The sequence below is a fragment of the Phyllostomus discolor genome, chromosome 1, assembly GCF_004126475.2.
Source record: "Phyllostomus discolor isolate MPI-MPIP mPhyDis1 chromosome 1, mPhyDis1.pri.v3, whole genome shotgun sequence".
In the NCBI taxonomy this organism is placed as follows: Eukaryota; Metazoa; Chordata; class Mammalia; order Chiroptera; family Phyllostomidae; genus Phyllostomus; species Phyllostomus discolor.
Genome location: NC_040903.2, coordinates 40,688,886 through 40,977,243, shown reverse-complemented (window position 1 = coordinate 40,977,243; position 288,358 = coordinate 40,688,886). Strand labels below are relative to the sequence as shown.

The window sequence follows — 288,358 nt, the reverse complement described above, 5'->3', positions numbered from 1 at the left end:
GATAGCCAACCTATCAGATGCAGAGTTCAAAACACTGGTAATTAGGATGCTCACAGAGGTGGTTGAGTACAGACACAAAATAAAGGAAGAAGGGAAGGCTATACCAAGTGAAATAAAAATATACAGAAAACCAAGAGTGATGGGAAGGAAACCAGGGACTCAAATCAATGATTTGGAAGAAAAGGAAGAAATAAACCTTTAACCTGAACAGAAGGAAGAAACCAGAATTCAAAAAAATGAGGAGAGGCTTAGGAACCTCTGGGACAACTTTAAACAATCCAACATCCGAATTATAGTGGTGCCAGAAGGATAAGTGGAAGATCAAGAAATTGAAAACTTCTTTGAAAAAGTAATGAAGGAAAATTTCCCCAGGCTGGCGAAGGAAAGACACATACATGTCCAGGAAGCTCAGAGAGCCCCAAAGAAGTTGGATCCAAGGAAGAACACACCAAGATACATCATAATTAAATTACCCAAGATTAAAGATAAGGAGAGAATCTTAAAAGCAGCAAGAGAAAAAAAGACAACTACCTACAAAGGAGTTCCCATAAAACTGTCTGCTGATTTTTCAAAGGAAACCTTACAGGCAAGAAGGGTCTAGAAAGAAGTCAAGTCATGAAAAACAATACTTATATCCAAGATTACTGTCTAGCAAAGCTATCATTTAGAATGGAAAGGCAGATAAAGTGCTTCCCAGATAAAGTCAAGTTAAAGGAGTTCATCATCACCAAGCCCTTATTATATGAAATGTTAAAAGGACTTATCTAAGAAAAAGAAGATGATCAAAACTATTAACAGTAAAATGACAACATACTCACAACTATCAACAACTGAACCTAAAAAACAAAAACAAAACAGAAACAAACTAGGTAAACAATTAGAACAGTTGTAGAATCAGGTAAATTGAGATTACATGGAGAGTTATCAGTGGGGAGGGGGAGCAGGGAGATTGATAATTGGTAGGTACAAGATAGACAGGGGGAGGTTAAGAATAGTGTAGGAAATGGAGAAACGAAAGAACTTATATGTACAACCCATGGACATGAACTAAGACAGGGGATGCTGAAGGGAGGGGGTTTCTGGGGGGAGGGGGATAAAGGGGAGAAAAAATTGGACACCTATAATAGTGTAATCAATAAAATATACTTTAAGAAAGAAATAAAAAGAGGAACTTCAAATAATAGCTCCCCCTTTCATTTTTGAGTTCATAAGTGGAGAAAAATAAAGCACAAAATAAAGATGGAGGCTAACAAATGATTTTTTTTTAATTGATGGAGGCCAGGTTGCAGCATGTGGCTTTAAGTCTATTATCCAAGTAGATTTGGTAGGACTGCACCTTAGAATTAGGGAGAATTAATCATCTAGTTGCAGAACCAGCCAGGGAAACCCTTCACATGCCTGCATGGAGAAATAGCAGCTGCGCCACCTGCAGGCAGTTTGATGGCAATAGAGAGAAGGGTTGAGCTGAGTTGTTGAGGGAGCAAGTTATCCACAGAGAGGGGCAATGGGGAAAGGGCAAATGTGTGCTCAGGGAAAATCCCCCTTCACTGAAACCGGGGTTAATGTTTAGCGCCAGAAATGGGCATTAAGATTTATAGCAATTTTGCCATGCTTACCTAGGAATGTATAGAAGAGCTAGGAATTGAACCCATGTCTTTCAGAGTCAGGGCTTTTGCAATATTTATCACAGTTACTGTGCTTTACTGAAATGCAGTTGTAGTTATAAGAAGTAAGGCATAATTTGAATAGCTCTATTTAAATTAAATATACTTGAATAACAATGAAAAAAGAAGCATAATTGGTAGGCACAAAATAGACAGGAGGGAATTAAGAATGGTATAGGAAATGGAGAAGCCAAAGAATTTTTATGTACAACACATGGACATGAACTAAGGTGAGAGGGAATGCTGAAAGGTAGGGAAGTGCATGGCAGAGGAGGGTAAAGGGGAGAAAAAAATTGGGACAACTGTAATAGCATAATCAATAAAATACATGAATAACATATATTCAGTACATGAATTTATTTGTAGTTTTAATATAGTATAAAATTATACTATAATTTTAGAAAACTTTAACTTTTTCTATCAATGTTTATCTTATCCTATAGGAAAAAATATTGGTTAAAAGAGTGTAATCATAAGTCTTTCACCTAAATACATTTACATTATAATACTGATTATAAAAGCTTCCCTAAAAGAAATAGATAATTCTAATTTTTTAAATTTTAATGTATAATCTTACATGATATACAGGTTGAAATATGGAACTTATTAAATAACCTCAGAAACACAGTTTGTTCTCAGGAACTTAAATTAATAAATGGTGTTTAGTGGTAATATAAGCATGGACTAGGTTGGGCCTTCATATTTCACTTGGGTTTCTCTGCAGTTGATTAGAAACCACCATCAGACATGCTGGTATGTCCTGAAGTCACTGAGAAAAAAATCTTAAATTGGTTTGTTTTATTTTGATTGCTAATTTAATTTTTTATCTGTCAGATTTCACAAATTTCCAAAAGTCATATTAATTTTTAAAAACAGAATTAGGAAGCTACAAATTACAGTTATAGACTGTTTTCCAGTTGTTATTTTTCTAATACATTATTTCTTCTCATGTGCAGTGAAAACAGTTGAACATGCAAAGAATGACTTAAAGATATCATCTTATTGGAAAATACAAAATGAATATTTCTAGGTGATAGAAACTTGCAAAATTGATTTGCACAAATCAATTGATAACACAAATGTGCATAACCCTTTGTGATATCTTAATGACTATTATTTTCTGATATTTCTGAGATGGTTACCAAATTTTCTTCATCTTTTTCCTTCAATCCTATAACACATTATGGTATGAGAATACATTATTAGGTGGTGGTAATAACTCAAAAATATTTTTCTTAATAAAACTGTCATATTTCACAGAAAGAGCAAATAAATCTGAACTTTCGCATGAGTGCCTCCTGGACATGGATCAAAGCCTTCTGATAGATTTTTTTTCTAAGATATGTTGTTCAGAAGCCAGCATTTTCCATGTAGTTCTTGGAGCAGGAAGAAGATGTCAACTGATATTATGTAATTCACCCTGGGACCAGAGGCAAAGGCCAGCTTCAAATCCTTGCTTTTACATCCTCCATTCTCAAGCAAAATATCACGTAGCTAACATCACTCTGTTGTGTCCTGCACTCAAAACACCTCATTTCGTTTCATGTGACCTGTGGCTGTTCAATAAACACTATATGATCTTAATAACATGTGTGGGCTGTGAACACTGCAAAAAAATGTAGAAGGAACTTTAGAATGATTCCAGGATTCCAGGAAAACCTGTATTATGTGTTTTGTTGTTACTGGCTTACATGTTGCCAATGTTTTAATTTAAAATTCTTCCTTATCATAACACCAAATTTATCATATTGCAGGACGTGTTTTGGTACAACATATGGCTAAAATATTACATTTATTTCTGCTGCTTTTAGTTTGGTTACTCCTATTATGATGAGGAGCCTTTTGCAGTGATTCAAATGTCTCTTGGTTCAAACATCTTTTTACTGGAGTGACCCTATGCTACCAATACCTTGCAATGGTTGTGCTATTAACAGCCTGAAGAAATGCAGGCTCAGTATTAAGGGAAACATGCTAATTAACATTTTCTTTTATGTACCATATGGAACTACATGCTTACTTCCTATCTGAATAGTTTTTTTGTACAGTTATTTTTGACAGCCCAAATTCTCATATAATGTTTCTTTCGAGTATTATTTTACCTGACCTGAGATGAACAGTTTTCTCTTGGCAAAATTTGTTATCACTATAGATGAAACATACCAACAGACCCTTATGAGATATGATGATTGGAGGATATTTTAAGAGATGTATCCCAAATAGAATTTACAGCTTGTTGTTCCTAGATATACATCCTTTCCTTTATGTCAGTGGGCCCTGAGCAAGTTCAGGAAACCATTTAGAATTCAGTAATAGATTATACTCAGTGAAATAAATAAAACAAGTGTTTTCATTCTATTATTCATTCAGTTGTGCATCCAGCATTTATTTACTGAATATCTGCTATATGCCAGACTTTGTGTTAGGTGCTGGGGAAACACCCAGGAATAATATAGAGGTAATGTAGTCCGTTTTGCTTGGCAACACATTTCTGCTTCTCTTTTTCTGTTATTTCCCAATGAGCATCTACTGACAGAGCCTCCTGTTTTATCCCATAGTTATTTTTATCTTTATTACATTATAAACATTATGGTTACTTAAATGATAAAGAAAGTAGGGTCAGAGAATCTAAAAATTCAGTATATCAACAGCAAGGTTTTTAAAAAAATTTTAAGATTATTTATCATTATCCTATTACAGTTGTCTCAATTCCCCCCCTTGCCCTCCTCCAAAGAGCCTGTCCCCCACTCCCAGACAGTTCCCACTGTTGCCCATGTCTGCAGGTCATTCACATGTGGTCTTTAACTAGTTCTTTCTGCTGATTTCCACCAGCACCCCCTCTCCCTTCCCCTCTGGTCACTGTCAGTCTTGTTCCATGTTCTTCTCTACCTGTTTTTCTCCAAATTTTCTTTTTTAAAAAACCCATCTATACCTTCTCTCATATACATAAACACCTCTGATTTCCTCCATTTTTCTATTTTGGATGCAATATGCTATTTTAGATACATGTCATTTCTCCTAGGTACTCATATTTAAGAAAACATCCTGTACTTGAACAACAATTAATTTAAAAAAAAATTTGTAAGAGTTTATTTGAACCAAATTGACAATATGTTCCAGGGGACAAGACTCAATTGCTCTCAGAAACTTTGCTATTGAATCTTTCCATTTATAAGTGTGTTTTGTTTACATCATCTTAAATAAAGATTTATAATCACTTCAAAAAAAAAGAGAGAAAGCATCATTCTTTCCTTTGACTACCTACTTGCTCCCTCCATCCCTCCCTCCCTCTCTTCCTTCCTTTGATCCTTCTCTCCTTGCTTCCTTCATTTTCTTCCTTTTATAAATATATTGAGTACCTCTTAGGAATTAAGCATTACATAAAATTCATCAAGGGGATAGTATTAAAGACCTTTTTATTTAATTCAACTTATTTATCTCCTACCTCTTTGCAATATGTATTATAATGAACTTTAATTTACAAAGAAAGAACCCAAGATTCAGATAAATGAAATGACTTGCTAAAAAATACTGAATAGCAAAAAATAAAATTGAATACAGAATTTGTTAGAAATGTTATTAAAACATGTATCACTTAAAATGTTTTACATGTCTGGAGTCATGTAGACTTTTGAAGTATTGAAGTTCCTCAAAAAACTGATTATATTATAATACATATTTTTTGTTTTGGAAATTCATTAAAATTTAGTTTTATTAAAATAATGTAATTATTTTAATAATTATTTAGTAATTAGTAATTATTAATAGTAATTAAATAATTACTATTTAATCCATTTTAGAAATAATTAATGACAGTATAATTTTATTTGATCTGCCAACAATTTATTGATCACTTCAAAGATACTTACTTGGTTTCAACCTGTAAAGCCTTCTATTTCTTCTATTACTAGATTTTAATACAAATAATATCCAATTGCAATTAAATTTAGAATAATAATATTCTTCTTGAAATAAGAAATAACAAAACAATGTAGAATGAGAATATAAGATTTTTCTCAAAGGAAATCGAGTATTCCTCAAGACTATAGACATTAATTTACTATTTATTTTACAATGTCATAACTATATTCTTTATGAAACATTTTTATACATTCTCCAAAAAAATGATTTTTAGAGTGTAGAAATATAGCCACTTATTTTACACAGAATCAAAGAGATTCACACAATTTATAATCTTAGTTCCCTTTTCTTGCTAAGTTAAACACATATTTGCATATTTGTTATTTTTTCTCTGTTATGAGCAAGACATACATTTCTTTCTGCTTATAATCTGAAATGTCTGTTCAACTCCTGAGCATGCATTTGACTGACTTTATTCTTTTTAGGTCCCTGCAAAATTAATTATGATTATGTTAATTGTAGGTATAGAGCCGAGATTTCCCTGTAAGTTATTATCCCTCCAGTCTTAAATGGTTTTAAATACTGGTAATTAGAGGTCTGAATAAAATTTTTAGTATATTATGAGTAATTGAAATTCCATTTCAAAGGTCTAAACTTATATGAATATATGATAAAGCATGTGTCTTCAGTAGTTGGTAACAAGTAAAAAGGATTTTATAGAAATGAGATTCCCCAAAACACTATTGCAAAGATACAATCACCAAATATCTCAAGTTCATGACAGCAACTGGACAATTCTCCAAAACAGTATTGCAGCAGCCAATGACAGGTTGAAAGGATAAAGACAGATATCTGTATCAACTAACAGGAGCAAATAGTATGTAGATCAAGGGGACTCTTGCCCTTTTAGGGGCATTTTTCTTAAGGTGGTGTTTCTAAAGATTCAAGGATTTGGAACAGTGATGGTGTGTCAGACCCATGGGCACAGTTCTTTATAGTAATACAGCTTTCATAATTGATCAGCCTTTTTTCATAACTCATTGAACAGAAGTTATTTATGGCCAAAGAGATATGGAATAAAGAACTTCAAGTAGAGCCACAAATACATATTAACAGAACAACTAAGAGAGATTGCTATAACTTACATCATTGTTATTCTCTTGCATAAATTTTTATTTAATTTTTTAAATTTTATATGTTGTATAAAATTTAAAAACCACTATGTACAGCATAGTGGTTAGACAATGATAGATTTTATAAAGTGTTCCACCACCTGGCACCATGCATAGTTATTACAATATTTATGACTATATTCCCTATGCTGTACTTTACATCCTTATGCTATTCCCTTTTAATATAGAAAATGTCAATATCTACTTTATACTTGGAGTGTCATTGAGTGTCTTGCTAAATTGATCAGAAGAGGAACAAAAGACTAGTGATGGAAAGAAGATTTTAAATGAAAATTATCTCTGAAGTCCCATTTACTTTTGAAATTTCTTTGGTCCAATACATTTTACTTATAAAATTACTTTCAATCTTTGGGGCCTTGGGCCACTATTGCAATGTTATTCTGAAAACTCAATGGCAGCAACTGAGGACACTTAGGTTGTTTGCATGTTTTGACCACCATGAAGAATGTTGCAATCATTATAGGGGTACATACATCTTCACAAAGAAATGTTTTCAAAATTTGGGATGGATACTTATAAGAGGGGTTGCTGGATCATATGGCAGCTCCCTTCTTAATTTCTTTTTGAGAAACCTCCATATTGCTTTCCACAGTGGCTGTAAAAATTAACATTCCTATCAGCAATATATGAGGATTACTTTTTATCCACAACCTCTTCAACACTTGTTATTTCTTGTCTTGTTTATAATAACCACTCTAACATGTTTGAGGTGGTGGTATCCCATTGTGAGTTATTTTACATTTTTTAAAAATTATATTTATTTATTTTTAGAGAGGGAAGGGAGGGAGAAAGAGAGAGAGAGAAACATCAATGCGTGGTTGCTGGGGGCCATGGCCTGCAACCCAAGCATGTGCCCTGACTGGGAATGAAACCTGCGATGCTTTGGTTCGCAGCCTGCGCTCAATCCACTGAGCTATGCCAGCCAGGCCCATTGTGGTTTTGATTGGAGTTTCCCATATAATTAATAAACATCTTTTCATTTATCTGTTGGCTATTTGAATGTGTTCATGGGAAAAGTGTCTGTTCAGGTCCTTTGCTAATTTTTTAATAAGATTTTTTTGTTGTTGTTGAGTTGTATGAGTTCTTTATATATTTTGAATATTAGTCCCTTATCAGAGGTATTGTTTGCAAATATCTTCTCCTCTGCTGTTGGTTGCCATTTTGATTATTCTTTATTGACCTGATGAAAAGCAATACAATCTTTGGTTGAGTATCATAAAAGTAACACAGTGCACAGAATATAAGAAACATTGAAGGAATTGTTGCTATTGTAGTTAAAATCCCCTGGAGGATTCTAAGACACATTTGCTAACAATATATAAATCAAAAGTTTGTCACATAAAAATAAGGAGGGTTAGATGACTGAGTGGAATTAAGAAGGACATTAATATTGTGCAATGAGGATAGAAAATTACTAAGTTGCCAGATCAAGTGGAATGAGAGAGAGAAGTTAAGGAGTGAGAGGGTAAATGCTTATACAAGTATTTTTTTTTGTCTCTTTGTTTCAGAGGGGGTGTTTTCTTGATTCTTAAACTGTAATAGGTACTTCTAGTCTACCACTTCTTGAAGGTAAGAAGTGAAAGTACTACAAGCTGATACTCAGGAAAGGAATCCAAAGCCTATTAAAAGGGTCATGAATGTTCAACAGAGATAACCCTGAGATGTAATATTGAAATATTCCCTGTATTAGTTTAATAGTGTCACTGGCTGCAAATTACTATGAACTGGGTACTTTAAAACAACACAAATTTATTCTCTTGTAATTCTGGAGGCTAAGGTCAAAAATCAAAGTGTCAAAATAGTTGCTCTCCTCTGGAGGCTCTAAGGAAGAATCTGCTCCATGCCTTTCTCCTAGCTTTTCCCGATGGCTGGAAATCCTTGGCATTCTTTGCCTTTCAACGGCATTACTCCAGTCTCTACCATTCTTGTCACGTGGCCTTGTTCCCTCTGTGTCTTCAGATGGCCTTGTCTGTGTGTGTCTGTGTTTCCTCTCTTCTTTTTAAGGACATCAATCCTTTTATTTAAGGTTCACTTTAATCTGTGATCTCATCTTAAATTAACTCATTATATCTGTCAAGACCCTTTCTTAAATAAGAAGGCATTAAGAGGTTCCAGGTGGACATACAACTGGGATGGGGGAATGATTCAGTTCAATGAATTACTTATTGTCAGGAAATGAGTAAAATTATTCAAAAGAACACCAAATCAGTTGCATTTCTTCTAATTTCATATGGACCTTTCAGAAAAGAAAGAAATTTCAGTGGTTATGGAAATAGGTTTTCCACACTAAGATGTCCCAGAAATTCAGTTTCTTTTACCAGTCTGATTCCTTAATGTTGGCTTCATGTGCTAAATGATATATTACTAATAATTAAATATTTTCATATATCTGTATGCTTTTTCTATATTAGAGATCCCTTGGAATGTTGAAAAGAAGGAAGAGTCTAATGCTTTAATATCTGGAGAGAAAATTCATGAAAGATTTCACAGATAAAACCTTTATACCTCCAAATATGTTACAGAATATTTTTATATCTTGTATTATGTCAGGATACTTTCTGTTGCAATAAGGAACAAAAGCACACTTTGTTTCTTTTGGTTCAATATACAATATTTAGCAACAGAATAAAAACTTCTTACAATTGCTTTTCTAGTGAGCAATTGTGGTCTCTTTTTTTATAATACAGAGCTATAGCTGAGAAGACAATATTCAATCAGAGATAACAAAGATTTCCTAGTATTTTTTGTATCTTGTGGGGCCACATGGCTAGTTCTCACTAATGGAGTGATTTAAAGGCATGCATCATTTTCCATATGTTCTTTTCCTCTCTGTTGATTTCATGCAGAAACTAATGGTGACCACTCAAGCCAGGTGTTGAATATGGCAGATGTATCATATGGAATGTCCCCAGGCTCCAGAATTACCATTTTGAAGACAGCTGCCCATCAAATAGGAAGATATGTCTTGGGCTTTGCTTAATTAAGAAATAAACTCTTACTGTAATTGAGACATTACATGTACCTTCAAATTATACTGAACAACATAACATGGACATATATTCACAAAGAGTAAAATCTTTGCTTTGTAATTTAATTAGATTTTGCTGTAAATAGAGAAAAAACTAATCTTTTTGGAGTACATATGATTTTTAGATTTGCATGAACCAATATAGAAAATCTCTGGAAATTCTTGTTTGGGAGCAGATTTACAAAAATATTTTAAGTCACTTCATCTGAAAAAGTTCAGGTCATTCTGGAGCCATATGACAATATTCTACAAAATACTAACTTCAGGGTTTGTTGTTTTGGTATGAGAAATGATTATTCCTGTTGAACTATGATCTTCTGTTTCTCTCACCTTCTACATGACAAATGTAATTAACTGCTTTGTTCTTCAATACCAGTGTAGAATTGGATACTTGTTTAGTAGTGCTTTCTGTTCTTTCAAGGCAGAGAAACAACAGTTTGAGTTAATGGACTCAGGACAGCAAACACAATCTTGTACTGTGACAATGTTGATACTCAATCTCTGTGAGAAGTTAATGTAAAGTGAACGCAATTCAGTGGTATGGCCTTACCGATCAGGTGACTAGTACTGTATGCTTCAGTTGGTATTGTTAAAGTTGATAAGATGCTCAAATATAAAACTATGTTCTTAGTGTGAAATCTAGAATGACTTTCAGTATTATTTTCCTGAGTTTTAGTACCTTGTGGAAAGTGATGGTAGAGTATAGGCTAGAGGTTATAAATTGGTCTGGAATAAGAAGATAGAGATTCTGACAATTAGTTCACTTAATAAGGTCAGTTTATTTTTTCAGTTTTCTATATTGCTGTTTGAAAAAGATATAATATGTAAACATACCCATATAAAGACTAAATAGATGGACTCTGTGCACATCCTCACATCATCACATTCTCTGTCGGACCTTTTAATGTAACAATACAAAATCATCACTTGGGGAAGCAGATTGAATTTCAGCCCACTATTTTTCATCAATTTCAAAATGTCTGCTTTAGAATTAGGAAATTGGTCTCATTAGTGATACATGGCTAATTAAGGAGATTGTTGAAATTTGCTCTCCAGGCTTTTCACAAGCACATTTAACCATTGTCCACATGTATGCTCTACCTGCCACTTAACTGGCCAGGTTTGAACTAGATATGCATCCTTCTTTTCCTGAGGGAAACATAGAGGAAAGCTTATCCAGCAACACCATCAGAGTTGTAGTAGTTTGCTCTAGCTTGCTCTGGTAAGCTAAATAACTTCCTATGTTCTATACCTGATTTCTCCCTAAGGTTGACAGAAAGAAGACAAAAGAAGAGATAGGGGAATGAGCAAGAACTATTACTGCTTGTATAAACACTAGAGATATATGTCCCTTTGAGTGAGATTTAGGCTATTTTTATGTGAAGGGCAACATGATATTATGTTTGAAACTGCCTTTGTTTTTACTGTTCTTAACATTTTAATTGTGTGATAGGTGAGTAGGAAAAGTTCAGTAAAGAAACAGAACCCCAATTTACACATAACTGGTGCTTTTTAGTGCTGCTTTTCAATTTTGTGCTTTTCATAGAATTTTAGAACTTGAAAGGTCCTTAGAGTCCTACTTCCTCATTTAATGGAGTAAATACAGTACTTAAAGTGGCTTGTCCAAAATCACACAACTGGTCAGTGGGAAGGTTTGTACCAGAGCCTAATATTTTGTCTCTATTTTTGTTTTTACCTATTTTAATGGTCCTTTTCACTATATATTTATTTAAATGATCATTTTAGTAGAATTTGGGTTTTTTGAGGACTTCTAGTCAATGTAGCAGCATAGGTAAATGTGGTACTCACCTCCCCACACAACCACATAAAAATTAAAACTGAACTACAGAAAAACCATCATTCAGAACCACCTGAGATCTGGCTGAATGGAAGTCCTATAACTAGGGAATTAAAGAAGAAGCCACACTCAGACTGGTAGGAGGGGTGGGGATACAGAATGGGCTGGTCCCACACACACATGTGGCAGATAAAAATACGAAGGGATATCTCAGCTGCAGAGTCACCCCCTGAGAAGCAAGGAGTCCTAGCCCCACACCAGGTTCCCCAACCCAGGGTTCCAGTGTCAGGAAGAGAAGTCCCCATAACTTCTGGCTGTAAAAACCAGCGGGGATTGAGTTTGAGGGAGATGGAGGACTTTTTGAGTCCCAGGTAGTTCTTGCACATGGACTTAATTGTATTCATTCCCTCTGAGCTCCAGCCCATCAGCAGCAGCTTGAAAGGGAACAGGGACATATGGAGAGGAACTAAATTGCTCATCATCTAGGCAAGGACTGGGGTAGTGGAAGATTTCTCCTAGACAGAAGTGCTGGCAGAGGCCATAGTTCTTTTACTGAGCCCTCTCCCCACAGAGGTAGCAGGTGGGTGCCATTTCTGAGACTCTATCAACCTGGCTCATACAGTTTGCCTTGCCCTGGTGATTCCCTGAGGCCTGACCCAACCTATAAGTCTACCCAACTTGTTTGCAGTGATTTTTTTATGTGAAAGTCCTATTTTGGCTCATACTTCAGATTTTCCTAAAATCTCTCAAACAGCATTTGGCCCCACTAAACCCTGTACCTCTTGCTAAATGATCCCAGGCCTAGCATTAGCAGAAGCTGGCCTTGGTTTATAGCTAGGCCTCACCTGGGCACTCTGAGCCCAGCACAAGTAGCAGCCATTTGCAGATTGCTTTGTAGCTTATGCTGGGTGTATCCAGAGAGACCACAGGTGGTAGCTGACCTTGGCCTATACCTCCCAGGAGGTCCCAGAACTAGCACACCCAGTGGACAGCTTCAGACTATGTTGAGGTTCCACCACTCAATCTCCTCCACAGACAATACATTCAAGGGGTAAACTCAGTGGGCACCAGATCCCTGCTGAAGTAAGCCTTGCATTGTGGAGTGGGCCCTGGTACATCTGATCCTTCACTATGGTTGGAGGTTGAGGTCAGTGGTTGCTAATGGTTGCAGCCAGTCCTTGCAGCTCATCAGCCTGGGAGTGTGTTGCCAAATCACTCCCATGGATGTGGCAACAGCAATCAAGGCTCAAATATAAGAGCGGGTGTTCTTGTGTATAACCCACACAGGAGGCACAATGCAAGTGCCCAACTTGGGCAATTGAGGAGGCTGTGCCTCTGGACCCTACAGAACACCTACTACATTAGGCCACTCTACCAAGCCTGGGAAATGTAGCAGCTCTATTTAATACATAGAAACAAATACAGGGATGCTGCCAAAATAAAAAGACCAATAAACATGTCCCAAATTAAAGGGCAGAACAAAACAAAACTCAAGAAGAAGAACTAAACAAAGTGGAGACAAGAGATCTACTAGATGCAGAGTTCAAAACACTGGTTACAAGAATGCTTAATGAACTTGGTGAGAACCCCAAAAGCATAAAAATGACCAGTCAGAAATAAAGGATATACTAACTGAAACGAAGAATAATTTACAGGGAATCAAGAGAGAACAGATGAAGCTGAGAATCAAACCAGCAATTTAGAATATCAGGAAGCATAAAACACCCAATCAGAATAGCAAAAAGAAAAAATAATCCAAAAAATGAGGAAAGTATACCTCTGGGAGAACTTCAAGTGTACCAACATTTGCATCATGGGAGTGCAGGAAGGAGAAGAGAAAGAGCAAGAAATTGAAAGAATATTTTTAAAATAAGGACAGAATACTTCCCTAACCTGGTGAAGGAAATAGACATACAAGTTTTGGAAACACAGAGTCCCAAATAGATGAACCCAAAGAGGTGCACACCAAGACACATTATAGTTAAAATGCCAAAGGGTAAAGAGAGAGTGAATCATTTTTGTGAAGATTTTATTTATTTATTTTTAGGGAGCGGGGAAAGGAGGGGGAGAAACATCAATGTGATAGAGAAACATCAATCAGATGCCCCTCATACATGTTCCAACAAAGGACTGAACCAGCAACCTGGTCATGTGCCCTGACCAGGAATAGAACTGGTGACCTTTTACTTTGCAAACAACAAATAACCAGCTGAGCCACATAGGTCAGGGCACAAAGAGATAATCTTAAAAGCAGCAAGAGTAAAGTAGTTAGTTACCTATAAGGGAGATCCAGAAGACTGTTAGCTAATTTTTTAACAGAAGCTTTTCAAGTCAGAAGGTTGTGGGAAGAAATACTCAAAGTGATAGAAAGCAAGGACCTGCAACCAAGATTACTCTACCCAGCAAAGCTAGTATTTAGAATAGGACAGATAAAGAGCTTCCCAGATAAGAAAAAGCTAAAGGAGTTCATCATCACCAAACCATTATTATATGAAATATTAAAGGGTCTTCTTTGAGAAGAAGAAAAAAAGGTAAAAAATTTGAACAATAAAATCACAATAAATGCATATTCATCAACAATTAAATCTAAAAAAATAAAATAAAATAACAAGCACAAAAGAAATAGACTCATAGATACAGAGAATGTTTTAATGGTTGTCAGGAAAGGTGTTAGGGGGGATGGTGAAAAGGTGAAGGGATTGATTATGAAGTACAAGTTGTTTGTTACAGCATAGTCATGGAGATATAAAGTACAGCAGAGGGAATGTAGTCAATAATATTCTAATATCTAAAAAAATATTTTGGATTTTTAAACCAAACATTAGCATAGAAGTATTCATAGAAGTGTTCATGTTTTTTCTGGTTGGCCACCCTTACTATCCCTTATCAAAATCAAAATAATGCAGCATGCTCACTTTCTATTGTGATTTGAATTTCCAAGTTTCATAACTAGTATTTAAGACACCTAATGACATTTGAACTTCTTCAAAATAAAAACATCTCTTTTGAAGGTATTAAGGAGAATCTCCCATTAGAAAATGCCTGAGGCTACTATCATGGGATTCAGTGAAGCCGTATGTTATATCTTGTCAACATTTGGCTTACTCTAGGTCTCCTTTATCAATATGTCACAAAAAGCCAATGAAACAAACTTCTAATACAATATACTTTTCAGTTCAAAAATCTCTGTATAACTCAAAATGCTTTATCCTTTTCTCATCCTCAGTACATATCTCAATTAAAGAAAGAATGGCAGCTTTAACATTGAATCCCTTGGTTTTTGTCAGGCTGTCACAATATTGCTATTTAAATGTATTGTTTTTGCCTATGAGTTTGTATCAAACATGGGTTCTATTCATTACTAGCACATGACTAGCAGCCAGTTTCTAAATAATATTGCTGCTGAGTTAAATAATTAAAAATAAGACTGTGCCAAATGTCTATTGATTATTCTAGGGTAATCAATACTTTTTAAAAGAAGGAATTTTTAATTGACTCACAGCAAATGATCTTTAGTTCAGGGTTGTGTTACTAGATGATCTTTTAAAAATATATCAGTATGAACACGTTCTGTCTTCAGAATAACTCCAAGAGTTTGAAATAAAAGTTATCTTGTTTTTATATGCAAAAGCCATTAGGCTGATTATCTGAAATTGTATATAATCAGGAATGCTATAAATTACTTTCCTTGTCATGAAGGTCTGATCTATCATTGGCTATGTCACCTGTCAAGAATAAATAAATCTAATCAACCATTGATCATTACATTTAATTACATTTTTGTTATTTCAGTGGATAACTTTTCATGAGTGGGAGGAAAAGTGCAGTCCTTAGAAATGCTAAAAAGTAACATTCTTCTGTAACCTGAGACACGGCTGGAAAGTGCTACTGAATTATAAAGCTAAAAAAATTCTAACTCTCTGAATCTCTCTATATTTATGTTTAACATTTTGTTGAAAAGCTCTGGCCTTGAATTTATTATTTAAATTTCTAATTCTGATGTGAATGAAGGTTGATAAGTAAATATGTCACAGATCCCACAGATCTCACACATAATATGCCACATATTTTCTGTTTGTTTATTTATCTATCCTTTTCTATCCTTTATCATTTTTGTACACCTATCTCTTCATCTCTTTATCTGCTTTCCATGCTATATATGTGAGATATCAGAAATTTTCTGCTTAGGTTCTCTGAAATTATCTTTTAGAGGGACCTAAAGGAATGTTAAATCCAGTAGTAATTTCTCCCTTAAAAATGTTGTGCTGTTTCTTGGTACTATAGGAAGGTATCCTGATACAGTGACTTTATTAGAGTCTGAAAACAAAACGAGTTCATGAGGTACATTTTGCTTCTCGGTGCCAAGCTATTGGGAAAACAAGACACCAATTAATTCTTTATAAACGTGTCTATTTAAAGTCAGATAAGAGAGGCATGCATAAACATAGGGAAATGCCACAGATACGCCTACTTGTTACTCAGTGGTTCGTATTCTTTAAGACTTGTTACAAGATTGTCAGTATTTTATTATCTGAAGTTGAATCCAAGTGGGGAAACTTATGAGCACTGTAGAGTATAGCACTGGTTATAGTAGTCATAAACTTAACTGCAATTATTGTGCAACTTTCAAATGTTTACAAGATCCTGTATGTCTGTACTCCATTTCTCACTGCTTTTTAGTTTCTTGGCACATAGAACATTTTTAACCTACTGTGGATAAAAAGAAAAACTTGAAGTGAAATCATGGGAGTGAAAAGTTCCTTTATATGGGAGAATAAATATCAAAAATTGAAATAATAATACATATTTACCACTCTTCTATTTTCCCTCTTATCTTCTACCAACCACAGACTAAAAAGTAATCTGACAAAAAATATAAATATAAGGTAATAAAATATTTACAAACATATTAATGCATTTTTTCTGTTCTTCCACAGTCTATTTTCCCGTATCCTTTTCTTGGTAAATATTTAAAGGTCTAAAGAGCTCCCCTAATATATAGCTTTTCTAATTTCAAAATACATTACTAGGAATAAACATGTACACATCAGAAAGTGAAAAGGAAGCAGGGCATATGCTACTGTAAATCTGAAAGTCTTCTGTCCACGTGAAAGTCACAGAGCCAGGCCCATTCAAATGCAGGGCCCAGGTAAAACACCAGTGGGGCCTGCTAATAACCACTCTAAGTTACATGCATATATTGTATAAAGCGTACAATGCAGAATGTATAGTACCTAGTATACAGCATATACTGAATATAGTGTATAGCATATGCTCAGTTTCTGGTTGGATTTTGTAAAAGAAATTCCCCAAATTTCAATTTCTGTTAAAACTTCAAGTTGAAAATTTTGACATGCTTCTCTGTGACTTTGTTGCAATAATTTCCATCTTCCTCCATGCTGCTGCTTCTAGGAGTGACCAGTCTCTGTGTTCTTATTGGTCCAGACTGCACTGACTATGGCTGTTCAAGGGTTTTGGGGTTGTCGATTTCTATCTATATCCGATTTCTATCTATATCCGATTTCTAGGGCTGCAAAACAAAATATCACAGACTGGGTAGCTTTAAACAACAGAAAGCTACTCTCTCACAGTTCTGAGCTCTGGAATTGTGAAATCACTGTGTCAGCAGGGGGTTTCCTCTGGAGGCTCTTAGGCTTTGTTTCCTAGTTTCTGGTGGTTGCTGGCATCCTTGGCATTCTTTGGCTTGTAGCTGCATATCTCCAATCTCTACCTCTGTTCTCATATGGTTTTCTTCATCCTGTGTTTCTGTGTCCAAATTTTCTTCTCCAAGTAAAGACAAAAGTCATTGGATTAAGGGCCCACCCGAATTCAGTATAACCTCATGGTAACCTGATTTTATCTATAAAAGACTGTTTCCAAATTTCTCATTCATTGGTACTGGGTCTTTGATATTCAACATATTTTTTGGAGGGACACGGTTCTATCAATAGTAGTTTGCAGGTGCACACATGCAGCTGTATTTTCTGAGGGACTCTTGTGACACTGAAGTGGCTGTTCCAGTATCATTTTCAGGATTCACTGCATGCTGTATGGAGAATAACCTCTACTTCTCATGTCTGACACATTAAAGTGGATTCTGTTTCATAGCAAAAGAGTGTAGACCTGTTTTCTTCCTTAGAATAAGCATTGAATATTCCCCATAATAAAGCCCCTATCTGAGTCCCTGTTGTCTTTTCCTATAATCCAGAGCTTTCTAACCTTTTTCACATCTTGGTACATTTATAAGAGAGCAATATTTATACTGCACCCTGAGCTATAAGGATTCAGTGGGGCCCTTTATCCCTGCAAAGTCTATGCATCCAGCAGCTTTGCCTCCAATCCAGTCCCATATCTCCATGCACCTTTGTGTGGCACACAGCTATGTATGTGTATGTGTATACACATACACATACATATACACATACATATACACATACATATACATCTATATCTATATCTATAAATATTTTTTTCAATATGAGGCATCAGTGCCTTGTTCCTCTTCTTATCTAGGAAGTTTCCTCATCTTTCTATAGCTTTGCAAAAAGCAAACTGATGTAGAGAATTTGTAGTATCAGCAACGCTCAACATCAGCAGAAATGAGGCTCTGAAGGAAATGGCTAAGTGGACAGGGCGCAGGGTCCTGGACTGCGTGCAGCTGGTTTCCAGTCACCAGTGGGACAATTGTCACTAGTGTAACTAAAACTCAGTATTCACATCTCCATGCAAAGATGAGGAAAGTGAACCTCAGAGCATTTAAGTGATAAACCCATGCTAAAGTAAGTGGTAGATCTCAGGGTAGAAAACAGGTCTTCTAGCTTTGCTTAAGGAAATGGAGGTTCTTTAGACTTTTAGAACAAGGTTCTCTAGTGGTAGGGCCCAGAATCTCTATTTTTGTCAAGAGGCTCATGTGATTTGGAAATAGATGGTCTTTTTCTTACACTACCTCCTTGAATCTACTTTGTAATTTGAATAGTTTCTTCAGGAAAAAAATTAAAATTTTTGACATTACCAAGAGCATTTTTTACTGTTCATTGGTTTTAATGGTGACATTCAAAGACTGTTTTTTAAATTAAGTAATATTCAACTACTTCTTCTTACTATTAAAACTATAGTTGTTAAGTATAGGTCACTTAGGAAAAAATGCACAATTTCACAAATAAAATCTAATGAATCATAGTTCCACCAACCAGTAATTGCCACTATTAAGATTTTGATGTTTTTCTTTTTATCTTTATTTCTACTTTAATAAATGTACATGTGTGCCTTAAAATATCACATAATTTAACCTTGTCTTCTATTTCATGAAAATTTCCTGATATTATCATATAGTTCTGGATTTTTTGAGAGTTTTTATCCCTTGCATATTCTCTATCTTATTGATATACTCTAGTGTAACTAAGCTTGTTTATTACCATAAATTTAATTTGTATTTAATTTTTTGCCATCTTTGGGCACATATTTGAATGAATCTCATTTTACTGTATAAGGAATTTCTAGTGCTGAAAAACATAAGGTGCAAAACATTGTCCAGAAGTATAGAAATCAAAAAATAGAATGTCGAAAGAAAAATAATTAGATTTTTTATATATAGGAGTGGGAAAAAGTAGGTTTACATTAGTAATAAAAATAATATAATAATTAACAAATAATAACACAAAATAAACTGTTTTTCATATAATTATAAACCTCTTTTGTTAATCTTTTATGTTATGATTTTGCCTTTTAGAAAAGGTATATAAATTCAATTCCTTCACTGAAATATTCCTTTCAGTGAAGGAATTGACTTTTTAAATTTCATTATTAGGGAATGGGAAATAAAATTCATGCAAGGAAGTGTTGCATTGTGGGGCTTCTTAAAAGAATTTTATACAAATATTATGAGATAATTCTAAAACTGTGTTTCATGAAACACTAAGGGTTTATTATCTAAAAAGTTTTGGAAAGCAATAAATATTAGGTGTTCCTTTTGGGGATTCAAAATATGCATTAACTTAGTAAAGACTGAAATAACCTACAATAAGTAAAGACATTGGAACAAGTTAAACTCAGTACTTCCAAGACTCTTTGGAACACAGAATCCTTTTCTTCTGAACATATCATAATTTGAATATTCTACAGAATAAATGATAGAATATGAAATCCTTGCCTGGTCTGCCTTAGAAATGGCTGTATAATACAGTTAAGGATCTTACAATTATTTATTTTATTAGTGCATGCTGATTAAAAAAAAAGATCCTCTGGAATGGGAACCTAAAAAACTTGACCTATAATCTGAATAAGTGTATTACATGCCTGCCCATTATATGGTATTTGACTATATATATATATATATATATTGAAAATAATGCCATTTACTCATTCATGGAAAGTGTTTAGCAGGACTTTTTCTTCTGAATTGGTTATTTTTGCCTTTCTAGGGAGTAAAAGGTGGTGTTTTAGTTTTTTTTTTAATTTCCTCAAGACTGGCTCAATATCTCATAAAAGTATATTTTACTTAAAATATTAGAATATAAAATGTTGGTAAGGATGGGCACATCTGGTGGTAGTACTTTTACGTATTAATGTTAAGAATTTATATTTATTTAACCACTCTGGAAAACATTATGGCATTAATAGGAAAAGGTGAAGATATGCACACTTCACAACCCACAATTCTGCTCCTTACAATAAGCCATTTGAAGGGATTTGCATATATAACCTTGAGAAACTATTAAACATGGCTACTAGGAAAGAGGAACACTGGGGGGAGTATTTCTAACAGAAGTGTTTTTAATTAAAAGAAAATAAATAGCCCAAATGCTATGAAGAGAAGACAAGATATATAAATTGTATGATATTCATACAATAGAATATCACAGAGTGGTGAAAATTAAGGATCATAATGAATCTAACAATGCAATGGAGGAATATTTTTGAAAGTTCCTGAAGAATATACACTTCACAATTCCAATCATGTAAAGGTCAAAAGCAGACAAATGAATGAAACAATATTTTAATGAGAGATACAAGTATATGCAATACAACTGTAAAAACAATAGCAAGTTTGGATATGGTGTCCTCTGGAACACAGAAGGGAAACAAGATGGAATGTGGGAGGGGCACGTGTGGAACTTTAATGATCTATATCTTAAGCGACAGGACAGGATATGGTTATTTTTATTTTTAAACTTTATACATTTTTGTAATTTACTCATATTATAAATATTATTTTGTCCTTAATGTCCAGTATGTTTTAAATATATTATGACTTGTTAACATATTACCTGAATTTTTTTTATTACTTGGTTTCATGATCTCTGGCAAATCTGACTCCATATGGACTGGTAAGAATTTTTCAGAAACACTCATACATACTGGTAATATGTAACTAATGACTAGAGTCATTGGGTAGTTTCAGGAATACTACACAAAATAAAACACATCCCCATTTCTCTTATTAAAACAAAAACAAAACTGATAGTACTCACATGTACATTTACTTCTATAACCAGGGAAAAATGTATGCAGGTAGGTAACTGTTATATATGCAACACATATTTACTGACTATCTTCAATGCCATGTGCTCTTCTAGATGTTTAAGATACATCACTGAAATAAACAAAGATTACTTCCCATTTTAACTTATTCCATTCTAGTGGGGAGTCACTAAAGTATAAACATAATATATAAATATATTTATTATAGGTTAGAAAAACATTTTGAAAGAAAGCAAGTAGAACATGGTAAAAAAGGTTGGGTGTGATGAGAAGGAATATTGTGATTTTTACAGAAGTCAGGGTAGCATTGTATTTAATTCAAAGAATTAACCCCAACTCTTGACCCCAAGAATTTCAGTTGAAAATAGGAATCCACCTCTGGAGGTAAATTAATATAAATTGTCGCTATAGCTGGGATTAGTTAGCTATCAGTTTAAACCAAGGAAGCCCTGCTGAGAGCAGAACAGAGAAAAGGAGCTGAGGATGAGAACAAGAGGGGGGAATCAACAGAAAGGAAAAGCTTCAGATATATTTATTGTTTTTAGTGGCAGGTTAGTCATGACAAATATTGCCAGATATGGTCAAGAACCATTCTTTAAAATACATCGAGTCTAATTACACGCTTCTGAATGCTGTGACAGGTGAAAAGGCCAATCCAAAACCTTTTTCAGTGTCCTGTTCACAGCTGATAAAATAAACTACTTATTTTAAAAGGCAATATTTTTCCCTCAAAAAGTACAATCTCAGGCTTTAAAAGAAGCTTCTTTTGCTTTGTTCTAAAACCCATCAACACCACCAGAAGATAGGCTAGAGGTCTGTACAGACAGGAAAAGGAAATCCATCTTCATAAAGGAGGAGAATCAGCCCTGGCCTTCCCCTTCCTCCCAACCCCTTTGAATCTAACATGTCTTGATAGAGGGTGTGGAGAGGCAATCCCCCTATAGAAGAAGAGAGTGGCAAGTCTGGGTAAGGGGAGCACTGGACTGGGAAGTGAGGAATGTTTTCTAGACTCAGCTTTGTAATTATATAGAAAGCTCTAAAGCTTTTGGAGCATTTTCATTACCTTTAAAATGAAGAAGCTAGATGAACCTGAATTTTTTTTGAGTATAGAATACTGTAATTTTAATAGAAATTATCTTGATAAATACATGTATTATTTCAAGTATAAAATAGATTTTCCAAATAGATTGTAAACACCCCAGTTATGGATCCTAAATATTCTAGGGATGAAAAGCATAAGTTAAACTTTCTTGACTATGTACTGAGGGATGGAGGGTGCATTCTAGATAATTACATTATTTAATCTGTCCTCTAATAATTGTGAAAAATTAAAATGTCTACTGAATTCTTAGCTAGTAAACAATTGTTTATAGGTACCCACTGTGAGCCAGATACTATTAAACTGCATGAGTTACATGGAGATCTTGTTTTATCTTTGCCTAATTTTCTTGCTTTGGCATAAGTAAAATAGTTCTTTTCCAAGCAGGCTGAGCTTATGCATTTGACATTTCATAACATGATAAATTCATTTACATGTAATATATAGAGGGAGGCAGAAGGAAAGAATTGTGAAAGTTGTCTATTTGAATTATTATGCTATATCACTTCCAGGAATGTTTTATGGGTCATCATATTTCAATATTTGCCTTAGGATACCTATGGAAAAGCAAAGCCTGTCATCTGCTGGTATTTATGATAAACTTTAAGAAAAGAGAATAAGAGGAATCATGCCAATTTAAAGAACACCACATTTCCTAGCCCATGGAGCAATAATGATTTATATCTGTTATTATCTAAAGTCAAATGTTTACTAGAATCTTATGCTGATTGAGTGTCACCACTGAAGACGACTAAGAAACAAATGCCCGGAGCACAGTGGGAAGTGCTGTCGGAGACACTAAAGGTCCTTGACAGATCACCCTGCAGGAGCTAAACGCACATATATTTAACTCCACTTAAAGTACCACGTCTCCCAGCAACAGATCCATTTGAAAGATGCTATATTAAAAGTAGATATGAGCATTTAAACATGTGTTCTACACATTTGAACAATTCTATTGAAATGACTGAAAATTTCTTATGCAGTCCATAGAGTAAAGAAATGAAGTAGAATGGTGATCTTGAAATGCATGAGGATAATTCAGGAGAGTTGGCGCTTTTAGAACTGACATAAATCAATGAGCATACTTCCTCAGAATTATGTATGGGCAGGAAGCCATGAGTTTGGAGAAAGCACAGCACCTTTCTTAGTTTAGAGTCTAACACTAATTACTCTGTAAAAAGAAAAGCATTGCAGCCTCATTCTTTAGTCTAGGTAGGGGAAAGAGAGAAAACAGCATTCCCCAGGATGACTACCAAATGCTAATTACATTCCAAGGCCCCAGGTGTATGAAGTACGGAGAGGTTTTGAGAAAAATATTGTCAAATCTTTCTCTCTTTCCTTAAAGTCTTTCCTTGTTGGTTGAATTTTAACTGAGAATTGATTTTAACTGACCTAGCTGTGGGGTCCACCACTGAAGGTGGGTCCCTGGGTCTAAAGATTCCTGCAGAGGTGAGGAGGATTTTGAAAAATGACCCTCTGAGATAAAGCACTGTGGATATCAGAGCGAGTCCTATTTGACAGATCAGTGCTGACTACTAGAGATGTTCTCCCCTTACAGTTTCATTTTATTTTTATTCTTTTTTGGGTAATCTTGTTTGGTATATGTGTGTGTGTGTCTGTTTTGTATGTGTGCATGTCATGTTACTTTATGGAAATAATCTTCTTTAACATGTTATCAGTCACATTATCCATGTAGGGCTCAATGTTTACAAGCATCTTCAGCACCATTTGATATGTCACTTTAAAAATAGTCAAAAGTAGCATTGTGGCTTTTGCTGTCCCTGGCTGTTCCAATTACCTATTACTGCTCAGCAAGTTACCCCAAAATGTAGCAGCTCAAAACAACTATTTTATTTTAATTGCAATTGGGGGGTCAGGATCTGGGGAAGGACTCAGTCAGGCAGTCTGTACCTTATCTTCATGGCATCAGCTGGGGTGGCTTGGGCTGGGAATTCATTTTCAAGAATGCTTCTTCACTCACATATCTGGAACCTTGCTCCTTTGTGGCCTCAACCTCTCTGCCCATGGCATCTCTCCAAGTGACTAGGAGTTCTTGAAGTGTGCTGATCTCAGATTGTGCCGAGAGTCAGATTTCTTACATGGTGGCTGGCTTCCCCACCCAGTGCCCATTCCAAGAGACTTGGGGGTAGGTGGTGTTACTTCTGTTACACACCATTGTTACAGGCCCAGTGCAGACTCCAGGGGAGAGAAAAGTGGACTCTGTGTTTTTATGGGAAATGTAGCTAAGAATTTGAGACACTCTTCATCTGCAACACTGATACTCATACTCTTGTTCTTCCAATAAAGTCTTCTAATCAGCTTTCCTGAAGTCGGTGCTTCTCTGAACATAACTTTTATTGTAGTAGAAATAGTATGACCTTTAAAGTGGAGGTTGAGTCCCACCTTCTTATTAACCTCCGTGTAACTTTCATTATTTTGTATGTCCAAACCTCAGCTTTCTCATACAAAAATGTGGATGAAATATTTTTGAGAAAGGGAAGACAATTAGAAAATGTTCTTAATGTGTGTAATGTCATGTCTGGCTTTAAAAAAATCAGTCAATTTCAGTTCTCAAGGCCATTCCTTGTGTTTTTTTTCCCCAGATGAGTGGTTTTTCCTGATAGAAAGGACACCTATAATTTGAAAGCTCTTGCTCCAATCTGTTCTGAATGCAACTTGGCATTGAAAATATTTTCCTGAAATATTTCTTTAAAATTTTACTCATTTTCCAAAAATATTTATGGCACCGTATTGAAATATAAGAAAGTGTGATCTGTTTGCACAGTCAAGGCCCCTACAGTCTGTATGTAAGTTGTTTTTTGCAAGCTTTCATCCACTGCTCCCGGGGTGAGACAGAGATGCACACTGCATGTTCAGTCCTCGGCTAATAACCCTTTCTCAAGCACCTGCTAAGTAACTGGCACTGTCAGAGGTTCCAGAGATAGAAACACAAGTAAAACATATTTCCCCTCGACTACATTTTTATATCTTATATTCTTTTCTGAAATTTTGGTTACCCGTACATTATATTCACCCATGGATCCAGAACTGAATACCTTGCTTGCTCTTCCTGTCTCTCAATTATCCTGACCCGATTGTTTTCTTAGGCTTTCACATTTTGTTGTACCGTCTTTCCTTGTTGTAGCTTTTAACACTATCAGCTATGTTTCTGCTTGTATTTTCTAGAGACATAACTGAAAACTAATTTTGACTCTATCCTCACGGTTGAAGCTAGCCTTTCCCTCCATTTGTATTCAGGTATTGTTGTGAGGGTAATTCTTTTGCCTGGTTCACTGATACTTTACCCCGTTTATCTCCTTAGTACCTAACAAAGGCCACAATCTGTTTCTTTTTCCTACGTGATCAAAAACAAAAGCAATATTCCCTTTCTTTAAGAACTGCCCAGACGTTGGATTATTACCTTGTATTTTAGTCATTCGTGTGTCTCTCTCCTGTCACTTCTATTTAAATCTAGCCTTTTTGTATATTTAAATCTCTTGTAGCAAAAGAGATATTAATATGTCCAATTAATATTAAGAAAGTATATGAATAAACCATTTTCGCTAGTATGAAATAAGTGAGGTAATTTAATTATTTAACAAATTATATATATTTTTATCACTTTCAGTTTTTAGTTGTTTTCATTTAGCATAATTTGTGGTCAATTTAAAATAATCCTCATTGATTTTTATTACATAGCAATAGCCAGTAATAAATTCAAAGCACTCAAAAATTAGGAGAGACATTCACTTTTCTTTCCATTAACTTTTGACTATAAAAGGATTACAGTAATGTTTTCTGTAATATTACTGAAAAAATATTTCATAAAATGTTAAAACAATTACCATTAATCTTAAATCTTGTTAAGCTTTTTCACTGTAAAAAATAAGTTTTGTGTTTGGTAAGTTAGTTCTTATCAACTTTCTACATCACCCATCTCTGCCCTCAACATTTCTTATTATCTTGGATCTGTATTGCACCCAAGGATGCTTTTATGTTTAAGGTTATCTCTGTGGAAGTGAAATTATCTAAGGCCATCTCACACTCAGGAAGTTTTCTATCTTGATTAAGTAAAGGATTAAATATCCTTTCTTCTGTGATTTGTGCTGTGTGTGCTGTGTGTGTGTGTGTGTGTGTGTGTGTGTGTGGACAGTCTCTGGGAAAATCCTATGTACTTGATATATAAAGATAGGGGTATGTAAAGGAAACAGATAATTTTAGCAATGATGGACAATATATTTCAAGTAAAATTCGAGTTGTGAAAAATTTTCTGGGATGAAGGGCTCTGTGCCTCTCCAGTTGTACCGTATAGGAGACTTTGTGTTCTGCTTCACAGATTCTACGTTTATAGGTTTGTATAACCTGAAGAAAATTGAGTGACTTGGAGGAAATAGGGAAGATTATGATAGAACCATAACTACAATATAAATCTGTTCTCATCTGTCCATTTCAAAACAGACTATAAGGCCTGGTAGACATGCAGTTATCATTTAGTTTTTTCTCTACACAATAATTTATTCATTCATTGATTAGATACTTCCTGAAAACCTATTTTGTATAAGGCACTATGTTATGTCTTGTGAGTATACAAAAATTTATCCAACTTTAAAAAAGCTTACAATCTTGTAGTAAAAAATTCTGTGCCAAATACTCTATACTTGTTTTGAATTAGAAAATATTTTAATTAGCATATTTCTATAATCATTCATTGACACATATTAACAATAATCCCTGTTTATGCTTAAAATTCTAACATGAATATTTATAGTGCATTATTTTATTTAGTACACTTCAAAAGTATGGTAGTTTGGAGTATATATTATACAGTGGTTCTCAAAGTGTAGACTAGGAATCCCTGGAGGAATACATGAGATGCTTTCATGGGGTTAGCAAGATTAAATTATTTTCATGATATACTCTAAAATTCTTTTACAGCATTAATCTCATTTTTTATAAGTGGAATTTTCCAGAGCTACATGATGTGTGATATTGTAGCAGATTAAATGCAGAAGCAGATCTGAGAATTCAGATCTGTCCTTTGTTAAGCTAAATATTAAAGAAATTTCACAAATGCAAAATAAATCCACTCTCTTACTAGTTGTTTTGTTTGGTAAAATATACTTCTTTTAAAAATTAAAGCATGCTATTTATGGTAACATGTATGGGGTTTATTTTACTTATATTATTTTCATGAATATGTAAGTATATATATTTTTTATTCTTATTTTTAATGTCTAACATGGCAAATGTCTGTAAATATAACCCATATAAACATGTCTTTTGGGGCCATCAATAGTATCAATATTTAAGAGTATAAAAGGGTCCCAAGGTTGAAAAGTCTGAAAATTCTGTTACTGTATTTTTCTTTACTGTTTAATTGCCAGTTTAGATTTACTTCAGTTTCTGTCTTTCAAGTTATATAACTTTATTTTTTTCAGATACAAACAGGCATCCTCTCATTAATTCATGCATTCAAGAAATGCTGTGGCTCTGTGACTGTGCTGAAAACTGAGAATAATAAAGTAAATTAAATGAATTTTATTATATAGGAAATAATTTAGACAAATGAGCATTAAAAATGTAAAATTCATCTGTAGCAAGCTACAGAGAAAAGCTATGTGGTTTATGCCTTCCTATAATATTCTAATTTGACCTTGGAGGGAAGGACAGGAAACCTTCCCCTGGGAAGTTGCATTTGAGCTAAAATATAAAGGGTCCCTTGCATTTATAGAATGCTGAGTGGAAAGGGCATTACAGAGAGAGAAATGGCATATGCAAAGGCCCTATGGAAGGAGGAGGCATGAAAGAACACAATGGGCATGAAAGACTCAGATCACTGGGGTACCAACACAATTATAGTGGGGTGGATGGAATCAGAACAAGAGATTCAGGTGAAGAAGGCGGTAGGAACCAAATTGTAAAGGGCTGTATGTGAGCAATAAGGAATTTTTCTTGTTTAATTCTAAGAGCAATGTGAAGCCACCAAAAAGTTTAAACGGGGAAATTGGTCACCAATGGGTCTTTTTTTGGTTCCATGGTTTGATTTGGGGTATGCAAGTGAGCACAACTGTGAGATAATGAAGTTGGAACCAGGGTTTTCAAGAAATGAAAAAAATGTTAGGAGCAAGACCAATGTACCGTATCAACGGGAAAGATGGGGAAGGATGATTGGACTATGAATAGATAACCTTTCATTAATTCATACATTTAAGAATTTAAGAAATTGATTGCACTTAGAGATTTCTGACTACCCAACTGTCTGGATGGAGACACATTTCATTTGAGAAGAAGGGGAAAGCACTGGCCAACACAGGCCTCAAAGTTCTAAGAAAATGATAGTTCGGTGGGGCTGTCACATACGGGTTACAGCTCTACAGTGAAGAATGAAGATGATGAACAGTAAACTTCAGGCTAAAAAAGATCACAACCCAATAACATCAATCTCAATAAAAGAGTTGTTTTATCCTTCTGAAATAGAAACATAAATCAAGCTCAAATGGGTTTGACATCTATTGTTTTTACAGTTGTGGGCTCACTTTCTTTTTTTCCTGTTCACTGTGGCCAAGCATACTAGGTATTAGAAGTTGTGCCTTTCAAATCTTTCTCTTTCAAATCTTTCACCCAGTTAACAAGAATGAGCATTTTGTATTATGGTACTTGAGGGTCCTTTACTGTATTTTTAAAAGTATACTGTTTATGTAGATTTCTAACAGCATTAGTAAATCTCCATCAAGTTTTCTTGAAGAATCGCGTGGCAATGGAGAAAACCAGGTTCCAGGCCAGGCCAAATGATTCATATTTCTGGGAAGAGGCTGAAATCTAGAAAGACATTTGAATTAACCTCGAGGTAATTCCTGTGTATAAATTTGGAAAAAAACTGAGAAATAACCTGTATAGAAATGTTGGAATCTGAGTTTCATGGATGATGGGGTCCTCCGTGAGGTGGCTCCTCACACTTAGACTGGGATGAAGTTGCCTTTGGAAGTTTTCAAAATTCTATTTTCCTTATGACAATAACATTTCATGGCAGATTTGCAATGCACAGGATGTGAAAGCAGAAGCTACTCTACCGCTGATGGAATTTCATGATTGGGAAGGTGATTATGATTGACTCTGAAGATTTTTAGATTCTTAGAACTTGCCCTGTTCTTGGTTTTGAGAGAAATTTTGCTTGTTAGTCCATCTATTAAACATTATAATTACAGATTCCTTTTTCCCTTCTATTACCTATGTAATAACCTGGCATTCCACTTTTCTATCTGAAGAGACAGTTTACTCTGCTACCAACTAGAATGATGGTTCTTTGAGGAAAGTTCATCTGTGGCTAGTAATATCTGAGCTACTTTTTCATTTGTATTAAGGAATTTTAATTGATTTTATGTTGACAGGTTTCAGAATATATATCAATCTTCCTGGAGCATGTACTGTTTTACATTTACCTTTTCCCCAGTCTTCTCAACTAAAATTTTAATATTTGAGTCAAATTTTGGTGACTATTTCCCACATTTTGAATTTTAATGTAATTCAATGAAGACGTTAAATTAAACTACAGGGGACTGGTACATACAGTGATTCATACACAGTAGTCTTCCCTTTATCTGTGGTTTTGCTTTCCATAGTTTTAGTTGCTTGTGGCCAACTGCAGTACAAAAATATTAAGTTAAAAACACCAGAAATAACCAATTCATGACTTTTAAATTGTGTGCTGTTCTGAGTAGTATGATATAATCATATGCTATTTTATTCCATCCTGCCCTGGGATGAATTATCCCTTTATAGCATGTACGTGCTGTGTAGGCTACCTGCCTATTAATCACTTAGTACAGGGGTTCCCAACCTTTTCAGCACCAGGGACCAGTTTTTCCATGAACAGGGTCAGGGGTTGGGGGGCAGGAGGTGGAGCTCAGATGAGCTTCCCTTATGGCCTGGTTCCTAACAAGCTACAGACCTGCACTGGTCAGTGGCCTGGGGCTTGTGGACCCCTGACTGAGTAGATACCTCAGTTGGCAGACTGACTGAGGAAGTGCTTGTGTTCAAGGTACCATTATTTTACTTAATAATAGCCCCAAAGTGCAAGAGCAGGGATGCTGGCAATTTGGAAATGCCAAAGAGAAGCTGTAAAATGCTTCCTTTAAATGAAAAGGTATGTATGTATAGGAAAAAAAAACATAGTATACATATATACACACAAGGTTCAGTACTATCTATAGTTTCAGGCGTCTACTGGAAGCCTTGGAACATATCTCCCAGGGATAAGTGGGGAATAATGTACTTACTGATTTGAGAATATGAAATGATGGATCTTTTAAGTTGAAATACATTTAAAGTGAAATGAGGCTGCTGCAAATTAGATTTCTTAAAATTAACTTACCTGTTTTGTCTTTGTTCTTGATGTGACCAGTATTTGACAGATTGTCTTACAAATATTTCATAATTAGGACTCTTTCATCATTCCTTCTGGAATTTCTCAGTATCCCCTCTCATTCTGTATGTTAGTTTAGATGATTTTTCCACTCATATGGTATCAGTTTAACATCACGCACAAAAAAAGGAAAGTAAGTTAGTGGTCTTATTGAATCCACATTTTCTTCATTTAATTGGAGGTATTTTCCACCTTCAGTTCCACAGATGTTATAACAGAAACATAAAATAACCAATAACAAAACACATAATTTAATCATATTTATTTTTAAACATCAATTGTGAAGCTATGTAGAGCTTTATGAGTATCTTCAGTCTTCTAGCTGTTCATACAGATGTGTTGGCTTATAAGAAACAATTACCATATTGAAGATTATGTATACTAATTCTTTTTCTAGCCATACATTTATGGTAATAAGTGCTTTCAGAAAAGAAATGTTAGTTGTTTTTTGATTTACAGCAAATGATGTAAAACATTATTTTAAAGGGAAGATGGAAATAATTGCTAAGACCATTTAAACTTGAACTCCTTGGCACAAAGGCGTTCACCCTAAACCTATCAATCACATATGACTATCAGCCAATCTTTGCAGACTGTACTTTCTCAAGCAAGATATAAGGCAGTGCAGCCATTCCCAGCTTTGATGAAACTTTTATGAAGGAAAATTTATACTCGTTGTACCTGATGCTCAGTTGGAAGCTGATTAAATGATTTATATTTTGCTTGATCAGAAAGCCAGGCAGATTAAAAATTGTGGCAGTTCCCTCCCAGAGCACTCATCATTGTCTTCACGTCATTGCTGAGAGAAATTTTCAGTGTGGTTCAAGGACAGCCTGGCACTTTGCACTTTCTCAAGCCAAGTCATTACTTACGTGGTTGGATGCATATTTCTATGAGCGATGATTCTGAAAGCTGATTTTCCCTGTAATTGCAGCTCTCCCAAATAAGACGTTATTTGAAGAGTTGTTTGAATAAGAGTCGTTTAAATAAGAGTTGTTTGAAGTTTCAATAGGCAGAGCATCAATGGAATTTACTTAAATACTCCCCAGAAGTCTTATCTTTCAACTTCAACACACACACATAACTCCAAGTTATGATTCTAAGGGTGTCAGTAACTTGCTTAGGAGCTGGAGAGGAGCTGACACACACCAGCAGAGCATATCCAGCCAACTGCAGGCAGGACAGGAAGAGTCTAGTTAGGCAGGAGGAAGCGGCTACGTCTTATGGTCCATGAACGTAGTGACTGAGTCGGTAAAGGCAGAGAGAGGCCTGAACAATTCTTTTACATATTATTTATTTTTTATTCTGATACATATCTTTATTTATCAACAGTGTGTAAAGAGTCATTTAAATAAATAACCATAACAGTGAATATTTATTTTTCCTTTAACACATCCAAAATAAAGTAAGTTTGGAGATTTAAGGAAATAAGTTATGACAGGCCAAATATTTGCTCTTTAGCCATGTCAGACATGTGTTTTCTCAACAGAGATAAATTTGAGACACTAGCTTGGAAAGGATCAGAACAAAAAAAGTCGTACACACATATTTCATTCTGCTCTTCTAATTTGTACTCTTAGCTCTCTGCATGATGAGAATGATGATATAGTGCATGTCTCTACTTCACTAGACCGATTGGTTTTATTTACTTCTGTTCTCAGTGTCTACAACACTGCCTAGAATGAAGTAGATCCTCTATAAATATTTGTTGGGTGCTTGGAAGTCCAAATAAAGAAAACAAGTAAATCGTAAGAGATTCTGGTAATCAGAAGACATAGATTTTCTGGGAATTGGAATCCAAGCAAAAAACACAGACTTCTTTTTTTAAAATAGAGCAAGGTAAAAATCCATACAAGCAGGCATATTAGTCATTCAGGGTTCTATAATAGGATACCGTAAACTGAATGGCTTATATACCACAGAAATTAATTTCTCATAGTTTTAGAAGGTAGGAACTAATGGGTGCTTGCAGATTTAGAGTCTGGTGAGAATCTGCTTTCTGGTTCACAGGCAGCTGTCTTCTCACTGTTTTTAAATGTCAGAAGGGGCAAGGGAGTGTTCTAGAGTCTCTTATAAAAGCAAAAATCCCACTCATGAGGGTGTCACTCTCATCAACTTCCAAAGGCCCCATCTCCAAATAAAAGTGAAGACTGTGGGGATTGGTTTCAACATATGAGATCTTTTAATTTATTTTATTTTATTTTTCAGTTATAGTTGACATGCCACATTTTATTAGTTTCATGCACATAGAACCCAGTAATTAGACAGTTATATAACTTATGAAGTGATCACCCTGATAAATCTAGTACCCATCTGACACCACATACGTAAGTATTACAATGTTATTGACTACATTCTCTATGCTGCACTTTACATCCCTGTGATATTTTGTAGCTACCAATTTGTGCTTCTTAATCCTTTCCCCTTTTTCGCCTAGCCCTGCCCCCCAAACCTCCTTCCCTCTGGCAAATACCAGTCTCTTCCTTGTATCTATAAGTCTGTTTCTATTTTATTTATTCATTTATTTTGTTCTTAGATTTCACATGTAAATGAAATCATATGGCATCTGTCATTCTCTCTCTGACTTGTTTCACTTAGCACAACACCCTGTGGGTACATTTATATTATTGCAAATGGTAACATTTTACTCTTTTTACAACTGAGTAATATTCCATTGCGTATATGTGCCACTTTTTCCTTATCCATTCATCTATTGATGGACACTTAGGTTGTTTCCATATCTTGGCTGTTGTAAACAATGCTGCAAAGAATATATGGGTGCATATATATTTTTGAATTTGCATTTTGGGTTTCTTTAGGTAAATAGACAGAAGTGGAATATCCTCTTGTTATAGTATTTGTTCTAAAGTCTATTTTTCCTGGTATAAATACTGCTATACTAGTTTTGTTTATTTGTTTGTTTTTTCCATTTTTATGAACTATATTTTCTATCCCTTTGTTTCAGTCTGTGTGTCTTTCCATCTGAAATGAGTCTCTTGTAGATAGCATATGTAAGCATCTTATTTTCTCATTTATTCAGCCTCTCTGTGTCTTTTGATTTGAGCATTTAATCTATTTGCAGTTAAAGTAATTATAGATATATATGCATTTATTACCATTTTATTACTCATATTTTTGATTTTTGTTTCTTCTTCTTAAAGAAGACTTTAACTTTAAGTTAACTTTAACTAAAAGTTATCTTTAACTTTTCTTATTATACTGGTTTGGTGGTGATAACTCTTATAGTTTTTTCTTGTATGGAAGCTCTTTATTTGTTCTTCTATTCTAAATGATAACTTTGCTGGGTAGGGTTATCTTGATTGTAGGTCTTTGCTTTTCATATCTTTAAATATCTATTGACAATCTTCTGGCCTGCAAAGTTGCTGTTGAGAAATCAGCTAAAATTCTTATGGGAGCTTCCTTGTAGGGAGCTAATTACTTTTCTCTTATTGCTTTCAATATTCTCTTTTTGTCTTTAGCCTTTGGCATTTTAAGGTTGATATGTCTTGATGTGGGCCTGGTGCCTTCCAGCTGCCGCCCCAGTGCTAGAGCTCAGAGTAAGCAAGTCTGAGTAAGTTTGTGGGGGCCTTTTAATGGCAATGTTTGGGGCTTCAGTAGCCCTCCATCTCACTCAGTCACAACCCACACCATTTTCCAAAGCCAGAAGTTGTGGGGACTTCTCTTCCCAGCACTGGAACCCTGGGCTGGGAAGCCTGTTGTGGAGCTGGAACTCCTCACCTCTCAGGAGACTCCACAGCTAGGGCTAGCCCTCTGGATTTTTAACCACCACAGGTAGGCGCAGAACCAGCCCTTTTCACATGTTAGCCCCTCTTACCAGTCTCAGTGTGGCCTCTTCTTTATATCCTTAGTTATAAAACTTCTGTTTAGCTAGGATTTGGGTGGTTCTCAATGAAGGTTGTTCTGTAGTTTAGTTGCAATTTTCATATGGTCACGAGAGGATGTGAGCAGTGTTTACCTGCTTTGCCACCTTGACTGGAAACTAGAATCCATGACATATGAGTTTTAAAGGACACAAACATTCAGCCTATGGCAGCTGGTGAGATACTTCATATTACAAGCCACTGACCAAGATTACATACAGTTATGCTTTGCAAACTAGGAGTTTTGAGCTCTTAAGGATATATAACAGTACAGACAGGTTTATTTGAAGTATTAGGAATATTTGCTAATGTTTATCAAACCATTAATTTTACTCAATGTCCAGTGATTAAAATATATTCAAATTTGAGCACACTTGCTAATAGAACAAAATGAAAAAAAAATGAATTTTAAAGATAAAATGAAAATTCAAATAAATTTCTCACTTGAAATTGCCTCTTTTGGTTATATTATTACATTTCTTATGGGCATAAGCTGGTTATTCTCTGGATTAGATATATTTCATATATGTAATATTCATTTATGTGGCAACTACAGTTGAGCCTTGAAAAACATGGGTTTGAAATATGTAGGTCCACTTACACATGGATTTTTTTCAACAAATACCGTAAACATGTTTTTCTTTCTTCTGGTTTTCTTAGTAACATTTTCTTTTCTCTAGCTTAATTTATGGCAAAAATGCACTGTGTAATACATACAACATACAAAATATGTGTTAGTTGACTGTTTATATTATCTGTAAGGCTTCCCAATCAATAGCAGCAATAGTCTATTAGTAGTTTAATCAGTTTTTAAATTTTGACTGTGTAGGGAGGGGTTCAGCACCCGTAGCCCCTGTGTTGTTGAAGGTCAACTGTACTGTGCTGTGTTGGCAAGTATTGCTTGCTGTACTAATATTCTGTTACAGACTTAAGGTGTTGGTAACTTTTTTTTTCCCATAGATTAGGGTGTTGGTTCAGTTAAAGCTGACAGGTTGGGGAGCCATGAAAAGGGTGTTTGAAAGTTGAAGGCAGAGTCTAACAAACCTCTATGGTTTCTCTCATGCATTTCAGGAACTTTGAGAGCTTAATTTAATATTTGATTTTCTTTGTTCATTTGCTTGTTTTTCTCAATCATCCTGGACTTCCTTAAGTAGTTTTAGGTTATATTTGTCAATGTATAAATACCTCATCTCTTCCTACTCTGTTCTGTGCTTTAGTAGATGTTAAATTAATAGTAGTAGCCTTACAATCATGTTAGATAATACCTGGGAGATTTACATCTGGTAGCCATGTGCATTGTATCTGCTATATCTCAATTACCCCTGAGAAAAGAAAGTAAAGAATAAAATTTACTGTAGTTTTAGGGGTAACTATTCATCAAAATTGTACAATCTGAATCTAGAAGGAACCAATTCAGTTTTTTAGTAGAAAACTTTCTTTTTGGCATTGGATAACTGAGAAGAAACTTATAGCTTTGCTCACTAGCCTGAAGAGAGGAATACACATATGCTCATATATGTAGCATTAGCAGAAATCTATTTGTTTCAAAGAGGAGAATATAAATGGGCTATCATGGCATGAATTTCTTCTGGCTCAGTATGGCATCAACTTTAAGAGTACTGTAAGAGCTAAAAAAAGATTTGAAGTGTCTGGAAATGGGATGATAGGAGAGCTGTCTGGATCCCTGACATGTGGTGCCAGTCACACTGTTATAAAGGTATCCTTTTATGGCCACCATCAACATATTTAGACATAAATTTAAAATGATGTAAATGTTACGCAAGAGACCTGGAAGATGCCATGTTGAACCAACAGATGGATACGATTTTTTTAAAAGATGCTCAAAGTAGTGACTTCTAAAAAATTAAATCTGAGAACTTTTTAGAACTTTTACATTTTTTACACCAATGCTTTATTTTGTAAATTTGCATTTCATTTAAAAATGAGTCATGAGCAATATACTACAAATATTATTTTTATTTGCACCATAAATAGCATATAGTAAAGGTATAGTAAAGGTATATGGAAAAAGTTGAGAAAAGAAGGCAGATGGAATATATATTATAATTTTTTAAAAAAATACCACTTTTTTGCACCAAAAATATATTTACCAAAAGCAGTATGGTATCTTATTCCACACTGGGAATGAGTTGACCTTGAATTTCAACATTTTGTTATTAATAAAAGCTATTCATAGTCAATTAAATAATTCCTCCCCCACCCTAGTCCCTTTCGAAAGCCTATGACTAATTCAAAGTAATGTAAATGTACGTGCCTTTTGTGATTTACATGATAAACATGGTCACAGAGGCATGTTTGGTTGTGCAGTACAGAATGCTTTGAATTATATTCATGCATCAATTTTCAAAGAGCTGTTGCAGGTGACATTTAAACACTCCCCACACTACTTTATAAACTTAAGAACAGGTTTATTTTTTCTGTAGTTTAGAAGTTATTGAACCAATTACTATGACTTTTAACAGGTTATAACAAATAACTCTAGAGACAATTTTTACATATCAAAAATTTTTCATTCAATGTTGTAAAAATCAAAGACTATGTTAGTCGGGAGAATGTGGTTAAATATATCAGATTTGATTATGAATTTATATAGTCTGAGATTAAGAACCTCCCTGCTCTTTAATATTAGAAGTGTTTATGGCCAAACTGCCAGTTGGCTCTGTTGAGTCTATTATTTGGCATCATGTCTGTGTTTATCTCTTTTGATTCTTTAGTTTGATTTTAAGTTCAGTTTGTTATGCATATATACCACTGTAATGAAAACTGACATAATGGGTTTATTCAAAATTAAATGATTCAAGAACTTAATATAATCATGTAGGAAAATAAACACCCAAATGATGCAGTAGAGAAAAGAGAATTGTTTGTGACTTAATTTATTTTAAAAAATAAAAAAAGAAATGGTACAGCACCTTGGGAAGAAGTAATTATTTCTTCTATATTTGCAGACATTTTTCTCAAAAATACTATAGCTATAACATTTTTATTAATCTTGTTCTTCCCACTCTTCATCCTACTTATTCCTCCTGACTCTCTTTAATTGCTTTTCCTATGGCAAATAGGAAGGCTATGTAACATGAAATGATAAATCACACATGAGGCAAATTTGCACACCAGTATGACCACCTATGCAACATTTAAGTTCACAAATTTGTCATGAATCCATAAAAATGACAATGGCAGTGACTCCTACTCAACAAGCTTTTATTTAGCCATTTTATGGCACAAATGGTAGAGTGACTAGAGTGGTAAGAGGAGGGTGTGTAAGAGCATGTACTGGGTTGTATAAAACACTGTGGTTGTTCCATCCAAAACTAGCTTCCTCGTGTATACCTGAGCCAGTTTGTTGATTTGCTGGAGGAAGGTAATCTCTAGCTATGGTGTCATCCATCTCTCTCCATTTCAAGGAGAATAGTCACTGCTACTGTCTTCTCTATTTTCACTTAGGAGAAGAGAAGGAAGGAAGGAAGGAAGGAAGGAAGGAAGGAAGGAAGGAAGGAAGGGAGGGAGGGAGGGAGGGAGGGAGGGAGGGAGGAAGGAAGGAAGGAAGGAAGGAAGGAAGGAGAGAGAAAAGAAAGATACATGTCTGTCTGTCTATAAAATTTACATGAAAGATTTATATTAGATTCATAACTCAACCCACTAAACTTTATTGAGTATTTACTACATATTAAGGGCTGTTTTGGGAATTTTAGTATGTACCATTATGTAAAGGGTGACATATTCAGTTAACTTTTATTGTTAGGGACAAGATGGTAAATTTTTGGCTTTGTGGGATAGATGGTCCCTGTTTCAGCTACTCACCTGTGCCTTTGTAGTTAATAAGCAGCCATAAACTATAGAAACCAATGAGTGTGGCTGTGTTCAAATAATACTTTATTTATAAAGCAGATGTGGGCAGAATTTACTTTCAGGCAGTAGTTTGCCAACCTCTGTTTATTCTAATTCAGGGGTCCTCAACCCCCAGTGTGCCGTCCATTAGGAACTAGGCCTCAAGCAAAGCTCACCTGAGCTCTGCTTCCTGTTCTTCTCCCCATGCACCCTTTGTCAAATAGGTTGAGCTCCAATGTTCTAATTGACAATACTTTGAAACATTTCATGCCCTGGATGAAAGACACTGCATTACCTACATTCAAATTATTACCTGTTATGGGTTTTGGGTTTTGTTTTTTTAGGAGATGGACATTAGACTCTGGTTATATGATATGAAATGAATTATGTGACAAGGGACTCCAAAATGACTAAATCCTGCCTTGGTCTAGTCATTCATTTGTTTGTGAATCTGTGGGTTTGTTATATACAAGGAATGATACCAGGAAGTAGGTGGTAGTGCACCTAATTGGTGCAGTGCAGAGCTCTGTGAGGCTGGACTTGACGCACATATTACATCCCAAAGGGAGATGAGTGACTCCGCATCCCCTAAAGTCCAAACCTAATTAAGATTGTTTATCTTCTCCTGCGCATATGGTAAATAAAAGTGAAAGAGCAGAATAAATGTTCAGGCACACATAAGCAAACCCAGTTCTGTGAACTTGCCCACTAATAAAGGTGAACCAATGTTCTTAAATCTTACTAATCAGAAAAGTATTCTCCCTTTTGGGAAAATGAACAAGAGCTTGGAAGAGAGACTTGTTGTGGAAGTAGCAGGAGCTGTCCTCTTTAAAGGCCTATAATTTAACTTCTCTCTCTCTCTCTCTCTGCCACACACACACACACACACACACACACACACATATCTATTTAAACAACAGAAATTGATTGTTGTCTCTGAATTCTGGAGCCTGAGTGCCAAGACCAATGATGTACCATGTGCCAGCAGGGGTGGTTTCCCCTGAGGCCTCTTTCCTGGGCTTGCAGATGCTGTCTTCTTCCTGCCTTTTCACATGGGCGTGCCCCTGTGCACACAGCCATGACCCTGTGGTTAACCAGAGATATTAGAATAGGGCCCAAGCTCAAGGGCCTAGTTTTAACCTAAAGACTTCATAAAGACTATATCTCCAAATACAGTTACATTCTGAAGTATTAAGTGTTGGGACTTCAACACATGCATTGGAAGGAAAACTGCCCTTTCATGGCATAGGTCTGAAGTCCTAGCTAGCCACATGGTCTTTTTTTAAATTTGCTTTTATGTGTGTGTATTTTTTCTTGGGGTTTGGAGGTATTATTGAGGTATAATTGACAAAAAGTTGTATATATTTAAGATGTACAATGATTTCCTATTAAAAAGAGAAAATTTAAATTCTGAAAATTGGCTACCAAATATATATATACTAGGATTTAATGGATCCTGTTCATGTTAATGTGAAGGTAAAATGTGGAGGCCTATGATGTTGAAAACAAAGAGCCTAGAAGTAACAATGTAGTGCCTGGCAGTATTGTAAATTCGAGTGCCATTTCTTACAGGAGCAAAACTAAAATAAATGCTTCCACATAGAAAAGTCTGACTTCAAAGGGTGGTAGAATGAAGTTGCCTTTGCAAAAGAGCAGTAATGTTGCTCAGATTTGATTGTAAGAAATAAGATCGTGAAGTCTGTGGCACTGACTACTCTTATTAACAATAACCAAAAGAAAAAGATCTGTATTGATTGCTGAACTAGCTGGATATTGCTGGAAACTTGGCACCGCCAAGCCTGGCTCTTCTCAGAGAGACAGACCAAGCCCCAGCATAACAGGTTTACTATTCCCTTCGGGTTTTTATGAACGGAATCAATGCGTACTAATGACTGCGGCAATAAATTTGGTCATACTTCATAGGGTAACATTCTGCACTTACCCAGTTGTTGGTTTGACATAGAGTAATAGAGTATACCCTTTTTAAGTTGTAAATTACTATGAAAATGCTGAGCCTAACAGTAAAATGCATTTGGGATGTTTTTAAGCTTAGGAAATATTGGTAATACTTCCACTAAGCATACTATTAAAATAAATAAATAGTATTTATTGCTTGGTTCCCAGCTGCAGCTGGATGAAAAGCAGTGGGAAAGAGAAAATAAGGCATACATATTTATCAAATACACAGGGCTCATGTTTACTTAATTCACTTTCAAAGAGTTATTTACATCAGAGGAAAAAAAGAGAGCTTTCTTTTTATTTCTGAGGATCATTTCAGGAAAGCTGATATGGATGATGGTAATGATAGTTAAAATTGTTGTGGTAATTAAAAAAACTAATTATTATAAAAGATTAGCTGTAGCTTTTGCCCATCGTTAATTTGCAACTACTTTGTTATGACTTTGGTTTAAATTTTATCTAGACTCTAGATAGAGTTTTAGTCTATAAGGTTAAGTGAAGAATTAGTCTCTCAGAAAACAAAAATGATACCCACACAAATACATATATACATATATGTACATGTTATGTTTGTCTACACATAAATTAGTATTATACGTTTATGTGTATATAATAATGGTATCACATTTGTATATGAGTATATTCAGAGATATCATAAAATAAAGTAATTGTCAACCTATATTTCATTATAATTAAAATTTATATATCTCACATTATTTTCAGGAAACATAATTATATTTAATAAATAGAAACATTGATTTATATGGATTTAATATACTTCAGCAATGATCACCTAATCATACATATACAATTGCAGAATGATGTGTATGTATGTGTCTGTGTGTTTATACAAACTAATCTGTTACCATATATATAAATATATGGTGTATATATATGGTATATATATATTTATATTAGAGAGAGAAGGGATATATATATTTTAGAGAGAGAGGAAGGGAGAAAGAGAGAAAGAGAGAGAAACATCGATTGGGTGCCTCACATATGTGCCCCGACCAGGGATGGAACCTACATCTAGGTATGTGCCCTGACTGAGAATCAAATCCCTAACCTCTTGGTGCACAGGACGACACTCTAACCAACTGAGCCACACCATTCAGGGCCAATCTATGGCCTTTTTATAGCTTAGAGAAACACTATAAATCTTTGCTTTCTTGAATGTATGCATAATGTAGCAAAGCGAAGAAAGTTTGCAGAGGAAATAGAAATAGTAAAGACAAATCAATTTAGGAATAAAATTGGATTTCAGTGTTTTTTAAATCTCATCTTCCATCTGAGTAATTTTCATTGCATTTGTTCTTTCTCTAACAAATTTGACTACATTTTTCCTTATGTAATATGATGAGCATATGTCTTATAACAAAATAGTGAATTTAAGGGCCTAGTAGAAGCTGTATTTAAAATATTTTTTCTTAAATATTTGACATAGTACTAGGTATATCAAATAATTTGATTAATACTTATTGAATTAAGAATTATGGGACATGTAAGCAAATTTCTTGGGTCTGACTTTAAGCATAGTAAAAGAGTTAAAGAGATTACAGAGGTCAGTTAAAATGAAAGAAAATAGGATATGTATTTTTGGCTTATTTGTAACAATCTGTGTCCTGCAATTTCCTTTCAGATATTTGAGAGAATATCAAAGTTTTGTATGAGCTACATGTAGGAATACTAGGAGGAAAGAGAGAAAACTGAAGCTTTTCTGTCCTCTGACAAACCTATTTTAAGACTTGTTCTAGTTGCCTCTTTTTAAAATGAAGTTATTCCCATGAAATTCTAACCAGGCTATATGTTTTTATTAGACACTAGAAAGTCTATTGATATGCTAAGCATCTGGTTACCTTGAGATTTTGGCTTAACTGGACAGAACAAGTTTTTTTTTCTATTCAATCCACTGACTATCTACAAAAGAATTATTTCAGCATTCTGGTCATTGTACATCCTAAATGAGGTTTTGCATTCAAGTGTTGATGCTTCATCATTAATGTGGAGTCATTTGAGACTGGAATTGCAGGTGAAGTCGTGTCTGCATGTGGTGTTAAATGTTGACAGATAGCCTTCCGATAATGGGAGAGTGGATGGAAGACAGTGTGCTGCCAGTTGAATTGGAAATGCAGATACTGAATCATTGATGGTTTAAAATGCAAAGCATCTGATTGGTCTAATTTTAGGAAATGCACACTTTCATCAGAATTTCTCACTCTCTGAAAACATTTCAGTAAACTCTATCTCATCTCACATAAAAACTAAGGTTTTTATTTGTTTGTTTTTGTCTTAAAATTAAAAGTATTCTATACTAGTAACTAAAATACCTGAGCATATTAATTAAATGTGTTTCCACTTGTGTCAGACTGTATATGTGTAAAAGAGATCTAAAATGCTTTCACATAGATTGTATAGCCTACTTGTGTACATTTGGTAACAGAGGATTGAACACAAAAATTCCTACTAATATTCAGAATTAAAGCCTGATTTCTAATTATTTCAAGCTATTGAGGGAAGTCTGCCCATGGGCTATTTTAAGGCAGCACTTTGCCTGTTTACTATGACTTGATGAATAACCAAGACACTAGATGTGTTTCAAGAAAGTAGCAATACTTAATGCCTACAGTCATTTTTTCCTATTATAGTTGTTTGTATGTGTACTTTACTCACAACTTAGGACATAATATACTCCATAATATACTTCATTTATTCTCATTCCATTTCAGAATACCTAACACAGTGCTATGCAAAGAAGAGTGGCCTCGGAGTCAGGATATCTGTATTTGAATTCTAGGTTTATTGTTTCCGGTTGTATAAACTTGAGAGACACATTTAACCTCTCCCATGCAATTTTATTATACTCAAATCTAAGATAATAATATTTCATGAACTTGTAAAAAATTGAAGGAGAAAGTCTAGGAAAAGGTATCAGCATCGGAACTGCAATATACAGCACAAATTAGAGATACCGGTACTATTATTGACACATAGAAGACAGTAACTACCTGATAAATTATGAGTGGCTCTCAGAGGTCAGCATAGTTCTGTAGATTGTAAGTCTCTGCTGACTTAACCACTTTCCATATCGAGGCTAAAATATATAATGTCACTGCAACTTGATTATAGTGTTATATGGTTCCTACTTATTTGACACTCCAGTAAATGGCATTTCTACTTAAACTGGAGGAGACCATCAGAGAACAAAGCCAGTTCTGTGCCTACAGCAACCCTGATGATGCATTAAGTATATATCTATAGTACCAGCACACAGTCTACTTAAATCGGATAGATGGCTGCTTTTCCTGCAACCCATCTGCAGCAGTCTATAAAGGAACGTAATTCAGCTGAATAACATAAATCTCCCTCTGTTGAGAGTCTTTGTTCAAGTCAGTTGGTTTTTCTGCTTGAGGCTGGCTGTTAGACAACTCAATCTATCACTCATGTTTATTCATATCTTAATGCTATCTATATGCTTATATGTTTGCCTAGGTCAGTTTTACCATAATATGCAATGTAGAGAGGCTTCCAGTAAAAGCTTTGCAAGGATTATGGAGTTGTCACAGAGGTTTTTGATTTGTTCATATACTTTTAAACAAACATGCAATTTCTTACCAACACTTCCAACTTTTACGATATAAAGAAAACCAATGCTATACTTTATCCAAGCAGAATTTCTTTCTTGTAACTCTCTTACTATGCGTAATGGGAAATTTCTCAGTAGCTTAGTTTCCTTATTGGTTTATCACTTTCCATATTTTGAGTGTCCATTTATAAAATAGGATACCTTTGAAAGTTTGCATAAAGTTATCATGATATGGCAGAATATTTCCATGTCTAACCTTGTATAAGCTGCTCATTAGGTATAGGCCTAATTCAAGTTATTCAATATTTCTGTTTCTCACTTTATTGATAAGGTAATGCATGGTAAAGCTTAAATGAACTAAAGTATGTTAATTACCTAGGATGTAGTAGGTCAATTAAGCTAATATTAATGTTCACAAATTTAGCCTGTGGACATGACTATGTAGAATACGTTTGAAATAATTTGGAATGTTACAGAGAAGGCAATTATTTTAGGGGGGATAATATTCAAGGTGGTTAATAAAAATGAAGGATGTTATTCTCTAAAGTAGAATTTGATGTAAGTATTAATTTTATATAAGAGAAGAATCTTGTAATTGAAGTTTAATATGTAAGCTTGTACCTTAATTTGATAATCTAAAAACTGAATGGATTTAACATCAGATCTGTTTAAATGTGCTATGTCCCTAACTTAAGTTTACTAGATAATAACCAGATTTTTCTTAATATGGTACCACATAGCCTTTAACCATTGTAGGCTTATTCAGGTGGGGGCCTCCTTTGGATAGTCATGAATAAACTGGCTGTGTCATAAGTCAAAAACATTTTCTTCACTTATGTATTCACTTTCCAACTTTTATGCATGTCTTAAATAATATACTTCTCTTATCTTTTGGTTTTCTGAAAATAGAGCACATTGGCTCAAATGAAAAGACAATACAAAAATAATGAATCTGCTCCATTTACTCAACAAGGAATAAAAAGAAGACATGATTGCCAACTACCAAAATAGAAAGTTGGAGACATTCTGAAAATTGTTCAGAGCTGTAGTGGGATTTCTTAAAGGTACTTACAAAGCACTTGGTGATTTTAATCAGCTTAAATCTCTTGCTGAGTAGGAGGCCATATGCACAATCTACCAGCATGGCTTTTATTAAACAAAAATAAAAAAAATCACAATCGAAAGCTTTTCTGAAAGAAAGGGTTTGGTAAGTCACATGCTAGCCAGAAAAAGGTCCAGGTCCCGGAGCATACCAATCTGAACCACCAGGGCTAAATGGGGAAGACAGCTTGTCTGTTGCCCTGGAGCTGATGGGGCTCTTTTATACACTAAGTTTAGGGAAGAAATATATAACTTTCTTTGAAAGAACATACATTGGCTGTAGATAAAGGGGGTGGGAGAAAGTGAAGCAGGGCTAGTTCTGAGGTAGGTACATAGTCCCTAAGGGAGAAGTGTGCACTCTTTTGGATTGGGTGTGGGCAGTAAACCAGAAACTTCATGGGTAAGCAAGGCCTGGTGGAGCCTGGTGGTCCTCTATTCACCTATTCTCTATACATAATTATGGAAATAGCTACCTGAAAGTTAATTCAAAGTTTCAACATACATTCAGGTAATGTAAGCAGTATTTTGTTTGTTTTGTCCTACAGCTGTTAACTGATTAACATCTCTTGCTTCCACCCTCTGCTATAATCTAATTTAGGACATCTCAGAATTTTCTCCTTTTCACTTCTCTGCTAATTATTCTCAATTTCCCATCCCTCAATTCCAATCATTATTACACAACAGAGAGTAGAATTAATTCCTGTTAGTTCTGCCCTTAGAAGTATTGCCCAGAGACCATTTTACTCACCATCTTTTTAACGTCTCAAGTTTTCTGGATTGTATATATTTATCTGGCTTAGTGGCAAGAAGTAAATTGAAACTGTTGGGGAAGATCTATCAGAAACACTCCAGAGAAAAAGACTAGTTGACTTGCATCTTAATGCAAGAAGCAAAGAATAACAGAAGTGCCCTTTAATTGCTCAGGACAACATGATGAATTATGAAGACAGCATCTACGTAGTCTTCTCTAACTTGTGTTTGGGAAAGTGCTATTTTAGATGAGCTTGCAGTACCAACCACGCATCATAATAATGCCTTTGCATTTCCAATGATTTTGTTGGCCAGACATCAGTTTCAAAACTGATTTTGTATTTATCACTCACCTCAGTGGACATAATAGAATACATCACTTTAATTTTAGTAGCTGAAAGACTGAGGAGTAACAGGAATGGACTTGCATTTCTTTTTAAATGTTGAAAGATGTGAGGAAAGAAAGTTGGAATAGTCAAAGGAGATTTACTTTTTGTTTAGTGACCTGTTAATGGTTTATATGCTATGAAATTAAAGCTTTTAATGATTCAAAGAGTTGAATTGCAGGTGATAATTCCATTAATGAAAGATAATTTACTTCATAATATCTTCCACTTGAAATCATATAACACAGGGAAACAGGTGGTGTGAACAGAAAAGGGTTATAACAAGTAAAAACTAGTGAAACTGAAAATCGACGATTTTTCTTGTACTCCTAAAGAACTAAGAAAAATGGATGTGACAAACTCTAAGGAGACAGGCACATGCAGAGAGATACAGTAACTAATATCAGTTAGATGGAGCGGAAGCTCCTGGAAGCCTTAGAGGGAGGAAAACTTTACTAGTAATTTGAATGAATTGCTGGTGGAGGCTGAGCAGGAATAACAGTGAAAGTGAGAAAATCCTGAGGGCTGACATCACAGGGATCTCCTCATTTTTTAATGGACTTTTTCTCTAGGAACCTCAATAGATCCTCACAGTGAAGATCCATGAAAAATGCTCTCAAGGCCATGGCAGAGGGAAGAGGAAGAGTAGCCAACACATAATCCTCCCAGATTCTTCTTCATCACCAAAAGCCTCCTCTCTAGAGACAAAAGCTCCCCCGGAGCAATGCTGAAACTTTTCAGTTCCTCCACTTTTCCTGTCACACTTCAGGGATAGAGAGTAGGGAGGAAACACAGAAACAGTCACCAGGAGGCAGCGTTTCAATGGAATAGATTGAGAACACTCCAGGAAGGAAGTAAATGGTACAAAAAGGGGAAAAAACTATACTCCTGGAGGAAAGACAGACACACCTGTGAAGTGTGAGATACCCCCAAGGCCAGCCCTACTAAAAGACTGAACCTCAATGAGAAGACTATGGAAGGCCTTTCCTCCTCCACACCCCACCACCACATTGCTATACCTTCAGTATTGTAACAGTGGATTTCAATTAAGAGTTGTTAAGAAATGGTCTCTCTCTGAGCAACAGCACAAAAGGAAGTCCCAAAACCAAGACTGAAGATAAAAACAAAGACATTAGAGAAATTTGAAACCTCTAGTACCTACAATTATAATAAACATTAAACACAGCTCAGCTGCTAGACACATTAAAACAAATCCTTCCATTACAGGTCTGTTTATCTTGTCATATTTTACTCTATGTAACATGTGCTACTTTCAACAGAAATACAGAACTAATGCCAAAGGCAGAAAAAAACCATATTCTGAAGAGACAGAGTATGTATCTGATCCAGACCCAGATAAGACTTTGATTGGAATTATCAAATAAAGAGTATAAAATAACCATGATTAATATGGTAAGCATTCTACTAAAAGACAAAACCAAACAAAACAGAAAATGTGTAAGACCAACAGGCAAAGTTTTCAGATAGATGGAGACTATAAAAACAGAATAAAAAGGAAATGCAAGAAATGAAAACCACATTAGCAAAAAAAAAAGAATGCCTTCAATGGACTAAGTACAGTCAAAGAAAGAATCAATGAACTTGAAGATAGGTCAGTGGAAACTTCCCAAACAGAAATGTAAAGAGAAAATAATTTTTTAAAAACAAACATCTGTAAACTATGGAGAAATATCCAAATTTATAACACATTTATAATTGGAATACCAGAAGGAGAAGGAGAGAACAGGGTAGAAGAAATATTTGAAAACATACTGTCTGAGAACTTTCCAAAAGTAAAGACAGACAACAAACCACTGATTTGGGATGCTCACAGAACACCAGAAAAGATAAAAGATAAACAAAACAAACAGATAACAAAAAAGTCTAACTAACAAACAGAAAGACACCTAGCCATATTGTATGGAAGTTATATAAAACCAAAGAAAAGGTTTGGAACAAAACCAGAGGGGGGAAAAAACACTTTACCTACAGAGAAACAATGATATGAATTGTGACTTTCATAAGAAATCTTGCAAGTAGGAAGAGTGAAGTAAGTGGGATAGTAAAGTAGCCAAAGACAATAAAATTAAACCAAAGAACTACTTGGTAAAGAAAAGTCACATGTTGCATTAATGTGTTCTTTTAACTTTATAAGATTTGTATAATACTGTAAGACAATGCTCCTATAAAACTAAACCTTTAAACATTTATGACCTGAAAGTGACAAGAAAATATTATAACTGCAGAACCAGCTCAAAATTGGCCAATCCTGTTTCTGACAAGATGGCATAGAGTTGGTTTTGCTTTTCAGAGACAACAGACCAAAACCACTACTCATGCACCCATGGCATGCACAGAGGAGAGAGCTTTGACCTCCAGCTACTTTGGGAACTAAAGTCTCATACCCCTTGTGGAGCCAAGGGACTGAGACATAACCAGAAATTGAACACTGAAACTCTTCAGAAGCCAAGGGTCCATTGTCCAGTAAGATCTGGCTCTGAGGCTACTTACCATAAATGGCCAAGTTCTAGATCCCTTCATTAAAACTTTCCCCACAGAGCTTCCACATCCCTGCTCCCCCTGAATCCTTAAAAACCCACCCTGAAGCCTGGACCAGGGACACAGGTTAGAGCAGTATAGCTTGTCTCCTGTGAGCTGACTCAGCATTTTTTAAAAAATCACCTTTTATTTTCTCATAAAACCAGTGTCACAATTTTGACTTCTATTGCATCAGGCTCTGGACGCTTGTTTGGTAACACTATTGCTTCTCATAAGAAATTTTATATTAAAATATTTATGTTACAAAAAGTTACATCAGATAAAATATTTGTCTAGTATGTTATTCATAAAATGTTTTTTTCTCATGTTTAGTTTTATTAATATGGTGACCATGCATAAGGAAATATAAGAATAATTACTTCTTTCAGCCTTTATCTCTTTGATGGCCTACACCAAAACCTAAATGCAAGGGTGTTATGGCTGGAAAAGACATGAAAGAATGAGCATATGTTCTTGCAATATTACACTATTTGTAATGTTCTCATATGCATCATCTCCTTGACTTTTCCCAACAACTTCACAAAGCAGCCATTGTTATAATTCTTATTTTCTAAGTTAAGAAACAGAGAACTTACTGTAATTTAGTCAAAATAACAAACATAATGGAGGTGGAATTCAAATTCAACATATTCAGGCCCAAAGTGTTGCTCAACAAAGGAATTATAAGCTCAAGGCCATAAAAGAATAATTATGTAAACTAAATATAAATCGACACAATTTCATTAGGCTTTTCTACATAAACCAAGATGAAAACCATGTATCTGAAACCACAGTCTCCACAGCTAAGAGTCTATCTATGACATAGAGAATTGCTCAGTACTTAGTGTAGAAGATTTTGTGTCTGCACAGCTGGCTAAGATCTTGTCATTTGCTCTCCATAGAGAGCACTTTTCAGGACATGAAAATGAGACATTGTCTGGGAAATGCTGCTTCGTAATATGTATATGAATTCAGTAATACCTAGTAGGGTAGGACTTTTGAACAACAATATAATAATGCTTTAATCACCAATGGCTAAAATTAGTTAAAAGGAGATTAGAAATTCAGGAGAAAAACCTGACAGAGATGTTTATATTTTCTTCTTAAATAAACAGTAAATGCATTAAGAAGCATAAAAAAACACACTACCAAGAAAAAGAAAGGAATATGAAATTTGTTCTGTTGCACTGCTCTTATAAAATGTATTTTAAGGAAAGGGAACAGAAAGAATACACCGTCATGTGATGGAAACCACAGCCTAACTGTGGATAAAGAAATTATACCCCATATAATAGCAATGCTGTAATGGAAGAAACAAACGTACATTGAAGTTAACACTTTTCTGAGAAAACAACTTCTTTTGAAAATATCTAAGGCTTGCAGTTCATCAAAGACCAAGACAGACAATCACATCAAACCATTTATAGCTCCTCAAAGAACTATAAACCCAACAGTTGCCAATTGTTTCAGCTGCCAAGAAATCCTTCTTAGGAGGAAGAGATAGAACTGGAGTTTTGGCCAGGAAACAGGTATCTGTCAAAAATCTCCAACACTCTTTTGTATGAAGATCTAATATTTCCAAAGTAGGCGTTAGTTATCTCAGCGGACTCAGAAAAAAAAACAGTTGGATATATATATGTATACACACACACACACACACACACACACACACACATACACACATCAGTGTCTTTCATGTTCAAATGTTTTTCTTCTGAATATAAAAATCAACATATTAAAATACAAAAGCCTTTTGTTTTATGATTTAGTAAACTAAGATATCAATAAAGCTGAAAAGTATAGTGTAACTGTAGATACTTAGATTATTTGGAACTGAAAGTCTTAGCTAGATTTTATGCATAGGGAATAAAGTACTCTTGGAATATGCTATTCTCAAAGTTAATGGAAAAATTGAATAATAATATTGAAAATGTTTCAAATAAATTTATTGAAAGAATAGAAATACCCAGCTGCATTATATAATTTTAGTCCATGTGTAACTGAAAGGATAGTGAGAATACCTCAAAAATCCACCATCAGAAAGAACAGGGTTTTTTTTAGATGAAAAAGCTATTCTCATAGTCTTTATGAACACACATAAATAATATTTTCATGGTGCTAATGAATTTACAAAGTACTTTTCTGTACTCTTTCTGATGTAATTCTCACAGTGACCCCAAGAGGTGAAAATGAAGGGTCTTCATGGCTCAGAGATATGAGGTGACTTCCTCAGGTGACACAGCAAGTAAACAAACCGAGATTTGAACTGATTTTTTTTTGTTTGCGTGCTACCAAATCTTCTTTCTCTCTAGTACTGCTAAGGTGAAACAATTTCTGTTGTTTGCAGATGAGTCCAATGTAGCCCATGATACTCATGATACTTGGCCACCTTCAAATCTTATTCATCTACTTTTCCACCTGATCTTTTTTTTTAAACGTACATAGTCTGCTTCTGTGACTTTTTGTGTTTTACTATCTGATGATCATTTCCTGCCTCCATTTCAAAAACTAATTAATTAATTAATTAATTGCAAACTTAAAGTAGCTGGTAATAGGTTTATGGGATAGCCAAACTCAGTTTTGTTTTGTTTTTCAGATCCCTCTCTAGTATAACTTGAAGAGAAAGAGCACATCTGTATTTTCTTACTCTCTTTTCTATGTTACATTCCCAGATACCCTGAACATTTTCTATGAAAACCAGCAATATACTTTAACATTGGGGTAGTCTAATTCTGTTTTGAAAAAAAAACCAGTAAAGTTATTGCTGCCTATGTCTCCATAAAATATCCTGTTCATAGTTTCAAGGTAAAATTTTAAAAATGTAAAAGTAAAACTTATAAAGTTTTATAACTTTTATGATGTAAAACTCATAATATTAATGTGCTGAAGATTTCATTCAGTTTCTTGATTAGGAAAATAGTAAGAGGTCAAAAAGTGTTCAAATTAGACTTTAGTATAGATATTTATATTCTCTAACAGATTAAATTTATTGTGTTGCTAAAAACAAGAATCATTTGCATTGCCACGGACAGAATAATAGTTTAGTCAGTAGAAATTCAGTCAAAGATGTGCATCATTTAAGGATCAGCAAATACCCAGAGGAGGTCACTAGAAAGTGCCTAACATTCCACTGCACTTCTAACCATTCCCAAACCTTGAACAGTAGAACAAACACCACTCCTCAGCTTTTCATGTTGCAATGACTACATTCAGATATTCCCCCAGAATAGATAGCTGTGTAGTCTGTATTAACATAACTGTAAGATATTCCATATGTTGTTTTATGGAACAAAAAGGAGTCTATTGGAAGGTAATTTCAACACTCAAGCATCATCCTAGGAAGCAGACGTTGGTTACAGTTTTAAATAACAGTGTTTTTTTTTTTACCAGCTTTAGAAATCTTATCTGCTATTCTTAGCTAAAACTATGAATTTTAATAGGTATAGTCTAAAAGAAACTGGGGGGATTTTCTTTACCAAAATCAATAGTCCATAGGTGGTGTATACTGAAAATGGCAGTAGAGCATAAAACATAAATGGATTTATATCATGTCCCTGGAACCTAGTTCCATTATCCATCATGTCTTTTATCAGTGCTGTCAATTATAAAGAGCAAATTAAGAAACTAACTGCATCTATATATACAAAATAAAAATATCATCTCTCTGGTTATATGGAAATAAAAATTGAAAAGCATAATTTTTGTTAAATTAGAAACTAAATTCATTGGAGCTTAATCTTATCCTTTTGTTTCATAAAGGTAATTGCTTGGCAACCTGTTTAAAGCCATCATTAGTAAATTGTGGTAGAAATATATTTTTCTAGTAATCTTTTCACATCTTAGAAGGTACTTAATTTTGTTTGTTTTATATTTTTATTTTAGTAGAATGTTATTAATCATAAGTCTGTGATTTATTTTGTCTGTGCCTGATTTTTATTCTCCCAAACACTAAATAATATAATCATTTAATCATTTCTAGCTCTGCTCACATACGAGCATGTCTTCATGACTGTTGCACATGAAAATACAATTTAAGAATATGTCAGATTGTGTCAGGGTCAAATTCTATAAATTTATATGTGTGTGTGTATATATATATACACACAATCAGTAAAGTCTCATTATTTGTGGTAGTTATGTTCCATATAATAAAACTTTGCAATGAACAAGAAATTTGCAAATACTAAACTATTGCTCCTACAGAAAAATGTGTGTGTGAGAATATATATGTGCACTGTCTCATCTAGATTATGATCTTAAATCCTAAAATAACATACTGGTAGGCTGTATTTGTTTTTTAATTTTACAAAAGAGACCATGTGGTTCAAAAGTATTAAGTGACTACCTGGGACCACCTCACAAAAAGGTACCCAAGTTGGGATTCATCCCATCCAACTGGGCCCGGAGCCAGAGCCTCACTCCGTTGGCACCATGCCACTGTTACTGCCCTCCATCCTCTGGTCAGCTTTGTGCGAGAGCTGAAACAGAGCAGAGGGTCCCCTTGGCAGACCTCAACTGGGAACATGTGCACCAGCAGGCTCAAAATTTTTGGTTACAAGCATATTTGGGAATAATTTGAAAGTGCTGTGAACATCGATTTGGGGTTTTTGAATAAATTTTAGCAAGTTGGAAAATTCACAAAATCCAGATAATGAGGATTGACTATGTACATGCACATTTGATTTATTTAAATTATCAGTACTATGAAATAGACATATTCATGCAGACACAGTCTCAGTTGGTTCAATTTTATGTGACTTTTATTTTAACATAGTGTTCACAATTGTTTTATGGAGCATGAAAAGTCTATCTGATTGCATCACTTCTATTTTCATAGATTTGATTTCAGCTCTTTTCCTAATCACACTTTTAAAAAGACATTCATTTGTTAAATCTAGCATCCCCTATAATATAAAAAACACATTTGGTGAATCAGAATTTTGGTTATTTCTTTGCCCTCTCATTAATTTATAATATAGTATTTGATAATTTCTGTTAAATTATCCTATTATTTATAGAAATTACCAGAATAAATGTAATTGCAAAGCACTTAGAAACATATTAAGTATAAGTGCTTGCTTTATATGATAATTTTATTTTGTAGCATAAAATATAGATCTGTATATAGATCTGTTGTAAATGTTATTAAAATCAGGAGAAATATATTTTAACTTTTGCTTTGGATTTCCTATCACCTTTTCTCAGGAATTTCAAAGTAGGTAGGTGGATTCTCACATTTTGGCTATAAAATGTATGCAAATGTGAAAATGTGTGCAAAAATACAGATATTCTTAAATATTTTATTATTTTTAGACTGAGGGGAAGGGAAGGAGAGAGGGAAACATCAATGTGTGGTTGCCTCTTGCATGCCCCCTGCTGGGAACCTGGCCTACAATCTAGGCATGTGCCCTGACTGGGAATTGAACCAGCAATGCTTTGGTTCACAGGACTGCACTCAATCCACTAAGCCACACCAGCCAGAGCTATGTACATATATTTTAATATATTAATAATCCTTTATTATTTCTAGATATGGATTTATAATATGGAATGACCATTTCATTTTTATTAAATTTTGCTATGGCTTTGCTATATTTCATGTAGAAATTAAAACAAAAAATCTGATACATTTAATGTATATTTCAACCGTGTCTATAGTAGTTAATTTGAAAGATTTCATTCTCACCAAGGTGATTGATTGTTCTTTTGGATCTTGAGCTTGGAAATGAGAATAGATTAATCTTCTTCAGCTATTCGTTCTCTTTTTTCCCTTAAGTATCATTTATTTCCAGGTCTTTTATCTTTCAATATTGTCAGTACTGTAGACTGAAGGGCTAAATTGAGAAGAAAATGAAGTGATATAAAGAATGCTAGTTTGTCAACTATGCTAGATTAGTATAGCAAAATTATCATGATATCCTAAATAGTGTGTATATTTTAGCATTATAGAACCTATATAAACAATAAATTTCATTGAAATAATGACATAGATGCTAGTATTCTGAATTTAGTAGTGTGCGGGAAAGATTCTCTTATTTATCCTAATAGCAATGTTTAAAACAATGTATAAAATACAAAACACATTGATAAGTTGATGGGAAAGTAAAGCCTGTTAAGAAGCCAAATCTAAATAAAAACAGAAACTCTTTAGGGACCACTCATCTGATTTTCTGTGAAATGGCCAATGGTCTAAGGCTGTTAGAAGTATGTTAAACAAAAGGTAAAAAAGTTAACACAGCCTGGGATAGGACCATTATTGCTTATATTTTCTGTCCCTTATGGGTGTGAACTTCTGATCCAGCTTCTTCAGAGTAATGGGAGACAGTGCATTCACCGGATCAATGGTTTCATTTCAAACCTAAGGTTTGATCTGCTATGGCAGAGATGCCTAATTGGGTACAGCAGTTGCATTGGGGGTCACTCTTTGGTAGAACTTTTGGTTCTTCTCCAGGATCCATCTGCTTATTATGAGGGCCAGACTAGAGGATTAAACAGGTAAAATGGTATGAACAAATTAATCATCCTTGAGGTCTTTAATGACAGCCCTGGTTTACTACCAATACCTAGGATGCGATATTATTTTAGAATTATTATCTTGAATTAAAATAGCAGGTTTGATGCTTCAGTTTGAGCTGTTTCCTATATAATAATTTTTATACCACAGGCCAAATAAACTATGTGGAGTTTCTGTCAACTGCTAGCACTATTTATTCCAATTACACATTCAGGGACCAGGGAATAGATCAATAGGTGTGTCTATGGACCCAGTGGACTTACAGTTAGCTAAATGTAGTCCAGGATTCTATTTAGTACCTGCATTCCTATGCTCACCTTGTAATGGTGTCATGATGTTTAGGTCCCCAGTGCTAGTGAAAATTTGGACTGTCCTCAGATATTTGATTATTTGACTTTTCTCTGGGCAGGGTTATATAAGTAGAAGGCTGTAGGTACTTTGGGGAAGGTCTGCTGAAATTATTATCATATGCAATTGGCATAGTGTTGTTAGTTCCTTCCACTGAGTCTCTTCCAATCTCTCAGTCAATGAGATTTGAGGCTAAGAAGTGGATCAAGTGTAAAAACTGGGCAGGAGATTTTAACTCTTTTTTGGAGCAATTGCCTCCGGCCCATGATCATGCATCTTGATTTCTTTTGGTTATGTAAATTAAGGCCTTGTTGGCCACCTAACTTTTTTTGCCACTGAGACATCCATCCATATTCTACCAACCATCTACATAGCTCTCTGTGAATTAAGTCTCCCTGGCTGTCAGTCCATCCTTAACACTCATCAAAATAATCATACCAATTTTGCTTCTGATTAATTGCACCACGTTGACTTTATTTAAGGATTGTCTCTTCCATCTTACTATTTGGGAACCTACTTGTGTAATATATCTCGCCATCATTAATCATGGACAGTAGAGGGCAGTCAGCACTGAGAGATTTGATGATGCTGGTGCTCCTACTACCACTGTATCCCTCATATAACTTTAACACGAGTGTCCTTCCATGGAATATAGTCCTATCACATGTCTTTTTTTCATAAATTGTTTTTCTTTTCTTGGCCTGTTAATTTCTACATTAAATTTATCCTGTTTTTAAAATTTCATTAAAAAAACCATTGTTATTTAGAGTGGTATTCTATACTGATATAGGCAGAAGTTTTAGCATCCTGATTCCCAAATGGTTGCCCTAGGTAACCAATTCCTGGTATACAAGCCCAGTATAATTTATTCCTCAAGGCTGAGGGTAGGGCCTGTTAATATTATGCTATATTTCTTCTTAATGTGGCTATGTTTTATGAGCCATATAATAGAATAGCCACACCTGTGATTACATTGCATTATATAAGACTCCTTTCTAAATAATGCTGCAAAGAACATAGGGGTGCATATATTCTTTTGAATAAGTGTTTCAGGTTTCTTTGGATATATTCCCAGAAGAGGAATCACTGGGTCATAAGGCCATTCCATTTTTAATTTTTTGTGGTAACTCCATGTTTTCCATAGTGGCTGCACCAATCTGCATTCCCACCAACAATGCATGAGGGTTCCCTTTTCTTAACATACTTGCCAGCACTTATCGATTTATTGATGATAACCATTCTGACAGGTGTGACATGATAGCTCATTGTTGTTTTAATTTGCATGTCTCTGATGGCTAGTGATGTTGAGCATTTTTTCTTATGCCATCTGTATGTCCTCCTTTGAGACATGTCTATTCAGGTCCTTTGCCCATTTTTCAATTTGATTATTATTATTTTTTTGGTGTTGAGTTGTATGAGTTCTTTTTAAGTTTTTGTTATTAACCCCTTATCATATATATCATTAGTGAATATGTTATCCTGTTCCATGGGTTGTGCATTTATTTTGTTGATGGTTATTTTTGCTGTACAAAAACTCAGCCCAAGTACCCATCAGTAGACAAGTGGATAAAAAAACTGTGATACATTTACATAGTGGAATAGTACTTGGGTGTAAAAAGTGAAGGAAATCTTACCTTTTGTGACAGTGTGGATGGATCTGGAGAGCATTATGCTAAGTGAAATAAGCTAGTCAGAGAAAGAAAAATACTATATGATTTTACTTATATGTGGAATCTAAAGAACAAAAAAAAACCTAACAAAAAGTAGAAACAGACTCACAGATATAAAAAATAGACTGACAGCTGTTAGAAGAGGGGAAGGCTGGGGTTGGGTGAAAAAGGTGAAGGGATTAAGCAAAAAATAATAAAGCAATTTCATAGACACAGAAAATAGTATGGTGATTACCAGAGGGAAAGAGTGTGGGGAGGTAAAAGGGTAAATGGGGATAAATAGTAACACAAGTAGATTTGACTTTGGGTGATAAGCACACAATACAATATACAGATGATGTATTATAGAATTATATACTTTATCCTATATAATTTTATTAACCAATGTCACCCCAGTAAATTCAACAAATTTTTTAAAAGGCTCCATTGTGCAGAATAAATTGATAGATTTGAACAAATAAGTTATTATCTTTCAATAAGACCACATTATGGAACCTGAGGATTGTCTAGAGAAACCAAGAGCAGCTCTGGCCAATGGCCCTCAGGAAAACAGGGACCTCAGGCCTACAACTACCAGAACCTGAAATCTGCCAACATTAAGCTCATGTGAGCTTCAGATGAAACTTCACATCTGGCTGACAATGTAATCTAAGCCCTGATATATCTTAGTCAGAGGTCATAGTTGAGCTCTGTCCAAACTTTTGACTTAATAAAAGAGTGTGAGATAATAAGTGGGTGAGTTTTAAGTGTATGGTTGTGTTACTCAGAAATAGAAAACCAATAAACATACTATAAAGAATTGATGTCAATATAATATTGAGCCTGCTGATCCTTGAACATATTACTCTACCCAAGACATTTGCTTGAGTCTACTGAACTCTTATGCATCCTGGCCCAAGTGGAGCATTCTGTATTCATTGGGTATTGCAAACACTATGTGTGAATGAGGTAGGAAGGAATGGCATGTAGACATATTGCATGAGCTTCCTCTGCTCAAGCTCATGCTTCATTGTCCCATCAGATTTTACTTGCAAAATGTAAGTTCAAAGACCACAAATGGGCATAAGGAAACTTCTAAGGAGTAAGAAAATAAGGTGGTAGTTACATAGATATGCATGTGTCAGAATTTACTTCCTCAAAAAAGTGACTTAACTCTTAAAAAAAACTACTTTTGCTTTCCTGGTCTAGGATATTACATGTTGACTTGCTCTAGTTTTTAAATCTTACTTGAGATTGATGCTTAACTCATTGATTTTTTTAAACTTATTTTATTGATGTTCAGTTACAGTTGTCTGCATTTACTACCCACCACTCCCTCCACCATCCCAGCCAAACCCTCCTCCCTCCCTTGCTTCCACCTCCTCCTTGGTTTTGTCCATGTGTCCTTTATAGGTGTTCCTGAAAACCTTTTCCTCCACCCCCATTATCCCCTCCCACCTCCCCTCTGGTTACTGTCAGATTGTTCTTAATTTCAATGTCTCTGGCAATATTTTACTTGCCTTTTTCTTTTGTTGATTAGGTTCCAGTTAAATCTTTAACCTTTCTCTTAGTGTATGCACCAAGGCTGTAATTAATCCTCTCACTATGGCTTTAGTTGAATCTCTTAAGATTGATATGCCCCAATTTCATTGTCATTAAGTTATAAATAATTTTTAATCAACATTGTGATTTCTCCTCTAACAGGTTATTTAAGAATACAGGAAGAATTATAGTAAAAGGATGAAAAGAATGCACTATGCAAACACTAACAAAGACAGTTTGTGTGGCTACCTTAATAACAGGTAAGGTAGATGTTAAGATGAACGGTATTATTAGAAATTATTATTATTATTAGGAAGTATTATTTAAAATAAATAGGTACATTTCATAGTGATATAAGTTAATTTATCAGAAATGCATAACTATTTTAAATTGTCATATAATTAATAATGTAATTGCCTCAAAGTCTTACAGCAAACAAATGACAGAACTAAGAGAATAACCAAATCTGTAATCACAGTAGGCAATTAAAAAAATCTATTCCAGTAACCAATAAAACATCACATTTTATATTTGTCCATTATAAGGAGCATGTAAGTTTTCTTTTAAACCCAGTCTTGTTATTTTTGTTTTTCAATTTGTGTATTTAGAACAATGTGGGTTTAAACCTTGCAAAATGCAGTTTGCTTTTTATTTGTCTTGATCTTTCTATATTCTTATTTTTCCTTTTTTCTACTCTTTATTATTTATTATAATGTTTATTAGTCTATTTTCTATCCTCTGTGAGTAGATATGCATTCTTTAACAAGTTTTTCAGTGCTGCGTAATAAAGAAATTGGCTAGCTTTTGTCCCCTGTTCCTCATAGGTGAACTCTAGATTCTTGGAATTTCCCAAGTAATGAGAGTGTCTTTATTATTCAGAAATAATAAAGTGGCTCAGACCACAGCTGATAGTTTGTGCTGATGAGGTAACTCATTGTGAGCCCCTGGAGAGTTTATGCTAATGAGATGACTCAGAATGAGGGCTGGCCAGGCCAGAAAGACCACTGGGTTGGGTCATGTGATATCAGCCTAAACTGCAGGCAGTGTAGAAAGCTAGAGATTGAGTTACATGTGGCAGCGATTTAGTGAGCATTCCCTGGTAATAAAACCTCAGTGAAAACCTGGGACACCAGCTTGGATGAACTTCTCTGGTTGGCAATATTCTTTGAGCGTTGTCATATTTCAGTATGGAATGAGTAACCTGTTCCCAAGGATTTGGAGATCATTGAAGCTTCCCTCATGTATCTCTACTTTGACTACTCTAATTTGTGAGCTGATTTTTTGTAGCAAATTATTAAATCTGAGAGAGATGTGGGAAACTCCAAATTTGTAGCCAGCCGGTCATGTTCCCCAGTATGACACTGGGGAACATGGAATTGTGGCTGGTGTTTGAAGTAAGAGCAGTGTTTTAGAGAGCTGTGCCTTTAATCTTGAGTTTGGTTGTAACTCCAGGTAAATCATTACCAGAGATGGCTTGACTTTTAGTTATACTGTTATGTGTTATATTTAAATAATATATGATTTACAATATGGGTGTTGTAAATAGAACATCATGTAAATCCATACAATCTCTCCTTCCCAATTTGTATGCTATTATTCACTTGCAGTTTATTTTTATTATATATTTTAAAACTTAACATAAAGTATTATTACTGTTTATTTATATATACTAATGTTTATTTTTGTGTTTCCCCTTATTTTCTGCACTTAGGAGCAGGGGTGTCAAACTCATTTTCACTGGGAACCATATCAGCCTCAAGATTGCCTTTAAAGGGCCGAATGTAATTTCAACTCCTTAACAGTTAAGGAGTAGTTACATTTATGCAGTCCTAAAATTATTACAGCCCCTTGAAGGCAACCACGAGGCTGATGTTGTCCCTATTGAAAATGAGTTTGACACTCCTTAGAGCTTTAGATTTTTGTTCACATTGACACATCTGAGTTAATCAGTAAACATTAAAAACAGATTATATAACATCAAATAAAGTAGATAGATAGATATACATGGAAGAAGGAGAATATTCCAGATGAAAGAAAAGGGAAACATATACAAGTGGGCAAAAATAAGTTTCAGTTGTTAAAAAGCCACACATGTTACATGATTATTACAATAGCTTTATTAACTCCTTGCCATGTGTTCACAACTGTACACCTGCTTTCACCCGCCACTCTATAGAAAGGATTGAAAAGATTAAAGTAATAAAATAAGGTGGTAAAAATATTCCCAGAATATTGTTATTGCTATAATATTGTAAAATAATGTTGCTGTAATAAGAGAAAAATGAGTAAATTCTTTATTAAAAAGATACCTATTATATTAAAAGTACTGTTTATACCTAAGCTAACAAGACTACAGAAAGACTGAAAGTAAAAGTACTTGATGTACAAAGTAAATACTGAAAAAAGGAAAACTGGTGTGAATATATAATAATCAAAATGGACTTTAAAGCAAAATATATTAAAAAGTATGAAGAGATCTTCAGATAATGACAAAATGTTCAATTGATCAGAAAAAAACCCTAATAGTGATCAATTTAAAAAATAATTATAGTAAATATTGGAGAACTATAAAAATAAATTTGCAAAACTAACATCATTTTATGATTTTAATATATTTTATAGGTGAGGCAGATAACTTCTAAGGGCATAGAAGATTTACTCAATACACGTTAATCATTTGATTAATAGATGTTTATCTATCAAAACGAAAAAGTCAGAATACATATTCTTTTCAAGAGCGTATAGCATATTTATGAAGGCTGGCCACATACTGAAAAATAAAACAAATCTCAAAAAGTTTTCAAAGGTTTTATTATAAAGAGCAGTTTTCTGCCATAATGCATAAATTAGAGATCTATAAAAAAGAAATATTTGGAAAATGTTATATATCAGGAAATAGATAGCTAATGGGTCAAAGAAAAAATCCTAAAAAAGTAAATCAAGCAAAATATTTTAAACTGTAAAAATATATATATCCCATAATATCAAAACTCATGCAATTTATCTGAACAGCACTTTAGAGGAAATGTAAATTATAGCATTAAGTGCATCTACTAGGAACAAATGTAGGGTGAAAATAAAGTAGGCATTAATTTACAAATAAAAAATGAATAAAGGTATAAACCCAAAAGTTGTGCAGGAAAGGAAAAATGAAGTAGAAATATAGAAAAATTTAGAACATAAATACAGTAGGAGATATCACTACAAGTGCTAGTTTTTAAAAGATACTATACTCTGGGAAGTTTGATCACAGGAAATACAAAGAAAGTACTAAAACTATCAGAATGAAAATGAGTAAGTAACTATAGATACAATAGTTTATCAAAGAATATGAGCTATTAAAGGATTAATTAAAATAATTTAAAAACATAGTGTTTAAGAAACATAAACCATATTAATAATATAATAATAAACTGTAATCCTATAACAATTTAATACTCCTATAACAATAAAATATTGTACCCAAGTTGTATAATATTCCTGTAACAACATATTAACCATTAATTAAACATTTTTAAATTAAAATCTCTCTTGGTCCACTTAGTTTTATTAGAATCATCTACCAAATGTTTAAGAAGAAATAAAGATAATCCTAAGTGCTATTTTTCAGAGAAAACAAAAAAAGGGACTACTACCTAGGTTATTTTTCTGATATTAACATTAGAGTCAATAAAATACAGGCTAATTTTAGACATAAACCTCGAATCAAAAATGCAAAATGATGTTAGCAAATAAAATCCAGCAATGCATAAAGTATTCTGTAGAAAAAATATATCCTCTAGAAAACATCCTTCAGAAATAATTTAGCATCATATAGTAATTTTGAGTCTAATTATCTCATAGCCGAACAATTCTACTCCTAAATACACTTGCTAAAATCTTTTGTACATAGGTGCCATGAAACATGAAAAAGAGGAAGATAATAGAGTAGCATTGCGCTAGCAAAAAAAAAAAGTAAATCACACAAATCCACAAGTCAAATCTATCAGTTATGACAAAAGATACGTTATATATATATGTGCTATAGTCTTTTAAAGGAATATAATGTAGCTGATAAAAATAATAATGTCATTAATTTTATCAAAATATAAACCAAGGGGATTCTCTGGAACAAAAAGTTGAGTTCAAACACAGTTACAGGAGAATAGATGTAGTATAATTTCATTATATAAAGTTTGAAAATATGCAGAACTAAACAGTATAATTTTATAGATACATCTAGTAAATTTAATAAAAATAAGAATATGGTAAATACAAATTTAGGAGAGTAGTTGTAGTTAAGTAGCAAAGATTACATAGAGACTTAAACATAAGGAAAATATTCTGTCTTAAACAGAGATAATGTGGTTGATTTTAATTTTTTATAACTTAGACATACTCTATAAATACTTGTATATTTTCAAAATTTAATAAGAATGAAACAAACAAAAAAAGGTGTTAAAAGCACTTAGACTAATTGCTCATGCATTATGAACAGAGTTATAACAATATTATTTATGCAGGACATATTCAAAGATTTATCTTCTCAATAACGTTTTAAATTAGAACTGTGACATATGAGACATAGAGGAATGCAGTGCCTTATCTCCTCTCCTTTAGGACTGGGACTATACCAGAAGATAAATTAGATCTGCGGTCTTTTTTTAGACCTGTGCTGGGTAAAATGAGTTCTTTTACCAACACACTGTCAGTGACCATCCCAGGTTTAGATTCATGATTATGCCATTTCCTCTGGCTTCTGTAATAATAGCAAGAGAAAGACAACTGAAATGTTAATGCTTAGCCTTAACTGTATGTAATGGAAGAAAATTTACTGCTTTAATCTCTTAGTAACTGGGATTGACTGACAATTAGCCATTTCCTTCATATCAGTGTAAATACAGAGATTGAAAGGAAACCAAATGTTCTAAACTATTGTTTTCCTAACTTTTCTCTATATCTTAAAAAAGTCATTAAAATAAAACATGCTTCTCACAGAACTTTAGAAAACACATAATAGTAGAAACCAGAACAAAAATCCTAAAATATCAATAGCAACCATTCTGGTGTACTTCCTTTAGTTGTCTCCACGTAAAAATATTAAAAATACTGCCTTATTGGAAATACACATTTTCTACTTTTTTTTCACTAGGACTTTTTATGTCATTCTTTAAATACATTACTTTTAATCACTCCATACTATTTTCTATATGAGTGATTAACTTAATCTTTAACCTATTAATGGACATAGAAATTGAATCCATTGTTTTGCTATTATTTAAATGCTGCATGTGAATCTTTCTTCTGAACTACAATCTTTAACAATTTTTTTCTTGTTTGACAAACAAAATCTTAATTTAGGAGAGATCCTAGTCTTTCATTAACCTTGAGGGTGAAAGGAAATTCTAGCTTGATTCCCTGTATTTACTTGTTTCTCTTGACCTGCATGTGTTCCTGTAAATTCCTAATTTGACAGATCCATTCTTTTCATATTTTGTTGGTTCAGAATTGAGGAGCCATGAAGGAAATTTAGAGGAGCATGATGCTCTTGGACTAGCCTGCTGGGAGAAGTTTTCTCATGGAGTGTTGAAAGAAGGATGCTTCACAGAGTAAGAGGGTAAATAGAGAAAAAAGGGGGGTGATTTTAAGAACTATTAATCTGGGCTAAGATAAGAAACTCAATAAGAGCATTACAAAAATAAAAGAAATTGTTGTGAAGTTATCTCTTAGTTGCAGACTTGGTACTTTTTTGGCGGTGACATTATTCTAAAATTAGACCTTAGCACCATAGTTTCATAAGGTTTGTACTTTTTTTATTTAAGGAAAGATCATTACCTTCTCATTTGCTGTCAAAATTGCTTTCTCAAAAGGGTATGTCAGTGTGTTCTCTTTACCAGCCTGATATAAGAATGCCTGTAGGTCTGATGTGATAAAGCAATGGAATATTACCATATAACAAAAATGTTTGTAAACTTGATAAGTAGAAAAATATTGTTGGTTCATTTCACCTTTCATTAGTGAGGTTGGATATTTGCAGTTTTCTTCATATCTTAAATGTCCTTTAGGAGTGGTTCATTCATGACCATTTTGATTCACTGGGTAAATTAGCATATCTCTTTCTTAAGCATAGTCATTCATTAATTTGCATATTTATTGCAGTTACCTCTCTTGGTCACTAGATTTTAATTTTATTAGTTTTAAATGTAGATGTATTAAAATTGTACTTAGTCAAATAAACTGGCTTTTTTCATTATAACTCAATCTATTGTTATATTCTCAGAAAGTCCTTGCTTATTCTTAGTGTTCGGTAGTTACTTACCTACAGGTTTTAATATTTGTATGTATTATATTTGTTTTGTCCACTTGGAATTTGGGATAAGGTATGAAGAAAAAATATTTCTCCTAAGAGTTTGACTCATTGTTCCAATACATTATGTTGAAAAATTATTTTAACTCTTATTAGTGATGCTACATTTATTATTAATTTTTAATATATCAGGCTAACTATCTTATGTTATTAATAAAATACATAGCATAACTTTTATAACTTCAAATTAACTTGTGTTTTAATATGCAAGAAAATATCTATTCAGTGTTTTTTCAGAAGTATCTTTACTATTTTACTGTTTTCTATTCATATAACTTTTAGAATCACTCTGCCAAAGTATTTTTAAGTTTTCAGTGGAAATTTGATTAGAATTAGCTTAAATCTCTAAATTAGTTTGGGAGATATTTTTCCATTTATCAAGTATTTTAAATACTTCAGTAAAAGTTTGATATTGACTGTGCATCTGCTTATTTATTTAGTGTATCTTTGCGAGCTGGCACTATAATGGACGCCTTAGGTTTAACGAGGCACGGGTAAACCTCTATTCCAATTCCCTTGTGATGGATGCCTTGTATCAATGAGGTCATAGAAACAGGGCAGAACAAGTACTGGCTAACAGTAGCAGAAAAATGAGTCATTCCATACACTGAAGATATAAACTAGGTGGCAATGGAACTCAAATAGGTATGTTTAAAGCATTAAGTGCACAAATTTATAGAAATACTTTTGTAATAACTCATAGCTAATTGTTGAATATTGACAGTGCATATTATAAGTTTGGATTGTCACAAGATGCCTTGATATCTGAGACAAGCAAACCTTTTATTATTGTTGAGGTGTCTTGCACATGGTGGTATTCTATGCATTTGGGGGAGGTTGACCTGATTGTCAGTGAAGAAGAAAATAATACATAGGCTTCCCTCCTTGTCATGCATAGAAAATCAGTTCTCCACTAGTATGTTATCTATTCTATTTCATACAACTGCTTCATTCTATACAAACTAATTTTGTTCTGCAAAGAAACTAAATCAATAAAAAAAGGAAAGAAAGAAAGATAATCACTCACAGAGTAGATTCCACCATATCTTTTGGATAGAATGATATTATCACCATGTCTAGAGATAATTTTAGCCTTTCTTCATAGAATGTAATTTGTTGAAAATGCAGCCTCCAATTGAAATATTTCTGATTACAATGTACAGGTTTCTATATAATTTTGGAGTCTGCCATTATTTCTGTGAGTATACTTGAAAAACAATTTCTTTAAAGTTTCATTTCTTTTGAGTTGCTCAGTTGATTGTTATAGATTCTCTGGTATCAGAAAGATACAAAACCCAAACAATTGCTTGGCTTTTCTGGTTTTGTTGAAATTACTTTTATTGACAATGCCATTCTGTCTGTTGTGGTTCTGTGTTCATTGTTTGTTACCAAAATAAAGTTCTCATCAATGGAACCTTATGCTACCCTGTTACTGTTATTGAAAAAAATCATTTAAAATATATTGTTGTCTTCAAATCAAAGAAATTTATTTTCTATAAATTAATGACCAAAAATTGAAGAACAGAGTTTCTTGTCAAAGTATTAGGGTGGAGTTTCATCTCAGAATTCTCTACTACTTTTCTCATTAATAATCTAAGATTAATAGAAAACTCTTTCTATTAACACCTGCATTTATTTCTAATTTTCTTTCATATCCTTTCCCCTACAAAAATCATCACTGAATTTTGGGGCGATTTTTTTCCAGATAATAATAATAAGTCCTAATGATCATATAATGAATTGGAGTTCATAAAATGATTTTACAAACAAGAAGTCAGTTGGTTCTGTGAGATTGGTGGGTCAGGGTGTTACATTTTTGCATGGATGAGGAAAAGACTAGGAAGTTAAGTTACTTCAATAAAATATCATTTTCCTTTTATGCTCAGAGAAATTAAAGAAGGAGCTTAGTTAGTATGAGTTAGAGATATGACTATACCAGGAAGAAAACTCTTTGATATAACAGTGAGGATTATAAAAATAATTTGAAATAAATAGTACTTTTTAAATTATTTTATAAAGGAAATAATACTCTGGAACATAATGGATTTGCTTCTCGTTTATTATTTTAGTTTCAATATTTTTTACTAAATGCAGCATCCAAAAGGGCATATTGCTGTAATAAATGCATTCTTCAAGTCAATTTGCATTTATGGAAGATTTTATAAATGATTAGTGAATGAGAAAATCATGGTTCTCTGCTATTCAATTTATAGTGAGGGACTGTAATTGATTCATACCAGATAAATAAAAATGCAGAAAAATATAAAACGTAATGTGAAAATACAGGTGTTCCTACTACTATGAATTTAAAACTATTGTTTTTCATAATTATGTCATCCCTTGTTAACAAATGAATGAAAGTATTTCAGAAGAGATTGAAATAACCAATGACACCATCCCCAGTCATTTTTTTCTCTTCTTTCTCCAAAGCTACTACTATAAAAATTTTTGATATATGTGAAAAAGTATAATACATAGCATTATTTCTTTATATGTCTTAACAGTGTTCCATTTACATAGGTAGTATCAGCATTGTGCATTATAGTCTCTTTTTTCTCAGTTAAATGAATATTTGTTGAATACATATTATGTTACCAATATTGAAGGTAAATGAATAAGTACAGATTCCTGCTTTCAATGCACTTATATTCTAGAGGGGTGGAAGAAGAGAAAGATAAACAAAAATATATAATATGTTAAAAGATGATAAAAGTTATGACAAAAATAAAGCAGAGTGAGGGAAAGAAGCATACCAAATGAAAGTATGATGAAGCTACTGCTATTATAAATAAAGTGGTCATCAATGGATTGAGCGCAGGCTGGGAACAAAGTGTCCCAGGTTCGATTCCCAGCCAGGGTACATTCCTGGGTTGCAGGCCATAACCCCCAGCAACCGCACATTGATGTTTCTCTCTCTCTCTCCCCTCCCTTCCCTCCCTAAAAATAAATAAATAAAATCTTTTAAAAAATAAAAAATAAAAAATAAAGTGGCCATTTACTGGTAAATTTATATTTTAATATCATAATTTTATAATAAGCCCTGATAACTGGTAATAATATCCCCTACCTTATTTTTCTATTTCTTAGAATTTTGTTGGCAATTTTTTTTGTTATTACTCAGCTATATATTTTTAGAATGAGTCTTCAAAATTCTGTAAAAAATTCTAGAATTTATATTTTACATTTTTCATCAATACATAATTTTCAACATTTGTACATATTTGATTTCTTATATATCTTTCAGGTTTATTATCATGGGCAGTGTTTTTTTATTATATTTTCTCTCTGTTATTGTTTATGACTAGGGATAGTATTGGTTTTGCCTATTTTAGGATGTTTAGAATCGTGCTGAAGTGCTGAATCAAACAGTGGTGGAGGTTACTGAAACACTAAAGCCTAGCCTGCTCTAGTGATTAAGGACACAAACATTGGAGCAGATCACCTGCGTTGAGATTTTAAGCCTGCCACTTACTAGCTCCTGGGCCTTGAGCAAGTTATTAGTTACTTGACCCTATGCTATGCCTCAGTATTATCACCTATTTGCAAGTGGGATTTATAATTTATTTTGAGGAATAAGCATATTAGTATATGCAAAGCCCATAAAAATATTGCATACACATAAATGTCATTTAATGAATAGCTATTATAATAGTCATAATTTTCATAGGTTGTCAAAGATTATAAATGCAACTTTTTGCTTTTTTTAAAGAAATGTAAACTTTTTCAGTGTAATGATGGGGATGTTAGAGAAGTTAGAACATGTTTATATGTTTTACTTGGTCATAGATGATGGGATATAAGCATTTAAAAATCACTTGAAAATATTGAGTAACTCTCTCAAAGACCATTTAAAATATCTAGGGGATTAATCTCCATGGAAATTATGATGCCTATTATTTAATATCCTGTATTAGGTAATTTATAATCATATATTGCCTTTGATTATTTTTTCCTCTACATGATAATTAATTACTGTTGTGTTGATTCTTTCTTAAAATGTCTCCTTAACCTATTTGTCTTTTCACTATTTTAACTATCACTAGACTCTTATTATCTCTTGCATAGATGATTATAAGTCACAGTTATATATCTCCCTCTAGTCTCTTCTTTGCCAAGTTTATATCTATGATCAGACATTTAACTCATGCAATCAAGCCTATACATTATGCTATTATTGTTATGTACCTGAACTTTAGATTTGATCATGTCTCTGCCCATATGAGAAAACTTTAATGCACTTCTGTTCATCCAAGACAAAATATTAACTTCCTGGTGCCATACTACGTGTGCGGTCTCATATCATGACCTCTAGCACACCTCACTTCTCAACAATATTTGACGCTTTTTTAAGAGTCATTGAAATTTCATGAATCCATGTCTTTGACCATTACATTGTATCTTGGATGACTCTTCTCTTACTTTTTGGACACCATGTAAGTGCATTTTACCATATATACTAGTCAACTAAGATGATTTTACTTATCTTTTATAATCTAGTTTATATGTAATTTTCTGTCGTTTTTTCTTCCCTTATAATTAAATTATCCTGTTTCTCATCTTTATTCCATAACATTCCTTACCATATGCATATATAAACATATATATGTATATGTGTGTGTATATATATGAGTGCATATATATAATTTTTTTCATAGAAACCCAGAATCATCAAACACTGTGTAGGCTATTTATTTTGAATCAGTATTTTATAATTATGAAACAAAACTTTATTAATATTTTAATAATTTATACACAACATACATACCCAATATAAAAATAATTATTATGGTATCTCCTTTAAAGTATTTGATTATTTAACAGCTATATATTGCTGAATCTAGACCCAAAGCCAGATTTTTATCTCATGACATATTTAAAAAGAACAATTAACTTATCAAAATACAAAAACTTACCTGATATTTTTGTCTTGGGCTGCTACAACTATTGTCCCATTATTACTATTATTGGTCTAACTATTCATGTTTATGCCAAAACTTTCCTTGAAAGGTCAATGTGTTGTGAACATTTTGAAAATATTAAATAATATTTTGTCGCTAAAGTGGAGGGTCTTGTCTATTAGATACCTGTTGAATTTTCTGTCACATGAACAAATCTGCAACTGGCCCACATGTTCCTTTAGTAGGGAGACCTGCCTTGTTAAAGTTGAACAGATTTCTTTAAATGAACAGACCAAACATTTTGATTTCAAATCTGATTTACTGTGATAAGTCTAGATCCAACTTGAATCTAATCTTGATAATAGGGTTAGTGGTAGCCTCTGAGAACTCATCATTAAGAACAGAACAGTAGCAAATCAGGTTTCCCAGTCAGAATTGCTTTGTCATCTGCTCTCATCACTTGCACATCCATTGAATGCTAAATATACCCCTTATACTAAGGCACTCTAATTACAAGAAAGGGGAATTTGTTTTTTAATAGAAAAATCTAGAAGTTATTGTAAGCAAGCACAATTACTGGTGTCATGTTGCAGATCATTTCAGCTTGAATTATTGTCTCTCCATAAATAGATCTTATCTTTAAATATTTTTATTATTTCTTCTAGAATTTTAAGTACCTTGTTTAAAAATTACCTTGAATAGGTTTTGAAGAGCTCACAGTTTCTTCTTTCTTGGGCCATATCTATTTTAGTGTTTAAATTAGTTTTAAGGTAACACATTTATTGGAGTCCGAGAAAGTCAAAAAAACCTTTTATTCTTTATATAAATTATGTTTAAGTATATTTTATTGATTATACTGTTACGGTCCTAATTTTTCTCCCTTTGCCCTCATCTTCCTAATGCCTTCCTTACCTCCAGTGATCACCCCCTTAGTTCATGCCCACCTAACTTATTTGACTTATCCATTGCCTATACTGTTCTACGCATTTATGCTCCTAAATCCCTGTACCTTTCCCCCATGCTTTCCTTTCCCCCTCCCAGCTGATACCCTCCAAATGATCTCCATTTCTATGATTCTATTCCTGTTCCAGTTGTTTGCTTAGTTTGTTTTCATTTTTTAGATTCAGTTGTTGATAATTGTGAGTTTGTTGTCATTTTAACGTTCATAGTTTTGATCTTTTTCTTGAGTAAGTCCCTTTAACATTTCATGTAATAAGGGCTTGGTGATGATGAATTCCTTTAGTTTTACCTTGTCTGGGAAGCACTTTATCTGCCCTTCCTTTCTAAATGATATCTTTGCTGGATACAGTAATCTTGGTTGTTGGTCCTTGCTTTTCATCACTCTGTATATTTCTTGCCAGTCCCTTCTTGCCTGCAAAGTTTCTTTTGAGAAATCAGCTGACAGTCTTATGGGTACTCCTTTGTAGGTAACTCTCTACTCTTCTCTTGGTGCTTTTAAGATTCTCTCTTTATCTTTAACCTTTGGTATTTTAATTAAGACGTGTCTTGGTGTGGACCTACTTGGGTCCAACTTGTTTGGGACTTGCTGAGCTTCCTGGACTTATATGTCTACTTCCTCTGCCAAATTAAGGAAGTTCTATTTCATTATTTTTTAAAATACATTTTCAATTTCTTTTGCTTCCTCTTCTCCTTCTGGCATCCATATGATTCAGATGTTGGCCCTTTTCAAGATGTCCCAGAGTCTCCTTAAACTCTCCTCATTTTTTTGAATTCTTATTTCTTCATTTTGTTCTAGTCAAATGTTGATTTTTCCTGTATGTTGCAAATCGTTGGTTTGAATTTTGGTTTCCTTCCTGTCACTGTTGGTATCCTGTGGATTTTTCTTTATTTCCCTTAGTATAGCCTTAATTTCTTCTCTTATGCTTTTTCTGTAGTCCATGGGATCTTTAAGCATTCTGACCACCAGTGTTTTGAACTTTGTGTCTGATAGTTTGGTTATCTCCACATTACTTAGTCCTTTTCCTGGAGTTCTGATCCTTCATTTGTGCATATTTCTTTGTCTCTTCATTTTGGTAGCTACCTTGTATCTGTGTACTAAGTGGAGCCATTATGATGTCTTGTATTAGTATACCTGTTAGGTTGTATGGGGCAGAGCCTTGGATAATTGCCAGGGTGGGACAATTTGCTTTGCTGCTTTGTGGCTCTGTGTGTGTGGGGGGGTGTCAAATAATGGAGCATATCACTAATGGCTGACATCTGGAAGTCTTGTCTGGCACTCACCCCTTTTCCAGTCACTTCACCCACTTCCTGTATGTGACTGTCACCACTCTAGCTGCTGTCCTGGTTGTGTTCCCAGAGTGGTTGTGTTTGCAGGTAATCCAGGCTCTCCTGAAAAAAATAAAAAAAAAAAACAGCGGCTTCTTCTGCCACCACAATCCCCACTGGGTTTATAGGCAGAGGTTATAAGGCTTTATTTTTCCTAGAACTGTAACCCTGAGCTGCACACTCTAGATGAGGGCTGGGTTTGTTCACTCACAAAGTGTCCCCCTGATTTTTATCCCCCACATGTGAATGTGGGACTGCCCTGGCTGCTGCCACCTTGCCGCCTCCCTGGCTCACCAACCCCCGCTTAATACCACCACACCTCATCCTCTCCACCCTTCCTACCTGTCTGGATGAATATAACTTCTTTAAAATCTTGGTTGTCAGTCCTCTGTACAGTTCTGAGTGTTTTTTTCTGGGTGACTTTTTGGCAGTTATAAATTTTTTTTATTTTTAAGTTAGTCAGTTGTGTTCCTTCTTATGGTTCCTTCTTATGTAATGAGGTAAAGTGTGTCTACCTATGCTTCCATCTTGACCCAAACCTTCTTTATATAAATTCTTAAAGATTGATAGATGAAGAAAAGAGACTGATTCGTTGGGTGGGGGACTCAGCTTTGTTGCTTTAGACGAGTTGAAGAATATAGCTTATGCATGTGACAAAAATGTGCTTCTTAACACTGTACCACATCAATAGGCAGACTCCTCCAAGGCAGTGGTGGACAACTCCCAGGTCTCCCAGGCAGAAGAAACTCCTTTCAGCTGAACATTTCCTTTAGCTTGGGAAATGCTAGCACCAGAGAGATGCTCTCCAGTGGCAGGCAGTTACTCAAGAGGTCAAAGGAGACAGGTTAACCTTGGCCTTCCCGAAATCCATTCCCAAATTTACCCAAGTGAAACATAGTTCTTCCCTTGGAAGGACTGAACGATGGGGTGAAGAAAACACAAGGGATGTTACTCCAAGCTGAAACAGGAGAGAGAAAGTTCCTCTAACAGGATATATGTCACTCAATTTGCAATGAGAGTGGGAAGCAGTTAAACGTGGTGAATTAGTTCAAATTTTACTACCAGGGCTGATTTATGTGGCCCTCAGCTTCTGATCTGTGCCTTTGCAATGTGGCATCTTCAGGACTGGTCATCAAAGCAAAGAGAGTTACTCATCTAACTATTCCTTATAACTAGCAAATTCCTTCAGCAATTCCATCTCAAATTCTACCTTAGTCATAATGTGGTTAAACATAATTTTGTTGGTAACATTAAAGAATGATATCACTAGCCTCACGTATTTAAATGGCTCACCAAAGTATAACTTGAGAACATTGTTCTGCTGAACTCTTGTTCCCAAGAATTTCAGTGTTTAAGGAGTTAGAGTTTTATGACACATGAAAATCAGGAAGAAGATAATTCAATATCTGTATTCATTGCTTTTATTAAATTAATTTCACTCAGATCACATTCTTTCCACAGTAGCTATGCTCTCTGGTCTTCCTTTTATGCTGATAAATAGATAAGATGATAAGTAGATAGATAGATAGATAGATACATAGATATTCTAGGCATGTGGAGACATTATAGTTTACATTCTTTTAGGATTTTTTTTAAAGGACTCAGAAGAGTAACAATTCTACTAGATAGTCTGCAAACTGCATTTTTTCTTTTTCAATAAAAAATAAAAACATAAAATTAAAAAGCTGCCCTCCTAGGTCAGTTGACTTTTCAGACAACTGTCAGTTAACTGGGAGAAAAATCTATAGCATGAATACAGTATCTGCATAAAATCTACTCAAACTGTCTGTTTTTTCAATGGCATGTTGTGCTGTGGTATGTTACGCTTTCTAAGCACAACTTTCTCTGTGGATTTTTTGTTAACAACCCACTGGGGAGATACCATTGTGAAAATAATCACTGACACAACATAAAACCCTGGATTATTGTTTAGGTGAGAGAGATTTTAAGAACAGTAGGGTGGGACAATAAAGGAAGTATAAAGGCATAGATTGGTCGATCTTTTCAAAGCAAGACAGGTAATGTGATTGGCTCTGCTGTTTGCTGGGCTCACCTTTGGAAAATATGCCGAAAATTCTACCCCTCCAGATTTTGATAAATGAGATCTGTTTGTTTTTCATAGTATAGATTTTAAACTTCATTTCACATTTGCTGCTTTTCTTTTATGCTTGCCTACCATTGTTTCAACATGGTACACCTAACTTTAAAGTAGTATTAAGTTTCTGTGGAGGCTGAAATTCAGCTTGGTCTTAAGACCAATGGAGTTTTTCTAAATCATATCCTTTTCTTAGAAAGTCATTGTCCCTTAGTACACAGATTATTACTCTAAATCCAATTTATGAGAATTATTTTATGTGATTTATAGTATTCTGCAACACATTAAATAATATTTCTTAATATCTCTGATAAATTGCTTAAATATCTTCGTACATCATATAGTTTCACTGTGGAACCACCCACTTAAAAATGAGTTCAGTTTATATGTGCTTGCCTAGAAAGTAAATATGCAGAATATCAATTTATAGTTTTAACTAGAGTCTGATTTTCCCTGTTCTAAGAGTCCTTTATTCAAACTCATTGCCTAGTTGTATTTTTTCTCCTTTGCTGTCTCCCCCGCTCCACTTGAAGAGATCATTTATAGTGGCATCGAAACACTTACCACTTGCTTTTAATCTTATGGAATGTATGGCTTTCAGTTTCTGGTGAAACTTAAAAGTTCTATATAAAATGAAATGAAGTGAATTCTTTTTTTAAAAATTCATGCAGCTCACTTTCCATAATGACCCATTTCAGAGGGCTGTAGTAATTGAAAACAGATTAAGTATGTTTATTACCCCATCCTAAATCTTTTTTACCACTTCCTAATACATTTTTTATATGCACAAAAGTATGGATGGAAGAAAAATTGATTGCCATCACAGAAGTCAACTCTAATTTTAAAGAATAAACAGGAAAATTGGAAATAGGGAAAAGTTTTTGATTCACTTAAGGCAGAACCAATGGACTATTGGTATCTTAAAAAGAAAACTTCTTTTAGAAAATGTTTATATCTAATTCCATTAAAAATTGTTAAGACTTACTAACCATATTTTTAATACCTTCTTAGTTAAGAAATCTTAGTTATATAAGGTGTAGGAAATATTAGGTATAACTTTTAAAATTATGGTAACATGTTTACTTTATTTCTCCTTTCTTATTAGTTGATAGTGTTATTAAGATTTCTGTGTAATGTGTGTATAAGGAGAGATTATATCCATTCTATGGATATACTTACTGGAGGAGAGATTATATCCATACTTACTAGGAGGAGACAATAGAAAATACCAGAAAACAGTTTAGACCACGGAACATGATTTTTTTTTTTGTGATTCTTTAATGACACCCCTTATGAGCTAGCTGCTTATATTTTGTGCAACTGAAAAGCAAAATTATTTGGTTTAAGGTAGAATTCTCCTGTTTTGTTTTGTTTTTTTAATTCTATGAAATAAGAATCCAGATATCACAAATTAATGAACCCTTTCTTAGTCAAATATCTGTGAAGGTCAAGTTGTAAGCTATTTGAAGTTAAATCCTCAGTTTCATTGTGTCTCTGAGGCACAGGGAAAATTTGGGAATTTAATAATAGTGTCTCTTCACATATATTTCAAATAGGTAGTTACAGAATAACCAGGGGGATATAAGGTACAGCATGGAAAATGGAGTACCCAAAGAACTTACACTCATGACCCATGGACATGAAAATGTTGGGGGGATTGCCTGAGGGAGTGGGGGTGTTGTGTGGAGGGGGCAAAGGAAGAAATCTTGGGACAACTATAATAGCATAATCAATAAAATATCATTAAAAATTCATGATGCAATGAATTCAGTTGAAATTTCTAAGCTGGTACTAGTTGAACATTTCTGAAATGGTCCTTCCTGCAGAAAGTGACTGATGTTTATATTATGCTTGACTGAAAAAGAATTTTGATAAGTATACATTGACTCAGTATAAATAAAGAGAAAATAGAATAACAATTTAATAGCTCTGGGTAGATTCAGTTAAAGAACTTGTGAAGTGACTTAGAAAGCTACTTAAATTATTAAAAAATCTAGAGTAAAGATGATAGATATCAACTAAACTCTGAGAGACTAAGGGAAGAGGTAACTCAAAAGGCAGTTCTACTAGGGGAAAGCTAACCATTTGTCCCTCATTTTGTTATATAAAGCACATTTCTAGGTTTGATGACACATTGTTCAGAAACACCTCTGTGGAGATCAGAATCCTTATTTATGCCAAGTAAATCAGAATAGCTATTTAATAAGGGAATTGTTATATGCTATATCAATTTGGCCTTTTGGGACTATTCAATGGAAAAGTAAGTTTTAAGCATTATTTTAAATTCAATTTAAGATACTTTGCCCCTGAATCATTCCTAAAACTAAGGACACCTTGGTCTTAATTTCCTAGTTTATATCATGTTTGTTTTTATATCAAATATATTCTCCCAGATAAACACTGATAAATGATCTAATATCCTTTGACTTTTTCTCTTGGGACTTCAGTTTCCATTATAGTAGCTCTTTGAGAGGCCAATGCTGACTGGCATTTATTGTTAATATTTTTTCTTGTAATAGCTAGGTAATAGAACATGGTTATTGAATAGGAAAGATTCAGGAAATTGAAGGTCATCAATAACAGAGCTCCAACAACAAATAGCAAAACCAGTAAAAACAATTCTACATTTTATAAGAAAGCAATATATAAATTTACCCATTTTTCTGAATTGTAAATTCATGATCTACATGTATTTCACTCTATACTGTTTTCTTTTGGTTATAATTCTAAATCTTTATATCATTTTTCATTAGATAGCAAAATAATTTGTGTGTATATTTAACTGGTTATTTAGGTACATGCATATTTTATTTTTTCAAGAATAGTGTAAAGTCTCTGATCACAACAACCATATCTTTTTCCTTTTTAATATTCCTGGTATAATGCTGAGCACTTAAAAATACTCAATAAATGATAGATTAACAACTACTTACTAAACCACTATTAAAACAATGATTAGTGGCTAAACTGGCTGTGAGTAGACATTATTCAGTAGGCTTATTCAGATTCCTGTGTGTATAATTATCTGACTGCTGTGGACATTTTGTAAAAATATCATCTATAAGCCCTGGCTGGCGTAGCTCAGTGGATTGAGCACAGGTGGCAAACCAAAGTGTCGCAGGTTCGATTCCCAGTCAGGGTACATGCCTAGGTTGCAGGCCATGACCCCCAGCAACTGCACATTGATATTTCTCCCTCTCTCTCTCTGTCTCCCTCCCTTCCCTCTCTAAAAATAAATAAATAAAATCTTTAAAAAATGTTAAAAAATATTATCTATATAGACTTGCTACCATGGCCATCACTTTTTACTGTGGTTATATTCAAAGCGACAGAATATTTTATTCCCTTAAGCTCATCCTCATCAGCTCTTAGAGGTGGTGATAATGTACACATCATATTTTTCAGTTTACTTTGGTACAGTGTCTTGACAATTTCCCATTTGTCCTTCCAAATCAACTCTCTATATTTCTCCATTTTGTACCAATTATCTGGACACTGACCCATGGAGTAGATCAAATGATTCCTTTGACCTCCAGCTTCTGATGGGATCAATAGGAACTACTGGCAGGAGATCTTAAAGATAAAATTATTCTGAGCTCAGGGTTTATATTGACCTAGTCCTTTTTTGCTGGATGACTTTGGTTTGGCTACATTTCTTTATTGCAGTCTCCAGCTTCTCTCAAGGACAATGCTTTCTCTGTGTTCTAGAAGGAACCCTTCTTCAACATTCAGGCCTAGGGTAGCAACAGCTTCCATGCTATTACTAATTTTGGAATACTAAGCTATTCCTTTTTCCTAAATAATGTTCATACCTTGCTAAATTCCTTGCTTTTGTTCATTATTTCCTAAATAATGTTCATACCTTGCTTTTTATTGAGTTCTCTGAAAATTATCCAATTTGAGTTACCATCTGTTTCCTGCTTGTAGCCTTACTTGTGTGAAGGGTGGCAGCAGTATGAACCCTACCAATTAACTGTTTTGCATTTCATTTCCCAGGTGACTTAGATGCTTCTGATTAGTAGAGTCATGTCTAGAACTAGACTTCTGGAAGTAAGTTTTTCCAGCTGTGCCTCCCCTCTTCTGGTTAAGATAGAGTAAAAGGGGCAGTATTTACCTTTTTGGAATAAATTACTAAAAAAGAAGGAGCGAGGGAGAGATTGATTTGCATACTTTGACAATGAACAGCAAAGAACAATGACCTATGAGGGAAGGAATCAGACAAAGCGAGCCCTAAAATTGCTTTCCTTTAGTTTTTGAAGAGAGTTTCCAGGTGGCAGCAGAGGAACATGAACCCAGAAAGTCCACTGATCTCCCTGAGTTCAGGATACAGAGCTAAGAATTCAGGAAGGTCCCAATGATTAGAATTTTAAAAGCAGAATAGTGGGAGGAAAGATCTACACAGAGAGTGAGTTCTGGAGATATGCAGAGGTTCCTCTCAAGTCTAAAATGAGTACTGTTTGGTGAATGCATGTGAAAAACTATCTGAGGGAGGGGAATGAACCACTCAAAGAAGGAATAAACAGAATAATTGCCAGTTCTCACACAAGATCAAAACTACTTTATGCACTCAAAAGCCAAAGTGAAAAAATTCTCATAATACATGGGCTGGGCTAGAGTAGTCCTAAGGAAGGCCATTGTATCAATAGTGGGGCAAAATTAGCTAAACAATAAAGGCTTAAATAATTTCTAAGAAATAAGGTTCAAGAATGAAAGGAATGAAGAAATCTCTATCAAGGAAAAATTTACAGTGTGTGATATCTAATATAAAATTATCAGTCATACAAGAAGCAGAAAAGTAGAATCCATAATGAGGAAGAAAATTAGAAAAAAAAATCTAGAAATGACACCAATGTTATAATTAGTAGCCAATTATACTAAGATACTTATTATAACCATTTCATGTGTTCACAGAGATGGAAGAAAGCATGAGTGTGTTAAGGAAAGACATATAAAAACAAACAGGCCAAACATCCAGGGATTAAAAAATTTCTATGTAAGATGACAATTACACTGGTAATATTAATAACAGATTAGACACTTCAGAAAGAGATTAGTGAGGTTAAATATGTAGCAACAGAATCTAATCAAAATAAAATACACACAGAAAAGTGACTTAAAACCTTAGTGAGCTATGGAACAATTTCAAACAGCCTACACACTTGGAGTCCCAAAGTAGAGGAGGCAGTAAAAGTATTTGGAGAAATAATGGCTGAACATTTTCCAAATTTAAAGAAAAATGTAAACCCCCAGATCAAAGAAACTCAATAGGCCTGAATCAAAAATACACCAAGGCCTATTATGATCAAATTGGTTAAAACCAATGATAAAAAAATAAAGCTCTTAAAACAGCCAGAGAAAAAAAGACACATGTAGAGAAACAGAGATGAGCATGACAGGATCCCTTTCATTAGACACAATGCAAACCTTGTGGCAATGGAGAAACCTTTTCATTCAAGGGGGGAAAAAACCTTGTCAACCTCAAATTCCATATCTAGAAAAAATATCTTTAACAATGAAATTGAAATACAAGACATCTACGCATTTTTCTCTGCCAGACTTGGCTAGTTCCTACATTTTTCAAAGCATTTTGGCATATAGCATTTAACACTGGAGTTTCAGAGGATCTGATAGGTTGGTCTGAATGAATAAAGAGCCCTTAGGAAAGAACTCCTGCTTCAGATGAGCTATGTGCTCAAGTCTCTGAAGAAGAGAAGACATTTTGAATCCAGCACTGCATCAGTCATGCAAATTTGGCTTCCAGCTCAGTAGACATGGATTCTGGTTGAGGTCCATATTCAGAGTGCTACACTGACATAAGTCTGAGGGAGACACTTAGGGACAGAAAATGCTTTGCTTTGGAGCCGATGCAAACAACAGAAACCACGGGAATTCTCTTCACTTAGCCAAAGCATATGACTTGACTTTAGTTTTTTGGCAGCTAATCATATTACTAGGACCTTCTATTTCTAGAGTAGCATATATTGGCTGCTGGTGTGATGCCCAGTGGTGAATTTAGTGGCATCCAGAGTCCAGGGTGTTGGGTCCATAGCAGAGTCACTACTCCTGCTGGTCTCTTATGGATGAAAATAAATTCCGATAAAGCAGCCTTATTTAGTGTCAACTGTAACGGTGAACAATATCACCAATGGTTATATCAAGGTGCCTTTTTTTAGGCTTCTCAGGTAGCAGAGGCCTCAGCCACAGACAACCCCGAAGAAGATAAGAGCAAGGGAGGGAAAATGTAAATACCTCATGACAGGTGTGGTAAAGTTTTGGAAAAAAAGTATGATTGTTGTGGGGATTTAGTTACATCAATGACAGACAAAAGGCAGAGAAAATTAGTTAGAATTAAAAAGCTAATATTAAATACAGACATATTCCTCAAACATCTTGGGTCCAAATTTTATTATCTTTGAAACCTTGGGCAAATTTCATAACTTTTTTTATAGTTGAGAATTTTCTTACTTGTAAAATGGGAATAATAATATTCCCTACCTCATAGGATTATTGTAAGGAATAAATGAGTATATAAATAAAGCTCTAAACATGTGCTTTGCATGAGCTTTTAAAAGTCCACAAATTTCAGTCCATTACATTTGTGGTTCAAGAAACTCAGTTTATCAAGGAAGAAACCTCAACATGGCATTTGTGCAAAGTTATGAATGAATGACCTTTTGAAATAATTTCTTTTGGGATATTTTTGCCCATTATCTTGTCTGAGTGGTCTCATATTGCCCCTAAACATAACATTTTTTTCTCCATTTTTGTTTCTTACTGAATGGGCAAAATTGATTAGAAAAATCAATTTTTTTTGATCAATCAAGATTTTTATTGCCGTCTGTGTCATTTCTTCATTATTCAGAGGAACCCAAATCTGGATTGATTTGAAAATTAAGCCTTTAATAATATAAAAAGAGACAATTCACATTTGTCTTTCAGAAAGTCTTTTTTTTTCTAATAGTCTTTAAGAAATAGTTTTTAATATTTAGTGGCATTAAATCCTTTAATTGGTGATCTACCACCTGATACTTGAATAAAATTGATATAAATATTAAACAGAATGAAGAGATGAAATGGATCTTAAACTCATGGCTCTATCATTTTGATGGTTGTTATAAGCACTTAAAATAATATTGAGATATTGAGTTACTGAATAATGAAGTAGTGAGTGAACTATTGAATATTGAATTATTTATTGAACAGCTACTATATAAATAATTATATGAGTTACAATTAAGTAGTACTTTCAAAGTCTCCCTACTCATTGTTTCTTTCTACATTCTTACCCTAATGGCTATTCAGTCTTATCCAAACTTGACCAGTCTTTCAGGTCCTGTTCATACCCATCTACTTAACCAGGTCATCAGTAATTATGAGGTTTTCCTATAAATTTCTAACACTAACTGTCTCAACCTGTCATTTCAAAATAATTATATACAGTTATCTGATGCCTTTTCTAGTATTTAAATTTTGATATGCATATTCTGTCACTGTGCATAATTAATTTCTGTAAGAGCAAGTTCTTTTTATTAGCATAGTGCTCAATGTTCAAAGTATTGAATTAATAATTAACATCTCTTCTAATAATGGTCTCTTAGACAAATTCCATTCTCATTTCATTTCTAAAACTGAATTGAAAAACATACTTGCCATTGTTATAGCATTTCTTGACATCATAAGAAAATAACAAATTCTGTTCTGAGAACATTTTAGTAAATATTGTAAAAGATGCACATTTTCTCTTCTTTGTTCTTCTGGTTGGCTAAAATTATAATCCACATTACTTCTCTATGACAAGTTTTAAACCTGCATGTTAAAATATGGCAATCTTTTCCAATTTTGAATGCTATTTGCAATCTGGATAATTACATGCCCTTTAGAAAGTACTTGATCAGATGTCTAACTAAATATCTTATAAAAGTTAAAATTTTCCACAAAAAGAGAAAATATGCCTTAAACTCTTGGAGGACTTATGTTTGGTATCTTTGCAAGTCCATTACTCAGAAGGGATCTCCATGGGATAGACTTCTGCCTTTACCAGTGGCTCCCAACACTTTGCAGCCATCAAATCTATGAGATACTATAGTGTACGAGGTAGATGAGATGGACTTTTTGTTGTAAGCATTTCAGAGTACAAATTTTCACACTATCTTTTTCTTTCACTTAACAAACACATCAATCCAGGGAGTAGATAGATGCATTAAAAAGGATAACCTAGGTTTTATTTAAATTTATTAAGCCCTGGCTGGTATGGCTCAGTGGACTGAGTGCCAGCCTGTGGACCAAAAGGTTGCCAGTTTGATTTCCAGTCAGGCACATGCCTGGGTTGCAGACCAGGTGCCCAGTTGGGGGTGTGTGAGAGGCAACCACATACTGATGTTTCTCTCCTTCTTGTTCCCCCCTTTTGCTCTCTCTCTAAAAATAAATAAATACAATATTTAAATTTATTAAAAAGGTTAATAATTTTCAGTGTTGGTATCTGAACTCTAATTGGTAATTAAATTAGTGCAGCACATCTCCCAACGGACTGTGACATATGGTGCAAGCAGAGTCATTGAGAATCCTTGCCCAAGGCTATCTCTAGGTAAATATTAGAGAGACTGTGCTCCAAAGAGTCTCGGTGATAAAGTGTTAGAAGCTGATGACTGCACTGTAGTCATGAATCCAGTCTATATTTAGGGATAAGAACAGTGACAGGTGCTGTGGGTTTCCAAACTATATTCCTTTTGGCACTCACTGCCTTGTTAATGCAGGTATCATCAGGTTTGAACTTAAAAACTTTTTCTGACTGCAGAAGTTTGAGGCAGAGCAGGCTGAAAGTGCTAGGAAGTTAACTACCAATGACCTATACCCACCAGCAGCCCACAACTAACAAGTGGAAATTGGTGCATAAATGTCCCAACTCACTCTTTCCTTCTATTGTAAATCTCTAGGGTATATTTCTCATCCTCTACTAGGTTGAATCCTAGTTGTCCACAGTGTTTTCACCTGCTTATGAAACACCTTATATTGGCTTATTTCCCTTCCTTACTTCATTTCTCCACTCTCCTAAGATTATCACCCCCAATATTCTACTTGCACATAAAGCCTAAGTTGAGTTTAGGAAGGACCCAATATTAGCCACATACAAAAAATAAATACCTTTTCTTAGCATTAACCATTCCTAAAGCTGGCACACTTGAGGTCTTGCATGGAAAAGGCACACAAAAAAAAAAAACCCCAGCAAGAATTGTTAGCCCCTTACTGAATAGGTAATTTCTAGATCAAGACTGGTGGTCTGTTTCTCAGGAGCCTGCCTTCATTATGTTTTACTATTAAAAAACATGTTTTAGAAAGGTAGTAGAAAAATGAGTATGTCAAATCATTGCATTTCATGCTCTAAATGTATTGTTTAGTTGTCATCAATATTTTTTGGGAACATAATAATAGACAATGTCACCCATAACACTTATGTCTGGCAACTTGATTTTCATAGGTTTATTGCTTAGACAAATTTATATATTTTCCACTGAGCCTGCCAATATAAACAAACTTATTTTAGATTTAATATTTCATTTGATTCCTCTGAAGACAGTTATATTGATATTTTAATCTACGGTGCTTTTTTCATTTTGGAATACTGAATTTATATTTTTCAGGGTTTGTGAAGGAAATTTAGGTTGATTTATTATTCTTTCTGAAGTCTAAGTGATGCCATTTGGTTCTCTAAATAGACAAATAATATGAATAAAAACATCACATGGACTCAACTCTGGGTTTTTCACTGATTTATAAATCTAAGTGTAATCTAATTAAGTTTTGCCTGTCTCTGTTTCTCTACATGTCAAATGGAGACATATTATTTACCTTCTATTTTTAAAATTTTATTTACATATTTTTAGAGAGAGGGGAAGGGAGTGAGAGAGTGAGATAAACATCAGTGTGTGGTTGTCTCTTGTGTGCCCCCTACTGGGGACCTAGCCAGCAACCCAGGCATGTGTCCTCACTGGGAATTGCACCAGCAACCCTTTGGTTCAAAGGCCAGCGCTCAATCCACTGAACCACACCAGCCAGGGCTTGCCTTCCATTTTTAAATGTAAGTTGGTGAGTAAAAGTTGCATGAGATGACTTATCAGAAAATAATTTCCAACATGGTTTACCTACTTAATCGACCACCAATTTGAAGTAGTTAAAATTTAATTTGCTTATACATTTCCATCTCTAAAATTCTGATAAAAGAGACAGTAATGAACTATACGATAGACATCATATTACTAGGGTGTAATGGGGTAGGGAATTTTACAAAGTTTCATACAACTCTCCTTGCTGTTAGCTACCAGGTAGCTAGCTATGTGTTCAGCCCTGGTGGCTGCTGCTGCACTGGCCACCTCTCCCCCAGTTCCTGTTTTTCAGGGCTGCTGTTTTTATCATTGCTCACATTTTAGCCACTGACAATAAAGTGGCAGCTGATTCTGTATTGCCATAATAAACAGAGAGATTGCTCAACAACAAGAGGTCCCTCTCTCACTGAATACATTATATTCTACACAGCCGGGAACCCTTGCAATTAAGGAACACTGCAGCACAGAGCTCGAGTCTCTTCTAAGTGCTAGGGCTAAGTGGTTTACCCACCTCTTCTTCCATAGAACTCTTGGAGTCATGGCTGTTCATGATTAATAATTCTACATTCCAGCAAGAATTATTTTCCACATGCCAAGCATGTGCTTACCACTTTCCTTGCACTATCTTACAGAATCTTTAAAACAATTCCAAGAAGTGTTGTTTTATTCCCATTTGATAAATGAATACATTGAGGCACATTCATGAAGCTTAATATATAGCTGCCTAACGCTTGAGTTCCTTAGATTTAGGAAGAGATCCTCATAATTTAAATCCTGTTTCTGCCCCTACTAGTTAAGGACCCCAAGTTAAGTTCACAATTGCTTTAAACCTTATCTGCCATTTCTGAAGCATGTGTCCAGCAGTAGCTGCCCTGCCCTGCATGGCTTAGAAAAGTTTGGTGAAACCCAATGAAGAAATCCTAACTGGATGATGTATTATAAATAAATAAATACTCAAATAAGTAAATGAATAAATAAAGCACTACCTACAATAATTTGTAATTTTATATTGATTTTTCATACCTGTTCAGCTCACACTTGTTTAATTAAAGAACATGTATTTTTTTTGCTACTCAGGATCTCTAAAGACAGAAAAGAAATCTCAGTGTATTTTACCCAATGGCAACTTCAGTTTCAAGGATTGAAATAATCAAAACATTTACCTGCCTCTTCTCTTCTTTTTTTCTATCTCTGTCACACACTATACCAATCATACTGACTTTTGAAATAACCAGGACTAAAATGTTAAATCTCCAGCTAACAAGGCCTTTGAAAGGCTCCAAGTTTATAAAAAAGCAAAATCATTTGCTTTCATTTAAGTTAATTTCCTATAGCTGAAAAGTTTGTCAGGAAGGTTATTTTAAATATCAAAAAATGTGTATTTTTTGATATTTAAAAGTTTTAAAGTTTTTTAAGTCTAAAAATATTTAAAGGCTGTCTCTGGGAAACAGTGTTCATAAAGTTAATTTCCTGAACAGATCTTCACAGAGGACAGGCATTTTCATATAAATGGATATGGATAGTCCTTGAGGGAAATTTCTGAGATGTATCCATTTTAAGTTAAAGGAAGAGGTCAATTGTTTATAATAATTAATTTTATTTTTTAACTTGGTTAGGTCACAGTACTCAGCTATTTTGTCAAACACCAGTCTCGATGTGTTACTGTAATGGTAGTTTTTAGATATGATCAAGATTTAAATTAGTAGACTGAGAAAAGCATATTACTCTCCATAACATGGGCGAGGTCTATATAATCTTACTCATATGATCCTATAGATCATAGAATAACTCCTCCAGTCAGTGGAAGGCCTTAAGAGAGGAAAGGCTGCGACCCTCCTTAAAAGAAGGAATTATGCTTCCTTACTGCTGTCAGGCTTGAGCTACAACCTCAACTGTTCTCCAGGTCTCCAGCCTGTTGGTCTAATCTGTGTATTTTGGGCTTTCAAGCCTTTAAAATCACATGATTTAATTCCTTAAAATAAATCTCTATTTATTTACACATATTATTGGCTGTGTTTCTCTGAAGAAACCTAATTCACTGTATATTTCACCCTGTATAGCTGTCAACATCACACAGTGGGTGCTCAGAAAGTAGAAATGTGGATAGCAAGCGCTTTGGAGATGACATGTGGAAGCAGAATCTCTTCCACAGAAAACATACAGGAAGCACATCTCTTCAGGAACTCTTAGCCAGGCTCAGGAGAAACCTCCGATCTCCCCTAACATTTCTGTGGATACATTCTGATGCTTTTTTATCAAGATAACTTTTTTCCAACACTGAGTTTGATTTTAGGACTTTCTCATGAAGTTAAGCATAGCCTTTTCCAACCCTTGCCCTCCTCTATTTCTTTTCTCTTTTTCACCCACCAACCTCAAAAGGCATCTGATCTGTTCTTGGCTGCACCTTCAAAAATCTATGACCCATGAAATTACATAATTAATAGACAGTTTAATAAGTAAGAAGTAGAATGCCAGAAAGTCCACGCTATGTTCTCTTTTGTTCCCTCACTCCCAACTTTCCCCTTGGACAACACAGTTATGGCAGCAGGTACAAAGGCAATTAGCTTTGAAATTTCTGGCATTCACTAAGTCCCCATACAATAGCTTGGAATAAGGAATAGTGTGTACTAAAGAGCTTTATAAGTATTTACCACCATCTGCCCCTATCAGGACTATCAGTTCTGCACCAGCCCCTCTCTCTCCTCCCCTTCTCCTACACACTGTTGGGATGTCCTGTGGTATCCTTGGAATAGCCATCATCTGGCAGCTATTTTAACATATGTGCAGCCAGCACTGCTGCTTTAAGCAGCTCATCAACTTAGAAGCCCTCTAAAGAAAGAGAAAATACTTCATTTTAACATGTGGATGTGTGCAATAAAACCAGTCTTTCTGTGTTTTCTTAAAACAACAATCTCATTGTGTCCAGTCTGGGAGTTATGCCTTATTTCACCTGTGTGCTTGGGGCATTGGTGTCTAGAGCATGAAAAAATCACTTAGCGGGTTTACTCTTGAAAAGCCATTCTCATCTCAAACTAACATTTTTGTTTTTAAAGATAAAAGACATAGACATTTGCCTCTGAGATCACCTGGAGCTTAAAACATTTAGAGTAATAGCTATATCATCAAAACAGGGAGAGGTAATGTATACAGCAGTTGCCCGAAGGATGGCAATAGATAAGAGAGTGTGAGAAGTATTGGTCCCTGACATATTTTCATGAAACTTTCATAGCTGAAGATGGAGTAAGAGCTAATTCTGTGGTCATCCTTGGGATGAAGGATAAAGACCTGAACATGCATACCACTTTGTCTTTCAGTGTAGTAAATAACTGGAATGCCTGAGATTAGAACTACTGCATGTAGCAAAAATGAAGAGGCTGATTGATTTGGATGATATTGAATGATATGAGGAAAAGTTTGTGTGAGGGTGCTTCTACATCATCCCTTCAAGAACAAAAGGCTGATAGATGTGTTCTCTATCCATATTTTGCTAAAGCCCAGTAGGAGAGATTTGGTAGTTTTGTAAGGTATCAGAGTAAACTGTTATCACACATTGTGGAAGCTTCCTAATGTATGTTACCATTGATCAGAAATAGTCTAAAGAAAAAAAGGCCTTTTCACAGATTGCTTATTAAGTTTAAATTTCTATTTTTGATTTTCTACTATTTCTAGTATTTCTTTTAATGAGGTATACTATTTTTTAATGTGCCGATGAAGATCATTTTTGGAATGGATATAGTCCAATTTTATTTCAAACAACATTTATTTAGTTAATTTGCTTTGTTAAAAGAAAAGATACAAATAGAAAAATAAACAGAATGTTTCATTTTATTGGTTCCATGTCAGCCATTTTTTATATGAGCTGATGTCCATCTAAATAATTTTATTTTGAGAAATTAATATAAAGACTTACAGAATTCTATGCATTAAATATAATTATATATTAAGCTTCCATTTAGCTTCAACTTCTCTGATCAAATGTGTAAGGAAGCAATTTCACGAAAGGAGACCTCCTAATATATATATTTTTTAAATATTTATTTTATGTTTTTAGAGAGGGAAGGGAGGGAGAAAGAGAAATACAGAGAAACATCAATGTATGGTTGCGGGGGGCTGTGGCCTGCAACCCAGGCATGTACCCTGACTGGGAATTGTGACACTTTGGTTTGCAGCCCACGCTCAATCCACTGAGCTATGCCAGCCAGGGCTTTTTTTTAAAAACTTTTAAGTTATTCCTCTTCAGTTGTTCCTCTTACAAATTAGGTACTAAGAAATTGGAAAACTAGCACTTAGAGGTTCACGTTGACCCCTCGTCCTTAGGTTTCTTTGGTACTGGCACACAAACAGACTATAAATCAGTGGAACAGGAGCCCAGAAATAAACCTGGATTTCTTTTAGCCTCTTAGTCCAGGCCCTCATAGCTTCAATTCCCTCTTGGAGCAGCTGAACACTGTTTTCGGTGTTTGCTAGCAACTTGAATTATTCAGAGACTTGTCGAAGTTATGGTAAGTCCCACCATGTTCTTAATTGCTGCTGAATACAATCTAAATTCAAGTAATCCAGATGTGTAGCTTAAATTAAAAACAAACAAACAAACTTCTTTAAAGCAACAACATGTACAAAAAGTACATAAACATGGGCATGTGCATGAGTCTTCTGAGAGAAACAGGTGAAGAGCACAAAATGAATTTGTGCTCTTTGGAGGTGGCAGGAGAATAACTGTATAATCTTTTGAGGACAGGAGAGAGCAAAGATCAATGCAAAGGAAGAGTTGAAGGTATAAGAATGAGAAAATGGAAGGAAGTGGGTACCAGAGAAGCGTGAGGTACTGGACTTAAGGGACAAGTAGAGGTATTAGCTTTGCAAGTGAGAGCAATGGAAGGTTTGTGGACACAGAGCAGTTTTTAAAGGAAGAATGTGGAGGAGGCCAAAGGAATTCATGTGAAATAGATGCAAAGGAAGAGGGCTGCTGGGGAGAACCAAGGAAAGTGAATGTAGGGAGTTTAAAGAATGAATGAAGCAGGACTAGCTTCTGTCAGACCCAGAAAAATAAAAGTGAGAAAAATGCAGTCATTTCTAAGAATTCTGAGGATCTAGATGAGAGGATACAAACATAGATTGTAATGATTCAATCCAGACCAGTTTTGTAAGTTTCCTAGTTACATTTTTTCAGGTGTAGAATAGGAGTAATAAGTAGATAAGGGAGGTAAGAACAAAACAAACCAGTGATTATTGATGTCTCACTAAGTTCTAGGCACGGGTAGATCACCTCACTGCTCCAATCAAGGAGGCACTAGGATTTAATCATGGTTGAGGATTGGTGATAGGAATTGATTTGTACATTCTCCAATACAGAAAGTTCCAGTAGTACAGACAAATGCATAAATATGAACTGAAATTAGAAATAAAAACATAGGCAAAAATCTACCAGTTTCTGATATCTTGTGAATTTTCCCTGTAAATTTTTTTTTTCTGGGACCAATAAAATAGTTCCATAAGGGCTTTCATCTTTTAGATTTCATCCCTGCTTTTCTCACTTTGTTCTCATATTCATTTGTTAATTTATATTATGTAGATCTGAGACCATCTTACTTTACCCAAATAGTGCACTGAAATATGGATTAGTGGGACTTGTCATATAATTATATTTTTTCTGGGTTATTAATATTTTTTATTATTTTTTCTTTGGAAATTCATGAGAAAAATGAATCCATAAAGATCAGTACTAATTCTTCAGTACCTTAACTTTGGGCTTTTATTTGATATTTTTTAAGATTATATATGCCTAAGTATGTTAATATCAATTAGATGAAAATAAGCTTTGAGATTTCCTACTGTTTCCTTTTTTAATTTATTTTGAGAAGGATCTAGTGGAGATGGAAATAATATATTTAGCTCTTTTGTCATCTCGAAAATACTTCCTTTCAGAAGCCCCTATTGAGTCCCTTTTTGCTTAGCTTCCTCTGCATTTATTCAGTCCAGCACGATTACTTTAATCACACTGCTGTAGCTTCATCCTGGGGGATCCTCTTCTTCTATCAGCAGACCTATAAATAAAATGACAGGGAAAAAAATACCGGTAAGAAAGTTGTTTGAAGCCATGGCAGGTGAAGGGAGACTTTGTTGAGGCCCAGATGGTAAGTGGTTTGTGGTGAAGTGTAACTCCATCAGCAGAAGCTTAGAACCATGAAGCAATCACGCCCCAGGCAGCAGTCATGGCCCCCTGATACAAGAAGGAGCAAGTTGAGATGATGTTGCCAGAACTTAGTCCAGAATTAGAAAACAAAATGAGAGGTAAAAAAAAGAAGAAGAAGAAAGAAAACTTGAAGGTAAACTCATAATGAATAAGGGGTTTTCTTAGGCCCTACTATATTTCAGGCCCTAGTTATCCTTAATTTCCACTTGGTTCCTTTATTTCTTTTTCTCTTTAAGTGTGTTTCCCTGAAGTACTAAAATATTTTGGTGCAGCTGGCATAAGTGAAGGGGAGTTTTAAAGACCAACTAAACAATAGAAGATTATTAGCATAATTTGTCAGGTTAAAATGTAGATTCAGTAAGTCTGGGGATGGGCCTCACGTTCCCTTTCTAACAACTAACTATCCAGGTGAGGTGGAAACTGCTCACCGCTAATACATAGTCCCGCTCTTTCTCTTCTGCTTTTATTTATCTACTAGTGCCTCCTGAGCTATGAGATACACTGAATAACCTAGAAATGTTCCTGGATCATCTGTATTTAGATCTGCATGCCTAGAGAGTTTTCTCAAATAGTGCCTGGTACCTAAATGTGTAGGTGTTCTTCAGCTCAGCAGTTGTGTGGCTTTTGTGATTATCACATCACACTCTAGGGTTTAGTATGATAGGCCACATAATGATAGCAGAATCAATATTGAGAGGGTGTCAGGATGCTTGTATTATATTTTATACTGTGCATCTAACTGGTTATGCTAGACTAATAGTCTCTTAACTACACTTTCGACTCGATGATTCAAAACCAGTGAGCACAGGATAGGCCTATTTAGCCTAAGATGTCATTCCCCAATATTTATTGGTTTTGAATAACAAAAGCTGCTCTTCCTGCATGTGCCTCAGCTGAAATGTCCCCCCCCCCCCCCCCCCCAGTGGAAAGATGACTCTTGGAGATTGCTTTAAAGTGTAAAGATTTTTAATTCCTTTTAAAACTACTTTTTTTTCCCTGTCTTTCAATTTACCTCGTTTTAAATAGGAGAGACCACACCCACAGGCCCCTGATGATCAATTATTTCCTCTGCCTAGAGTTTTGTTATGCAACCCAGCTAGGCTGCTCTGCTACAGAAAGGCTCACGAGATAAATTGCCTCCCTTTGGCTGTGTTGTTTTCTTCAATTACACAAACAGCAGCCGGAGAATCTGGAGAAGATGAGAACTACAAGAATTCTGGGAGATGCTAACGATTAGCACTTGTGTTATTAGTCTCTGGAGGTTCTTAAAGCTCAGAGCCCCTCATGGCATTGACAGAAGAGCAAAGGGAAACAGAAGCAGGCAGCAGTCAGGCATCATTCAGCTGCCCCGGATAATGCTCTCCTGGGCACCAGGCTGTTTGTATCCAGAGTCCCATGATCCGCCCAAGAATTAACAGATACTGCATGGCCCTGATGTGTTTAACTCTATCTAATCAGTTTGCAGGGCTGAGAGCTGTGAAAAACCTTGTTACCCTGGGAGGTAAACCTATCTTTTTCTAATAAAACAGAATGCATAGTTACTTTACCACTCGTTTCTTAAAGCACTCTCCTTAATTATTATTAATAATTATTATATTAACTTATTATAATTAATAAACTTATTATTAATTTTTTGATAGTGCAATTTTGGGAAAGTTTTTGGAGACACCAAACTTATCAACACCACTTTATTTATCTTATGAGTGAATAAGTTTCCTTATGAAAATAAGCCTTTTGGAATGCTATTTTTTGGTTGTTCTCTGGTGGGAGCTTTCTTTCTCTCTGCCTCATCTGTGCTATTTAAGGGTGAAGCTCATGATATGATTGCCAAAAGCAAAGAAAGACACCCTAAAATAATGTGACTGAAGCATCTAGGAGGGGTAAAAGTTTGCTGGTAAAACTCTTAATACTATCTTGCAGGCACTTTTGAAGCTTGCACTGCTGTGTGCACTGAAGTTACTTTTTGGAGGCATAGGATTCATGGCTAGAGAAGAGTGGATATTTGTTGGCGATATGTAGATAAAAAGAACAGTCCTCATATCAGGGAAATTGTGCCTTTGAAGACAGGAAAGAGAGAGGCAGACCTTGGTATAGCATACATGATGAAAAGAAGAGTATATAAGAAAGGTGTGGGCTTTGGAGTTGGATACATGTTTTTTTAAAGCACAGCTTGGACAATGGGGAGATTGACTATGGGAGTAGGGTGGTGAGGTAGGGGTGAGCAATGGGGAAAAAGGTGGGACAATTGTAACTGAACAATAATAAAAAAATAAAGCACAGCTCTGCTTGACTTTGGATACATTCCTTTCTCTTTTCCATCTGTAAAATGGGGATGATAGTACCTTCTGCACAGGGTTGTTGAAAAGATCAAATCATATAGGTGTAAGTTAATTTCCTACCATGTGAAACATGACCAATAAATGTCAGCTTTACTTTCTTCATAGGCAATGTTCACTGTCCCTTTCTTCATGTCTACCTCTTATGGCTCTTATGACATTTTAATAAAATTATTTGTTTTCAAGTCTGTTTAGGTCATGATTTTTTTTCTTGGACAGGGCTATGTCTTATGATACTAAGATCACTACATTTGGGCTCAACCAATATGAGACTTTTCATAGTAAAGATGGGATGGTAATACTTCTCAAAGAAGCTATCAGGATTACACAGAAAACTGTAAAAGACATTTTGTTAAAATTATTTGGCACAGTGCTTGACATAGAGTGGTCGGTAAGAAGATGTGGGTTCTACCCTTTCTTTTCCTCTTTCTCATGGTCCACACCTAGCAGTTTCTGACTCATATTTCATATACGTAATAGCATTGTTTAATGACTGAGGGAGGCTATGGATAAGTGTGTGAATGTGTGGGTAAAAATAGAGCCCTGGACAAATCCAGAAATTTTGGTTCTAATCTGCCTCTGATCTTAACCATGTAGCGGTGTGGCCTTGGGAATGTACTTCTGCCCTCTGGGTCCCAGTTCTGTCATTGGAAAGGAGGAATTGAGTTGGATCGGCTACATAATATATAAGGTGTCTTCTAGATGTAATCTTTATGACATAAAAATCTGAGATTTTGTCATGATATAAGGCTTTTTAAACATTTTTATTGTTTATGCTATTATAGTTGTCCCAATTTTCCCCTTTCGTCCCCCTCTCTCCAGCACCCCCCCAATGCATAGTCAGTCCCCACACCATTGTGGATGTCCATGGGTATATGTCCTTTGTCTAGTCCTTTACTTTCTTTGAACCAGTCCCAATCTCCCTCCTCCTGTCTTACAGCTGTCAGTCTGCTCCTTGTTTCTGTGCCTCTGATTCTATTTTGCTCATTAGTTCAGTCTATTCCTTAGATTTCAGTTATAAGAGAAATCATATGGTATTTTTCATTGCCTGCTTTATTTAATTTAGCATAATAGTCTCTAGTTCTATTCATGCTTTCTCAAAAGGTAAGAATTCCTTCTTTTTTATTGCTGTGTGGTATTCCATTGTGTAAATGTACCAGTTTTTTATCCACTCATCTACTAATGGATGCTTAACCTGTTTCCAGATCTTCCCTATTGTGAATAGCACCGCTATGAACATAGGGGTTTACAAGCTCTTTTGAATTGGTGATTCAGAATTCTTAGGCTTCTTAGCACTGGAATCGCTAGTTCCAAAAGTCAATTCCATTTTTAATTTTGTGAGGAAACTCCATACTGTTTTCCACAGTGGCTGCACCACTCTGCATTCCCACAAGTAGTGCACTAGGGTTCCCTTTCCTCTACATCCTTGCCAACAAACAATCAGCACTCGTTGTTTGTTGATTTATTAATGATAGTCATTCTGGCAGGTGTGAGGTGATATCGCATTGTGGTTTTAATTTGCCTCTCTCTGATGATTAGTGATATTGAGCATATTTAAAACTTTTGAGTTATATGAAAATTTACCTTTCAGCACCATAGAAGTGCTATATGGTTAATGATAGAACACATGTTTTTTCTCTAGCATTATATGATAAGAGTGACTGCAAAAGAGTATGAGGTCCTTGAACCATAGTCATTACAATGGCTTTATTCACCTATTTAATGACAAGTGATTTGTTTTAGGTAATGAAAAACAAGGCAGTAAAATATCAATCCAACATTTCATGCTTACTAGATGTCATTATCTTTCTCTGAGGACTCTCTTCAGAGTGAGAGGCTTCTGAGGCCTTAGGATGCAAAAACATGCCTTGGCTACTTCTGCAAAATAGCACACAGTTGCTGCACCCTATGGTGATTTTACAACAGTGGTTCTCAAAGTGTGTCCCTGGACGAGCATCATTAGCAACAACTGGAGGCTTCTCAGAAATGAAAATTCTCAGGCCCCAGCTCAGACCTTTGAATCAGCAACTGTGAGGGTGGAGCTGAGGGATCCATGATTCTGATGATTTCTATTTAGATTAAAGTTTGAAAATCACTGCTTTAAAGAAAACAATGTTTTAAAGGCTGACCAGTCTTCTGAGACTTGGCTTATCTGCTATTCAGAATTAGTCTCAGTGAAGATCCTTCTCATAAAACAGAAGCTATGTCAATATTTTAATACATATTATGTGTACAAGCTCACATGCTCGAAGAACATCTTCCATTCTTCCACTTTCTAAACATAGCAATGGTTCTTTACCTGTATTAGAGAACAATGGTGAAGTTACCTGATTTGAAGAGCAGTGAGGTGATTTAATTTTAATGTTAGCTTAGATACTTGTATTCTCTCTTTCAAAAGATATGCTCTCAAATATTCAGGGTTAACAGCTTTTGAAAAGTTTGAAATAAAATTGGCTTTCTTCACGTACCGAGGCCCTGGCAGCCATGTCACCTTTGAGCTCAGAGTGCCCACAAAGCCTTGCTGTCACAGCTCCTTGGTCTTTGCTGAGGCAGAAGGAGAGATCTGCAGCAGTGGGCAAGGCTGCCTCTGTTTTGCAGGTTCTCTGCATCTCTATTCCACTTCTTCACTCCTTTTTAGTTTCAGAAATAATGAGATGAAATTTCTCCCCCTTGTACTTTTTATCATAGTTAGAGGAAAGAGAAAAAAACCTCATTAAAATAATGAAGTGATTTCAGCATGATGAATTATGTCCCAAAGTCATTGATGTCCACGTAATGAAAACACTCAACTCCTCTAAGCTCTGGTTGTAAGATAAAGTTATTTGCTCCATTCCAGCGACCGTGGATGTGTAGGAGGGAGCAGACTTTGGCACGGCCACACTTAGATGAATAATCTGTTTCATCTCATGCTGCAGCTGGATCAATTTGGTCACCAGGTGTAGACAGATTTCATCTGAGCCTTTTGACAGAAATTCATTTGGCACAGAGAAATCATTGAGGAGTTCACAATGTCGGTTGTCAAAGAAATGAATTTAAACATAGAAAAAGGAGAAATCCTTCACTTAGGTAAACATAATGGTGAGGAAAGAAAATGGAGGCTCACCAAACATTGCAAGCTATTCTGTCAAAGAAATGCATTTCAGAGCTAATCGAACTCTTCACTTGCTTAACAAACGTGGGCCAGTCATTTGTTTCTAAAGAGTTGAATTTAAAGTCATGAATACATTATTGTGTAATTGTTTTAAATTATAAAAGCACTACAGACTCAAATCATTTGTACATGGTGTCTGTTTACCCTGATTTGTGAAACTGGTCTTGATTAGCATTCTTCACGAAGGGAAACAGTTACTTATGTTATTTCTGCTCTTTTGAACTGAAAGTAGGTCTAAGTCACATGAAGCAGCATGACAAATTTTTATGATGCGCTAACTAAAACCAAAGGTAAAACAGCAGATGTTTAGGTTTTAGTTAATAGGGACAGGATGCTTTTTTTGGTACCACAAACAGCAGCTCCATAATCACTGGCAACAGATGAAGACAGTTTGAAGCACATAACTTCTTCCAAAGTGAAACACATAAATAAATAAGTTACTAGAGAAGACCTAGAAATATGGATTGACTGTAAATGGAGTTTACAGCTTGATATATGTGAATTGAGTTGCAATACCAATAACACAAATGCTCAGCCATAATAGGATTCCTAAGAGAGTGGGTGGTTATAGGCCTCAAAAGCCATAATAGCATTCCCTTCTCTCTTTAATGGCTAATTTTTCTCCAATCATGTTCTGTAGGTAATGCTGTGGATGGGATTTAGTCATTTAATTAGGAGGCTAGGGAAAAAGGGCCATAAACCAAAGCTCATATTACTCAACTGGAAATAAAAACTGACTGTCTTAAATCCATCTCATTGTGGTAAAGGCAGGGGTTTGCTGGGAGATACTGAAGTATTTTCATTCTAAGATAAAAGTTTGTAAGTGTTCATTCTCCACATTTTGAAATTAGACCTTTTCCTGTTTTCTTAGGATTTCACTGAGAGTTCTCAAGACGTATTATGTAAACTACAAATGTCATTATCCTTTAGGGTACTATTTACACACTCCCAGTATTTCAGGGAAGATCTGTTTATTCAGCACTGTGGCAGTACTGTGCTCCCACAATACCAGTTTTACTATCACTTATATTAAACCCTGGGTATAAAGTCAATGAAATCAGATGACATTTGAATTTGTTCTGTGAGGAGCCAGCTCTTAAATCCACAATACAGGCATTTTGGTTTTACACATTTTGGTTTTACACTATCTCCCACACAGTATGGGCTTTTCAAGTTTTAGGACAACGAATCTCAACCCTTATCTTAGAATCACCTGGGAGTTTTAGAGACTTCAAACATTGCTTCCTCCTGCAGACTAAGTCAGACTTGCTTGCAGTGAGTGCCAAGCATTCATATTATTAAAGCTTTCCAGGTGATTTAAATATGACTCCTCCCCACAGTTGAGAGCCACTGTTTTCTTACTTTGATGAGAGAAGTAGATGTTTATCTCAGTGTTCTGTTTCATCTCTTCATATTTTTTCTCTTCCAGGCTTAAAATAATTAAGTGATGGTCAACTCTTTGCAACTTGCATCTATAGATGTAAATGTTTCATTTATTATGCTTCTTACCTGTGGCCAAATATGTTTTCATTGATTGAAATACAAGTGAAATTATTACAGAGTCTGCAAAAATACCTAAGATCCAAGCTTTTGTTTCTAAGTTGAATTCTATAATTAATTAAGCATTCCATCTCAGGTCATTGATCTGGAAAAAATAAATGCCACAAAATAAAAGATGTTAATAACACAAAAATAGAGTATGATTTTACTTCATTGCTTTTTCTTTTCATATGTTTTCTTTTTATTTTATGTGTTCTAGTTATTATTATATTTTTTAACTTTATTTTTTAGTCATCCTTCCTGATTCTTTATTGTCAGGCCTGGCTTTTAGTTTTATCTGTTAACTAGAGATTTTCTTCTGGTGAGTAGTCCATATTTTGCCTATTAATATTTTAACATACTATAAAATATGTAAGACTTTGGAAATAGCATAAAGACTAATGTAACATATACCCATTTACCCATCACCAAGCTTAAGCAATAAAATGTCACCAGTACAGTTGAAGCCTGTGTGCACTTCTTCCTTCAGTGGGTTGCCAGATTGAGCCAATAAGGGTACAGACTACCAGCAAGATAGAGGTTCAGGTAAACAACCAAAAACTTTTTAGTTGTCCCAGATATTGCATGGAGTATACTTAGACTAAAAAATATATTTATTTTTCTGAAACTTAGATATCACCGAGCTCCCTCTACTTTAATTGGCAATGCTACTCTCAACTCTATGTGTGCTTCTTTATACTTCCACTATGCATGCAATGATTTAAAAGCTTACATAAATATGTGTTAGTACATATCTTATTTTATGGAGTGGAACAAAAATAGATTTACAGTTGTGAGAATGAGAGCAGTGTTTATTATTTATTGTTTATTGATTATTGTATTATTTTCCATACAAACAACTGCAAACCTACTTTTGTCTCACCCTGGAAGTGTGAGCTTTGTAATCTTTTTTATTTACCTAATAATAATTATTGCATTGTCCTTTTTGTATGCAGCTCTGCTTGATTCATTTTTAATGTCATATAGTATTCTATTGAATGACTATTGGACAAGTTAGCTACACATTGTCTGGTGGACAAAGAAGCTGATTCTACATCTTTGCAATTACAAACAATGCTGCTAAGAACCTTCTCCTATGTTTCTTCCTGCAGATAACTGAGTTTCTCCAGAAATACATCTAGGAGTGAAATTGCTATGTTGCAGGTGGCATATAACATGTCTATTAATCATTAATTGGCCAATATTTGGAATGGAGGGGGAAAGTTCAGGCTTTTAGATATGGTGCCAGTCTTAGTGATGATACATTTATTGGCAGCTTTACTTTCTGAGGTTACAGTCCTGAATGATTTAATGTAACATCCTATTTGTGACCCCAAAATGCTATGAGGTATGTACTATAAAAATAATGATGATGATGCTGATGAATAGAGACAATTATTTTCTGCTTGATACACATCACAATCTTGGGAGGAAGCATCACTACTTACTTTTTACAGATCAGGAAACTGAGGTTTAGAGAGGTTATACACTCATCTCAAGCCTCTCCGTACATTGATAAATGACAGATTCAGGACTGAGACCTGGATTTTCTAAATTCTAATGTCTGGCTCTTTTCTCTTTATTGTAACTCCTACACTGATAGAAATGTAAATCAAATAATTTGGGTAACCATATTCAAAATCATCTTAAATATTTTATACATTGTTTACATTGCATACATTAATAGTCTAAAGACTTTGAGAAATGTAAAACATATACTAAATTTTTACTTTGGAGCATATTTTGTCTTAAGTAACAATTTGCCTTTGGTTGCATACATTAATAGTGTAAATGCTTTGAGAAATGTAAAACATATATACTATATTTTTACCTTGGAGGATATTTTGTCTTAAAGCAACAATGGGCTTTTAACTAATGGGACCAGATGTAGGCATGCTATCTCTTCACTGTGTGGTTCCAAGTCTGATGTACACTGTGTTCTCTCCTTGCTGCCAGTGGTCGACAGGGAACGACTGAGGCAATAATCATGTAAACATTGCTTGCTATTCCTGACATTTGCAAATGTGCATCCAACAAACCAGGAGGCTATGAACAAAGTTCTTGAGATTATTCAATATTTATAGACATCAATTTTTTATATGATAAACACCTATTTTATGCTTTTTATTAGCAAAATAAAAATTCCAAGGAATTAAGTAATTTATTTCACATTTTATTAAATCAATGAAATGGGAACAAAGTTTGAATTTTAGTAAGAAAGCAAAACTATCAATGTTGTCAGATAATTTCATGAGAATCTTATGGTTTGTGGTAGGCAGAATAATGGCCCTGAAATATTCATCCTGATCCTTAGAAGCTGTGAGTATGTTGCTGTACATGGCAGAAAGCATTTAGTATATGGATTAAATTAAGGACCTTGAGAGGGAAGAGTATCTTGGATTAGCCAGCTAGGTGGGCCGCATCAATCATATGTGTATTTAGAAGAGAAGGACATTTTGTATCTGGAGTCAGAAGGAAATGCTAAGATGGAAGGACAGTCAGAGAGATACAAGATTGCTGGCTTTGAAGCTGGGAAACGGGGCTGGGAGACCAGGGATGTGGGCAACCTCTAGAAGCTGATAAAGGTAAGGTAACAAACTCTCTCCCAAGGTCATTCAGGAAGGACTATTACCCTGAAACCCCCTTGATTTTTTAGCCCAGTAAGACCTGTATTGGATTTCTAGCCTACAGAACTCTGAGGGAAAATTTTGTGTTATCAACTTTGTGGTGACTTTCTACAGTGCCAATAGAAAAATGATGCATGTTTTGTTTTGGCTATACAGCTATCATATTTGTGTAGATAATTGGTAAACTCAATAATTCTTGATAACAATTCTGACAGTAGTTTTAGTTAGGAGAAATAATACCAGATTTGGAGATAGGCATGCTGGTACCTTGTACTTTTGTGTGCATAAGAATCAACTTTTCTTTTTTTAAATGTTGATTCCTGGTTTCTACCTCAAGAATTCTGATTCAGAACTTCTAGAGTAGGCTTCTAATGGAGATAAAAAATGGAATAGTCACTTCAGGGGATGGTTTAGCATTTGGAAGCTCAAATGTCCATCATCGGCTACATGCATCAATTTTAATAAACTCATACAACAAAATACCTCTCAGACATAAAAAGTTACAAATACTGATAATTGCAGTGACATGTATGAATGTCAAAATCATTAATGCTAAATAAATTAAAAGGCAACATATGGCATATTTCCACTTATATGATATTTTGAAAAAGGAAAAACTTTTAAAAAGGAACAGAAATCAATCAGATCAAAATTGCCAGAGGCTGGGAGCTGAGGGAGGGGATTGCGCTGAGGGAGGGAATTGATTGCAGAGTGGTGAAGGAACTCTGTAGAATGATTAAAGTGCTCTGTATCTTTCTTGTAGTGGCAGTTCTAAGACAATATATATTTTTCAAAACTCATTGAACTTTATAGTTAAAGAAGATAAATTTTACTATGTGTAAATTATACCTTAGTAAACCTGTTTCAAGAGAATATACAATCTATTTTAACTGTGTCTTCTTCAGTCTTTCACAAATGAGTTAAAAATAGAATGTACTTTTAGGTCAGACAACTACAACTATCTCACACAGTTTATAAAATACTGAGGTAATGAATCTGAGGGGAAGGGATAGAAAGCAAATTCTTTCACTTGACTTCTAACCAAGTACTAATTAAGCCATAAAAGCCCCATGAAAATAATATAATAGAAATTCTTGTGAGGCTCTGAAGGGACTCAACACTGATCCAATTTTTAAACTACATCATAAGGAAGCCATGAACTTCAGGTCATTATTTGCATAGAGATAAATAGTATCATGCTCCGACTAATCTTTCCAAAAGTGAGAAGAAAAAAAGTCCCAGAATGTTGTAAATGAACCTCAGAATTCATCTCGGCATTCTGTGATTCCAGCTGGTTTTAAAGTGTAATTTCATTTCCTCTCCCAAGCTATCTCAATTAAAAGCTCTGGTGTGGCTCAGTGGATTGAGCGTCGCTCTGTGAACCAAATGGTTGCTAGTTGAATTCCCAGTCAGGGCACATGCCTGGGTTGCTGGTTGAGTTCTGGGATGGGGGCATGCAAGAAGCAACCAGTGAATGTATTTCTCTCACACTGATGTTTCTCTCCCTTCCCATCTCTCTAAAATAAATTAACAAATAAAATCTTAAAAAAAGTTCTTGTTAAGAATGGGAGAAGACGCTTATCTCTAGTAAAACAATGAACTGATTTTTAAGTAAAATTATTTTAAAATTATTGAAATTCACTTTATATCACATTAAGGGTTAGGAATTCTGTTTAGTGGGTTTTTTAAAACTAAGGTTTACACAAAGTATATTGGTATATTTTTTAAAATACTAATTTCACCCCTTCTCCAGTATTTTTTACTTTATATCAATTTTTTTTTCTGGTGCACACTAGTCCAATAGGTGTTGCTCTAAAGTCTATTAGGTCCTCCTGATCCAGAAACTGAGAATCTGGGTAAGATTTCAGAGTAAGTCATGTTGATATTTATTGTCAGCCTGTGGTTTGAAGTGACTCTTTGTATGACATTTCCTGATTCCCTGAGTACAGTGGAACAAGTGAAGTTACCAAAGACCTTCAGAGAGATAGTGAATATTTTTAAACTCTGAGTTATAAAAATATCAGACTTGATAGAAGAGTATTGATTACACTATTGAAAGTAACTTTAACAGTCATGTAAAGGATGTGATATATAAAAAATGTGTTAACACAGTACAGGGGATATTGGAGTAATCCCGATAGGAGTTAGGTAGAGTGGTTAGGATGTATTGCAGTAGGTCAGGTGAGCAATGTTACAACGTGAGGGAGAATAGCATTAAGACCTTGAGGACTTGGTGATCAATTGAATAGTAAGAGAGAGAGAGAGAGAAAGAGAGAGAGAGAGAGAGAGAGAGAGAGAGAGAGAGAGAATTTAAAGATGATTCTAAATGTTACTAGTTAATCTCAAGTCAATTATCTTAAAATGCCAGGTCCTAGAGTAGTGATTTTTAACACTGTCTTTAGGGCATCTTAATGCACTTCAAATCTTGCAAAGGTGCACCACCAAACTTTGATCAACACATAAATTTTATTTTTATTCCACTTTAATGTTCCGGGAACTTCATTTTAGAAGACACTATTTGTCCAGGTTCTTTCTTTTCATGAAATATAGTGTCCCTTCCTACTATTTCATACAATTCCATTTTCTGGAGTAATTTGGTATATCCCTAGGAGTGACAAATTCTTATAGGATAAAGGCTATTAATCTTAATATCACTTTTTTATATGACTGGAAACTCCTATCATTGAATGATAGTCAATTCTTGCACTCTAAACCTCCACCTGTTAAAATAGCTCTCTGAAGACATTTTAACTAAAATATGTCAGTGAGATAAGCAAATAAAAAAATATGAAAAATAAAGCTCCATTGTTTGATTTTGCCCTTCTACCAAAGTCAAGGTCTGCAGAAAGTGTTGACAAGTTGATCTGTAATTAAAAGAAAAGGTACTTACAAGAACCAATTTATATAGTTTATGGTATCCCCTGGGATCATTTACTGACTAATTTGGACAGAATAGACAACAAATTGAGAACCAGGTCTCTTCTCCTTTTATAACTCTGTAAACATAATCCCAAATTGATTGGTCTCTAATACATGAGAACCAGATGAAAAATTAATTAGATTGGCTGCACCTCTTGAAGTGAGTACTTTACAGCTTTGTTGCTTTGTCTATTTGATCCTTTTTCTTTTGATTTATCAATAAAGTAGCCCATGTGGAAAAAATAATAGAAGAAAGGTAAGGGCAAGCATCAAATGAATCCAAACAAACTGTAAGACTGAAAAGTCTTTGCAAACTGTAAGACTTAGAGTTGGTCTCTAGGTATTAACTGCACTAATAACAATAACATGAAATCAATTTCTTTTTCTCAATTTTAAACTTATGAGCTTTTTGTGTATATATTTTTTCTCTTTGTACTGGAAACAACAGTTTCTGTTAATGTGCTTATTTCTTAATTTTAACAGTATGAAGTGACTTGAAAGCAACCGTTGTCATAGAAAATGAGAAGTGTTCTTGCAGTGTAACCTCCTTTTCATGGGTATAGTCACTAAATGTCTTGGAGGCTAGTGGCAATACTGAGCGGCAAGACATTTTCCTGACTCCCATTTTTGTGCTCAAAAACCTGATTCAGAATTTCAGTAAGCACTGTTAGGTCATATCCTGACAATAGGAGGGTAAGTTTTTGTTGCAGTAAAATGTACTCCCAACAGATTGAGACAGGTTATTTTAAAGCATCTTAGTTAATATGAAACTTGATTATATGTAAAATAATTCTATGCTTAATTCTAGACTCAAGAACTAGGTCTATAGATAGTCATGTAAAATATAAATGGATACTAAAAACTATAATTTATATTATAACAAGGTACATTGTAAGCATTTATTTAACCAATGAAAATTATAATTTTCATAAAATATTTGACTTTAGTTGGTATTCAGTAATTGATGAAACCTACATTTCAGGTAATGTGTAATATTTGTCTTTTGGCTGGATAATGTTAAAATGTATAAGTAAAAATATAAGAACCTGTTATGGAAGTGAATCATTTAAGTTAGTTACTGAAATCACAAATTCAAAAATTTATATTTTATTAAGATTGAACTAACTCCTCAGATTAATGTTCAAAATCAGCCTACGGTAAAACAGTATGTAGAATACAAAGTTGTGGTAGGCAGAATAATGTCCTCAAAGATGTTCACACCCTTATGCTTAGAATCTGTGACTATATTAATTTATATGGCAAAATAAGACTTTGCAGATAAAATTAAGATTAAAGATTTTATAATAGGGAGGCTATTCTGGATTAACCATGAAGGTTTAGTGCAATTAATTACATGGGCCTTTAAAAGTAAAAGAGGAATGCAGAAGAGTCACTCAGAAAGATGTGAAGATGGAAAAATAAACAAGAAATGAGAGCTTCTATATGTTGTTGCTGACTTTGAAGATAGGGGGAGGGGGAAGATGAGCACAGGAATGCAAGTGACCTCTAGAATCTAGGAATAGCTCTCAGCTGAAGCTAGCAAGGTAAAAGGGTTCTTCCTACTACCTTTGCAAGTCAGTGAATTTTACCAACGACCTGAATAAGTAAGCAAATGAATTCTCCCTTAGAGCTCCCAGAAAGGAATGTAGCCATGTAGACAACTTGACTTTTAGCCCAATAAGACCAATGTCAGAATTCTGATCTATAGTATGTTAAGATAATAAACTTGTGTTGTTTGATCTACTAAATATGTGCTAATTTTTTGTGGCACCACTAGAAAACTACTACACAGCCCTAAAGATAATGTAAAAAGAATTAGGGGTATTAGTAACTTGTGAACTAACAAGTATTAATTCCTATAATATTACAAGTCTAATTCCAAGATATACTATTGGAATGGTAGATATTATTTGCTTCTCTTCCAATAAGTAATCTAAACTGTTAATTTGATCTTATTTGTTCACTTTTTTGTCTTCTTACATGGGGAATGACTTTTATCAAGTCAGTTGACTCCAGAGTTATCAGCAGAGAAACTTTCTTCTCTTTAGTTTAGGAATTTTGAGGGTAAAAAGCTTAAGTGAGTTCTGGCCTACCCTGAGACAGAATTAGTAAGGAAAAATTTTTCTCTTTTATCTTCTCACCATACCAGTAGGTGCCGAACCAAGAAATAAACAGCCTGGACTGGTGTGGTTCAGTGGGTTGGGTGTCACCCCTTAAACTAAAAGGTCACCAGTTTGATTCCTGGTCAGGGCACATGCCTGGGTTTCCCGCCAGGTCCTTGGTTGGGGGTATGTGAGAGGTGACCAATTGATGTGTCTCTGTCACATCAATGTTTCTCTCCCTGTATTTCTTCCTCCCTTCTCTCTAAAAATAAATAAATAAAATATTTAAAAAAGAAATTATCAATACAAATATTGTAATTAATTCTAAATAAGAGCTTTCAATACACATAATTCATTTACTCACTCTCTTAGACAATGAGTATACAGTAGCAATTGAACAAATGTATATCTTCATGAGCCCTAAAAATCTAGAATATAGACAAGTAAACCTATGTGTAAAGACACAGTTATGAACAAATGTGGTGCATTTGGAGAACTGTCAGCAGTTTGGATTGCTTTAGCACAGGGTGGGGATAGACTGTGATGATACAGTTTTCAAATGATAAAATAATTTATATGCTATATCCGTTGTAGCCTGTGAATCAAAGCAGTTGGAATATTTTAAGTGAGGTTCATAGGGCAAGTGGGATTGATAATAACAATTAACTATATGTTTCAGTTACTATGAGAAGAATTGCACATATATTGCCTTAATCATTTTTATAAAGAAGGTATCATATTGTTTCGTTTTGTTTTCAGATAGCTAGCTAGATAGATAGATAGGAGAGAGGGAGAAGCTGAAAAATTTTAGAGTTCTAAAAGTCAGACCATCTGAATCAACAGATGGCTCACTTCAACGTGATTCTGTCCTGGTACAAGTGGGTCTACCATTTTTGAAGGATCATTCTGTAGCCATATGATTGATGAACTAATGCAGGAAAAGTAAAAGAATGAAGTAACATGGATACAAGTTAGAGGATATTGCAATGCCAGTGCAAAATCTAGTCATGTTCTTGCCTAAAGGCAACTGCAGTTGATATGGAAAAGATTGGGCAGGTTTTAAATGCTCTGAGGAAGCAAAATTAATAGCACTTACCAACTGATTGGAAGTGAGATGAAGAGAAAATTAAATGTTGACAACCACCTCTGAATTTGGAAACTGAGTGAAGGATAATGGTTATTCCTAAGGCAAGGAACTTAGTAAATAAGGGAGAGATGGTTTGTTGGTGTAAGAAAGATGATGGAGTTACATTTGGACATTTACTATAGAGATACTTGGGGGACTTCCCAGTGTGAGTTCCCTAGGACAGTGGATATAAGCAGCTAGAGTTGAAGACTTTTGAGAAGATAAAGGTTGGGGTAACTACTATCAGGTGTTGTGAACCTGAACCTCATCATCTTGTGGCTCCTGAATTTAAAAGAGCAAAAGGCTGAGTAGTATTCCATTGTGTAAATGTCCTATAGTTATTTTTTTATTACAAAAGTATCTCCTTTTATTTTTTTACTTAATTCTTATTGTATTTTTTCATTGACATTTACTCCCCTTATACTCCCTCCCCCCCCCGAAATCACCACACTGTTGTCCATGTCTATGAATCCTTGTTCCTTTTTGCTCAATCCTCAACCTCCATACTATCCACTCATCTACTGATGGACATTTGTGCTGCTTTCAAAGCTTGGCAATTATAAATAATGCTGTTGTGAATATAGGGGCATTTATATCTTTTGATTAGTGTTCAGTTTTCTTCAAATTCCCAGAAGTGGAATGAATATCTGGGTCACAAAGCAGTTCATTTTTAATTTTTTGAAGTAATTCCATACTGCCTTCCACAGTGCTGCACCAATCTGATTCTCACCAACAGTGCAAAAGGGTTTCCCTTTCTCCACATCTTCACCAGTACTTGAACCTGGGCATTAGCTCAGTGAAATAAGCCAGTCAGAGAAAGATAAATACCATATAATTTCACTTATATGTGGAATCTAATGAAAAAAACTGGACCAACAAGCAAAATAGAGACAGACTCGTAGATGGAAGACTGACAGCTCTCAAGGTGGGGTTGGTGGGGTACAGGGATCAAATAAAAAAGAAAAAGGACTTAGGGGTATGGACAATAGGGTTGTGATTGCTGGGGTGTGGGGTTAGGGTAGGAGCGTGGTGGAAGAAGGTATAATGGAGATAAGCGGTAATGGAAAAAGTACCATAAAAATTTTTTTAAAAAGTGATGCTGATTTTCTTTGGATAATACTCATGTCCCTTAATACGTCTTACAGCCCTGCATCGATCTTATACTGCCTATGGTTTCTCATTCAAATCTCATCAATACCCATTCCAAGCAGTCATCTCCAACCCCAGCCCCACTCTTGATCCATAATCATATGAGGCTCTTGAGACTTTCTGAAATATTTTTTGATTGTTACTCCAATAGAGTATCTTCTTTCTCTCCTTTGAATATTCACACATAGTCTTTTATCTCTTCTGAGTATTGTCCTTTTTCTTCTTTAATTGATTAACACCCACTCATCCTTCAGTCCTCCATCTAAATATTATTTTAACTGGCATGCATTGCTTGACAATCCTCAGCCTCCACCCCCACATGCATTTGAGTTATTGAAACCTCCTATGTGCTCCCACAGCACACAATACTTTTCTAACTATATTGAAATTTAATGATGCATGTTATCTTGTCTGTATTCCCCAAAGCCTCTAAGCTGTATGACTACTGAGTTGTTTTTCTTATTAACTGTCTCATTCTAAATATCTAGCACATTTTGTTGTTGGTACAGAAAAGAATGAAATTTTTGGAATGAAGAAATGAATAAGGAAGAGGAAAAAGAAAAAAGTAAGAAAAGCTTGGGGGGAAAATGTTAAGGTGTACAGAGAAGATGATCTTAAAATTGGCCCATGAAGAAAATGCCAGATTAAACCAGAGAGGACTTTCAAAGGATTCAAAAAATAGAAAAGAACTTTCAAAGTAGATAGAGGTCAGCAGGTTAAACATTGTAGATGTCAAATTAAGAAGCAACAGAAACAATCTACTAGATTTTGCCATTGGAACGTTCACTTTGGAATCTGTATTGATGGATGTACCCATGATTTCAGCATCAGGTTAGAATGCCTTTTCTTTTGAAAGAATAAAAATAGGTCATCTCATTAAAACACATTTTATGAATTAGGGATATATATATATATATACACACACACGCACACAATACCATTATTAAATCACAGTTTTATGCATGTAAAATTTAAGCAATAAATTTCTCCCCAAAATTGTAGAGGAATTTAAACTGGCCCTAAGATAAATTTTTAAGATAAATTTATTAAGATAAATTTTTCATCTTAATATTGACATATAGTCCATATGTACTTAACCAAACAAATATTCTCCTGTGTTAAATTAATTTTTTAAAAAAAATTTTACTTAAGATATTCAATTTTCAAGGGTAAAAGAACATTATTATTTACACTCTTTTTAAATATGTCTATTTTAGTCTTCTGAGGCAAGTATTTTTATTGAATTTTATTTTTGGTTAGATAAAACACTCAGACTATTTTTGGTTAGATAAAACACTCAGTCTATTTTCTAGACTATGTATTTTTTTAATACATAGTTAAAATAAAAATCGAGGAATAAACATCCCCCGGAAGCTTGTACTTAAAATAAAAGGAAAAAGGTCTAATCTTTATACATACATTTATAAGCTTTTCTTTCCACTAGGGTGTTTTTAATTAGTGCTAGTCATTGCTAAACAAAGCTGTTATAAAATAAGCCTATAAAGCATAAATTCCTCCACCATACATGTTAGCTAACTTGGGGGCAGGAGTAGCATAATTAATATGAATATTATCAAACTTCACAAAAAGAAAATATAGCATCAAGATTAAAATGTCTTTAGTTAAAATGTTTTGATTTCTAGGAGATGTCACAGAAGTGTAATATAGGTTTTGGAAAATATATTTATTGTTAATATATTCACAGTATTTAATAATACTAGCTAATGAAAACCTGCATTTTATGTGACACTCTTATTGGCATTTTCAAAGAAAATTCACAATAAGTTATATTACATATCTACTTCTCTCAGTATTGTAATGTTTATGACATTTGGTTTGTGTTTTTCTTCAGCTGTGTTATATTAACTACATGACGGTGAGCTTGAGAATAAAATGCTTGGTTTCCTCCTGTCTGCAGACATAAACTTTTGGAAAATAAATATGTATATAAATAAAGTATACATATTGAGGAAAAAACAATTTGTATGTGAGATTCTCCCCCTTTTATAATGAAAATCTAATGAGTAAGAATGGAAATGTGAAAACAAAGGTGTAGGATTTAGTCCAAGATTTCTATTTGCATAAACATTCCACATTTTGTGTCCTTCTTTGTGAAAAGTGGAGAATTTGTTAGACTGTATTTGAAGGTCCCTTCTAGCTCTATGAATTTTCCATTTGCCATTGTTACCTAGCAAGGCAGTATGCTATTGAATCCTTGTCTAGGGGCACTCAGGTGAACACTTCTCTAAATATCTCTGACTTTTCTATGGTATGATATTTCTCGGCAGTAACATCTCAGAAAATTGCAGCAAACTCCACAAGGAAAAGAGTGGGTAGTGTAAGACAGCCATCATAATAATTACAGGACATGAAACCAATGGCGCTGTATGCACCTGATACATGAGGTTACAAAGCCAGCCACTCTGCACCCATATATTGTCTGTTGCTTTTTTAAAATTTACAATACTTTATGATTCCCATTTTACCGTAAGGAAACTGTGATGGCGACAGTTAGATAATTGCTCACAGCACCACAGCAGGGTCCCACCTCCAGCCTCTCTAGCTCCCAGCACAAGCTTATTACATTGTGCCCATAGTATAGCTCAGTGGGGATCCTGAGTCAGTGAGGTGTTTTTGTGTGTGTGCATGTCTGTGGCTATTTTTGTTTTCTTGTTTGGTTTTGGGGTAGGGGCTAGGAATGAGAGAACATTTATACCTCCAATATAGAGTTTTGTTTTCTGAGAAGTTATTAAAAATTGTAGTTTTTCTGAGCATTTGGCAAGAAAAAGAAAGTTGAATTTACCTTCTTCTGAAACATTAGTTGGTCTACTGTTGGATTTTAATGTCAATGACTTTTAAGAAAGTTTCAATATTCAAATGAACAGAAGAGTAAAGATGACATGTAAGATACCACAGGTTAGAATATCCCAATTATAACCTTAATTATATACACTTCTTAATAATATTTACCCATTATATTATTGGTATACACCAAACAAAAAAGGAGGGAAAAAAGATGACAGAAAGAAAGGAAAGAAGAGCAAACATCTATTACATCACACGATGTGCCAGGCAGGCTTCTAAACCCTTTCCATGCAAGGAAGAGTGTAGTCTTCACAATTCTGTGAGTGTATGTGTATGTATGAATATAGACATTTGTCAAACTGTGGCTACCTTTGCATCTTTTAACATTGCCTTTTTTTATAAATGAGGAATTTTCCACAATATATCACTAACCTATCTCATATAGAATTGAGAAGTCAAATACACAGTATGTTTGTTGGTGAAGAAGCACATGTAACCATGTAAATCTCAGCTTAGATGAGGCTTCCTCTTTGGGCTGGCAGTGAGTACATGGGCATTTGCAGATGTGGCCCCTTTGCTGGCAGTGTAGTTGTAACAAGTCTGGCTTTCCGTGCTGGGCCTGCAGCTGCCGTGGTGACAGTTACTTCACCACACAGATTCTGGGACGTGGCTCTATCCCTGGAAGGCTTGCCTCAAGATACGTCTCCAGGCTTCAGTGATTCTGTGAGTCAACTTTCAATTTACTTTTCTGTTTTAATTAGCCAGAGTGATTCTGTTTGCAATCATGGCCACTAACCAACATTCTCTACAAATACATATACCTATATAGACACACAGACATTCATAAACATTTATGTGTATTTATAAGTATGTGTATTATATTCATTAGTAAAAACAACAGACTTCTTCAGTACAGTGAAAGGTAACCTTTATTGTTTACCTAAGTGATGCTATGTTTGTGCCTGGGTGGGCTGTAACAGTACATTCCCCAACACATATGGGGTAAGACAGTTGGCTGTTTTTTGTTTCCACCTTCTTCTAGAATTATGTGTGACTGAATTTTAGAAACTCTTCAAACACTCTTGAGAATCCTAAGGAAGGAACGGTGCTTCATATACCTCTGAATGAAGAAAATGACATTTATGATCATCCCAGCCTGCAACTTTGATAGAATTATCACTTTTATTCAAAAATGAAATTTCCTGGAAACACACCACTCATTCTTATTTATTTTGTAATTTGATCTGCAAAGTACAGCCTGCTCATTTCTTGGCTTTCTGAGAGATCTTTAATAGAGGCCTCACAGCACTGTCGGCTTTGCTGCTGCCTCTGTGCTTCATCCTCATGGTCTTCACCTCCTGTGGTCTCTTTAGAGTCCCTTCTTTATGTAAGCTCATTCATACTCTTAGTCCTTCACATTTCTTTGATTATTGCATAAGGAAGATGCAAGGACCCAAAGGTAACACAATTCTTCCGTCGTTAGTATTTATTTACATTGGGACACTACCCTGAGTGAAGGTTTACCTAATTAACAAGTTGCAGTCGAGTAGTGGTCTTTATAAGCTCTGCTTCCCAAGTCATTTTGGGGTCCTACTTCAATGACACTATTCTCATGGCGTGTGACTGTGGGTGAATTCCTAATGCAAATGGAGTACTTTACTTTGAGAGGCACATAGAAGTGCTTCCTTAAAGCAGCTGTTGCCATTATTCTGAGGAACAGAGTGAGAGAAGCTAAGATCTATTCTAGGCACCTCAGTTGTACTATGTCCCAGATTTTTCTTCCGTGTTTGTGACACCACCCTCTGCTTAGTTACTCACCCAGAAATCTGAGTGCTGTCCTGGACTTTGATTTTCACTTCACTCACTATATCCAACTAGCAACAAGTCCTACTAATTCTGTCTTGTAAACAGCACTTGAGTGCATCAAAATCTCTGAGTTCACATTGCCCCTTTCCTCATAAGATTCGGCTTCTTACCTATTCCTTCTTCCTTAGATCAGGCTGTTTTCCATGGAGCAGCCATGATGATATATTAATCATGTCTGTTGAAGATGCAAATATGATATAAAACCCTTTATTCATTTTACACTGCCTTTGAAACCCAATTCCCTGTCTGTGGCATACAAGCCTAGTATAATTTATTTTTATCTACCTCTCTAGCTACATGCCTCTACCCTAATTATTTTTATATTTCTAGTATACTAATCTTATTTTCCCCCTAATGTGTAACAGATTTGGTTATACAGGTTCTGCAGATGCTTTTTTCACCCTCTCCTATCTTTCTACCAAACCCATTTTTCACTACTTCACTAAATTTAGGAAGTATTGGTTTAACATTCCCAAACCGTGTAAAGCCTCATAGAATGTTCTCCCTTTATATTCTACATCACACTTTTATTTCCTTGTTCCAAGCTTGCTTTTTATGCTCTGACCTCAGTGTGGGCCAAGATATGTCTACCTTGGTAACTGCTGTGTCATTAGCACTTTACATAATACATTGTATATAGCAGGGACTCAGAAAACATTTTTGAATGAATTACAGTTGAAGCCAGGCTAAGAGAAAGACTAATCCCCAGCTGAATCCCCTGAGGGTTGATCACTATACATGCCTCCTGCTGGAGGCCAAAGATACTCTAACTCTTGATGATCTTAAGACTTGAGGTGTTGATCAACCGGCCAAATGGAAAGCTGTTGGACCAGAGACCTAATCTGCTATTCTACAAGATTTAAGAGGAATATAAAAGGGAGTGAGGTCTGTTTAGTTGGTGTTCAGAGTTGACTTTAGTCATGGGGAAAACTTTCATTTTAAGAAATTTTCATGTGCTACCAAGACAAATGGAGGCCATTATAGTGCAGTGGGGATCCCAGAATGGAAATAAAGTATGTTCACTTTTGAGGTTCAAGACAAATGTGGTAAATTTATGGGTGGACCTGTCAGAAACTTACTTGCAAGAGGGTTTGAGGATAGTGCTAGGAACATTCTGGAATATACTCAGGAATATACTTGGAATATACTTCCAAGTATTCAGCATTTCTAAATTTATAGTTTGAGCATTTTTTGATTTGTCACATGATAACACATTAGTTTTGTAAGTGTTTAAAATAATCAAGGCTCCCACAAAAGTGTTGTCACCCTATGTTCTCAACCAAAGCTTGATACTGTCAGACATTTAAAATGTGTTGGTTTGATGCAAGTGGTGCATTTTCTCATTTCATGTGCATTTGCTTGACACCTAAAATTTCTAAGCAGTTTTCATATGTTTATTGGCCATTTGGGTTTCCTTTTTTGTGAAGTTTCTGTTTTCCTCCTGTGTCACCTCCACCATTTTACTACAGTTTTGGTCTTTTGTTGAATTGAATTATAAAGGTTCTTTTTTGGTTATATATGTTTAAACTGAGTGTATGGCATTTGTATGGTGTCTTTTGAAGATCATGAATTCTTCCTTTAATATAGTTGAATTTGTGCAATATTTTACAGGTTTCTCAGGGTTTGTTTTTTTTTGTATCTTGTTGAAATAAAACCATCCCCACCTCATGGTTATAGGAAATTCTCTATACTTTTTTATATAATGTTAGCCTTTTATATTTGGTTATACTATTCCATCTGGAATATAATTTTTTTATGTAGTGTGAGGTATGGACCTAATTTTCTTTGTCTGCCCTAGGAATATTTGATTGTAATGGCATTACTTACTAAATAGTCATCCTTTCCCAGCTTCTGAAATGCCATCACTATACATGGTTTCCACACATGCACAAGTCTGCTTCAATTTTTTATATTCTGTTTGTGTGAATTTTTTTCATTGTTGTTGTTAGTTGTTCTGGTTTGTAGTAGTAGTAGTAGTAGTAGTCATAGTAGTAGTTGTTGTTGTTGTTAAAAATATGGCTGTTTGAAATCCAGACTAGGGAGGATGGCTTAGAAAGTGCAATCTGCTACTTGTAACCTTGGTCAGGTTGCTTAACTTCCTCGTGTCTCAAATTCCTCATTTATAATGCAAGTATGATCATATCACTGCCATGATGTTATTATATATCTTATGTAAAGTAAGAACCATGTGTAAATGATATCATCTTAATCATTAATAATTGTTTACATAAAAATACCACATGGTCTTAATTAAAATAGCTTTATAAATCCAGACATTTTGTCAAGTCACTTTACCTCATTTTTGGTCTTACTAGTTTGACTACACACACATAGCCTTTTGATCTTCCACACTTATTTAAGAATAATATTGATTGAAAACATTTTTATTTTAGTCTGAATTGCAAAGCATCTGTTTGTTATCTCAGAAGAGTTTACCTGTTACCAAACCTTCCATTCATGAAGTTGGTATCTCCATTTATTTAGTTCTGTCCTTTAAGAGGTTTTATTTTCTATGGAAAGCTAGTAAGTGTCATTTGTTAGCTTTATTCTTACACAGCTCATATTTTTGTTGCTACTAGAAAAATATATTTTAAGTGACCTTTGCTTAACTATTTGTTTCTGCATTTAGCCTTACATGACTTAATGTTTTGAGCTATATCTTCTCTCCTTTCTGTGGCATCCATCATAAGTGGTTTTCATTCCTGTAGAGAGTTTCTTTTTCCTGATTTTCTCACATTCAATCTTTTCACTCCATTTTCTCACTATACCTTCTCTGATCCTTTATATTTCCCTTTGCGTTATTATTTTATAGAGTGGGCTGTTTCATTAAGTTTATTGGAGTCATCTCAATGTCTTAAACATGCTTTTTTCCTTAAGTCCTCTTGCTTCTTGTTTTTTCTGTTCCTCTTCTTTTTTTTTTTGCATTGTTTCTGTATAGCTTTCTTGCCTTTCCTTTTAAATTATTGCTCATCTTTCATTTTCTCTCAGGTCTGTTGTGTGTAAGAGGTGTTTGTGTGTGGATGTGTATGGGGAGGGTGGGCGTCAGTGGCTAGGGAAAAACCAGACCTCTACCACCAGGTTGCAGAAATTATTCCCATGGCACAAGGTTGGATATAAACGGACATTATTTGAGCATTTTCCTACTCCCAGCTCCCTGAATTTAGCATTTGCACAGCTGCTGATATTACAGTCTCTCACTCCTGCCTCCTGAATCAACAGACTGCTTTCTGTAAATATAGCTTATTTGTGGAATTCCTCACTTCTTCATACAAACTGGTTTCGGGAGGGGGCAGTGAAATTCTCACCCTCAGTCCATGCATATTGTTTCTGTTGTTCTAAAAATAGAATTGCTAGATTTTATTCCTCAGAAGTTTTACCTTCCTACTGAGAGCTGAAAGCTTTCTCTAGATCTGCAGCCTTATCTTTTATTTCTATCTTGTGAGTATTCCCTCATTCATACAGCAAATATCTCTGAGTGCAATATGCCATGTACATTGTTAGTTTCTGGGCAACATTTGACAGCATGAACATTTAAGGGATATTACCTCAAAATACTTTTATTCTTATGAAGAGAGAGGCTCACAAAAATGACAATATAATACTAATTGTGATGTGGAATAATGCACAAATTACTTGACAAAAAGAATGCCCACATTTGCCTAACTCGACGAAAGGCTTTAGTTGATTCATAAAACAGGAGACAGATCTGCTGCATGGAAGGTCCTCAGCTGTGTGGAGAGCAGTGGTGACCAGGGTAGGCATGATCCTTGTTCTGATGAAGTTTATAACCCAGCCAGCTGAGAACAGTGACTTTTTAAATGATAGATTAAGGGTGAATAGGGTTTTCCACAAAAGTGAAAGATAATGTTCTAAGCAGTGGGAAGAATGTGCAAAAGAAAAGAAACAAGAAATTATGACAAGTTTATGAAACTGTGGGAAGGGTAATAGTGAATTATAAAAACCAAGCGATCCTTGCAATAGAAGTAGCTAGTTAGGTGAAATATAACCATAGAAGAAGGCATCTTGTGTCTTAGCACAGCAGTTTATTTTATCAACCTTTATGGATATGGCATAATTGAAGAATGTGTAACACTATCAGATTAGTATGTTAGTGACAGCACTCAAAAATAAATATGAAGGATTGATTGGAGAAGGTCAAGACTAGAGTCTGAACCACGGATGATGATTCTGTATTGACAGGCAAGGAGCAGGGAAGTTCTCAGCTTTGTTACCTCCTATAGGGCTGGAGAAAGAGAGACAGAACAGTGACAACAAAATGGAAGAATTATTTGTCTCTGGGGAATAAGGATGGCCTCAATGTCTTGCAGATTACTGATGGAAAACAAACGGATAAGTTGTGGTGTTTAAAAAAGCAGGAGATGTTTTATTTGGTGGTAAATATAATATTTATTACTAGGTTTCAGAGTAGTATTAAAAAACCAAGTTTCAAAAAGTAATAATCTGAATACAAGGAAACTAGGAGGTAATTATGCATGTATTCTGTCCATGTCTATCCCTGTCTTTGACTAAATGAGTTCTCATTTATGTTTCCTTCTACAAATTTATGTTATTGTCCTCTGCAACATGGCTTCTTCTGCATAGTCTGTAGTATTTGTTTTCCATTTTAGGATGTCAGACTCTGCTTGACTTGGGTTTAGGATGAAATAAATTTAGCCCAAATTTTACAGTCGAGAGCCAAAAGAGTAACAGTATCTGTCCTATGTCTTATTCCAAATCCCCGATTGGCAGAATCAAATGACCATCCCCTGAATGATTTAATGGTAGTCTCTGAAATACATAGGCTTACTTCTTTCAGATTGTGGATGAAATAGTTCATTTGAGAAGAGGTGTATAAATAAGGAGGGCACCAATGAGGTGTATAATACAGAATATTTCTAAAGAAAACATAAACAAATAAGCATGGTTTGTTGGAAAAGATAATTGAGCTTACTTTATATTTAGTATCTTGACTTCAAAAAGCCGTTTCATCCAAGTAGAGAGGACCTAATATAGCTGGAAACTGTTTAAAGTCAGATTACCTTCAAAATGGTCTCTGATATGAAGGTTTGCATAGACAGGAGTTATTGAGGAGTGCCATCAGTATTAAAATCCACTGGAATTTGGTTGAGGTTGAAGGAAGTAAAATTATTCAGCTGGGGGAGTTGAACTGAGATCCACTTCTAAAATAGACCCCTCTCAGGAAAACTCTAGATTTCGGGTGGCTCTGTATTGGCATAAGGGGGACAGAACTTTGTATTCTTGTGTTTAACAGTTACTGGAGGAGGGCATCCTTGAGGAGGGGGCATGCCTTTGGGCAAGGCAGCTGTTTTTTTTTTTTTTTTCAGTTGTATTGAGCTACATTTGACATGTAACACTGTATGCAAGTTTAAAGTGTACAGCATAGTGATTTAATTTACATATACTATGAAATCATTACCACCATAAGTTTAGTTAATATAGATACAGAAAAAAATAGAGAAATGTTGTTTTTCTTGTGATGTGAACTTTTAGGCTTTACAGTCTTAACAACTTTCAAACATACTATATACAGTGGTGTTAACTTGGGTCATCAAATTATACATTGCAGTCTCAGTACTTTTTATTGTAAGTGGAAAATTGTGCCTTTTGTGACAACACAGATGCACCTTGAGGGCATTATGCTAAGTGAAATAAGTCAGACAGAGAAAAACAAATAGGGTATGATCTCATTTATATGTTGAATCTTTTTTTTTCCTTTTAAATAAAAAGCTCTCCTTTGATGATTGCAGCTCCTGCAAGGGAACTTGACTGAGCGATACAACACTCCAAGCACCTGGGGGAAAGCATGCCTCAGTTCTTAAAGGGGAGTCTGAGTGGCTCACCAGAATATCCACTCTGGGTAGGTTGTGGCGGGTTAAAGATTTGGATTTGGTAGACACAATCATATAGGTAGTAGGTAAAACCATAGATTGAAATCATGGATGAGAATATATAGCTGTTACAGGGTGAAGCCAAGAGGGGGGCCCTAAATAGGGATTTGGAATGGGGTCCAGAACTCAAGATGTCCAGGAAATATTAGAAAGATGTATAGGATGTCCTCACCGCTTCCCCCTCAGGTGTGAGTTGGGGGAAGGGACACATGGAGCAGGAACATGCAGAGCTGTTTTGTACAGCAACAACTTTGCAGCTAATCTCTGACATGGTCATTTAACATATCTATAACTTTTAACTGGTTGCATAGATATGTTAAATAGCTGTGGCCATGCCTTGAGCCAGGGGGATGGAAGGGACTTCCATTCAAGATGTAACTGGGGGGCAGATCCCCCGAGTTACAGAGCCTGCGTGAGAGCTTGGACAAGATTGGCTCCATGACATGGGGCCATACCTGCCCATATTCATGAGGGCAGCCCAGTAAACTTAGAATAATACAGGAATGCTGGCAGGTGTAACTGATTGTAGAAGGAGTCAGAAATGGGGGTACAGAGGAAGATTAGCATGGATATTTAAACCTAGACTCAGCGGCCATTGCGGGGAGGACCACACAGCTGTGGAAGTTCAGGGAGAACTACACAGCTTTGCTAGAATGGGGACCCCCACAGCTTTGGTGGAGAGAAGAACCCCACAGTTTTGGCCAGAGTGGAGAGCCCCACAGCTTTGGTAGAAGAGCACCATGTGGCTTTGGGGGTACTCCCTTTGGCCACGTGACCTAGGAAGCAGGAGAGGCTTGCCTGGAAGAAGGGTAAAAGAATTCTTGCCAGTAGGCCATGAGAAGGTGCCCCATGGCTTTGAATTAGCTGGAGATCCTGAACGGCCACATAGCTGATGGTGCTGGCAGCCTGAATCATGGACGTATACTTCTTTTCTTGAGATACAGTACCTCAGTTTAGGGCAGAGGGAGAAGGAAGCACTGTGTATGTCTGTGGGTATCCTAAAGTACTTTGATATTTTAATGAAGAAATCAGGTTACTATTTTAAGTCTGTGTAACTTTAAATAAACATTTCCTTTCCTTTTCACAAATCTCTGGCATTAAGAGATGTCTTTCCTCTGGCAGCGGACAAGTGAACCTAGTGGGGGGTCCTTTTGGTAATAGTATATCATGCTCCCCTTTGCCCTGTTCTGTAACATAGCTGGAACACATAAGGAGCAAAGAGCTCTGTGGAGCAAAGGAAGAGTAACAAATGAAGACTGAGAAGGGACTAGAGAAGTTGGCAAAGTAGGAGGCTACAAGTCCCAGGTACGTAGTAAAGAGGAAACACCAAGGAAGAGGAACTGAAACGTGTTTTCTGGACCTGCCCACACATTCCTGACTCTAACTTTATTGGTATTTGTTGAGCTCATCCTAAGAATCTTTTCTATCTCCAGTTGTTGGTATCCACCTCTTCTTCATAGTCCCTTTCAAATTGCCCTATTTTGAGGTGAAACTGCCAATGCTATTTAGTCACAAAGTTTCTTGAATGGATTATAAGTCTCTGTGAACATGAGATGATATTTTAAATGTGAATTTTAGATTTACCCTTAAAATAATTTATTTTACTATTTGAACACACACACATATATATACAGACACATATGATTTGAAACACTATGAGAGAGAGAGAGACGTCAATGTGTAAAACATCGATTGATTGCCTCCTGTATACTCTTTGGCCAGGGATCAAACCCCTGGACCTGCAACCTGGGAATAGAACCCACAATCTTTTGGCACAGGATGACACATCCACCAACTGAGCCACATGGCCAGGGCTAAATTAAAAGATATTTTTAAAGCACCAGAGAAAAAGGTGTCAAAATCCAATGGGAAATATGATTCAATCATTTTATAGTTCAAAAACTTGTAAATACAGTATTCAGTTCTGGCTTTGGTTAGTCAAGCTGTTAGCTATTTAAGATATTTTATTCCTAATTTAAATGGCAAGCAAATTTTTGTTGGTCTCTAATGAATATTTTAGGTGGTCAGTCACTTTATCAATAATATTTTCAAAACAACTTAACAATAAAAACAGATACTACTGAAGCAAATATGTTTTTTTAAATACATCCTACCCTGAAATGTTGTGCATTTCTTATTTCTCCATGCCAAAACAAATAGCCACAATTTAAATTTTTCTTTTCAAATATCATCTTAGTTTGCATAGTAGAAAGAACATTTGAATTCTAGTTCTCTCTTGTGTTCAGTTACTAAGTCAAATCATCTAAACTTTATTGTCCTGAGTGTTCTGTTCTAAATAAGAAGGGTAGTAGTAATATCTAAATGCACTGTTGTGGCTGTTTAATGAAAGAACCAATGGGAAAACACACATAATGTAAATGATAATGTACTAGATGCTTTAAGCATTAGTAAATTGAAACATGCTTCCAAATTAACACTTGTAAAAATTAAAATACAATTGTGATATGTTATAAGTTATGAAGTTTCCTGACTATTATTTTAGAGATTAAATTACTCAAAGGAGAATTTTCTTAATGTTTGGCCTAAATTGTTATATAAAACCAAATTCAGATAAAATTGTAAGAGGCCATGTAGCCTATGAAAAATCATGAAAGGAAATAACATGTCAGAAGGAAGTAGTTGTGCTCGGAGGTCATTTGTGAAAAACTGGTAGCAAAGGTTGATCCAGAAAAGGAGACTTGAATTACATGGGAAGGAATAGGACCGGCTCATATCAGGGCAGTATTTTTAAATGGTCAGGAATAACTAGGAGGCCAAATAAAGGTACACCTGCCTTGGCACCGATCTTAGATATTCTGAGTCAGATTTGAGGACAACGAATCTGTATTTTAAACATGTATCTTAGGAAATTATTCCTGAGATAGTACATATGTACCATCAATATACATTACTTCAAACCTTTTCAGGGGTATTGAAGTCTACTTGTCATTTCTTATATGCAGGAAATAATAAAAAAGAAAAGGTGATTAACTTTTAATTATGCAGTTAGGTTAATGACTTCTCTAGTTAAAAGCACTCCAAAAAATGAGTTAGAGGTAACTAAAAAATAAATACTTCTTGTTCTAGTTTAGACATATTTTATCATGTTTTTGTTTTTGTTTTTTAAGAGGAATAAAGAACAGAGTTTAGTTTGTACTTGTGTAATAGTGAGATAAAATAGAAAAAAACCCGAAGCTATTACGGAACTTAAATAATGAAAAGCAGTGTATAGATAATAACATAAGAAGTTTCTACAGCTCTGAATAGCTGAGAAAGTCTATGCCACTTTTCCAGTGTTCATATGAATCACTAGAGGGCAACATAAACTATTCCTTTAAGAGCACATATCATAGTCAGAATCGTTTGTACTTATACAGGGAGTGAAACAGAGCCAAAACTGGCAGACATCAGAAAGATTGAAAAAATAAGCTGAGGCTATAATTACTGCTCACACCTTTAGTTAATTTGGATAACTATGTATGAAACCATCAGTAACCAGTTGTTCAGCAGAAAATCTTATTAAATGAATTAAGGTTTTTCTCTTAATTTTTGAAAAAAAAATCGAGTAGACATAGTCATTGTCCTCTAAAGCTGTGCACAAAATCATGAAGAATATAAAACAAAATCATGAAAAATACAGTACTTTTCTATTTCTCAAACTCCCATCTATTGCAGGACAGGAAAACCTGTTTCTCTGTGTAGTGTGGCCAGGTTGGGCTGGTTCTTCATATTGTAGTTCATGGGCTCCTCTCATCATTGTTTAGGCTTTAAAACCATGAAAGAATCTTCCACTGGTGAAAGAGCCAGTAATTAACCATCTTTCTTTCTTTTTTTAATATATTTTATTGATTATGCTATTACAGTTGTCCCATTTCCCCCTTTCACTCCCCTCCACCCTGTACCCCCTCTCCCACCCACATTCCCTCCCTTTAGTTCATGTCCATGTGTCATACTTATGAGTTCTTCAGCTTCTACATTTCCTGTACTATTCTTATCCTCCCCCTATCTATTTTCAACCTACATTCTATGCTACTTATTCTCTGTACCTTTTCCCCCTCTCTCCTCCTCCCACCCCCCTGTTGCTAACCCTCCGTGTGACAGCCATTTCTGTGGTTCTGTTCCTGTTCTAGTTGTTTGCTTAGTTTCTTTAGGTTTTGCTTTAGGTGTGGTTGTTAATAATTGTGAGTTTGCTGTCCTTTTACTATACATGTTTTTTCTTTATTTTCTTTTCTTAGATAAGGCCCTTTAGCATTTCATATAATAAGGGCTTGGTGATGATGAACTCCTTTAACTTGACCTTATCTGAGAAGCACTTATCTGTCTTTCCATTCTAAATGAGAGCTTTGCTGGATAAAGCAATCTGGGATGTAGGTCCTTGTCTTTCATGACTTGGAATATTTCTTTCCAGCTCCTTCTTGCCTGTAAGGTCTCTTTTGAGAAATCAGCTGACAGTCTGATGGGAACTCCTTTGTAGGTGACTGTCCCCTTATCTCTTGCTGCTTCTAGGATTCTCTCCTTCGTTTTTACCTTGGCTAATGTAATCATGATGTGCCTTTGTGTGTTTCTTCTTGGGTCCAACTTCTTTGGGGCTCTCTGAGCTTCCTGGATTTCTTGGAAGACTATTTCCTTTGCCAGATTGTGGAAGTTCTCCTTTATTATTTGTTCAAATATGTGCTCAGTCTGTTGCTTTTCCCTTTCCCATTCTGGTACCCCTATAATTCGGATGTTGGAATGTTTGAAGATGTCCTGGAGGTTCCTAAGCTTCTCCTTGTTTTTTTGAATTCTTGTTTCTTCATTCTTTCCTTCTTGGTTTTTTTTTTTCTGCTTTCTGGTCCACTCTATTGTTTTGAGTCCCAGTTTCCTTCCCATCCCTATTGGTTCTCTATGCATCTTCCTTCATCTCTTTTATGGTAACCTGCATTTTTTCATCTAATTTGCACCCAAAATCAACCAATTCTGTGAGCTTTCTGATCACCAGTGTTTTGAACTGTGCATCTGATAGATTGGCTATTTTTTGGTGGCTCAAAAGGATGAGTCCTGGGGGACTGATCTGTTCTTCTGTTGGAAACATATCTCTCCCTGTCTCTCCTTTTTTCTTCTTTTTTTTTCGGTCTGGTCGCTCTTGTGACAGTGAGGGGCGGAGCCTTAGGTGTTCACTGGGGCTGGGCACCCCAGTCACCAGATTGTGATGTTATATGTGGGAGCGGGGGCGGGAGCGGGGACGGGAGGGAACAATGGTGGTAGTTCCGTTCTCCTGGGATATCAGTCCCATCTCTGGGATCCTGGGTTGCGAGCTCTGCCCTGGTCCACAATCGCCGCCTCACTGGGTCTGCCAGCCGCTGCTTGCATACTCTGGGTCCACCGCTGCAATCTTGCGCACCCTGGGATGGCTTACACGCCCGAGTTCGTGCCAAGTTCTCCCTGACCTCCACGTCCCCCAACCCGCACCTGCCCGGCTCGTCCTCTCCGCCTCTCCTACTGGTCTGCATAAATGAGTCTACTTCAACTTCTTGGCTGTCCAACTTCCATTCAGATAAATCCTCTATCAGTTCTGGGTGTTATTCTAGCTCTAAATTTTTGTTGTTCTAATCTTGGTTGTGCGTGGAGGTAAGGTGTATCCACCTATTCTTCCATCTTGCTGGAAGTCCCCAATTAACCATCTTTCAATCAAGGAAAAAAAATTACACATTAGGAATCATAGTTCAGATTTTCACACTTAATTTTTCACATTCTTATATCTAGACACTGATGTGTTTGTATCAATATTTATTTTTATTTTTGTCTATAGTTTATTTTTAATTTTTAAATTTAATCTGTATCGTATTTTTTCCTTTACCATTTAGTCCCTTATACATCCTTCTCCCTAGCAATCACCACACTGTTGTCCTTGTCTACAAGTGTTTTTCCTTTTTGCTTAATCCTTACACCTTTCACCACCCCCCTCCACTAGCTCCATCTATGGAATCATAGACTCCATCTATGAGTCTGTCTGTGTTTTGCTGATTCAGTCTGTTCATTAGATTCCACAGATGAGTAAAATCATATGGTATGTGTCTTTCTCTGACTGACTTATTTCACTTAGCATAATGTTCTCTGGGTCCATCCATATAGTTGCAAAGGGTAAAATTTTCTTCTTCTTTATAGCTGAATAGTATCACATTGTGTATATGTCTTGTAGTTGCTTTATCCACTCATCTAATGATGGACACTTGGGCTGCTTCCATATCTTGGTGATTATAAATAACACTGCAGTGAACATAGGGATGCTTATGTTCTTTTGAATTAGTGTTTCATGTTCCTTTGCATGTATTTCCAAAAGTGGGATCACTGGGTCAATAGGCAGGTCCATTTTTAATTTTTGGAGGTATTTCCATACTGCTTTCACAGTGGCTGCACCAATCTACATTCCCACCAACAGTGCAAAAGGGAATGATGAAAAATTATAAATCCATTTTGGAGGAAACTTGGTCACAATTATGAATGAATAAGAAATGAATTTAATGAACTAATTTTCTGTCTCCAGAAGATCTTTAAAAACAGATATAACTAAGATGGGGAAAAATAAAGATATGGAGGTAGAGAAACTGAACATAGCGAAAACAGAACTTCATATTTTAAACTGAAACATTCTAAAAGAAGCAAATTTTATCTCTTAATGATTATAATGTAATTCTGTTGTTTCAAATACAGCAGGTAGATGATTTCCAGGTAATTTTTTAAAAGATTTTATTTATTTATTTTTTAGAGAAGGAAGGGAGGGAGAAGGAGAGAGAGAAACATCAACGTGCAGTTGCTGGGAGCCGTGGCCTGCAACCCAGGCATGTGCCGTGATTGGGAATCGAACCTGTGATCCTTTGGTTCGCAGCCCACACTCAATCCACTGAGCTATGCCAGCAAGGAATTTTTTTAACCTCATGTTTCTTTCTTTCTTTTTTTTTTTAATTTTTAAATTTATGTTTGAATACACTTGTCTCTATTTTCCCACCACCACTTTCCCCCGCCCTACCCACACTTACCTCCCACCCCTGCTTGGCTCCATCCATGGGTCCCTCACTCATGTTCATTTATGTCCCTTCAGTAGCTCAGTGGATTGAGTGCGGGCTGCGAACCAAAGTGTTGCAGGTTGGATTCCCAGTCAGGGTACATGCCTGGGGTGCAGGCCATGACCCCCAGCAACTGCACATTGATGTTTCTCTCTCTCTCTCCCTCCCTTTCCTCTCTAAAAATAAATAAATAAAATCTTTAAAAAATTATTTTTAGTGTTGCAGTTTCGATTCCCAGTCAGGGCATATGCCTGGGTTGCAGGCCATGACCCCCAGCAACCACACATTTATGTCCCTCCCCCTCCTTTCCCACATTATTTCCCTCTCCATTGTATTCTGCTTATTGTCAGTTTATTGTCGATTTCAATGTCTCTAGCTATATTTTGTTTGCCAGTTTGTTTTGTTAATTAAGTTCCACTTGTAGGTGAAGTCATATGGTATTTGTTTTCCACTGCCTGGCTTATTTTACTTAGAATATTGCTTTCCAGTTCTATCCATGCTGTTGCGAAGGGTAGGAGCTCCATTCTTTCTGCCGTGTAGTATTCCATTGTGTAAATGTACCACAGTTTAATGATCTACTCATTTACCAATGAGCACCTAGGCTTCCTCCAGCACTTGGCTATTGTAAATTGTGCTGCCATGAACATTTTTAAAACACTTAATATATGCTAGGCAAAATGCTTTATTATTTCATTTAATCATTGAGAAGAATGTATGAAATTAGAACTACCCTATGCATGCATAAACTGGTATTTTAGAGATTAAGTTAGTGGTGGAGTCGAGCCACAAATCCAAGCCACCAGCCCAGACCCTGTAGTCTTAACTGCTGTGCTTCTCTGCCTTCCGTGGATAGATGCTGTCTCAGGAGAGGAATGAGGTCCTAGGCATCTCCCCAGAAATGGCACATATAAGCTTCATATTCATTTAAAATTGCTAAGTCTCCTCTTATTTTACTGGTCTACATGGAAAGAAACATTGTTGAAGTCTACATTGCTTGTAAAATCTATAAATTGAAACATTCTGATATGTAAAATTTAATTAGGATAATTTAAAAAACAGTAACCTTGGGTTTGATTTCAATGTAGGAAGCATATTCTCACCATTTGGAGTTGAAAACTATATGATAAAGTAAATCTGTTCCATGATTCTCAGGAAAGAGTGAGAGGGCCTTTGAAGAAACTTATAAAAGGGTAATGATAGATTTAGGCATGTATTAATTCAGTCAAGCCTTAGTAAACACCTCTTTCTGAAAGCATTTGGGAATGCTGCAGGAGGAATAAGGTATTATTCCAACCTTAAAAAAATAAAAAATCTGAATAGTCTCCTCTTTATCTCTTCTTTAGACTTGGTATCCTAAAGTTTTACTTTTCCCATTGAGAGTTAAACTACTGAGCAGTGAAGTTATATTGGAAGGAAAATTGCCAACAAGCAGGTACCAAAAAGCTCTGAGTGGTAGTGGACCCTCTAAGGTCTAATTTTAATGCTTCATTCCTTGATTGTGACTTTCTAGAAATTCATTGTTTATTAAATTTGCCTTTAACCTATCTGCAAAATATAAAAGTCAAAACCACCAGTCAAAATATAAATGAACACTTGGTCATTTAGTTTAAAAAGGTGATCTTGAAAAGAAAATTACCTACAGATTTAAGAGTTTTGAAATTATAAGAAGGTAGTTATACCTTTCAAAGTGATTTGCAGAACACTAGTCTCCTATATCAATCCAGACAGCCCAGGAAGTCATCAAAGTCTAGGTTATGCTTCAGTAACAAGCAAGTCCAAAATTTCAGTAGTTTATAACCCACAGTTTTATTTCTTGCTCATGCTGCCTTTCCATTGTGAGTTAGCAGAGAGTGCTGCTCCCCTCAAACATCCTCCTCACCCTCAGATCAGCTTGCCTGAGCACTGCTGTGCTGAGCACTGGCTCTAAGCACCGCAAGGGGGAAAGAGAGCTGGGAAGGGTGTCTCAGCAGCATTATGCACTTTGCCCAGATTTACTTACTCACACAGCCGTGCTCCACCACATGGGAGCTGCCTGAAATATCAACCCATATATTTCTAGAATACAGAGTAACCAGAAGTTGGGTGAATGACAACAATGACTACTACCTTTCTCTAACAAAAAAAAGTACCTTTGCTTTTTTATTCAAGCAGGATACCTACACATTGTACATTATTTGCAAAAAATAAAGTTAAAACACAACTTTTGACAATATAAAAATATTTTAAGGGTAAAAGTTAAGATATTACATCTTAGGGGCTTCCTGTTTATAAGTTTAACTAGGCACAAAAGAAAAGGGGTAACAAATTCTGCTTTTTCTTTGTATAGATTGACTTTGTAAATGTAAATTCTGATCCCAGTTTCAAAGCTCCAAGTAGCTGTGTTTAATAATAATAATAATAATAATAATAATAATAATAGTGGTAGCAGTAATAGTAGTAGTACAGATGAAGTTCACATGCTCAAAAATTTAACCAGCTCTAATGCTTTTGTGTGATGGTTCAAGATATCTTGGTGGTCTCTCAACTACTCTGTTTAGAATAGTTTCAAATTATATTTATATGTGTGTTTTAAGAGAAATTTATTTTACTATATTAATAGAATAATCTGGCATACTAATTATTACTTTTTTAGATACACTACATACATTCCATTTGCTGGTTCTTCAAAATCTTATTTCTTTCTTGCTTCCAAATTTCATGTAATAGGTAATAGCATGTCTTCTAATAATCTTTTTGGTATATTTTAGTTATTAAAAATGATTTCAGAATTTTATAAACTATAGAAACTGTACTCAAAATGGTAAACACATATTCACTTGCTGCCATGCATTTAGACTGGTACAGGTCTTTTTTTATTATAATCAACTTATTTTTTTATTTTTATTTTTATTTTTTTGCCTGACACTTCTTTTTTAAAAAATTTTATTTTAATTGCTGTTGCAGTACAATTTTCTATCTTTTACTCCCATCCCAGCCCACCTACCCAGCCCTCCCCTCCTCCCTCTGATTTCCACCCGCCCCTAGTTTTTTATCCATGTGTCTTTTATACTTGTTCCTGTAAACCCTTCCCCTTTTCCCCTAAAATTCCCTCTCCTCTCCCCTCTGAACACTGTCAGCCTGTTCTCTATTTCAGTGTCATTGGTTACATTTTGCTTGTTTCTTTGTTTTGGAGCTCCTGCCCTTTGCAACAGCATGGATGCAACTGGAAAATATTATGCTAAGTGAAATAAGCCAGGTGGTGAAAGACAAATACTAGGTTATCTCAACTTTAACAGGAACCTATAATCACTTTATTAAAATGTCTGGATTTTTTTCCTTGCTTGTTTTTGTTTTTTAAAATACAATTTGAAAATAAATTAGGTATATGTACAAATAATTTTAAAATAAAAGCTAACTTTAAACAAGCACAGTCAACCCTCAGTGCCCCAGGTGCCTGTAGCACAGGAAATGAACAACACCAGCCTGCCACCACCCCTGAGAAAATGTATTCTTCCTGGTTTTCCAACACTATCAATGGTTAATATGAGGTTGAGTAAACTTTCTGTATTTAAAATATTTACTTCTCTCCCTCAATTAAAAAATAATTAAGAATACATTTGCATTTTGTTGTAATGGTGGCCATGCGAGAGAAATGGTAAGTGGATGAGATGAAGCAATAAGGTATTAAAGCAATAAGAATGGGTTAAATATAAGACTTAAAAGGTGACTTTTTTACATAATGATGTTAATAATGTAAGTAAATATATAGAAAGGTAAGGAGGACAAAGAGAGATTATGAATTAAGTATAAGAAAATATTTGTCTTTAGAAGAGAAAATGAAAACTAAAAAAAAAAAATGTAAATTCAAGAAATGTATTCCAGAGAAGCTGTACTGATTAGTTTTCTTTAATCACTTAAAACTTTTTAACTATAAGTATTGTCAATTTCTGCTATGCAGAATCCACCAATTTTTCTCTTCCTCAAAATGAAATAGTCCTTGAAATATTTCTCATACCACTAGGGTGCCATTCAGTAAATTGCTTCTCCATAAGCACTAAATTGCACACTAATGTCTTGAGAAAGAAAGCTATCTACTTCCTAAGATTATAAATATTATCTCATTAGTCCTAAAACACACCTATGAGGATAGAAATGGAAATGGAAAATATTTCTTTCATTTTAGAAGTTGAACAATTGAGACACTGAACAGAGATATTGTCAATATTCCAAATTCCAGAACTCCCAGTGTGAAATCTAATGTTTGAACTACTAAATAAGGAATTTACACCTTAGCAGATATCCTCATGTCCACATTTGCAAAGCATGTGCTGGGATTTATGAAAAATCTGACTTTGCAAACCTTTGTTCACTTAGAGCAAAGGTTCCTTCCCATAGCAGTAATGGTGGACACGTGGGAGAAATAGTAGATGAATAAAATTTAAAAAGTGGATGAGTGAATGAAACTTAAAGGTTCATACTTTCCTCAAGATGATATTAATCCTGATATAAAATGTATGTGACAGAGGAAAAGAACCAAAAGAAATTATGGCTTTGGAAAAAGTATTTTACAGAAATGCTTTTCAGTTTGTAGTACTTTAAATTTTCTTCTACAATTTACCACTTTCTGGGTGTCTTTATTTCCTGAAATTTTGGTTGTGAATAATTTCAAGGTTTTAATGCTTTTTCATGACTCAGTTTTTTAAACATATTTTATTGACTATGCTATTATAGTTGTCCCATTCTCCCCTTTCACTCCCCTCCCCCCGCCCACCTGCTCCCACCCACATTCCCCCGCTTTAGTTCATGTCCATGTGCCATAAGTTCTTTCGCTTTTATATTTCCCACACCATTCCTGCCCTCCCCCTATTTTCTACCTATTGTCTATGCTACTTATTCTCTATATCTTTTCCCCCTCTCTCCTCCTCCCACCCCCCTGTTGCTAACCCTCTATGTGATCTCCATTTCTGTGGTTCCTTTCCTGTTCTCTTTATTTGCTTAGTTTGTTTTTGTTTTAGGTGTGCTTGTTACTGTGAGTTTGATGTCTTTTTTTACTGTTCATATTTTTTATCTTCTTTTTCTTAGATAAGCCCCTTTAACATTTCATATAATAAGGGCTTGATGATGATGAACTCCTTTAATTTGGCCTTATCTGAGAAGCACTTTATTTCCCCTTCCATTCTAAATGAAAGCTTTGCTGGATAGAGTATTTTTGGATGTAGGTTCTTGCCTTTCATGACTTGGAATACTCCTTTCCAGCCCCTTCTTGCCTGCAAGGTCTCTTTTGAGAAATCAGCTGACAGTCTGATGGGAACTCCTTTGTAGGTAACTGTCCCCTTATCTCTTGCTGCTTCTAGAATTCTCTCCTTCATTTTATCTTGGGTAATGTAATTATGATGTGCCTTGGTGTGTTCCTCCTTGGGTCCAACCTCTTTGGGGCTCTCTGAGCTTCCTGGACTTCCTGGAAGTCTATTTCCCTTGCCAGATTGGGGAAGTTCTCCTTTATTATTTGTTCAAATAACTTTTCCACTTGTTGTGCTTCCTCTTCCCTTTCTGGTACCCCTATAATTCGGATATTGGAACGTTTAAAGGTGTCCTGGAGGTCCCTAAGTCTCTCCTCATTTTTTTAAATTGTTTCTTCATTCTTTTCTGTTTGGTTGCTCCTTTCCTCCTTCTGGTCCCTTCCATTGATTTGAAACCCAGTTTTCTTTCCATCACTATTGGTTCTGTGTGCATTTTCTTCATTTCACTTATTGTAATCGGCATTTTTTCATCTAATTTATGACCAAAGTCCACCAATTCTGTGAGCATCCTGATCACCAGTGCTTTGAACTGTGCATCTGATATGTTGGCTATTTCTTGGTCGCTTAAAAAAATTGGCTCTGGGGCTTTTAACTCTGTTTGAGCCATCTTTTTTATTTTATTTTATTTTTTTCCTTTGGTCTGGTCGTGCCTGTTACATATGAGGGGCGAAGCCTTAGGTGTTCACCAGGGCGGGGCACCTCAGTCGCTGGGTTGTGACGTTGTATGTGGGGGCGGGGTCTGAGAGGGAACAGTGGCACCCACTCCGCTCTCACCAGGACTCCAGTCCCCCTTGCTGCTTCCCACAGGCAAATTGGTCCCCTCTGACGCTGGCTCCCAGGCGGGTGGGCTTGTGCACTCTCTCAGACTCTGTGGCTTTCTCCAAGGAGCCTCCTGTGAGGATGAGAGAATCTCCCAGCCTCAACCTCCACAGGTGTTTTCAGTAGGTGCCTTCAGGCTTTGTTTCCTGGCACTGGGTCCCTGGGATGTGTGGTCTGTGTCACGCTGCCCGTTTTCACTAAGTTCTGCGCCAGAATGTGCGGCTGCAGACAGCTAACTGCCTTGCGCATCTTACTGGATCTGCTGATCATCTCCCGCACCCAGGGTTTGCCACCGGTCTGTCAGCAGCGGTCTGTGGTCTGCATCCTGTGCGCGAGAGTCTGCCAGTCACCGATTTTTCCTGCTGGTACCCCTCGACCCCTCCTTATCTGACTGGATGTATGGTATTCAGACTTCTGTTCAGTTCATTTCTCTCTGTTCTGGTTGGTTTTTGTTTGTAAATTCTTGTGGTCCTTAGTTTTGGTTGCATGAGGAGGTATAGTGTGACCACCTATGCCTCCATCTTGGATCCTCTATGACTCAGTTGGTTTTATTGTTTGTTTGCTGCTCTCTTCTAGGCAATATGAAGTACAGGCATGCTGAGTCCTTGAGGGTGTGCATCTCCCCACTGTCCCAGTTCCAGCATCTCTGGAACAGCTTCATCCTGACTTCTGGGGAAGGTGGGAAGATCCTGAGAGCCATGCTGAAGCTGTTGGCCAGTAGGGTCCTTACTGGGCCACCTTATCCTGTTGGGCTTAATGCCCTGGTTCCTGGTGACACTGCTTCACTCCACATCAAGGTCAGTAGTTAAAGCAAAGTTGTCTAACACCATTTTCCTTCTGTGTGCTGGCTCCTTACATTCACACATAAACATATATTCAGTGTTCCCCAGACCTCTACCTTCATTTTCAGTATCTGATTCTTCTTCCCAGATATCAAGACCCTGACATTTGACATTTCTGGAATTTCAAAGACCAGGATCCTAGACCCAGTCTTCTTCCCACTAGGTGATTACTAAGCACATACATAGACACTTAGATGCAGAGAGATGTGTGTAGGGAGGTAATGCTTATCTCCACTCACTAAACACTCATTACATCCAAACTACTATTAGGTGTTTCCCTAGAACTGTGTGTGGGTACCTGGCAGCTAACTAAAGAGGGCACATAGGGCTGGCAGCTTAAAAGTATATTTCAGTCATCTGGCTTTGTTTCCTTTTCAAATATGTTGCAGTTCAGTATCTCTAGGGCTCCTCCCTATAATGACCATATATCAGTGTCTCCAAGTCCAGTTGCAGCTTTCCTGTTTCCAGTGGATTTACTTCACTCATTTTCAATTGTATACATGTATATATGCATATACACACACATATATATATACATATATGTAAATTACATGTACATTACAATTTGTTTTACTCTAGGGGAAAATCCCTATTTGGAGAAATGTATGTGTTCCATATTTCTGATGGAATGCAGATTTCCCACTTATAGTTCTTATCTTAAAATTTTTACTAATGGAGTGTTTCAAAGAGGAATTTCAACTGGTTAAACTAGGAGAATTAAAAAAAAAACATGTTCAGGAAAAAAATTAGTGTAAAATAAGTTTGAACTCTGGCTTCCTAGTACTTCTTCCTGTGAGACTTGAAAATGAGTGGTGAGTGTCAGATTAGCTGCATCACTGTTTCCCTTACCTAAATGATCTATTTCAGTTGTACCATTGCCAGTTAAAGATGACCTTGTGCTACCAAAATAGTTTCAGTGATGGATGATACTGGAGAGGTTGACTTTTTCTGCACTGTTTATTTCTCTCTGTGATTTAGCTTGGTCTCTCCAGTTCTTTGTCAACCCTGGCTTGTCAATCCTGGTAACACCAGATCCTCAGCAGTTCACATCAGGAAAGGGGCTCTGAGGTGATCTTCACCCCATAGTTATACAAATATCTGGCTTAGAAACTCTTCCTGACATCACAATTTTATTGACATTGACCAGATTAAGACAATGTGAAGTTTTTCCTCTCTTTAGTAGCTGTTGCTTACTTCAGAAATGATAATGTAATCTAATTGTTTTATTTGTGGAAAAATAATAATGGAACTCATCATAACACCACCTTTGAGGAAGGCATGATTGCATAATTGCATGTGATCATGAACTTTATGTCCTGATATGACTTTGGGCCATGGGATGCCCATGGTTAACTGGTTAAACACTATTTCTGGGCATGTCTGTGAGGGTGAACCTGGGAGATATTAGCATTTGAATAGGTAGACTGAATGAATCAGTTGGTCCTCCCCAATGTGGGTGAACATCATCTAATTCCTTGAAAGTCTAGATAAAAGAAAAAGGTAGAGGAAGGTTAGTATAACTCTGTCTGTCTACCTGAGCTGGGACATTGATCTTCTGTCCTCCAAATTTCAGCTTCTCAGGCTTTCAGACCCACATTGGAATCTATACCATCAGTTCTTCAGCTCTTGGGCCTTTGAACTATGCCCACTTTCCTGGGTCTCAAGCTTGCAGACAGTAGGTAGGTCACAAGTGTTCTCAAACTTCATAATTATATAAGTCAATATTTTATAATAAATCAGTTTCAGTTTCAATCACTCTCTTTCAATCTCTCCCCCTTCCTTTTCTCTCTTTCTCCCTCTTTTCAGTTTTGTTTCTTTCTTCTCTGGGGAACCATGAATAATACATGGTAGAATTGGCCCTATGGATTTGGATGAATTTTAACTCAGTTTCCAGTACTGACATTTATGTGATACACAGGTGAAATGACTAAACGATGACCTTTCTATCCTTAATGTATTTTGTTTGTCCTCATTCAGATGTGTTTTCTACCATTCTTCATCTGCTCTGGGTTTCAGGTGGCTGATGTGCATGGGTTGCATCAAATGGGCTCCCTAGCCTCCTAGCTTCTGGGTGGGGTTGGCTAATGGGAGAACTGTTAGGAGACTGAAGGGCACACAGGGAGTTATGGCTAGTTACTCCCCATTTGTCTCCCTGCAGACTCTGTATTCTCCTACCTAAGAACAAAGTTCCCATTCCATGGTGGTCTTTCCCTTTGTTCCCTCAGTTTCAACCCTTGGGTGTTCCCTCAAACACCTTAAGGTGTTTGGTTACCTTCTCTTTCCTCCAGTATTGCCTGGAGCTGGGTGGGTGTGGTGAGGCTTCCATAGTCATTAGCTCCAAGTTGTCTTTACATCGTATTTTTGCTTTTTTCTTTAATATGCCCACCCATTTGTAAATTTTCTGTTTATTAAACTCTCTTCAATTGGTTTTTTCAAGCATGTGGTCTGTTTTCTGCCAGAAGGAAAGCCTCCCCTTCATATGTTTTCACATCTTAAAATTATTATGAGAATAGAATAAGATAATACATATAATGTGCTTAAGGTCTTATCTGCCTCATAGTTACTGCAAAATAAACAGTATCCATATTATTAATATAATCATTCTTTTGTGATAGAAGAGGTCACATTTTTATTGTTTCTGATGATGGTCTAAACCAATTTAACATTTAAGACAATGGTTATTATCTGTGCCAGTCTGGGTACTCCAAGGAGTAGAGCCAAGGACAAGAGTAGATATGCAAAAGATTGGTTGGAGGAAGTTCTGGTAAAAGATAATTGTGCAAGAAGAGCCTTCAGATTACATTTCAAGCCTGACAAATTGAAGCAATGGTGGTGTATACAGAAGAACTGAATGTGAAGTCAGACTGTGGCATGGTCCCAAACTCAGTGTTGGTAAGGCTGTTGGTTAAGTCCTTGGACCAAGGCTGCCCAACAGAGAAAGGATTCCCTAATACTGCAGGAAAGAGCCATCACTAGTTCTCTCAGTTGTGTGCAATTGTCAACTGGGAAAAAAACTAAAGGAAGTGAGGTATAAGCAGACTCATGGTAGTGAGTGCAGTGAGATAGTCAGTCAGTGCTTCTTGTTGCCACAAGAGAGTTGAGTCGAAAACTACTTTACGGTGTGAGATAAGGATCTAATTTCATTCTGTGTTGGAGATGCCTAGTTTTCTCATCACCACATATTGAAAAGATTATCCTTTCCTCATAATATGTTCTTGGCACCCTTGTCAAAGATCAGTTGACTATAAACGTGTAAATTTATTTCTGGCCCCTACGTTCTTTTCCATTGGTCTCTATGTCTGTTTTGATGCCAGTACTGCATTGTTTTAATTACTATAGCTTTCTGATCGAGTTTGAAATCAAGAAGTGTGATATCTCCAAAGGGAATCTGAGAGCTGTTTCTTTCTTTTTTGTTGTTGTTTTTTTTTTCCCGGTTTGCTCTGCACTGAGCCAGGGAGAAGAGCCACAGGATGTGTTTTTGTGTTCATTTAAAACTGCCTCTTTATTCTCGGAGGTACAAAGGACTAGCAAAAGCAGGGCCACATCAGCTGCCAGAGATGGTTGTATTAGAAGTCAGTTCCTTGGCAACAGTGATAAAAGTTGGAGTGCTAGATATTTGGTCCAAATCCTTTACTCCTTAAAATAAGGGAGAAGCTGGAAGTTGAAGGTTTCTTCCTAATTATATGGTGCTGTGCTGGGAATGAGGTTTATGATACAAACAAGTCTTAGCTTTCTAGTTGTTTCAATGTGAGTTCTCTCAGTTGCTTGGTGCAGAAGTCTCTTAACATGGTTCCAGTTTTGTTTCAGAGGGGGTTTGTCCATGTATAGCTGCTTATTTGGTGTGTCTATGGGCAAAGAGGGAGTCCAGAGCCACCTCCTATCTTTCTATCTTACTAATTCTACTCACAGAATATCATTTCTATTCAGGACTTTTCTGTGATAGACTCATCTATTTGGAATAGCTCTGAAGCTGTCCTAGTTCTAAAGATGACTCAGAAATGGATCTGACCTAAAAATTAATTATATTCTGTAGTCTTTCTTGGATTGAAAATTATCTCTCTAACCAAAGGGCTGAGGGTACCTATTGCCTCTATTTTAACAAGGAGTATATATTTAAGGGTAATCATAGGGATGGTTTAATATGTGAGTTTTTTCTTTAATATTAGTTTCAAGTTCTTTTTCATGTAATTATTAGAACAAGTACTATTTGTTTACTTCAGCATATTTCAAGGTATACTTCAAAGGTCTGCCTCTGTGTCCTGATAACAGGTGTTATATAGCAGAGAGTTTATTGTATTAAACAGATTTCTTTACTATAGTTTTCAGTTTACTTCATTTAGACTTTAGGGTTTTTTTTTTTTTTTTTTTTAGATTTTATTTATTTATTTTTAGAGAGATGGGGAGAGAAAGAAAGGGAGAGAAAACATCAATGTGTGGTTGCCTCTCACATGCTTCCAACTGGGGATCTGGCCCACAACCCAGGCATGTACCCTGGCTAGGAATCTAACTGGTAACCCTTTAGTTTGCAGGCTGGCACTCAACCCACTGAGCCACATCAGCCAGGGACTATACTTTAATATATATTTTTTAAAGATTTTATTTATTTATTTTTAGAGAGGGAAGAGAGGGAGGGGGAGAGAGAGAGAGAGAGAGAGAGAGATTGATTGATTCAGTGTGCGGTTGCTGGGGGTTCTGGCCTGCAACCCAGGAATGTACCCTGGCTGGGAATCGAACCTGGGACACTTTGGTTCCCAGCCCGCGCTCAATCCACTAAGCTACGCCAGCCAGGGCAGGGACTATACTTTAATATTTTAATACCCATTCTAAAATTCTAAGAAGTAAGCTTGACTTTATTTGATCAAGGAATATTTTCACCTCAGAGTACCACACTTATTCCTATAACATAACAAACATTCCAGTACAGGTGTACCTTGAAGATATTGTGGAGTTTGTTCAAAACCACCACAATAAAGCAATTATTGCAACAAAGTGAGTCATAATGTTTTTGCTCGTTGGCGAGTCTGCCTTCAATTTGTCAAATCATCCAACATCTGCGAAGTGCAATAAAGTGAAGCTTAATATAATAAGGCATGCCTGTATCTAGATTCTAGTTCATTAGTTATCTGCCCCCTTTGAAGGCTGCAGTGGGAAAGTGGCTATGTAAAAATAATTACCTATCTACCAAATATAGTAGGTATGAATACCTACTTAGGATGCCCAATAAAACTCAGGCAAAAATGAATATAAGTAATTATTGCAATTAAAATAATTCACTTAATTACTCCTTTCCTCATAATATGGTTTTACTAAGGTATACCCAGGTATACCTGGGTTGTCCACAGAGAAGACTGAAGGGCTAGATCTTCACTCCCACCAAAAGGATAAGGCTGAAACACTTGGACCTACTTCACTGCAAGCACTTAGGAACAACGTGGTTAGCCGAATGAAAAAGAAGTTTATGTGTATAAATACGAAAGGTGTTTTTGACTGAGGAGGAAGTAGATATTTCTGGGAGGTAGGCTCATGGGGGCCTATAAATATAGTAGCAGTAAAATTGTTTAACAGGGAAATTTATAAGAGTGAAAAAAGGCTATTCATAATTATGTCAGGATAATCAGCAAACATGAAACTACCCTTGTGAATCTGAGTATTTCTTGGGAAATAAAGATTCAAAGAGCTTCAGTGGCACTTTTTGTCATTGTTTTTGTTCTATCAAGATTTTAGAGATAACCATTTGGCTTCTTCAAATTTTCTGCTGCAGGTTTTCACTTTGATCAAATATGCACAATGAAAACACACACACACACACACACACACACACACACACACTTCTTTACCAGATGACTTGCCCATGTGAGCGATTGGGAAAGGAAGGGATGTAGAAGCATAGGATTTGGAATGATTTGTTAATTACATTCATCATATTCTCATTCCAAGCTACTACAGTGTGTTAGAGAAATTTTGCTTACTTATGCCATAGAAGCAAGGGATATATTTGTATCCACTTTTATTTCAGTGCAGTGTATTTATCTGTAATTACCCTATTTTGTTTTACAATTCTATTATATGGCCTGTGGGACTCATGATTTAGGACTGTGTTCTGATATTGAGACTCTTCCATGGACTTTGTATGAGTTCCGTAATTTATTCCTCTAATGCAATCTGTGAAAAATACGGTAAAGTGTCTGGGAGGGGTGTGAGGAAGAGAGGCAGATGGCATGAATGATGTCTCATTTTTCTGACAAAGAATCTAACAAGGATGGAAAATGATACCCGTGAATCCACTGCAATGACAAAGATTGTAATAAGAATTGGTATGAACATAACCGACAGCCTTCTCGTTACACTCTGCGATTGCAATCTTCTCATCCTTCTCAGAGGCTGCACCCACCCTCCATGAACCGATGAGTCCTCTACATAGCTCTACCTCAATTTTACATCAATATTTTTTACATAAATGGGCCATTAGGAAAAGCAAGTAATAAACATTTCAAAACTGATAGTAGAGCTCTAATTCTAGTGACTGGTCAAAAAGAGATTGTATTTGCTAGTGTTTACGGACATTAGTTGGGTCTGTAATAAATAGCAGTGTTTCCATCAGAAACTGTCTCTTTACTCAAGGTAAATTCAGCTTGATGGTTATAGTGTTTGCAGAACAAGATATAAGTAGAAGTTTGAATAAAGCAATAAAGAAAATAGTCTATAAAGAGGAGTTTAATTTTTAAACTTCATTATGATACTTATTTTTATCATAGCAATATGTAAAATTATGTAACAAAGCATAAAAGTATGTAAAATTATCTAGTGATAATTTAAAATTTTAAATGAAGTTTTAAGTTTATAATATTGACCTATATAACAGTAATACCATAAACTAGTTGTATAATGGAATAAATTGAAAACATGTTAAAGTTATTTCCTACAAAAGGACATATGATTCAGAGTTTCATTACTGAGTCTAAAGAAGTTTTGAAATATACTCTCGAGTTTTAAACACTCAGCAATGACACCTTCCTTAACTAATAAAGTGTATTAGACTGTGGGAGTAGTGGGGGGTTGGAGTGAGCAAGGTGGAAAACAGCAGGATGACTATAACTGAACAACAGTAAATTTAAAACAAAATATAATATATTAGAAAATATCATCAAATATATTGCACAGTTAAGTACTGTAAGCATCACCAAGCTAGAAGCAAAGCTTTTACATATTATTCAGCATTATCCTGATGGAAAATGCAATATTATCATGTGATAAATCAAGAAAAATAAAAAAAGTAATAATACTGTAAACGTAGTCACAAAAATAGCATTACTTCAAGGCAACAGCAATAAATTATTTATAGCTTGTATGAATCATAATACCTTCCAGATGTATGTATGCTCAGTCTAAATGTAAGACTTGAAATTGTGAGTGAACTAGTGTAAAATATAGCAGCAGATATTCCATAACCTTGAGATAGGGTATTATAGTTGGTAAAAAACATCTGGTCAATTTGCTAACATTTAGCTACTATGGAGTAGAACCTCATTTTTTTTAACCTGGGCCAATCTTTATGTGGTAACACTCTTTCACATGATTCATCTTCATCAGGTTTCTGATCTTTCAATAAAGAAAGCAAACCATACTCCTTCCTGACCTGACAGTAGAAGCATGTGGCCCTGTATTTGACAAATAATATAAAATATTATATATTTTCTCCTCAGTAGGTATTTTTTCCCCTGAAACTAAGGCCTTGGATCTACTTATACATCACATTGAAATGTGAAAGCCACTAAACAATGAGTTAGAGCAAATTGTCTAGGAGATTTGCAGTCAGTTCTTTAATACTCCCCAATGTATTTATTTTTGGATTTACTCTGACCATCAGAAAGCTTCAGAAATGAGTCATAATCTTTTGTACTTGAGACCCTTTACTCACCTCTGCCTTTCCCCCATATACAATTGCTTTTAATGAACCCCACATTGGTATGATATATGAGCCTGCACTAGAAAAAACAGCCCCAGTTTGTCTTTACTATAGATACTAGGAAGACCATTTCTGAAGGCATTTATCATACTGAGTAATATCATGTTTTTTGAGATGTGAGGAAGTAATTTCATAGCATTCAGGGAATAGTGATGCTTTCCTAGAGTAGCTATCATATTTGTAATGTTATGTATGGTCTAAATCAAGAAGCAATACTTAGTTGGTTGGTTGGTTGGTTGGTTAAGATAAATTCAGAGCCAAATAATTCATCCTTGCCAAATATTTTGAAAAATATAGTTTGTCAGTAATCCTCATTTAATATTTTAATGCATTTGCTATAATTATTACACTTTACTATGTGTTCTTGATATTGGTGGTTGAATAATTTGAGTTAAGTTAAAAGCTTTAGAAGTCATATTTTAAAACATAATTTTGAATGTAAGTATACATATCAGCATTTTTAAATATTTTTGTAGGCTCCAGGCCTCTTCTTTGAGTAATAGATATGGAATTTTGTGGGATGTCCAACTCATGGTCCACAGGCTGCATGCGGTCCAAGAGGGCTATTAATGTGGCCCAATACAAAATCTTAAGTTTACTTAAAACTATTTTTTAAAGGATTTATTTATTTATTTATTTTTAGAGCAAGGGGAGGGGAGGGAGAAAGAGAGGGAGAGAAACATCAATGTGCAGTTGCCTTTCATGCGACCCCCTACTGGGAATTTGGCCTTCAGCCCAGGCATGTGCCCTAGACTGGGAATCAAACTGGCAACTTTTTTGTTTGCGGGCCAGTGCTCAATCAACTGAGGCACACCAGCCAGGGCTGTTCATCATTTTTTGTTAATGTTTGTGTATTTATTTATTTATTTATTGTTCAAGTACAGTTGTCTCCATTCCCCAACACACCCCAGCCATCCCCAACTCCAACCCTTTATCCTACAGCTCTTTGGCTTTGTCCATGTATTCTTTATGCATGTTCCTGACAACACTTCCCCCTTTCCCCTCATTATTCCCTCCCAACTCCCCTCTGGTTACTGTCAGTTTGTTCGTAATTTCAATGTCTCTGGTTATATTTTACTTGCTTGTTTGTTTTGTTGACTAGGTTCCACTTATAGGTGAGATCATATGGTATTTCTTTTTCACTGACTGGCTTACTTCACTTAGCATAATGCTCTCCAGCTCCATCCATGCTGTTGCAATAGGTAGGAGCTCTTTGTTTCTTTTTGCTGCATAGTGTTCCATTGTGTAAATGTTCCACAGTTTTTTTATCCACTCATTTACTGATGGGCACCTAGGTTGCTTCTAGCACTTCGCTATTGTAAATTGTGCTGCTATGAACATTGGGGTGCATAGTTCTTTTGTATTGGTATTTCAGGGTTCTTAGGGTATAATTCCAACAGTGGAATTGCAGGGTCAAAAGGCAGTTCAATTTGTAGTTTTCTGAGGAGATTTCATACAGTTTTCCACAGTGGCTGCACCAGTCTGCATTCCCACCAACAGTGCACTAGGGTTCCCTTTCCTCCACAACTGCACCAGCACTTGTTTGTTGCTTTGTTTATGATGGTCATTCTGACTGGTGTGAAGTGGGATCTCATTTTTGTTTTAATTTGCATCTCTCTGATGGCTGGTAATGCTGAGCATTTTTTCATATGTCTCTAGGCCCTCTGTATGTCCTCTTTGGAGAAGTGTCTGTTCAGGTCTTTTGCCAATTTTTTAACTGGGTTATTTGTATTCCTGGTGTGGAGTCACATGAGTTCTTTATATATTTTGGAGATTAAACCCTTGTCCAAGGTATCATTTGCAAGTATATTTTCCCATACAGTTGGTTCACTTTTCATTTTGCTAATGTTTTCTTTAACCATGCAGAAGCTTTTTATCTTGGCGAGGTCCTATTTGTTTATTCTTTCCTTTATGTCCTTTGATTTAGGGGACATATTAGTGAAAATATTGCTGCATGAAATATCTGAGATTTTTCCTGCCTATGTTCTCCTCTAGGACTCTTATGTGTTAGCGTTTGTGTATTTAATGTGTGGCTCAAGACAACTTCCCTCTAATGTGGTCCAAAAACACCAAAAGGTTTGACACACTGTACCAAAGTCCACTTAGCCAAAAAACTGTGGTTTATAGGATACAATCTTTCACTTTGAATAAAATTTCTTCCATTATTTACATTCCTCCAAAAAAGATAATTTTAAAGTTCATAGCCAATTATTTCTTAATTTAAAATGGAATACTGACAAAAATCTTATCATAAATGTATATTCCATTTATATATAATATATATTTCTTATGTCCATCTTGTAATTGTAAAAATCTTATTGGATGGAACATTCTTGGTATCCCAAGTCTACTAAAAGGCCAAGCCAATCGTGTGAGAGTTGGCAATTGACCAAAGAGCAGTATGTTTGTTTGTTTGTTTGTTTATGCCTTATTCTGCTTTGTCAGTCTTGAAAGATCCAAAGTGTTGCCTGAGACAACCAGATTTTCCTTTTGGGAAATTTTTAAGTAGAACATGGATTTGATTACTTGTGGTAATGGAACTGTATATATGATAAAGATTTAGGTGCTAAGAACATTTTGGGGGAAATTATGGGTAAGTTGTAGCTGCATTTAGAAAAGAAAATATAAAACAGAACAGTAGAGAGAAACAGAAACAAAACAAAGCCCTGCACCATGTGGCACACAGATAAGAGTTTTGTAAAACAAAGTTGCCCAGATTACCAGTGATGCTCCCTTCTGGATTGCTATAGTGCCTAAGCTTTCCAGGGAATTTCCATTTCTGCTCATCTATTACAACTGGATTTTTGTTTCTGTAAGGTTACTAAGAAATAAATGAAGTGAAGCAATTCAGGAAATTCTGGTGGAAATTTTTTGGGTCAGGCCTTTTTAGAGCTATTTAAATTTTTGCCCCAATGACAAAGACAAAAACAATAACCTATGTGCAAAGAATTGAGTTAAATAGGTTAACTCTGATCTTTTCTTTTACTTAAAATCAGGACAGTTAAACCCTGGCTGGCTAACTCAGTTGGTTACAGCACCATCCCAATACATCAAGGTTGTGGGTTCAATCTCTGGTCAGGGCACATACAAGAAACAACCAGTGAATGCATAAATAAGTGGAACAAGAAGACAATGTTTCTCTCTCTCTATCTCATCAATAAATACAGAAAAATTAAAAAAAATAGACAGGAACAAGTGATATGGTAATTTGTATAGTATTATGTTTCTGAAATACAAAAGAAAGGAGGAGTGAATTTTTTTCCCTCTTGAATAAGCATTGAGTTGCTATAACAAGGTGATCACTGAAATACCCCAGTATTAACTAACACATATATCACATGGATTTGAGGGGTGGCTCCTCATTATGTTTGATTCTGAAGGAGTATCTGAAGGCTAGACCCTATCTGAAGGAGTAGCCAGACTTTCAAAACATCCAGAAAGACCTGTGTCAATAATTAAATCAATGAGATATCTCAAAATGAGTAGTCTCCTTATCTGCTTTACTTAAGGCTAGTTTCAGTATTATAAAACTTCAGACTTTACTGGCTGTGGTTTTATTTCTTGTTTTCTCCTGAACAAAAGCATTTAACCTGGCACTCCTGTGAGATAAGCAATTGATGGACTAAATGGATGCAGCGACTCCATCCATACCAGTGGCAGACAAGGTAGAGAATTGATTTTATTTATCGGCAAAAACAAAGTCACTCTTGCATTAGTGGTAGACAGGTATTTCCAAGAAATACCCTTTCCTTTTAACCTCCTCACTACTGGCTGGCAGGCTGATGGCTCACTGGTCTAGGACAAAAATAAACCTTGTAGAAGTCATGGGTTTTGTCTTAAAAGATAAATAAATTAATTCAGCTTCATTAAGATTTTTGTTTAAAGAACTGATATAACTAATTTTGGAGCTGTAATTAATTTAAGAGAAATGATAACTGATTTTATTGCATTCAAAAACTGTAAACACATTTCAAAAGGCTGGAGTGTGTTGTCCTCTGTATGGTCACATCACCACCTGAGGTTTGCACAACTAATTAGCATCTTAATTCATTTTATTGTTCATAATAAATCACCCCAGAGGAGACTTTCATAGAAAAGCTGCCAATAAATTTCCCCAAAGTCATTTTTCACCTGCGAAGTAAATATAGATAACATAGGGAAGCATCCTCATGTTGTTGTCCAGGGTGTGCAGCTCCCCTCCATGTAATTACATTGTGAGATTAACTGTGGAGAGAAGACTCAATTTATGAAATGATAACATTTTAAAAGTCCCTTCTAGAAAACAATTTTATTAAGATATTTATGTACATAAATATACATACACTAATTTATAAAGGTAATTTGAAAAAAATAGTGCTTGTATTTTTTAAGCTTTGTTGAAATCAGTCCTGTGGGCACATTTTTGATATTTGTAATGTGTAAAATTGCTAAAAAACAAAGTTTTGCAGTCTTTTGTATTCTGTTTTATAATTTTGGAATTGTTAGTGTGACATGAATATTCAGAGTGTAATGCACAACAGAATAATTATTTTAAAACTCATAATTTGAGGTCATACATCTGTATGACAAAATATAAGACAAGATATTCTACAAGATATGTACATATTTTATTAGAAAATAGACTCTGTTCTTTCGTATAGATGATTAAACATACATATGAACAATAAATGTAAAAATCCTGTTTTGTAAAATAAAATAAATCTACACACGTTGGTGGACATTAGAGACTTTTAAATGATCAAGATGCCTTCTCTAAAACAAATGATTACCATTTGTGAAAAAAGTGCCAACATAATCAAAATTAAGGCATTTGCTTTCATAAAAAACTCAAGATTGGAGGTGTTGATATTAAACCTGGATTTAAGGACTGATTTCAGCACTTGCTGATCCTATGACTTTGGGAAGTTATAAGACCTTTTTGGGGAACCTTACTTTTCTTCTCTACAAGATGTGAGTGATAATAGTATCTTTGTAACATTTGTATTTTGTTCTTTTGATTTTTTAAAAAATATTTATTTATTTATTTTTAGAGAGGGAAGGGAGGGGGAGAGAGAGATATCAATGTGCAGTTGCTGGGGGCCGTGGCCTGCAATTCAGGCATGTGCCCTGACTGGGAATCGAACCTGTGATGCTTTGGTTCACAGTCCGAGCTCAATCCACTGAGCTACGCCAGCCAGGGCATGTTCTTTTGATTTTTAGGCTAAAAATAATAACATGTAAACTTTTCTTATTTGTTTAGAAAGAAAAAACACAGTATGTTAAGGCCGTGAGTAGTAGTTGGTTCACTCATTCATTTATTAATTTAATAAATACTTATTGAGAGCGTACTCTCCATTAATCACTGTACAGTTCTTTAACAGAGGAAAAACATGGACATGTTGTTTGCTTTCAGGGGGATATTTATTCTAGCAAGGGAAATAACACAAATAAAATATTTTAAATATGAAGAAGAGAGTATTTGAGATAAAATATTTTTATTAGAATATGACCTTTATTCTGAAGCAACATTTCTGAGAAATTACCAATTAAACTTATTTATAAAAGATGAGTAGAAATACTATGCTAATAAATAAATGAAGAAACTTTTGAGCAACAAGGACATGTACCTTAATCTGGGGTAGAATGTTTGTTCTAAGACATTTTACAAGTCCCTTGTTCTGGAATACAGTGAGTTGGAGGACTGTGAAATGATAGGAGTTTTGTAAAAAAGGCCAGAGACAAACAGCTCAGGGATTTATTTATATGATGTGCAATGAATTTATATTTATTCTAGATATTAGGGGGAAATTAAAGATTTAAAGCAGGTGTGCATAATATGATTTTCTTTGTCATTGCTCTTACTGATATGATAACTGTCTAGGAGCCGGGCAAGAATAAAAAGATAGCTGTGACTGAGGAGTTACCCTGATGTTTAGGCATGTTGAATGGTTTAGACTGTGCAGGTGAGGGTGTGCTGGAATTAGAAGTGGGGAAAAGAGGAAGATTAGAGACATCATTTGGACATAGAATAGACAAGACTTGGTAGATTGCAGGGTATGAGAGAGGGAAGAATCAAGAATTCCTTCTGGTGGATGAGTACACTTTAACTATAATTTGACCGAATAATGTTAACTTTCAGTATAAGTAAATGTACATCTAGCAGTTTGTGTATGTTGAAAATGAATTAACTACATAAATGCCAATTTATTGCTGATAGTAAAGGAACATCCACTTTGAGTTGTAATTTGTTCTCTCAGAAATCTAAAATGAGTAATATTCTTCCATTTAAAAGATCCCTATGAGATTAGTGACTGCTTTCTGCCTCAAGCCCAGATGTTTTTATAGTGTTTTGTTGGGAAATCTTTAGATCTTACTGGTTTCAAACTCTTTCAGGCTCTTCCACCCATCCCCCCCAAATACGTCACATTCCAATCCTCTGAATTAGTACTGAAGAAGCTCTGCTGGGAGTAATACATACCAGATATGGTTGGTACTTCAAATACAAATGTTTTCAGGAGTAATTAACATATTTAACTTATTTCAATAGGTTTATAAACACTATGTGTTACTAAATATTTGAAAACTAGAAAGATTAAACTGACATCATTTTAGGAAAGTGCATTCTACAGCTCACAGTCCCATTGCCACTTAAATAGCACTTGATGTGCTCAAAATTATAGCTATCATAGAAGGAATTTCAATACAGAAGGAATTTAAATACAGGGAAGTACATGGACTATGTTTATTACCAACATAGTTCTAAGTACTACCCATGCCGGTATGATACCATCAGGATCTGTAACACTTGTGTCTGTTTAGGTATTTCTTCCACATTTTATTTCATGAGCACATGTTAATCTTCTTGACAAATATGGTTGTCGGTTTCTCTCAGCACAATACCTATTCGTCCCTATGACTGTTCGTCCCTATGACTATTCGTCCCTATGACTAGAACTGTTGAATGAGCACAATACGCAGTGTTGTCTGGTGATTCAAGATCCATCTGGTTATGCTACCTGACATTGTCTTGAGTACTCTTTTCCCTCAAGTAGTTTATCTAGCTAGAAATTAGATCCTACTCTTCATTGGATCTTTTGAGTATCACAGAATTGGGCATATTGTCCTTTACCTTGGATAGGGAATGTTCACTTTCTTTATCCAATACTTTCTTAATAGTAGCAAGAGAAACAATGATATCATGGATAAGTACAATCTACACAAATGTTAAAAATTCTCAAACTCTTTCAAGCAATATTTTAATTTTCTTTCCCATTCATGCTTCACCAGGACTATAAAAAAAAAAAGAAGACAGCTTTGTTGATTGACCTTCACTTTTATTTTTGTGGTAAACATTATCAGAAAAATAGCCTGAAGACAGGTAGTTGCAGAGTGAAGAATAAATTGGTTCTCATGATATATAAATTGGAAAATTGGCCCTGCAATCCAAGGGAATTTGCTGAAACTGGGGCAGTTACTGATCAATAACAGTTATACACACACAGTACATTGTTCCAGGAAACCATCAAACTCGAGAATGTGGAAACTTGCCTCTTCTGCTAACCCACAAATACCCTGTTTGTAAATTCTTTTTATCACAGCTTATGTGCCCCATCAAGGACTTCTCTGATAGCAGATTCCATGAGTGCATAAGATCTTCCCTATTTTGGTTAGCAGTGTGTTCTCAGCAAAGAACGCGGTGCCTGGCACAGAGAGAATATTTTCTATCTAATTACTAAATCCCAATCCATAGCCACAGCTTTATTAATTAATTCTCTAATAGATGATACTGTAACTTGTTTAACACTATGTCATACAGTTGAATTACCACTTTTATTACATATATATGTATACTTTATAGGTCTATATACGTCTACATATGTCTATATACTTACATACATATACTTTCTATATGTCTATATATGTATATATACTTTCATATGTCTATATATGTATATGTACTTTCTTACCTTTTTCACTTCACAATGGAGCCTAATCATTGAATTCATATTGGTCTATTATAAAATGCACAGGGTCAATATTCTTTTTAGGCATTAAAATATTTTGTTAGTTCTTAAAAGTTATACATGAATTTTAAACTTTAAGCCTCAGAGTTTATTTTATTTTTTAATAAAGTGATCATAATTTTATTTCTATTATTGATTATATTATGGATTAAGTAAAGCAAAAATTCTATTAAAAAGAAAAACCCTCAAAGAGTCCAGCACATTTTAAGCTCTCAATGGTTTCCAGGTATCATCCACAACAGCATTTTTGAATACAAACAAATCTGGTCCTTAATTTTAAGATTCTTAATATTGAAGATTGTGCTACTTTAAACTGGTCTCAAAAGTTGCTCCTGGGTTTCCTTCTGACTAAAGAACACACTTTTATATGACTATACATTACCTAACAATTATGCCTGACAGTCAGAGAACGTGGCATTTTAGTCACAGAAATGGAGAGTGAAAAAGCACCTGCCTCAATGGAATTCTTGTATCTGCTTTTTCTAATGTGCTTCAAGGGATTAAACACTTCAGGCTGAACACTCTTGCTGGATTCTCATGGCACTTCTCAGGTTCCAAATAGCTCCTCAGTGAAAGTCATCTTGAAAGTTCTTACTGATAATCTACAAATTGTTATGTGTGGGAAATTTGTGTGCAAGGCTTTTGAACCACTTTTTGCTGATGACATGCTCATTGTGGCCACATACTTTATACATCACTGCTGACGTGGCTGAAGTAAAACCAAGCCTTGGCTTCAGTGTCCCCTTAGAAGAGTGCTGAGTGTGAGTTCCACAGGGCTATTTGTGAGGCTAAATTTTAATGATGACTTGGGAAGGAGCAATTGTCAATTTTGGGTAAACCTGTTCCTGCCAGTTCCTCAAGATACAAAATATGCAGTCTATATCATATGAGCAAGAAATGTCATGTTACTGCTGTCTTCACATTATAAAAGATTAAGATTTATGATCATAGAAGGAACAGTTTTAAAGAAATATACATGGCAACCGTTCAGTCAATTAAACTGGGCATAAATACGTCCTAGGGGAACTCCAAGACCATTTCAATGGCACAAAACCAACCTAACAATCATGGCATTCTTCACTGCAGCATGCTCACAGTGGAGATAAAAATCACTTAAGAGGGTCCTTGATAAAGTACTAAAAACTTATTTCATGAAATCCTAACACTTAAATACACTTCTTTCTAATATCCAACATAATGAAATTGGAAGGACACAGCAAAGCACTTATACTGAATAGCAAAGTGCAAGGGTTGTTTGAAGGAAGAGCACTTGGACAGTTGTTTAATTTGCAAGCTGAACCAGCCTCTAGGCTGTTTTTTAAGAAACTCTCACTTGCATATTTTAGTGTACTATCAAGGATGAACATAACTGTCTTAAATACTATTTTATAATTATTTTCCAATTATATATCTGCATGGATTTTCTCATCTATTTTAACAGAAAAAGAAATCACAGCAGATTAATTGCAGAAGCAGTTATGAAAACTCAGCTATCTTTTACGTCTTATAGTAAGGAGACTTACTCTTCTAAATTACTTTGTTTTGGGGAATGTCTTTTTAATAAAAATATACTATTCACATTAATAGACAATGGGTTTATTGTTTAAAATGAATGCATAAATATTTTTTAGAGCTCTCAATTTGAATTTCTAGTAGGGTAACTATTAATAGCTATAACCCACAAAAACAAAAGCTCTTTGGGACCCTGAATAATTTTTAAGGATCTTAAGGTATCTTAATTATATCAAGCAATTTAATTAATAGAAATAGATCTCCTATTTAAATAAAGAAGCTATTATTGACTTTGCCAGTATTTGTTATAGAAATTCAATCTTCAATTGATCAATGAGGTAAAATCATACTCCTAAAAAAGAAAAATCTTTTTGTATGAATTGTCTATTCAGTCACCCCCCAAAATATTTATTGCTTGTCTACTGTAGTGTGTCAGTCTGCTGCCAGCTGCTAACATCCAGTTAAGCTTCTGTGAGCCTTTTTCAGCTCTACCCAGAGACTCCTGTTACATTATTGTCTGCATTTCTGTTTCCTTATTTGTGTCTCCACTGAATACTAATTCACTAGTGTTCTTTACATCATCATCACTGGGAAAAATATTTGGCACAGAATAAGTATGCAATAATTGTTTCCTGAAATAATATTATAATTAATATAGTTTTGTTTCAAAGGTTTCGTAATAACTTTTGTAGACAATTAGATATACTAGGAGATTTTTTAAGACTAAGAAAATCAGGTCACAGGAATATAGAAAGATTTATTATTACCACTTAATGAAGTTTAAAACAAAACATTTGTATCTGTAGGTACAAACTAGTATATCTGAATTTACAGTCATGTAGATAGTTATACGTAGCCACAGAGACAGAGATTAGAGTGATATGGCCATAAAACAAGGAGTGCCGGCAGTCACCAGGTGTTGGATGAAGCAAGAAACAAATTCTCCTCTAGCATCTGTGGAGGAAATACAGCCCTACCGACACCTTGATTTTCACCCCGTGAAACTGATTTCAGACTCTGGACTAGAGAGCTGTAAGAGAATAAATTTGCATTTTAAGTTACCAGGTTGGTTATTTATTATAGCAGCCATAGAACACTATTACAAATAAGGGTAAATAAAATTTTGTATACTTTATAAAGTGCTTAAAGATTGTTTACATACACTTTTGAAAAAATTTTCCTAGTGTAATCAAAGTACCTCTTTGTTTCTAAAGCTACCTCCAATGTAAAATTGACATTTTATTAAAAGGTTCATACTTTTAAGTCTATTGAAAAGCTTGGTTTTACTGAAATAGATCATAGTTTCTCTAAGTTTCTAAAATGAGAAAAATAACATTCAGAGCTTTCTATATGTCTTCAAAGAATTGAATATATTCTTGATCATTTATCAAAAAGACAATGTACTTATGGCTAGTGATTGAAAAGGCTTTCAATTCTAATTTCTTTGTTTTCTCATTCTGCATTATAGTTATGTTGTTTGGTGATACCCACCCTCTAGTTTTCTTTATATTTTTAATCCTATATGAATAGTCTGAAACCACACAAAGATACGACTTCACACCCACTGGGATGACTAAAGAGAGGCATCAAGTGTTGGAGAGAACGTGGAGAATAAAAACATGATTATAAGCTTGGATAAGAATGTTTAGTAGATTTTTAGCTTATAAGAAGCCAAAAATGATTTTAAACCACTGTACTATGGTGGCTGTTACATGTGTTATGTAACAGCCACCATGAATAGCCAGCTAATTCATGTGTTATGTTTATTATACGGCTGAAATTATTTTAAGAACTTCACATTTATTTAATTGTTTAATCCTCATAACACTACAGGTGTAGATTGATTATTGGATCATCATCTTCATTACAGATGAGGAAAGTAAGGCGCAGAGAGGATAAGTAATTTGATTATAAGTATCTGACCTAGAATATGCACACAGTCTTACTCCAGAATCTATGATTTTCAACACTATGCTCTGATACCTCTCTAGAATTAAGCATAATGCCTTCTTCCTGGACATTTAATACATTTTTAAAATTGAACTGAAAAGAGTAATTAAATGACTTCATGCCCATCTCCTATCATTTATTCTATTGTAAAAGCTTAACGTATGTTATAAGAAGTTAAAAGTATGCAGTTTCTGCTCTATTTCTGTATGCCCAGATTTATCCATTCTTCAAGTTCTAACTTTAATTCACAAAATTTCTATGAAGCCTTTTATGATTTCCAAACCAAGTGTATATTCTCCTTCTCTAAAAGTTTCTCAGTGTACTTATGATACCTACATGTTTCAACACTGACATTAATTTATTTTGTTCATGTTTATTTTTCTCTGATAAATTGTAAGCTCTTCAAGGAAAGGATCTATAATATCTGCAACCTAACCTTGTATGACTCAGAATACCTGTACACAGTAAACCCTCCAAACATATTTGAGAAATGAATCAGTGAATAAATGGGTGACTGAACAACACTGATAGTTATGGTGAAAAAAATAAATTGCTTTCTATGTCACCCTTTAAACGATTGTATTTCACTACTTCCTCTGAACAAGAAAAGGAAAATTGCCAGTGTTAGTACTATATTCTGTAGAACCAGCCTTAATCATAGTAGATTTATGCACTGAGTTGACGAGTAAATCCCTTTTAGTATTGATCCTGTTTAGAATACTGAGTGATTTTGAACAATTTCAATCTTGTAGAGTAGAACATTTAGCAATGACATGTCAGAAAGGCCTATGCTCTATTAGAAATAGCAGTAGATTTATGCCAGCATTTGTCGGGTTTACGCAGAATTGCCGATCTCTTTTGTCCCAAATATGACAATCTAATACGTCTCTAAATGTTTAAGTTTATATCTAGATGAAGGAAACTTCCAAAATCAATTTTCAGATTGTTAGAGAAATCGGAGAATTATCCTGATGAATGGTAGGGTACTATAGCCCTGTCTGAATATGCATCCATATTCTTTTTCTACTATCAGCAGATTTTAAAAATAAGAAATGAACCTCTTAGAAACAGACAGGTTCAGGAGTAAACTCAGTGTGGCATGTCATGACCAAGCTACTTAACATAGGTCCAATTCCCTTATAAGTAAATGGGTTCTTCAAAAATCAATAATCTGAATTGATTTTAAGTCAGCTGGAGTAAAAATCATTGTTACTGTTTATGTGGTGATTGTTAGGTTCTGGATAGTACTCCGGATGGTTTATCTAATTTTTTCCCAATATCTTCTAAGAAAGAGAACCTCTGGCAATGAGGAATATGAGGTTCAATGCTATGTACTTACTGCCTAAAGAATGAATATTGAAAAGGTAGAATTCCAGCCCTGGCTGGTGTGGCTCAGTGGATTGAGTGCTGGCCTGTGAACCAAAGGGTCTCTGGTTCCATTCCCAATCATGGCACATGCCTGGGTTGTGGGCCAGGTCTCCAGGGGGGGTATGTGAGAGGCAACCACACATTGATATTTCTCTCTTCTTTCTCCCTCCCTTCCCCTCAGCCTAAAAATAAATAAGTAAAATCTTAAAAAAGGAAGGAAAGAAAAGGTAGAATTCCACCTTCTGTCAAAACTCATTCTGTTTTTAACAGTACCTCTTCATTATCTCACATTCTTAATGATAATAAGATAATGATTTATTTTGACCATAATTTTAAACAATGGTTATTGGTAAGAGTTACAATGTATACTTTTAACTCTGCAGTCCAGTTCCAATTACATGTTATCTATTAATTTGTATTCTGTTAAATATATTGTATTCTTTTTTTTTAAAGATTTTATTTGTTTATTTTTTTTTAGAGAGGAAGGGAGGGAGATAGAGAGAGAAACATCAATATGCAGTTGCTGGGGTTATGGCCTGCAACCAAGGCATGTACCCTGGCTGGGAATCGAACCTGGGACACTTTGGTTCCCAGTCCATGCTCAATCCACTGAGCTACGCCAGCCGGGGCTAAATATATTGTATTCTCAAGATCCTGATATGACAGAACTGTGATTTCCTCTACTTGCCTGCTTTTACTTCTAACACTAAGAGAATTAGCAATGCCATTGTCTATATAGACTTGACCATCAATAAGAGTAAAATCAATCAAATCTATGGATAAAATTAATCTAATAACTATTTATTGAATCCCTATTGAGTGCCTAGCACTCTTTTTAGGGTCCACTATATATGAAGCTCACAAACCACATGGAGAGGGAGTGCATTTTGAATAAACAACAATTATACACAGCATGATAGGAGTTGCAAGATTGTATCTTAACTATATATTATAGTAATTGGTGATTTCAAGTCTGTTCTAGATAAGAAAGAAAAATTAAAAAGACTCTTAATAGAAAAGGCAGCAGTAGAGCATATCATTGTTATTACATAACTAGGGCTACAGTTTCTATCTAGATTTGGGACCTTGGACAATCTATTTCACATTTATAAGCCTCAGCTTCCTCTTCTGTTAAATGATAATAAACTGGACTCATAAGTCTGCTGGAATTAAATGAAATAGTGCTTATTCCTTAAACATAAACTGGCACTAAAAATTGGCAGCCAAATGTTATTGGAGAGTCAAAATGCACATGCAAGTCCAGAAAGCACAGAATTCCAAACAAGATGGGGCAAAGAGGACCATGCTTAGACACATCATAACTAAAATGCCAAGGGTTAAAGATAAAGAGAGAATCTTAAAAGTAACAAGAGAGAAGTAGTTAGTTACCTACAAGGAAGTCCCCATAAGACTGTCAGCTGATTTCTCAAAAGAAACTTTTCAGGCTAGAAAGGACTAGCAAGAAGTATTCAAAGTCATGAAAAGCAGGGACCTACAGCCAAGGTTGTTCTACCCAGCAAAGCTGTCATTTAGAATTGAAAGGGCAGATAAAGAGCCTGCCAGACAAGAAAACCTGAAGGAGTTAACCATTAACTATTATTACAGAAAATCTTAAAGGGGCTTATTTAAGAAAAAGAAGATCAAAACTAAGAACAATACAATGGCAGTAAATACATATCTATTAACAATTGAATCAGAAAAACTAAGCAAACAAGAAGAATAGAGACAGAATATGAATACTAAGAGCGTTTTAATGGATGTTGGATGGGAGAGGGCTGTGGAGGAATGGGCAAAGAGGTGAGGGGATTAATAAGTACAAATTGGTAGTTACAGAATAGCCATGAGACTATAAAGTACAGTATAGGAAATGGAGTAGCCAAAGAACTTATACGCATGACCAGTGTACATTATCAATGGTGTTTGGATTGCCTGAGGGAGTGGGAGTACTAGTGGGCAGGGAAAAAGGGGGAAAGTTGGGACAACTGTAATACCATAATTGATAAAATATCATTAAAAAATAAAATTCCTGCTATGAAAGCTAAAAAAAAAATGCACATTGAACTGAGAAGTTAATTCTGCCATAAGATAGCTCTACTTACACTTGCCTAACCCAGGATCATTTAACTTTGATACAGGTTTTTAATGGGATATTTATTAATAACATGCATAATTGTTACCTAAAGGAAAACATTTTGAAAAATGCTGATCTAAATAATATTTAAATGTCAGAATATAAAATTTAAAAAGGTGAATGAATGTCTATATTGCATAGAGATGTGGTTGTTTATAAGAATTTTAATAAATATCTTGTGATACTTTAATTTTTAATATCTTAATATTTTAGCAGACTTAAGTTAATATAATGGTCAAGAAACAAAGATTTGGTGACATAAAACTCTGGGTTTAAGCCCTGGTGACACTAGTTACTAGTTGTGGGAATAGGAGAAAAATACTAACTTTCTCTGATCCCTGTTTTTCTCAGGTGTATTATAATGGAGAAATAATATCTATTTCTGTGTAGTAGTTCTGAAGACAAATGAGATAATAGAAAAACTATGTAGCACATAATGCCTGACATAAAAATTCTTCAAAAAACTTAACTGTTTCTATTGACACATTTTATTAAAAGTATTGATACTTTCTCAATTTATAGTACTCATATTGCCACTTCCTATTTTATAATATATATTTGTATATTATAGATATAATTTGTATATATACTTTCTTAAATATAAAGTATATCTTACATGTAATCTAAATCACCTAGTGTTAATAATCTGAAATTGTTAACATTACACTATGGAACAGAATATCTTCTGTGTTCTGCACAGTCTGCAGTTCTACAGATTCCTCCTGCTTTGTATTGTTATCGTAGGGAGTGACCTTTCCCAGGATGGTCTTCCATGACACGAAGCTAACATCTGTTGACTCTGGTAATCTGGGAGACTGTTCTTTCCAGTAAAAGAGCAGGCCTCTTGAAATTATTTTTGTTTCTGTAATTACATCAACCACATATCAACATTCTTCACTTAAATTTAAAAGTCTAACCTTCCCTTTCCCAAAAGCAACCCATGGGAGTTTACCTTGTAATATTAATTATGGAAAATCTTAAGTGTTGACACTGCAATTCTTTCTATGCAAGAGTGGTGCTTACAGAATACCATTAGTTGTGCATATGTATTTCAGATTGCTTTTTTCCATTAACGTTGGTGGTTTTATGCAGTTCCAGCTAGAATATAACTTGGTTGTTTTTTTGTTTTGTTTTGTTTTGTTTTTGTCAGCATGGGCTGTGTAATGAACACAGTTTATGAAAGTTAAGGGTAATGTGTGGTCAGGGAACTGGACAAAACAGGGAGAAATCAAAGCCTTGTCCGCTGTACCCTGGCATGCTTCTTAACACTGGAGCTCACCAAGAGCACTTTAATAAAAATAGCCAGCTGCTTCCAAATGGGAAGTCAGCATTACTTACTCTGCTGCCCCATGAATTAGTCTTTCAATTGGATGTTGATTGGATATGTTTATGGAATATATTAAAAGGAAATCAATATGTTGGAAGTGACAAAAATCTTCATGCATGGGAAACAATGAAAAAGGGGTATGCATTTTGCAGCTTTAAAACTACTGAATTTGAGCTGACTCAGGTAGCTTTGAAAATCTGAGCAAGTGTTTTTGACCATTTGGGGGAGTAATAGAATTTTGCATTAAATTCTGAAGTTCTCTACATTTATCCTACTGGAAAACAAAACAAAAATAGTATTGGGAATCCTCATACCCAGAAAGAGTAAGGCCAGGCATGCTGTTAATAAAGCAATTGTATCATGCAGATATTTCTTCCTTTTACTACAAATAACATTTAAGTAAATATTTCTACAGAACATGTGTCTCCAACTGCTATTTTTCTCCCACTGACCTTTAAGTAAAGATATTATAAAAAATATTAGTTTACTTTATTTTCTTAGAGATAACGCAGAAAAATACATGAAATGCAAAAGTCGTTTTAGCATTTTTGTACTCAATTTATTGCCTTCTTAAGTGTTATTCAAGAGCAGAGCTTGTGACTCATTTGGCATTTAGTATGTTTATGTTTGATTATGAAGTAATGTTAAGAGGAACAGATTTCTATTTCTCTTCTAAAGACCTTTTCAATAGTTATTTGATAAAAGTTATGAGATTTACTGGGAATAAATGGCAGAACTGTGGAAATGTGAGGCCAGTAAAATGTTCACTGTTATTTATCCATTAACACATATTTACCAAAACACATTAAAGTAGGCAATATGGGAGTAAAGATGGAAAAGATGCAAATTTTGCCTGTAAACATATAGTGTAATAGGAAAGATAAAAAGTAAATCATGCTAAGTAAGATTTTAAGTTTGATAAAGAACATATAGATAAAATCTCATTAGAAAACATGGAAAAGCAGAATTATTTTTCACCTGTGAAAAAGAAGGTCCGTGCTTTTCAGGAGGTAAATGGATAGGTAAACTGTAGTACATCCAGACAATGGAGTGTTATTTAGTGCTAAAAAGAAATGAGCCATCAAGAAAAGAAAAGACATGGAGGAAACATTAAGTGCACATTTCTATGTGAAAGAAGTCAATTTAAAAAGGCTACATACTGTGTGATTTCAACTAAATGACTTTCTGGAAAAAGCAAAACTATGGAAATGATAAAATGATCAGAGGTTTCCAAGTTTTGGGGGTGGACGAATGAATAGACAGAGCAGGGAGGATTTTTAGGGCAGTGAAACTACTCTGTATGATAGTACCATGATGGATGCACATTATCCTTAATTTGTCCGAACCTGTAGAATGTACAACACCAAGAGTGAGCCCTAAGGTAGACTGTCGACCTTGGGTGACTATCATGCATCCGTGTAGGTTCATCAGTTGTAACAAATGCGTTGTTCCAGTGGGGGATATTGATAATGCGGAGGGTTAGGCAAGTGTAGAAGCAGGAAGCATGAAGGCATATACCTTGTTTTGTTGTGCTTCCCTTTATTGTGCTTCACAGATGTTGCTGGGAACCTGAAACTGCTCTAAAAAATTAGTTTTTTGTTTTAAAGTAGTAAGGCATGCCTTGGGAGGAGATGGTGCTGTAGCCTGGCCTGGAAAGTTAGGTATTATTTTTATTTTTATTTTTTCTTAGAGGTTTAGGACCATCTAAACAGAAATCTCTAAGCAGGAAAAAACTCCACCCAGGAATAATATTGCTATTCTATAAAAAAATCATGATTTTTCACCTCGTCAAAATGGGAAACAAGTATATCATAGCATGATGGAAGAGGCTGTGTTTAGTTGGGACAAATTTAGGAAATATCAAATGTACCTAACAAATGTAGTAATAGTGGAATTTGGAACAGAACCAGAGGTTTCCAGGTAAATGCTTAACAATAGGCTTTCTGGTAAAAGCAAACCTGATTTGTAGTGTTTGTCAGTTTCCTTGGTTTATGTGTTCCTACCATGGCAGAAATCAAGCTACCAATGATATCACTGAACATGGAAGAAAGAAGAGATGCACATAATCAGATCTTCACCCTATACCATTGTCTGTAGAGCTTGACCAAATCCTGGATCAGTCTGGGGACATGTTTAAATTTCACTATTTAGGGGACTGAACTTTGTTGTCTACTTAATAGAAATACATTGAAATTTAAGAGCCACTAAATAATATAAATATTGTAATAGTGTTCAGACTGAATTTGAGTTGTGATTATGGTAGTGGCCTAAAAGAATGTGGAGGTGTAAAATGCATTTGAAAGGATAATACATGAGAAAAGTAGCTGATTAGTTATGTAAGAGAAAAGGGAAGAAATAAAAGATAAATGTCCTTATCCTATTATTTAAGCATCCTTGTGTTAAATTGCCTATATATCCAGCACTCCCTTCTGTCTTTAGTTCAGTCTGCCCCTGAAAACTGCATCATCTCTTTTTGTCATTAACCACTTTGTAAGTCCGCATGAGACTTGAAATTCTGGAGTAAGTGTGTCAGTTACATGACATACTGAATCCACATTCTCAGAAACCAGTGAGAACAACAAATGCTAACAAGTGCAGCAATTAAGATTCATGTAGAAAATGGGGTCAACTGATACTGCCACCATCATGTGATGGTGAGGGTTTTGTAAAGGGCTTCATCTAGAAGTGCTTTGTCTATTACCGTGCAACTTGGAATGATGTAAATAATAATTATTAGGAGGCAAATAATAAAATGTAGAGATGTTTTCTCAGCACTGTTGGAGGAACAGGATGTGTAGAAGTGGGAATTAATTACACAGTTTGATTCATCTTCGTTGCCTGAAGAACCTTCACAGTGTGTAAGGAAACTGGTCATCACCATGGGGAAACTGAGAAACCTGACTCTTAGAGCCCACTGTGTTTCTTCCTTAAATTCACACAAGTCAGTCCTGAAGCTGGGATTAGAACTATACTGGATAAGTTACAATCATAGGTCCTGTTTGCTTTCCATTACAACTGTATTGAATAGCAAATTGAGAGTGGAAGTGGTAAAAGGCCTAAAATGTTTAAAAAGAACAATGAAGCAAAAGTAAATAATAGCATAAAGAGTCAGGTAAGAAGAGCAGCATGGGTGTCATTGTTTTAATCCAGGCTCTTACAGTGTCCCACCCAGGTCACTGCAATAGCAGCACGGCTGCCCGCTCTGCCACCTTCATTCACTCCAGCATCTGCCTGCCATGCTTCCATAACATTCAGCTTATTAACTACTAAATCCAACGCTACAAGCCTGCCTGCATTTTCCAACTTATGATTCCTAAATGTTTTCATTTATTTTACGAAGTCCCCCCTTCACCAAGTCCTCCGTTAGAGGTTGATGTGGTTGCCATATCTTCAAATTTTAATAAATCTGTACTTGTGTCTGCTGACCACATATGGGTGCTCAACAAATAATTTTTATTAAATTGATTCAGGAAAATTCATCTATTTTGCATTAATAAAATACCTCAGATAATAATTAAAATCCAAAACAAGCATGACAATTATGAATTAATATAAATGCTGATATATTCTCATTTTTTGTTTTGTTTTGCTTGGCATTTCATGCTCACTTTAACTGAATTTTGAAAGAAGTAATAATTTATTTTATTAGCACATGGAGCTATGAGACGGTTATATCTCAATTTATTGGCTAATGCTATGTAAGCAATCTTTTAAGTAAAACAATTGATATAATTACTTTTTATTCATTGTTTTATTGATGATCAGTTGACCAGAATTTTGTAGATTCCATGTCAATTTTAGCATGGTGGGAAAACTCTAGATTCAGACAGCTCGATCTGAAAACATTAGGGGACCTTAAGTAAGTTTTCTAAGTTTTTAAACTCGTATAAAATAAGGATAATAGACCTTTTTTTTCCTCAGGATTATCTATTCTTTCTTTATGTCCAAAGAATTGAAGACAAATGTTAGTAATCTACTATATCAGATACTACATATGTAAATATAAAATATTTTTTATATACAAACAAATACTTTAAATTCCTTTTCCCCAACTTTGGCAGATCAAAATTGACATAACATATATATAATATATTACATATATAATGTATATAAATAGCTTATATCTTTTTATATATTCTACAAAGAAAAGATTAATTCCTAAGAAACATGTTCACTCAATTGATTTAAAACAAGCAAAACACTAGTTTTTAAGCTCAAAGGCCTAATGGGCTTTTTAACATGATCTTTCAGGAAAGTTGGATTTTATATATCTCCACTGATATTTCAAACTGCGTTTTCCTTCATGATCATGATAATGCTTCCACATTCTTCAGAGAGACTTGCCAAGAATAAGAAGGGTAAGAAAAACAATGGTAGCCCAAAACGGAGAATACCTAAACAGATGGTAGGGAAATTCAGCCAGCCAGAGGGTGCGGTGTTAACTTGTCGAGTGGCCGTTATTTCAGGAGAACACTGCACTGCAGTGCAGACGTGGCATTTACAAAATAGAAATGTATAGGACACCAAGGACATGACAGCGCTTGTGGACTTGTGCACACATGCAACCTACAGGAGTTTCCACAATTCTCCTTTTTCACCAGCATTCCTTTGTGAGCCATTTGTTTCATCTGCAACTCAATTGTGGACTCTACCCAGCCAGGATGAGCTTGCCCAGCAATGAACCCAACCCACAGCGGACAGATAAAAGCAGCAGAACAATATTGAGGCTGATTTATACAGCACTTCTCATTTATGTTTCCCACTCCAGCTGATTACCAGGGCCACTAATGTCACCATTTGTGAGGCTTTGTGGGAGGCTGCGTAAATAGGAAATGGATTCTGGAAGCCTCTGGGGATATATTTTAATGAGCTAAGGAAGAAAATATTTATTAAAATATTTTATTTTTCACTGACAGAATTAAAAGGCATATGTTTTTTAAGCTGTTGGGATTAATAGCTGTTTCTACTCATATATTAACTATTGTAAGAAACATAATTTTTGCGTTTACCTACAAAAAATGATCATTTTATGCATGGGTGTCGGGAGTAGAATGGGGATAGAACTAAGGGTGTTTGTGTTCACATATACATCTTCCTGATCCATTAAGTATCATCTGAACCATAACATGATGTTAAAATTTTAAGGCAAAATATTTGATTTATATCTATATCTGCCTGCTAATAGTTTTCAGATGTTAATATGTTTGATTAATAGCCATGTAGAGGACAGAAAAAATCTGACCATTCATTTCTAGAAGATTATAAACTCTTTAGAAAAATATTTAGTCTATGTATTTATTCCTTTATAGCCCACCAGAATTAAGAGAAGGGGAAGAGTTGCAAAAAGGAACATTAGATCAGTCTAAATATATGCTACATTAATAAACATATTTTCCACAAAGTCCATGGAGTAGTACTGTTACTCTCCTAGAAGCTATGTGGGTAAATATATTTGATGAAAAAAATTATAATGTTAAAATATGCTTCTGTTTGTGGTCATCATTTTCTTTATTTCAAAATTTCTATTTGTTCTTTATCCCTTAGGGCTTCATTCCAAAAGACCAATTCTGTCTTGGCATTGAAGTCATTCCCTGGCAGAAATGCGATGGTTAGGGGAACACATTAACATTTCCTTCCCTACTAGTGCAGTTCAGTGGTCAAGAGTGCGGGCTGTGGAGCCAGACTGCCTGGATTTGAATTTCAGCTTCATGGCTTAATAACTGGGTGATTTAAGGCAAATAACTTAAACTCTAAACATTTGGGAAAAATGGGAAAATTCTTTCTTTATTGAAGAGGTATGTGGTAAGGATGAAAACACTTGGCATACTACCTGTCTCAGTGAAAAACTAAGTAAACACGAGCCATCATTATTTCCAAAATATAATGACATGTGACAAATCTGTGAGCAGCTGCCGCCTAAGTATTAAGAGCCTTGACGACCTTTAAAGGGTACATGGTCTCGTCAGGCGTGTCACTGCACCTGAGAGCTGTGGCTGTAACCCACATGTCTTCTCTAGAGCTGATTTTGTTTTTGCCCTTTGTTGAGTTCAGCCCCTTCACTCAAAGTCTACAAATTTACTAAGCATATCGTGGGTTTTGTAATTTTATAGAAATTTTGAAATATTCTGTGGAGGAATCATATTTAAACACTCTGCTTCCCTCTTCTCCAAGCCTATCTTTGCACTTTTCCTGCAGGAAAGGTTAATGCAACTCAGAATCACTGGCCACATCGTCCTTCCCCTTCAACTGACCCCAAAGAACCAGAATCTTCTCAACATCTTCATTACACAGAATAAGATGATCAGTTTCTACTTTAAAATTTGTATTACCAATTATTTTACCACAAATAAAAGAACCTTCCAATGGCACAATCATTTAGAATAAAAACAGCTTTCTCTTTAATCTCCCTTTCCCCTTCTCCTTCCCTCTCTCCTGCCCTTCCACTTCTGTCAAATTCTATAGGCAAATATTTCCTGAGAATATTATGTCTCCAACCTTTAATTCACAGACTGCACAATTTTTAAAGGAACAGTTAAACCACAATAAGGGTAGGAATTTGTTTCATGAACAAATTAAGAATGAAAACTTCACCTCAATAAAACAATCTTAAATCTGATACAAATACTATTTCTAAAATATAGGATAAAATATTACTCATCTCCATGTGTATCATTCAATATAAAATTAGATTTCACAGATTTGAGTATGTAGCATCACCCCACATTTGCAAAAGATCTACTAGCAGATCTACTGACATATTCATTGATATAGGCTGTATTAGCATCAAAAAATAGATATTTTATTAGACCAATGATCCACTGGTAAACCACATTATCTTCAGTGGTTTACTTCTTTCTTTTTTTTTTTAAGATTTTATTTGTTTATTTTTAGAGGGGAAGGGAGGGAGATAGACAGAGAGAGAGAGAAAGATCAATGTGCGGTTGCTGGGGGTTATGGCCTGCAACCCAGGCATGTACCCTGGCTGGGAATCGAACCTGGGACACTTTGGTTCCCAGTCCGCGCTCGATCCACTGAGCTACGCCAGCCAGGTTACTTCTTTCTTATTACTTATTACTTTCTTTTACTTATTTCTTTCAAAGAAAATAACTAAAATTAACCAACTGTCTTAAACTACCAGGAATGTTAATACACTTCCACACACAAGAAAAAAAATCAGTGTTTAGCACTTTATGGCTTCAGTAAAGATGGCTTTGTTAAGAATTTTCAGGTATTGTTGATCACAGCAAGGCTTTTTTGTGTTAGGTGTCAGAGTTGCTATTATGGTAATATGTTACATCATAATATTAAAATGACTTTAAATCTTTAAGAGGCAATTTTCTCTGTTTCTAAGTATTAAACAAAGCAATGTGTATTTTGAAATTTATAAACACATTTATAAAGTGAGCCTTTGGAAGATTCAGTGACTATCTTGGCTAATGGATCATTTACCATGGTTTGTGTAGGCAGTTTGAAATACCTATGCTGGTAAGCACTGAAATTCAAAATAACAAAATTTTAATAAGACCTACATGGAAATAATTAAAGATGAATTATAGCAAATTTACATCAGGCAATAACATGTGAAACAGTCACAGATCTGTAAGATGAAATTTTAGAACCTGAGGAAAGAAAGTCAACCTGGATTGAATCATGTGCATCCCAGAAAATGCAAGGACAATTTTAATATGGCCTTTGTTAAAGCTGTATTAACATACATATAAGTGGCACTTCAGTACTTTCATCACACACCTGAGGTAACCAGTGTTCCATTACCAGTCAGGCTAGAACAAAGGTGATGATGCATACTTTTTCCCCCTTACTTTACTACAGTGATTAACTATTTTCATTGTGCCTTTGTTAATTTTCTCTGAATTACTGCACTTGCTCTCTTTTCACCGGGCTCATTTGCCTTCCTAACTAACACCTAGACAATAACACTATTGTCCCATTAGTTTAGATGGCAGGTGGGCTTTAGCACTGAATCCAAATGGTAATAAGTAGTATAATTGAAAAAGATCAGTAGGAACGCAAGGAGAGAAGAAGAAGAAGAAGAGGCACATTTATCCTATCAAAAAGGACGTTTTGTGATAAAGAAAAAAATAAAGATATATGAGACAGTTTTGTAGTACATGCCACTTTTCAAGTATAGAAACACAAATCTACTGAAAAATTGAACATGTTATCCTCTGAGACTTGGAAGAAGTTGGTCTAAAAAACCAAGGGCCTTATCCTCATGGAAAAATGAATGTCTTTTCTGTTCCTGTGGAGTAATCTTGCCAGTAACTAAAGGACATTTGTTAGCATGGTGATACTTGCTGTTAACATTAGGGTTTGATTTTTGCAAAGGATAAATAAGGACTTTTTATTTTATTTTTGCTTAATGAGCAAACTGGCTCCAGAGAGTTGCAAAACTATTTTGGCATTGTGCCTACAACTTATGCCACAGCTCCAAGGAACAAGGTGTCATTCCTGATGGTGCTCACACTGAGACTTCGTAGCTCATTCATTTCTGCCATGGTTCTCCCATGTAACCCAGGGTTACATGGCCACAAGGGACAATGCACCCTTTGGACTGTTTGTGGTTTATGAATTGTAAATCCAACGAGAGGGAGAGACAGCTTGACTGAACCCAAATTACGTTACAATAGATGGTAATGAATGTCCTGCTCTAGCAGGATAATAGAACCCTTGCTTATTGGCAGTCATTCAGACTCTATCTCTCTCATCCATTTTCTCTCTTGGCCTTGACCCTAATCCAGCAATTGCACATCCCCAGCTGCTCTTTAAGCTGCCTCATTAGCAGCGCACCATTGGGCAGCTCCCATGACAGTCATCCAATGGGACAAAAGTGACATGGGGCCAAAGACTGTAACTGATTGGCAAGCATTGCAGTGAAATATGAAACAGAGTTAGATGAAGAAAGCTTTTGAGAGTATTTGAAGAGGCTGAACAGTTAAGGAATTTTAGGCACATGTTAACTTCACTGGTTAGCACTCTGATTTTCTAAACTTTAGGGAAAAAATACCAGAGACCACAAAATTCTCCATATGTACTCATAAAGACTACACTTGACATTAAAGGCAATTTTATAAATTGCTAAAGTAATTTCTTTCAATATACAAAATAAATACTTTAGCCATATAAACAGCTCAAATCCATTCATATTTTCAGAAAATACTTACAGATAAAACATTCTGAGACTGTGATTCAGAAATATGCTATTTTTTAGGACAATCTTAAAATGGACAAAGATATCTATATCATCTGAGAAAATCTAATAAATCTGTTATGTATTATTGTCTTGTTGTGAACCTAATTTACACTTTAATAAATTCTAGCAGAATATAAATTTGTAGACACAGTTAATACAACTCAAAATAGCTTTCAAAACACAGCTCAGAGTAACATTAGGGATATTATCCCTACATTAATACTACCACTGAATTTTTCTAGTTACTTCAGCTATTTATGTAATCCCCCACTTTAACTTGGTACATATTTGACAGTCTTCATGCAATGAATTATTTTAATAATTTTTATTTATTTTAGAATTAATTACTCTTATCATAAAACTCCTTTAGATGAAAGTAATTATTTCCAGCAGAATAATATAAAACTATCATGTCTTGAAACTTGCTTCTCAGCTTTCAAATATTTAAATGCTTAAAAACATTGCCATTTTTATTTACCCAATAACTTTGGAGTCTCTACAATGAATCGGTCACTGTTTTATAAGTTGCAGAGACATAAAAAATACTTCAGTAGTGTACTTGTTCTAGAAAATGCTTACTGTCTGGTGGTGAAAGATATTTACTGCATCATATAATAATGTGATAAATGTGACAGAATGGATGTGACCTAGAGTAAAATAGGAGTTTATAAGAAGGCATGTTAAGCATCTTTGAAGTGGTTAGAAAGACTTTACCAGAAATGTGCATCTGAGCTAAGTCTTAAAACATAAATACATATCAGTTAATCGAAGGTAAGTTTAGGAGAGCAGAAAGTATTTCAGGCAGAGAGAAAACCATATACAAAGGCCCTCAAGGACCTCTTGTGCATTCTTTAGGAAACTCTTGGAACATAATGGACAGATATCATAAAGCAAGCTTAAGTTAAGGTGTTAAAGTATGAATACACAAGGGAGTAGATGAAGTGCAACTTAATGGAAACCCTAGTCTAGGAACCTTCATATGAAAAGACCTCATTGATTGTAAAACAAGAAGCATCATTTGTGGCACAAGTCAATTCCAGAGACCCAGCAGCAGAAATATATGACTGAATGCAATGCTCTGCAATAATTCAACTCAACTACATTTCCTAGTCTTCTCTGTTTAATTCTCTTCTTTATGCATCCTGGCCAATTCTTTTTACAGGTCTTTAAAGAAAAGAAGCATGATTGTTTAAGTGTAAGTAAAGCCCCAGCTGTAGCTTTTATAGCAATCTAAGTCATGAATTTGTATTAGCTGCCCTTGGATCAGATGCCTGCCTTGCTCACATAAATTGTAATTAAGGAAGAAATAGGAGAGATGAAGAAGACTCAGTGGACATTATTGGGAGTCTAGTTGCATAAGGTGAAATTTGCAGCAGGGCTGCAGGAGGAACAGTTTTCTTTAGGAGGGATTGTGGGCATGGCAGGCATGTTGATGGTGCTAGAATTCTGATAATAAAGGCCATGGAAAAACTCTGTAGCATGTAGATCATGTGAGATTTTTTTAAAAATGAGTTTAATTCAAACAGATTTTAAATTGTGAAAAGTTAAATGCTACCAGTTACTTATGTTATGGAAGTATTTTACTTCTCAAGTGGCAAGTTAATTTTCCTTTGAATTATTACATTTTTTTGAATTTTCCTTAGATGATTAAAATATTCTTTTGTGGTTATATACAAGGTATTCCTCATCCTTTTCTATTCTATATAAGTTATTCCTTCAGTTTCTAACTGAACCTTCACTTTAGTATTGAAGTAATCCTTTACATTATATTGAGTCATGCCTGTAAGTTTTCATATATTAAGCACTTAGTTACTTATTTCATTTTATTTTAGTTTGTGCATCAATATATTTTTCCACCACCAGGAAGTCTCAAAAGCAAAGACTTTATTTTACACTTTATCCTATTGCTTCTAAAATGCATTGCAAATTTGTTGCTTATATACTAGGAATGTAATAAATACCACTTTGTTGAAATTATTGAAACCAAGATAAAGAATTTGAGAACTAAAAGATTGTTTCAAAGGTATCTGAGGCAACCCTGGCTGGTGTGGCTCAGTGGACTGAGTACTGGCTTGGAAATCAAAAGGTTGGAGGTTCGATTCCCAGTCAGGTCACATGCCTCGGTTGTGGCCCAGGTTCCCCATTTGGGGGCGTGGGAGAGGCAACCAATCACTGGATTTCTCACACATTGATGTTTCTCTCCCTCTCTTTCTCCATTCCTTCCCCCTCTCTAAAAAGTAAATAAATAAAATCTGAGGCAAAAGATTATACTAATTTTTTGTGGTCCTTCATGTACATAGTGGTATTAACTATAAACAGAAATGGGTTATTTTTCTTCTAGATTTATCTTTTTATTTGATTTCTAAAAAGCCTTTAACAAACATAACATCTGACCTGAACTCTGTTAAATAGAATGTCTGATTTAGCATAATGACTGTTTTCAATAAAATATGCTCACTAATGACCACAGCCTTTCTTTAGCAAACAAGAGCCATTACAAGGAAGAGTCCCCTGCAGCTTATTTCTTCAGCAATGAGTGCATTTGGGAATATCTCTCGGCTGACTCAAGGCCTTCAGAGCACAGTGAACTGCCACTATTGATACTGTGCCTTAGCTATTGTCAACCTACTTTAAGAAAGGGACTGGACTTTTTAGGGTAAAAACAATGAAAATCAGTGGATACACTTTTTTCTTATAAAGTTTAATAACTCGCTCGAGATTGAGGATCATGAATGGTTAACATGTAGTCATTTGTTGAGTTAAAAAGATTAGTGAATGTCAAAAGAGCCTATTTCAAATATACTAATCCAAATTACACTCAAGTTATTTCTGAATGTTCAGCTCATTATTTGAGAATGAAACACAATTTTTAGAAAAATCACATAATATTATATACATTTCCAAGAAATTTAATGATTTAAACATCCAAATTTCCCAGTAAACCTTTGTGATATGCTAGACCATATGATGGCAATTGGAAAAGCAAATAGGTACACATGGTCCAGGAGAAAGTTTTTCATTTGAGAAAAATTAGAAATATATGTACTTCCCGAATCCTGAATGAGTAAGGTTTCTCTAAACAGACAAAACTGTAGGGGAAGAAATCCTCAAAGCACTGGTAAACAAAGGCTCAGATGAGAGCTCTCATGGAGGTAGCAGAATGGCTTGGTACAATACAGCCGGAACAAACAGGCAGTGCTCTCCTCCACGTGAGTAACCTATTTTGGATATTCTCTTCCACTTCTTTTCTAAAAGCTTGGTGTAATAAAATGGGCATAATGTGCCTTTCTTTTCAAAAGCCTGTTAGAAACCAGAGTAGTGCTTGGGTGTAAAGCACAAAAAGGATGACTAAGTCAGCCTCTGCACTTGGTCTTAAAGGAGTCAATGATTTTTATGTGCCCAGTGTGTTTACATGATACTAGAATATATAGAGATACATGACAAAACCCTGACTAGGTTAATGAGATATTAAAATGAAGACTATTTTATTTTTAATGTCTTTGGAGTCTTAAAATTCTTCCACTAGTCCCACAATTCAAAGCGAATGCCACAAATGGGCTTTTTAGTCACTCACTTACATTAAAAACATTCTGTGATAAAATTAAAAAGGTCAGTGGACAATTAGAGAAATGTATTCTTCTGAGAGTTTTTGTTATCCTAGGAGTGACACCTCTGGAATGCCCACCCTTACACCTATGGGTGTGCAAACACATGCCTGGAAAATCTAAAGATCAATAGGCTGGGCTGGAGCACCCTGCGTGGCAACCATGCAGAAAAAGGCTGCATTTGACTATTGATTAATTCCTACAAATGACGTGTCAGAATTTGCTGTGTATCTTACATAGAATACAAGTGTTAGAAACAGCATTCGATTTAAAGCTCCATCCTAGAGAACCCTATCTGAGTTTTAGAACATTTGGCAGAAAATGATCCGGTAGTAGTCCCAAATATTCAGACGCTAAATGAGGAATTAAGCATGGTGATTGCAAGGGTAGTGGTGGAGTGGTTGAAGGTGTAAGAGGGTATGGGGGCACTAAATGGTGATGGAAAGAAAAGGAGTGCCCAGAAGTAATTCATTCTTCCAAATCAGTGGAACTATGAATGGTTTGTCTTGAAAAGAGTCATTATCAAAATAACCGTGGTACTAAGCTCTTTCTACAGCTGCCCCCCACCACCAGGGGATCTCTAAACCAACTATGAAAGTACCTGTCAGGAAAGATACTTCCCAGTAACACTCCTCCTTTTCCCTCTTTTTTGATTCTGGAGGTATAGCCAGGAGTGATGTGAGTGCTAGCCTTGTAAATAGTTAAAAAGCCATCAACCTCAGGATCCTTTCCTGGGTAAACCCATGCTTCCAAACTGAAGGAAGGAAGAAGTTTAACTTTGAGTAAAATTGGAAAGATTTTAAAAATTATTTCATAAGACTGAATATTTTTTAAAGTTTTATTTATTTTTAGAGAGGGGGAAGGGAGGGAAAAAGAGAGGGAAACATCAGTGTGTGGTTGCCTCTCATGCACCCCCTACCTGGGCTCTGTCCCGCAACCCAGGTATGTGCCCTGACTGGGAATCGAAGCAGAAACCCTTTGGTTCACAGGCCAGTGCTCAGTCCACTGAGCCACACCAACTAGGGCAAGACTGAATATTTTGTTACTGACTTTTTTGGATATGAATGTGACCTGAGGCTTTCCAGTACTTGAGAATTACCATGAGTCCCAGTGCCTAACCTTGATACATCCAAGGGAATGGTGAGGAAGCAGGATACAAAAAGCATATGAAAATACAGTCACAAGGAAGTAAAGGTGTTGCTTTTTTCTTGTGAGTCATTTGTGTTCAAAACAGTGCTTATATTTGTCATAACAAGAATTTGCCATGGGTGTGCAGTAAAAAGCTTGTGAATGCTCAATGGCAAGTTAAGGATTTGGAATCATGGTTATCAGGATATCATACTAATGGCCAACATTCAAAGTGTGTTATAGGGTACGGGAATCTCATATTAGATGAGGACTAAAGGAATTATTTTATTGGTAATTCAGAGCAATTTCAGAATAGAAGACAGGAAATTTTGATAAAAATTGGATGGGGGATAAGAAATTAAAGATAGTATATTAACAACTCTTTCCTTATTCTTTTCTCATAAACCAGGAAAGGCCTAGGGTATTAAGGTACAATAGAGGATTTTGCTTAGCATGAATCACATTGCCTGGGACAGATCCTAAATGAAACCAAGGTATTAAAAGTAGTAATAATATTAATAATAATGATAATGCTAGCTTATATTTCTTAGTTATTATATTTCGGGCTCTGGGACATGTAATATAATATTATGTCATGTAATGACCAAAATCGTTTTTTCCAATTTTGATAATTAGGCTATTTAGGTTCAGAGAAGCTGAGGAGCATGACCAAATTGACCCAACTAATAAATAATAGTCCAGGATTTAATTACAGACATTATGTTTTCACACTCACTGCCCTGCTTGTTGGGGGATCCATTTGAAGTAAGACTGCAGAAGTACTTGGCCTCTGATTTGGTCACTGGCTGCCATTATTAGAGAGAAAACACTAGAGTGAGAGTTCTATATAAGAACACTAATATTGTACCATTCAAATATAACCCAGCCCCTAATATGGTGTTTGTTGAGAAGAAACTGATCCCAAAACTAAAAGGATAAATTCACCCTTTAGGAAACTTAATCCAATAGTTTTACTACTTGGGAGATCTGTGCTCATCCCAAAGTCTGCTGCACACAGCATGGGTGGGTGGGTGAAGTAAAGGTCAGTATTGATGCCTCCATCAACACCAACGTGTCCATATTAAAGTGGTAACAGTAATAGAGGCAACTCTTGCTGGTTGCAGAGGTTAAGCCACAGAATAGGTATTTTTCCCTTGAAGCCCCCAAGAGAATGTTTGAGGCAGGCAAAACTCTTAGGGTAGGGAAATACCATAATTCTTGTTACTGTCAGCTCTTGCGGACAAGGAGAGACAACTGTAGAACTGGAACTGTTGAGAATGTTAGCTCATTTATTTCACAATATCCAAGGAGGAACCCAGCTTCTTCTGTGTTAGTCTGAAATAGTCGTAATAGTCTATGTGTCTGATAAGATGAGAGAACGTAGTTATTGTTTCTCACAATTACCAAGTATTCACTACATAGTATGATATTTGGACCATTTAGAAATATTGTCTGTTCAAATTATTAAAAAATTCTATGAAGTAGAAACTATTATCTCTATTTTAATAAGAAGTCTGAGAGTCAGAGAAATAAAATTACCTACAGTTAACAGGAGACAGGGCCTAGATTTGAAACAAGATCTATTTTACTTTGAATTTTAAGCTTTTAATCAATATACTCAAATAACCTGTAGGTAGCAATGATAGTAATTACAGGGCAAATATAGACAAATGATTTTAGGACCAAAGGAAGGTGATTCAATTGCTTAAACTGACCTCCAGCTGAAGCATAAGAGATTGGTAGGTAGGACCAGGCCTGAACCTACCAGACTCAGGGCTGCGAAGGGCTTAACCCTGAGTGTGAGCAGTCAACGCAAGATCTCTGTCATAGAGAAAAGGCAAAGCGTAAATGAACAATGGAATGAGATTCAAGACGGGATTAATGAGAAACATCATTCCTCACAAATTTTGTGAGATCTGATGGATGCTAGACATTGGAGTTAATGCTACATGATTATCTAGAAACCACCCATTGGTGAACATGGCCTTCTAACATACTGCCCACCTGGTCAGGGTTGCCTCCAAGCCTGTATCCAAAGCCTGTGGGTTATAGGCCTGGGTGATTGACAGATGTCTACTCTTGCTTTTAAATTTTCCTCTCAATGTTGGTGTGGGTCAAGGGACTTTGTGTTATTTACACATTTATAACATAATTTATAGCTTGCCTTTCAAATACACATACCTGTAAGCATACTGAACTTCAACTCAATGCATTATTACTTGAAAGCATTCAGTGTTGGTCTGGTTTTGGATATTGTGTAAGACAATATTATTTTGTGAAGTATAAAACAAAAACTTGTAACACAGTTTCACCCAAAATTTAACAAAAAATGTTCCAGTCTGTAGTTGAAAGGAATTATGTAGTAACACATCAACCTATCGAATGAGCAGGATCACATGTTTGCATTTCTCACCATTTCAACCTTTGTTGTTTTATGTCCATTCAGGTTTGTTCTCTGAGGCATTGGAAGGATCAACACGTATTGATAAATCGTATGTGGAACTGAGAGTACCCTCCATCCCAGAGCTAGGAAAAAAGGCAGTTACATGTTCTTTCTGGTACATTGAGTCTCCCATACTCTTGCATATTTTTTCTTTTCTTTACATTTACATATACAATTACTCTGGTTTGATTCAAGTTAGATGTCCAATTTAAGAAGGGTGAATAGATTAAAATGCCAAATGTCCTGAAATTGCAACGTGTTCAGTAATTTTGTGGAGAGTTGAGGAACAGCTTCAGTGCCAATGTTTCTCTATCATTTTCTTTCTCCGAATAGAGTTTCCACTGAATTGAAAAGAAACCCCAGGCACAGGAACAATACAGGGCACAAAAAGGAGACTTGTGCCTAATGATCTATACAGACATATAATCAAGTAGTAATTGTAAACCTCGCTGATATTTGACTGGAGTACAGTGTTAATGAAATTTCACAGCGGTTCTGGTAAGATGGTGATGGTTATTAAAGCTGACCCCCTTCAGCAAAGTAAATTGCCTTAGGTTTTAATTTTATTTTGACAGGATCCTTTATTACTTTTTCTGAAATCAATATTGACACACACAGCACACTGTAGAAAAAGCTAAACAATGCAGTACTCTCAGCAGTGAAAATCTGAGCAACAGGTGGTTTATATTTTTAGTAGCTACATATATTACCCACTGCACAAAAATTGTATGTGACACACTGAAAAAAAATGCTATGCATGCATTAATGCCCTTAAGAGCGTTTAATGCAAGCTACAACTTTATATCCAATAAATATAAAACGCAGTGTGATCTGTCATCACTTTTGAAGGCCTCCTTCAAGTGTATGATTAAGAAAGGTTACTGTGAGTTTAAAAACATGCATTCATACTGACTGTGCTAAGTACAAAGGGAACTTTGAATGTAGGCCTTAATTTTTTGAGATGTTTTAAAGTAAAACTCTGAGAATAGAATGCAATTTAATATATAAAATGGATCTTGAAATCTATTCCGCTTTTATGAGTAGAAATCTAGAGATTCTTTTTTTTTTTTTTTTTTTTTTTTTAGATTTTATTTATTCACTTCTAGAGAGGGAAGGGAGGGAGGGAGGGAGAGAGAGAGAGAGAGAGAGAGAGAGAGAGAGAGAGAGAGAGAGAGAGAGAGAGAGAGAGAGACATCAATGTAGGGTTGCTGGGGGTTATGGCCTGCAACCCAGGAATGTACCCTGGCTGGGAATCGAACCTGGGACACTTTGGTTCCCAGCCCGCGCTCAATCCACTGAGCTACGCCAGCCAGGGCTGAGATTCTTTAGTTACATTAATTAAGGTTACATATTTAGGTGTCAACAGAATGAGTATATTGACAAGTATGCTCTCTCCAAATTATCACCCTTGAAATTTAAAGTTAAACATTCCAACAAGTAAAATGAGCACATTCAGCCATGGTTCAAATGAGATGTAGGGACACACATGAATTCCTCCCAAAAATGGAATTTATTTTTAAAAAATGTATATTTATTCTTACATGTTTAAAGTTCAGTCACCCTCAAAGTGCTCTCTATTTGATGCAATACACCTATCAAAATGTTTTTTCCCACTGCTCAAAACAGGTTTTGAACTTGTCGATTTTGATGCCTTTTAGTACTTCTGCTGTTTTTTTTTGTTTCCCCTCTCCACATTGGCAAAACAGTTCCCCTTGAGGGCATTTTTCATCTGGGGAAACAAACAAACAAACAAAAAATAGTCACTTGGGATAAGTTCGGGTGCAGAGGAAAGGTGGGTCATGGAGGTCATGTCATTTTCAGTCAAACCTGCTGAACACTCAGCATGGTGGGGACAGGTGTGCTGTAAATCACCCATCATGAAATGGGCAAATGCATTGAAAGGAGTCTTCAAAAAAACTCACTGAAGCTGAACCCAACCTTTCACAACAACGCCAGCTGGTACACATGGGTTCCCAGAATATTCACCTAGTGGGGGAAGCCTATATATACTACAAGGCACCAACCCTCCAGAAGATAATTCTGGTTTTGGGGGGTCTTCCTTTGTATATACTGTGTATATTTGTATGTGCATGTGTGTACATATACATACACATATAAAGGATCCATTTTAAGCTCATGTTTTCTATTATTCCTTTCCAATTTTCAAACATGGCTTCTTGTTTCACTGATGGCTCTAGAGGACTTATTTTTTAAATACTTTTCAGAATAAAATACTGATAAATTAAGATATGTTTGTGCAATTATATTCGTTGAAAAGATGTTATTTTTACTACCAAGTGTCAGAGAACAAAAGTTCTCTGATGAGCAGATAAACTTTTCTGCCTCTTTTCCATCTGGGTAAAAATTCTGTGTTCCAATGCCTCTCTACAGTTGTCATCACTGCTCTGACTTCAACTTTCCTTTCAAGCCTCTGCTTGTCGATGACCATGACCTCTAGGATTCTTCCAACAGCTCCAGTTTCTTCTTCTTTGAACTTGGCTGATGTCTATATTCTTGTATACTCAAAGCACCTTTAATAATTTACTCATATTTTATCCTGTGTACTCTGCTCCAATCTAAAACTCTCTAAATTCTGTACATTGTGGCTACCTTCATTCTCTGGAGTCATAACTCATAGAGAAATATACAATGTAATTTTTCTGTATGTTTCTCTCTTTATTCATTTACTGCTACACCTCCATCTTCATACACTATAGGCAAAACCTTTCTTAGATATTTTGTGTTTCTTTTCTGCTTCCACAGTTTTGCATCTTGCTTTTTCATGGATTTTTCTCCCTTTCTCTCACTTTTTTTATAGGCATCACTCTAAAAAAAAATCTCAATTTTTGTCTCATCTTTAATTGTACACTAGTCTTTTTTTCACTAATTCCATTAAAATCATTAGCAATGAAATTACCTACAATGTTTAGAAACAACCACCCAAAATTGAGCTTGTTGTTTTACTGCAGAATGTTGTGAAAGCCAGCAAGTGTCCAGGGATCTCATGTGATTAATCATGTGGATTTCAATTAATATAAAATGAATTCTGGAAAAAATTATGCAAGAATATGGAAAATAGATTATATTGTCAAAAGCTAAATTGATTACCTTGATTTTATGGCAGTAGACAAATATATAAATTAAATGGTGAATCATAATTTCCAAACTATACATAAAATTCTCCTTCATTTTATGTAAAAGTGTGACAAAAAATCTTTAGATGCTGTGAAGCACTGCCATTATGTTTATGCTCACTAAGCAGTGTACCATAATTATTTAACTACAGTTTCAATGTTTTCATGTATGCAGCTTTGCTGAGCCATTAGAAACTCAGTATTATTGTGTTCTTTTTCAATTTCCTGAGCATCCCCTGGGTCTTGAGGATGAATAAGTTTTCAGAGATTGCTGACTCTTTTACCCTATTAGGAATGATTGTGTCTACTCATTCCACTACATGAACCAATTTTTATAGGTGTTTGTTTAGCAACTTTAGAATTTTTATGAAGTCAGTTAATAAGCCTTTTTTTAAAAAAAATGAAAGTAAGAGAAAAAGTTTTATTTTTCTTATTCTTAATTGATCTAACAGATAACAATCTGATCAAAATGATAATTGCAGCAATATATTACATTATGTATGCTTATATATGGATAGATATATACATATATGTAATATATATTTTCTATATTTTTCCTTGAGTCATACATTCTTTAGATGCAATTTTAATTTCTGAACATAGATAATCTTTTAATGGAAGCATTTACTTCATGAACACTTACTGAAATTATTAGCATATTTGTATGTACCTTATTTTCTATTTTTGTGTATATATACATATATAAACATATATACATGTATATACTTGTATATGCTTAAATGTAAATGAAATAAATGATAGCAATGATACAAGGAATGAAAGGGAGAAGTTCAAATTATTTTGTTAATATGGGAAACACTATACATGAAGTACTATGGGCTTATTTGAAAATGGGTTTGGATTACTTGTTAATGTTAATTGCAAACTCCAGGGAAGCCACTAGAAAAAAAATTAACTGAACTTATTGAGGCATTGGTTGATAAAATTATATAGGATTCAGGTGTACAATTCTATAATACATCATCTTTATATTATATTGTTTGTTCATTACCCCAAGTCAGTCTGCTTCTATCACCATTTATCCCCCCTTTATCTTCTTCTGCCTCCCCACTCTTTCCCCTGTGGTCATCACCACACTGCTGTCTGTGTCTGTGTGTCTTCTTTTTCTTTTGATACCTTCATCCTTTTCACCCAGCCTCCCAACCCCCCCCCCACAACCTGCTGACTGCTGTCAGTCTGTTCTCTGTATAATAAGCCTTTGTAAAAAATTGAATACAATTGGCAGATAGCTATTGTATTCCTACTAATATGATATTCAACTCTTTATATACAAAATTAAGGTCATTATAATACAAATATTTCTTGTTTTATCCATATGATGGTTTTGTTTTTTTCTTTCTTTCAGTGAAAGCACCTGTTTACAACCTCCACTGAGAATTCACCAAGAGCAAATAAGCTTAAATGTAGCATGTGGGAGTTAAATTAAAAATATATATGAATTTTTCTCATAGTAGATACTGTTAAAGAATAGCATTTATCTGTGGTTTTGTTATCTCTATGTTCATATATATATATATGTCTATATATATCTCAATCATATATTTTACTCTCAGTTTCTGGTATTTAATTGGCTTCTGTCTGGAGGAAGGAATGTGGAAAAATGACTTCCAAAGCTAACTTCATTTTCATATAAAAATCTTTATGAAAAATGAAAAATGGCTATATCACTCATCTATATAATGTTTGTAATAATAATAGCTAAATGTTGTGTTTTTAGTCCAAATGAATCAAAAATGAGTAGAGAAAGCTAAATGTCTTCTGCTTTCTGATATCGGAATAATGCTTAAATTACATCTATTACTTAGCATGACCATGTCTCAGGCATTTTTAAGCACTTTATACATATTGACATATTTAATCACTTCAACAGCCCTTTTAGTTAGGTCTCATCACACTGGTTTTTGTAGGTGAGAAAAGCAAAACTCAGACAGGTTCTGTAGTTTGCCTTATGTTGCTCAGCTAAGATTAAATATGAAATGTGTTAAAGTCCAGAATTGAATGTACATAGATCTTTCTGATACCATTTTTGATTCTCTTTGAGAGAAAAATAGTATTAGAAAATAAATGTCAGGAGGTGAATATAGTGTCTTCAGTGTAGTGCTTCTGTTGCTGTTAACTTAATACAATAGATAAAATCATCACATATTTTGTTTTCATTGTGTGCCAATTACTGATGATGCAAAGATGATTAACACCATGGTTCTTTTTAAAGGACTTTTTTCACACATTTTGAAATGTGTTAGAAAGTATCAGTTGGCATAGACTGTTAATTGGCCTGTCTAGAATTCATCCTCCCCTTCTTTATACTAATAACCACAACTTTCCTTGCATGTAAAATATGCCCAACTTAAACAGAGCAGGTCTGTGTCTCCCAAGCAGATACATGACAGAACTCAGACCATTGCATTTTAAATGGAAGTCAACTTTTGTATGGAATTTCCTCAAAGTCTCTTTAAAGGAGAATCAGCTCTTTGGCTTGTCTCTATTGTCCTTTCTCTTGTGTGTTTCCTTTTCTCTACGTCTGAGATGAAGATAGGATGGCTAGAACACTGGCTGCCATCTTGCAAATGTGAGAACAAAAACCACTTAAAAGCAGAAATCTAACAAGGGATGTGGGTCCCTGAAAATAATGTTGAGCTTCTGTGTCACCATGTGGTCACCTATATACTACTGCCATTTCATAAAGAGGTTGAATTGCTACAGGAAACAGAAACTGAAATATCAGTAGCTTAAGCAAGATTTGGGTTTATTTTTCTAATAAATGAAGCCCCAAATCATAGTGACTTAATGAAATAAAAATGGAATTCTCCCATAAATTCCAATGCTACTTTACAGTTGCCTTCTGTCTTTTAGAACACCATGTGCATGCAGGGCCACCGAGGGTTCACTGCAAGGGAAGGAAAGGCAGAGGCAGGTCTATTGCTTTCTTTTAGGGAAGATGTTTGACTACTGAGTCAAAACGTATAATGATTGCAAATACTCAGTTGGCCTACTTCTTTGTGAGTAAATATCGTTATTTCCCCCCTACATTTCATCGAAGTCATCAAATTTTGGTCATGAAACTATAAATAGTATTTTTTTAATTTTTGCAATTTTGGTTGCGCCTGCAATGCTATCTCCTTTTTCATGCTGGCATTATGCTTCCTCTCTCTTCTGTGTTATCAGATTTCACTGCAATTTGTCATTTATTCATCTTTTCAAAGAAACAAAGTTTGGCTTTGTTGATCCTCTCAAGTGTAAATTTAATTAAAAAACAAAATCACAAATTTCTGCTCCTATCCTCATTATTTCTTGCATCTTACATTCTTTGAGCTTGTTTTGCTTCACTTCTTCTAATTTGTCGTGAGGTATTGTTTTTCATTGTTTGCTCTCTGTTCTTTTCTAGAAAAGTTATTTGAGACTATAAACTTTCCTGAAGGCAGTATTTTAGTCACCTTCTACACATGGTGGCATATTATATTTTTTATATTTTTGAGTTTGTGATCTGCTTTAATCCTTGTTTTTTTGTAGAAGTTTTCCTTTATTTTTTTTATTGTTGTGCAGTTACAGTTGTCCCCATTTCCCTGCTTACTCTCCCCCACTGCCTACACCCACCTCTCACATCCAATACACCCCCCTCCTTTGGCTTTATCCATGGGTCCTTTATACATTTTCCTTGAAGACCTTTCCCCTTCTTTCCCTCATCACCTCCTTCCCCCTCTCCTCTGGTCACTATCAGTTTGTTATTTCCATGTGTCTGGTTCTATTTTCCTCACTTGTTGGTTTTGTTGATTAGGTAACACTTATAGGTGAGATCATATGGTATTTGTCTTTTAACCACCTGGTTTATTTCACTTAGCATAATGCTCTCCAGATCCATCCATGCTGTCATGAAAGGTAGGAGCTCCTTTTTTCTTTTTGCTGAGTAGTATTCCGTCATGTAAATGTACCAGAGTTTTTTGACCCACTCATTTACTGATGGGCACTTAGATTGCTTCCAGCATTTGGCTATTGTAAATTGTGCTGCTATGAACATTGGGGTGCGTATGTTCTTTCGGATTGGTGTTTCAGAGTTCTTAGGATATAATCCTAGCACGGGAATTGCTGGGTCAAAAGGCAGTTCCATTTTTAGTGTTTTGAGGAAATCCCATACTGTTTTCCACAGTGTTTATACCAGTCTGCATTCCTACCAACAGTGCACTAGGGTTCCCTTTTCTCCACCTCACCAGCACTTATTGTTTGTTGATTTGTTTATGATGGCCATTTTGATTGGTATGGAGTGGCACCTCATTGTTATTTTAATTTGCATCTCTCTGATGGCTAGTGCTGCTGATCATCCTTTCATATGTCTCTGGGCCCTCTGTATGACCTTCTTGGAGCAGTGTCTGTTTAGGTTTTATCTATTTTTTTATTTTTTAAGTATTTTTTATTGGTTATGCTATTACAGTCTTTCCATTTTTCCCTCTTTATTCTCCCTCCACCTGTGCCCCCAACCCTCCAACATCCCCCCCACCTTTGTTCATGTCCATGGGTTGTACATATAAGTTATTTGAGTCATCTGTTTCCTATACCATTTTTATCTCACCCCATTTATTTTATTCCTACTAATTATGTTTCTTCTTCCCTGTACCTTTTCCCTCCTATTCCTTCCTCCCCCCTCCCCACCGAACTCCCTCTGTGTGATGTCCATTTCTCTGGTTCTGTTACTGCTCTGGTTGTTTACTCAGTTTTTGTTTTCATTGTTTTTCTTTTTCTTTTAGGTTCATTTGTTGATAATTGTGTTTGTTGTCATTTTACTGTTCATATTTTTTATCATCTTCTTTTTCTTAGATAAGTCCCTTTATTATATCATATAATCATGGCTTGGTGATGATGAACTCCTTTAACTTGACCTTATCTGAGAAGCAGTTTATCTGCCCTTCCATTCTAAATGATAGCTTTGCTGGGTAGAGCAATCTTGGATGTAGGTCCTTGCCTTTCATGGCTTCAACTACTTCTTTCCAGCCCCTTCTTGCCTGCAAGGTTTCTTTTGAGAAATCAGTTGGTAGTCTAATGGGCACCCCTTTGTAGGTAACTGTTTCCTTTCCTCTTGCTTCTTTTAGGATTCTCTCTTTGTCTTTGATCTTGGGTAACTTGATGATGTGACTTGTATTCCTCTTTGGTTCCAATTTCTTTGGGACTCTCTGGGCTTCCTGGTCTTCCTGGAAGTCTATTTCCTTTGCCAGATTGGGAAAGTTTTCCTTCATTATTTGTTCAAATGAGTTTTCAATTTCTTGCTATTGTTCTTCTCCTTCTGGCACCCCTATAATTCAGATGTTGGAACATTTCAAGTTGTCCCAGAGGTTTCTAAGTCTCTCTTCATTTTTTTGGATTCTTGTTTCTTCCTTTTCTTCTAGATGGATGTTTATTTTTTCTTTTGTTCCAAATCATTTCTCTGAGTCCTGGTTTCCCTGTTGGTTCCCTGAATATTTTGCTTTATTTCACTTTGGGTATCCTTCATTTGTTTTTTTCATTTTCCAACCCAGCTCAGTCAGATCTGTGAGCATTTTGATTACCAGGGCTTTGAATTCTCCATCAGATAGGTTGGCAATCTCTTCCTTGCTTAGTTCTGAGGTTATGCTTTGTTCTTTCATTTGGGCCATATTTCTTTGTCCTGGCACACTGGTCTGGTTTTTCTGGTTGATTTTTTCTTGAATTTCTTGGTTGTCAGAGTTCCACACAATTGAATTTTATGGCCCTTTTGGGTGTTTATTGATTTTAGATTGGTTGTTATCCTCCTTTTGGTTGTGCGAGGAAGTGAAGGTTTTCTACATATGCTTCCATCTTGGCTGGAACTCCATTGCTGCCCTGAAGTGAAGTCAGAGGGCACAACACCAGGCCATGGCTGGTTGCCATGTCCACTCCTCTGGCCCCTTTGCACTGGCCTGTTGTCACTGGTGGCCACAGAGAAGGTGCCCCTGGTGCCAGGAGGCCCACGCAGGCTCCAGCCACCCTGAGGGGAGAATGGGGGCTTCTGCATGGGCTCTGAGTGTGCTCTGGCCTCGGGGCCCTGGGGTGACACAGTCCCTGCATCACAGGCCATCAAGTGCTAAACACCTGCCCCTGCCTCAGTTGTCCCTTGAGGTGGGAAGCCCAGGGCCCTCTAGGTTTTGTCTATTTTTAATTGGATTGTTTATTTTCCTGGTGTGGAGTCATATGAGTTCTTTATATATTTTGGAGATTAAACCCTTGTCCAAGGTATCATTGGCAACATTTATAAATATTTTCTATTTTTTTTCTTGACCCATGTATTATTTGGGAGTGATTTTTAATTTCTGGACATAGATGATCTCTTTAAAGAAGGATTTAGTTCATGACTACTTACTGAAATTATTGGTATATTTAGATCTGTATCAGTTACCTTATTTTCTATTTTTGTACTTGTAGTTTCTGTATAAGTTCCTGGTCCGAATAAGCATTATATAAGTACAAATAAAATATTTGTCCCATATTTTATATTTTTCTTTTTGTTACCATTCCAACTTCTTTTATATTAATTCAATGATTTTCCTCATTCTATATGTTTAGCTTCTCCTAGATTAGAACTTACATATATTTTCACTATTTTTCTGTATTTACATATGTAAATAACATTGGCTTTCCTTTTTGAGGGTGATAGGGCTTTACCTTTTTACCACATTTAATTATTTCACCAACTTCTCACCCCCTGCCTCTGACAACCACCAATCTGTTCTCTGTATCTATTTGTTTTAATTTTTTTTAAGTTTCTATATATAAGTGAAATAAGCCAGGCAGTGAAAGACAAATACCATATGATCTCACCTATAAGTGGAACCTAATCAACAAAACAAACAAGCAAGCAAAATAGAACCAGAGACATGGAAATTAAGAACAAACTGACAGTAACCAGAAGGGAGGTGGGAGGGGGTAAGGGGGAGGGGAAGGGGAAAGGGTTTTGAGGAACATCTATAAAGGACACATGGACAAAACCAAAGGGGGGTAGGATAGAGGGTGGGACATGGTGATGGCTGGGGTGGGGGAAATGGAGACAACTGTACTTTGAACAACAATGAGAAAACAAATAGCATTTGTCTTGCTGACTTATTTCACATAGCATGATATCCTTAAGATCCATCCACGTTATTGCAAATGGCAGAATTTCACTCTCTTATGGCTGAATAATATCCCATTATATATATGTGCCACAATTTTTTATCCATACATCTGTCATTGGACACTTAGGGTGTTTCCATATTTTGCCTATTAGAAATAATTCAGCATTGAATATGGGGATACAAATGATTTTTCAAATGATTTTTTAATTTTTTTATAAGTATCCAGAAGTGGTATTGGTAAATCAAATGGCAGTTATATTTTGAATTTTTTGAGGCAACTCCATACTGTTTTTCATAGTGGCTGTACCAAGTTACATTCCCTACCAAAAGTGCACAAGGGTTTAATTTTCTCCATATCCTAGCCTACTTGTTATTTTTTATCTTTTTGATAATAGCTTTTCTAACAGATGTGAGGTAATATCTTATTGTGGTTTTGATTTGCATTTCCCCGATATTGATGATGTTGAGCTCAATTGCATGTACCTGTTTGCCATTTGTATGTGTCCTTTGAAAAAAAGTTGACCAAAAATGAGATTGTCTACCCATTTTTAATCAGATTTTTTTACTAATAACTTATATGAGTTCCTTATACATTTTAGATATTAACTCTTTATCAGATACACGATTTGCAAATATTTTCTACTGTTCCGTAGGTTTCCCTTTAATTTTATTTATGGTTTTCTTTGCTTACAAAGGCTTCTTAGTTTGAGGTGGTCTTAACTGATTATTTTTACTTTTGTTTCATCCACCCTTATTGTCAAATCCAAAAATCATTGCCAAGACTGATGTCAAGAAGTTTACCTCCTTGGTTTGCTTCTAGGATTTTTATGGATTCAGGTATTATATTCAAGCCTTCCATCAATTTAAGTTAATTTTGTGCATGGTGTTAGAAAAAGACCATGGTACTTTTTCACTGTTTTGCATGTGATTGTTGAGTTTTCCCAAAACCACTTATCAAAGAGACTATCCTTTCCCCACGGTATATATTTGTGTTTTTTGTCATAAATCAATTGACCATATATGAGTGGGTCTCTATTTGTTATTAATTTATGTGTTTGTTTTTATGCCAATACCATACTGTTTTCATTATTATAGCTTTGCAATATAGCTTGAAATCAAGGAGTGTGATGCCTTTATTTGTTCTTTTTTGCCAAGATTGTTTTGACCTCTTGGCATTTTCTGTAGTTCTCTACAAATTTTAGGATTATTTCTTTTATTTCTGTAAAGAGTGTGATTGGAATTTGTATAGGGATTGCACTGATTCTGTACATTGCTTTAGGTAGTATGGACAATTTAATGACATTAAGTCTACCAATCCATGAGTAGAGAATATCTTCCTATTTATTTGCATCTTCTTTAATTTCCTTAATGGCTTATTGTTTTTGCCTACTTGCTTAAATGTATTCCTAAGTGTTTCATTATTTTTGATGTTATTATAAATTGAATTATTTTCTTATTTCTTTTAAAAAGGATTGTATCTATTTGTTTTTAGAGAGAGGGAGATGAAGAGAGAAAGAATGGGAGAGAAATATTGATGTGCTAGAGAAACATTGATCAGTTGCTTCTTGCAGTCCCCCAAATAGGGACCTGACCTGCAACCTAGTCATATGCACTGATCAGGAATTGAACCCATGGCCTTTTGGTTTGCAGGACAATGCCCAACTGACTGAGCCATACCAGACAGGGCTGGGATTATTTTCTTAATTTATCTTTCTGATAGTTCATTATTAGTATAGAAATGCAACAGATTTTGTTGTATATTGACTTTGTAACTTGAAACTTTACTGAATTTGTTTATAAGTCCTAACAGTTTTTTGATGGTGTCATGAGGGATATTAAACTCCTCTTGTATTCTTGGAATACATCCCAAAGATCATGGTGAGTGATTCTTTTAATGCATTGTTTAATTTGTTTAGTTGATATTTTCTTGAAGATTTTTGCATTTCTACTCAGCAGGGCTACTGGCCAGTAATTCTTTTTCTCTCTTTCTGTCTCTCTTGTTCTATGAGTGTGTGTGTATCTGCTTTGGGTACCAGAGTAATGCTGTCCTCATAAATGAGTTTGAAGGAGTTCCCTGCTCTTTAATTTTTCAAAAGAGTTTGAGTATTGGTATTAATTCTTCTATGAATGTTTGGTAGAATTTATGACTGAAGTTATTTGGCCTTGGATTTAAATTTTGGGGGGAAGTTTTGATTACTGATTCAATCTCTACTAGAAATTAGTATGTTTAGACTTTCTGTTTCATCATAATTCAATGTTGGAGGTTATATGTTTCTGAACATTTTTTCATTTCTTCTAGACTGTACAATGTGTTGGAATGTATTGTTTATAGTAGTCTCATGTCAGTTGTAATATCTTCTCTTTCATTTATGATATTATTTATTTGAGCCTTCTCTTTCTTTCTCTCTCTCTGTTTCATAAGTCTAGCTAAAGGCTTATCAATTTTGTCTTTTGAAAGAACAAGCTCTTAGTTTCATTAAGCTTTTCTAGTGTGTCCTCACTTTCTATTACTTTTATTTATGTTCTGCTTTTTATTATTTTTTCCTCCTACAAACTTTAGGCTTTGTTTCTTTAGTTCTTTCAAGTGTAACATTAGGTTATTTATCTTTTATTATTTCTTGAGGTAGGCATTTATTGCTATTTTCCCTCCTAGAACTGCTTTTGGTGCAGCCCATAAGTTTTGGTACATTGTTTTCGATTTCAATGGTCTGAACATATTTTTCTTTTTTTTTAATTTCTTTTTTGATTTCCTCTTTGCCCCATAGATTATTTAGTAACATGTTGTTTGATCTCCACATATTTTTATGTTTTTGTTTTCCTTTTTTTAATGAATTTCTACTTTCATATCATTATGGTTGAAAATAATACTTGACATAATTTCAAATATTCTGAAATTTATTAAGACCTGTTTTGTGGCCTCACATATGATCTATTCTGGAAAGTATTCTATGTGAACTTGAGGGAAAAAGTGGATTATTCTGCTTTTGAATGGAAAGTTCTATAAAGGTCTCTTAAGTCTATCTGCTAAATATGTCCTTGAATTCCAATGTTTACTTATTGATTTTCTGCATGGATGTCCTGTTCATTGATGATGTTGCATTATGAAGTTGCCTACTATTATTGTATTGTCATTTCCCATTGTATGCCTGCTAATGCTTGCTTTATATATCGAAGTGATCCTTTGTTGGGTGTATGCATATTTACAATGCTATATTCTCTTGATTTGTTTATTATTTATAGTGACCCTTTTTTGCCTTGTATTAGCTTTTGTCTTAAAGTCCATTTTGTTTGATATAAGTATTGCTATCCCACATTTTTTTGTTTTGTTTTGTTTTCATTTACATGGAATATTTTTCTATTTTTTCCCTTTCAGTCTGTGTCCTTAGCTAAAGAAAATATCCATTATGCAGCATATAATTCATTCTTGTTTTGTATCCATTCAGCCACTTTATACATTTTGATTAGAGAAGTTAGTCCCTTTATATTTAAAATGATTATTAATAAGTATGTATATCTGGATATTTTGTTAATTACTTTATGGGTTCTTCCTATATTTTTTTCTGTGGAGGATTTTAGAAAAGGCAGATGTCTGAGCCCTTCCAGTAGAGATTTTGCTTTAGTTTAGTGGGGTATGGTTTTGACATTGGTACCCAGAGAAAATACTAATGTATGGTAGGATAAAGAACAATTAAATACAAATGTTGAGTGTGTAGTTAAAATTTGTGGCATTCATCATCACTCTTACCATGTAGACTTGAGAGCATGATTAAAATATGTAGACACATGTGGAGAGGAATAATACTTGTCTCAGATATTCTTTGACCTAATTAGGCCTCATTAATCAATATGATCTTCTTCACCTATATTGAGAAACATAAAATAATTGCCAACAGATAGTAAGCTATAATAATTTATAATTTAAGGCAATAATGTGAGAACATAATATGAGATATTCAGAATCACAGTACAAATAAATTACTTTGCCTCTTTTGATGAAATAGTATTGCATAAGCCAATGACCTGTTTTAGAGATAAACACACAAAATCTCTCATGGAGGCACAAAACAAGATGTATTATAAAAGTCTCCTAGACTTTCAATTTTCTAAATTAATTGGGATTTTCCAGCTCAAATGAAGAAGATATAGTCTCATCTAAGTGAACAATATCCTAGTTTTCCCACATTTTTATTCTACCAACAAAGAATGATTTTGCAAACATCTTTGCACATGTACAGCTGCTCTAACATTATTTTGTCCAAGACATCCACCTGAGAAGACATACAGTGTAAGGGAAGGCATGTAATCCAGTTGCTCTGTGCAGTATCCATTCACCTACACTGCAATAAACCATCATGAAAACATAGGAAACATATTCATCCAGGGGTAAATACATTTTTTATTTGAAGAATCAAGAATTAGGTGCTATACTCTTGTATTTTATAGAACATGCTGTTGTCTGAATGGTTGTGTCTTAGCCTGCACCCTCCTCCCCACCAAATTTCATATGTTGAAATTTTAACACCCAAGATGGTTTTAGTAGAAGAGGCTTTTGGAATGTACTTGATTTATAAGGGTGAAACCTTTATTAATCTAATTAGTGCTTTTTATTTATTTAATTGTTCTTCAAGTACAGTTGTCTCCATTTTACCCCCACCATTCCCCTCTATGCCAGCCATCCTCACTCCCCACCCCTGATCCTATTGGTGTAAAGATGCTCCAGAAAAATCCCTAGTCTTTCCCATCATGTTAAGACACAGCAAAAAAGCTTTCACTATGAACCAGATGAGATCTCTCATCAAAATGTGGCTGTACTAGTGCTCTGATTATAGGCTGCCCAGCCTTTAGAAATGTGAGAAATTTTGTTTTTTATAAGCCACCCAATCTGTGGCATTTTGTTATGGCAGCCCAAACAGAATAAGACAAATACCAATTAAAAAAAGACAAAACAACTTTTAGATTTAAATCTCATGGAAGTTCTACAAAAGATCAAAACTTGATCTCAAACACTAATGGCATGATTAAGCAGTGTTATTTTGTCATCACTGATAAAAAGGTAACATACATGTACCTCAACCCAAACGGTTAAATGTTATTAATCCAATGCTCCATGACACTTGTTGTTCATTTCTACTAGAACCTCTTTTCCCAGGAGGCAGAGAGATAGACAACTCTAGACAGATTATTCTAGGCCTTTATTAAAAAGAGGTATTCTTGAAAGCATCCCCATTCCACCAGTATATTATAAACTTTTTTATTTTTTTAATAAATGGGACTGCTTAATGCTTCTACTAATATATTGACTCTCCCTCAAATGATACTTTGCTTCCTGGGTTGACAATGCCTGTGTAAGAAGTTCATTGTGAAACAGGATATGGGTTAGGCTTTCTAGCAGGGGCCTAAAGACTAAAACAAGAAACAGAATGTTAAAAAGAGATGTTTCCACATCAGTTTCTTCTTGCAGTTCTCCTAATTCCTTCCAGGCTCTCTGCTTTGCTGTTTTCACTCTCTCCTTGGAAAGCTACTAGAATTTGGAATTGAGGGAATTGTTCCATAAATCACTAAACGTAAAAGCTAATTCAAAATTGTTTAGAAACTAAAATGTTTCTGCCTTTTTTCTTAGTAAAGTCTTCTGTACCAAGCACTTCACTTCTGAAAATTGCATGTCCTGTATTGTATTTCTTACATGAAACATATTTTCAAATAAGCTGCAAATCATTTCATAGACAGTTTTTGTTTCTTTTTGTTTCAGTTCACAAACATAAGGCTTTTTTACCTTCTCATTTCCCCTACTCAAGTAAACTGAATATTAGCCTCCCTCAGACTACTGTTGGCACATTTATGTTTGCACTGTAGAGTCAAAGTTACAACAGTTAATCTCAAAGGTCAGTCCATGAAGGATTATCTAAAGGAAAGCTTAGCATAGAGGAGCCAAAGGTCATGCAACTTTCCTGCCGGACCCTCAGTCACACGGTGCTTACTGTCATCGCAAGGCTGGACTCGAAGTGGTGCTTTAAGAGACTGGCATAGAGGCCATGCAATTGCAGTGCAGGTCAGGACCTAACACACCTGCTGTGTATTCACAGTGAACCAACTGGCCTACTCAGTGCCACAATTTAACTGTAACACTGGGGCACATCGTGCATGAAGCTTCTCTCTCTCTCATATGTTTTTTTTATTTAGTAAAAAACAACACAACTTTCCACTAACTAGCTAAGCATGTTCTTTGGATATTATGTCACTTAGGATATTCTTGTGAGGAAGACAAATATCAAAGCTCATAATCCTTACTTTGTGGATGGAGGAGTTATCAAAAGATGAAAGGACTCATATTTTATCAGTGGAAAAATGAAAATATTATTCATGAGAATATTCATTTATGATCAATGCTTTTTCCCTACATTTGTGTTTCAATTTGGAGGGACAAAGATCAGAATCCATACATGATGTTTAATGTTTGACTCCATATACATATATATCCATTTTTCATTTGTGCTCAACATAATCTCTACTACTGATGCTACTAGTGCAAAATAGCACTAATAATAGTTTTTATTGTTTTTTTTACATAAAAGCTGTTAAAGGTAAACTAGTGAATAGATGCCTTGTCAAAAGTTTTAAGGACAATCTTTAAGTAATGGTCATAATATTTTATGGAGATTGGACTAAGCCCTTGCTTTTTAAGCTATACATTATAAAGTGTAAATCAGTGCATTTTGGAGTAGACTATACCGGCTCACAGAGAATATTATTAAAAATTTGCCCTGGCTGGCGTAGCTCAGTGGATTGAGTGCGGGCTGTGAATCAAAGCATCGCAGGTTCGATTCCCAGTCAGGGCACATGCCTGGGTTGCAGGCCACGGCCCCCAGCAACCACACATTGATGTTTCTCTCTCTCTGTTACTCCCTCCCTTCCCTTTCTAAAAATAAATAAAATTATAAAAAAAATTTACAAGCTGGTTGTTAGTACAGAATATGTAAGTATATATTATACCTTTGAACAAATTTTGTAATAAACTTATTTTACTACTGCATCTTTTATAGCTCTATGCTTAAAATAGTATATTGTAGTAGACCATTCTGTATGGTGTGGGCCCAGCCCCCAGTGGCAAACATTTGCTGCAAAATAACCTAAAATCCATGCTAAGCCTCCCAAGGGCCAGTGTAACCGGTTCAGCCACTTTTGTCTTTTCATTTGCAAATATCCCTCTTCTGTGATGTGATTACCAGCATTCTCTCCTTTGTTTTCTGTATAAGGTAAACCACCTCAAGTGAGCCGGTACATAGTTAATGAGGACCTTCTTGTAATGTGCCCAGTAAGACAATAAAAGCTCATTGGAGCAAGGGCTGAGGCTTTGCTCCCTTTGAGAGAGAAGCCGTTTGCTCTTTTCTTCCACAGGATTCGGTAGTCTGTGTGAATTTCTTTTGTTTCAGCTACAATGCTGTGGACCCCACGCACGGGGGTCCACAACAGTATATGATGTTGCATTCAATATCCGCGAGGAATGAGCATCAGAGACTTTCAGGGGTTCAAAGGTGTTATTTTATTGGCCAAGTTTAACATGCGCAGGGGCGAACTTTCAAAGTGTCCAGCGACACAGTGCCCACAAGGAGCTGCAAACGAGAGCCGTGCGAGCGCTTACAACTACGTTCTTATATAGGGGAGGGCAAGCAAGCGTTATATAGAAGCAGACATGGCAGTTAGCAATTCGCTTACAAAGACCGCGAGCGGGAATTTCAAACCAAGCATTCTTGCATAAGGCGGGAAGGCAGGCTGTTTGTTCACTAACCTAGTAATCTCCTGGCTCTAGTTAGCTAGTTTTCTATTTTCTCATTAAAAACTACAAAGCACTGCTTATCTAGCCTACTCAGGGGAGAGCGTCTGCTAGACACGGGATGTTTGCTTAACTGCACTGTGTCTCCCTTATCATTTCCTTTTAGCTACAATGTGGTTCTTGTCTATTAGAGGAAATTTAGTTCTTAATTTCCTAATTCCCAACATATGACATTCTGCTACCAAGCATATTTCCCTAATTCCTCTCTCAGTGAAGTTATTTTGGTAGCGTGAAATCAGCCATGGTGGAAGTATTTACACCACGAAAGTCAGCACATTCTATAAATCTAGCTTGATTTATTGTTTTATTCACTGTGTAAACCAGGGGTTAGTAAACTGTCACCTGTGGATTAGCTTACTGTTTTGATAGGTAGAGTGTCACAGGAACAAGCCAGGGTGCACTGAGTTCATGCACTCTGATGACCGAGTTGAATAGCTACATCAGACACCTTGTGGCCTGCAGACCCAGATTTTGTACTACCTAGTTCTTTAAAAAATTTGCAAAACTTTAGTATGGACTTTGAGAGTCAATGGAAAAAATGTCAATAATGCAGTTGGAATGTGTTTCTGTTGTGATTGTGGCCATTACATTGTGATTAGCCCCTAAGAATGAGAAACTCTTCTTCCATTTGTCACAACCTGTTACCAAGTCAGCAAAAATGTCCCTGACATCATTGATACAAGAGTGACCTTCCAATGCATGTCTTCTTTGTTTCACTTTCATCTTGATCATTGAAGTAAATAAATATACCCATCAACATTTGTCAGAATTTTATTCATTAATCACTTGCAAACAGTGGCTATGGATACAATAGTTCAGCAAAAATCAAAAGCATATTGGGGGAATCAATTGGCTATATGGAATTTGGAATAAAGTGTACTGTATATTTTGTTATTTGTATATCATGTACTGCAAACTTTTTTATCTGTAAAATTTATAATAAGCACATAGCCATGTGTATATATGTCTTTCTGAAGAGCCAGTGTTAGCCACTTCCCATCACACTACTGCCTAAGGCTATGTGCCTTTGTCTGCTTTAAAACTACTTTAGAAGTGTATTATTATATTAATTATTATATGATTATACAATGATAAGCACTGTACAAATACCTAATATAATGAGTAGTAGTTTTTTATTTATTCATTATTTTGTGTTAATCACCAAATAATTTTCAAAATGTGCCTTACCTGAGTTTAATCTCTTTCAAATTGAAGCTATTTGAAGAATCAAAGAATTTGGAATTAAAATATTGGCAAAATTCACACACAGAAAGAATATATTCCACCCATTACAATTATACTGAAATATCGTATTACTGATTTTGCTACACTTTCAATATTTGGATCATTTGTTTATGGAAAAGCAGCCATTTTAAACAATTTTTCCCTAAGAATTATCACATATCCCATTTACTTTTTTATTTAATCGTTAATGGGTAACATGAAAAATATAAGTAACCTGAAGTCATTGTTTAGTATATGGTCTTATGTAAGAAACAAAGAACAAAACAGAAATCTTTCTCTGTAATCAAGTAGCAAGGATTTATTCTTTTCATTTTTCACAAACAAATCACCTCATTAATAGCTTTTCGTTATAAAGACTGAATTACTTTTTTTAACTTGTTAGGACTCCAGGTGGAGTCAATAATTTCACATTCATTGAAAGAAATTGAAGGAAATAGACTATAATCTACAGCTGTATAATTCAGCATTTCAGAGCGTTTTATATTCAGTGTGAATTTACAAGGCTTACATGATGAGTATTTCAGTTGTTGAATAACTCCCTTACAGTTCAGTTGTGAGTATGCTATGCTGCAGTGTATTTCACAAATGAGGTTTTGATGCTTTAATGAAAGTAAATTTCAGTATTTTAAACTATTGCTACAGAATGTAACAAAAGAAAAAGTTGAAAACAACAAAAACTAAAGGCAACATAGTAATGTATTTTTTTTGAGTGATTTGAAATTAAAACTAAAACAGTCTGTTCTGACTAGTTGGTGAAATTTATATCCGTGTGAAAGGAACAGCTATAAGTGCTGGGATTGACAGAGGACATCAGCAAAGAGCAGGAGGAAACAGCTGGAGGCACTGGACATTTCAAGAGAAGCTTACCAAATTAAGTAATTTTTTTCTACAGGGCAGTGGAGGCAATAGAGCTGGGAAGTGAAGGATTTTCTACAGGGATGTGTGGATGCATTTGTCAAGTTTTGCTGAGGAATTAATGGAATTAATTAATTAATCTAATTAAATTAATTAAGTTATCTCCTGAATTTTGGTTGAGGCATTATTCATGGGAGCTGAGTTGACACAGGGGTTCCCCAGCCTTGTCTCAAACTTGATACTGAGTTTTCATGATTCAGAACCAGCCTGTATTTTGTCCTGTTCATGCTGGGTGGGAACCTGCAGAGCCTGAGTACAGGCAGACCTCATTTTATAGCAATTCACTTTAGTGAGCTTCACAGATGTTGTGTTATTTTTTTTAACAAATTAAAGTCAAGACCCTCCACCAGTAAAATAATTACTACTCCCTTTACTATGATGTTCACTTTATTGTGATGCTCACTTTATGGAGGTGGTCTGGAAGCAAACCTGCAATATTTCTGAGGTGTGCCTGGACTTCCTGTTCAGCCATGTGGGAGGCAAGAGTCACATGCAAGAGAGCCCCAGACTCAGTTAAAAGGACAAGATGTTTCCCAAGATTTCAAGGGGAGAACACAAGTCAACCTTAAGAGGTGCCAAAATGAAAATGTGAAGATAAGGCAGAGGATGGAGATGATACCAAAGAGAGATTGAGCAGCAACATTCAGCTGCAATAGCAATAGCAGATTGGAACAACTGGCTTGTATGTGGACCACAAGCATGAAGGGTGTGCTAGAATTTGCTGGGGACAGATGCAGACAGCCATTTCAGCCCGTGGAATCATCTAGGCATTTCAAAACCATGATACTCAGGCCAAAGTTCATTATAACTAAATTGGAATATCTGGATGTACACCCTGACATCCATATTTTTTAAAGTTTCCCAGATCTTTCCAAAGTGCAACAAGGATAAGAATTTCATGCACTGATTGCACCTTAGAATCACCTGGGAGCTTGATGGTGCACCAATGCCTGATTCCCCCACTAACTAATCTACTCAGAATTTTTGTTAATAAGGCCCCAGAATAGGGATTAGTCGAGATCAGGATTTTGTAATTTAGACAGCAAATTTACCATGTCTCATACTTTTCTCACTGAGCTGTTCCACTCTGGGACAATAAGCCAATTAGCTTCAGTAAATGGAACTAGCTATGAGGATTCTAAACAAATGACAGTGATAGTATACTTCATAAAAGCTATTATGCTTTTTTCACATTTGAACTTTACATGTATTAAGTTTAATTTTATTACCCTGCATGTAAGAAAAGAGTATTAAATTAAGATTAACATTTCAGGAGTCATTGTCATTTTACATTGTCATTGTAATTTTCATGCAAAAACTCATTTGATTAGAAATTTCTAGTGCTGAACACATGACTTTTTGTTAGTGCCATGTAGGTAAAAGAACTAAAATAGAAGCTCCCTAAAACCAGTTCCAACAAGAGGATTCAATTCCTCAGCCCTCATTTTGCAATTATTCATTGTCATGAAACTCAAAGCATGTAAGTAATTCTGTACTTGAACACTCAGAAGGAAATTGTTGCGTAAATAATTAATACTCCAAAAGGCTAAGTGTAATTTGAAAGCAGGTGATTTTCTCTTGCCAGGTTATGGACATTGAAGGTGAATAGTCCCCTGAGAGACTCTTTTATTGAAGGGGGGCAAAAAAAATGTTAATGGTAGGTTTTTGTGTCAAGCTGATTCAGCAATATAATTTCTATCTAATTAACTGAGAAGACAAAACCTCTATTTTTTTTTACTTTAAATTTGAGAGAGAGAATTTAGAATATTCTTGGAATGGAATTTTTAAATTGACAAAAACCAAAGGAGTGCACTGGAACTGTTCATGTATCCTGAAACTTTTAATTGCAAATTTATGAACAAAAAGTATAAATACAATAAGTTTTTTTATGAAACAAATGTAATTCTGATCTTCACTTTAAAATATTTTTACAGCTTTATTTTAGTCACAAAGTTCATTTAAAGATAAATGCTTTGCATTGCTAAATTCAAAGAAAAGTACCACACATCATAAAGATAAACTTCTAATTAAAATAATTACTTTAAGGAAAGGGTATAAATGAATGACTAGCTCTATAACAATTTCTGATTTATTGGTCCAATTGATTAGCCACACTAATTATATCAAAGTATATCAAAATTTAATAGTAAAAAGCATTTCATCATATGTTAAAAAATATATTTGTTCATATGTTGATAGTACATTTTATGTTACTATTAGTTGGATAGGGAATTGTCAAAGAAGTTTGATTTGTCAGGTATTAAAGATTAAATTTGTGATGTTAAAGGGTATGGTTTTAGCTTTCTCAGTTAAAAATAATTGTTTCCTTACTTTAGGTAATTTTAAATGTAAACAGTGCCACAGAAAATCTTAGCTAGAGGCTATTTTGAAGTGATTTTCATACTGGGAAGGAAATGTTCTAATGCCTTCATCACATAATTTGTCTTTTCAAATACAAACTTATTTTTAAAACAAATGAGATTGGTTTATATATTAATTTTCATTGACCTTGTTAATTAAATCACTTCTTAATGAAAAGTCATCTGTAAATCACTAATTGATTTCATTGCCAATCAAAAACCTTTCTGATCTTGAGAAGTGACCTGGGGATATTTCTCATGGAAGTCTGGGGATATCAGAGTGTTATCCAGCAAGGAGTCGCTGCCCAACACCCATAGAAGTCAACACTCTGGCACTGACTTTTGAGAAAAGAAATGTCTTTTCTTACAAAGTAGACCAGCAAGGAGACAGTGTTACAAAACTAAAGGGGTCCATTTGCCTGCAGGCATCAAAGCCCAATAGGAGGTGAACGGGGTGGGGGTTGCAGCAAAAAATGTTAAGATTTACTTGAGGAAATGCCACCAAACCAGGAGGAACAGGTGAACCCGTGTTCTTACACCTGGCTCCCTGATGGCTTCTAGGGGATGGGTTTTTACAGGGTTGTGCTTAGGCTTGTGGTCTCTATTATTCAGTTGGCACTAGGGTAGGGGGTAGTTGATCATTGTATCTGGTCCTGATATTGGCCATGGTATTGCTTTGTCTGGCTTGAAAGGGTGTTGTCACAGGCCATTCTGTTTTTCTGGGTCTGGTTTGACTGAAACTCTGTCTCTGTGGTCAACAGGTCCCAGGCTTTGTTCCTGAGATTATTTGATGTGGTCAGAGCTTCACTGTGCTGAGGGCTTAATGATTAAGGGATTAGATTTTGCAAGGGATGGGGAGTCAGAGTGCTGGAAGAGGTCAGTTGAGTCAACAGGAAAGAGAAGAGCAAAGGTCATATTAAAGACATTTAGCTTTTGTGAGATTACCACAGGAGGCAAGGCTTATATCTGTCATCTTGAGCTAAGATTTTGGGGTGAGTTTTAGGAGGTTAGGGGGCACAAGCTACATAGAAGTGCTGGTAGGGCAGGTTTCAATTTGAGGGTTTTGGAAATTTGACCATATGTGGTAAGACATGGTAAGGGGCTTCAGTTCCAGATCTTCCTGGACAATGGACCCTTTGCTTCTAAATGGGTTCAGGTGTTTAAATTCTGGTCATGTCCCAGTTCTTGATTTCCCTGGGGAAATGGGTTAGGTGACCCTTTGGTTCTAGGTGCAACTGGAGGTCAAAATTCTCTCCTTTGCACATGCTTCAGCTGTATTTTTTGAAGTTTTGGTCTTTTAACTTGAAAAGCAACTCAGCATCTTGTTGGAAATAGTATAGGAGTAATTTGAGCTGGTTTTATTGTAACAGAGGAGTCTGGCGGGACTGACGGGGAGTGGAGAGAAACTCTGAGCTGCTGCAAGAGCCTACACTCCCTGGAGGGAACCCTGGGTGGCCTCAGGAAGTATGGATTGAAATTGCAACCAAAACCACATGATAGCCTTTCCACACCCTCAGGCAAGCTAATATGGTGCCCCTCTACATTTACCGGGCAACCAAGCAGTATGGTGTGACACAGCTGGAGGCACCTCACACAGTGTCTGCTAGGGCTGAAAAGGTCACAACACACATTTAACAGCACCACTGCATGGCTAGAAAACCCTCCCACCTGCTTCCAGATCATGGCAGCATGAGGAGGGACAGGGGCATGGTGCAAGCTTATGTCCATAGTGGATGTCAGCCCGAATTGGCTAATATGTTGGAGTGCCTGTGCATAGGATTTTGGGGTGAAATACTTAAAAATGAAATGCACGTGGATGCTCCTGTTCTTTCCTTCCCTCTTGTGCGCCCCATCAGGGGTTGGGAGCCAGAGTGTTCATGGGCCAGCATGCCCTAGAGACTGCATGGTCAGGCAAGCCCAGCACCCCTCTGCAATCATGAGAAGAGGCGGGCAGTGGCTGGAGGAAAGGGCAGCGCTTGGCAAGAAGGATGCCAGCATGCAGAGACTCCAAATTATACCTGGAACTGAACTGTGATGAGCAACAAGCTAATCCATCTGTATTTCACAAAGGAAGATATTTTTTTTAGATGGGAGAAGGGATTCCAGGCACATCCTTGAACTGAGATGGCAAAGGGTAAAGGGGTTATTTGCCTTTGGGTGTTTTAAAGGAAATAAACTTTGAGGCAGGAGCCCATTATTCTTCCAGTATTTTTAGCCTTTAAATAAACAACCTCTTTTCTTTTGCAACAAGCCTTTGCCTCCAGAGTTTATTGGCAGCAGACAGCAGAACCCCACATGGGTGTACGGTAATAATACCATTACACTAGTTTGAACAGAAAGATGTGTATTCTCCATAATCAAATATTCCATTAAAGTATAGAGTGTTTTACATTCCTGAGGGTGAATTAGAAATTATGACCTATACCTTAATATAGAAAAATGAAGGAAACTATGTGACTGTGTAGCAATAATAACTTGTAGTGGTAAGAGAATAATTTTGAGGAATCTCTTTATCAAACTTTCTTTGTCAAAGCTAAATTTAGGATGCATCTCCACGAAAAGAAATCTATGTGTGAACAGGCTACATTGATAGTTGGTATAACACCATTTGTTTCTACAGTTAGAACTATTTGCTGAAATAAATAGTAAATGGGTCTTATCATTATGATTATTATTTTTATTTTCATAATGAACAATATGCCAAAGAAATTTCCTTGTTCTATTTTGCTCATATATGAACCAGTGAAATGAAGGGTGTTTCAATAGCTTCCAATTTCTAAAGCCAAGAAGGTCATTCTGAAATGGATAAGTTAGTAAACATCTATGATAGCTAGCCTAAAGGGACATAACCTAACTATTCACTAGCAACAGCTAGAGAGCTATGAAAATTGAGCAATTACCTGAGGAAATGCTTTGTGAAGCCATGGCCTTTGTCTCTTGTTGTCTCCATGGAGACTAACAGAAAAAAAAAAGAATCAAGTGTACTAGCTAAATAAATGATGATAAATAGTATGGAAAGAAAATTGTGTGTGTGTGTGTGTGTGTGTGTGTGTGTGATTTCTAACCTTTACCTCCAAATCTTTGATTGATAATTATCTACTTCATAGTTCAGAAAATTGAGGACCATATAAGATTCTCTTGATGTGTGCAGAGTTAAATGGGAAACTAAGAAAAAAGTAGATATTTTAAATGTACTGTAGTGATCTGTCCAGTGGATTGTACTACCCTGACTACTAGTGATAATTATATTTGTAAAATACATTTTAGCAAAGTTATTATCCATGAAGTGTATTCTGTACACCTTAATCATCTTCATCACATATGTGTGATTGTCAGCATCCTCTTTTCCTACCATCTCAAAAGTTTATCCACTTCAGCACGTGGAGCCCACAGCTTTGGAAGGGTGCATTTGGAAAAAGAAAGAAGCATACCTATTCACCAAAGTAGGTGAATCAATGACTGGCAGTCAATAAGATGACCAGGTATTTGGGCAAATTTTCCTAACATTTCTATTCTCAAAATTACATTTAAAAAAAAATAACCCTGAGATTCAGCTAGAGTGAATGGAAAGGAAAGGTGGCTTATTAAATTTGTTATTAAATCCACTATTTCATTCTATCCATTAAACTTCAAAAGGGGAAAACATATTGAGCAAGTGTTTAAAGGGTTTGTCATTTTGCAAATTGAGGTGGTTTAGCTGAAGCAAGCATTTATGCATATGAGTCAACTTTAGAGATGTCTGCAGTTTTGTAGCTTTCTGTGCTACTTAGTTTTTTCAGACCCTGTAAAGATAGCATGACTAATAGCCATATAATTACTTAAAAGAGAATAAATTTGTTCCCTTTTCTTAAAAGGGTTATGTAAAGAAGTACCAAACATGGACTCTAATTTTCTTGATTATCCAGCCCTATTCTTCATCCTGCACTGGGCTGAGCAAGGCAGTAACACTTACTTTATCCTTTTCTTGCAGGACTTGTGGATGCATAAGGTACAGAAGTCACTCTTCCTTTACACTGGCAGTCATGGTATTGACATTTTAGAGAATAAATTCAGTACAATAAATGTTAGGAAAGTAACCCTTTATAAAGTTTTTCTTCAAAAAATGTATTCTTAGGGTGGCATGATATAAATAAGTAAGACTTTCAAATACACTTATTGTAATTGTGTTCTCAAAAATTGCAAGTTAAAAATTAAAAAAATAAATTATTGGGTAAATTTTGTCTTTAGTCATGAATCACCCTCTTATTAGAGAATCCTCTTTAAAATAAGTTATTCATTCTGACTTGGCAAAAATTAACTTGGGATTTAAAAAAATTGTTAAGCAATTTGACAAGCTAACATCAATTTAATTATTAATACATTAAAACATTTTAAAATGCATTTTTAGCCCTGGCCAGTGTGGCTCAGTTGATTGGAGCGTTGTCCCGTAACTGAAGTGTTGCGGGTTCAATTCCCTATGAGGGCACATACCTAGGTTGCAAGTTTGATCCCTGGTCCAAACACGTATGGGAGGCAACTGATCAATGTTTCTCCCTTTCTCCATTCCATCTCTCTAAAAGCAATGAAAAAATATCCACAGGTATGAATTAAAATAAATTGCATTTTAGTATAGAAATTATTAACGATAAAATATTTTCATTTGAACCCTCTTCTCAATGATCCTGTACTGAAGTCCTTTGAGTTTTTGGAGGTTATAGTAGAAGGTTCTATAAGGAGTAAAGGCTAAAACTTCCACTTCAATATTTTGCTTGAGACATTTGAATTAATATTTGTCACAAAATAAAAATCACCTTGAACATAGTTTTAAAATTGCTGGTAAAATGTATTTTGTATTTCTGTGGACATATTTTAAATAATGTATATGTGATTCATTGATTTTTGTGCTTTTATGACTCTTGTTTACTGGTAGAGAGTTTTAGAGAAAATGAGAGTTTTAATTTTGTCATTTGAGTCAAACCTGCCATTGGACATTTAAGGTACAGTTTGTGTGACAATACATAGTGATACTGACTTCAGGAAAACTGGGGAAACACACCTTTGGTAACATTTAGTGTGGGCATTAGCTGAATTAAGAGAATGGATGAGAAGATAGTCAGATGGGAAGTAAACAAAGAACTGCATCCTTGGAAACATTCTAATTTAAGGCTTGTCTAAAATGTTTGCTAGTGGAGCTAGCAACTGCTCTTTAGTAGGAGTAAAAAGAGGATTCAGATAAGATCCAGAGAGAAATACTGTCATGGGAGGTGAAAAGGGGATGTTTCCAAGAAAGAGAAACCGTCGCGGTGTCCGCTGCAGTGGAGATGATGGGTTCCTAAGGCATTGGTCATTGATTAATTAACAATGATGATACTGGTGGACCCTCCCAGAGGATTCTGGGAAATGATGAGTTCAAGATTACATATTTTGAACAAGGGACATACAAAGTGGATGTTACCCTTGGTGGGGGTTTCATTCATAACCTTAGTTGAACGGAAAGAAAGTGATATATACAAGCTGGGTGGGGGACTCAGGACCTACACAGATAATGGGTTTGTTTGTTTGTTTTTTTGTTTGTTTGGGTATAGGAAATGGAGTAAGTCCCAAAAGGGATAGGAAGAAATGGAATCAGAGATCAAGTGGTAGGATTATACATGAACAGGCTATCTCAGCCTTTGAAATAAAAGAAAAAAAATATATATGCATAGCCCATGGACACAGACAACAATCTGGTGAAGGTGGGGGAAGGGGGGCTGGAGGGAGGGGGGTAAAGGGGGAACATGGGGGACATCTGTAATAGTGTTGACAATAAAAAAAATTAACAAATTTAGACTTACATTAAAGTTGCAAAATTAGTAAAAAATAAATAAAGCAAGTGAGGATGAGAGGAGATACAGAAACATCCTAAGTTGTGGGAGTGGGCAGTTAGAGATCCCATGACTTATATGTGCAATTCCATGAATTATATGAGCCAGTAATCAGGGACAGGTGCTTCTTGGGTGCTTTAAGGAAGAGCAATGCTGGTCTAGAATATGTCCTCTGAGGAATGGACTTTAGGATTCCAGAGGCAGAGCCATTCTAGGCGATGGGGTCTAGGGCCCTTCTGTGGTGTGGTTAGCTAAAAAAGAATATATATAAATAGTGTTATCAGGAAGTAAAATAATTTTTAAGTAGTGAAGTTAAACTGCCTGAAGGAGTTGTTGAAGTTGCCTATGTTAATAATAAGAATAGTTTATAAAGATCTTTGAATTAGTGTTTCAGGTTTCTTTGAATAAATTCCCAGAAGTGGAATTGCTGGATCATAAGGCTGTTCCATTTTTAATTATTTGAGGAAACACCACACTGCTTTCCACCAATCTGCATTCCCTCCAACAGGGCAAAAGGGTTCCCTTTTCTCCACATCCTCACCAGCACTTGTTGTTTGTTGATTTATGGATGGTAGCCATTCTGACAGGTGTAAGGTGATCTCATTGTGGTTTTAATTTGCATTTCTCTGGTGATTAGTTATTGTGAGCATTTTTCCATATGTCTGTGGGCCCTCTCTATGTCCTCTTTGGAATACTTTGTATTCCTCTATGTATACTTTGGAAAAGTGTCTATGCAGCTCTTTTACCTATTTGTTACTTGGGTTGTTTGTTTTCCTGGTGTTGAGTTATATTAGATTTCTGTGTAATTTGGAGGTTAAACCCTTAACAGATATATTATTGGTGAAAATGTTCTTTCATACAATGGGTTCCATATTTGTCTCATTCATGGTTTCTTCAGCTGTTCAGATGCTGTTTAATTTGATGTAGTCCCATTTGTTAATTTTTTTCCTCTGTTTCCAGTGCCTTAGGGGATATATCAGCAAAAATGTTGCTATGTGGGATATCTGAGATTTTACTATCTGTGCTTTCTTCTAGGATTTTTATGGTTTTATGACTTATACTTCCACTTCTGGGAATTTATCTGAAGAAACACAAAACACTAATTCAAGAGAATATAAACACCTTGATGTCCATTGTAGCATTATTTACAATAGCCAGGATTTGTAAACAACCAAAGTACCCATCAGTAGATAAGTGGATAAAAATGATGTGGTACATTTACACAATAGAATACTATGCAGCAGTAAGAAAGAAAAAATTCTTATGTTTCTCAATAGTATAGCTGGACCTGGAGAATATTATGTTAAGTGAATTAAGCCAGTCAGTGAAAAACAAATACCACATAATCTTATTTATATGTAGAATCTAATGAACACAATAAACAAATGAAAAAAATGGTAACAGAAGCTTCATTCATGAAACAGACTGACAGCTGCCAGAAAGAGGGCAGAGACAGGATGAAGGATGGCAAAGGGATTCAATAAAGAACATTTATGCCCAACCCATGGACACCAACAACAATATGGGGACTGGCCTAAGGACGGAAGAGTGTTGGGGGTGGGGGGTGGGAGAGGGGGGAATGAGCAGGAACAACTGTAAAAAATAAATAAATACAATTTTTTTAAAGATTTGATTTATTTTTAGAGAGGGAAGGGAGGGAGAAAGAGAGACAGAGAAACTTCAATGAGCTGGGGGTTATGGCTTGCAACCCAGGCATGTACCCTGTCTGGGAATTGAACCTGGGACACTTTGGTTCCCAATCTGAGCTCAATCCACTGAGCTATGCCAGCCAGGGCAAATAAATACAATTTTTAAAATACCTTTAAAAGAAAAATTTGTAGTAGAGTTTCTATAACATAAGCACTTATGATTTTTGTTGATACATAATCTAAAAAAAACCCAACATTCAAATAATTTTAGTTTCAACCTGGACCTGTTTCTTAATTTATAAAACATAATGACACGTATTTTATCATTTGCATCTAGCAACATGTTTCCATCCCTGAAGCAAACATAACCTTTTAATGTTTTAGTAGGTACAACTACCACTTAGTTAGTGGTCACTAAGTATCAGATGCTCTATTAAACGTGTTACACATAACACATAAACACCAAACAAACTTCATATAAAGCCTAATATGTTCAAATTATAATCCCCATTGAGAAAACAAAGAATTGGAGTTTGGAGAGATTAAGAAATTCCCCCAGGTAATATAGCTGCTGAATGTTAGAGCCAAGACCCCAGCTCAGGCCCATCACTTCAGAAGGTCAGCTCCGAACCATTTACTCTGCAGGTTAGAACAGTTTTCTGCTAAGAAGAGACCCAACGAGAAGATTTTCAAGAAACTGAGTTTGGGGATAAAGCAATATTCATATTCTTTTCAGTATTGCCAAGGTTAATTACTTTAGAAAATGTTCAGAGATTTTTCTACAGATATTCTGAGCTCTTCAAAGGAATTTGAATGGAGAACATTTTTTTTTTTTAAGAAGAGCTTTAAATGAAAGCACGACATGGGATTTCATGCTGGAAATATTGAAATGATAAAATTTAATAATTGTAATAAAAAGAAAAAGGTATAATGCATTACGTAGTCTCATAGGATATTCACCTGAAAACGTTGCTTGCAGTGATTTATTTTACCACAGATATCATTTCAGCTCACTTACTGCTGAAGTTCAAAAAGGGAAAAAATTCTGAGGCTACCATATTGAGAGTAACAAGTTAAATAAATATAATTTCTGGGCTGCTGAATGTGTAAAAATGTGTTCTAATAATCTTTTTTTCTATTTTACATTTTGATGACATTTTTATTGCTTTAAAAGTTTAATTTTTTATCATTAATTCTGAAACATTATACAGTAGTCTCATTTTATGCACAGTTTCACTTTCTGCGCTTTCAGGTACCTGTGGAGAGTCATGCTCTGAACAGACTAAGTGGGGAAATATCAGATATAAACAATGATGAAATCTCTTGATTTCCTGCTGAATCCCACCCAGGACGTGATTTATCCCCTTCTCCAGCACGTCCCCGCTGTGTGTGCTCCCTGCCCTTAGTTGCTGAGTAGCCGACTTGGTTATCACACACACAGAGCACATTTACATAACTTTCAGTATAGTGCATTGTGATCATTGTTTTACAGCATTATTTATTGTTGTTCATTCCTTACTGTGTCTAATTGATAAGATAGACTTTATCATAGATATGTATGTATAGAAAAAGAAACAGTTTTTTTTCAAACACATATAGGGTTTGGTACTACCTGCTCAGGCTACACCAAAAATCTTGGAATGTGACATCCACAGATACGAGGGGACTACTATAATCTTGAAAGAAAAAGCCAAAAACTTGGTTTAAAATTTCAGGGGTTTATAGCAATGTAGCAGTATACTGTGTTAATCTCTTACAGTAAGTACCCCAGACTTTGGCAGAAAATATTTTAAAACCCATTTTCTTCTACGTGAGACCCTTACAAAGCCAAAGCGTGGAGACTACAGCAGAGACTACATGTACTATGTACAAACCTCCGTTTCATCTATTTTCAGCGTTTTCAGAGACAGACTCTGCCAGTCCCCCCAAAATTAACAGAACCCAGAAATGCTCTTCATTCCCTTTGCAAGGAATACTTACTATTGCACCAAAGTAAATACCCTCTACATATTAGCTAAGCATTTATGTGACCTCTGAGAAATAAAGTGGCTAAAGCAGAAACATTTATCCTATAAAACTGGGTTACAATATCAGCACTCTAACATTCGGCCTCCCCTATAGTCATGCTTGTTGTTACACGGTGGTGCCCTGCTAACTAATTTCCTGGTCAGGTCACAGGGCAACACTTAGGAAAGAACTGTGATAGTTTGCTCCCTTCTACCCTGAACAGATACATCAGTGATTATGCATTACTTTTAAACCTTTTACAAATTCATTTCAGCAGCAATTCCACACTCAAGAACGATTTTACTTTATATTTCTCTATATTGTTAGAATTTTTCATTGACAATAAAACAGAACTCTAAATTACATTTAACACACTCTTGCAAACACAGAACAAAAGCCTGCCACACCTTTGTTTTCCCTTCTCTTACCTTTGTGCTAAAAATAATTTCAAGGAAAATAAAATTTTCTTCTTGCTTAGATGTGCGGGCAGATGGTATCAAGTACATTTAGTTCTTCCAGCAACAGTTTTCTATACCATTAGCAGTAAATCTACCATTTGCAATCTATTGTCTACTTAAATCTATTTAATTTGCATTTAACAAGACACCTCTTATTCATGTGAGTTAATTAAAGAGTTAGTGACTATTAACAGGATGCTAATTGAAATGCAATAAATAAGATAACTGAGTCGCTATGTAATTAACCAAATTTACATAAGTAATAAACACCATATTGCAGTCTTCTAGAACTGAGTCGAAGTAATACTGATAGTCAAATCTCATACACGAACAAATGTCTAGGCACTTAATTAGCATAAAACAAAATAGCTGTGTCAAATCAATTGTATATAATTTTTTAAGTAACTGCCAAAGAATAATGCTTTATGTAATCTTTTAACATTATGTCAATCCCTGTTAAATTTTCAGTATATTTTTTTCAGGAAGAGAACTACTTCAGATGGGAGGGAAAGGATCTTTTTCCCCTTCATAGGACCTGCAATTCTCTCCACAATTAGTTACTTTTTGTGTCCCCAGTTTACCCTACATATGCTGCTCAACATTGTCTCCTGCATGTCCTGATCCTCAATTTGAGACATATTTCTACTGGACTTTCATAAAATAATCCTAACTTACTGAGGAAATCCAGGTTCCTCCTAATTCCCTAATGTATGATGGGCTTACGCAATTATGATATAATTTAATAGAAAATATGAACTTCAGTTCTTCCTAAGGGAGTTTTAAAAGGAATTTCTTTTTTCAGTGTGTGAATCTGTCTGTAGAACATGTTGATACATCATAAAATGAAGCCTAAAAACACCATTCTCTGTGTTATTTTGGTGATGTAGAATTTCTTTTTCAAGTAAATGGTCATCATATATTTTAAAATGAGTATAGATGGAATTTGGATAGGAGCCCAATAGTAAATTGAGGTACTTGAGTGTTTAGTGTGTGGTTATAGAAAAACATTTTCTGTTCTGATATGTAGTATTTTGCTCTATTATGTAATATTCATGGCTTTCTTCTAAATCATCAGTCTTCACTATGCAGGATAAACTGAATATCTCTAAAAGTGTTGCATTTAGATGTTATTTTTTAGTAGTTTGTGACCCATATACAAATTTTCTCCACTTAAATTCTTCATGAATATTTTTATTTGCTTTATTTAAGAGAACAATGAAAAGTTTTCCTTTTGAAGAAATGCTTGTACTATAAAACATACCGATACAAGGCCATGTTGTAATTAATAGATCATTTGGGTCAAATTTGCAAACTATTTCTGTGATTAATTCTAATGTTGTTGCTTTTATGGTCTAGTTATTATCTTTCCTCTCATTCAAAGTTTTAAAAAGAGTCAAAAACAGATACAAAAAAACTCTCTAAGTAAAATAGACTTAGATAAAACAAAATAGTAACAAATACTATTACATTCTTACTGGAAAGTATCTATTAAAATAACACAGCCATGAAGTAGTATATCGATGATTTCAACAACAAAAGTAATTCATTAGAAGAGGCCCAGTCAACATAACTATTTTTAAAGTCTTTATAGTACTTTACAAGAAGTATTTAAGGAATGACAGCATTACATACTGAGAACATTTTTTTAAAGATGATTGATTAAACCTACCACAGGGTCCTGCCACCACCATGGAAACTGTAAGTTCAGTTGCCCATGTGTTCACCTGACATGTATACAGAATGCAAAGGAGTATCACCCTCATCCTAAATATGCTTAATTCCTCAAAAAATGATGAAAGATAAAATATGCATTTGATGACAATGATCATGTCATACTCTAAAATGCATGTTTTTAGAGCTTTCTGCCAAATATGACAATTTGATCATTTATCTGTATTAATTTTTTTGTTTGGTTTCTCATCAGCATTTTCCATGAAGATATTTCATTTTAAAAATATTTATTTATTTTTAGAGAGAGAAAGAGGAGAAACATCAATGTGTGGTTGCCTCTTGTATGCCCCCTACTGGGGACCTGGCACAACCCAGGCATGTGCTCTGACTGGGAATCAAACCACTGACCCTTTGGTTTGCAGACTGGCACTCAATCTTTTGAGCTATACCAGCCAGGGCCATGAGGACATTTCTTGCTATGAATAATTATTTAGCAAATAGCCCTTTTAAATATTATTTATAAAGATTGCACAATTGAGAGTCTGGCCAAGATGGAGACATTGGTAGATACAATTTTGCTTCTTCACACAACCAAAAGAAGGATAACGACCAACTTAAAAACAAAAACAAAAACAAAAAACCCAGAACTAGAAAATTGAACTGTATGGAAGTCTGACATCTGAGGAGGTGATGAAGAAACATTCATTCAGACAGATAGAAGGGGCAGAGATGGGCAGTCAGGATGGAGAGGGTGCATGGCAAGGTAGCAGCTGGAAGACCAGGCAAGGAGGCAGCTGGCAAAGTGGGCAGTCCCATATTCACATACAGAGAAACCAGGAGGAACAACTGGGGGTGAGACAGACCACACAACCCAGGGTTCCAGACTGGGGAAATATAGCCTCAAAACCTTTGGCTGTGAAAATCTGTGGGGGTTGCAACAGCAGGGGAAACTCCTAGTCTCACAGAAAAGTCTGTTGGAGGGGCCCACAAGATCCTAGAATGTACACAAACCCACTTGCCTGGGAATCAGCACCGGATGGGTGCAATTTACTTGTGGGTAGTGGGAGAAGTGACTGAAAGTGGGGTGAGAGCTGAACAAATGGCATTGTTTCCTCTCTGACTGCTCCCTCACATGCAGTTCTACTATGCAGCAATGTGGGTTGCCCTACTCTGATAAACACCTAAGGCTCCACTCCTTAAAACACAAGATATGCTGAGACAAAGAAATATGGCCCAAATGAAAGAACAGATAAAAATTCCAGAAAAAGAACAAAGTGATGAAGAGATAGCCAATCTATCAGATGCAGGGATCAAAACACTGGTAATTTGGATGCCCACAGAAATGATTGAATATGGATGCAAAATAAAGGGAGAAGTAATGGCAATACAAAGTGAAATAAAGAAAAACATACAGGGAACCAACAGTGAAGGGAAGGAAACCAGGACTCAAATCAACAATTTGGAAAAGAAGGAAAAAATAAACATTCAACTGGAACAGAATGAGGACAAATTTTTTTTTTAAAGTGAGGAGAGTTTTAGGAACCTCTGGGAGAACTTTAAACACTCCCAATATCCAAATCATAGGGGTGCCAGAAAGAGAAGTGGAAGAGCAAGATATTGAAAGTTTATTTGAACAAATAATGAAGGAAAACTTCCTCAGTCTGGTGAAGCAACTAGGCATGCAAGTCCAGGAAGCTCAGAGAGTCTCAGAGAAGTTAGATCCAAGGAAGAACACACCAACATACATCATAATTAAATTACCCAAGATTAAAGATAAAGAGAGAATCTTAAAAGCAGCAAGAGAAAAGGAAACAGTTACCTACAAAGGAGTTCCCATAAGATTATCAGCTGATTTTTCAAAAGAAGTCTTACAGGCAAGAAAGGGCTGGAAAGAAGTATTCAAAGTCATGGAAAGCCAGGACCTACATCCAAGATTACTCTATCCAGCAAAGCTATCATTTAGGATGGGAGGGCAGATAAAGTGCTTCCTAGATAAGGTCAAGTTAAAAGAGTTCATCATCACCAAGCCCTTATCATATGAAATGTTAAAGGGACTTATCTGAGAAAATGAAGATCAAACTATGAACAATAAAATGACTACAAACTCGTAACTATCAACAACTGAACTGAAAAACAAACAAAGAAAGGAAAAAAGAAACAAAAACAAGCTAATCAAACAACTAGAACAGAAACAGAAGCACAGAAATGAAGGTCACATGGAGGGTTATCAGCAGGGACAGGCAGGCCAGGAGAATGGGGGAAAGGTACAGAGAATAAGCTTAATTGGTAGACACAAAACAGACAAGGGGAGGTTAGGAATATTATAGGAAATGTAGAAGCCATAGGACTTATATGTATGACGCATGGATATAAATTAAGGTTGGTTTAGTTTAAGGCCAGAGAGAGGGGGATTTAGGGCAGAGGGGAATAAAGAGGAGGAAAAAAAGGGACAACTGTAATAGCATAATCAAGAAAATGTACTTAAAAAAGATTGTACAACTGAACTGCACCAATATACATAAATTCAGATGTCTGAGAAAATTAGTCATCATAGTTAAATACAATCAATTGAGAAATTTGAGAGTGTTAGCATGTATGTCTATATAGACATCATCTACCCTGTCAATAACTGGGATAGAATATGTGAAACTAAAGGCTCCTACCTCATAATTTATAAACCATACATCGGAAGTATTTTACTCTTTTCATTGCTTTTTCTCATTTGAAAGTTTGTGTACTCTAATCTAGAGGCTGTCACACTGTGCTTCTGTTTCATATGTGTTCTATTAAATTTACACAGAGACTTTTTATAAATTCATTGAGAAGTCAATAACATAAAATATAATTTGCTCTGAGAACTTGCAACTATGTAATAAATAGTAGAGTAACAAACACAAGTAGAAAAACCAAAAGCAGGTTCAGAACCATACAGCATTTTGTTAAACCAAGTGTGATTTCTGTTTGCCCTTATTGCAATATAGGCACTTTCTGCTGGTAAAAATGATTTCTGGTTTGAATGATGAAATCTAAGATAGCAATGTTTTCTGCTGTTCAGAAAAGAGCAATCTGCCTTTTTGATGCTCAACCACATGAACACAGACTTTCTGCACTAAGGTATGTTGTTTTTATTGTAAGTAAAGGGTTGATTGGAAAGGTTTTAAGGGGAGAATGGAGATACATCGTAATTATAAAATTACCAAATTACCAGATTCATGTTGTTTATACTTCTAAATGCAGAGAACAGGGAGCTATCCACACACTGTATAAAATAAAATTAAAATTAAAAATCAATTCAATCTTGAAACATAGGGTCATTACCTAATTTCAAGATGTGTGAACCCGAAGACTTTTGAACTATACACATTTGTTCAAACTATACTACAGTGATGGAAAAATACAAAGCTTTTAGTTTGACACTTCTTCAGCCTCTTCCTTTGACACATTTCCTTCCCTCCAAAGTGCTGATTTACATTCTTGCTGTTATAGATTAAAGTGAAGTAATTTTACCTGTTGTCCGTGGGTGCTTGAAACTTAACTGCCTTGCCTAAGGAAAAAAATGGGAGCATTTCTCCTCACACTCATTTCTCCTACGGAAAGGTGTCTGAGGATCAGATATCTGTCCTACATCTCTCCGATTTTCCTGTTCCAACACAGATGACATCTTAGATTGGGTTAGCTGGGAACAGACTCTGAGGCAGAGATCCGTACAACAATGTTTACGGGGATACTCTCAGGAATAACTCACTCTCTGTGAGGAGTCGGAAGGAAGCAGGATTGCAGGAAGGGAGGTGAACAGTAACGCAGGTCCAATAATTGCCTCAGCATATCCCAAAGGAACTCTGAAGTTGAGATGACCCATGAGAAATGTCTCAAATTGAGAAACAAGCCTGGAGCTTTTTACCTTCACTTCTGACAGGTCATTGGGAAAATGCTATCCCAAGGGAAACTTATGACCTTGGGCCAGGCAACTCCCTTTTACCTTCCAAGGCAAGAAATTTACCTTACCCTCGAAGAGATTACATTGAGATGCCAGTATTCTTGGCAATGCAGGCATAAATACATTGGTCCCTAAAGCAGGTACATGGGTTATACATCAAAGCACTCAACTGATTCTATTAACTAAGTTATAAAAGTTTGTTGGTCTTCATTTAACTGATAGCCATGACTTAGCTTTCTGTGTAAAGGCAGTGTCATTTTTTTAACCATTAAAATCTTTTAGGACAAAAAAATAGTTCTAAGTGTTTAATAATTTATTTTCATCCATTTGTATGGAAATACACAGACAAGGATAGCTACAAATGTGGATGTGAATTTAATGCCAGCATTTTGAAAGGAATTTCCAAATTTAGTGTATAGCCAATAACCAAATAATAATAGATTCAATCATGTGCAAAGTAAGTGATTTTTTCTTTTCCTTTAAAAAAATTTATTTATTTATTTATTTATTTATTTATTTATAGAGAGAGAGGAAGGGAGGGAGAAAGAGAGGGAGGGAAACATCAGTGCATGGTTGCCTCTTGCATGCCCCTTACTGGGAGCCTGACCCACAACCCAAGCATGTGCCCTGACTGGTAATCAAACTAGTGACCCCTTGATTCATAGGCTGGCACTCAATCCACTGAGCCACACCAGCCAGGGCATGTTTTTTTCTTAATTACAGGTATTTTGTCCTCAACTATTATTTGGTCAACTAAGTATCTTAAAGATGCAGTTTATTATGCTGCTTTGACCTGATGATGCATATGGAATTTAAAATCCAAGATAAAAATATCTAAAATATTATTCATATCTCAATCTTCATAGTATTATAAATGTTATATTTAAATAATAAGAATCATTGTTTTTTACCTGAAGAATATTTAATTGGAACAAAAATTTGGGGAAACTACTATATTATAGCAGGATATATAAACTGTGGATTTATTCTTGGGAATTTCACAAAATAAATATGAGAATTAAAACTTTATTGTAATTTTCAATCAAACATTTTTATTGCATTCTGGATAGCTAAAATATATAAACAGTTGTGTCTATTTTAAGATCTATTGTTATAAAGTGAGAAAATCTGATATGGCTACACATATTTTAACATAACTTTGATTTATAGCATATTACTTTTCTTGAATTCCTAAAACCAAGTACAAAGGTTGTTACCTCAAAATAAACAAAGTATATTCTATCATTGCTAATGAAATAAACCTGGTTCAGGTTTTAATGAGGTTAGCGTAAACCCTGAATGTACATTTATCATTAATTCTTGCATTTAATAATAAAATATTTATTCTTTACCTTTTATATATATTGCATTTGGTCTCAAGCTATTGAAACTTTAAAAATCTACTGAGCAATTAAGCATCTCAGAAAGGTCAGGGGAACTGAAGACTAATAGATTCATTTTGTAGAAGATCCACATAAGTCATTTATTATCACATAGAAAATGTAGAAATTTACTAAATTGAATTATGTATAACTTATATAAGAATCATTTAGTGCCACATAATTTGTGTTGTTTATTCATTTATTGTATCATTTATTTTGGTTTGTGAAAACACCCTACCTTGAGGATGCTGATAAGCAAAGCATCGTATGAATTTCTACTGGCATCTGATTTATGCTCTTCCCACAACTAAAGGTATTGTGAATACAGATAATTTCAGACAAGTGGTAGTACATTTACAGTTTAAATTTTGCCAAAAGTTCAAGCTTTTGAAGCTGCATACTGTTCATTATAGTGACAAGGTTAACTTGGGAACCTTTCCCTGGGAACATTTCCATAATTTTGCAGTCATTTTAGATAGAAGTCTAACAATTAACTGCTTGAATGCTGAAGTGTGTAGCTTCTGAGACCAGCAGTCCTGCAGAGTCACGTCTCATAACTGGAAAAGCCAGACTCCTTCTAAGTCAGGAAAATCCTTGCATGTCACATATGCAGTACGTTGGTACTGGCACCTGCAGGACTTAGGAAATTTTATATTCTCTTACAATTTGTACAAGTAAGAGATTTATTCATTCTCTTCTGTCTCTTTCCTTTTATATGTAATATCAACATAGGTGAAGCTACATATTTAAGTGTACATTTAATTGCATAACAGTTATTACTCCAGCTTTGCAGAAAGGAAAAGTGGACAATATACATCTAAAAATCTAGACATAAAAAATCTTACATTTTGGAGAAACATTATGAGATTTTCACCTGCCACAAATGTCATCTATAAGTGTTCTGCTTAACACAAGTGTAGTCTGCAGTGGGGAAATTTGCACATTCATGAGTTATGTACAAGACTGCTATGAAATGATGAGACCACCTGTCTCATCTTCCAGAAAATGCTGTAACTAGTTTACTCTCCTTGTCACTACCAGGTCTGGAAGAGCAAGCTGAAATTCTTTTCAAAGGAGTATTACCATAGAACAACTGATAAAAATTTCAATAAATGAAAAAGACCATTGGCCAAAAATATGTGGTGGCTAAGAAAATATTATATATTATTTTGTTCTAAATACTAAGCTTCATAGAAAACATTCATAAACAAGAAAATTAAGAAATGTTAATAAATATTACCTATAGATGTGTTTTGTAAATTTAAAGTTAGTCGAAAGTATCATATCTGAGTTAAGCACCATGTCACTTAGAATAGAAAGTCCTGAATCCAAGCTTACCTTAGGGTTCTATACTCATGAACAACTGCTGAAATAGAGTATTTATTATAACTGGTAATTACACACACACGTACAAAATAATGGTAAAGAATCTAGTGAAATGGAGCTGTCTACAGGAACACAAATTACATTATTACAGCATGCTCTGTTATACTGAATAGACTTGCATTTTAGTTCAGGCTCTTGTAGATATAACATTGGTCAAAGTACTTAATATTTTTTTTAAAAATGTGGGCCCAACTGAAAAAAAATAATTACAAATGTAATGCATAGGTGAAGCCAAATCATATCCCTCTGAGTGTTGCTTAACTTAACCCATTTAAAATTACTCTGAGTTGGACACAACCAAACTTTAACTGTCAAAAGGACAAAACACCCTCACAAGTTGAAAGGCATAAATTACAAAAAGTATACATTGCCCATATTTGACTAACTTTAAATTAATCATAGGCTTGATTTTGAAATACTTTTAGCATATTTAACTTGTAGAAGATTTAGATGCCTTGCAGAAGCATAATAAAAGATGACAGGTTAATTAACCATTGGAACTGTGCCAAAACAGATACCTCCTCATCACAGGGTTCAGCAGGTGCTTCCATCCCAAGTGTTATATCTCAGTTGTAGGTAAGTTCACAGACTAATTAGCATCATGCTGGATGATTGGTTATTACCTTACTTGAATAATTTGATATTCAGTCTTTAGGAAAATTAGCATGAGATAATACTGAAGTAGCATGCAAATATTTATTAATGAAGGTAGCATTAATAAATGCTACCTTAGAAGCACATATAAGAAACAAAGATACAGAAATTTATCTTACAAGAAGCAGCCCAAAGTAAATCTAAAAGACTCTGATCTTCTAATCATGTCATTAAAGAGTTCATATATTGGCAGTTAGCTTAGTCTGAGTATCATTAGCTCCTTGCTGACTCTTCTTTATGATTGGCTGAAGAATCTGAGTTTTAATTATGCTGATAGTAAAGTGGATTTTAATCTGTTTATGTTTTCTTTTTCATCTGCTTCTACACTCCTAACTTTTCACTATACTATATTCTTTTTTAAGGACATAGTTTAGTGAAATTTTATGTTTAGTCTATCACTACAATCAGATTAATTATCAAAGAAATTCATTAAATATTTAAGGAAAATGAATAACATTATATTTATTACAAATTGCATACTTCAACTTATAATTTTTATTTATACTATTATAATTTATAATTAACAAATTATATAAGTTGAGTCTTAAGTATGTTTATTCCTTTTTGTGTCACACTTCCAAATGTATTTTAATTCCTTATACACAATGTATTGTTTATCCTACATTTCTGTTGGTTTCCTATGAATTATGCAAAAAAATATATTAAAAACTGATTACTTTTTCCATAATATGTTTCTTTTTATGTTAAAGTGCAGGCAAGTGTCATATCTGTGGATCCAGCCCATACCATATTAGTGAATCCATGTTAATAGAACACTTTAAAAGAATCATTAAAAAGAGTAAACCATACAAAACTCATTGGTATTTGCTACATAAAATCTCTCCACTCAAAGGCTTGCATATTTTATAACGAAACTGTAACTATACCAGGTATTACAGAGAAAATTATGACTCTGGTTGACTATGTGTTACCAGACAAATGGATCAATTCTAGGTTCCAAAATGGTGAAGTGCCTTCGAATCAATCTGAGAGAAACAATAATTTGGAATAATGTGTCCTGATTTCCATTTGTCCATCTATATGTATACTATTAATTTTGCAGCCAAAGTGCTATTTCAGAAAAGACAGAAGTAATATTCAGCAGGTGCTAGGCAAGATGTGCACGTGATAAGCAGCAGGGAGCCACCTGGGCTTGTCTAATTCAGCGAAATCAATTTCTTATTCAATGATACAGATTCACTATAGAAAGAGAGAGCACAGTATTGCAACTTCTAAGGCAGTGAAAGAGATTATTTGGGGTCTATCAATCTATATATTTATATTATATATGTGAAAATATCTACATATACAAATGTATCTATATTTAAATGCCTATCTATATAAACATAGATATCTTTATGTTTCTATATGTACTCTTCAAAAGTTGAGATGTTCTAAATAGAATTAGCTAGGATGGATACACTGGATGCAGCCTTCTTTCCCTTTCCTTTTCTTTTTGTTATTTCATTAAGAAGAAAAAAAATGTTTATTATTCCCCAAGCATACTACTAAATCAGAATTTATAGCATGCTTGTTAATATTGTTGAACATTGTAAATGGTGGCTAAGTTGAGATGATCGTTATCAGATTATATTGTTAACTCATTTGTTCAACAAATATGCAGAGTTTAAGTTGTGTCCAAGACAGTTGCTATAGTGGGGTATGTGAGTTTCACCTGTGTCTCAGTTTTCTCTCATTTATAAAATATAAGCCATAATGGTCCTACTTTTAAGATTGTTAAGAAGATGAAATGAGGTGGTACAAGGAAAGTTCTTAGAAAAAATGTCTACCATTTAGTAAGCACTGAGTGTGCATTAAATTATATGCGTAGATACCATGCTAAATTTTTTGTGTATGCTTAGAGAGATCTGGTACTCTTATCCCAAATTCTGAGGTTTTGACCAAATTGTCTTAGTTTATTAGATACTTTTTGAGGGGAAAAGACAGGTATTTACCAGGTGCTTCATATTTCCTACATGGAATAATATTACCCTGATACACATGGACCTTTACTTGGTCAGGGCATTATTTGCAATGAGAAAGAAAAAGCATGAGAAATTTGAAAGTAACAGCTTTGCCTTTCAAACATCTCTGTTGTTGTTCTTTCTATTGTCGGTAGTTTTTGTTGTTTTTTTTTTATACCTCAGGTGTTAGAGAGGTAGTGTTATATACATCTTTGATGTCACCTACCAGGCGATAATATTGTTTATAAACTAGAAGATCTGTGAGAAATAGTTGGTTACCAATGTAAAGTTTGCCAAACTTATAGAAGGCTAAAGAAAACATAGTGTAAGGAATACAAATGTTATTTTTAGTTTCCTGAGGGGTATCAAAGCATAGCAGCTAAAAGTTTTCGTACTTAGTAAGAAGTAAGAGATTTAAAATATGACCAAGTTTTATGATTTTGGCAGAATCATTGAATTTCTGGCCCTTTGTGTTATTCTCTTTAAAATGAAGACCCCCTTTAATAAGGCATCATTTAGCACGAAAAGGTCAGTTTCTGTTGGTGTACTTGTGCTAAGTTTGAAAGACCTGCTTTTACTATTTACCCAGCAGGTGTGCAGTGACAGTCATTGCTATCATTTGCCAGTCTTTGTGTAGATAAGATTTTATTAAATTAAAAATAAAAAGCATGAATATTCCAAGTATTTAACAGTTATTTTATATTCTAAACAACTTATGTTGCTGATTCAAAAATTTATGTTACTATTAAACTGTAATAAACTGTAATACAGAATATCAGTGTAAGTCTTCTGGGTTCATTATATACCAATACTTTCTTTTATGAAGAAGGTCAATGATAATTCCAAGTGTAAATGTTATGTTAGTGAAGATGCTGGATAATACACCAATGATTTTCCCAAAGGAATCAATCAATTATCATAGATGTTTTCTGAGCATATGCAGCTCCATTTTTTTTTCTTTCAAGAGGGCCTCTTTTTTTATTGCTGAGAGAGAGACATCAATGTGAGAAACATTTATTGGTTGCCTTCTTGTATTCACCCTGACTGGGGATTGAATCTGCAACCTGGGTATGTGCTTTGACTGGGAATTGAACCCACAACTTTTGAGTCTATGGGACAATATTTCGACCAACTGATGGCCAGGGCTGCAGCTCCATTCTTTTTTTTTTTTTTAAGATTTTATTTATTTATTTTTAGAGAACAGAAAGGGTGGGAGAGAGGGAGAGACACATCAATGTGTGGTTGCCTCTAGCATGTCCCCTACTGGGTACCTGGCCCACAACCCAGGCATGTGCCCTAGACTGAGAATAGAACTAGTGACCCTTTGGTTAATATGCCCACACTCAATCCACTGAGATCCTCCAGCTAGGGCTCCATCCTTTATTGTACAAAATAAATTGAGGAAAATAAATGGGAAGAAATGTTTTTAAAATTAAGAATTTCATTACAGAAAGAGAAGAACAATTTTTATAATCTAAAACAAGTATTTAGAGAATAAACATTAATTTAGTTTTAAACAAATTTTATTGCATAATATGCTAAAGAAGTAAACATGTTTTAAACCATGCTCATCCTTTTTTAGGAGGCAAATAAAAAAAAGGCTCATTTACAATTTAATTCCAATCTATTTAATTTGACAAGTTAAATGTGGCAATGTAAATAGAAAACCTGAAGGGAAGAGAAAAAATATCTTTGGAAACAGGCTATTTTTCCCGTCACTCTGTTAATATGTCAAAAGAAGTGTCTGAGAAACTTCAGGGTTAGAATGATTTATGGCGAGTCATTCATTTTAATTACCCTTCTAAAGTTTTCAATAAACGCTACTCAACTCTTCCGGTTTTCCTCTTTCGGTTAATGTACCTTTTATAAGAACATTGTATTATAATATAGCAATCAAATTCAGGCTGCTACAATGGAAAAAGCTATAAACTGCCTTTAGATTTCAGGAAATACAAAATCATCTCATTTCCTCTTATGCTATGACTTTTATTATTTGACTCATACTTCTTCCACCTTTCTATTCACTTCTAAAACAGACCTTAGGTAAATGCTGGGGAAGCAGAATGTGTGGAAAGCTGAAGACTCTAGAAACAAAATAATATTATTTCCTGACAATGATAATGAGAATCAACTAAGATTCCAGAAGAAAGACATTTGGCCATGAAGAAAGTACAAAAACACACACTCAAAAATTGCTTATTTATTTGAACTCTGTAGAAGTTTTCAAATCCAATTTTATTGCTCAAGATGAGCATCTGAACCACAAATAATGGTCATGTATGTTTAGTAGTTGTTCAGGATAAGATATAATGATGCTTTTTTATACTTCAAAATAACTTATTCCCCTAAGCCACTATGCTAAATAGAAAAGCACACCATCATCTGAAACAGCTCCCTTTTCTACTGAGCTTCCGAAGTATGTACTCATATTCCCCAAAGTAAAACTAAAAACAATTTTATAAAAACATTTCTCTGTCTTACACTATTCTAGTTTTTCTTAGGGTTGACCATTAAATTTCCCCAGTGCCTTTTACATTTTCACATCTTTTTCCAAAAGAGTACACAAACTAATTAAGAAAATACATTTATTTAAAAAATATCTGGACTTTTTTTATCTCACATGAGCACAATACTTTGCAAATATTAGACACTTGCTTAGACCTGTATTGAAAACTCTGTCAATAGTAGCAGAGTTTTAACAATTAAAAGAATATTCTAATATCTGTGGCTATTTAACAATGGAAAATTTCTCAGTTTCCTTCCTAGTGTTAAAAAACAAAATTCAACCAAGTAAATTTAGTACTCTAATTGGTTTTACTAAGTGATTGATGAATCAAGTCCCATCCCATAAGCAACTTGAAGGTGTGCTCCAAGGGGTTGTACAAAATGGAAAGTTCTTATAGGAAAAAGGTTGGGACAAGGGAGCTATTAGCTAAAGAAAGGAAAGGCTATTTTGGGGCTGCATCTTTTCTTTGGGGGAGGAGAGAGAGAAGAGTTTTCATACAGATTGCCTCTTCTTTCTATGGGGAATGGAAAAGGCCCATGTGACAGATTATCTTACTGGTACCTGATCAGAAAATTCAGACTGGTTGATTAAGATTTAGTTTCTGGGAGAAGTTGAAACTACAGTTAGATCAGATTTGATGCCTAGGATTGGTATCATGGGCTTGTAGCATGAATGATGCCATTTTGGGACTGTGGTTTTCTTTGTACACTAATTAAGTATTAGATCAATTAAACAGTAATCTCAATAACAGAAGTAGATGAGTGGCTAAGTTATTTTCATTTTCTCATTGACTTTGTGTTTCTGTGTGAGAGAGAAAGAGAAAGACAGAGATAGTCTGTTTTTAAGAAAAATTAGAAGATAAAAAATTAAAATTGTATCTCAACCATCTATTTTATAAGGAGGGAGCTCCCCGCCCCACCCAAAAAACAACCCAGAACTATCTTCTGGAGGGTGGGCTTATAGTACAGAATTCCCCAGCTAGGTGACTGTTCTGTATCAGTGTACCAGCTGCCATTGTTGTAAGAGGCTGCATTCGGGTTCAGTGAAATATATTTTTAAAATATTTTATTTATTTAATTTTAAAGAGAAGGGAGGGAGAAAGAGAGTGAGAGAGACATCAGTGTGTGAGAGATATCAGTTGCCTCTCACAAGGCCCCGACCAGGATCCTAGCCCGCAACCCAGGCATGTCCCCCAACCGGGAATTGAATTGGCAGCCTTGCAGTTCACAGGCTGGCACTCACTCCACTGAGTCATACAAGCTAGGGCGAGTGAAATATTTTTGAAGACTTTTTTCAACACATGTGCCCATTTTATGGTGGGTAATTTGCTAGCATACCTGCCTACACCAAGCTGAGTGTTCAGCAGTTTTGGACCAAAAATGGCATGACCCCGGTGCCCCAACCTCCCCCTTGACTTGATCTCACACCAAGTGATTTTTTCCAGATGAAAAAAATTCCCAAAGGGAAATGTTTTCTTAAGGTGAAAGAGGTGAAACAAAAAATGGCAGAAGCACTGACAAGCATCAAAATTGATGAGTCCAAACAGTGTTCAGAGCAGTGGAAAAAAAGTCTTGATAGTTGTACTTGATCAGACGGAGAGTACTTTGAGTGTGACTGAAGTTTAAACATGTAAGAATAAATACATAAACTTTCATAAGTGAATTCCTGTTTTGGGGAAGCGCACCTTGTATTTTCCAGTACAGTGTTGTGTGTTGAAACGTGCCCCTGCAAACCTTAGATATGTTTATATGGGAGATGATGTGGCAGAGGGGTCCCAAACTCCTCAGTATGACTGACAATGAGGCCTATGATGAAACAGACTCGATATTGTAAGAGTGTTTTTCAGAGCACTTGTCATCTGACTATTGTGTACATCTTTCTTCCACGTTTCTCTTTGTCCATGTTGGCTCTAACATGCTGCTCCAACCAATGGCTAGTTTCTTGCACCTTCCTACATATAAGTGAGAACATTTGAATATTTCTCATTAAGGAGAATTTGAATTGAAGGGATCTAAGACACTTTGGGGTTAGAGATATCATTTTTAAGTCTCTTCTCATCTGAAGCACACCTTTGTTGCTATGCCAGTCACATAGGTGGGAATCCTATTGTAAACAGATGTGAGCAGAGTAGGACTGTTAGACCAGGTACAGAATGTTATAAGAATGGAAAGCCCTGGAGATTTAGCACCAGGAAAACTGGAAAAACAAGTATTTTAGGGTAGGGATGGTACCCCAGGGTGACCTGTCCTCCCCTAGCATATTCTGGTCCTGTGGTTTGGATACCCCCTGGCCTTTCATATCACTGGTCAAGGAGTTTAAACCCTCTCCTGACCTTTTCTTTCCTGGCCTGTCACTAGTTATGTGGTAGACCCCCTAAGAGGAGGAACAAGGGGGTGGGAGAATAGCCTCATGCCACTGCCATATAAGCCTTTGCTTGACTACTCCCTTAAGCATTAATCCCTCAGGGCAATGAGGTTCTGGCCCGCATCAAATCATCTTATGAACAAAGTCTATTGACTGCAAAGGGTTTTGGTCCAACTAGAGATAACATGTAGGTGTCAGTTGTGTTTCATTTCCAGACTGAGAAAAGCAACAAAACCAGATGAGGCAATGCCATCAGGACCATCAGAGGCAGTGATGATGAATTAACTCCTACTATAGCACCTAACAACGGGTAGAGGTCACAACCCTGAAAAGCCACACCTGGAAAGCTGATGAATATCCTATTGAGACCCTCCCCTGAGACCTCCCCTAATATCGCTACCTTTAAAAACCTTTAAGAGGAAGGACCCAGTACAGCACGCTCTCTCTCCCCCCTTTCTCACCCATCCCCCCTCTCCCCCCCCACACACCTTTCCTTCTCCTTTTCTTCCCACAAGGTGAGTACCTTTGCTTTCTTTCTCCTGAGCTCCAAGGGCCCTTCTGTTGCCTCTATATTTTATTTTCTGAGCCCAAGCTCAGAGGGTTCACTTCTACTTCTATGACTTTCTAAATAAATTTTTTGCACTAGAGAGTTCTTGACTCTGAATTCTTTCTTAGCTGAACTCAAGGACTGAAGTCTAACTTCTAACGTCTAGTGCTGTTCACCTTTAATAAAACCAAGAAAGGCTACTTACATAGTCCATGTGTATTTATGCCTTTAGGAAAATTATTTCTTAAATTGCTACAATAAAGTGACAACTGATAGTGATATAACTTCCAGGTAGTATAACAACATTATGAAGATCTGCTGCTTGATTTGAAGTAAGTTCTGAATTTCAGGTCCTGTGACAACTTTATTCCTCACTTTAATTAATAAAATTGCAATCTTTTTTTCCCTTCACTCTCCACTATTTAGTTAGCATAAGATAGTCCCTGAGGGACTGATTATCCCTGAAAATGAAAGGAATGGCATCCCTGAGCTTTCAAAGCAGAGTCAGATGCAACCCACCTTCCCTTTGATCATTTTATTATAATTTACATCTTCATTCATTCTAATGATTTATAAAATGAGAATATAGATGCATTTGTTTCCAAATATTCCATTTGTAAAATACCAGTTGAATCTCTACATTTCTTATAAAATATTAATGCTTTATTTTAAATAAAATATTAAGTTATATTGAGTGAATACTGATCAGTGGGCAATTTGTTATACTGGTACATAGAAATTTATAAGATTATTAATAGACATAAGTTCAATATAATTAAAGGGTTTTTTTTTGTAATGCATGTGTGGAATTTTGCATCTAATTTTATATTACTAGAGATCTCACATACTAAATTTTCATATTTGAGAGAACATTTCATAGCGAATGTTGTAGGCAAAATAATAAATACCTAAAATGTTTGAACACGACCACTGGAAACTGAGTGTTGTTACCTTACATGGCAGAAGGTTCAAATGGTCATGGGAATGTGATAGGCGTATGAATTTTGAGATAGGAAATTGTCCTGCATTATCTATTTGGGGCAAATCTAACCATAAGAACTGTTCCTACTGAGTTAAGAGATTAATGTGACAATGGAAGAAGGGTCCAAGAAATACAGTGGTGCCAGCTTTGAAGGTAGGAAGGAGAGGTGGAAGATGTGGACGACCTCCAGAATCTGGAAAAGGCAAGAAAACAGATTCTCCCCTAGAGCAGTCAGAAGAGAACACAGTCCTGTCAACACACTGAGATCTGTGTGGGGCTTCTAACCTATAGAAATGTAAGATAATAAAGTTGTGCAATTTAAGCTGCTAAATTTGTGGTAATTTGTTTTGACAACAGTAGAAAACCAATACAGTGAATAATTTATGCAAGATACACATATAACAAAGAGATACTTGTGAAGGCACCTTGTAGTCATGAAGATGAAGGACACGAATAAAATAAGAGAACCCTCAAGAGAAGTGACTGCACAGAGCACGTCACTGTTTCTAGGAATTTATCCATTTCTTCTAGGTTGGTCCCCGCTCTTGGCATATGATTTTTCATATAGTCTCTTATGATTCTTTGTATTTCTGTGGTATCAATTGCAATGTCTCCATTTGTAATGAATACAAATGAAATTTGTATTTATTTGAATACTCTTTTTTTTAAATAAATCAACATAAAGTTTAATGAATTTTGGCCCGACCTGGTGTGGCCCAGTTGATCAGAGTGCTGAAAGGTTGCGGGTGTGATTCCCAGTCTGGGCACAAACCTAGGTTGTGGGTTTGATTCCTGTTCTAGGTGTATATGATCCCCAGTGCAGACACATATGGGAAGAAACCAATTAATGCTTCTCTCTCCCATTGAAGTATCTCTTCCTCCCTTCCTGCCTCTCTAAAACCAATGAAAAATGTCCTCAGGTAAGGATAAAAAAATTTTTAAGTTTTGTAAATTTTGTTTTTCTTGTCAAAAAAACAGCCCTTAGTTTTATTAATCTTTTCTATTGTCTTTATAGTCTCTATTTTATTTATTTCTGCTCTAATGTTTAACTCCTGTGATATTCAGGCTTAATTTGTTCTTATTTGTCTAGTTACTTAAAGTATAAAGTTAAATTGTTTATTCGAGACTTTTTATTTTTTTAGTATAGGCTTTTACACTATTAAGTTCTCTCTGAGCACTGCATTTCTGCATCCCATAAATGTTGGTATGTTTTGTTTCAATTTTTCATATCCATTTAGATTTCTTTCTTTGAGTCATTGGTTGTTCAGGAGTTTGTTAATTTTTGGCTCCCTCCTGTAATTTAATTTTGGTTTTAAACCATTGTGATCAGAAAATATACTTGGTATAATTTCATTTTTCTTAATTTTGCTGACTTGTTTTGCTACCTAACTTATGATTTGTCCTAGAGAATGTTCACATGCGCTTGAGAAACATGTGCATTCTACTGATGTCAGATGAAATATTCTTTATTGCTCTATTAGATCCATTTGATATAAAGTATGAATAAGTCTATTTCTAAAGTATGATTCATGTCCAGTGTTTCCTTGTTGATTTTCTGTATGGGTGATCTGTTTATTATCTAAAGTGGGGTATTGAAGTGCCCTACTGTTAATATATTGGTATCTATCTCTCCCTTTAGATCTGTTAGTATTTACTACATATATTTAGGCGATTCAATATTATGTGTGTATATATATTTACAAGTTATATATTTACAGTTATATCATGTTGATGAATTAAGTTTTTATCATTATAAAATGACCCTCTTGCCTTAACCAGCATGGCTCAGTTAGTTGGGCATTATCTCCCAAAGCAAGAGGTTACTGGTTAGATTTTGGTTAGGTAATGAGGTGGGAGGATTAGTCCCTGGTTGAGGCACATATGGGAGACAACTGATTGATGTGATCTTTCTCTCTCACATAGATGTTTCTTTCCCTCTCTTTCTCCCTCCCTTCTCCTCTCTAAAAATAAATAAATATCTTTGAAAATTAAAAAAATAAAATGACCTTTTTCTATCATTACAGTTTTTGACTTAAAAGTATATTTTAAGTTAATAAAAGAATAACTACCCCTGCTTTCTTTTTGTTTTTGTTTGCATGGAGGAATATCTTTTCCCATCTCTATATTTTGAGCTTATGTCTGTCCTTAAAGCTGAAGTGAGTATCTTATGGGGAGCATATGATTGAACCTTGCTTTTATAATTCATTCAACCACTCTGCCTTTTGACTGGAGAATTTAATTCATTTACATTTAAAATAATTATTATTAGGGGAGGAATTACTAAGCCATTGTTTTCTGGCTCATTTGCAGTATCTTTGCCCCTTTCTTCCTCTCTTGTCTTTATTGTGAATTGATGACTTTCCTTAGTGATAAATGGTTGTCCCTCAGCATCGATTAGGAATTGGTTCTAGGACTCCCTGCAAATATCAAAATCTGTGGATACTCAAGTCCCTTATATAACTTATACATATTATCCCAATATACTTAAATAATCTCTATACTACTTATAATAACTAATATAACATAAATGCTATGTAAATAGTTATTATACTATATGGTTTAGGGAATAATAAGAAAAGAGTTTTATACATGTTCAGTACAGATGCAACCATCATAGCTCTTAGTGTATGTCAACAACAATATAATATTTTTAGTATATTTTCTGAAATATTCTAAAACTTATTGTGGTTTATTGAATTCATAGATTCAGAACCCATGGATATGACTGAGCCAACTATACTTTGATTCTTTCTTTTTATCTTGTGTGTATCTACTGTAGGGTATTTTTTTGTTGTTGTTATGTAGAGGCTTACCTGAAACATCTTATAGATATAACAGTCTGTTTTAAGCTGATAACTTTAATTTCATACAAAAACCTTCCCCTTCCCCCACTCCCACATTTTATTTGACATCAAAATTTTTCTTTTAATATTGTGTTTCCATTAAAATTATTACAGCTATTATTATTTTTAATACTTTTGTTCCTTAACTTTTATAATAGAATTAAGTGGTTAACACATCACTTTTTAGTATTAGAGTATTCTGAATCTGAGTATATATTTACTTTTATTAATGCTGTGTATTTTTATACATCTTTATGCAACTAATTGATAACTTTTTCATTTTGGCTTTAAAGTTTTTTTAAAGTATTTCTTGTATGGTAGGTCTAGTAGTGATGGACACCTCAGGTTCCCCCCCCCTCTTTTTTTTTCTTTTTAATAAAGTCTTTATATTGCCTTCAGTGTTGGAAGACATTTTATGCTGGATAAAATATCTTGGCAGTTTTGTTTCTTTCAGCAGTTTGACTATATCTTTCCACTAAACTGGCCTGTAAAAACTCAGCTGAGAAATCTGCTGATAGCTTTATGGAGGTTCATGCAGGCACACAGCTGAAGTGGCTAGCTGCAGGTGAGCTCTGTGGTGTAGACCAGTAAGTAAATGCAGGTTACAATTTAAGGGCCTTAGCCATATGCATGGACTTCTGTGGCTACAGGATTTTGCCACAGTTAGTGGAGACCAGTGAGAGAAGTCAGGCCAAGTGCAGAACTGGAGCAGCTAGCCCAAAATCCACCCAAGGTGCTGTTTGTCAGCTGTGTGGGTCTAGGCTGGTGTGCATTCACTCAGCCACAAAGGCCTGTGCTGGCTGCCAGTGAAGATTTTGAGCTTTGGTGGTGGAGACGGGGAGAGGGTATGGACAGAGCCTCAGGTGGTGGCATCTGTGAACATGAATACCTATTGGGTCAAAACTGGTGAAATCTTCAGGAGTTCAATGGCAGCTCTGCTGGCTTTTGGTTTCTTTACTGGAGAAAGCTGCTGGATCCTCCATAGAGAAATTCACTGGAAATTGTGGTCTATCTCACTGTGTGGCTGATAGTCTTAGCCTCCAAAGTCCCATTCTTCCCTGTCCCAAGGTGTCTTGATACATCTCAGCTTTATTGGTCTGTGGGTAGGTAAAACCAAAGCGGCTTCTTCTGCAGTGCCTTGAAATGTGGAGAAACTTATACCTCGCCCTACTCTTCCTTTCCTATGAGGAGACCTCTTTCTATCTTGGTAGTTCCCTGTCAAAAATGTGCAGACAAAATGAAATTGTTCTTCCTTCCTTTTGATGCCATTATTTCCAGGTGTCTTATCTTATTGTGTTGCTAAAGTCAGACTCCTGAGCTCTCCAAGAGATGTTTTTTGTTTGTAGATACTTGTTTAATTGTCAACAGCTTCAACATCTCCATGATATCACTTTTCTTAGTTATATTATTTCTTGTATGGAATTTTTGCTCATTCATGTGCCAATGTTTCAAAAACAGTAGCTTTATAAAATGGTGTAACATTTACTAAAATAGGTGCCTTGGACCATTATTCAATGGTTCTGGATTTTTTTGTTATTCTAATGTGTTAGTCTTCAAAATACATTTTAGACTAATTTTGACATCTTAAAATAATGATAATTCCAGTTGGGATTTTAGCTACTCTTCAAAATACAAAATGTACACTATGTGTATGAATTGAGGATTCATCCTAACTGGGATTATCGAGTTCTTCAAGATAGAAATTAAGAGGAAACTCCAGAGAAATTCTTAGATATTTTATTTAGCTTATGCTCAAGCACAAGGGAAGCAGCAGAGAGTAAAGGAAGGTCCCCAGAACTGGTTGGGGGACTGGCTCTGCTTTGCTGTTCATATGAACTGGAGACAATGAAGGCTTGTGTGAAAAAGTAAGGTTTTGTGGGGAAAAAGCATGCTTGTGGAATGTTCCATGTCCCTTCTAATTGTATGAGAAGCAAAAGTAGTTAAAAGAGACATTTTTCATAGGGAGTGGAGGGGTGGTTGCCTTCTTGTGGTGGGTTCATCTGGTGTTTTTTCTGTCTATCTGATGTCCTTGGAATACTGGAGAGGGCAGTGGACTGGCACCAGTTCTTGGTTTTTCTTAACCAGTGTCCTTCTTAACCTTGGTCCAAGTCTCTGTGCTATTTCACTATAACTATAAAAATTAGCTAATAATATATAATTAGTCATTCAACAAGTATTTAGTAACTGCCTACTATGTGTCATAACCTGTTTTAGGCATTTAGGGTGCAAAACTAACTAACTCCTCTACTTTCCTGGAATTTGTGTTCTGGTAGAGGGAAAGAGATAGGAAATAAAATTCATAAATATGTTCTAGGTACATTAGTGATTGCCATAATAATAATGTATAAAAGTTGATATAACAATAAATAATAATGTATAACAAGTTGCTGTAACAGTAGCATTTATTTTTCTTATTCCTGGGTCTGTGGCTGGGTGGGGTGGGGGGTTCTGTTTTAGGTGGTGAGTGAGTTAAAGAACCATGGCAGTGCTTGGTCAGAGGAGGCACATGATCTGACTTACTCTGGCTTCGGTGTTGAGATATGTAAGAGTGTAAGTGTAGAAGTAGGAAGACCAAATAGGGTACTATTGCTGGAGCTTTAACTGAGACATGATGGTGGCTTGAGCTATGGTTAAAGCAGTGGAGGTAAAATTAAATTTTAAATAAATGACTATTTTTACATTGGGAGGGTATGCTCAAAAAGTTTTATTGATTGGGATGTATAAAAAATATTTTAGAAAGTGCAAAAGGGTATTGATGAAACTATGGCCTAAAAGAATCTATGAAATATATTTGGCTTTCTCTCTAATTCATCTTTTATTGGGCTCACACTAATTCTCAACTATCAACCATCTTTATTTTAGTACCAAGCTAATCACAATTCATTGAAAGTCTTTTATACAATATATTTCTTCATACCAGTCCCTGTGGAGGTAATGGATATGTCCCAGTGAATGCAGTGCATGTGGTTTCTACCTTCCTGAAGTTTATTTTATAATTTGTGAAAGAAGTAGTATACATATACACAAACATGTAAGCAAGAATGAGTTTAGATAAATCTTCTGAGAAAAATTAATGCAGGGATGTACAAAGGCATGTTAAGGGATGTAATATTTAACACCTCTTATAAATGTGCTCAAGGATATGTCTGATTTTTCATAAATGACAATGCATAAGTGTATTTTATTACTGGCTTGAACATCTATTTTAAATGCTAACCAATCTGGTACCCATTGACATAGATATGAGGAATCACTAAACAATCCTTTCTGCATGTTAAAATATTTTATAGTAACATTTGTTTCCAGATTTAACAAAGTAGAGTTTTTCTTTTCATGAAATATACCCAGGATATATCTTTAAAGCCAGGCAAAATTAACTATCAAAACTTATAATTATTCCATATGATGTCACAGTAAACACAGGCAGTATTATTTGGTGCTTCAAAGAAGAGGCCTGGTAACTAGCCGGGCTGGGCGGAAATCAAGTTCTGTCATTTGTTAGCTGGGTGACCTGAGCAAGTTATGGAATCTCTGTGTGTCTCAATGTACTTATCAGTACAATGAGGGCTGTTGTGAGCATTAGATTTCTTCACCAAAAGTCTTCTTATAGTAATTGTCATGTAGAAATGAAATCATCAGTGATTTTTAATTGGAGATTATTATTGCATAGTTCCACATCTAATTTTGTTTTTAACAAAGTAAACTTTATAAGCAAGAGAACCAAATATGGAAAAAATATTAGGATAATAACACACTGCATATGACAACATAAAAAGTGTTCTTTTGCGAGCTCCCTAAACAGCACTATAGTGATAGCTGTAGTTTGCTATAGCTATTAAAATTTCTCCTTAAATTTTTTAAAATCCTCACTATTTAACATTTCTTAAATTAATTAATAGAAAAACATTCTTACATATAACCCATTACATACTAAATGACTCTACCAAATACTTCTGGGTCAATTACTAAATATAGGTAGAGATAAAACTACCTATACAAAATAAAATGCAATAGTCATAAAATGTTTGTCTCATCTGGAGTAGAGATAACATGAAGAATGCTATTTTATATCATATTCCACTTTCAAATTGTGACATGTATTTGGAAGATCAAAAAGAGTCTTCAGCAAATGTCAGTGGACAAAACTACACCAATGGAGGTCCATAAAAACACTTTTATTTATCATATTTAAAGGAAGGAAAGATGTGATTATATCCAATAGTAACAGACCAGTCTCCTCCAGATTTTAAAATTGTTTTAATTAGTAACCCTTTAATGGACCTCACCATTTAAATAAATGTATTGCTTATTAACTAGTTTCATTTTTGTACATTCATTAGTTTTGACAAAATGATTAAGGTTATTTAAGAGTGTTATGCCAAATATTCCGGGGGTGGGGCACAAAACAAGTATGTATGAGGCTTTCCTTCAGAGATCTTTGATTCTATTAAGAAAGAAGAGCTCATGTATATTGTTAAATACCAAGAAGGCAGAGTTAGGTTTCATAAGAAATGCTTTAAAGGTCTACAGGTCAGGGATCAACATTTTAATAAAGTAGAAAAAAGGAGGGAGGGGGGTTGAAATGTAAATTTTATGGGAACAGATAGATAAGTTAAATGAATGAAGTAGTAGTCCAGGTGGAAGATATTGGCATACAGTATACATCAAGTGAAAGTACATTTTTTATGACCTCAAAGAAGTACATTCTTCTATATTCTTGAACTATAGGCTGTCTATTTTATATGCATTTTTCAACTTTTGATGTAGGCAAGGATACAGAGATATATAACTGAAAAAATATTAAAAATAGGGTAACTATGACAGTAAATGGCAAAGAATGTTTGTCTTAGTGCTAAAAAGACCACAGGGAGGATGGAGATAATGTGGACTGGAGGAGCTGGCCACAAGGCCCAGTCCTGGCAATGCTCTGACTGATAGCTGCCAACAGATACTGTGGGCCAGACAGTGTCAGAGCTTTAGACTTTCAAGAGAAGCTGGAATTCCAGCTTTGAATTTCAAACATTTTCATTTGTAAAAATTGGATCTAGTTATTAAAAATTGAAAAATAAAAGTGTCTGGACCACACAAAATACATACGCTGGCTGGATTCAGCTAGAGGAAGAAACAATTTGCAACTATTCCCTGAGGTAATGTTTTGTTAGGGTTTGAAAGAATAGTAAGAATTTTTACGTGAATGACTAAGGTTCACAGTTAATACAATATAAGACAAGAACTGTCAAGGTAACACATATTTATATAATCTATTGCTTCCTTAAAACCTTTTCTTGCTGTTGAAATAAGAAAGAACAGAGAATAACATAGATGTTCTTGCAAATATGAGAAATACGTGGTTCAAAATTTGTTCTTTAATACCTTTACCAAAAACATCAGTGCCCTATGTAACAAATTTATGAACCATTTAGTGGATGCCATTGCTTCCCATGACGAATTTCTATGAGTTATTAGATAGAAAATTTCACAGTTGCACAAAAGTTGATAGGACTTTCTAAACTGCAGTGTTATTTTGCTCACGGTAAATTGAAGCACACTGTGACCAGGGGAAAATGAGCTCTTATGCAAGTTGAACAGATTCCTTTATAGACTTCTTTCTCTAAGCCTTTGGTTGAAATCCCACAAATAGCTGAAATCAGACCAACAATAAATCCTGGGGGTCTCCAATAATCAATGGTTTTATATGCTTTTTATTTGTATCCTTATTTTGAAATACTCTGTTTAAAAAAGTAAGTTAATAGTATAAATTAAAAAAAATCAGACCTTCTCAGTCTCAAGAAAGAAGCACGGAAATAAATGAATACATAATTTTGAAGTCATTGCCTATGGTTATATAATTGACAGAAGAAAAATTCTCGTTCACAAAATGTCTTTTCTCTGTGACACTTCATTACGAGATATTATTTAAACAATTTTTTCAAAGAATATTTTTCATGAGCTATATCCATAATTCTTTTTCAGTGCCTGAGCATTATTTTAAAATGCTGACATACAAAATTTAAGAATGGCTTTACTCAATTTGTTGAGTCTTGCTTCTTTCTATTTCTAGTCAATAACTTTCCTTTTTTTTTTTCTTTCTTCACTTTTTCTCTTATATGTTCTCTCTGTTCCCTCTTTCTTTTTACTGAAGTATATTACATTAACTTCAGTAAAACCTTGAACTTAATAGATATTTAAGAAATCTCCTTTTACTTCTAGTTCTCTTGGGACTGTATTTCATGGCAAAATCCTATTAGCTTATTTTGATATTGTTATCCTTCTGTGATTAGGAACCAGTCCAGGTAGCCAAAACAGATAAATTTCTGAGGTCACTGAGTGGATTTTCAGATTTCTTGCGAGGAGAAAGAGCTTCAATAAAACATTAGACTGCTACCAAAGTTGACTAGCTTGAGTGATGTAACATCTTATGTGGTTCCTGTCTTTTACTATAAGTTTACACTCTCATGAACATTAACTCTGCTTGGCTGTAGTGCTTTAAGTGAAGTTTTGCACGCAAATATGGTCGCCATGAAAGTTACCTCAGGCTAAAGTACTTCCATCATCGACAAAATTAAGCGTCATCCTAGGTCTCTGGTGGTTTAGCTGGCCTCACATTCAGTTGTGGCTCATGTTTTATTGATGTGGTGAGATTGTCCTTTATTTGCAGCCTCCCACAGCAGGTTAGCTTGTCATATTCACTAAGAGAATGAGAGAAGATTGCCAACCACTTGCGTGAATTATTTCCACAGTTCTTAATTTCTGTTGAGAGGCACGCAATATAAACAAAGTTTTTCTTAACTGCCGGAACATTTGTCAAGGGTTTGATACACGCAAACCTCCATTGCTATGTTGTGCTATGAAAACACTGCAGCATTGCTCCTCTGGGTAACTCTGTGCATGCCAGGCAGAATCCCAGAATTAAGGTCTTTGAGTACTTCCTCTGGCTTTAGCATAGTGAGGAAAACTCTCACTAGTCAGAAAACTAGATGGGTGGCCTGGAAAGAACTTAAAAATCACAGTCTGCTGAAGTAGAGAGGTTTTGGCTCATATTCAGGTTTGACTTTGCCCCAGCTGATTTTCCTGTGGTGGAATTTGGGGGTTTTTTAAGTAAAGAAAAATGCCAGATCCTTAAAGTTATAACAGGTGTTATGATCCAAACTCATTAAGTTTATAATATCCTAGAAAATCTTCAAATTTTATCTTGTAATTTGTACCTAAAATGCTATTAAATACAAAAAAGTGTGTGAATTAATAGCATTTAAAAATTTAATCAGTCAATAATTAGAATTCTTAGTGTGTTTAATTTTCATAAATATAATTTACCTCTATTTTTTGTAAATTATTTGCTTTAGCTGCAGATTTTTTTCTTTGGGTTTGATAAGACCTGTGCCTTAAAAGAGTGGGGATAAAAATTTTATATAACGGATAATGACACATGGCATTTTGATCACTGGGTTCTGTACATTAAATCTAACCAGGTTTTTAGTCCCCCCAAATGAACAGACTTTTACCATTCTTTTTTCTTCTTTTGACATTATAGCACAAAGATTTGGGTCAAAAAATCTATATACATAGCCTGCTAAGAATTTTAAAAGTTAAACATGTTGAGGTTTATTTTCTCTGAAAATTTTTGGAATCTTAGATTTCAAACTATTCTAAAAGCTATACATCTATAGTCAATAATCCATAGAGAACACTTTCTCCATTATCCAATATATTCATTGAATTTTAGAAAAATTTAGATACTATTAATGTTTAAAATTTTTATGATATTGAATTATATAGTTTGCCCAACTATATAATTATGCAAATTTGTTATGCAAATATGTTAGTACCTTTTATACTTTTAGTATCTATGTTAATTAAACACATATTGCCAAACTCTCTCTTTTTAATTTGTGTTTGGAGATCCTTATCTATGAGATTCCTCATTCTGTGTTTTAATTTATTCATATCTGATTATAATTTCTGGATTAAACAAACAATATGTATGAGCTGAAGTTCATGTTTGACACTATTACAAATATGAAATTGCCTTATATATTACTTGATGCAGCATCATTAAAATGGTTATTATTTCAATTGTCACTAAATTATTAAAATAATATATGCCTTTTAAAAATCGTAACATTGTAATTCTGATATTGGAAAATACTTTTTTCCTACTAATGAATGTTTTCAAATCTATTTACTGTATATCCAGATATCAATTGAATTTTGTTATTTCTCTTTTAAATTGAAAATTATTTTGTAATCTAAACACCAAAAAGAATATTGTATTTTTAAAGGAACAGCAATAGTTTCAAATGCAGTGCATTTCCATGGGGAAGACTAATGTGCTACAGGGGACTTGTTCAGCTACCTTATCAATAATCTGAACTAAATAGTAGTTGCTGAACAAGGTTATTTTAGAACTGTTGTCTTTATGCCTACTCATCAAGGGGTAACATCATCTGACATTGCAACTCATGTCATTACAGGCAGACCTTATTTTATTGCACTTCACTTTGTTGTGCTTCGCAGAGGTTTTCGTTTTTGTTTTTGTTTTAACAAATGTAAGGCAAGACCTTCCATCTGCAAAAAGATTACAATTTGCTTTATGCAATGCTCACTTTGTTGTGGTGGTTTGGAACTGAGCCCACAATATCTCTGAGTATGCCTGTATTTGAGGAGTACGTGCATTGGAATCATTCAGATATAGGTTTAATACCTGTTCCATGTCTTTCTAGAAAAAGAATATTGGGTAAGTTACTCAAACCACATTCAAATTTTCTTCATCTATAATATGAAGATAATTATAGTCCTTACTTTATAAAATTATAATGATTAAACATCTACTCTTTTTATGACAATACATACTTGTAACAGGGTGCAGCCAAGAAGAGAGCCCCAAATAGGGATTTGTAATAGGGTCCAGAAGAGCTTGGAGATAATTGGCTCCACACCACAGGGCCACACCTGCCCAGAATGCAGGCAGCTGTGGCCAATTATGAGAGGAGCCGGAAATGGGGCTGCAGAGGAAGGTTAGTGCTGGGGTTTAAATAGAGGCACAGCAGCCATTGGGGGTCTCTTGTTTTGGGACCACATGTCTGTTTAGGACCATGTGGCTTTGGTGTCTTGGTTGAGATCATGAGGCTTGGGTGAGAGTCAGGACCATGAGGCTTTGGAAGTGCTCCCTTTTGCCATGTGGAGGGTGCTGGGAGGACTGTGTGCATTTGTGGGGAACTTTAGTTTGTGTTATTTCAAATGAATAATAAATTCCTTTCCTTTTCACTGGTCTCTGGTATTAAGAGACAGAGATCTCTTTCCTCAGGCGGCGGGCTAAACGAACCCAGATAGGTAGGGAAGAACCCCCTGTAGACTGTAACATACTGACATACGTCTTAACATTCACTGGTAGACAGAATTCTGAAGATGTTTACCCAAAACTCCTGTCCCTTGTTATATTAACTCAAAGAGTAATCTAGGTGCTGCTGTGAGAGCCTGTAGAGCTGGAATCAAATGTAATAATAAACTAATATTAAAATAGGGAAATGTTCTTTATTATCTGGGTAAGCCCACTGAACAGTTGAGTACTAAAAAATAGAGAAGTTTCTCTAGTTGTGGTCACAGAAATGAGCAGATGTGGGGAAAGAAGTGGCAGAAGAGAGGTGAGGGTGAAGGGAACGTCAGAAAGGCTTGAAGTATGTGGACTAGAACTGCTGCAGCTGGAGGAGGCAGCAGGTACAACATGACAGGGGATGTGGGCAGCCTCTAAGAGCAAAGTCAGCAACCAAACAGGCTGGACCTTTTCCCTCCAGCCAACATGAATGAGTTGGAAGCAGATTCACCCCAAGAACCTCCTGGGAAGAAAATAGCCCTTCCAACATATTGATTCAGTTTTGTGAGACTCTAAGTAGAGAACTCTAAGTTGCATAGGACTTTGCATGAACTTCTGACCCGCAATAAATATGAAATAATAAACCAGTATTGTTTAATCTACTAAGTTTGTAGTGATTTCTTAGAGAAGCAATAGAAAATGAATATGCATGTATTTTCTAAGCAGGAGTAATGGCAAATGTAATATCGCTGGGTACAAGCATGCCTTTACTTCTCTAATATGAATGATATACAAACAGTAAAGAAAGAATGCATCATAGGATAACACACAAAACTGAAGAAACTAATGACAGAATAATAAAATGGAAAAAAAGTAAAACTCAAGTTTCAGAGAAAGTGAGTGAATTCCTTATTTCTTTTAAACCTGCGATGATTAAACAAACAAAAACCAGGGAAGGAAGAAAATGCAGTTGTGCAAGCTGTTTAATGTGTCCCAGTAGTAGTCAGGGAGATCGCATGGAGGGCCTCCTGTGATGAGAGCCAAGGTGAGGGATGAAGCCCACACAGAAAAGGAGGCAGGAATGGTAAAGGGAGATAAAGACCGCAAATTGTATGCTGTATTGAATAAAGCTTTCAAAAAAGGAATTAATGACTCAAGAAATAATTTCACCATCCTTTGCTGCTTATGTAGCTGAGGGTAATTTTGACTTAATATAAAACCACACTTAAAGTGTTGATCATTTTTCTTCCTGGTGATCCATATGGTTCTCTCTCTCACTTCTCCCTAGTTTCTGTTCAAATATCACATTGTCAGTGCAACCTTTTCTGAAACTCTACAAAAGTATAAAATATTCCCCCACATGCTACTTCAGACCTCTCCTTGAAAGCTTTATTTATTTTTCTCTATAAAACTCCTGAAGAAAACATTTACTAGTTTATTTGTTAATTATCTCTTTCTCCCTCTTGAATGTATGCTTCATAAATACAGAAAGCAAGTTAGCTCATGGCTTTATCTCCAGCATCTTAGAAATGATTTATGATGCTCAATAACTACTTGTTAAATGAATGAAAGAGAAACCCAAACATTTGATCCCTGTTTGGAATACTCTCTTCTATGGGGCCAAAATACTTCCCTTATTCCTTCCTCTTCAAGCTGTCCTAAGTGTAATGGCACAAGGGAATCTGAATCATACTCATTGAAATCTAGAGAATAAATAGAGAATGCCTGACAGTCTAATCAGGGAGAATATTTTCATTAATATTTTTCATTTTAGCAACTTTGGCCATCTGTTTAGGGAATGCTTTTCTTTATTTTGTCCACTGTACATTCAATTCCAAGGAATGGACAGATGGTTCTGTCAAAACACACTACTGTCTTCCATGCTTCACTTTATCATTATTTCCAAAGATTTTGTACATTTTTTTACTCAAATTCTAATCCACATGAGGTAGGTGTTAACAGTGGACTAACACTTTCATAGAAGCAAAGAGTTTATTTTGAAGCAATGGAGTTTAAAATGCTGTTCTTTCTCATACAATAGGACTAACTTTTAGTGTACCAGGTTAAGGAAAATAGGGAGGCACTAATGTCTGATGAGTAATGAGAAGGCAGGCAGGCTCGGATCAACTTTCTACTAAAAGAGCTGGTCCCCAGATTCCATTTTTCTCCTGTAGCCTTGTTCATTACTACTGTCTAATTTTTTTTTTTTTTTTTTTTTTTTTTTTTTTTTTTTTTTTTTTTTTTTTTACTGTTATGTGGCTAAACAGTTCCAGCAATTCAAGCCAGAGGGAAGAATTCACATGCTGACATATCTGGGGTTCTTTGAAGTATATTCATGTCACATTTTGAATCTTAACATTTTGTTCTCTTTTTCTACATAGTTTCACATTTTCTTTGAAATACAAGGTTAAATAGCAACAGGGATTATTTTTGTAAAAAAAGCTTCCTTCTGTGCAGTACCATCCCATAAACAATGCATATGGTTCAATAATCAAGTGAAAATCGGAATCACATTTTAAAATGACTGCAGAGTAACAGACGAAAGTCAGTCCCTACTATTTAATTAGATTTATTTTATGAGACTATGCTCAAGATTATTTCTCTTGAGATATTATTTTAGACTTTCTCCTACCGTGTAATAATTATTGACACTATTTTCAGCTAACCACAGCATACTGACTGAGGAGTAATTCTACCATCACATTTCTGTCACAGGCTAAATTTTTCCAGCAGAGTATGTTAGCTGTGTAAAAACAATTCAAAGCCAGTAAATGCAGTTACTTGGAAACATTATAAGGAAATGTCACACCATAACATTTACCTGCTATGTTTTATTCTTTAACCCTCAAGCACTTTTGTTGTTTCCTGAGCTGAGATTATTAACTTAAAAAGCTTTTATTAAACATGTACAATTTAAATGAAGCACTCAACTAACTGTAAATTCTCTCAATTAGACTTCCTGCAAATGACAAATGAGTGTGAATGTGCAATAAACCTTTGAATACCAGTGATTTAGGGCTAAGCAGAACTGGAGGATGTCTAGCAACAGATTGAATGCAATTGCTTGTGTTGTAAAAGTAGGAAAAGTGTGTGATGGTTCCTTGTTTGCCCTTTCATTTCCTTAAATCAAAAGAGGATCCTTTCAATGCAAATTTATGTCAGTGTGCTTTGAGCAACAATTCCCGGCAACAGAAAAGGCAAAACAACTCATAGATTAACAATTGCATTACTTCAAGGCTCCAGACCTCAAGTCCTTTACAGCAATATAAGAATTACTTGTAGATAAGAAAAATTCTTCAAAAGTGTTATTTATTTGCATTTGTTTGTATGAAGGAACACTTTATGATATTTCTTTACAGATCACAATTGACTCGCTTTTGACTTTCTGATTGAAGCTTAGTGTATATAATGAAATTTCTTTGATTCACATTAGCAATTTTAAAGCTTGATAGTATCAGCCAAATGTATCTGCCTAAATGTATATGACATTTATATTTATTTTCTGGATTTTTATATCTCACCTCATGTAGAGAAAACTTGAGGCCATGTAAAATTTTTAGACCAATGATATGATCATGAAAAGAAAACAATGAAGAGCACAATAATGACTTTTAAAGTTATATTGCAGTCATTAGTTGGCAATATGTTTACCTTTAAAATGAAATGCAACACTAGAAACCAATTCTTGAACTTTTAGATGTACACACATCATATCTGTTTCCATGGTGACAACAGCAACCCTAAATCTATGTTACTAAACAAGTTTAATTTTGTTAAAAGATAAACTGAGGCATATTAAAAGTTTTAAAATTTACTTGATCAAATATTGACAGTAGTCCAACAGCACCAAGCTGGAAGTGCTTATGTAACCAGAAAAGACACCAGCATTCAGGCTGCCTGTCACTACCAAATCCAATAAGCAATGACAGTAATTGAATCTTTTATAGGCGCTTTATTCAAATGGCCAGCGATCTGAGAAGATGGCAGATTCACACCTTAACTAACCATCTTCCCTTCTTTCCTGGCCAGATCTTTTATAAGGGGGTGGGGGAGGACAAACAAGGTATGGTGAGGGTTTTGAGATTCAGAAGCTGCAACATTCCTGTCCTGGGCAGTTAGTGGATCCCAAGGGGGAGGGGTGGTCATCTGCTCTCCCTGGAACAAAGGTCCGGATATCCCCAGGCGGTAATCTTCTATCAGTGCCCCAGGAGGTTGGCTGTTTTTCCCAGGAGGCAGGATGGGCCTTATCTGTAGTTTCTGAAATAAAAGCTTTAACATATACATTATTTGCTAAACTCATAACTTTTTACCTTAAGCTAAAATTTTCTAAGACTTGAGTTCCCTATCAGTTAGGAGCTTTTCATTGTCAGGAGCTAAGGTAAAGACTTCTATTGAGAAGACACAGAAGCAAAGCCAGGGCATGATTTGACTGGCCATATCTTAAACATGTGTCTTATTTGGAAAAGCCCATTTGACTATTTGGGCTGATTGACTGTCTTTAGGTTTTGATTTTTTAATCTTGAGGCATTTGTAGGCTTAGGTTTGGGTTTGCTGATGTGGGTTATAAGGCATTAAAGCCACCTCAGTCTGCTGGCCTTCTTGCTAATTAAATACTTCTCACCCATGCTATATGCCCATCAGGAGACAGAAATGAGGGTTCTCAAAAATGGTCACTTAAGGAATCAGGCTGATTGAGCAGCCACCAATAGGGGTTGGTTAACTGTATCATGATGGCCAAATAAGATTTGCAACTTATTTTTCTACATTTAATGACTAATAATGGTTTTTACATTTTGAAATGGTTAAAAAAATAAAAGGAAATGAATATTTTGTGACACATAAAAATAATGTGATACTCAAATTTCAGTCTCCAAGAGTAAAGTCTTGTTAGAATATAGCCATGACTATGTGTTGATGTTATCTATGGCTGCTTTTGTGGTGCAATGACAGAGTTGATAGTGGGTGCAGAGACTGTATAACTGATCCCAAAGCTGAAAATATTTACCATCTTTCCCTTAATGGAAAAGAAGTTCTCGGGCCCCTGAGCTAAATGTTAGCTGATTTAGCTCAAACTTGCTGGATGTCTCTTCTTCACATGTCTCTTATCTTTTTCTTGGAGCTAATTGCAAGTTCCTCTCATGGCAATGACATGTAAAAGGGAGAGAGGTAAATATTTATATTTTGTGTTTTGTGAATATATTCTAGAATACACACAGAGAACATTTTGGCAATTTAAAAATTTGAAATAGTGCCCTGGCTGTTATGGCTCAATGGATTGAGTGCTGGCCTGGGAATCAAAGGGTTGCCAGTTTAATTCCTAGTCAGGGCACGTGCCTGGGTTGCAGACCAGGTCCCGAGTAAGGGATGAGCGAGAGGCAACCACACTTTGATGTATCTCTCTCCCTCTTTCTCCTTCCCTTCCCCTCTGTCTAAAAACTAAGTAATCTTAAAAATAATTTTTTTTGAAATAGCTTATGCCTGATAGAATTAGGATCAAAGATGCCAAAAATATATATATTTTCCTGAAATAGCTACCATTTTTGAATGCTTAATAAGTGACAGACACTGTGCATGTATTTTGTGATTTAATTCTAGACATTGAAATTAATTTTTTATGAGTGAGTGTCCAAACCTGTAGAGAATTTTTATAAGCATTTATTTGAGCCAAATGTTCTCTTTTTCCTGAACTGTATTCTTATCCTGAACCAAATTTTAGTAATGTAATTAGCGTTAATCTGAGGTTTTACCTAGTAAAAAATTGTGCATTCAATCTTTATAGTTAAGTAAATAAAAACAACTGCATAAATATCCCCCCACCCCCCCAAAAATTCTGGAAAGCAAGATCTCAAATGCTTTGGAGAATGACAATTTTGCAGTTTTCTTTTATGCACTTGAAATTAAGGAAGAGAATTTAAAGAAAATTACCTGAAGAAGGGAGAAAGCAAAGTGAGGATGGAATTACAGGATACTTAAGATTATGTGCTCTTTTGAGGATGATTATGTGTAGTTCAAAGGTGTGTTAAACTAGATGCACAAGAGCAAAATAAGGCAAGTATAAATCTTTTACATATATATATGTAAATATATATATGCATGGATATAAATATCCATGCATATATATATATATGCATGCCTGGGGTATGACAACTCAGCATGACCTACCCTATTAGGAATTTAGGATCAGATAATCTGTGAGGTTATTTTTTGTAGACCCTTTTTTGTCCACATGGAAATTTAAGATGCAAGTTGTGTCAAACAATTTCCACAAGTTTTTATAACTAGTAATTAGAGACGAAAACAGTGCAGTAATTACTGGGGCAAGAGGGTGGCAGGTTGAAAAAGGTATAGGGGGAATAAATGGTGATGGACAGATGATGTATTATGGAATTATATACCTGTAACCTGTATAATTTTGTTAACTAGTATTGCCCCAATCAATTCAATAAAAAGGAAAAAAAAATACAAAAAAAAAAGAACTTCATGTATGTCTGTAGTTGGCAGGGTCATATGGTAAGTAGGTAGGCACAGGAGAGTTCTAGTTTTGTGTGTTGTCCAGCCTAATGATTAATAATTCTTTTTTTGTTCTCAAAGTTATCTCTTTTGGATGATAATTTAGATGGTCGCTTTAGTCAGAAGCCACCTCTTTCAACTGCATCTCTTTGAACCAACGTGGAGTAGGACACTAGATATCCAAGCCTTGCCCAACCTGTTACAGAACAAACAAGGGGGGCCTGGGACTATATATTATTATTGAAAGAAGGCCCCGGGTCCGTTATGTCCGCCACCAGAGGAAAGATGTCTCTCAATGCCGGAGATTTCTGAAAAGGAAAGGAAATGTTTATTTAATGCTATACAAACTTAAAGTAGTGACCTAATGTCTTTATCAAAAATCCTAAAGTCCCTTAAAACACCCACAAACACACACACAGTCCTTCCTTCCTTCCCCCTTTGCCCAGTCCAGAGTACCGTATCTCAGGAAAGGAAATAGAAGTCCATGGCTCAGGCAGTCCTCTGGTTCTTCCCAGTTAGTACTCGATCTCGACTGGGAGACCTCCCTGGGTTCCCGGCACCCTCCGCTGAGTCTCCGGGATCTCTGCTAAAACCAGGTGGTGGTTCCCCCTTCTAAAGCTGTGGGGGTGTCCCCACTCTGGCAAAGGCACGTGGTCTTCTCTCCCAGGGCCACGGGAGTCCCCACTCTGTCCAGACCACGTGGTTCTCTCTCCCAGGGCTTCGGGAAGGGAGAGTCCCCCACTCTGTCCAGGCTGCGTGGATCTCCCTCAATGGCTGCCATGTCTGGGTTTAAATCCCCCACACCAATTTTCTTCTGCAGCCCCATTTCTGACTCCTCCTACACTTGGGCACACTTGCCCTCAATCTGCTGTCTTCTCCAGCTTTTCTGGTCACCATCATGGGTCTGGGCAGGTGTCACCCCATGTCACGGAGCCAATCTTCTCCCAGCTCCCATGCAGGCTCTGTAACTCAGGGGACCTGCCCCCCAGGTCCCATCTTGGGGGGGGGAGATCCCTTTCCATTCCCCTGGCCTTGAGCATGGCCATAGCTATTTAGCATATTTAAGCAACCAGCCAAAGGCTATAGGTATGTTAAATGACCATGCCATGGATTAGCTGTAAGGCTGCCTGCACGTTCTTGCTCTATGTGCCCCTTCCCCCAACTCACACCTGTGGGGTAAGGCGTGAAGACATCTTAAAATCTCCTGGACACCTTAAGTTCTGGACCCCATTTCAAATGCCTATTTGGGGTACCCCCTCTTGGCTGCACCCTGTAACAAACCTACTAACCTTCCTTTTGTCTTTGACCAAAATATATTTATAAAAGACTGAGTTCTAGAAATATAAACCCACTTGCTCAGGATATAGATTCTTTATTTCTATTTTTAGAACTAAGAGAATTTTTAGCACACTGATCTGTTAGCCTTGTGAAAATTGTTTATGATTACCTAACATACCGAAACACATTTCTCCCACTCCTTCGCTGGTTTCAGATATAACCAATACTGTAATTGGGAACACAAAATTTTTATATTTGTATTTCTTAGCTGTTAAGAAACAAAACTCAACTTAGTAAATCTTAAAGATCTTATTGTGCTTATTCAACAGTTCATGAATAGGGTAGTATCCAATCTAACAGATAGAAAGGAGCTCCAAGAAGCAGTACAAAATAAAATATTTATAGGCAGGAAGGGGGCAGAAATAAGAAACTTATACTAGACAATAACACATTGGTTATAGCAAAGTTACTTTCCTTTAGGAGATGGCAGGGGTCTATCAGGCAGATGATCAACCTGGCACTTATTAGGCTATACCTGAGTGACTGACTTAAGATGCTATTTTTGAGAATGTCAGAAACTTTAATTAAGTCTCAGTTTGGTGACATGGGGCTTAGCATAAGCAACTCCATTTGGGGCCTGTTGTCTTCTTTTAAGCAATGTTTATGTGTGTGTGTTGACATTTTGAAAGTTTGATGTACATAGTTTATACAATATACACTCAGTAATAGAAATTAATTCTGAAAAGTTTTCATGGCAAAAGTGATTTTGACATATGCATTGGGAGAATTGGTCTCTCATTTCTCTATAGAATTAAAGGGGGATATATATTATACAAATTTATAAACATAACCAAATATTGTTAAATGGAAGGCGGTAGAGGAAAACTGTTTTGTTTTGTTTTGTTTTGTTTTTTTACTTTACTAACAAAAGGGAGAGCTTGAGTAGTTTACTAATGTAAAACACTTGATTAATTAGGCCTTACATTAAACAGTTTACAATTACAATAGGTATAGAGATTTCACTACTTTACCACATTGCTGAATGTATTGTTAGTGTTAGTTTTTCTGGCACCAAACCTAATCATATGCAGTCTGGTACTCAATTAACCTTTATTGACTAACTGACTGATTGATTGATTAAATTAATGTACAAACTTAGTGCACTTGCAAGGCAAATTTAAGCTTTTTTACTTTATTAGAATCCAGTGATAAATTTGTTCATCTATAATATTTTTCAACCTTTTTACTGAATTTATTGAAGTGATATTGGTAACATTTTCTACCTTTTTGAGAAAGAGGTTTTACTACTAAAACTGTGCTGATGGATCATATAGATTAACCTAGGCAAACAGAGAATATAGCCAATACACACTAGCAGAAGTATTTCTTTTCTTTTTAAAGATTATATTTATTTATTTTTAGAGAGAAGAGAGGGAGAGAAATATCAATGTGAGAGAGAAACATAGATCAGTTGCTTCTCATACACCCCAACCAGGACTGAAGCCGCAACCCAGGCCTGTGCCCTCACAGGGAATGGAACTGGTGACCTTCCACTTTGTGGGACAATGCCCAGTGACCTGAGCCACACTAGTCAGGGTCAGAAGTATTTCTTTAAAAAAAAAAAGTCAGGAATAAAAACAAGAAAACATTTCAAGTGAATGCTGTACAGAAAATGGTAGGTTTATTCTTTTATTTTTTTAATAAAATGCTTACACATCATATTTAAGAAAGAATAGATTAAGTTTTGGTTTAGCAATCATAGCTAATAATGAATAAAAATTTGGTTACATAAGCAAATATGACTTTGAAAAAATATTTTTTCTTTAGATTATGTATTCCACTAGCCATTGTACAATTGTGAGATTGTAATGTTAAACTTGCGTGGTTGGAAAATATTCAGTTGAAGAACAGATCTTAAGTTGAAAGTAGGAGTGGAAAGACTAAGGTGAAGCTATGCTGGCGTATTTACTTTTTATAAAACATGCAGTAGAAAAATGTAAGGAAGGAAAGACAATTTGTGTCTATTACTCAGTATTGGTTTTCAAGCTTAAGACTACATATAACAGGTCCCCAAATAAAGTCATTTTGTTCAATGTCATTTTGTTATAACATTGATGAGATGCCTTAGAAGCTTCACTAATATTTATGTCAATTACCTTATGGTAAAATTGGTTTTATTATATGTGGTTTCACTTAAAGTCACAAAACTAACAGCCAATGTTAAGTAAGGACTTAACCGTATTCTCCAATGTTGTATATTCTGCCTTTGAACCATAAAGCAATGATGGGGAAAAACATATTGGGCTTACTTTGATTAAAAAGTGTGAGGTGAAAGTAAATTCTCATTAGATAAAGCATGCCATATGAGATAGTACTTGTGTAACCATGGGTAGCATCCCTCAAACAGCTACATTCTTCTTGCAGTAGTTCAGGGAGTTATTGCTGTTTAAATTCACAACTTCCAACATAACATTGATAACAGTTGGCAAACTTTTATAATGAGTCATTATAAAAGATAAAACTATGCCCATGCATACTAGAATAAGGCAAGAAGGGAAATAATGAGCTTAAGATATAGTTCTTTTTGTTGTCCTCAGATTATTTCGCCTTTTTTTCCCAGCTATTCCCTTAGCTTGCAATTTAGATGGTGATTGTAACAATGGCTACTTATGAGAATTCCAATGCCCATTTCTGGATCAACTTTATCGATTTTTTTTTGTGTGTGTGTAGGGCTTAGAGGTGGTATTTGTTTAAAGCTCCCCAGGTGATGATGATATGACACCATGGTTGAGAATCACACTGAACAAGTACTCTGATGGAAAACATTATTTTCCTAGTATTTATCTATTCTCCCCAAAGAGGATGACAAAAACTAAATTTTAAATGCCAACTCTTGAGAGACAAGTTCAATAAGGAGAAGAGTGATGACATGAATACCTTACCTATCTTCTTCTTCTGATGTACCAGTCTGGTCTCCTTTAGGGTGGATGTGCCTGGGGCCTGGAGAAGGACCACACTAGTGGGGATTTTTGGACCATGGCTTGCTTGCTTTGCAGGTCCTGAGCCTTGGAAAGACCATGTTAGAGCCAGATAGAGAAATGACTGGGAAGGAGCCAGCATGGAGAGCAATATTGAGAAGGAGGGTATACTTTTGTTTTGTTAGATTTCTCAGTTCAAAAATAATTTAACTTGAGGAAAAGAAAAAGTTAAAATTTGAAGATATCTGAGAGTTTTTCTTTTAGCCATACAATGCAAGAGAAATAAGCAATAGCAAATTAATTACATCATTTATTAAGCATATATTTAGCTCCTGCCATGAGTGCGGTGCAACCAGAAGACATGAATCAGACATATTTAGTCTTTCTTAGAGGAGATAAGGAATGAATAGTAATAGCAGTAATACTAAAAAGCAAATATTGTTCTAAAAGTAATACTCATGTTTTTCTTTTTTCTCTAAGTGCTATTAATGTTTTAATACATTCCTAATGATTATTGCTTTAAAAAAGAATAGTATCCTTGTCCCAGCCATGTTCATCAATACCTCTCTCAAGTAAGACAAAAAGGACAGTAATATTCAATTTTTAAAAAAAGAAATAGCAAAGAAAGTTACTTTAAATTTTTTTGATACCTGTGTCAAAGGGACAGAATTTTGTTTTGAGTCATTTGTAGAATAGCAATAAAATGTCTGAAAAGTAGGTAAGTAAACTAATGTTTAATTATTGAATATTTAAACTGAAGTCTAACATTATAATGTTCACTCAACATAATAAATGTAGCTCATATCAACAAATAATAATTTTCTAGAATTACAACTCTTCCCAAAGCTTAGAAATTACCTAGTCAAACTTATTTTTGACTTGTGAAAATTGAAACTCTGAGCCCCGGCTGGTGTGGCTCAGTGGACTGAGTCCTGGTCTGCAAACCGAAGGGTGCCCAGTTTGATCCCTAGTCTAGGGCACATGCCTGGGTTGCAGGCCAGGTCCCTGGTGGGGGTGTGTGTGAGAGGCAACCACACATTGATGTTTCCCTCTCTTTCTTCTTCCCTTCCCTTCTGTCTAAATATACATAAAATCTTTAAAAAAATTGGAACTGAGAAATTGTGCCTTTTGTGATATCATAATTTATTTTTAGCACAATACTAAAATCTTGGTGTCTTACTCAATTTTGTGTTCTAATTATCTCAAGTAAGTTTTTTCAAAAAACTGAAAGAGAAAGATCAACTAGAGTATCTCAATATGTTTTGATAAATGTCGGAAACCTATCTGTCTCAAAACTTCAACATAAAAATGGACATATATCAAAAAACCAGCCCTGGATGGTGTAGCTCAGTGGATTGAGTTCAGGTCTGTGAACCAGAGGGTCACCAGTTTGATTCCCAGTTGGAGCACATGCCTGGTTTGCAGGCTGGGACCCTGGTGGGAGGCATACAAGAGACAACCACATATTGATGTTTCTCTTTACTTAACTCTTCTTCACGCTCTCTAAAAATAAATGAATAAAACCTTTAAAAAAACTAAACATACTTAAGGAAAAATTCTAGAATATTTGATTTGTATTTTTAGAGAAGTTTATCAATTAATAAGAGAAGCTAATATTCATCAATACTTTGTTAAAGACATTAGGAATATGCAAACACAAACTGTTTAAAATATTTAACCATAAATAACAATACTGCTTTAATACACTGAAAATACAGCACTGTGTCTTATACATTTTTATAATAATAAATATGAATAGAGCCACAAAGGCAAATATTTTTCAAATAATATAACATATTTTTAGTTAAGTTAATCATCAGGGAGTTTTAAGCTCTTTTTGTAAAATAAGGAGAAAAGGTAGGTAATATATTAACATACTACAATAATGAAAAGTTATGAAAGCTTGGTTAAGAATAAGCCTATTTTGTGATATAAAATGATTAGTTTTAAACATATATATTAAGTGTCTTAGCAGAGCTTAAAAATTGCCTGATTTCTGGGAGGTAGATTTTGAAAAATTTTGGTAGGAGATTTTTGGAGAGACAACATGAGACAATGCAAAATTATCATTGTGTTCCAAGTCTAGTAGATGGTCCATTGAAAAATTATGTCCAAATTAACCTTTAAAGTTTGTAGTAATTGTAATGTGAAGATCTTGTGTTTAAATGACTAGAAATCTGGAGGGTTGTGAAACTTCCATTGACTCTGATATGCATTGTTTTTTTTGTCAGTTTGGAAAGATATAGGGAAGAAACTATTTCATAAAGTGAAAAGACTTTTATATTTTTAAGTCAAATAAAGTAAATTCATGTTGTGTCAAGTCATTTTAGAGAAAATGAATTGGAAACATAGTAAAAGCAAAAAGATTGCTTCACAGATGCCTGCAGTTCACAGGAAATAGAAAGACTGTGAGAGACATACTGAAAACCATCCTGTATTGTGCTAAATGTATTTGCTACTATATTAAAAAAAAAAACAATTACCTGTCAACAATGATTAAATCAAAATGGAAGTCTAACATTCATAGTCTCCCAGCTCAATATAAATAATCACTCTGTACTTCTGGGGTGTTCTGTTATTATATAAGAAGCTTATTAATAGAAATACATTATTTCCTTTCTTTTTTTAAAAACCACTTTTTAAAGATGTCATTATTTATTTATTTTTTAGAGAGGGGAAAGAAAGGAGAAAGAGAGAGGGAAACATCACTGTGTGGTTGCCCCTCATGCAGCCCCTACTGGGGACCTGGCCTGCAACCCAGGCATGTGCCCTGACTGAGAATCAGGGCACATGCCTGGGTTGACCCTTTGATTCACAGGCTGGCACTCAACCACTGAGCCACACCAACCAGGGTATTTCTTTAACTATTAAATTTTTACACCTGCAATTTTACCATTTTTAATCATAAAGATAAGAATGTTTTAGGAGTAGCACAGGCTTGTGTGACTCATTGGATTGAGTGCCAGCCTGCAGATCAAAAGGTCATTGGTTGATTCCCAGTCAGGGCACATGCCTGAGTTGTGGGCCAGGTCCCCAGTAGGGAGCACGTGAGAGGCAACCACACATTGATGTTTCTGTCCCTCTCCCTCTCCCTTTCTATAAAAATAAATAAAGAAATAAAATCTAAAAAACAAAGAATGTTTTAGTAGTAAAGACCACATATTCTTTATAAGTACTATTTATAAACTATTCTTTATAACTACTTAATACTATTTCATACAATACATTAGTTTAAAGTAGTAGTACTAATATATCCCAACACTTAGAGTACTGGATAGTATTTACTGGTTTATATTTCTGTTCATTGCTAGAGGGTATTCTATGAATTTAAATTTCCTTTGTGAGTATATCAAACATATATATTCTAAACCAAACCTACGTAACTAGGTATGTTAGGAGCATGACTGAACCAGGTGGCTGTATGGTCCCATTTGCCACATAAGGGCAACCCCATGAGCTAGAATTTACTATCCTCATCACTGATTGTGATGGTACATGGATAGACAATCTCCTCTTAGTCTGTGTATGAGTCAGAGTTCTTCAGAGAAAAGGGAGCTAATAGGAGATACATATAAAGAGATTTACAGTGAGGAATTGGCTCAGTCACATGAGTGAATTATGGATGCAGAGAGAAGTCCCGTGATCTGCTATCTGAAAGGTGGAGACCCAGAAAAGGCAGGGGTATAATTCATTCCACATCCATAGACCTGGCAACCAAGAGTACAGAAAAAATTCGTTTTTGAAATTTTAGTTACTAGAACCACAAATTCTCAAACTATAAACATAGGATTCCACATCTAGTTGTTTATCCAGTGATATGCATTTTAAGATTACTTCTTCAGTTCAACCATTACCTACTTCCAGTGACTTAGCTTAGACATGAATTTTCTCTTGCCAAATCATTTGCAATATCCTTTTGTCCCATCTCCCCATAGCTGTCCTTTCTCTTTACCCTTCCATCTGACATAATGAAGCTTGAATTTCTTGTATGAATCATATATTTATTTATTTTTTAATTATTTAATTTTTTTTTAATTTTTCTATTACAGTTGTCCCAATTTAGCCCCGCCCCCTCACTCCCACAGTCAACCCCCACCCTGTTGTCCATGTCCATGGGTCATTTATACTTGTTCTTTAACTAGGCCCTTCCCTTTCTTTCCTCCTTTATCCCCCTTCCCCATCCCTCCCTCTGGTCCCTGTCAGTCTGTTCCTTGCTTCCATGCTCCTGGTTCTATTTTGGTCATTTGTTTGTGTTGTTCACTAAGTTCCACTTATAGGTGAGATCATATGGTATTTGTCTTTCACCACCTGGCTTTTCACATAGTATAATACTGTCCAGATCCATCCATGCTGTCATGGAGGGTAGGAGGTCCTTTTTTCTTTCTGCTGTATAGCATTCCATCACTATTTGCTTTAAAAATATGCTTATTTGACATACAAGATCATAAAATATTTTTTTGGATTTGTCCCTACTTAACTGTTCAATTATATTCTATTTTGTGTTCCAAGCCTAGTACATCTCTAATAATTTCTTTATAAATGGTGTTCTTACATGACTCTTCACCTTTAGCTATATTCTTTCTTCTATTAAAAAAAATGCTATCTTGCTATCTGCCTAAAAGATATATACTTATTTTTTAAAGCATAAATGATCACATTCTACTTTGATAATGTAGGATCCTACAGAGAATTAGTTGCCTCATTTTTTCTAACAAGGATATCCACAAGAATAATCACAGCCTTTTATGTGCCATTTACTTCCCATCATGATTCTATCAAATTCTTAAAGCCACTCTGTTTCAGGTGATAAAGCTGAGGTTCAGACCTATTACTTAATTCAGTCCAGATAATATGAGCAGAGGCACTACTACTTAATCAACCCTCTAAAAAGCTCTTTTAATAAATGAGTTCCTGAATGAGTGGATTTGTAAAGAATTCCTCATATTTACATACATATCAATTCTGCTCACTGTATTTTGTTCATTTAGCCCTGCTGCTTCTCATCTATGTGCTTATCTCCCTATCTAAGAAGACATTCTTTCTTATTACTACTTGTTAACCTTATTTCCACCATAATTTCTCTGAGCTAACCTAAAAAGGAGCAAACCTTCTACAGTTCCTTTTTTCTTATTCGTAACCATATTCACGCTGGGTAATTTGTGTCCATAAGCAGTGTGTGTCCCCCAGTCTGCATTTCTCAATGATGCTTTCAATTGGTTCCCCTAACTAATTCTTCATCTTCTATTTGCGACCTATTTCTCTTGGGTTCTAGGGCTGAATTTTGATCTACTGCTTAAGTTAAAGTTGTGTCCCTTCTGTCTCTCTTGATTTCTTGCTTAAAGTAAGTTAGCATATATAGGCTATATATGGTTATCTATATAGTGATGAAACCTGGATATTCAGTGGCTAAAATAAGATTGATGCTTGCCTATTTTTCATATGCATCTAAGGCTATGTTGACTAAGATCTAGAATGTCATACAAATTTGGAGATAGCTTATAAATCTGCCATCTCTATGCCATTTCCTGATCTGTGTGATCCAAGATAAAGTACTACCAGGTCTGTGTACTACACTTGTGGCCAAAGGAGACAGTGCAATGCAATGCTATGTTGAAAGCTGCACATACCACCTCTTTTCATAGCCCATTGTTATGCATACAGTCACAAGACCATGACAAACTTCGAGGGAGATTGTGAAATGCAGTCATTAAGAAGATCTTCTGAAGGGGGATAAAGAAAATAGACACTAAAAGACAATCAGTAGTATTCCCTATACTTATTAATTATTCTGAAGTTATACTAATGTAATGTAGTTATTCAGTTATTTAGTAGGAAATTCCAACTTGAACTAACAAGTCCTAAGGTTCTATCCTAGTACAAAACTCAAAAAAAATTAGATATGACATTTTTTCTGCTTTTTTTTAGCTGAAATTAGATTTTGTGAAAGTGCTATCAATATTCACTGAGTTAATTTTGAAGTATTATCCATTGTATGTTTTAGGACTATATGTATGGTGACAGGAAAGTTACTCTGCACCTTATGTTCATTTATTTTACCAGTAACCCATTCTAATTAAGAAAACTACTGTTTATCATCAAAGGGAGGACTGATTTGAAATACTCACTATGTAATGTTCCATTACCACCCCCCCAAAAATAGAGAATGGATATTAGCATAATTAATGCTTAAAAAATTAAAATTGCCAATACTCTTAGACTATCTATCTATAATCTATAATAGATTGGCTATATGATCTTAAGTATTGTATCTGCCTTCTCTTGGCTTTAGTTTTCTTATTTATAAACTGAGATGGATAAACTAGATTGTCTAAGTTTCTTCTGTTTTCTAATGTTTCTGATTCAATTGTTTCATTAAATATTATGTATTTATTCAACTTTTTTTGTATGTGTGAGAAATAATATGTCATTCTTGTTGCAAAGCAGTTTGCCACACATTGAGGACTAACAAAACAGACCTAGTTTCCTTTGTTAGGGAGGTAATATTCTAATGGGAGCGTTGGTAATGAAAATTAGGGGAAAATAATGATTGGCAATTAACAGCAGAAGACATCAAAGTCATACTGAGTTGAAAATAAATAATGGGCATTCTGAGGCAAATCTATGGTTTTAAATAGCATAAATCATTATACTATATACATAGTTTCCTGAACATTTAAGAATAAGGACAACGTATAATTTAAAACAGTTAAATTTATCCCTGTAGGATTTACTCACACATTCTGCCTTATCCCACCTCTCCCACCTCCCTCACATATAAAGCACATTATAGAAATTTCCAGGAAGTAGTATGGAAGAACTCTGAAACAAAATCTTCTGTATATTTTTACCCTGAAAGGTATTTTCTATGTTTAACAACACTTAGACAGCTGTTACGTTTAAGTCTATCAGTGATCTGTTATTAATAAATCTCTTGATAATGACACTAGAAATAAAATAAATTTTCTTTATTGAATCCAAATACTCTATAACACTTTGCCTCATAGCTTTATTATAGGATATTAGTTGAAGGTGCCAATAAAAATGTCACGGCATGATAAATTTTAAATACACATGTTAAGTATAATTTGACATGACTTTGATATTTTAAAATATGTATTTTCATTATATCTTTATTCCAAGGTACTTCTCCAATTTTTAATTACTGACTAAATGACTAAGTGAAAATTTATGAACTACCATCTAGTCCTTTTCAATTACTCCATATTAACTATATATCCTTGAAGCCCATTAAGAGGAACCCAAGTATACATACACTATTGTGTCATTTAACCTTAGTATCCATCTCTGAGTTGGCATTATCACAATGAAAACTATTCTCTTACGGAGCTCCAATTGTTTGTCAGTTACAGTGCTAAATTATTTTTAAATCCTCATCCAACTTTATGAATTTGGTTGTATTATTATGCTTACTTGAACATATGAGAGGATTGCAGCTTGCGCAGATTAAGAAACTTACCCACATAATTTTCCTTAGATATAAAGTCAGGTACTCTAACTCTAGATCCTGAGCCTTAATAAGAAGCCCCTTTGCAGGGTCTGTGGCTGAAAAGTTAATACAAATTTATGATTATGACCAAATTCTATGACTATGCCTATATTTATTTAAAAAGATGCTAAAATTGAGGTTTTCTCTCAGAGAAATAGTGCTAGCTCTGTATCTTTTTTTTCTTCAAATTTTGGAGGGATATTTTTGATAATTCAATAAGGATACCATCTACTTTTCCCCCAGTTATATGATATGTGATTAGATGAGGCAACCATTCATCTAAAGTCAAAATACTATGCATGCTATTTCATATAGAATAACATTTTATAGTGATAAGTCTTATGAAATTTTTAGGCACCCAAATATATAAACAACCAGCTTTTAGCAGTAAACACCAGTTTAATCAAATCTGTCCATATCTATATGTATGGTTTCTTTTTAAAATTTTTATTTGTTATGTCTATATTGATTCATTGCAGATTATTTGGAAAATACAGAAAACTATTAGTTAAGGTGTCGGCTAAGCTCTTTGAAAACATGTAGCTGTGGCTTAAACAAGGTCATAGCATACTCTTCTATTCCAAAAATTCTAAAATGCCAGATGATCTGAAGGAGAATGATTCCTTTTGATCGAGTCTCAGAAGGCTTACTTGACTAGAGAATATTTTCCCTCTACAGGAATGATTATAAAGTTGAATTGATCACCTCTGTTCCCATATTATTGGACTCCCTATTCTTATGAGGACACTATTCTCATCATTAAGGTCCACCTCTTATGATCCCACCTAAAGCAAGTTACTTTCTGAAGGCCCTACCTCCAAATATCATCACATTGGGAGTTAGGGCTTCAACACGAATTTCAGCAGGATGCTGATATTCAGTCGTTACCTAGCAGGGATTATACAAAAATATATTTTTCCAAACATTATATATAAATCAAAAATAAGTGATTAGATATTCAATATACAATTAAATTAATTGTATATTATAACCATATATTATTTATTATAATTATAATTGATTATATAGAAAATGCATAAATATTTAAATGACCTTTGTTTTCACAAAATCACAGAGAATACTATAGGTCTATATAATATCATAGAAGCATCTTCATTACTGCCAAAGTGATTTACATACTTGTAATACAAACACCACTGCTTCAGTAAAAAAAAGAAAGCAATGTCAGATTTAATTACTAAAATGCTAACATTAGTTTGGCATAGAACCAAACAGAAATCACTTTTCTCTATCACTTAAAAGTAAACTTACCCACAATATAAAATAACTTGAGACCAGTATGGAGCCAAATGCACTAAAATTATATAACTTTATTTTTATTGATGTATTTCAAGAGTCACATTTGACTGAATTCAACATTATACTAGTTTCACCTGGGACTTTTCCAGGAAGTCTCCTCTCATAAGTTCTTACTTTGGATAGAAATGGAAAGGTAACCCATTCATTTGTTCACTTAAGAAGTAAGTTTTGTCGAGCACGTCCTTTGTGGCTTGAACTGTTACAGAAATATGTGTAGGTGGCCTTTTACATTCCTCTTCTTCTTCCATGTTTTCCTTCACTTCTTCCATAGAGCGACCAGATGTTTAAACAATATATAATCGTATATAAATTCTAAGATGCATTTTAAATTTATTAACATTATAATTAACTTCAAATTAATCATGTTAATTATAATTAACTCAAAATTAATTATGTTAATTATAATTAACCTGAAATTAATTATGATGTTAACTGTAATTGTAATGTTTCCTTCTTAGTGGTTCACTAATAATGGTGCCTCTCACAATAAGTGTCCTCATTGTGTGATGAAATATGTTATACCAAAGCACTTAGAATAAGCACCTATTTGCTAGCACTTACAAATTACACACTGGCATGTAAAAAAGGCAAATAAAATAGACAAAATGACCTTTCCCACTGAGGGGTTTATAATCTAGTGTGGCAGTGTTACAGCATAAGTTAGTCATTAGCAAAGCAAGGGAGCAAATGGAATCAGACCCAAAGCCTGATTAAGTGTTGACACTACACCTTCCAGACACTCTAGGGGATATCCACATTTCTCCACCAAAGGGCATAACATCACTCCCTCACCCAAGGAGGGAGGGAAGACTGGCTTGCTAATCTTTCTAGGAAACAATAGGCCCTTCTCATAGATTACCAGGGGGAGGGGAAACCAGTGAAGGGGAAATTCCTGTGCTGAGGCATGTGCAGTAGGAACCAAAATGGCAACATAAAGAGGAAAAGTCTAGCCTGGATAATCTGGGAAAAGAATTGGATAGGATAAGGGCACGAAACCCCAGAAAATGCAGGGAAAGGATTGGACAGGGGAGGGCCCCCAACACAAGCCCATGAAGAATTACAAAGTTTGGTTAGTTTGAAAGAAAGCTTACCCTTTCCCAAACCCGAGGAGATACCATCAAGGCTGAACAAAGGCCCAGGTCTTATTCATTTGTGTGCTCTTTCTCCATAGCAGCCATGCAAGTCGAGTCTGCCAGCCATGTAGGCTGAAGTGTGGCCCCAAGCGTAGTACTAGTCCTGGCCCTGGTGGCCCATGTGCAGATGGGAAGGTGGGGCACAGAGAAGTTCTCCTTCTCTTGGGCTGGGCCCTCCAGGGCCTGACAGGCAGGGGTACAGGTCTGGGGCCCCAGAGGCTGGACTTCTTCTGCAGTAAGATAGAGCTGAGCCACCTGGTCATAGATGAGACTTTGGGAATAGGGGAGCAATCCTTGTTTTGACTCCAATTAATCTCGCCACTATTGCTCACTTCCTCCTATGCATTAGTCTCCAAAATGCTTTTCTTATGACTCTATGGAAGAATCCTATCTCCACTGGCAACAGTAGAAGAAGAATAACACATCTGAACTGACTTTCTCAATAACATCTGTTTAAGTGTTTTCAATCTTTTCTTACTCCCCATATCTGTGCACTTTGTGTTCCTCTGGACACCAAGTTCAAAGGAAAAGAAAAAAGTTCTACCGATGTGTCCTATCTAAATACAGGGGGAAAAAAACCCCTTTCATTAAAAAGGACTCAGTTAAGAATTCACTTTTCTTTAAAGAGGAACCGAGTAAGTCTAAGGTCCGAGGTCTACTTGTCATTTCTTTTTCCATATACATTTGTTGCCTAGGAGAATGTTACCTCGTCTCAAGACCTTTTTTTTATCTTCTACACACTGAGAACTCCCTAATTAACTAACCATCCTGCATCTCTTTTGTGGGGACTAAAAATATTGATACTTTTTTGTTCCAACTTCTAAATTCTTCTGGCTGGGCTAATAACCAATTAACAGATGCAGAATGACAAGAGAAAATCAAAAAGTTTAGTACATACACATGAGAAATCTACACAGACATGAGCAAGTCATGAAAATTACCCCCAAAGTGAGGCAACACTGGGCATATAGGACATTTTTGGACAAAGGAAAAAGGGTGGGGCCATGGGGTGTTAGATTTCGGAAGTGAGAATGGATGGTTTACAGGTAATTGAGGAAGAGAGGAACGCCGTTGGCAGGAAAATCCTTGCTAGCCACTCAGAAACAATGGGGCATTGGGTACTCAGTTAACAGGCACCTGCCTGAACCCCCCTTGTTTACCCTTTTGTTTATTACTGTTCTTAATTCAAACTAGGTTAAGGCTGCATCCTAAGATCTCCTTCCTGAGTCAGGTTTCCCTGTATGAATCTCTTGGGCTGGGAGAATGGGAGGAGGGTCAAGAGTTCTTTTTGTGTCTTATGTTTCTTAATGAATAGCTTACAATCAATATCCTCCCCCCCAAACAACTTTTTAGGGTGGCAGAATTTTGGTCCCTTCACTTACCTCAAATTTAGACTTATTATATCTAACTGTCTACTTAGTATATACCTCAAGGAGTCTAACAGATATCTTAAAACTGAAATGTCTGGAAGTTTATTCCTGGGCACTTTTACCCCTCCTCATAATAAAAGCAAACATACGAACAACCTGCTCTTCCCACAGCGATCCCTACTGCCTTCATGGTAGCCTTATCATCCTAAATAAATAAGGTAAATGCCTTGCAGTCATTCCTCTTTATTTTTCCTGTCCAGTCCATGAGCACATCAAGTTAGCTCTCCCTTCACTACAGAAACCCTTGCCTCTGACTATGACAGAGCTGCTTGTGTAGGATTAGGCATCCTTGCCCAAAAGCACTTGGAAACTGGACAAAATATATGACATAACTATTTCAAACATTGGAAAATAGATATTGTAAGAGTGTACCCCTTCTGAAAAAAAGAAACAAATTATACGAACCTTGTATTTGCATAGAATTTTGGCCTGAGGGTACCCTCTGGAACACAATACAGCAAGGGGAAACTCAAGCAGACCCTGCGAGTTTCAGTGGGATGAGGAAGCCGACATAGGGGTTAGGGGAGGCCAAGGAAGCTGACATTCCCAGGGAGGTGTACTGGATAAAACAGCTACTCAGGGAAAATTCACACATGAAGAGGGATGCCTAGAGTAATGGATACATAGAAGTATAAACTATAGGGACAAACAGCAACCAATGGGAAAATACAATCTCAAAAACTTTCAGAGCTCAAACAGGGTTGGGAGTTATTAGGATTCCAATGAGCTAGAGCTGAGAGGCCTCAGTGAATACTTGAGTTAGTCACCTGAGACCCAGAGAGTGTTTGCCTTCTATGGAGAGCTAAACCAACCCTCAGAGTAAAGGTTTCACCAGACCTGCCATATAAAGCTAAAACTGTCACAAGTGGTGGGCCAAAATAATGATGCTTGGAGTTAAAATCAACACTCCTAGGGAAAACAGAAAATCTAGATCCTCCACAAAAGCTTATCCACGATATCTAATAAACAATAAAAATTACTAGAGAAAAATGATAGGGTAATATGGACAAAGTATATAAAATATCTAAAGGTTAATAAAGTGAGGAAGTTTGGTTGATTATAGTAGCTGCATAAAATTGATAAAAAATGAAAATATCTAAATGTAGTGAAAGTGAGAAGAATGCTTTGATTATTGGTTTTCTAAGTTATAATTCTTTATTTTAATATCTATGGCTTTCATACTTTTCAGATCTTAAGCTTATAGGTATTTCACTTGTCTGAAAAGTATACTTTAGTTTTTCTGATAATTATATTCAGTGTTAATGTCTTTCAAATTACTCTTATATATTTTTTAAAAAACTGTTCATGTGTTTTTGTTTAAAGACTTCCAGACACCATTTGAAAAACAGTATTTGTAAGACGGAATGGGAACATGGCTCTAAACTGTAATATGTGCCATTGGTGATATCTGCACCATTTCGAAACGCTACGAGGCACCAATGTAGTCCTGTTGACTAGGTACCTCAGGTGTGGCATAAACTTAGCAGAAAGATTGTGCAGAAACCACAGAATAAACTGTTGTCCCTGTATATATTTATTGGTGAAAGCAGAGTCAACAACCTATATGTACAATTGCCTGCTGTCTATATCATGTCTTCCCTGTACTGTGTTCTCATGGTTTGTTTTCCTCACATGCACTTGTATTAGTCATGGCACAATGTAGTTTTGGTATAGGTGTGTATTCACTACAAGGGAATGAGTGCTTAATAGATCAGAGCCACCATACCCCTATGCTCCTGAAGCCTGACATGTAATATAAACACATAAAAAGTTCGTTGAATGAACAAATACAACATGGAGTAAAAGTAGGTTTACAGTTGTCCATGTGCAAAGTAATACAGTAATTAATAAGTAATAAAACAAAATAAGCTCTGTTTTGCATACTCACAACTGTAAAGTTGCTTTTGCCACCCCCTATATTTTGTAGGGTTTTAGAAGCAACTTGGTTCTGTGTGAAAAGGGCCCTCCCTGAACTGTTGGTGGATAGTAGAGCTTCTATGAGCACTCTAAAATTTTATCATAAAGCTTAGGTGTTTGTTCAAATACAAAAAGACACTTAGATGTAATGTGTTAATCTGCAGATAGCAATGAACTTGAAACAGAATATATATTAAAATGTATATTTTTACTAAGATATAGTTGATATACTATATTAGTTTTAGGTGTAAAACATAGTAATTTTACCTATACATAACTTAAAATGTGATCATCACAAGTCACCTGGCACCAAAGTTATCATGATATTATTGACTCTCTTCCCTGTGCTGTACATTAAATGACTGTAGCTTATTTATTTTATAACTGAAAATTTGTATCTCTTATTCCCTTCACCCTTTTTCTTTTTCACTCATCATCTCATCTCCACCTCTTTAGCAAACATCTGTCAGTGTTTTCTTTGCATCTGAATCTATTTCTGTTTTGTTTTGTTTATCCTTTTTTTCTGGTCATACATGTAAATGAAATCATACAGCATTTATCTTTATCTGTCTGACTTATTTCACTTAGCATAATAACCTCTAGGTCCATCCACATTGTCACAAATGGCAAGGTTCCCTTCTTAGTTGCTGAGTCACATTATATTATATGTGTGTGTGTATGTGTGTGTGTGTGTCACATTTTTTTTATTCATCCATCAGTAGATGGACACAGGCTGCTTCCATATGTTGGCTATTGCGAATACTATTGCAGTGAACATTAGGGTATATAGATATGCAACTGGCCAACAGGTACATGAAAAGATGCTCAACATCACTAATCATGATGGAAATAAAAAACAAAACCATAATAAGTTATCACCTCACACTCGTTATAATGTTGATTATGAAAAAGTCGATAAATAACAAGTGTTGGTTAGGCTGTAGAGAAAAGGGAACTCTTGTGCACTGTTGGGAATTGAACTGGTGACCTCCTGTTTCACAGGCCAACACACAATTCATTGAGCCACACCAGCCAGGACTACTCTTGGGATTGTAAATTGATACAGACTTTATGGCATTATAGTATGGAGTTTCTTTATAAAAATTAAAAATAAGACCTGGCTGGTATAGCTCGGTGGATTGAGTGCAGGCCTGCAAACCAAAGGGTATGTAGTTCAATTCCCAGTCAGGGCATATGCCTGGGTTGCATGCCAGGTCCCCCGCAAGTGGGGCATGAGAGGCAACCACACATTGATGGTTCTCTCCTTCTCTTTCTCTTTCCCCTCTCTCTAAAATAAATAAATAAAATCTTTTAAAAATTAAAAATAGAACTACCATACAATTGAGCAATTCTACTTTGGGGTATTTTTCCAAAACAAAACAAAACAAAACAAAACAAAAACACTAATTCAAAAAGATATATGTAGAATAATTTTTAATTAAAATTTTACATGGAAATAATTGTGGACTCACATGCAGTTCTAAGAAATAACATAGAACAATCCTGAGTACCTTTGACTAGTTTTCTCCAATGGTGACATCTTGTAAAACTATAATATGGCTTTTCTGTTAGTGTTTGGCTAGAATAGGACAGGTTGACAAACAGATGTTCTGTTGTTAGGCGACTCTGCTCTGGTCCTTTTGCTAGAGAGAATAGACTTTTCTTGGAGCTTCATTTGGTCTGTGCATTTTGGCAGTTTCAGGTTGGTAGTTTCAGGCAGTTTCAAAGAGCCTGCAGTGCCTGGATATGGAGCAGTGTGGACATTCAGGGGACTCACTGCTGTGTCTCCCTCAAGCCCTGAGACCTCCGGGCATTCTCCCTCCTTCTTTCTGCCTTGCAGAGTTTTCCTTTGCTTGTTTGATCTGTACCATCCAGGGATTGTTGTTGTTGTAAAAATGAGGACTGTGGAGACTTTGAGAAAAAATATTTGTTACAAATTTCAAAGTACTAAGTCCTGATGTATTTTCTTGTCATTTTGACAATACTGTATTTATGTTTACTAAGATCTTTTCTTTATATTTTTGTTTTTCTTTTTGAAAGAAGTTATAGATATGGTTCTTTTATTTCATTATGTTGAGGTAACCTATATCATTCTCTTGCAGATGAAAAATACCTTCAATAAACTGTAAAACAGTCTAAATCTTAACTGATATGTCTTAAGAAACTCAAAGGGATATTCTCATCTATAGCATCAAGCAATAATTTTAAAGTATATTTCTTATCCTTTTTTTTCACTTCACAGGTATACCCATGACATCATCGTACTATTTCTTATTCTCTTCTCTAGCCCTCTACTACTCAGAGTCTGCCAGCTCTTACCTTTCTCCTTTTTCCTTCCTTCCCTTCACATTTATCATTTCTCTTCTCCAACTGACTCTTTACTCTCTCCAATTTAACTCAATCAAACCAGTTCTGAGATCCTTTCAACCTTCATACCCCAAGCACCCAAACCCATTACGTATTACATGACAAGGCCTAAAACTCCACTAAGAGGAGATTCATTTCCCATTGTCAGAATGGGGGCTGACAGTATGAAATATACTTTGTGTTGTTGATTTTCTTATCAAATTGAAAAATATGTTGCCTCTTGTTTTATTTTAAGACCTGAAAGTTCGTTAGTCATGGTGAGGCATGGACATGTAAATCAAAGAGAAAAATGTGTATTTGTTGTTAGAGGCAAATGAACTAGTTTAATTATAAAAATAATCAATTTGGCAAATCCAAATTAAGGAAGAACATTCATTTATTATAATCAGTGACTTCTCTGTGATCAGTATTACAATGTCTAATGCTTTGAGGCTGCTTAATGAGCCGATGACCCTGACTTTTTTTTAGAGGGAGAAGGGAAGGGAGAGGGAAAGGGAGAAGAGAAGGTGAGAAACATCAATGTGAGAGAGAAATATCGATCCATTGCCTCGTGTACCCTTTGTACACCCCTGACTAGGGACTGAACTGCAACCTCAGTATGTTCCCTGACCGGGGATCAAACTGGCAACCTTTCACTTTGTGAATGATGCCTAAGCAACTGAGTTACACTGGTCAGGGCCTGAGAAATTTTTCAAAAATTTAAAAATATATGTGTCCAAGTTCCTTTGCAATTCCTTTCCTGTCTCATCAACTGAGAATATAAAACTCAAATTCCCCAGTGAAGACAGGGATGAGTCAGTGTTTATGGTAGGCCAATCAACTTGCTTTGTATAGCAGTAGTAGAAAGCTAAATGTTGCTGTCTAATGTGATTATTCCACACTCCAACATTTTTGTAATTGATAGGATTTTATAATTTTGTTCTTAAGGCAAAATTTGCATCTTTGATTCATAAAGCTCTTCTTTTATACTGTATTTAAAAAAAGAAGTATTCATAATAATAATAGCAGAACCAAACTTCAATAATCTTAAGTGAAGATATAGTTTTTTTAGTGAATAAACAATTTTTAAAATAGGTAGAAAAAATAAATTAGTTTGTATGTCATTTGGATGGCTATTTTATTCGGAAGTTTAGATAGTAAAAAATCATAAGTTATTATGATTAAGTAGAAATATTATCTGCTTGAAACTAGATACAAATATTTTTTTCTAATATGGAAATGTGGGATGGTATGTCAAATTTCTGTTCTTATTTTAACATTTCCCCAGCATGAAATACTCATGCATTGAACATTTAATTCTTATTATACCCTCTAAACTATTACATAATCAGTTCCTAAATCTCACAAGAAGCTGAGATTCAAAGAGGATAAATAACACTTCTAAAATCACAAAAGAATGACAGAAGTGAAATTTGAACTTAGGTCTTGTGAGTCCTTGTCAAGAATTAATTCTATTACTCAAACCCTACTTCAAATAAATTTAGTATGCCTCTTCATCCTAATATTTCCTGATATTTCTCTTAAACATGGCTGCAAAATACTTTACTGCTGTGCCTTACTTCTCAGCATTCATCTCCTTATGCCTTGTATTGTTAGTTTCAAAAGAAATTGCTTTCTCTAACTCAGTATTGAAGCCTCAGCACTCTTTAAAGCAATGTCTTGCATATTGAAAACTTATGCACAATATATACTAAATTGGACCAGATTTGATTTTTAGGAGAATGTATTGCATGTTGGCTAAGAACTCAGGCTCTTTAGTCACATTTCCAAGTTTCAGGGCTTACCTAGCTTCATCACACCCTTGTGTTACTAAGATAAATTACCTAACCTCTTGGTGCATCAGTTTCCTGTCTTTGACATAATAATGATAATAATTATATGATAGATACATATACCATCTTTGTCAGCTTGATAAACAATTTGAATGAGAGTGTAGACATAAAGGGCTTCGAATAGGAACTGTCATATAGATGTTGCTTCTTAATCTATTATTGCAATTGTTTTTAGTGCTTATTAACAGAAGCCAACGGTTGTTAAACATGCATGCCACACTTGTTGAAGAGTAGGAATAATGTGTTTCTCCTGTAGATGGGAATTATGCAAGTGAAAGGGAAATGTATTTTTAGGAACTAGATGTGCTTGGGGTGAATCAAATCAGAGGCAATGCCCACTGCACATGAAAGCTGCAGAAGACAATGTGTTCTTCCTGACAAGCTCAGCTCCAGCTCTGGTACTGTCTTTGTTCCCCCAACTAATCAAGGGCGGCATTCTACATAGCACAGTTATTTCACCCAAATAAAGGGATGTACACATACATCTATAAAAGAGAAAGGAGTCACTTGGAAATCAAAGCTACAACTCTGGAAGGCTTAGAAAATACAAAGTGTAGCTAAAATTAGCTATTGTTGTATTCAAAAAATTTAATGCATCCTTCTCAAAGTTTGCCATTGATACTTTTGAAATTCACAAACCTTTGTTTCTAGAAAGAAAGCAAAAACTAATGCTTTTTTATCCTTAAACCTTTGTAAAATTATAGTTTTTTAAACATTAAATTAAGGACTACATAGAAATCATATTTTATTAGAAACATATACCATATTTTTCAGACTATAAGATGTACCTTTTTCCCCCCAAATTTGGGAGGAATAATGGTTATTAATGCTGCCGTTGAATTCTGTTTACATTTACCTTGGTGAAATATTGTTATTTGTGTTATTAAATATTTTACCACATTTTTTGCTTCAAAAATTTTTCCCCTATTTTCCTCCTCTAAAACCTAGGTGCATCTTATGGTCTGAAAATACAGTAAATTTATCTATAAAGGTGACAATATAATGCTAGAGAAATGAGATCTTGTTTTTGGCATTATGTAGTAAACAATAAAGTTACTGAAGCACACAAAAAATAAAACTCAAAAATAAAATATAAGCCTACTGGTTTTTATTCTCCTACAGATATTAAAATAAATTTTAGTTGTATGTATTTAAGCTTTGTTATTATTCTGTCTATCTCCTGGTAATTGAGTCGGTGCCACAGATCCATAACATGTTTTCCAGTGTAGCCGACTCTTATATCTTGGCCTTTTAGCTAAGATCAAGTGTTATATGTTGTCTCCAGGGACTCTAGCCTGCAAAAGCTGAGAAATAGACTGTTATCTAATAAGGCTTTAGCATCTTTTAACTAAAATGATGGTAACCAATATTACACTAAGTGTTGGATTATTTATGAGTAATCTGCTGCTCAGTAAAGATGCCCAAAGCATTAGCGACAATGAATCTCATCATTTCCTCTATGTCTGACAGTAATCACACTCTATTTTTTTCATCCACTTAACCTCTTTCTCATTTTGTACCTTGATGTTTGATTTGGTAACAAAAATAAGCTAAATATAACTTAAAGCCATTAATGCTGCTGGTTTGGAAGTATTTCACTCTTTCTCCTTTCTGCTATCAAGATAGTAATGAAACACCTTATGTATTTATTTTACTGAAGCACTTTTTACAGACTCCTTAGAACAGAGGTGACTACAATACTGCACAATGATTGGACACAGACACCTGTGGGCAGGTGTATGTGTGTGTGTTGGGGGGAGTGTGTGTTCCTACAATGTTCCAGAGAATCCTAAGAAAATGAACTTTTAGGTTCCCATACTTCAGCAAATGATTTCCTTGTCCTTATTCAACTCACAGCCCCCAGGTGTCACCATTTAAGACATATTGTATCCTCTATGCAATGCAGAGACTGTTGAAAGACAATGAGAGGTTGGGGGGGGGCTGTTATTCGAATTTTGGAGACTTCCCAGGCCTGGGTTGTCTGTCCCAGATTTATTATGGGACAGATTCATCATTAATTTTGTTTGAGTTACTCTTCTTTGGGAATCTTTTACTCACAAGGAAATATGATTCTTAACTTATATCTTCCTAAGAGATTTGTATTTTAGAAAGTTCTTTGGAAAAACACAATGCATTAATTGTCTAGAGAACTTGATTAATCTAAACCTTATTTTCTAAAGTTAGAATTTCAGGTTTTATGATATTTTAAACTTAAGGTCAAGTTCCATTTATTTACCCTTATTGCAAGTATTTAATACTATGGAAAAACACTGTGCTTTCAACATTGACTATTATTTTTAGATTATCAGATTCTAGATTACTAAACCTGACTATACAATTCTATGAAAAGAAAGTTCTTTTTTATCTGGGCCCAAATAACCCCAGGGCCCATTAAATAATTTAAAACATAAAAGAGTTTAAATAAATATTTTAAAATAAATCAGTATGTTAATGAAAGCATGAACAAAACTAGTGTATCCCAAAACGTGAATAAAACTGGTCATCTCTGCATTATTATCCTTTAATATTAAAGGACTTTTTTAAAAGATTTTATTTATTTATTTTTAGAGAGGGAAGGGAGGGAGAAAGAGAGAGAGAGAGAAACATCAATGTGTGGTTGCTGGGGGCCGTGGCCTCCAACCCAGGCATGTGCCCTGACTGGGGATCGAACCTGCAACACTTTGGTTCGCAGCCCGCGCTCAATCCAGTGAGCTACACCAGCCAGGGCTGATATTAAAGGACTTTTTGTGCATAATTTCTACCCTTGAATAGATTAAATAAGGATGAACCTGCAATTGTTATTATCCGTTTAAAGCCTTTTGTTTTCTGAATGTCTTCCTCCCTCCCTTTTCCTCTCTCCTCTGTTTCTCCCACTCTCTCTCATTTCTTTCTTTCTTCCTGCTTTTTGGCATGTCTCTCACTAGCCTATTTACTTAATACTCCCAGTCTCTATCTTTTCAGCAACACTCTATAATCAGCAATCTGTTTTTGAACAATGAAAATCCTGAAAATGGACATATATATGTATTGTTTCTGAATTATTTTCAATAGTAGATGCTTTTTTTTCTCCATTTATTTTAACTTTAGGTTTCTTACCTATGTAAACAGAATTAAATTGTACTGGTTAGTTAATGTAACTTGGACCCCATGTGATTTTAGAGGCAGAATCAAGTCTCTTACTACATTTTAAATCCACCTAAAAGGTAATGATATACAGAGATATAAAGGGATTTTACCACAGCCCTGAAATACTAGATTATACATCTCACCAAAACTGATTTTCAATACCTTCCTAAGTGCAGAAAAGGTGGGTAAAAGATATTGTGGCCTCAAAAAAAAAGTCAGAAAAATTGACCAAGTTCACTAATCCTAGATAAATGTTAACTGCTTCTCTTCTTATCTTTAGCTTCATCTTGACCTTGATATCATTTTGACCCTTTATCTCTGGTCAACTAGATAAAGTACTAAACTAGAAGTTTTATATATTTTTCTACTGCATTTTATTTATTAGTTTTGCTTTGGTGGAAATACTTCCCAGATTGGAAAATAAAAGACTTTCTGTTTTTTGGATTTACTGGAAATCCTTGCTCATATAAACATTTCCAAGGTACAGGTCAAAATCTGACCTTAGTTTATCCTTGAAAGGTGCCAACATCCTAACAGAAAGTTCTGGGGGGAGGTTCTCTTGAATTTTTGAAAAATTTAATTTAGTGTTAGCCTTTGGCTTGACAATATCCTAGAGTCTACTTTGGGTTGTAGGTTCAATTCTGTATTTATATTTCAAAACATATGTGCATACATATTTAAGAAGGTTGTTTAAAATTATATCCATCACATAACTCTGAGTCACTCACAAAGTGAAGAATATTATACAACATTTGGTGTCACCAGCTATAATATTATCAACTCTAACATCACGATAACCTTCTCAGAGAGACCAAATTCCAGAGACACTGGCAGAGCCCAGGCCTGAGGATGCAGGAGATATAAAACACACTGGTTGAAGAGGCACCGATGCTCTTTCTACTTCTGTAGGTTTTCAAAATACAAGGATTGCCACTCTTCTGTTTTGACATTTAACCCTCTTTCAATATTCCAAGTACCATGTTTTATCTTTCCTATAAAGGTAAATAAAATTTAAATATTAATACACATAAAATCATAAAATTCCATGTTGATGTGTTTGTTTACATAAATATTTATAATTCTTGAAGAAATAAAAATATTACAGAAAAATCTCAGGAGTAGAGAGTTTGGATAGTAGTCAGGAAGTTTTAGTGTTGTTTTGGTTTTTTTTTGGTGCTTTTAACTATATTAACATTGGTATTTATATATTACTTAATCTAGTTAAATTTATTTTTATAACTAAAGTATTATTAAAATATAATTATCTTAGAACTGGAAAGGAAATCAGAACCACTTTTTAGCATATATCTGATAGAAAATTCCTAATACAAATAAAGTTGAAACTAGATTTTAAACCATTGTTTACTAAAGTTTATCTACTTTAAAAATTAAACAAGTCCATATTAAACCAATTACTATCAAATAAACTCATTTTACCATCATACATTTAAAAAAATTAAGATTTCCTTAAACCACAGTTTTTCAGTAGGTAAAATACATACTGATGCAGTGATTGCTTAAATCTTTTATTTTGGTAATATATCAATGCCAAAAAATCTTAAATAAAAATCACAATGACTGTATTTTAATATTGAATTAATTTATTTTTCCTTTGTTATGTTTTTATCAAAATATAAATTCTTACACTTATAAGTATACCACTTCACAGATTACTTTGTTGTGTAAAATGTGACATTGAAAATCTTTTTCACATTGTTTTATCTTATTTAACAAAAGATTAATATCTAACAAATACAAGTTCTTAAAATCAAAGCTGAAATAAGTGGAAAATATGCATAGCCATTAATATATACATATGAGTTCATGTATTTTTTATTTTTGTCTTGAGTTTAGTAGTCTAAAGCAGAGTCCAGGAAAATCTAACAGACAGCAGCAAATACTTAGGATTTGTAATAAGTACGCCTCCTGGCAGTAATTTACTGCACTATTCATAGAAAGGTACAGGCAACCTTCTGCTCTCTGAGAACTACATTTCTAGTACTAAGAGATTTGAGAAACTTTAAGATTTTTTGGAAATAAAGTAGACTAACCAGGGAATGAGGGATTTATGCACAGCTCAGCCAGTAAGTTAAATAACAGCAAGGAATTAACAAGAAAGAGAACCTTTTTATGGGAATTTGAAAAAATCATGCATAGTTTTGATAAGGGAGGTTTCTGGTCCCATATATGTGACTTCCCTGATTATATATCATACTGGCAGAGGTACACATATTCGTTTTCTTTTTTTCTTTTCTTTTTTTAAAGTGTTTATTTATTTATTTTTAGAGGGGGGAGAGAGAGAGAGAGAAACATCAATGTGCAGTTGCTGAGGGCCATGGCCTGCAACCCAGGCATGTGCCCTGACTGGGAATCGAAACTGCGATGCTTTGGTTCACAGCCTGTGCTCAATCCACTGAGCTACACCAGCCAGGGCTCGTTTTTCTAATTCTAGTAAAAAATTTAAAAGATTAGAGAAGTAAAATTATGTAGGAGATTGAAACCCCAAACAAGTATGTGAATTTTAAAAATCATTATTTCTTTTTAAAAAATGCTTTTGAGAGAAAAAAGTGTAAGGCATTTTTATCTCCTAGATTCAGTCACTTCAAGAACATAAGCTACTTCAAAAAGTAATGTAATTTTTATTTGGAGAAAGAAAAAATACTGTAGAAATTTAGCTGACTATTCTGAAAACTATGAATTTTTTTTTTTTTTTTTTTTTTTTTTTTTTTTTTTTTTTTTTTTTTTTTAAAGATTTTCTTTCTTTATTTTTAGAGAGGGAAGGGAGGGAGGGAGAGAGACAGACAGACAGACGCAGACATCAATGTGCGGTTGCTGGGGATTATGGCCTGCAACCCAGGTATGTACCCTGGCTGGGAATCGAACCTGGGACACTTTGGTTCCCAGCCCGCGCTCAATCCACTGAACTACGCCAGCCAGGGCTGAAAACTATGAATTTTTTAAAAAACTGTAGAAAACCATTTTTTTGCAAAATAATTATAACATTGACTAATTTCAGGGTTAAGTTAGGAGAAAACTGAAGGCAGCAAACCTGTTCTCAGTTTACCTTCTCATTGGTTCCTTCCTGCAATTTTAGAGGGATAAAGCCTGCCAAACAGGTAATTTCCGGAGTAGATGGCTTATTTCCTCGGTGGTTCAACAATCAGTTCAAAAGGTTCTGTTCAAAAGTTTTGAAACAGAGGGGCTTGTGGGAAGCTGAGAGTTTGCTCCGTGAGTGTGAATGTGTGTGTGTGTGTGTCGGAAGCGTGAGACAGGCTTCTCATTATGAGTGTTATAGTTTTGTAATACTACAAGTCTCCACTGTGGCATCATTTTCTCTTTCCAGCATCCTGCATGCAAATAGTTTACACAATCCCTTTTGTTTTGTTTGTTTGTTTTTTGGCAGCCATGGCAACATTAAGAAACACATACATATTTCTTTAAATTTTCATTCTCTCTATGATCAATGAACCACACACATAAAAAGAAGCAATTTCTGTCCTGGAGCTAAAGTACAAGTTTCCTATTTATTCCCTGCAGCTTGTGTTGCTTTCAATTTGCCAGTATCTAACATTTCAAAAACTTCATACATATCTGGATATTACAATTAATTCTTGTGGCAAGTCTGAAAATATCCATTTTATTGAAACATTCCTAAAACTCACAGTTAAGATTTAGTTTCAAATAAAAATTTTCTCCTGCCAATAATTGCATTCTCTAAAACTAATCAAACAGTATTTTTATTCTGTGACATATTCTCCCAGAATTGGTATATTTGGAATATATAACATAATAAAATTATAGGCTTTATAATAGTAACTGAATATTGTCTTTTATAACATTATTACTTATTTATTTTATTATACAATATTATTTTATACTATGTTGGTAGATTAATAATTTTAGGGTAAATAATAGTTATGAAAGTTTGCATTCTTTATAGAAATGGTTCAAATGTTTAACACATTTTTCTACATTATAAATAGTTGTTAAGTTTACATACCTTATAATTACTTTAAAATTTTAATTTTCTTTGGCTGATTTACTCTGAGAACTACTGCTGTAACTGAATACTAAAATTTTACAATATTGGTTATTTGCATTTAAAAGAAATATATCTTCTGAACAATTTTTCTCCTTAAAACAGTTTATTGAATAGTACAGCTGGTTTAGTAAAATCAATATTTCTTGCTATTTCTAGAAAATTAGCAAAGCTTAAAAATCTATGTGTAGATTGGTATTACCATTAATATATGAAAATATGACAATATACATTGACCAAATCTTTGTAAGAATCATATATCAATGGTTTTGTAATCCTCTTCCCCATCGACTCAGCCTTGAAGCTTTATTGGATATTTGTAATATAATAAATTCTTATCCTTGAAATGAAATTTTCATGTATGTTGTATTAAATTGTAGGTTGCATAAAACATATTACTTTCAGTGTTTATTAAACAAAGTTGGCTTTATTGAGGATATCTTTTAGATACAGTTCATTGGCCTCAGGAAAGCAGGATCCTACAGTCTCAGTAAAGTCCTCAATGGCAAAACTAAGCAAGGCAAGAGATGTCCCATCCTTGATGTGAAAGCCTTTGGTAGCTCCCTGGATGGGCTTACTGTGGCTGTCATACCATCCTAGTCCACCAGGTGGAACTTTTCCAGTGCTCACCATTGCTTTTACTTTCCATCTCTGGTGATCATGCTGACCTTTAGTTCCTTTTAGGCTTTCATACTACTAACCTATGATGCTTTCATGCAGAGCACCATGGATAAAAGTTAAATTTTTGTCAATTCTAAGGGGGTATCTATAACTATATAATATATTTTACAGAGTAGTTAAATGGCATTCAATACATATGTATCCACTCTCAGATGACTTTGGGAAACCTGTATTATCTGGCTCTGATATACTCTTCCATAAAACTCTAAATAATGGCCTTAAAAATCTTAAATGACAAACAATAAGGACAATTTTCATTCTGCAGTCACCATTAGTGCTCATGATTTTTCTATCATGACTTTATCTAGTGGTATTCATGATTCTGCACCTTATCTACATGTCAGAATGAATATTATTTCAGTTAGTGTTCCCATAATCATCCTATAACATACAAGATCTATCCAGAAAAAGTCCAACCATCATTATATCACAACAACAGTTTGTGCAACATCGATATAACCTTCCATCCAAGGAGAGTGGACTGGAATGCACATGTGTGAACAATGATGACTTCACTGTACTAGTCAGTGGGGTGGTAGATGTCATTGAGTGAGCGTATGTACTGTGTGGCTGTCACAGTCTAAATGACTGAGCAAGTAGAGCAACAAATCTGATTAAATTTTGTGTTAAATGTGAACATTCCTCTGTGGAGACTATTCAGATAATTTAGAAGGCCTCAGTAATGGGCAACTGGAGATTTGCAGGTGCATCACAACAACACACCCACTCATGCACCAGATCTGGTGCAGAGTTTTTTGGTGAAACATCAAATCACCCAAATGATTCAGCCCCCCCCATAGCCAGACTTGGTGCCCAGCGACTTCTGGCTCTTCCCAAAACTAAAATCACCTTGAAAAGGAAGAGATTTCAGATCACTGAGGAGATTCAGGAAAATATGATGGGGTAGCTGATGGCTATTGGGAGAACTGTGTAAGGTCCCAAGCTGCCTACTTTGAAGGGGACTAAGACATCATTGTCCTATGAACAATGTTTCTTGTATCTTGTATCTTCTTTAACAAATGCCTCTGTTTTTCATATTACATGTCTGGATACTACTGGGACAGACCTCATATGTTTCCTTGAATTACATGCACTCATGAATCTTCCATGCTAGATAAGTTGATTGAACATTAAATTCTTTGCCCCACACCCAACCCCTTATTCTAATGCCTAGCACAGTGGTTGATGCTCCTGAAAGAGATACTGATTGAATCACTGGAATCATTATATCATGTGAATTATCTCATTAAGGAAGAAGAAGGTTGACCAGATTGAATTGTACCTTTGATTTCTTATTCAGTCTGTTTGTTAATCTTGTTCCAAAAAAAGTGTTTAAAAATTATGCCATAAATGCATTTATTTCTGTAACTGACATTCTGGCTGCACTGAATTAAAGTTCCAAAAGAACATCAGTATTAAGATAAAGGAAAAGAAAACTTCAGCATAAACTATCTGTGCAGTGAAATAAAAGGGCAAGCCCAGAGTCTGATGTTTGGGTTGAAATTGTGGCTCTGATATAAGTGATCTGTGTGAACATTGCCATCACTTACCCTGTATTGGTTTGTGTGTGTCTTCTTTAAAATTAGTAAATAAAATTAAAACTAGTAAATAGATGAGGTCAGTTACCCCAGTCTTGCTCAGCCTTAATTTGGCAATTTCAGTCATGAATAAAAGAAACTAAAAGCATCTGAATTTTAAACGCTTAATATGCAAACAAAGCTACAGCAGCAAAACCCCTTGCAACTGAGATTCCTGGGGAAGTATATCCACAGGAATATAGATGACCACATATCCTGGCTTTTTCTGGCAGACGTCATTTACGCCTTAATCCTGGTGTCTCATCTGGTTTAGCATTTGCCTGGATTTGTTTTAATTAGCTGAAGTAGATCTCCATTATAGCTTCTACCCAGTCTCTCTGGTAAGATGCATGATACCTGTGCTCTGGATGGAGCCTTTATTTTTATTACATGAACAAATTAAAAAAAGAACACATCACAATCTGTCTCTATTTTCCCAAGTGTTCCAGAGGCAAGGTAATTGACCCCTCCTGCTTTAAGTTTTTTCCTAGTTATTATTAATCATTGATTCATTGAAAAAAGAGATACAGGCTTGCTTAAGTACTCCTCAGGGAGCATCTGTGTCTTGCAACTCTTTCAGCTGCCATTTACTGTTCTTATACTGGAGTCTTGTTGGGATGGTGGTAAAGTGTAGAGAAACAGCAGTGTTCTGTACTTTTTGATTAAATATCAATCTTTCAGGGGGCTTATATTCCTGGGCTCTGACCATCACTAGAGTTTCTTAGTTGTCCTCTACCCCTTTGGTGATACAGGAAAACAAGAAGGGTTGGGAACAAACTTCCAGAGCTTTACTTTGAGCTTATGAATTGTCGTGGGAAAAAATTCAAACCAACCTTAATAAATTTCTATTTCAAGGCTCTGATAAACTGATGTATCATTTGAAATTTTGTAGAGTTTCTTGTCTGCTAATGGAGTAGGTGAATTAATAGTTACTATATTATTAGGAATAAATATATGTGAATTTAATTAAGAAGATATCTTACAACCTAAACAAAAAGTGTTTCTTATTCAGTGATGTAAAAAAAAAATCTTTGGAGAGGCACAATTAAATAGCTTTTACTAACCCAAAATGTAATAAATTAAGAAGGCTTATAATTTTGCAGCTTCTAAATTTGATGTAACAAAAAATGATTTATAAATACAGATAAATTATTGGATACTTTTATTAGTCAATTATCAAGGAAATATACTTAATGTAGATAGAATACAGTACTTGCATAAGTATTTGAGATAAAATATTTAAATATTTTTATTTGATATAAATTAGACTTCCAGAAAATCTTCCACTTAGCCTAGTTTGCTCTGAGCTTGTCAGGTATGTTAGCTCCTAGATAAGCAATGTTTTTAATTTAAAATGTTATAATCTACAGAGAAATGGTAACTGAAGATGCACACATTTAGTTACCCATTAAATTCAACTTTAAAGAAGATTATAGATACATTTTGAAAAAAAAGGACCATAAAAACCCACTTACCAAAAAAAATACAGTACATATTTCAGAAAATTACTTTTAAAATTGATAGCATTAGACAAAATTATGACTACTAAATTGATATAAGTATTTCAATATGTAATTAGGATTTTTTTGTTCTAGATTATTTTTAGTGTTCTCACAACTTACTTGAAGATCTAGTAATTTTTAAAAAATGTACATGGACATTAAGGAAATTACTATCTTTAAAAATTTTAGCTTTGGAATTAGATTTTATTTTAGTTGTTCTATTTTCATTTTTATTTTTTCTATTCTATTTATTTTATTTTATTGCTTATTGTTGTACAGTTGTCTTCATTTCCCCCCCACCACTCACCCCACCCCACCCTCAATGCTCCTCCTTTTGGCTTTGTCCACATGTCCTTTATACATGCTCCTTGATGTCCTTTCCCCTCCCCTCCTATTACCCCCTCCTCACTCCCCTTTGTTATTATCAGTTTGTTCTTTATTTCAGTGTCTCTGGTTATATTTTGCTTGCTTGTTTGCTTTGTTGATTGGGTTCCACTTTATAGGTGAGATCATATGGTATTTGTCTTTCACCTCCTGGTTTGTTTCACTTAGTATAATGCTCTCCAGATCCATTCATGCTGTTGTGAAAAGTAGGAGCTCCTTCTTTCTTTTTTTCTGCTGCATAGTATTCTATTGTGTAAATGTAGTATAGTTTTTTGATCCACTCATTTACTGATGGGCACTTAAGTTGCTTCCAGAACTTGGCTATTATAAATTGTGCTGCTATGAACACTGGGCTGCAAACTTTTGAACTGGTGATTCAGGATTCTTAGGGTATAATCCCAGCAGTGGAATTGCTGGGTCAACAGGCAGTTCCATTTTTAGTTTTCTGAGGAAATTCCATATTGCTTTCTACAGTGGTTATACCATTCTGCATTCCTACCAACAGTGTACTATGGTTCCCTTTTCTCCAAAACATGCCAGCACTTTAGATTTTAAATAGAGCTATTTCTTAAATTACCATTATAGTCAATCAATCAAATAAATAAATATTTAAAGAAAAATTAATTTTTATTATCTGTGGTGCTCTGTCCATTATCAAAAGTGTTTGTACAATAAATTATGCTGTTACTCTATTGATTTAGGACATACACATACAACACTAAAAAATGGCCTCTAAAATGAATTTGAAAATTGTTTTTTCTTGCACTGTAATATTTACTTATGTAAAAATATTAGGAAGCACCTATTACATGCTAATCTTTGCCAATTAAAATTAATCCTCCCAATATTCAATGCACACTCTCTTCAGATTGTATGTTTTTCTTAAGAATCCTATTGGGTTGTCCAAAAAGTTTGTTTGTTTGTTTCTGTTAGGTGACTCTAGTAGTGCCTCATTGTCTTTAACATCATTTGTAACAATTTTGTGAGATCAATTGTCGCAATTGTCATATTGGCATGCATTAAATAAACACCAAAATTGGTGACTTTTTGTGTAACCATTTTAATATTGATGATGACAGAAAATATGCAACATTTTCAGCATGTTATGCTTTATTATCCCAAGAAAGGTAATAATGCAACTGAAACACACACACACACACACACAAAAGATTTGTTCAGTGTATTGTGGAGGTGTTGTGACTAATAGAACCTGGCAAAAGAGGTTTGCAAAGTTTTGTGCTGGGAATTTATCACTGGATGATGTTCCATGGTTGGGTAGACCAGTTGAAGCTGATAGAGATCAAATCGAGACATTAATTGAGAACAGTAAACATTATACCATGCAGGAGACAGCTGGCATATCCAAAATATCCAAATCAATAAAGTTATTGGTGAAAATGAAAAATGTGTCTTTTATTTTACAGAAAAGTACTAAACATAATATTTTTCTTTGAATTTACTTATGGCAACTGGGACTGCAAGAGTGAACATAGATTCAGGTATTTGTGGCAAAAATAAATATAGAAAGCACCGTATGTTTAAAAATTTAATGTTTATTTTACAATTTAAACTTTAGAGATTCTAGATGCAAAAAAAAAAAACATGATCACATTGTGAGAATAACTTGTACTTCAGCTATGCTAGATAGAATTGAACAAAGTAAGTAATAGAACCTAAAACTCCTTTCACCTGAAAGATTTAAAACTTTGCATATTTATAAAAATACAAATTTTCACACTAAGGAGACTGATGTCTGTGTAGTGTTGGTAATTCACTACTGAAGGACGAAGAATTTCCTGCCCATTCCTGCACTCATCCACTAAAAGGAGAAGAGATACAGAGTTAAAATTTGTTCTGCTGGAGTGGACTGGCTGAAAAAAGACAAAGAACGTATATGCACGACCCTTGGACATGAACTATGATGTGGGGACTGACTGTGGGAAGGGCGGATGCTGTGGAGAGGGAGTTAAAGGGAGAAGAGTTAGGACAACTATAATAGCATAAAAATGTTTAACTTTTAAAAAAGCCCCAAATCATGTTGAGATTATGCAGCTTGATTGAATCATAAAGTAAAAGGCCAATGAAATGTCATAGAAAACTATTATAAAATCAATGTAACTGATAAATAGGTGAAAATTAAGTGTTTTAAATGTCTTATTTATTTTTTAAAGAGAAGGGAAGGGAGAGGGAAAGAGAGGGAGAGAAACAGTGATGTGCAATATAAGCATCGATCTGTTGCTTCCTGTACTCCCACAACCAGGGACCTGGCCTGCAACCCTGGTATGTGTCCTGACTGGGAATCAAACCAGTGACCTTTCAGTTCACAGGCTGGCACAAAACCTACTGAGCCACACCAGCCAAGGCAAAAGTTGAATTAAACAAATTGTTTTCCTTTTGCACCCTGCTTACTTGTGAAGCTGGATATTCAAACATTCAAATTTTGTGGTGTTTCTTAAATATTAAAGTAGAAGAATTATTGGCAGAGAAGCCATGGACATTGAGGATATAAAACCTGAAGTGTGCCATGCATTTGAAATGTAGTGAATAATGTGCAGTCTGCTGCTGATGGTGATGGATGGTGATAGCCCTTCAGTCTTCACTAGCCACTTGGCTGAAAGGCAAATCGGGAATGCAAGGCAAACTCAGAGCTAAGCAGACCATCAAAATAAAGAAGTAAAAAGAAAGGAAACTAAAAGAAAATAGATTTTTAGGTGAATGTCTGTAATAAGTGATGATATCAGTAATAAATTAAGGTTGTTCATTCCATGGTTAGAATTCCAGGGGGGAAAACAGATTGGAAAATTCAGCACTATCAACTACTAGATACCAGTTCTCAAAGTGCTATGGTTTAACATGGAACTCTCTGTGAGAAATGAGAAGTTAAAATTTAGGTGATAATGAAATATATATATATTAATACCTGTTTTAGTTATTTTTCAGATACTTGTGGAGATTCACTGCCAGAAGAAACATCTGTATTGGAAAGAATTAGGATAAAATGCAGTCAGAGTTGTATTTCAGGTATCTTATCTGGAGAAGTTTAATGGTTCATGTGTTTCTGTCATCAAACTTCTATGACCTCTACTTTCTCTGAGCTAGATGTTTCATACATGTTGTGTAAGATATCTGAGAAGGTATTTGGTGCCATTCATTCATTACATCAGTCAACAAGTCAGTCAATCAATCAAATTCTTGCTAAATTCTACCTTTCTGTGCCTATGGGCCTGGCTTTGAATTAGGTGCTGGGGAAAAATGAAGTTCCTGCCTGCAGAAAACTTTCCATCTAGTGTAGTGACTTAGAAAAGTCTTTATTTTCATTTCAACAATTGATTTTAGAGTGTTTGAATAACACTAGACAAATATATATCTTCAATAATTAGAATCTCCCTAATAGGGTGGTGTGTATGTGTGTGTGTGTGTGTGTGTGTGTGTTTAAACTACTCTTCTATATAAATGGGTACCTGCAGCCAATGATCAGGATGGATGATGGACTGAAGGTACTGGGTTTAGCATTTGGGCGGGATTTCAGTAGTCCTCAGTTTGCATGTTTTCAAGAAAAAACAATGACAACTGGTCATACAAATCAGAAGCCAAGCAGATAATCTAAGTGAACTCACATTTGAGAAGAAAAAATGGAAAAAAAGGAGAGAGAGAGAGCAAGCACAGGATAAATTGGATTCAGGGCATGGAGTAGGAGGTAGAGCCTTGCAAATGTTTAAGGACCTAACATGTAGCATTGGAAGCTTGTTATTTGCCTGCTACCTCACCACTAGACGTGAACAGACCATTGAAGGGCACCAAGCAGTTTCAGATGAATATGTTCTACTCGTGTATTTATCTGATCTAATAGTAGATGAATCCTTGGGGTAAGATTCAATGTCTCTTCATAAATTTCTTAAAAGAAGCAAAGACTAAAATATTTTAACATTGACAATATTTTTGTTACTTTGATAAAGTTAACAGATGTGAAATATAACAAATATACAGTAAGTTTTATTTAACATCATCCATAGGCCCTTGGAGTAACTTTAAAAAAAACCTAGTTTCACCACAGGCTAAGTTCCTACCACATTTCGTCAATGTTACAACAAACAGATGTTAAACAGAATGATGTTATTTGAGAACCTGCTGTATTGATTTCTGCTTAAGTGTTTTTATTTTGATTTAATTACCTTGTACTTTGCCTTAATTTTTTAGAAGACCCCAAATCACATATGATATGAGTTATTACGTTTAGTGTTTTTCAGACATTCATTGTATACTCTTGTTCATCTTTTCTTCTGTGTGCTCCTTTTTGACCAATACGGGAACTAACCCTGCTGCACATGACAAACCTCTGCTCTGTGGGTGTGTGCAGCCTGGAATTTTTCTTCTTCTGAGATCCAGTGTCTGCGAGGGAAGCTCTGGTAGAATGGGTTTATTATGCATTAGATTTCTTCCAGTTTCCACTGTGTTTACTAACTTTTTTCTCTCATTCAAACTACAGTTCCCTGCTGGAACTGAAACTGTGATTTCAGTCTTAGATTACCTGAGGTAATTACATCACAGAAGTAATCTCGATATATAGGTAGGGAGAGTGACTTCTTACCAAAAACCTTGGTTCGCCTTGGCTCTCAGTAAATCGCGTCTCTCCAATGCACACACACACACACACACACACACACACAAATTGTCTAAGAAGACCTCTCGTACCCCCTTCCAAACAAATGCTTACATGTTAACTAATTTATTCCAGCTTCCTGGTGGAAATTGAATATATTTCCTCTTCTGGGAATATACTAACTCTACATTTAACTTTGACCATTGCTTGATATCTCAATGTATCCTGCTTTGTTGTATCCAATAGTGTCTCCAAGCCCTCTTGCTACTAAGATTAGTTTAATTAAGCCCAATTTATAATTTTTCTTTCAAATCTTGGTGCTCATTGATGGTTATAACTCTGAGGTAGGATACTCTATAGTCTGGAACTCTCCCCAAATCCTGTTCTTTCTGGCATTTTCTTGATCTCAACTGGCCTTACTTGTTTTTCTGCCTCCATTGGGTCTCACAAATGAGCTTCCCCTATTCCACCACAGTATGCCTTAAAAATATGAAGCATAATCTCAACAAAGTGGTTTTTACTAGCCATTGTTCAGTTTTACTTAATACTTTATAAACATGTACATGCCTTTACATTTTGAACTGTGTTGCTTAACAAAATTATTTATCAATTTAGGGTCTTTCAAAGAAAATTAATGCTTCTCTGAGACACCAGTTAAGTGCTTTGATCATTAACATTATTTTTATTATAAAACATTTTATACATATATTTTATAGTGATACAAAACAACAATCATAACAAATGAAAATATGGATGAAGAAACTGTCTTCTTTCAAAGTATTTGTTCTTTTCCAGAAATCATGCTGTGTCTGTCTCCAAGAACATATACTGTGCCACAGGATTTTGTGTGTAACATTTAATATATCTCAGCACTATGCCTTTAAACCACAAATACATCCTGTGATAAGGCACAGTGCCAGTGTGAGGGTGTGTGTGCCTGCATCTGCTGCCTAATCTCTGCTGACTCGCCACTGCTCCCTTTTGCTTCCACTTATCTGAGTTTACTGAGCTTCTCAAGAAGAAATATGTTGACACACAGAAGGCTTTTCCATTTCTTACCCATGATTAACCATTCTTAATCATTCATACCTGAGAAAACATGAAAATTCATAGACTCTGATTTGGTATGACTGTTTAGATTACAGTTATTAGCTACACTGGTCAATTTTTTTTTAAAGAATACTATAATCTCTTTCTATTTACAGACATACCCCATAGATATTGGTTTAGTTCCAGCCTACTATAAAAAGTGAATGTTGCAATAAAACAAGTCACATGAATTTTTTGGTTTCTTAGGAAATACAAAAGTTAGATGTACACTATACTGCAGTCTATTAAATGTGTAATAGTACTATTTCTGAAAAAAACAACAACACAAACACCTTTATTGAGATACCTTATTGCTATAAAATGCTAATCATTATTTGAGCCTTCACTGAGTCATAACTGATCTGCAGGTGGAGAGTCCTGCCTTTATATAGTTGGCTGCTGACCAGTCAAGGTGGTGGTTGCTGAAGGTTGGACGTGGCAAGTTCTTAAAATAAGGCAATGATGAAATTTGCTGCATCAATCAACAATTTCTTTCAGGAATGATATTTCTGTAGCACACAATCCTATTTGACAGCATTTTACTCACAGTAGAACTTGTAAGTTGCAGTTAATATTCTGAAACCCTGCTACTGATTTATCTAGTAAGTTTATGTAATATTCTAAATCATTTGTTATTTCAGTAATTTTCATAGCATCTTTACTGTAGAAGATTCTATCTCAAGAATCCCTGCATTTTTTTTTTGCCCGTTTATGAGAAGGGACTCCTCATTTGTTGAAGTTTTACCATGAGATTGTAGCAGTTCAGTGACATCTTTGGGCACCACTGCTGATTCTGCTTCACTTGCTGTTTCCATCCCATCTGCAGTTACTTCCTCCACTGAAGTTTTGAACCCTTCAAAGTTGCCCATGAGGGTTAGACACTCTTCCAAACTCCTGTTTATGTTGATATTTGGATCTCGTCCCATGAATTACAAATGTTTTTAATGGCATCTACAATGGTAAATTTTTTCTAGAAGGTTTTCAACTGACTTTGCCCAGATCCATCAATGGAATCACTATCTATGGTAACATATCCTTACAAAATGTATTTCTTAAATAATAAGACATGAAAGTAAAATTCATTCCTTGATCCATGGGCTGTAGAAAGGATATTGTATTAACAGGCATTAAAACAACATGAACCTCATTGTACATCTTCATTAGAGCTGTTGGATGACTAGGTGCACTGTCAATGAGCAGATTTGTTTTGGAAAAAAATCTTTTTTTTTAAGCAGGTATCCACAGTGGACTTAAAATGTTCAGTAATCCATGTTGTAAACAGATGTGCTGTCGAAGAGGGTCTGTTGTTGCATTTATAGAGCACTGGCAGAGTAGATTTACTATAATTCTTAAGGACCCTAGGAGTGTTGGAACAGTACGTGAGTACTGGCTTCAACTTAAAAATCACCAGCTGCATTAGCCCCTAACAAAAGCCAATCAGCTTGTCTTTAGAAGCTTTCAAGCTAGACATTGACTTCTTCTTTCTAGCTATCAAAGTCCTAGATGGCATCTTCTTCCAATCTATGGTCATTTTGTCTACACTGAAAATCTGTTGTTTAACGTGGCTGCCTTCATCAATTATCTTAGCTAGATCTTCTGGATAACTTGCTATAGCTTCTACATCAGTGTGTTTATATCAGTGCCTTACCTTGCACTTTTGTTCCGGAGATGGCTTTTTTCCTTAAATCTCATGAACCAAGCTCTGCTAACTTCAAACTCCCCTGCAGCATCCTCACCTCTCTCAGACTTCAGAGAGTTAAAGAGAGTTAGGTTCTTGCTCTCAATTAGGTTTTGGTTTAAGGGAATGTTGTGATACTTGATCTTCGATGCAGACAACTAAAACTTTCTCTGCTATTAGCAAAAAGGCTGTTTTGCTTTTTTATCATTTATGTGTTCACTGGAGTAGCACTTTTAATTTCCTTCAAGAGCCTTTTCTTTGCATTCACACTTGGTTGTTTGATGCAAGAGGCCCACCTTTTGGCCTCTCTCAGCTTTTGACATACTTTTCACGAAGCTGAATCATTTCTAACTTTTGATTTAGAATGACAGACCTGTGACTCTTCCTTTCACTTGAGCACTTACAGGCCATTGTAGGCTTAATAATTAACCTGTTTTAAATATTGTTGTGTCTCGTGGAATAGGGAGGCCTGAGGAGAAAAAGAAAGATGAGGGACAGTCAGTTGGTAGAGCAGTCAGAACACACAACATTTAAGGATTAACTTGGCTGTCTTATATGGGCGTGGTTCATGGCATGTCAAAGCAATTACAATAGTAATACCAAACATCGCTGATCATAGATCCCCATAACAAATATGAAAATTATGAAAACGTTTGAAATATTGTGAGAATTACTGATATGCAGCATAGAGACACCAAGTAAGCAAATACAGTTGAAAATGGTGCCAACAGATTTGCAGAGTAGCCACAAACCTTCAAATTGTTAAAACAAATCTGGGAAGTACCATAAAGCAAAGCAAAATAGAATGAGGTGTTCTGGTAGTGGTCTCCCAGCTTTATGGCTCTATTTCTTTCAGTTTCAGAGTTCCAAACTTAAACCGAACATCAGAAATGTAGGCATGTTTTTAGCACAGAAGTGGAAATAAGACTATAGAGCAAAAAATGAGAACATGAGAAAAAATAAAGCGAGGAATGGGAATTCATAGTTTCTTAATAGGCTTGTCAGTTTGTAAACTACCTCTCTTATCCTCAACATAGTCCCACTAAGTGTTATTTAGCTCACTCATAGAGAAGAGAACCAAGGGCCTGAATGTTAAGTAATATTCCTTCAATTATTCAATTGTGCAGGAGGCAAGACTTGAATCCAGTGCTGTCTGTTTCCAAAGATGCCTCCTCTATTGTGTACTTATTCCTAAGAATGTTAGGCTCAATCACGCCTTTGTAATGGACTTCATTTCTGACATACTTTCCCCCATTCTCTAAACATGCTAAATTCAATCAATACTTTAAATAGGGCCTCAAACTTGTTTTTTTAATAGACTTCACCAAATGGAAGTCACCAATAACACAATATTTTCTTTTCTCCCTTTATCCCTCATATAGCATTCATTACGATTATGTGCACATCACTTGTACAATCACGTAGCATCCTCTATTGCTATAACTTTCATGTGGCTTTTGTCCCTTCTGTGAGACTGTGAATTCCTTCAGTGTGAGACTTAGAATCAATCAACAGATAATCACTGATACCTTTCTGTGATTGAGTCTGTAAGGTGAAATGGTGGATAAAAGAACTTGAGCAGTAAATAAATGAAAGTTTCAAAAGACAGTACATGTCTCAGTATACTAATGCCACAATAATTCTAAATAACACATCACTACAACACTTAGGGCTTGTAAAGGTAAGCCTCTGTTCTCATACACTGTTGTATGAATTGACCATCCTCCAGCTCCAGGCTGTGATTTAGTCCAGATTGGCTCCATCTATGGTTGGGTCAGTTCTAAAAGTGCCTTATTCTGGGACCTGGGCTGCAGAAGCTCTGTGTTGGGGAGTCCTTTTCTTAGGAACCTAAGTATCCCATTTGATAAACCAAAAGAATATTTTATTAACATATTCCTTCCCTTAAATTACAAAACAATTTTTAGTAATAACTATGAGTTAAACATGTATTAATCAATGATAATCACTATTTTATTATACAAATAGATTGGATAACTACAATTCAATAAGAAATGTTATATTAAAGCTGAACATTTGCAAAGCAAGAAAAAAAACAAACTCTTTTCCCAAATTTCCAGTTTTTACTTAAAAAACTTTTTAAACACAAATACAAACTCTAAGTCGTCACTTAAAATGGAAGAAGTAAAGTAACTCAAGTTCTGTTTCTGCATCTTGATAATCACTATAAAACTATCTTTTAAATACAATCTCCTGGTTAGAAGCAGAGATATGTGTTACTGGAGATTCAAATTGCTTCTAGTGTGGGGTTGAATGACTCTGAAAAATTATGAATTTACTTTCAAAATGAATGCATAGAGCATAGTCTGCTTTGCTGATGGCTGATGGTAACCACAGCAATTATTTGAAAACTTAGTCCAGCAGAAGATTTTGGGGGATCTATGGCGAGTACTTCTTCCTTGGTAAACCTCTCTCGGCTTCTGTGGTGCATACATGGTATTCCCAGAGTTCAAGAATCCAAGCTGCACCACAGTCTCAATTCAGATCTCTGTTCCTGTCATGTACACTAGTATCCTATTGGTTAAAACAGGTCACATGACCGAGCCCAAAACCAAGACATAGGAAAATATACTTTTTCATGATGAAGTCATGGCATAAGCGTGAGGAGTAAGAGTAAGATCAATCTTTCAATCTACTTCAGTAAATATAAAAATAAATGATAAATTTTATGATAAATTTAACTTAGAAAAAAATTCTGGTTATAAAAGGATTTCTTATTTCAAGAAGACTATTCACAATAATGTATAACTGGCAGCTCTGAAAATTTTCTAAGCATACATATGTGTGTGAGAGTATATATTTTACATATATTGGATATGTAAAATAAATTTTACTACCTGTGGATCTCTTTTCCTCAACCACATCATCTGGAATAGAGTTTTGCGTTGTATATAAAGGTATAAAAGAGGAAATATCCAGGAAGCAATTAACTAGCTGAAAGTCCACATAGCAGTGCCAATTCCTATTAACAGAAATCTAAGAGGCCTTTCGATAAATGCCCTTTTCTCCACAATGACTAATTTCTCCATACATTTTAAATATCAGTGTAAGGAATTGAAAACAAAATGCAGAGGTTTCGTGGTTCCTTTAGTGAATAGAAAACAAAACAAAAATCAGTATTCATTTGGAAATGACAAAATTCAGCCTCTTATGGATGTTAAAATATTTTAAAGGATTATGTGTAGAAAATTATAAAACAAAATATTTGTATTTTTCTTTTATTGTTGTTAAAGTACAGTGTTCTCAATTTAGTCTTATAAAAATACATGTATTTATCACTCAATTTTTATTATTATGGTGACTATAATATAAATAATTGAAATTCAAAATCATTTATTTTCATGGCTCTAGCTATTTCCCCTTTACCTCAGTCCCTGCCTGACTTATTCACAACTGGTATATCAAATAGTGTCTCCCTGTTTCTGGGCTTTCAGGTTGAGTGTTGAAAATATTTAGTACACAACTGATTGAAATATACAATGTAAATGATCTTCATCAGTGGTATTTCTAAACAGAAGTTTTGTTTGTTTTTTCCCACAAAAACTTCTACGGAATGACCACAGCCTTACATTGCACTGACTTCTTTTTCCATTGCTCATATTTTGGCACTTCTGGGTCTTTCTCCGACTTGTGCTGTGGTTGCTGGAGGGCTTTTCCACCTGACTTTTGGAAGGAGAGTGGGGTTTGGCAATCAGTGTCCATTTTGTCATACCTGAAAAAGTTCATCTCCTTCACAGAAGTCATAAAGTCCAAGAAACATCCAACTCTGCCTCTAAATAGCTGAATAAGCTTTTGATTATGACATCCATTATGTAAACTTCTTAAGCTCTCCAACTTGTGCTCCCAAGCCAGCATCTTAACCAAACCTAACAGCATTAATTTTGCACATTCAGAGTCCTTCTTTCACTTGATGTGTCTGTCCTCAAAGATTTTCAGAAATATTTCTTTAGAATGTGAGATTTTTGGTGAGATTTTTTCTAGAAAAAGATAAAATTTACATATATTCTAATAATATTAGCTAAGCAGTGTGTTGTTATTTAAAAGTATATCATTAATAATTATAATACTGTTAATTTATTAGATACTTTGCAGTTAAAGGTACTTCTGTGCTCATCACCCATTGGTCACTTCAGATTAAGTCTTGCGGTTTTGGTTTGCTTTTTCTCTCTTACTTATAAGTTCTTTATCACCACCAGCGCAGCAGAGAAAAAGTGAATACTGTTTACTCCTCTGAGTATGGAGAGTACCTTAGGAGTGCCCTGTGTACTCTGGGACCTATAATTGCAATGAAGAGGATTAGTTTAGTTAGACTTATTGTAAGAGCTAATTGCTGTTTTCAGTGTAGATTCCACAGTGCTAATAACACAAGCAAGATAACCATTTATTTATTCAACATGTGTTTACTGACCAGTGACAATTTTGGAACCAAAGAAATGAGCAGTGGACAAAGAGAGAATCCAATAGAGTAAATTCTTGTTAAATCAAACAATGAGAATTTGAATGGAATCCAAATTCAGAATGATCACCAAATCATATATTTTTCCTAAAACATTTAAGCAATATTGAGTGTCAACATTTAAAAAAAATTAAAAGTGCCAGTCATTTGCCTTCTAATTAAGATTTTATGCGTCTACATCATCAACTATGTAATTAAAATTTCTATTTTCTAAAACTGGCATATTACTAACCATCTTCCTTACTTGAATATAAACTCCATGAGGATAGACACTGTCTTGCTCACCAGTAACATCATAAATGATGGCAAATAGGGGACACTCAACAAATGTTTGCTGAGTTAATAAATGTATTAATGTTAATGATACCTAAATGAGATGATTAATTTAGTGTCAACCAGGAATGCTAAAATTCCATTAGCAAAGGACCTTTGTGTAAACTGGTGAGGGAAACATAACCTATATATATATCTGAAAAAACCTAAGGTACATTTTATAAGGAAGATAGTAATAACAGCAATACTTCCATAGTGGTTTTTTGTATAGCAGGCAGTTTTCTAAGCATTTTACATATGTCCAACTCATTTACTCTCCCACACAATTCTCTGAGACAGAAAATATCATTAATCCTATTTTTTAGATAAAAACTGAGGTGTAGAGAAATTATGACTTGCCCAAGGTTATCCAGCTAACTTGATCGATCTGCAATTTCAATTCAGTTGGTTCCAGGATCTGCTCTTAACCAATAAGATGCAAATTACATTCTTTGAGACTTCATTTGGGGGGGAAAAAAGAATCCTGGCAAGGATACAACAACTAAAGGCCTTACTGGTAATTTGTAATATTGAATCTAATCTCATGGGAGAAACTGGGCCTGCACAAAAGCAGTCACTAGAATAATTACTTAAATACCTTCAGAACAGATTGCTTTTTGATAGGAATAGAAAACAGAGGGGGTAATAGTAGGACATGTAATAGGTTGTCTCTCTACTTCTATATCTGCTCTACTCCTGGGATTATTCACTAGTAACGCTTTGAAGGATGTTGGCAGTCACTTAATGTAATACATAATTATGTAACCAATTCTTTTTCATTGCTGAAAATATAAAAATATAGTGGAGAAAGCAATGCATTTGAAATAAAAATACATTAATTTAACTTTCAAGTTCCACACTGTACTATCTCTGTTCTCTTATATAAAAAAGTGAGTGTGATTCTTACATCGGGATGTGGGGTGGATTAGAAGCCAATTGATTATCTTTCTCTTCTTGATATTTGAGGCAACTGAGAGATGGACAACTGGGTGGGACACCAAATGCCATATATATTGCTTGGCATCACAAAGAAGAAAGAAGAAAACATGTAGTCAAGTGCCAAGAAAGGTCAAAGGCCATGAATATACAGGACCATTTCTTATCATTACAAAGAGAAACTTCTCCGTTGCAGAGGAGAACTGGACAGAGGGGAAAACACTTTTTCTTCATTAGCAGTAAAATGGTACAAGTTCCTATTTCATTGACTGAGGTAAGAATATGAGTAAAGGAAAAATAAGCTTTCTCTTTAGATTTTCTAATTTTGGCTTTCTAACCTATTGGGCTTAGTTTCTAAGCTGACAGCTGCCTTTCCTCAGGTTGTGGATAGTAATTATAAGAACAATACTGTTCCTTCCTTTTCAAGGATTCTTGTAATATATCAACTACTGCTCCCTTGCATCTCTTCTTGGGAAAACTGGAAGAAGGCTCACCTCTGGCTGAAGAAGATTCTGAAATGCAGCTGAAGGGGAAAAAATAGTAATTCTAGGACCACACTTCACTTTAGGCCAAAAATTTACTCTCTGTTCTCTCTTTCACATGAAATATAATTTGCCAAAATTTCATAACTAATTATACACAGCATAATATTAACAGAGGTTAAAGAATCCATGTGTCAGACAACTATCTCCAGGCTTCCTTTAGCAAAGGTCAAGTGGAAAACCAAAATCTTGCATGCTCTTTGAAATAACTGTTCCATACCTCTTCCTCCAACACTCCAGTGTCACAACTGCTGTGTGTGTCAGGACCAACGGGACCCTCAGGATGGACTAACCCAGTCATGTCGTGAGTTCTGTCAG

General features: G+C 35.1%; 1 pseudogene; it reads right to left on the bottom strand.

Moving 5' to 3' along the window:
• Nucleotides 1–280,422: 280,422 nt before the first annotated feature.
• LOC114491853 lies at nucleotides 280,423–282,187 on the bottom strand (annotated as a pseudogene).
• Nucleotides 282,188–288,358: the final 6,171 nt, after the last annotated feature.